The sequence below is a fragment of the Cyprinodon tularosa genome, unplaced genomic scaffold (genome assembly GCF_016077235.1).
Source record: "Cyprinodon tularosa strain WSP-4 unplaced genomic scaffold, ASM1607723v1 ctg809, whole genome shotgun sequence".
Lineage (NCBI taxonomy): Eukaryota > Metazoa > Chordata > Actinopteri > Cyprinodontiformes > Cyprinodontidae > Cyprinodon > Cyprinodon tularosa.
The window spans coordinates 85,562-373,919 of NW_024039573.1; the positions used below are offsets into that span (position 1 = coordinate 85,562).

Sequence of the window (288,358 nt, forward strand, 5' to 3'; positions counted from 1 at the left end):
AGTAGTTATAAATATGACTTACTCGTCTTGGAGAGTCTTTCAATGTATTAAACATAGTGTGTATTGGTGATTCCATGGATATGGTTTCCCCGGGATTCTTTAATTTCATGAGGCAGTCCCTTATTTGTAAAAACTGCCAGAAATCTGTGTGAGTTAGATTGTATAATTCTTGAAATTGTTGAAATGATAGTACGGTGCCATTTTGGAAGAAGCAGTTTATACTGTCAATCCCTTTTGTATACCAATTCCTCCAAAAGATCATTTTCCCCTCTATTTTTATTTTTGGGTTGTTCCACACTGAGGCTGTTCCTTGAGTGAAGGGACAGATATCTGCTTTTTTGTGTAAGTGCTGCCAAATGGTTTTAGTGTGACTCATAATTGGATTGGATTTAACTCCATCATTTTGATGTTGTGATAGATAATCAAAAGTTTTAAATGGAGCGTTTACTTCACCTTCTAAGTTCACTCAGATCGGGCTGTCGTGGTTGTTTAACATAAGTGATGTTATTTGTGCACTTGTAAAGGCTTCTTGGTAGAGTTGGGAATTGGGTAGTCGTAATCCTCCATGTTGTATTTTAGTTTGGACATTTTAGGTTTTTTCCCCTCCCAAATAAAATTGTTTATCATTTTGTCCAGGGTCTTAAATATAGGGTGGGGGATTTTGAGAGGTAAAAGGTTGAATAGGTAATTTAATGCAGTTGAACCAAAAAAAAAAAAAAAAAAAAAAAAAAGGTTTATTTTGGGAGGACAAAAAATTTTGTAATTCTGCAACAGTGGGTCTTACAGGGTTAGACTTCAGCTCAGCCGTGCTCGCAGTGAGCGCCGCATTCTCATCTTCGAGTTGCGATACTCTGTTTTCGGCTTCCCCAATCCTGCCACTGAGGCCGGCCATATCCGACTTCAGAGAGTCCAGGCAGTCTTTAATAGTAGTCACGTCTGCCCCGACCTGTTGTATTTTGTCTTGAAGATCTCAGTTCATAATGCGAAACTCAGTTTATGATCAGCGAGTTTGTCTCTACATCGGATAGCGTCTCCCTGTTAGCGTTAGCCTCGTTAGCTTGTGAGCTCGACAGCATTATTTGGTCAATTTTAGGGCCCGGTGTGCTCCCCCTAGCCTCAAATTTTTCCCTCTATTCATCTGTGCAGCCTAGTTTATACTGATCTCATACAGGTTAAGCTTTCTGATGGAAAGTAAAAACATGGGAAGGCCGAAGTCTCCTCGCCGCATCGTCACCAGACCCTTACTTTCCTTTTGAATTTAATAAAGCAATCTTTCACTGAATGACCAGATAACACATTTTTATCTATGGAAAAATAGTGCTAATATTTTTCTATATATTATTATTAATTAATATATTAATTAACATACCTTAACATACCCCCATGTCTGTCAATCTGGCCCTGGGCCACCACTGTCACACACACACACACACACACACACACACACACACACACACAAACATATATATATATATACATACATATATATATATATATATATAAACTGTTTTCTCACCCCTTGTGGGGTGGTATGTGTCATCCTCAAGCTCGGGTCCTCTACCAGAGGCCTGGGAGCTTGAGGGTTCTGCGCAGTATCTTAGCTGTTCCTAGGACTGCGCTCTTCTGGACAGAGACCTCTGATGTTTTACCTGGAATCTGCTGTAGCCACTCTCCCAGTTTGGGGGTCACAGCCCCCAGTGCTCCAATTACCACTGGCACCACTGCTGCTCTTACTTTCCACATCTTTTCTAGCTCCTCTTTCAGGCTTTAGTATTTCTCAAGCTTCTCGCGTTCTTTCTTCTTGATGTTGCTGTCGCTTGGGATTGCCACATCTATCACTACTGCCTTCTTCTGCTGTTTGTCGATCAACACGATGTCTGGTTGGTTAGCCATCACCTGTTTGTCAGTCTGGATCTTGAAGTCCCATAGGATCTTAGCTCGGTCATTCTCAACTACCTTAGGAGGTGTCTTCCATTTTGACCTTGGGACTTCCAGCCCATACTCATGGCAAATGTTCCTGTACACTATGACAGCTACCTGGTTGTGGCGTTCCATGTATGCACTTCCTGCCTGCATTTTACACCCTGCTGTTATGTGCTGTATTGTTTCAGAGGCATCTTGGCACAGTCTGCACCAGGCAGGACCCCTGGTGCAGACTGAGTGCCTGTTCTTGTGCTGCCATGATTAGTGCCTCTGTGCTGTCCTTCAGTCCAGCCTTTTCCAGCCACTGGTAGGATTTTTTTATATCAGCCACTTCTTCTATTTGTCTGTGGTAAACGCCGCACAGCGGCTTGTCCCTCCATGATGGTTCTCCTTCATCTCTCTTGTCCTCACTTTCAGTTTTCTTCTGCCTGAGGTATTCACCAAGCCATTTGTCTTTGGGGGCCATTTTTCTGATATACTCCTGGATCTTAGTTGTTTCATCCTGGACAGTGGTCTTAACACTCAGTAGCCCTCGGCCTCCCTTGCTATGCTTGGTACACATTCTCAGGGTGCTGGATTTTGGGTGAAATCCTCCATGCATTGTGAGGAGCTTTCTCATCTTGATGTCAGTAGCCTCCATCTCCTCTTTTGGCCAGTTTATTATACCAGCGGGGTATCTGATGACTGGCAGGGCATATGTGTTGATGGCTTGGATCTTGTTTTTCCCATTCAACTGGCTTTTCAAGACCTGCCTTACTCTTTGTAGGTATTTAGCTGTGGCAGTTTTTCTTGCCATCTTCTCGTCGTTTCCGTTAGCCTGTGGCACCCCAAGGTATTTGTAGCTGTCCTGAACATCTGTTATGTGGCCTTATGGTAGTTCAACCCCCTCGGTTTTGATCATCTTCCCTCTCTTTGAGACCATGCAACCGCACTTGTCCAGTCCGAATGACATTCCAATGTCGTTGCTATAGATCCTGGTAGTGTGGATCAGTGAGTCAATGTCTCGCTTACTCCTGGCATACAGCTTGATGTCATCCATGTAGAGGAGGTGACTCAACTCAACTCAACTCAAACTTTATTTATAAAGCACATTCAAAACAACCGGGGTTGACCAAAGTGCTGTACATGAATCACAGTTAAGGAACATAAGATAAAAGCTAAGGCTAAAATATATAAACACATAAAAATAGAATAAGACTCATGATTGTTCCGCTTCGGAATTGGTATCCCTAGCCAGTCTTTGTGATGATCTGGCTGAGGCGGTTCAGGCCTATGCAGAACAGCAGCGGAAATAGTGAATTGCCCTGGTATATGTCGCACGTGATGGTGACTTGTGCTATTGGCTTTGCATTGGCTTCCAGAGTTGTTTTCCACAGCTTCATTGAGTTCTTGATGAAGGCTATTAGAGTCCTGTTGATCTTGTACATTTCCAAGCATTCCAGTATCCATGTATGTGGCATTGAGTCATAGGCTTTCTTATAATCAATCCAGGCAGTGCACAGATTTGTCTGCCTGGTCTTACAGTCTCGAGTGACTGCTCTATCCACTAGTAGCTGGTGCTTGGCTCCTCTGGTGTTACTGCCTATTTCCTTCTGGGAAGGGTGCATGTATTGAGCCATGTGCCTACTCATCTTAGCTGCTATGATGCCTGACAGGAGCTTCCATGTTGTACATAGGCAAGTTATTGGCCAGTAGTTGGATGGGATTGTTCCCTTCTGGGGATTCTTCATGATCAGGATTGTCCGTCCTTGGGTTAACCATTCTGGGTGGGTCCCATCCATCAGTAGTTGGTTCATTTGTGCTGCAAGGTGTGCATGAAGTGCGGTTAGTTTTTTCAGCCAGTAGGTGTGCATCATATCAGGGCCTGGTGCTGTCCAGCTCTTCATACCTGCCGCTCTTTCTTGGACATCTGCCGTTGTAACGTTACTGGTTCTTGTTCTGGGAGATTGCTGTGATCTGTTCTTAGATCTTCTAGCCACTAAGCATTGGTGTTGTGGGATGCCTCCTTCTCCCATATGTTCCTCCAGTACTGTTCAGTCTCAGCCCTGGGTGGAGCTGATCTTGAATTACCCTGCCACTGTGAGTACACTTTGGATGGGTTGGTGGAGAACACCTGGTTTATTCTCCAGGCTTCTGCTTCTCCCTTGAAGCAACCAGGGCTGCTGGTGGATCATCTGTTTAAACGATGAAGGAGGGACAAAGACAGTTATTTAATGTAAATATCCTGCTAAACATCTGCTAGCTGATGTTAACCATCTGAGGACTATAGTGTTTTCCTGTTGCCTGGACTGGTTTGTAAAGGTAAAATCTCAGCTCTGTGAGATTTCTGGCTTAGTTACTTGGGCTCTGTGTTATTTACAGAGACACAATAGCCTAATTAAATGCTGAATTGATTCTGGTTTATTTTTTCTTATAAAAACTAAAAACAAAGCGCAACAAAATAATAAAAAAACTTTCAGTCATGCTCCGTTTTTCAGACAGTACCTGTTGGGATCTGGAGGCTTTGTCCACTTTCTCCACCAGAGGGCGCACAAGATCTCCTAGGGGCATGAGCTGACTGCAACACCTGTCTTCCATCTGCTCATCAGGAGGCCCTATTTAAGGAGGAGGAGGCTAACACTTCCCTGCCAGAGTGTTTGCCAGTAATGGTAGAGCTAGACCTGAGCCAAACAACCAGATCTGAATCTCTGACTTTTTGAACCTGCCTGACCCTGTTTCTCTCTGCCTCACAGATAGAGTCCTGTCTGAAGACCTGAAATCCTGGAGAGTGATCTCTGTCTGGAATCTGCCTGCCTGCACTCAGTGATATCTTGAAGAGTTTCTCTGTCTGGAATCTGCCTGCCTGCACTCAGTTAAGCCTCTGCCTCTGCCCTCAGCGCTCCGCCTGCCGACTAGTCTCTGGACCCTCAAGGTTCCCCCCCTCTGCAGCTCCGTTCCACCCTTGAGCAGGTATAAACTCCTACTTCAGAAAACCTGCAGTTAACCTGGATCAAACACTAACCTCTCTGTACTCCTCAGTGGTGATTCCCTCGTGACCAGTCTGCCAAACCAAGGACAAGTTTACATTTCGTTGTACATTTTGTAAATAAACCTTTGAACTCTTTTTCTCTGCCTCCTGAGTGTTTCCTGCATGTGGGTTAGACGACTAGAACCCAACATGACAGTACCCAGCTGGGCGGCATCATTAATGAGGTGATTCCTCTCTGACATTGAGGAAGAATAACTAAGTAGTTGTATCCAGCAGATAGCTATCTTATTTTACTCCACAGGTTAACAATCCAAAATGAATTGATGAACTATTCAGTTAGGAGGACAAACTGGATCACGTTATCAGATGCCTTCTCTCTCTTTCTCCTTCCTTTCCCTTCCCTTTTGAAGATATATATATATATATATATATATATATATATATATAAAATGTTTACATATTTGTTTTACAATTTTGGTATAATTGCTGCTCAAAATGGGTCACTGTCAGTTAAAGACATGTTTTAGAGTCTCTATATTCCAGTTAAGGATGAAATGATAACTCAATTAGTGGATTTTTTTAGCAGCATGATTTTTTCTTATGATAAATAAGTGGAATGGAGTTGAGTTTTAATGTCTGTCATTTTTTACAGTGAAACATTGCGGAATTAGTGTGAGTGTGTGAAGACACTGAGATGTGCGAGTCTCACACCCAGTGGGTGAGAGCTGACAGCCCTGTAAAGATAAACCAACTAAAATCTAGTTGTCGTAGCCCTCCTTGAAAGGATGATCAAGTTTCTCTCTGGCTCCGATATGCCAAAACCGTGACAATACATATTAAGTATATTTTCAGTCTGCCAATCAGAGCTAAAGCTGCAGCAACCAGAGAGCCAGGTGGCATTTAGCAGCCAGTAAAGCATGGATTCTGAGGAGGGTGTTTATTTAGACCCAGAAACCTCTGAAGATTTCAAAACATGCAGCTGAAGTCCAAACAAAACATAAATAATGTATATTTCAGTTTCTAAATTAGCAACCACCAGTTTAATTGCAAAATAACATTTAAATTCAGGTTTACTAGTTGGAAGCAAATGCAGGGAGATTTCTATGAGAGTACCAAACAATATACAAAACTTCACTCAAAGAAAAACCAAGAAAGGTGGGTGAAATTGGTAGAATCCAGGGAGGAAACCTAAACGCATAAATAATTGGAAGAGAATTACTGGAATTCAAGACTGGTGAGTTCTAACTCAATGCTTGTCAGCTTTTAGGGGATGAGGTGATGAGAGGCTGAACCTGAACCAAAAGCCAAAAGAAACATAACTCAACCAAACGTGGGAATTAATTCAAATACTGACAAAAAGGTGGAGATGGTGCTCAGAAACAGTAATAAAAAATAAAATCTCACAAAGGGGGAAGTGTTGGCCTTGTGGCTTACAGCAGTGCGCTCTAGGTTGACAGTACCTGGTTCAACCCCCACTGCCTTCACTTCGGGTTTCTGAGGAAGACCCTTAACCCCCGATTGCTCCCAAGGCGCTTCACAATGGCAGCCCACTGCTCCCCAAGGGGGTTAAATGCAGAGATAAATTCCACCAATGTGAATAAATACATCACAGAGAGACTTCAGCATAAAACATTAACTAAGAATCTCAAACATTCAAACCAGTCTTGATGAAAAACATGTAATATCCACATTTGTTTACAAAGAAAAACAATTTTGCTATGTACATCTAAGTCCTAAAACTTTTTTTTTTGTTAGCCTATTTATTTATGTTGGTTTGCAACATGGGCCCCGTTTCAGAAAGTGGGATAAGTCAGAACTGGAATAAGTTCTGGAGTAAATCCCTACATACCCTTGAGTTTTGGATTCAGAAAGCCGAATAGCTGTTATCCCGAGACAAATTAATGACCCAAGTTACTCCAACGTGTTATAGTTAGAGTGGCTCAGGTTATCCTCAGCAATCTCTTATAGTTATGCTGTTATAGGCTTAGGCTGCCGGAGGACATAGGGACCACTTTTCCCCTTTATGCTTCATTGTACTTCTAAAGCATTAAGTGAATGTAGACAATTTTTGGGGATGGCCTAAATGCAGAGCGAAATTTCTCCAATGTGAGATCAATAAAGTGCAAATATTAATATCAATTATTATTACAGATACTCAATCAAGGAGAGAAAAATGATGGTAAGGTTGTAAAGTAAGTCATTGTAAAGTAAACTGAAGGAAACTTGACCAAGCATGAATTGTCCACATACATCACAGTTAGTATTTTCTCTTTTTATTAAAACTTGACATTCAAAAGCGACAAATATAAAATTACAATAAGTTTTTTCTTTAAACAGTCGTCTTAATATTGTGCCATCAGACCAGGCTTGGAGTGGGGTGTGATGTTTTGTTCACTTCAGAGGTGTCAGCACTGGCTGTGGGAGCATGACAAGTAGAGGTACAGCAGGATGAAGCAGTCAATCAAGACGATGGTATAGAAGCACTTCTGCGTCTGCAGGCTCCGCCCCCTCTGAAAGCGAGTTAGCAGAACAGCCAGCAATAGGAAGAAGGTGGAGGTGTTAAGGAGCAGAAACAGTCTAATGTAGGAGGCGGCACCAGAGTCTCCCTCACTCCTTGCTGTGGCCACCATGTGAACCTGCTTGAATCGACGACCCTTAACAAACCCCCCCCTTCCTGTTTCTCTGGCCTTCTGGATAGTCCATGAAGGCCCTAGTATCTGCGTCCCCTTCCTCTGGGCTCTCCTCATACATACGCTTTGGTGTCCTCTGTCTCTCATTCTTCTCATTGACTTCAATCTGAGCAAAAATGTCAGGCAAATTCTCAGAGAGCTTCTCTCCAAGGTTTCTCTTACCCCCTTTGCCTTTGCGTTGTTTCTTGGACATGGCAAACATCTTTTTGATAACCTCCTCCGTCTTCTTCTTGTCGGAGAACTGGAGGAGGCGCTCAGCAGTCTTACGGAAGCTGGCAGTGTTGAGGACCCGCCCCAGGATGTGTCTCTCCATCTGCTGGAAGACAGGTTTGACGTGCTGGAGGTTGTCCTCCATCACATTGACATATTCTTCAACTTCTGGGGGAGACTTGTTCTCCATGGCTGCTGCTCTCTCAAACACAATCTTTTTGCGGTCCAGCAGCACCATGGCAAAAAGAGGCTTGCTGGGCACCTCCCCTGTCAGAAGGTAAATGGTGTATGTGTGGTCTTTGGTAGAGAGGTAAATATCCACACGCTGATCATCTCCACGTAGGCTGAAGCTCTGTACATCCAGGCCTGGTCCAAAGAAAATATAGGCCACCCTTGTGTATGGGTACCTCAGTGGCATTGTAACATTGACATAGTTGGAGCCATTGTAGGGGTACCCCCTAGGGTAACTCCAGTAACCCACCATCCCTTTGTTACTAGAGTTTGTGTCGTCCATCCAGAACATCTTATATTTATCCTTCCCATGTGTTACAAATGCTCCATGAACATCGTCAACTTTCAAACTCTGAAATGGTAGCTCTGTATTGTGAAAGAAGGCGCTCATGGCCCTGGCAGGGCTCTCTGAATCTAGGTGGATATGATCAACCATGAGCAGGAGCTGCGGGTGAAGAAGGAGCAGGTTCCTCTGGAAGTTCCTGATCTTTAGTTCTGGGTTATAAACAGAATGTCCCTCACCTCGGATAAAGACCATCCCCTCTTTCAGAATAGCAGCTTCTACTCTGCCCTGGGCATCAGCTGCGAGCCCCACCTTGAACTTCAGCCACTTAGAGTCACAGGCTTCGGTTACTTGTCCAGCCCACGGTTTAAAGCAGCTCCCTGAGAGGGTTGAGCCAAACAACAACACATTGTTCAACAAAGTGTACTTGGGTCCATACAGTGCCTCTGTGATAAATGGGACACCGTTGGGTGCGAAGGTGAAAGAGTTCTGATCAGGGTGCTCGTGACCGGCGTTAAAGTTCCTCCAGCCTTTGATCCACTCTTTGTACTTGTTGTTGTGAACAATGTCAAAGATGGCACGTCCCCCCAGTTTCCCGGACTTGAAGGAGAGAAAGGAGTTGTTGGTCCCAGAAGGCAAAGTGCTGCCGTACGTCACCACCCCCCAATCCTCGAAATAGTGGAGCTGAGACGTTCCGAAATCTGCTGGCGGTTTTGGAATCAGGCCAGGGTCATACCTGCATCACAAAGGAAAGTCAATAATTAGACGGAGAACAAAAATAAGAGCCAACCAAAGAAATACCTTGAAATGCTGTCAAACTCGACATATGGCTGGTCATTGATGGTGACCATGCATTAATCTATTGTCTAATCTAAGATCGTTTTGCTAAAATAAACCAAACCGTCATCCAACCACATTCTCCAGCTTAATCTTGGCTTTTCAAGGCCAGAAGGAATAATTAACGCTCCAAAAAGTTCTAGGTCTGTCTAGATGTATCCCTCTAGTGGGATAAATATATCAACAGTAAAAATACTTTAAAAAGCTGCTATAAATGTATTGTTAGTAGCTGACCTCATGCAGAATTACTTCATCCACTCAAGCATTTAAATAAACACCTATTGGATTGTCAGTCGGCATAAACTACCCCAACTTAACAAGTTTATTCCTCCAAGAGTGGTCTCTTCTTTATTGTACACGGAGCTGGCCACCCTAAATATAACCAGTGTTAATGGAAATATGACTTCCTATCCATATTAATAATGCTATTAATGCTGCAGTTTTAATCAGTCAGCGTTTTAATGAGTCTGGATTGCCCTCGTATGGCGGCCAAACTCTGACATTATGATAGTTTATAGAGGATATAGATACACAGATAAATAAAGGCTCAATAAATGAACAGCCAAACAATAAATGGCAAATGAAATACATAAATAAATAAGTTTAAGCATAATATAATTATACAACGAGCATTAATTGTATAAACATATTTTAATTAGCTTATTCATTAATTAACTTTTGTAATTTTTTTCCATCCATCCATCCATCTTCCTCCGCTTATCTGGGGTCGGGTCGCAGGGGCAGCAGCTTAAAGGAAAAGTACACCCAAAACATGATTAGCCTTCATTTTCTACTCACCCCCATGCTGAACAACACTCTGGAGTACTTTTTTGATATCTCAAATGCATCTGGAGATCTGGGAGGCTTCTTGCTGTCTGCTGACATTCAAATAATGGAGGTCTATGGTGTCCGAGACAGAAAGGTCCATAAAAGTCCACAAAAAACGTGTCAATATTCCTCCATACTGCTCGTCCAATGTATTCCAAGTGTCCTGAGTGGGTAGCATCCAGAATTTACTCGAAACGAAGTCATTTAGAATGTTTTTAGAGCATAAACAGTAGTGTATAGGATTTCCTGAAAGCGCGCACATGCGCTCTCACGACGCTACGGAAGCCGGCAGACCAAACCAGATGAAAGTGCGCATTCAGCGTCTGCTCTGCCGATAATGCAAGCGTAGAAGAAGAAATGTGCTGTTTACCTGTGAAAAGAAAGAAACAACGAAAGAAAAATGTCTGAGGACTTCAGTGTTGAGGAAGAGCATGAGTTCTTTGCCGAGCTGAATGCGCTGGTTTGGTGTGCCGGCTTCCGTAGCGTCGTGATTGTGCATGTGCGCGCTTTCAGGAAATCCTATACACTACTGTTTATGCTCTAAAAACATTCTAAATGACTTCGTTTCGAGTAAATTCTGGATGCTACCCACTCAGGACACTTGGAATACATTGGACGAGCAGTATGGAGGAATATTGACACGTTTTTTGTGGACTTTTATGGACCTTTCTGTCTCGGGCGCCATAGACCTCCATTATTTGAATGTCAGCAGACAGCAAGAAGCCTCCCAGATCTCCAGATGCATTTGAGATATCAAAAAAGTACTCCAGAGTGTTGTTCAGCATGGGGGTGAGTAGAAAATGAAGGCTAATCATGTTTTGGGTGTACTATTCCTTTAAGAAGGGAGGCCCAGACTTCCCTCTCCCCAGCCACTTCTTCTAGCCCCTCAGGAGGAACCCCAAGGCGTTCTCAGGCCAGCCGAGAAACATAGTCTCTCTGTTGCGATAGCACAACAAAGATGGTTGCCGACCATGGGTTTACCAAAATGCTGAGCTGGGGCACATAGCAGCGTTTTTCTCTTTAAACAATGCTGTAATTCACGATTTTATATGAGCTGCACACATGGATACAGCTGTCAGTCTGCTAAACTCCTTCCCATCTGTCACTTAAATTACATATAAGGCTTTAGCTTTTAAATTCATGTATTAAACAATTTACACAAAAAGCGTTGAATTATGGAGATATTATAGCTCTAGGCTAACTTTGATTTATTGGGAATAAGCCAAAGAATTGCTCTAAATTATAAAGTCTGTCAACTGCTGGATTAAATACCAGAGGCATACCCATTTTTTCTCACTCTGGAAATAAAGAGAAAAAACTTGGGTGCATTGCTGCTTTATATTAAGTTGGGAAAAATTATGATAAAACACTTGACAGCTGCCTATCTCCAGCTGTCAATGGGTGAGAGGCGGGGTCCACCCTGTAAAGGTCACCAGTCCATCACAGGACAAACAACCATTCATGCACACCTAAGGAGAATGTAGAGAAGCCAATTGACCTAACAGCAGGGGTGGCTGGTCAATAGAGGGCGATAGGGCACCTCTCCACCCAACCAATGACCCTGATGTAGACATAAAAAAAAAATAAAGATTTTTTTTTCATAATTTAAATGTATGTTATCTTAAATTTTAAAATGAAATAAAAAATATTTTTAAATGTATTCATATATATTTTTACATGGAAAGATAAATATTTAATATTTAATGACTATTCAGGACCTGACATTTAGAGCCCATATCAGAAAGGTAGAATTTCCTTCTTTCGTCTACAGAATATTGCAAAAATTAGAAATATCCTGTCCACGGGTGATGCTGAGAAACTAGTCCATGCATTTGTTACTTCAAGGCTGGACTATTTTGGACTTTCTTATTAGGAAGTCCACAAACCTTCAGCTGATCCAAAATGCTGCAGCCAGATTTCTGATGAAAATTAAAAAGAGAGATCATATCTCTCCTATCCTGGCTTCTCTTCATTGGCTTCCTGTTAAATCCAGAATAGAATTTAAAATCCTCCTTCTCACATATAAAGCCTTAAATGGCCAAGCTCCATCTTATATCAGAGATCTGATTGTTCCTTATGTTCCTAACAGAGCACTTCGCTCTCAATCTGCAGGTTTACTAGTGGTTCCTAGAATTTCTAAAAGTAGAATGGGAGCCAGATCTTTTAGTTATCAGGCTCCTCTCCTGTGGAACCAACTACCAGTTTTAGTCCGTGAGGCAGACACCCTGTCTACTTTTAAGGCTAGGCTTAAAACTTTCCTTTTTGATAAAGCTTATAGTTAGAGTGGCTCAGGTTATCCTGAGCTATCTCTATAGTTATGCTGCTATAGGCTTAGACTGCTGGAGGACATAGGGACCCCTATTTCATAATTCTGCTTCATTCTATCTCTAATCTCCTATTCTGCATAATCTATTAGTTCAATCTCTAACCTTCTGCTCTCTCTGCTTTTTCTCATAGTAGCTTCATCTGGTCTGTTCCTGTTTGGCTGTGACTCCATCCTGGAGAGAAATATCAGCTGTGCTGCTGCCATCAACACCTTTGTTTATAGATGCTGGAGATCTGCCTGTTTTCCAGTGTGGTCCTGTTTCTCTGAATGTGACTAACTGGATGTGCTCTCTTCATCCTCTGGCATGGGAGCTGGCTCGGAGCTCGTCTGCCTGGCTGTGTGTTTCCGGGACGGGGCCGCCTTTTACAGCTGCCTTTTGTATCTATGCTTCTTTTTCTATCTCTGCTTCTGTCTCCTTGAACCCCAGTCGGCCTCAGCAGATGGCCGCTCACACTGAGCCTAGTTCTGCTGGAGGTTTCTTCCTGTTCAAAGGGAGTTTTTCCTCTCCACTGTCACAACAAGCATGTTTGGTGTGAGGGATTCCCTTTGAGTCAATAGCTACGTTTACATGCGCAAAATTTCCCTGATCCGATCCAAACCTTGGTTGATCGGAAATTCAAAATCTCCGTTTACATGGACACTAAATGAAATGATCCGATCATGACGTGTGTATATATGTACCAAGCGTTGGATCAGATTAAATCTTTTAAGCATGCGCAGAACTTCCTGCCAAACTTGGCAGTTCTGTCTGCGTCTGGTTTTTGGGAGGCCTGACAAACGATGCGCTCGGAGCGAGCGGAAAGAAAAAAGGAGAGAGGAGGAAAAAAGCGCTTGGCAGTGAAATGTCCGAGAGAAAATGTAGAGGATGAGCGATTGAACCGGCGTGGGAGAGCGAGTGGGCTGTGGAGAGAGAAAAGAGGAAGAGGAGGAGGATAAATTCCTGCTTCCTGCAGCTTTAAATGAACTTGAGTGTATAAGTCGGCGTTCCTAGACTCCTCCCGCCATGTTGTTCACAACAAGAGCGAGAGCGACCGGTGGTTTCCTGTTGTTGACAAGGCGGAAAAACGTCACGCTGACGTCGCACACATGCGCAGTGAAGATTATTTTACTCTTAAGATCCGAATGGGTGTTTACATGGACGCCAATCGGAATGGCGATCGGCAAAAACCACCTCTCTCATTCGGAATTAAATTTAGATCCGATCGGACCGAATCGGATTAGAATCTTCAGTCTGACATGTTTACATGAAACATTTTTGATCTGATCAGGCCTTCAATCCGATTAGTTGTGTCCATGTAAACGTAGCTAATGAGTCGATGCAATCAACTGGTTTTCCTTAGATAGAAAACTTTGGATCAATTTGGATGATCTGGTGAACTGGAAAGTGCCTTTAAATGACATGTGTTGTGAATTGGCGCCATAGAAATGAACTGAATCGAAATTGAATTGAGTAGCCAAGCAACATTCCATTTTTCCTCAGATTGGTGACGTATTTCCATCCAAGGGCTCAGAAAACTTTGACCATTGAATCGTGTTAAAAGTTGTACATGCGCAGTAGCTCCTCTGCAATACAAAGCTATAGGAGAGCTCAGGGCGCAGCTAAGCTGCGACCTGAGGTGGCAGGAATTGTATTTGCTCACCACCTGCCTCCACAGCGCAGATGTTTTAAGGTTGAGTCGCGGGAGTTTGAGACACATTGAAAAGAGAGAGAGAGAGAGAGAGAGAGAGAGAGAGAAATGGATAGAGAGAAAGAGAGAGAGAGAGAGAGAGTGAAAAATGGAGAGAGAGAGAGAGAGAGAGAGAGAGAAATGGAGAGAGAGAGAGAGAGAGTGAGAAATGGACAGAGAGAGAGAGAGAGAAATGGAGAGAGAGAGAGAGAGAGAGAAATGGAGAGAGAGAGAGAGAGAAATGGAGAGAGAGAAATGGAGAGAGAGAGAGAGAGAGAAATGGAGAGAGAGAGAGAGAAATGGAGAGAGAGAGAGAGAGAAATGGAGAGAGAGAAATGGAGAGAGAGAGAGAGAGAGAAATGGAGAGAGAGAGAGAGAAATGGAGAGAGAGAGAGAGAGAGAGAAATGGAGAGAGAGAGAGAGAAATGGAGAGAGAGAGAGAAATGGAGAGAGAGAGAGAGAGAGACCTTTGACGTTGTTTATTTACTTTACATCAGGAAAACATAGTCTGTTTCCATCATCACAATAAAAAAACAACCATTATCACACAAAAAAACACACAAATGTTAAATATTAAGAACCAGGGAGCCATCTTCCTCTACTGAACATAAAACATGTCTAGTCCCCCACAGAGCGCTAAAAGCCTCCACATTATTAGTCAGTTTGTAGAAAGCATGCTCCACTCTCAGACGAGCTGCAACCAAACCTTTCAGGCTCTGCACCACATCTGTCCAACCCTCACCCAGCATCTGATTCTTCCTGGTTCTCCAAATGGCTAGTTTAGCCACCCCAAACAAAAAATTAATTAAAACTAATTTCAGTTTTCTCCTCACTGTGTATCTGGGTCCAAAAACAAACAGAGGAAGAGAGAAAACCTCCCCCAAAGCTTCCACCCATCCTTTCAAAACTTTAAAAAGATCAACTAGCCGAGGACAACCCACCACTAAGTGATCTAATGTTTCCCTGTGAGTGCAGAATGGACAGCCCTCCCCAGTGCCTGGATCCAGGTGAGCTCTGTGTCTGTTTGTGGCTATTGCTCCATGTATAATCCTCCACTGAAGGTCCGCCATCCTTTTCTCAACAGGGGGTTTATACAGGACCCTCCACCTGCCTTTAGGGGTAACGTCTGAGGCAAATATCTCACACCATTTTGACTCCTTCACTCCAACCAGAGAGTTAAAATTCAGCACTTTCACACAGTTGTAGTACAGCTGCTTCTTCCCACAGGAGCTGAAAATACCCAGCTCTGGTGTTTTCATGCTGAGAAGAAAACCACTCTTCTCCTGTTGCTCCTCAGTAGCTGGACAGACACTCAGAGAGGGAAAATTATACACACCATCATCCTTCCACTGGCCAGCGTGATTCTTAGCAAAGCTTCTCATTGGTTCAGACAGGGACTGCCAGACTTCCTCCATAATCCTATTCAGCACTCTGTAAGACTGGATGCTTGTAATGTCACTGAGCGTTTCCAGGGATGTTTTGGTGAGGTGGCCCAGTTTAGTAATGCCGGCCTCAACAAATTTTGTTCTTAATGTAGCAGAAGAAAAAGTAGCGTTTCTAAAGAAGTTGTTGTGAAACAGTGGTTCCTCATAGATCCACATCCCTGGCCCAGAGTCCTGATTCCTTGTGACCTTCAGTGTCTGCCAGGCATTAATCACCGACGTGTAGAAAGGTGTGAGTCCTGTCAGGTCAACTTCAGATGGTCTTAGCAGAAATAACTGCTTATCCAGTCCAAGCCGTCCAGCATACCTAAGTAGCAATCGAGCAGGGGATAACCAGCAGCGACTGCAACCATACAACAGCCTCTGTGCCGTTTGCAGTCTGAAAGCCGCGGTTCTGGACAGAATGTCTACAAGTCCTTGTCCTCCTTCTGCCACAGGGAGATACAAGACCGATGCCCTCAGCCAGTGTTGACCAGACCAGAAAAAGTCAACCAGGAGCCGCTGCACTTCTTTCAGTAGGCCTGATGGTGGCACCAACACGATGAGCTTGTGCCACAGAGATGATGCAACCAGGTTATTCACTATCAGAGCTCTTCCCCTATAGGACAGGTGAGGTAGCAACCATTTCCATTTAGACAACCTGGCTTCTACCTTTTCCAGCACTCCCTCCCAGTTCTGTCTCTGAAAATCCTTATTCCCAATAAAAACTCCAAGACTTTTTATACCCCTTTTTCCCCACTTAAGGTTACCAGGAAGACAAGGAATGCTCCCCACAGCCCACTCCCCCACTAAACAAGCCTCACTTTTTCCCCAGTTCACCTTAGCAGAGGAAGCTTTTCCATACAAGGACAAACTTTCTTGTAACTCTTGAACGTCTCCCTTATTGCAAATAAATATGTTTACATCATCAGCATATGCTGATACAATAACAGGGGGCATGTTAGCCAACTCTGGCAGGGAGAGACCTCGCAGTCTACTCCTCAACCGACAGAGGAGAGGCTCAATGGCAATACTGTAAAGCTGGCCTGAAATGGGGCAGCCTTGTCTGATCCCTCTCCTAACTGGCACTGGAACACTCAACCCACCTCCCACCTTCACCACACAACAGGCATCTCGATACAACAGCTTTACCCAAGACAGAAAACCCTCCCCAACACCAAAAGCCTGTAAGGTAGTAAAAAGAAAATCATGATCCACTCGGTCAAAGGCCTTCTCCTGGTCTATGGATATGATACCAACATTAATGTCATAAATTTTACAAATATCAAAAACATCTCTCATTAAAAACAAATTATCAAACATAGACCTATCAGGTACACAATATGATTGATCTGCACCAATTAGAAAATCAATAACAGTTTTCAGTCTGTTTGATAATACTTTTGAAAGAATCTTGTAGTCCGTACATAAAAGAGCTACTGGTCTCCAGTTCTTTAAAAGGGCTAAATCTCCCTTCTTAGGGAGCAAAGAAAGAACTGCACGCCTACAAGAACCTGGAAGTGTCTTTTTCATAAGACACTCATTAAAAACATCCAAAAGGTCCTGTCCCATGATGGTCCAGAAATGTTTAAAAAAGTCTGAAGGCAGACCATCTATTCCCGGAGCCTTTCCAGATGTCATCTGAGACACAGCAGCAGTCAGTTCATCCAGAGTTATTTCCAAACCCAGAGCCTCCCGATCTCCTGGATCCAACTGAGGAAGTCCTTGAAGAAGCTCCGCAGCAGCATCCACATCACAGCCATCCGCCCTGAACAAGTCAGTGTAAAAATCCACGGCATGCCTCCTCATCTCCGTTGGGTCTGTGGTCACCTTCCCATCCGGGAGACGGAGACACACCATCTGTTTTTTTGAAGTAGTTGACTTCTCCAGGTTAAAAAAGAAGGTGGTTGGTGCATCAATGTCCTGTAGTCTTGTGAAGTGTGCTCGGACTAAAGCTCCTTTTGCTCTCTCCTGCAGGAAAGAGTTGAGCTCCCCCTTTTTTGATCGTAAAAGATCATTTTGCTGATTCTCTTTAAGGGCATTTTCCAAGTTCCTTATCTGGTCCTCTAACTCCTGCACAACCCTCTTGGTTTTTGTAGTGACACCAACTGTATATTCCTGACAAAAAACTTTAACCTGAGCTTTTCCTACCTCCCACCACTGAGCCAGGGAAAGAAAATCAACTTTCTGGGATCTCCAGTAGGCCCAAAACAATTTAAAATTTTCACAAAAAGTAAGATCCTTTAATAATTTAATATTAAAACGCCAAAAAGATGTTTGTTTTCTAGTGGGAGAGAGAAACAGCTCCATTAAGACTAGATGGTGGTCAGTAAAAACTACTGGGAATATTCTACAGCTAAGAACTCTAGTAGTGAAAGAAGCAGGTAGATAAAACCTGTCCAGTCTAGCTGCACTTACTCTCCCATCAGATATTTTGACCCAAGTGTACTGCCTATCAGAAGGGTGTTTCATCCTCCACACATCAACCAAATCGGTTTTTGTTAATACTTGAGACAGAAACAAGGAGGACTGAACATGTGGCTCCTCTCCGGTCCTATCTAATGTAAAATCAGTGCAGCAGTTCCAGTCACCACCCAATACAATAAACTCTCCTGTACCAATATTATTTAGTTCTTCCTTCAGTATTTTAAAAGTTTTTTCCCGCTCAGAGCCTTGGTTTGGTGCATATAAATTAATGAAAATGAAGCTGAAACCCTCTACTTCAGCTCTCACCATAAGCATTCTGCCCTTCACCACCTCTGTGCTGGAAATAACAGTTACATTTAACCTCGAAGAAAACAGAATGGCAACTCCAGCACTTAGATTTGTCCCATGGCTAAGGACATGCTGCCCTCCCCACCATAAGCCCCAATCTATTTCATTCGTGCAATCAGTGTGTGTTTCTTGTAGGAAAATTACATCCAGTCTTTTCTGTGTGATAACATCTGTTAATATAGCCCTTTTTTTTCCATCTCTACCCCCATTTATGTTTAAAGAGGCCACTCTTAGACCCTGCATGTAAGGAGAATAGAGACAGACCAGTAGGGAAAACCAACAGAATTGAAACACCCAGTGTTGTACAATCATGTTACTGTTTGTTAAAGTTTCATTTTCTTTGACATTTTACCCTTTGTTGTTTTAAGAGTTTTCCTTAGACCTGTGACGTGCTTCTTAAGACGAAAACGTTTCTTGCTGTCCAGTAAATCATAACCAACAACTCTCTGCAAAGTAGTGACCGATTCAATAAATTTATCCACATCAGGAAAATAATCTTTTACATTAACTTTTTTTCCAAAGGTGTCATCTAGAAAACCATTGATTTCCTCCAGAGAATACAAATCAACACTCTGAAAGTAGCTGTCTGCGATAGAGAAACTATCAGAATCAGAATCATTATGGCCATGAGTGGATTCCATCTGATCATCTGCCTCACTATCAGGGTTCACCTGCAGAAGCTCTGCATCCTGCACAGGACTGCACTCTGCGTCCTTTTCTGACCTCCCCAGGTCATCCGCTCTCTGCCCTGTCCTGTCCACAGCCTCTTCCTCACCTACAGCACTGTCTGTCAACTGGAGGGAACCATCACCCTCAGTCCCAACCACTGAGCCACTGTCAGTTCCTACCACGGAGCCACTGTCAGCTCCTACCACGGAGCAGTCTCCCTCAGTATTATTACGAGGAGCAGCCTCGGGCAGCGCCCGCTTTCCACTGCTCCCCTCCCCGCTATCCTCTCCCGCAGCGCCCGCCGCGGGACCCGCCGCAGCCCCCGCCGCGGGACCCGCCGCAGCGCCCGCCGCGGGACCCGCCGCGGGACCCGCCGCAGCCCACGCCGCGGGACCCGCCGCAGCGCACGCCGCGGGCCCCACCACACTCTGTCTGTGGGGACATGCCACCCGCTTGTGGCCCACATCTCCACACTCAAAACACTTCATGTTTCCAGAACTGGCGTACACCATGTAGTGTCCCTGCTCATGTTTGACACGGAACGAAACGTCCAGCGTTTGGGTTGGAGAATCTAGGAACATAAACACTTGTCTCCGCAGAGATTGAACATGTTTCAGTTTGGCGTCCTTACAGCCCAGATTCACCACCCGGAAACCGCTCGCAAATCTTCCAAAACGCTTCAGCTCTGTCTCCAGAGCCTCATTGGAAATAAACGGGGGGACACCAGATACGGTGATCCGGACCGAAGGCACTGCCAACGGGGAAACCTGAAAAAACTCATCATCCAGGACCAGTCCGGTTTCTATGAGCTGACTTACATGTTCCAGATTTTTTAGAAACACAACCACTGCCTTATTCATGCGTGAGGCATATGAGATGTTTCCATGTCCCACCTGTTCTCCTACTGCCAGCAGCACCTGCTCCACCGTAGTGCTGGGCTGCGGCACAATCCTCACCCCATGCTTCAGAGACAGGGACGGCGCCACCGAGGACGCCATCCCTGTCAAGAAACACGGCCTACCGCCCCCCAAAGCACCCAAACACACAGTAACTTGGGGTGATACAAAAATAAACAATTAACAAACAATCACACAGTAAACAGTCAGAGAGAAAAAAAGAAAAGTTTGAGATTACTCACAAGCTCTCAGCCACACTCTCCACCACCAAACTCCCAGCATGCACTCAGAGAGAGAGAGAGAAAGAGAGAGAGAGAGAGAGAGAGAGAGAGAGAAATGACACTAGAAACGTGGGATTCACATGGAAAATAATATCTAGTGTACTTTTTCAAAATGTTTGTTAATTTGCATAGTTGCTCTCAAATAAACACCTTCTCAGAAAATAAACAGTTTTTGTATATTAGAAAATTATAAAGATGACAAATAGCTTCTCCATTATTAAACTAGTACATTATTCGTTTAGGTTTGTGACACAATATTGGACCATGAAACACAGATTACCTGGAGAGAACCCACGCATGCACAGTGAGAACATATAAACTCCATGCAGAAAGACCAACAATTCATTTAAAATCCCCACCCACCCCCGACCCTCTCAGAGAGATCAAGAAATTTGCAGTTTTTTAAACACGTTTGTCCTTATAAGTGGCACCAAAGACTTCACTTCTCTAAAGATTGCAAAATGCTACATTAGAGTCCCTAGGTTTGCCCATGACTGAAGTTCTGGAAATGATTCCAAGGAAATTCATCCTAAAACGTAATCATCAGTTTTTAGGGACGAAGATGGGAGTATGTCAATATTTCCAGCTGGAAGAGGTAAAAGTATAGATGCACTAAGAATAAAGAAGAGCTTTTATCCCAAAACCAAATTCAGCAGCTTACCAGATGAACTCTGTGTGCAGCGTGCACCATCGCTGGCCCTTTCCAGCCTGACCTGGTCCTTCTGTAATCCTGTTTTGATGAATCAGCTCTGCCAACCAGTTCCCACTGCCGTTACGCAACACATAGCGATCCAAGAACACCAGCTGGCTCTCTGGCCCATAGAACCAGTTGTAGTTGGAATCTGCAATGGCTACGGTTCGCTGAAACCCTGTTGAGACAATGAAAGCAGAGACGGGATGTTAGACGCTACTTTTTCATCTATCTGGAAAATAAAGGTAAAAAAAATAGAGGGGTTTGAAAATCTTTCAACAATATGTGGATGCTTTGTATGTCACAACTACACGCCCACACTGGGAAAATGTATGGCTTGTGGTCAGAGGAGTGATTTCGTTCACACTGTTCTCCTCTCTGTAATTATGTTGGAAAAAATCCTGGATTCTGGTGCTGACAGCGTTTCTGAAACCGGAGCATGTAATGAGAGACCGTTGCTTGTTATCTGGGAAACGAGCATGAACGTGACAAGCAACAGAAACACTGCAAGCAATAAAAAAATCCATCTTTTTCCCACTTCCAAAAGTGTCTCCAGACATAAAACTGTAGTTTAGGCATGCAGGTGGAACAGTGGTTAATGTGCACGACCCATGTGCGGAGGCTGATCCGGGTTTGAATCCGACCTGTGCTCATTTGCCGCATGCATCTCCCCCTCTCTTGTACCCCCTTTTCTGTCAGCCTACTGTCTGAAAAACAAGCCACTAGTGCCGTAAAAACTTAAAAAAAGGAAAATATATATATATAGTTTGATCAAATCCCCACAGCAGGTTCATTGGTAATTTGAGGCATCTGGCAGCTCTAACTAAAATAAAAATAAAATCTATAGAACCCTAGAAGGTAAACCACCTGGGGAGAAGGAGTTTCTAACTCCATCACCTCCTGCACTTTATCTTCTCTGATGCGTAGTGTGTTTTGCTCATTCCTTCTTTTCCTAAAATCTACTATCCTCTTATTTAAATGTTTTGCTCGAGTTTAAATAAGATGATTGCTTCCACACCATTCCACAAAGTGGACCACCAGCTGACAGCCGCCCACAACTATGGAGCGTTCAGGGTGTTTTTTTTTTCAGATCACAGGATGCTACAGGAATTGTGATAGGTACAGAAGGAACAGCGAGAGAAAAGTCCCCTGCTGCGCTGTGGTGCTGCTCACCACCTGGTTAGATCCTTAAAGGACAAGTTCGCTCATATTCAGAATTCAAACTTCTGAAATTACTTTAAATATGAAGTTATTCCATCCTGTTCAATAAATGATCAGTGTTTTTAATTCAGAGTAATTATCATGTGAATGTGCTTTACTGGAGGCATCCATGTTTGTCAAAGAACACTACTGCCACCTACTGGTTTGTGACGTCACGGCACGACGTATCGGCTGTTGATCAAGTCCCAGTGCTGTATCTGGTGTTTGTCACAACGCGCTATTATCCAAGTCATCTTGAAAACATTCTTCTTCCAAATGTTGGCTACATATTACGTGTTTTTTCTCTGGCCAGAAGTTCGATGGCAAATCCTCCCTCTTCAAGTTGGCGATCCAACGACCAACCCGTCCGTGGAGGATCAGGAATCAGAAAGGTGGAATAACTCTTTTTTTCCACTTTTACCCGATGTATTCCAGCATCCAGCTGCCATGCACGTGGGCATTGTCAGTTTCACTATAGCTCTGGTGAATTTCAATGGTGAAGTCCTCTGGAAATCTTCAATAATTGTTGTTGATTGCAGATGTGTCTAGTAGTTCCCATTGATTTAGCTTGTAAAGCGGGGAGAATGGCGCTAGGCTTACCGCACCGTGACGTCACTGCTGGAAGATGGCAGGAGGGAGGGGTTACTATATTTGGGCAAAAATGGCCGCTCCCAGACTCATTATTTTTTTACTGATTAATGCTAAAATCCTTAAATCAACACAAACGAATTAGTTTTAGGTATAAATAATGATCCATTGATTATTCCTTGCTGACTGGACTTCTTCTTTAAATCAACTTGGGAACTTTTGGCAATATTTTAAAACCGATGTCTGCAGAAATGCTCCATCCAACCAAATATTCTTCATCCTATCCTGATTTCATTTTGCAGAGAAGAATGAGCACAAATGTCAAAGTGTTGATGTGCTCAGCTGGTTAGAGACATAACACGCTAACATGCAGCTTGAGCTGCAGCAAAAAGTGTTCTAAAAGGTGTTGACCTAGTGGGCCTGGCAGACATATTTAAACATCTTTAAGGGCAAAAAAAACCCAATATACACTACAACTACACTTTTTGACATTTATTGTCAGTTTAACATATTAAATCCAGTTAACAAATACTGAAAATCAAGCGGCATGAAAAAAGGGCATTGTAGATATCATTTTAAACCTATCAGTGTTGTGGTGGTAGATGCAGTGCAGCTCAGGGCCCTATCCACCTTGCTGATTTATCCAGCGTATGCCTGACATCCCAGAAGCTCCTAAAACGCTGGCATAGGCTGAACTTTCTATGGATTTTTCAATTTTGTCCGTACACACTGAGTATTCATTAGGAGTGTAGAACTTATGTCTAACGACAGCCTAACTTATGCATAACACACAGCCGCGCTAGCATGGCATTACAGAGCATTGCTGCTCCTGAGGGGCTGAGATGCGGCCAGAGGCGCCCGGTCTGCATAAAAAGATATCTTTGATCGTGGTATTAACCTAGTTACTGTTTACTGCCTGCCCCCAAAAAAAGATAAAAAAAAGAAAAAGAAAGAAGGTTTTGGTGTCAGCAGATTCAGCGTCATGTCTGCTAGGAAGTGTGTTGGTGGTGGGCGTGAACGCAGGGAGGATCCATAACTCTCACCTTCTCCCTCAGCCTATGATGGGGATGAAGTCTGGAGGAGAACTGACGGTTTCCTCCTGTGAACCCCCTTTATACCAAAACGCTGCCAATACGCCATTATACAGTAGCTGGAAGTTAGAAACACGTTCAGCGCTCGTCTGGAACACGTCAGATACGCTGATATGCGTTGGAGAGAAGTTCTTGATAAGTTACTCATAGGTTTTGGATAAGCTAGACGCCACCACTTATGAGTAACTGACACTTAATGTATGTCAGCGATCAGATAACTTACCTGCAACTTATGGCCTATGTATGGCATACGTCTTGACGTACTCGCCGTATGTCGACGTGTTCCAGCGTGAAGTCCTGCAACGGGTCGGGTACCCGCGGGTCCCCGATGGGTCACCCGCTAAAATGCTCTTTTGCGGGTGAAAAATACAAATAAAAATAAACGGGTCGGGGGTCGGGTGGATATTTTTTTAGTGCGGGCGGGTAGTTGGTGATTTTTTTTTATGCGTGTGTGTTGTTATGGACATCAGAAATGTTATATTAATCAGGCACTGGGGTCACCCTTGTAGCTTAAAGGCCTGCCGGCAGTGTGGGCTTCCCTCCAAAAAGGCCACAGTCAGTGCATACATGTCTGCTGCAGTGTTAATGGCGCTGCTCTGCAGCGCAGCGTACTATAGCCTATTACTTGATGTGTTAACGGGTCGGGTTTCGGGTTAAAGGTACACTATGCAACCAGTGTTGATTTTCCAGCGAGGCTCCCCCCAGAGGGCGAAAGTAAAAGTGCACTGACGTAAATATGCCCAGCTCTTCTCCTGGTTTCTCCGTTAAGCCAGGCGCGGTTGTTTTGAGCTTAGCAGACAGGCGAACGCAACGAATGACTAAACATCTAACGCGCGTGACGCGTGGCAAACGCGCTGCTGCTCGAGATGGAAAAATTGAATTTTTGCTGCTCAACGCGCCGCGTCAACCAATCAGACTAGCTGATCTCGGAGCTGGCAGAGGGAGAGACACAGCGCTGATGATCAGAGCGCTATGATCACTTAAACAGTTTATTGACGCCTAAATTAACTTAAAATGCAGAAATCTGCCGGCAGAATATTTTGGCTTTTATTATCCTGCTGCCTGCAGTTTGGATTATTTAGATGAAAAACACCTACCAGCAGAAACCGCGAGGAGGCGACCCAGCCAGAGGCTGCTGATGAAGGGATTCCTACTGACAGAGCACAGCTGGTATGTGGGGGTCTGAGCGGCTCCGACAGAAAAAATATTGAAGGCAGGATGATAATCTGGATGAACTGAATGAACTGATTACATTTTCAGGTGTATTTTCTCACTTAAACACATATTAAAACTACTTTATTCCCACTGATCACAGCAAATATAGCTGCAAGGCAGAGAAAGGATAGTGAAGCTCCGCCCAACGCGCGTCAGCCAGAGCAGCAAAGCTGCTTCAGCCGCGCGTCAGAATTAACTGGTACAAGCAGTAAAAATGAAGCAGCAGACGCCATTTTGCTGCTTTTGCTGCGTCCGGTTTGAAAGCAGCACTGCACAAATATCGCCACTGTGCTAGCAACGAGCATGCTTTTAACTGGGGGCATGTAGCAGTTCTCGCCGTAAAGCAAGACCGACTCTCGCGAGACTTCTGAGCCTGTGGGTGCGGGTCGGTGCTCCTGCAATTGCAAGTGCGGTATTTCCCCCACAGACCACCAGGGCGGCCGAGAATACCTTTGTTCAACCTGAAATTACTCATTTAATCATCCAAAACATTATGGAACACATTAATTAACTGAAAAATGTTGCATAGTGTGCCTTTAAATATCAACGGGTCGGGTTCAGATTTGAATTGAAGATATCCGCGGGCGACGGGTCGGGTTCGAAAGTCATCGTAATGGGTTCAGGCGGGTGCAGGTTGGTAAAACCCGACCCGTGCAGGACTCTATTCCAGCGTACTTCAGCGTTCTCCTAACTTATACAAAATGTACCCATAACTTATCCAAAGTATGCCAGTGTTTTTTCCAGATTTTCCGTACATCAGGCATACGCTTGTCTAAATCCTCAAGGGACATAAAAGTACTATTGCCAAAACCTTTTCCTTTTCTGGACACTGTTATGATGCATAACCATAGTAACCATAGCAACTGTAGCAGTTGTTTATTTACACCTGCAAACAGTTCATTAATATCTCAAAAGCTGAAATAATACTTTGATTACTTCTGCAAGTTCCAGTTGAGTTGAAAGAAAGTTACTGAGGATGCAGAGCGTGGCAAAGGAGAATAGAGAAGAGGAAATTTAAACTATCTCTCCTATCAATCATTATGGCCGATGTGAGATCTTTAGGAAACAAGTTAAAGAACACCAAGTCGAGTTCAGCAGTGTCCTGCTGAATCCCGCCCCCCCGATACCTGGAAAAGCTGAAATAATACTTTGATTACTTCTGCAAGTTCCAGTTGAGTTGAAAGAAAGTTACTGAGGATGCAGAGCATGGCAAAGGAGAATAGAGAAGAGGAAATTTAAACTATCTCTCCTATCAATCATTATGGCCGATGTGAGATCTTTAGGAAACAAGTTAAAGAACACCAAGTCGAGTTCAGCAGTGAATCCCGCCCCCCGATACCTGGAAGGATGGTCCTATAGAGGAAGGCGAAGTGCTTCAGCAGCCAGGGGTGGCTGAAGTGTCCGATGGCAAAATGACGCTGCACCAAGAACATGTACTGGAACAGAGAACGGGTGGTGTAGGTCCCGTACGCCACCCCCTCATACAGCGAGCCGTCCGTCACATCCTGCAGGAGGATCATGGACTTTTCCATGATGGACAGAACCTGCTTGGTCCAAAGGTAGGCCTCCTGGAGGTAACCTGAAACACAGCAGGAAAGTTCTTTTATGTTTTCATGTAAGGATAAATATTATTAGATCAGATTTTCATTATACGCTAACTTACTTCAGCTGAGCAAACCAGTGTTCTGCTGATCAGAACCCCAGCATGCTGGAAACAGTTTTATGTCAGGTTTTTCAGAATGAGCAGTCTCTGCTGAGCCGCAGATTTGGACCAGGTAAGGTGTTCAAGAAATATGATTCTATCAGTTTACTACATTTTACAGATCTAACCAGATCTGATCTTACAGATCATTTTCAGCTACATTTGGAGCTTGTTTCATAAATCCCCAGATATTTTTTAGTTTTGCCTGGTTTAATATTCACAGTTGTCATCCTGTATCTTCTGGTGCAACCCTGAGATCAACTCCAAAAAAAAAGCTGCAACCCACAGTGAGACACCCTTTTCTTTTCCTGGAACACATCTGTGGAAAAGATTCCCCAAAGATCGGAGGGGGACAGAGAATATAGGTGGTTTTCAGTTTTTTATTTATTTAGCCTTTTATCAAACCAAAGTTATCGAAATGTATCTATGACTTTGAAGTGGTTCTGCTAGTAAGAGTGATTGAGTTTACAGGTATTTTGATTTACTTCCTTCCCTTTTCACTTTATCTGCTTAATCTCTGGAGCAAACAGTCCGTATTTTAAAAACTGCTTATTTAATTAAAGTCTTATGCATTCATTTTCTCTTAAACTTTGTAACCACTTAACGTTTGTGATTGATAAGGAACATTTGCCAATTGTCCTCTCCACTGTCCCTGCATGCATGCTCAGTGAGGGATCGCTAAAGAGTCAATGACAATGCAAGATGAAATTATTTCTGCAAGTTCATCCAGGAGAAGCCTGTCTTTTTACCTGACAAACTTTTAACCAATGTGACTGTATTGACTTTCTACACCTACCTTGAAATAAGTTGTGAATTGGTGCTATATAAATAAACTAAATTGAATTGAAACAATGCAAGTCCATATTATGAATTAATGGCTCTTTACCTAAATTCTGCCAAACTTGATGGCACCCTGAAGAGGTAATTCAGCTTCTTCTAGCTGTCTGGGCCATTTTTCCTCTATACTTGCTCACATTTCAGCATTTACAGCACTGCTCAAAATAACAGCATGGATTTTTGTACTTTATTGCTCCAAACCAACTCAATGCATTGTAGTTTTTAATCCTGTAAGCTGTGAAACCCCTTAAACTCACATTGGTGAGGTATATTCCTGGAAAAATACAACACAGAGAATTCTGATTCAGATAGATTCCACTTTAAAGCACCATAAAGTGTTATTGTTTCTGCTGGCTTGAGTAAAATACACAATTATTGAAAATAATTAGTCTCCCTCCACATAATTCCAACCTTTCAGCTAAGGCCATAGCAACCATCCCCCTCTGAGCAGCTCTGCAGGATGTACAGGTGCTGGTCATAAAATTAGAATATCATGAAAAAGTAGAGTGATTTCAGTAATTCCATTTAAAAAGTGAAACTTGTATATTATATTCATACATTACATACAAACTCATATATTTCAGATGTTTATTTTGTTTAATTTTGATGATTACAAATGACAACAAATGAAAATCTCAAATTCATCATATCAGAAAATTAGAATATTACTGAAGACCAATAAAAACAAAGGATTTATAGAAATGTTGGCCAACTGAAAAGTATGAACATGAAAAGTATGAGCATGTACAGCACTCAGTATTTAGTTGGGCCTCCTTTGGCCTGTATTACTGCAGCAATGCGGCGTGGCATGGAGTCGATCAGTCTGTGGCACTGCTCAGGTGTTATGATAGCCCAGGTTGCTCTAATAGTGGCTTTTAGCTCTTCTGAATTGTTGGGTCTGGTGTATTGCATCTTCTTCTTCACAATACCCCATAGATTTTCTATGGGGTTAAGGTCAGGAGAGTTTGCTGGCCAATTAAGAACAGGGATACCATGGTCCTTCAACCAGGTACTGGTAGCTTTGGCACTGTGTGCAGGTGCCAAGTCCTGTTGGAAAATGAAATCTGCATCTCCAAAAAGTTGGTCAGCTGCAGGAAGCATGAAGTGCTCTAAAACTTCCTGGTATGTGGCTGCGTTGACCCTGGACCTCAGAAAACACAATGGACCAACACCAGCAGATGACATGGCACCCCAAACCATCACTGACTGTGGAAACTTTACACTGGACTTCAAGCAACGTGGATGAAGTGCCTCTCTTCTTTTCCTCCAGACTCTGGGACCTTGATTTCCAAAGGAAATGCAAAATTTACTTTCATCAGAGAACATGACTTTGGACCACTCACCAGCAGTCCAGTCCTGTTTCTCTTTAGACGCTTCTGACGCTGTCTGTGGTTCAAGAGTGGCTTGACACAAGGAATGCGACAGCAGAAACCCATGTCTTTCATACGTCTGTGTGTGGTGGTTCTTGAAGCACTCACTCCAGCTGCAGTCCACTCTTTGTGAATCTCCCCCACATTTTTGAAGGGGTTTTGTTTCACAATCCTCTCCAGGGTGCGGTTATCTCTCTTGCTTGTACACTTTTTTCGACCACATCTTTTCCTTCCCTTCGCCTCTCTATTAATGTGCTTGGACACTGAGCTCTGTGAACAGCCAGCCTCTTTAGCGATGACCTTTTGTGTCTTGCCCTCCTTGTGCAAGGTGTCGATGGTCGTCTTTTGGACAACTGTCAAGTCAGCAGTCTTCCCCATGATTGTGTAGCCTATAGAACTAGACTGAAAGACCATTTAAAGGCTTTTGCAGGTGGTTTGAGTTAATTAGCTGATTAGAGTGTGGCACCAGGGGCCATCAATTTTGAACCTTTTCACAATATTCTAATTTTCTGATATGATGAATTTGAGATTTTCATTTGTTGTCATTTGTAATCATCAAAATTAAACAAAATAAACATCTGAAATATATGAGTTTGTATGTAATGTATGAATATAATATACAAGTTTCACTTTTTAAATGGAATTACTGAAATCAATCTACTTTTTCATGATATTCTAATTTTATGACCAGCACCTGTATGCCCTCTGTGTCAAACACTGTTGACTATATGAACCAGTTAGCCCATAAACGCTGTGACCACAGCTCATTGAGGATTCTGGGGGATTCAGCCACCAAAGCTTTAGTCCCCTTTCCCCTAAATTCGCCTTGAGCTGTGTTTAGTTTAGGTTTGCAGTCTGCTGGTGGGACAGAGCAGGTATTTAGCCCCAAACATCAACTAGTCTGCACTAACACAAAGAGCACATTTAAATCCATCCAGGGCCTCACTCACATCACAAAATGTAAAGTCCACTTCTTTCACATTAGTATAAATGAATACTATAAATAAATCACTATAAATAAATAAATGTATTTATGTTCTGCTGCATTCAGGAAATAATAGTTTTTGATATTGCTAGACAAAGCCGGGATAAATCGGGTTTTAGTATCAGTGGGAACAGCTCATTGACATGTGTCTCTTCAGGTCAAACGACTTGGTAAGCGACCGGTATTAAAATAGCCTCGGCTGTGATCGGCATGCTGTGGGAACACCAGAGACGGGTTGACCCACTAAATTACGTGATGCCATTGAACACACCTTGCCAGATGCTTCTGATCACACAAGCTGAAACAACTCTGTTTAAATTCAATAAACAAACAATATCTGATAAACTAACTAGTAAACCAAAATGCTGTCTACATTCACTCAATGCTTTAGAAGAACAATGAAGCATAATGAGGAAAAGTGGTCCCTATGTCCTCCGGCAGTCTAACCCCATAGCAGCAAAACTATAAGAGATTGCTGAGGATAACCTGAGCCACTGTAACTATAACAGGTTGGAGTAACTTGGGTCATTAATTTGTCTCAGGATAACAGCTATTCTGCTTTCTTAAACCAATATATATATATATATATATATATATATATATATATATATATATATATATATATATATACACATATATATTAGTGCTGTCAATCTATTAAATTTTTTTAATCGCGATTAATCGCATCAATGCCTGAGTTAACTCGCGATTAATCGCATTTTAATCGCACATTTTTTTCCTGATTGAAAATCATTTAAATACTCTCGATGACATACAAAAAAATACATACAGGCTAGGTTTGTGCCAATGTTCTTTTTTTAAAATGAAAACAGGTCACAGACACTGATTTATGCCAAAAATAACAAATATGTAGCCAAAAAAAAGGCCCTGAAAACAGGCTGATGTAAAAGACAGTCTTTACAGTTAATACAGTCTTTTGAACAAAGACAAGCATTTTACCCTACTGCTATAAAATTTAGTAGAGTTAACATTAGATGTTAATTAACCAAGATAATAATGAACAATTTTCAATCAATACATCAATATCAATAGACCGACATCACTAGATGAAGGTAGTCTATGCTCTAGAAAGTTACTTTTCAGCCTCTTAACAAAAATGAGAACACACACACACAAGCACCCACCCACCCACATACACACACACACACACACACACACACACATGATACCGACCTGTGGCGTACACAGACGGCAAGAGTGTCGTAGCAGATTCCATTTCACCTCAGTAATCTGTTTTCTCAGTGTATTTCAGGTTGCTACTAGTTACCAGACACTCAACTTGTTTGTTGGTGGTGGGGCTTAAAGAAAAGGCACTAGCGCCACCCAGTGTATCAGCGTCTTTTTTCCTTGAGGAGCTCCGCTCTGGAAGCCTATGGAAAATGCATAGACTGGGGGAAAATAGCCCTGCCTTCCTGCAGGCTGCAGCGGGATGTACTTGGAAAATTGTACCATAAAACCACATAGCGTTAATCTCACGTTAAAAAAATTATCGCCGTTAAAATGGCCTCACGTTAACGCGATAATAACGTGATAATTTTGACAGCACTAATATATATACATACATATATATACCGTATATATATTGTGTGACTTGTGAAATGTGGATATTACATGTTTTTCATCAAGACAGGTTTGAATGTTTGAGATTCTTAGTTTATGTTTTATGCTGAAGTCTCTCTGTGATGTATTTACTGCCCATTATTTAATGATAATAATAATTGAATTTTATTGATAACAGATTGGAGAAAGTTACCTCTGCATTTAACCCATCCTCTTGGGGAGCAGAGGGCTGTCATTGTACAGCGCCTAGGGGTTAGGGGTCTGGCTCAGGAACCCAGAGTGGAGGCAGTGGGGATAGAACTGTTTTGATTCTGTTTCTGAGCACCTTTCGGTCAATATTTGAATTAATTCCCACGTTGGGTTGAGTTATGTTCTTCACTCTTTTGGCTTTTGGTTCAGGTTCAGCCTCTCATCACCTCATCCCCTAAAAGCTGACAAGCATTGAGTTAGAACTCACCAGTCTTGAATTCCAGTAATTCTTCCAATTATTTATGCGTTTAGGTTTCCTCCCTGGATTCTACCGATTTCACCCACCTTTCTTAGTTTTTTTCAACCTTTGAGTGGAGTTTTGTATATTGTTTGGTACTCTCATAGAAATCTTCCTGCATTTGCTTCCAACTAGTAAACCTGAATTTAAATGTTATTTTGCAATTAAACTGGTGGTTGCTAATTTAGAAACTGAAATATGCATTATTTATGTTTTGTTTGGACTTCAGCTGCATGTTTTGAAATCTTCAGAGGTTTCTGGGTCTAAATAAACACCCTCCTCAGAATCCATGCTTTACTGGCTGCTAAATGCCACCTGCCTCTCTGGTTGCTGCAGCTTTAGCTCTGATTGGCAGACTGAAAATATACTTAATAATATACCCTATATCGTCACGGTTTCGGCATATCGGAGCCAGAGAGAAACTTGATCATCCTTTCAAGGAGGGCTATGACAACTAGATTTTAGTTGGTTTATCTTTAATTTACAGAGGAGTTTCCCCCTTCATACAAGTAATACAGTCTCAGTTTGATAGCTTATACTAGTGATGGGCTAATGAGGCATCTTGAAGCATTTGAACACATTGCCAAATTGTATTGATGCTGCCTTGATACTGTTATTTTAGGTTATATTAAATCATTTCATATCTATGTATACATTGAAAATATCTTTCATATTTTTAGATGCAGCCAATGATTTATTAAAACGTATAATGTGAAAATTTAGGAGAAAATGTGAATGAGGATGCTTGTGGCCTACAATTTTAAATCAAATTTTCAAAACAATAAGTACAGTAAAAACAGTAAATAAACTAAGAATTTCTCTTCTGGCCAGAGAAAAAACTTAATACGTAGCCAACATTTGGAAGAAGAATGTTTTCAAGATGACTTGGATAATAGTGCGTTGTGACAAACACCAGATACAGCACTGGGACTTGATCAACAGCTGATACCGCACCGTGACGTGACAAACCAGTAGGTGGCAGTAGTGTTCTTTGACAACCCAGGCTGAGGCCCAGCGTATGTTTAGTTTCTCTTGCACCAGTAAAGCACATTTAAACTAAAATTACTCTTAATTAAAAACACTCATCATTTATTGAACAGCATGGAATAAATTCATATCTAAAGTACTCTCAGAAGTTTGAATTCTGAAAATGACCGGACTTTTCCTTTAAAATCTAAGAAATCATCTGTTTTCTTGCAACAGTTGCACTAATAAATCTGCCGTATTAACAAGGGGATTATATCAAAGGTGTTCTTATCCCCTTCAAACCAAAAGCTAAAACAATTTCACTTCCAAACGCGTTGGGCAATCAGAGGGAAAACGTGTATGAAAGAAATGATTCATCTAAAAACTACCAGTGCTTGACGCTCAAAAGTAGAGCAGAAAACAGATTAGCTCCGCTTCACGCGTGAATCCATGTTACTCCTGCTGAGAGGCTCTGCTGTTAAAACTCCAGGTGCCTATTAGATTAAATCACTGACTTTCTTTAAAGGTGTTTTTTATACATCTATACAAACATTATGCGTGACGTGCAAAGGTAATTATTTCTGAGCATGGCTGATGTTACAGGCTGCATGTTGAATAGAGAGGCTGCATTGGAGCAGATAAACTGTGTATAAATAGGATAAGAAGGTCACTATGATAAACCGTAAACAGAACTGAGAGCGCCTTATAATTTACTGACATCTGCCACAAGCATACGGTCGTGACTCTGATTGCTATCAGCTAATGTCCATCTGAGAAAAGCAGAGAAGCTTCACAGGAACTGATGTGTGATAAATGAAGCCAGTGTCCGCTCATTAATACTGGCTGATAAGTGTTTCTAGAGAAGCTGAAATGAACAAATAAGATCATTTTTGCACTGCTTGCAGCTAAAATTAGAGCAGTCTTACTGAGAACCATTAAAGCTTGTTGAGCTAGGAAGAAATCTGCAGTTTAGTCTCCTATCTTTGACAAATTTCTAAACTTTACAGTCTGCAGCAGTGAGAATAATGGATGAGGCAATAAATGGCGGGATGGACCGGAGAGAAGGTGCAGAAACAGAACCTTCACACCCATGCTCTGGGGTACAGAAACAGGGTTAAAGGTATTCCTGAAGACCTGGACAGCTCCGCTCTGATGCTGTTCAACATGCCTCCAGCTGTGGCAGACGTTTCAAATAACACTAATACATGGTGTTCATATGTTTCAGTTTAAACCCCTGCTTCAAGCCAAAAGCTTTGGCCTCTAAACTTCTCAACATCTGATTTTTTTTTTTTTTTTTTCAAGGGGTGGGCTTCTGTGGGAACTGACTCACGCGTGGCACAACTGATGCAACACGCCGTCAGAACATTTCTGCTGAATTGTTTTTTTTTATTTGCACCAGTTCAAGAAAGGGAGAAGTTGGGCTTCTGCAAAGTCTGGATTTTTTCCTCTTTTAATCACAGCTGAATACAAAGTGTCAGTGACTTTTTGGAAACCAGCTAACATCCAGCTCAAAAGAGGAAACTGAATTTCCATAAACAGTTAGTTTCCATGAGCTTCCTGCTGCATGATGAAATCCTTCACTCACTTCACCTTGGGTTTACATCAGGATGGGATTTATTCTGAGTCCATTTGAAAAACTTTTTAACCCTTCAGCTGAGACAAGCTGTACTTCCACTGAAGGGGAAACATTATTTGTGTCTGGCAGACCTACATCCGCAACGTTTAGGGGTCAAAACGACTAAAATTTACATTGTGTATTCATGATGTGTATTCTGCAGTATTCTTAGTCCATGAGGCAGACACCCTGTCTACTTTTAAGGCTAGGCTTAAAACTTTCCTTTCTGATAAAGCTTATAGTTAGAGTGGCTCAGGTTATCATGATCTATCTCTATAGTCATGCTGCTATAGGCTTAGACTGCTGGAGGACATAGGGACCCCTATTTCATCATTCTGCTTCATTCTATCTCTATTCTCCCACTCTGCAGAATCTGTTAGTTCAATCTCTAACGTTCTGCTCTCTCTGCTTTTTCTCATAGTAGCTTCATCTGGTCTGTTCCTGTTTGGCTGTGACTCCATCCTGGAGAAAAATATCAGCTGTGCTGCTGCCATCAACACCTTTATTTATAGATGTTGGAGATCGGCCTGTTTTTCAGTGTAGTCCTGTGTCTCTGACTGTGACTGGGTGGATGTGCTCTCTTCGTCCTCTGACATGGGAGCTGGCTTGGAGCTCGTCTGCCTGGCTGTGTGTTTCCTGGACAGGGCCGCCTTTCACAGCTGCCTTTTGTATTTCTGCTTCTTTTTCTATGTCTGCTTCTGTCTCCTTGAACCCCAGTCAGCCTCAGCAGATGGTCGCTCACACTGAGCCTGGTTCTGCTGGAGGTTTCTTCCTGTTTAAAGGGAGTTTTTCCTCTCCACTGTCGCTACAAGCATGCTTAGTGCGAGGGATTGCTGAAGAGTCAATGAGTCGATGCAATCAACTGGTTTCCCTTAGATAGAAAACTTTGAATCAATCTGACTGGATGATCTGGTGAACTGGAAAGAGCCTTGAGATGACATTTATTGTGAATTGGAAATTATAGAAATAAACTAAATTGAATTGCAGTGTATTGTAGAAATACTTTGAATGGCAGATCTATGCACGACTAAATTTAAAAGATTGAGTGTGCATTGACTTTCAGTAATGCACCTTTTTGTATGATCATCAGGTGTGATGATGAGTATTTACTTTCCTAATATTAAGAGACATCTTTCCATAACTCAACTAAATTCTCCAAACCCAAGATTTCTAACATTGGGGTCGTGACCCCATTAGGGGTCGACGATCAACAAGTAAACTCTACAGAAATTAAACACTAAAAATCATACCGATGAACCATTTCTATGTGTTTAAAGACATAAAAACATCTCCTTGAAATGGACACACCCAAATACAATAGTTGTGGATGTTTTGATGATGTTTTTAATTACTGTTACATCAATGGTTAAAAGAGGTTTTGTATCAATTTATATCAACCAGATAGTTTGAGTCATGAATCTATTCTAGAATGTTTTGTGGCTCAGAAGCCTAAACATTTGGAAACCTAGACGGGTCAAACGTCAGTTCTTGAAATTGAAGACGATACTTTCAATTTTCGACGACTGTAACTAAATGATTTAATTTCCTTAAAGACCGGATGCACTGGTGTGTTTCCAAATTCACCTCATGTTTTTGTAGTGAAATAAGAGCACTTCCTGATTGTCTTTATCTATCTGAACCTAAAATGTTCAAATATTTCCTGGAGATGAATCAAGCACACAGTTCCACAGATTCTCTAAAGATTATAGAGATCGGGAGAACTCCAAATCTCAGTTTCCAACACGTCTGGAGGCTTCGATACCTGATATTGCCCCCAAACACCAGACGTAATTTAGATGTTGGTTTTTAGGGTCAATCTGGTCGATCAGTCATATTCTTAATTTAGTCCAAAAATCATGATTGAAAATTGGACTGTGTCTGATTTGATCCCACTTTAATCCAATGATAGACAAAGTTTGTAACGTCTTTTCAGCAAACTGAAAATCTCAGCTTTTCACTTTTCAACCAAATATAGACATAGTTTGGCCCTAAATCCTGTTGTCTTTACTATGTCTTTTTAACTAGTTTCTGCTCGTTGGTGGAATTCAGCAATACTGAGCAATTTAATTACCATCCATACAAAAAAAAACCCTGGAAGAACAACATTAAAATCTCCTGCGAAAACACTAGAATGTACACCGTCTGTCAGGGTCAAATCAAAACAGTTCTTTATTTATTTCCACAGCAAAATCACACACAGATGGACTGAATGAGCTTCATTTTTGCTCCTAACTGTTGAAGGAAAATCCAAAGACCTTGTCTTTAGACGTGGAATGTAGCAGTTTATTAGTCTGGTCTTGGATTTCAAGAGGTTTCAAAACCATTTAAAATCAGTCACTCTATTGTATCCAAAATAGTCTGGCTGTTAAATGAAGGCTCTTTAAACCCTAAAACGAACCACCAGACTTATGCTTCTCTTGATGAAAATCCATTTCTGGCCAGTATGAAGACGGGGCCGGTTTAAGGTGTGCCATGAGGAACCATTTGTTTTCCTAGAACTGGTGGCTGTTTCAGGACCACACTGATACTGGTAACATCTACCAAGGATTGCTTGGACAGCTTGAAGACTGTAAAGTCCTAACAGCAACCAAATGCTTTGTTTAATAATTTCAACAAGATTTTTTAGGATGGCATGAAACAGGCAGAAATTCCTGAAAGCGTGGAGTGGGACAAACCTTCCTCACACTGATAGACAGTTAGCTACAAGGAGTTTCTCTCATGCTATTTCAAGCAATGGGTTAAGATAAGCTATTACAAGGTAGGATGCACAAACCTTTCCACAGCTAGATAACACTTTTAATGTGAAAATTAAATATTTTTTCTACCTTTATTGGCTTACTGTCAAATCCAGAAAATAATTTAGAATTCTTCCTCATAATTATAAAGCCTTGAATAACAAAACTCCATCTTATATTACGATATCTGATTGTTCCTTATGTTCCTAACAGAGCACTTCGCTCTCAATCTGCAGGTTTACTAGTGGTTCCTAGAATTTCTAAAAGCAGAATGGGAGGCAGATCTTTTAGTTATCAGGCTCCTCTCCTGTGGAACCAACTACCAGTTTTAGTCCGTGAGGCAGACACCCTGTCTACTTTTAAGGCTAGGCTTAAAACTTTCCTTTTTGATAAAGCTTATAGTTAGAGTGGCTCAGGTTATCCTGAGCTATCTCTATAGTTATGCTGCTATAGGCTTAGACTGCTGGAGGACATAGGGACCACCTTTCCTCACTCTCCTTCATTCTAACTTTATTCTTCAAATCTGGTGTATTTATTTAAGCCATAAGTTTATGTTCTTTCTACTTCTTCATCCTGGAGAAAATACAGCAATTAAGTTCTACTATAGAAAATAGAGTTGGATCTTTTCTGTTTTTCTCCTAGATATAGCCATGGGTGTAGTTTTCCTGTGACTAACAGGATGTGCTTCCTTTCATCCCTTTGGACATGAAAACCGACTCATATCTTTTCTGCTTAACTGTATCTTTTCTTTCTCTTTAGCAACCTGTGAAGCTAATTTACCGTTATCTTTTGTAATTTATAAAGTATCTAAAGCTCAGAGCTGGTTCTGTCTCCCTGAACCCCAGTCAGCCATGGCAGACGGCCGCTCACACCGAGACTGGTTCTGCTTTCATCATGTGATGACACACGTTGCAAACTGGCACTATATAAATAAACTAACTAAATTGAGTTTAATTGTTCTGTTAACAAGTAATACAAGCTTCAGTTTTAAGATTGGGGGAAATTGAGGTAATTCCTTTTATAAAAGTAGAAAAAAATGTCTGAAATTTATATGTGAACATTTTCGTTCAAAGAACTTAGTGCTTAACAGGAGGTCCTAAAATTCTTGATACATAGATGTTTTTCTCAAAGCATTAATAAAAGCACCTTTTAGTTAATAAAGTAAAAGGTGTTACTGAAGATTATTGGACAATCAGGCACTGAGTCCTGCAGCAGGTAGGCAGCAGAGACTCAGCAAACGCCTACCTTGGGTCATGTAGACCAGACTTCCTGTAAGTAGAGCCACACAGTTGGTTGGCTGATGGTTGTGCAGGTACTGGAACCCCCAGCCTCGCACATACGACTTCTCATACATGAAGCGCGTTGCGTTGCCTATCACTTGCAGGAAACGCTCCTGCTGGCCTTTATTCAAGTACTCGTACAGGAAGTCGTAGGCGGTGGCAAATCCGACCAAAGAGTGTGCCAAAGGAACTTCATCCCAGGGGGCGTCTTTGACCAACCTGCAACATATGCACAGGAGAAAGTTGGAGGAACGCCATTGGACAGGCAGCTGCATAAGTAAATACAACAACAACACAGTAAAGTCAGCAGGCTTTCTCTTCTGCCAATTAAGTCAAACTATTTGACATAAACAGGAAAACTTAACAATCAAGTAGCACTTTGAAAGCAGAGAAAAACACATCAAGAAGCAATTTAACATGCAGCTGCACCTGAACAGAATCAAAATAAAAATGCAGCATGGGCAGAATTTCTGCTGCTTTATAACAGGCTGGATTCAAAGTGTGCTGATCTGAGGGGATTTTAAAAGAGTTACCTGCCTGGTGTGAAAAACTAAGAGTCCAATTAAAAAGAAATGAACATCAGGTGTGGTGATGAAAGCTGTGGCCCCATATAAACAAACATAATGAAATGTATTAACCAATGGAGGCCTGGATATGGAGTCACTCACACAATGAAAGTGGAAAAACACTACAGGCTGATCCAACTTTGATATATAGTAGCAGCCATTCAAATGCTCAGTTTAATTCTCAGTCAAAGGTCAGCCGAATGGCAGCCCACTTCCCTCCAACTTCCAGCCTCTGGAGTGACCCCCTCTTTCATATTTTTTCCTCTGACTCCACCCTTTCACTGAATTACAGGGTCTGACCATTAGATGATGCTTCTCTTTAGATCTTAATGTCCACAAATTATGACAGAAAGAATATTTTATGTTAATTGTTTATTGATGTTTAAAAAGGAATCCTAGGGGACCAACAAATGACCAGCCAATGACCAGCCAAGGACCAACAAATGACCAGCCAATGACCAGCCAATGACCAGCCAAGGACCAGCCAAGGACCAGCCAATGACCAGCCAAGGACCAGCAAATGACCAGCCAATGACCAGCCAATGAACAGCCAATGACCAGCCAAGGACCAGCCAAGGACCAGCCAAGGACCAGCCAATGACCAGCCAAGGACCAGCAAAGGACCAGCCAAGGACCAGCTAAGGACCAGCCAATGACCAGCAAAGGACCAGCCAAGGACCAGCCAATGACCAGCCAAGGGCCAGCAAAGGACCAGCAAATGACCAGCCAATGACCAGCCAAGGACCAGCAAAGGACCAGCTAAGGACCAGCCAAGGAGAAGCTAAGGACCAGTAAATGACCAGCCAATGACCAGCCAATGAACAGCCAATGACCAGCCAAGGACCAGCCAAGGACCAGCCAAGGACCAGCAAATGACCAGCAAAGGACCAGCTAAGGACCAGCCAAGGACCAGCAAAGGACCAGCTAAGGACCAGCCAAGGAGAAGCTAAGGACCAGTAAATGACCAGCCAATGACCAGCCAATGAACAGCCAATGACCAGCCAAGGACCAGCCAAAGACCAGCCAAGGACCAGCCAAGGACCAGCAAATGACCAGCCAATGACCAGCCAAGGACCAGCAAATGACCAGCCAATGACCAGCAAAGGACCAGCTAAGGACCAGCCAAGGAGAAGCTAAGGACCAGTAAATGACCAGCCAATGACCAGCCAATGAACAGCCAATGACCAGCCAAGGACCAGCCAAGGACCAGCCAAGGACCAGCCAAGGACCAGCAAATGACCAGCAAAGGACCAGCTAAGGACCAGCCAAGGACCAGCAAAGGACCAGCTAAGGACCAGCCAAGGAGAAGCTAAGGACCAGTAAATGACCAGCCAATGACCAGCCAATGAACAGCCAATGACCAGCCAAGGACCAGCCAAAGACCAGCCAAGGACCAGCCAAGGACCAGCCAAGGACCAGCAAATGACCAGCAAAGGACCAGCTAAGGACCAGCCAAGGACCAGCAAAGGACCAGCTAAGGACCAGCCAAGGAGAAGCTAAGGACCAGTAAATGACCAGCCAATGACCAGCCAATGAACAGCCAATGATCAGCCAATGAACAGCCAATGACCAGCCAAGGACAAGCCAAGGACCAGCAAATGACCAGCCAAGGACATGCCAAGGACCAGCCAATGAACAGCCAATGACCAGCCAAGGACCAGCAAAGGACCAGCAAATGACCAGCCAATGAACAGCCAAGGACCAGCCAAAGACCAGCCAAGGACCAGCCAAGGATTAGCCAAGGACCAGCAAATGACCAGCCAATGACCAGCCAAGGACCAGCAAAGGACCAGCAAATGACCAGCCAATGACCAGCCAAGGACCAGCAAAGGACCAGCAAATGACCAGCCAATGACCAGCCAAGGACCAGCAAAGGATCAGCAAAGGACCAGCCAATGACCAGCCAAGGACCAGCCAAGGACCAGCAAATGACCAGCCAATGACCAGCCAAGGACCAGCAAAGGACCAGCAAATGACCAGCCAATGACCAGCCAAGGACCAGCAAAGGACCAGCAAATGACCAGCCAATGACCAGCCAAGGACCAGCCAAGGACCAGCCAAGGACCAGCAAATGACCAGCCAATGACCAGCCAAGGACCAGCAAAGGACCAGCAAATGACAAGCCAATGACCAGCCAAGGACCAGCAAATGACCAGCCAATGACCAGCCAATGAACAGCCAATGACCAGCCAAGGACCAGCCAAGGACCAGCAAATGACCAGCCAATGACCAGCCAATGAACAGCCAATGACCAGCAAATGAACAGCCAATGACCAGCCAAGGACCAGCCAAGGACCAGCAAATGACCAGCCAAGGACCAGCAAATGACCAGCCAAGGACCAGCCAAGGACCAGCCAATGACCAGCCAATGACCAGCCAAGGACCAGCCAAGGACCAGCCAATGACCAGCCAAGGACCAGCCAAGGACCAGCCAAGGACCAGCTAAGGACCAGCCAATGACCAGCCAAGGACCAGCCAATGACCAGCCAAGGACCAGCCAATGACCAGCTAAGGACCAGCTAAGGACCAGCCAATGACCAGCCAATGACCAGCCAAGGACCAGCCAATGACCAGCCAATGACCAGCCAAGGACCAGCCAAGGACCAGCCAAGGACCAGCCAATGACCAGCCAAGGACCAGCCAAGGACCAGCCAAGGACCAGCCAAGGACCAGCCAAGGACCAGCCAATGACCAGCCAAGGACCAGCCAATGACCAGCTAAGGACCAGCCAAGGACCAGCCAAGGACCAGCCAAGGACCAGCCAAGGACCAGCCAAGGACCAGCTAAGGACCAGCCAATGACCAGCCAAGGACCAGCCAAGGACCAGCCAAGGACCAGCCAAGGACCAGCCAAGGACCAGCCAATGACCAGCCAAGGACCAGCCAATGACCAACCAAGGACCAGCCAAGGACCAGCCAATGACCAGCCAAGGACCAGCTAAGGACCAGCCAATGACCAGCCAAGGACCAGCCAAGGACCAGCCAAGGACCAGCCAAGGACCAGCCAAGGACCAGCCAAGGACCAGCCAAGGACCAGCCAAGGACCAGTTAAGGACCAGCCAATGACCAGCCAAGGACCAGCCAATGACCAGCCAAGGACCAGCCAAGGACCAGCCAAGGACCAGCCAAGGACCAGCCAATGACCAGCCAAGGACCAGCCAAGGACCAGCCAATGACCAGCCAAGGACCAGCCAAGGACCAGCCAATGACCAGCTAAGGACCAGCCAATGACCAGCCAAGGACCAGCCAATGACCAGCCAAGGACCAGCCAAGGACCAGCCAAGGACCAGCTAAGGACCAGCCAAGGACCAGCCAAGGACCAGCCAATGACCAGCCAAGGACCAGCCAATGACCAGCCAAGGACCAGCCAAGGACCAGCCAAGGACCAGCCAAGGACCAGCTAAGGACCAGCCAATGACCAGCCAAGGACCAGCCAATGACCGGCTAAGGACCAGCCAAGGACCAGCCAAGGACCAGCCAATGACCAGCCAAGGACCAGCCAAGGACCAGCCAAGGACCAGCTAAGGACCAGCCAAGGACCAGCCAAGGACCAGCCAAGGACCAGCCAAGGACCAGCCAAGGACCAGCCAAGGACCAGCCAAGGACCAGCCAATGACCAGCCAAGGACCAGCCAAGGACCATCCAAGGACCAGCCAAGGACCAGCCAAGGACCAGCCAAGGACCAGCCAAGGACCAGCCAAGGACCAGCCAAGGACCAGCCAAGGACCAGCCAATGACCAGCCAAGGACCAGCCAAGGACCAGCCAAGGACCAGCCAAGGACCAGCCAAGGACCAGCCAAGGACCAGCCAAGGACCAGCCAAGGACCAGCCAAGGACCAGCCAAGGACCAGCCAAGGACCAGCCAAGGACCAGCCAAGGACCAGCCAAGGACCAGCCAAGGACCAGCCAAGGACCAGCCAAGGACCAGCCAAGGACCAGCCAAGGACCAGCCAATGACCAGCCAAGGACCAGCCAAGGACCAGCCAAGGACCAGCCAATGACCAGCCAAGGACCAGCCAAGGACCAGCCAAGGACCAGCCAAGGACCAGCCAATGACCAGCTAAGGACCAGCCAAGGACCAGCCAATGACCAGCCAAGGACCAGCCAATGACCAGCCAAGGACCAGCCAAGGACCAGCCAAGGACCAGCCAAGGACCAGCCAATGACCAGCCAAGGACCAGCTAAGGACCAGCCAAGGACCAGCCAAGGACCAGCCAATGACCAGCCAAGGACCAGCCAATGACCAGCCAAGGACCAGCCAATGACCAGCCAAGGACCAGCCAATGACCAGCCAAGGACCAGCCAAGGACCAGCCAATGACCAGCCAAGGACCAGCCAAGGACCAGCCAATGACCAGCCAAGGACCAGCTAGGGACCAGCCAAGGACCAGCCAAGGACCAGCCAATGACCAGCCAAGGACCAGCCAATGACCAGCCAAGGACCAGCCAAGGACCAGCCAATGACCAGCCAAGGACCAGCTAAGGACCAGCCAATGACCAGCCAAGGACCAGCCAATGACCAGCCAAGGACCAGCCAAGGACCAGCTAAGGACCAGCCAATGACCAGCCAAGGACCAGCCAAGGACCAGCCAAGGACCAGCCAAGGACCAGCAAATGACCAGCCAATGACCAGCCAAGGACCAGCCAAGGACCAGCAAATGACCAGCCAATGACCAGCCAAGGACCAGCAAAGGACCAGCAAAGGACCAGCCAATGACCAGCCAAGGACCAGCCAAGGACCAGCAAATGACCAGCCAAGGACCAGCCAAGGACCAGCCAAGGACCAGCAAATGACCAGCCAATGACCAGCCAAGGACCAGCCAAGGACCAGCAAATGACCAGCCAATGACCAGCCAAGGACCAGCCAAGGACCAGCAAATGACCAGCCAATGACCAGCCAAGGACCAGCCAAGGACCAGCAAATGACAAGCCAATGACCAGCCAAGGACCAGCAAATGACCAGCCAAGGACCAGCCAAGGACCAGCCAATGACCAGCCAAGGACCAGCCAAGGACCAGCAAATGACCAGCCAATGACCAGCCAAGGACCAGCCAATGACCAGCAAAGGACCAGCCAATGACCAGCCAAGGACCAGCCAAGGACCAGCAAATGACCAGCCAAGGACCAGCCAATGACCAGCCAAGGACCAGCCAAGGACCAGCCAATGACCAGCCAATGACCAGCCAAGGACCAGCCAAGGACCAGCCAATGACCAGCCAAGGACCAGCCAAGGACCAGCCAAGGACCAGCTAAGGACCAGCCAAGGACCAGCCAATGACCAGCCAATGACCAGCCAAGGACCAGCCAATGACCAGCTAAGGACCAGCTAAGGACCAGCCAATGACCAGCCAATGACCAGCCAAGGACCAGCCAATGACCAGCCAAGGACCAGCCAAGGACCAGCCAAGGACCAGCCAAGGACCAGCCAATGACCAGCCAAGGACCAGCTAAGGACCAGCCAATGACCAGCCAAGGACCAGCCAAGGACCAGCCAAGGACCAGCCAATGACCAGCCAAGGACCAGCCAATGACCAGCTAAGGACCAGCCAAGGACCAGCCAATGACCAGCCAAGGACCAGCCAAGGACCAGCCAAGGACCAGCTAAAGACCAGCCAATGACCAGCCAAGGACCAGCCAAGGACCAGCAAAGGACCAGCCAAGGACCAGCTAAGGACCAGCCAATGACCAGCCAAGGACCAGCCAATGACCAACCAAGGACCAGCCAAGGACCAGCCAAGGACCAGCCAAGGACCAGCTAAGGACCAGCCAAGGACCAGCCAAGGACCAGCCAAGGACCAGCCAAGGACCAGCCAAGGACCAGCCAAGGACCAGCCAAGGACCAGCCAAGGACCAGCCAAGGACCAGTTAAGGACCAGCCAATGACCAGCCAAGGACCAGCCAATGACCAGCCAAGGACCAGCCAAGGACCAGCCAATGACCAGCCAAGGACGAGCCAATGACCAGCCAAGGACCAGCCAAGGACCAGCCAATGACCAGCCAAGGACCAGCCAAGGACCAGCCAAGGACCAGCTAAGGACCAGCCAATGACCAGCTAAGGACCAGCCAATGACCAGCCAAGGACCAGCCAAGGACCAGCCAAGGACCAGCTAAGGACCAGCTAAGGACCAGCCAAGGACCAGCCAATGACCAGCCAAGGACCAGCCAATGACCAGCCAAGGACCAGCCAAGGACCAGCCAAGGACCAGCCAAGGACCAGCTAAGGACCAGCCAATGACCAGCCAAGGACCAGCCAATGACCGGCTAAGGACCAGCCAAGGACCAGCCAAGGACCAGCCAATGACCAGCCAAGGACCAGCCAAGGACCAGCCAATGACCAGCCAAGGACCAGCCAAGGACCAGCCAAGGACCAGCCAAGGACCAGCCAATGACCAGCTAAGGACCAGCCAAGGACCAGCCAAGGACCAGCCAAGGACCAGCCAAGGACCAGCCAAGGACCATCCAAGGACCAGCCAATGACCAGCCAAGGACCAGCTAAGGACCAGCCAATGACCAGCCAAGGACCAGCCAAGGACCAGCCAAGGACCAGCCAAGGACCAGCCAATGACCAATGACCAGCCAAGGACCAGCCAAGGACCAGCCAATGACCAGCCAAGGACCAGCCAAGGACCAGCCAAGGACCAGCCAATGACCAGCTAAGGACCAGCCAATGACCAGCCAAGGACCAGCCAATGACCAGCCAAGGACCAGCCAAGGACCAGCTAAGGACCAGCCAAGGACCAGCCAATGACCAGCCAAGGACCAGCCAAGGACCAGCCAATGACCAGCCAAGGACCAGCCAAGGACCAGCCAATGACCAGCCAAGGACCAGCCAAGGACCAGCCAATGACCAGCCAAGGACTAGCCAATGACCGGCTAAGGACCAGCCAAGGACCAGCCAATGACCAGCCAAGGACCAGCCAATGACCAGCCAAGGACCAGCCAAGGACCAGCCAAGGACCAGCCAAGGACCAGCCAATGACCAGCCAAGGACCAGCTAAGGACCAGCCAATGACCAGCCAAGGACCAGCCAATGACCAGCCAAGGACCAGCCAATGACCAGCCAATCACCAGCCAATCACCAGCCAAGGACCAGCCAATGACCAGCTAAGGACCAGCCAAGGACCAGCCAATGACCAGCCAATGACCAGCCAAGGACCAGCCAATGACCAGCTAAGGACCAGCTAGGGACCAGCCAATGACCAGCCAAGGACCAGCCAATGACCAGCCAATGACCAGCCAATGACCAGCCAAGGACCAGCCAAGGACCAGCCAATGACCAGCCAAGGACCAGCTAAGGACCAGCCAATGACCAGCCAAGGACCAGCCAATGACCAGCCAAGGACCAGCCAAGGACCAGCTAAGGACCAGCCAATGACCAGCCAAGGACCAGCCAAGGACCAGCCAAGGACCAGCCAATGACCAGCCAAGGACCAGCCAAGGACCAGCCAATGACCAGCCAAGGACCAGCCAATGACCAGCCAAGGACCAGCCAAGGACCAGCCAATGACCAGCCAAGGACCAGCCAAGGACCAGCCAAGGACCAGCCAAGGACCAGCCAATGACCAGCCAAGGACCAGCCAATGACCAGCCAATGACCAGCCAATGACCAGCCAATGACCAGCCAAGGACCAGCCAAGGACCAGCCAATGACCAATCTAGGACCAGCCAATGACCAGCCAAGGACCAGCCAATGACCAGCCAATGACCAGCCAAGGACCAGCCAAGGACCAGCCAAGGACCAGCCAAGGACCAGCCAAGGACCAATCTAGGACCAGCCAAGGACCAGCCAAGGACCAGCCAATGACCAGCCAAGGACCAGCCAATGACCAGCCAAGGACCAGCCAAGGACCAGCCAAGGACCAGCCAATGACCAGCCAAGGACCAGCCAAGGACCAGCTAAGGACCAGCCAATGACCAGCCAAGGACCAGCCAATGACCAGCCAAGGACCAGCCAAGGACCAGCCAATGACCAGCTAAGGACCAGCCAAGGACCAGCCAAGGACCAGCCAAGGACCAGCCAAGGACCAGCCAAGGACCAGCCTAGGACCAGCCAAGGACCAATCTAGGACCAGCCAAGGACCAATCTAGGACCAGCCAATGACCAATCTAGGACCAGCCAAGGACCAATCTAGGACCAGCCAAGGACCAGCCAAGGACCAGCCAATGACCAGCCAATGACCAGCCAAGGACCAGCCAAGGACCAGCCAAGGACCAGCCAATGACCAGCCAAGGACCAGCCAATGACCAGCCAAGGACCAGCCAAGGACCAGCCAATGACCAGCCAAGGACCAGCCAAGGACCAGCCAATGACCAGCCAAGGACCAGCCAATGACCAGCCAAGGACCAGCCAAGGACCAGCCAATGACCAGCCAAGGACCAGCCAATGACCAGCCAAGGACCAGCCAAGGACCAGCCAAGGACCAGCCAATGACCAGCTAAGGACCAGCCAATGACCAGCCAAGGACCAGCCAAGGACCAGCCAATGACCAGCCAAGGACCAGCCAAGGACCAGCCAAGGACCAGCCAAGGACCAGCTAAGGACCAGCCAATGACCAGCCAAGGACCAGCCAAGGACCAGCCAAGGACCAGCCAATGACCAGCCAAGGACCAGCCAAGGACCAGCCAAGGACCAGCCAATGACCAATCAAGGACCAGCCAAGGACCAGCCAATGACCCATCAAAGAAAGTGGGGAAATTTTAAATGTCTACTACTGTAATGTCCTTAAAACAGGTCAAAATGAGGCTCACTATTGTGTGTGGCCTCCAGGTCCCTGTATGTTCTCCCTACGCCACCGGAGCATGCTCATGATAAGGTGGTGGATGGTCTCCTTAGGCATCTCTACCCAGACCGGCACTAAAGCATCTGCCAACTCCTGGACAGTGTGTGGTGCAACGTGATGTCTGTGGATGGATCAAGACATGACATCCTAGATGTGCCCAATCAGATTCAGGTTTGGGAGCAGACAGGCCAGTCTATAGCATCAATGCCCTTATCTTGCAGTTACTGCTGACACACTACAGCCACATGACGATAAGCACTGTTCTGCATTAGGAGCAACCGAAGACCAAACGCACCAGCACACAGTAGTGGCCATTTAACATTTCCCCACTTTCCTTGATGGGCCCTTGGCTGGTCCATGGGTGGGCCCCTACAATTCCTTTTTAAACATCAATATTTTTTTACAATATTCTTTCTGTCATGATTTGTGGACATGTTACTCCTGCAGAGAGGCTCTGCAGTTTAAACTCCAGGTGCCTATAACATCAAATCACTGACTTTCTTTAAAGTTGTTTTTTATATATCTATACACACATTTTGCGTGACGTGCAAAGGTCCTTATTTCTGAGCATGGCTGATGTTACAGGCTGCGTGTTGAATAGAGAGGCTGCATTGGAGCAGATAAAATGTGTATAAATAGGATAAGAAGGTCACTATGATAAACCGTAAACAGAACTGAGAGCGCCTTATAATTTACTGACATCTGCCACAAGCATACGGTCATGACTCTGATCGCTATCAGCTAATGTCCATCTGAGAAAAGCAGAGAAGCTTCACAGGAACTGATGTTTGATAAATGAAGCCAGTGTCATCTCATTAATACTGGCTGATAAGTGTTTCTAGAGAAGCTGAAATACTAAATAATGTCGATAAGATCATTGGACTTGTTCAAAGATCAGAGCATTAAACCCTAAAATCCATGGTGAAGAATCTCTTTAAATAAAGAGAAAGATAGAAAGGGAGAAATTGTTATTAAAGGAAAAGTCCAGTCAATACGTTCATAGTGAACGCATCAGTTTTACACTGAAAAAACGATCTAGAAATAAGTAAAGATTTATTTCATTTAGCATATTTATCCTTAATTTGAGCAGGTAAATGAGATAGTTTGGCAACGGAATGAGTATTTTTACTCTTAGAATAAGAAGAATAAGCACTTGAAACAAGACAGTGCAATTTTTTTTTCTCATTTTAAATGTCTTGGTCCATTGGCAAAATGTCTCTTTTATCTCCTCAATTCAAGAAGAAATGCACTTATTTTAAGAAAAAATTACTTATGTAGATTTATTTTTTTTGCAGTGCAGAAATACATTTTAGAAACACTGGAAAAACGATCTAGAAATAGGTCAAACTTTCTTGGATTAATTGTATTTACCCTTAACTTGAGCAGGTAAATGAAATAGTTTGCCAATGGAATGAGTATTTTCACTCACAATAAGATAATTAGATAATATGCACTTAAAATAAGTATTTTAAGTGTAAATTGTCTTGTTCCATTGGCGAAATGTCTCTTTTACCTCCTCAATCCAAGAACAAATGCACTTATTTTAAGAAAAAAATGATTTATCGAGATTTCCATTTTTTCCAGTGTAGGTATAAATAACGATCCATTGATTATTTCTTGCTGACTGGACGTTTCCTTTAAAACAGGACGAAGGGTCAGGATTTGGATCAGACGTTAATACCAGAAATGTGTCAGAGTCACAGGCAGCGTAATGGAAAAGCAGAACAATGTAGAAACGTACCTTTAACACAGTTGTCTGAGCAGCTTAGACTACCAAAATGTTCTTCATTTGCTAAAATGCTGCTAAGATCTGAGGTCATAGCTGTCGCCCACTTTGAAGTCATAATGAACTCGTTTTATGTTCCACTTTCTGTACATTCCAGAACTCTGACCCTTTTCCACAGGGATCAGTAATCTGGCAGAGGGCAAGACTTCTAACAAACCGTCTGGTTGCTGAGATTAATCGGAAATGTCCTGTTTGCCTCACTTTGTCCATATGGCAAAAACAAATAGAAAGGCCAGCTGAGTCAAACTATGTTAAAGCAAACAAAAAGAAATCAGTCCTGTGTTTCCTCAGGGTGTCTGAGCAAACTGCCCACCAATCTGTCCCAGGATGGAGGCTCTCCAATAAAACATGGTTCACAAAGTAGCTGCAGACATAATTGGAGGTCATGAACACCACAGCTGACGGCTCTTGGAGTCGCTCGGAGCGGTTTAGTGACCGTGATGAAGTGCGGCCAAGGGGAAACTGTGTGTGCTATTAAGATGTGAAAACATGCTCAGTGGCTTTTCTTCTCTGAACCGATTTTATGATGAAAAAAAGGATGAGAATTTCACTAAAGTGACTTGGTCTGAACCCCCTTTCCTCAAAACAACAAAGAAACAAAGGTTTAGTGGCTGGAAATCTCCTTGGTTCCTCCCTATGAGGGGAGCACAGCAGTTTATGTCTGGGGTAAATCTTAGCTTCCATCTGGAAAATGTGTGGAAGAGTTAAATTCCTTTTGGTCTGATTGTCTGCCTCTGTTAGAAACTCTGGAGCAGCAGGCATGTTTCACATCTTCTGCGCTGGCGAGTTCAAGCGAAGGGAAAAGTACTGTCGACAGCAAAACATTCAGACCAGGAACAGGACCTGGCCAGACACCAAACCAGTTACTCCCCCTTTTTTCCTCCAACAGCGTAAACATTTACAGCATCAACAAGTGGGAGGAGGAAAAATGGCGTCTCAAATTAGGACTGTTGTCCAATTTCCATAAACTACAGGCTGCACAGGGGGGAGCCGGGTCACTTATCGCACAGCTTCTATAGGAAGATGGAGAAAGTCCACATAAGTTCGCAGAAGAGAAGAGTTAGAAAACTATTGACTTTGCAGCTGAAGCAACATGAATGCTGCAGTTAAAGATTTCCAAAGAGGAAATCAGTTTAACATTTTTTTCCAATATCTGTTTATTGCTAAACATTAAAACACAAATATGATTTATTTTAAACCTATTCTAAACCAATGACAAGTCTCTGTCCCCATTGACACATTAGGCTGGGCATACACTGTACCATTTTTCAAAAATTGCACGAAGCTACAGCTCACATTCAGGGGCGGATTTAGGAAATTTGGGACCCGAGGTAAAGACAGGCAGGGGGCCCTCTGGATGGAGAAGACAAAACTTAAAACAGACCCATTCTACACATAGAGAAATGTTAATAGAATAGACATTATCTGTTCTAGGTTGTGTCCCTCTCTTCTTGTCCCTTTTCTTCTTGTTTTCCTCTCTATGTTTTGTACATAGCTGACTTTTCATGCTGTCTCTAAAGGAATGAAAGATTTTTTCCAAGCACTAAGCTCACTTAGCTGATTGCTCCTTCCTGTGTTTCCAAAAAGGCCAAAGTAAATAACCCAGTCCTTCTTTTCACTGTAGACAAGCCATGATCTGCTTCTCTGTTCTCCATTTTTCATTTGGATGAAATAATAGCTGCATGAATCATGACAGCAGACCAGATAGAGGAGAGCAGGAGGACTGTACGTCTAAAACCAGGTGGAACTCAGCTCCGCAGTGAGGTGGCGCTACTCTGACTCGTCTATCTGGACACCAAATCAGTAGAAGAGGAACATGAGGCTCACTAGAGTGAAACGCGCTGCCTTGGCAATTTGTGCAATTTAGTGCTGAAAGCCCTAAAAAGAAAAGGCAACAACATATTTGGACAAAGACATGGCTGAGCAAACATGGCTACTACGGTCTGTCAATTTTAGAAAGAACTCCATTTCACTCATTGCACCCCCGCCATGCTTCTGTGTTTTCCTCTGAGAGGAAGAAGAAGAATCCTTGTTTGCCCACTGAGCGATTTGTCCACGACCATCTTACGACGGCCGACTGAATTTCAAACACGTTTGATTTTCTCCCGATCTTACGATTCCTGATGGGGAGGTGGTCGCCCTTTGTTACCCCCTGTACACTACACCATGCACCATCAGGTTGAAAGATGGAAAAATTCTCGCACAACAGGAAAGTCTGCCCGAAAACGGCAAAAAATTGTACAGTGTATGCCCGCCATTAATGAAAAAACACAAGCAACTGTTTTTGAAGATGGAATAAAAAGATCAGCCACCACTGCACCTCACACCCCATCACAGACGGCACAAGAGTACGATATAAACAGTTGACCAGGGCGATGAAAAGGCTCAAACTGGAGACTGATTGGTGATCAAATATGATGAGAGTAAATGTTGGGCCAGTTCTCAACAAATAAATAAAGCTGTGATCTGCTCTGGGGATGAAATGTTGGTTTCCATTTTGCAAAAACTAACTTGCATATCTCTAACTTTCTTACTTTAGAGGACATTAAGAGGTTAACGGTTGCAGCTTCCGCCTGTAGTGCTTTTCCTCCTCTCCAAGGCTTCTGCAGAGGAGTTTCAGCCTGTCGCTAGAAGGAGAAAACGTCTGCAAGGTGCATGTTTGGGGTTTTCATCATTCTGAATGGAAGAACTTTGCTTTATTCAGCACTTACTTCATATTATTCCTACTGCAGATGCTTGACATGTGCTGATGAAGATTCACAGTCATCCAGGTCAGAGTCATTCCAAAAAAGTTAAAAAAAACAATCCAATGGATTTTATTTCCAAGTTTGATGACGTTTCTCTTTCATTCAGGAAGCTTTTCAATTAAAAATGTCAGAAATAGCGTTTAGTTCCAGGTTTTATACAGTAGCCCAACAAAGCCTTGTTTTTGTTTAGAAAACATGCAAACAGAAACGGATGAACGGGTCCCCCCCTTTGGAATGGGGGTCATTTGGCTTCTTTGTTAGCCTGCAATGCTCCATACCTGTCTATGTCTCTGAAAGGGGGGTCGTTAGAGGGAATTGTTGCCTGGCTGAACAGGTGAGGTCCTCCACTCTCCTGTACAGGGGTTGGGGTTGCGATGACAGGAGGAGGGGATCAACTCAACTGCTACAGGGGATGCCGGTGTTGACCCGATACGATATATATTTTATACTGTAGAATGCTAGAAAAGACTTGATCAAGTAATATTACCAAAACAGGGAACTAAAGCCTAAAACAAAATGTATGAAAACAACTGACCCATGTAAATTAAACCAATGAGCAGATTGTTTCTATTAGCATTAAAATATTGAGGATTTTAGATGCCGGCTGATAACATCCGATATTCTGATTTTTTTTTTTTTTGCTGATATCTGATATTAATATCAGATCGGGACATCCCTACTCCTGCCTGTATGTGTACATAAGGAGGTATATGTAATTAGAAGTGCTGTTTCCACTGACATTTGACTAAAAAATCTGCACTAAAGCCTAATTGAAGGCTTTCCAACTTTGGGTGTAACCGGCTGCTATGTTAACATGAGCTAGTGAGAACTCATGCTAGACTTTACTGACACTACGCAAGATTCACTCAGGTCAGCATGCTCAATGCTTGAAATAGCACCATATAATATTTCTGTTATTTTTAATATTAGCAAAAGCTGAATCACTTCTAAAGCTTAGAACGTCCTTTATCAGATAAAATGAAGGGCTTATATAAAATCTAAAATCTCTGATGCAACAATCGGAGCACGCCAACACACAGGGGGGGATTTACCATCAGGGAATACTAGGTAGTTCCATAGGGCCCCAAGTTCCTGGGGGCCTCATAAAACTCTGTTAACAATAGGGGTGGGTATTGCCAAAGAAGTCACGATTCGATTCGAATCACGATTCACAGGCCACGATGCGATTCTATCACGATGCATCGCGATACTTGAATTATTGCGATGCATTGTAATATTTTCTCCTCCATGTTTTGTTTTTGTAAGACACGGCGCAGTATCCCGAGGCCGGAAATGCTTGTGACACAAGGCAGCGTGCGTCAACACATTTGCAGCGACATCTACTGGACTGGAAGTTGTATTACACTTGTTTTTGGCTGATGTTCGCCAACCATTCATGCAATTTTATTTATTCATTTTTTAAATTAATAATCGATACTTGGTGTCAAGAATCGATGCAGTAGATCACGAAAATTAGAATCACGATGCATCATCATGGCGATTATTTTGCACACCCCTAGTTAACAAGTATGGTTAATACAACTATTCCTTATTTGTGCACATTAATTGCGTTTTTGATAAAAATCCTTTTACTAAAATGCCATCAGAACGCTGATAATATTAAGTGTGTCTCAGCCCCCCCCCTTCAGTGTCCACCATATTGGATCAGTCCATTTGCTGCACGTGTTCAGAAAGGTCCAAACAGACAGCAGCAAACCATTTGAAAACAAACCATGCAAAGAACAGTGATGCCAACTTAGTGCTTTAGTCGCTATATTTAGTGACTTTTCAGACCCTCTAGAACTTTGATTTCTAAAAAGCACCTAGCGCCAAATCTAGCGACTTTTTTCTGCTACTGGAGACTTTGAAGTACAAAACATAGAGAGGAAAACAAGAAAAGGGACAAGAAGAGAGGGACAAAACCTAGAAGAGATAATGGATGTTTATTCTATTAACATTTCTATATCTGTAGAATGGGTCTGTTTTATGTGTTGTCTTCTCCATTCGGAGGGCCCCCTGCCTGTCATTGCCTAGGGCCGCAAACTGCCTAAATCCACCCCTGCCCACACACACACACACTATAAAAAACACAGGGCTAAATTAGAAGCAGCACACTTATTGTAGAAATGTGACAGGACTTGGCGTCCCTCAAAAAGTGCTTATTTTCCACAAGCTTAGATTTGATCTAATTTAATGAGTTCTCAGCATACAAGGCGAGATCATAAAAACCCTGACGGTATATTTCATGTCAATGTCAGCCCTGGATCATCTTATAAAGCCAATCCTCAGAGCTGCTGTCTTTGAAGAAGGATTTCAGGAGGACATTGTGACACACTTAACCCAACCCATTCCACTTTGTCTGCAGTCGGTTTTCTAGATGTGGTTCAACATCCATCCAACACCTTGTTTTCTAACCAACAGTATAAACAGTAAACCATGCTTAGACATGTCTGCCAGCCAGTCGTTCAGGTAATACAGCAGTTAGTGTTACATCACAACCTTCTGATTACACACTCTGTCTGTAAACTGAGGGCGTAAAGAAAAACGTTAGGAATGGGGCGTCCACTTTGCTTCTGGGACACTTTCCTTCACTCCAGCTACAGTAGTAGCCATTCAAAATGTCCCCACTTTCCATGGCTGGTCCCCTAAAAATCCTTTTTAAACATTAATGTTTGTACTAAAATATTCTTTCTGTCATGATTTGTGGACATTAAGATCTAAAGAGAAGCATCATCTCCTGGTCAGACCCTGTAATTCAGAGAAAGGGTGGAGTCAGGGTAATAAAATATGTTGGGTTCATGGAGGGGATTTTGCTGGGAGTTGCAGGAAAGTGATCTTCCATTCGGCTGGCATTTGACTGGGAAGGACCATTTTTAATGGACACTACTGTAGCAAAGCAAACCTTTATCCTTTCCCAACTAAATTTGCATTTGCTGGTGCAATTTTTTTTTCAAGCAATGATTTTGTAAAAAATCTGAGGCCAATTTGAAATACCAGCTCCTTTTAATATTCTCTAAATATTCTGAAATTAAAAGTTGGTGTTTCATACAAATTCAAAAACGTTGGATCAAATATATTTGATCCAAAGATTCAAAGAGTTGTCTTTTAGCACCAAGCATAAAAATGTAGGAGTCTCTCACATACACCAATTGCTTTTCACAGCTTCAGTTTGAATGATATACCTTTTTTTCAGCAAGGTGTCGAATGATGTCGAATTTGCTGTTTTTCTTTTGTCTTTATTTCTTTATTAAAAGATAAAAATGTTGAGTAATATCACTAAATCCATAGCTTATTCTATTCCAGTGACACGTTCAGCCCAGTTTATTCAATCACTCTGACTGTAAAATTTCTGACTCCACCCCCAATGTTTATCCCTACCAACACATTCATCACAATGCAATCAGCCTCGCTAAAAGTAAACCAAACCATCACTAAAAGCCGTTAAAAGACCAAGCTTTGATGGCTTCCATAAACGTGTTAATCAAGCTGGCATGTGCCTGTGTTTTGGCCACGTAAGAACTGATCTGTGAAATGACTGCTTAGGCTATAAAAATGAACCAGAGCGTCTGGAGTCAGTCCCCCAAAGGTCACCTGGACCCCGAGACTCAGTCCTAACTATTCAGTTCACATCTGAAAATGTCGTTTCCTCTCCCTTTGGGGGTTGGGGGAGGGGATGTTCAGAAAACAGCTGCTCAACATATTTCCTGAACCACAGCTTTATCTGTCTAAAAAGTCTAGTTTTACTAGAGCTCTGCCCACAATCACAGATGAGAACCCTCTGGAGGTGGGCCTGATGGGGGCGTCTCTAGAGAAGTTATTTTTTTAAATTGTGGAGAAGTTTCTGGTTGCAGACGTTTCTCTCAGATCTCAACACTCAGTACTTTTCCAAACCTAAAATGCTTTAATGCTAAATTTCATTCAATTCAGTTTATTTCTATAGCTCCAATTCACAATACCTGTCATCTCAAGGCACTTTACAGTTCACCAGATCTTCCAGTCAGATTAAAGTTTTCTATCTAAGGAAAACCAGCTGATTGCATTGACTCATTGACTCTTCAGCAATCCCTCACACTAAGCATGCTTGTAGCGACAGTGGAGAGGAAAAACTCCCTTTTAACAGGAAGAAACCTCCAGCAGAACCAGGCTCAGTGTGAGCGGCCATCTGCTGAGGCCGACTGGGGTTCAAGGAGACAGAAGCAGAGATACAAAAAGCAGCTGTAAAAGGCGGCCCCGTCCAGGAAACACACAGCCAGGCAGACGAGCTCCGAGTCAACTCCCATATCAGAGGATGAAGAGAGCACATCCAGCCAGTCACAGTCAGAGAAACAGGACTACACTGAAAAACAGGCCGATCTCTAAAACACCTAAACCTAAACATTGTACCGAACACTAACCGGTTCCCAATAACCAGCACCCTATCCCTAGACTCCTGCTGCAGAGACACATAGGGAGCCGTATTTCATGTGATAGCAGATCGACAGTCATGAACCGAAAGACAGTTTGGACAAGTTTGCCTTTCCACATGTTCCAACTAGAGAAAAACATTCTAAATGAGGCAGAAAGGGCTTAAAACTGTCGTGCTGAGAGGCTCCAACACCGTCGGGGGGACAGTGATTCGCCTACATGTTATGAATGCTGGCGTACCATAAAGAATAAATTATGAACAGTTCAGTTTTAGCCTTCAACTCGATTGCTCATAGGAAGACGTTACCTGGATATAACCTAACGGAATATCTTCAGAACGGCTCCAAATGACACAAACTCATATGGGTGGGTAGAACATGATGTAATAACGCAAAATCCTTATGTCCCTCTTGCGTTGTGGAATAACATAGCACAGACCACGCCTCAAAATGGGCAAAATATCTGCATCATACCTGTGAGAAGCTCACTGCGGCACACTGCTGCCGGAGTAGAACTAGCCCTTAAGTCTGGTCGCTCCCTTTTAGACTTGATTTAGTCCAGAAATAGTTGTTGAAAATTGGGCTGTTTGGTCGGTTTGATTTTGTCCCACTTTAGTCCAATAATAGATGTTGAAAAGACGTTGCAAACCCAACGTCTTTTCAACGGCCTTTCACCTTTAACTTTTTAACCAAACTTAAAAGTCGTTTGGATATAAATCATGTTATCTTTACAGTGTTTTTTCAACCTATTTTCGCTCTGAGGGCTATTGGTGGTTATGGAACCAATGGGCAAAGAGGCACAGAGGTGGCCGAGACAAGATAGACGCTGTTCGACACTGATGGCAACAACAATCAGGATATTTTCACAGTGACCAGACCTTCACACATTTTGGCAAGTGAATTAAAACAGAAAATCTACCAACTAGGCTGAGCTGCCATCCTCTCCATGTAGTCCTTGGCCAGGTCCAGGGCACCGGCCCTGTGCGGATACAGCAGGCAGAACATGGACAGCACCCCCAGATTGTTTCCGTAGATCTCGTTCCAGCGGGCGCTGAACTCAGCGGGGCTCCAGGGGGGCAGGTACTCCTCAGGGTGCTCCAACATCGTCTCCCCGGCCTCCCGGATCCTCCTGGCCATCTCTCGATGAGTCCCGGCCGCCGCGTACTGTAGCTCCTCCACGTCCCCGCGGCCAAAGTACAGCATGGGATGACCGTCATAGTTGCCTCCCATGAAGGGGATTCCCCCGGTGGGGTCCACTTCGGCAGCCGGCACCGGGGCAAGTAGGGGCCACAGCAGACTTATGAAGAAGACTGTGGGGGCCCCACGGGTGTGCATTCTCATCGTCTCATCAGAAAAGGGACTGTTGCATTGCCGAAGGAGCTCAGCTGAGAGGGAGAAAAGAGGATTAGGGAAAGCCAGCCAGAGTTTTCATACAAAAGCCCCACATTCCTTGAATAATGAGATCCAGCTGTAGGCCTGATACAGGCTTTCCATACTCATATCTGCCATGACTGAGCGCCATCATAACAGCTGCATTAATGGCCCAAAAGCTGTTGTCTGAACTGGGCAGCAATTTGTATGACTTTCTTAATGTCCTGGTGTAAAGTCCTTATAAAAATATTTAGAGACCCAAAAGATTTTAATGAAGGAATGAGAGGTAAACAGCAGCACACATTGAGTTTTAACGCAGGATGACATGGAACACTGGTATTCCTCCACACGCTAATTTGATCTTTGACCCCTGAAGGGATTACATTCCTGTGTGGTGAACATGCGGCTGGGACACTCTGGATTAATTTATCACACTAAAGCCTGAGTGGGAGGCTTATTTCTTTCTAAACATTGTAAACTAGACCCCTTCGTAAAGATTTTAAACAATAAAGTTTATCTTTCTAAACAGTTAGAACCTGAGTCAAAGGTTTGATTTACTAATACAATCCTGTTTTAAAACCAAAGGGAACTATACTAACAAAGAGTTTTCTGTCTATGTTTAAATGGTTTTGACTTGGTATTTGTGAACCAGCATATCTGAATGTTAGACATTAAACAGGAAATATATCTGATAAGTGAACTTCTGAGGTATGACCTGAGATTGGAGTTAAAAAGAAGCTTGAACTCCACGATTTGAAGGTTTAACCTCAGCTTTGTTACTCTGTTAAAATTAAATGTATAAAACTGGTGTTTAAAGAAATGATAGGCGGGAAATAAAAAGGGAATTTTGAAAATATGATCAATTCCAGAGGGCAATGAAGGAATCCAATATTTCTTATATTTCCTATGTACACACACTCCTTTTGCCCATCATTGTTTGGTAACAGCTAGAGCTCACTTGTTGTGTCGTTACGCTACGGCGTAACGACACAACAATAAGCCCGTAAGCAACATTATCTAGATAGGCCCAAAAGTGAAAAAGTATGTGCTCCAAAAACTACTTAAACTATAAAGAAAACAGCCAGATGCCACTATATGAATTAAAAGCTCGATTTTCAAAACTCGGGGAATTGTTGAGAATTTGCTATTTTTCTTTTGTCTTTATTTCTTCATTAAAAGAGTAATATCACTAAATCCATAGCTTACGCTATACCCAGTGGTGTCAAAAGTTCACACATTTGTTACTTCAGTAGAAGTATAGATACTGCAGTTTAAAAACACTCTGGTAAAAGTTGAAGTATCAAGTTGACCTCTTTACTCAAGTAAAAGTGAAAAAGTATGTGCTCCAAAAACTACTTAAAGTATAAAAGTATAAAGTAACCTTTAAAAAAAACAGCCAGATGCCACTATATGAACTGAAAGCTCAATTTTTCGACTATTTCTAAAAATTCTTTGAGATAGGGCCAAGGATGAGGCCCGATACGCTCTAGCCTGTGTCTGACCTTTCAGACATTTCAACATATTTTTCTGAATCCTACATTGTAGCATGATATAGACAATTCACGTTAGCAGTTTGAAGAACACCTGCTTGCTTTGGAGGATTTCCTTTAGTTAACCAATGAGTGTTTGCGTTCTATGACTCATCCAATCACACTAGTTTTCACTAGATGTGGGTGGAGCCAATGATCTGCATTGGATGGAGCACATGACGGGAAATAAATATTTATAAACATTTTAAAACCAAAGTCAAGAGTAACGAGTAACGTTTGTTTTGAAAATGTAAGGAATAGAAAGCACAGATAGTTGTGTGAAAATGTAATGAGTAGAAGTCAGAATAGAAGGAAAGATAAGTAATGGAGTCAAGTATAGATACCTTAAAAGTTTACTTAAGTACAGTAACAAAGTATTTGTACTACATTACTTGACACCTATGTCAATTTTACAGAAAGAACTCCATTTCACTCGCCAGGCTTCTGTGTTTTCATCCGAGAGGAAGAAGAAGAAGAATCCTTGTTAGCGCACTGAGCAATTTCTTCAAGAATACCTAACGACAGCCAACTGAATTTCAAACATGTTTGACTTTCTCCCGACCTCAGGATTCCTGGTCGGGAGGTGGTCGTGTGAGGCTGATTGCACCTCATCACCTCATTCAGTCAAATTCAGGTGCTGAACTACAGGTGCTGGTCATAAAATTAGAATATCATGAAAAAGTAGATTGATTTCAGTAATTCCATTTAAAAAGTGAAACTTGTATATTATATTCATACATTACATACAAACTCATATATTTCAGATGTTTATTTTGTTTAATTTTGATGATTACAAATGACAACAAATGAAAATCTCAAATTCATCATATCAGAAAATTAGAATATTACTGAAGACCAATAAAAACAAAGGATTTTTAGAAATGTTGGCCAACTGAAAAGTATGAACATGAAAAGTATGAGCATGTACAGCACTCAGTATTTAGTTGGGCCTCCTTTGGCCTGTATTACTGCAGCAATGCGGCGTGGCATGGAGTCGATCAGTCTGTGGCACTGCTCAGGTGTTATGATAGCCCAGGTTGCTCTAATAGTGGCTTTTAGCTCTGCTGAATTGTTGGGTCTGGTGTATTGCATCTTCTTCTTCACAATACCCCATAGATTTTCTATGGGGTTAAGGTCAGGAGAGTTCTCTGGCCAATTAAGAACAGGGATACCATGGTCCTTCAACCAGGTACTGGTAGCTTTGGCACTGTGTGCAGGTGCCAAGTCCTGTTGGAAAATGAAATCTGCATCTCCAAAAAGTTGGTCAGCTGCAGGAAGCATGAAGTGCTCTAAAACTTCCTGGTATGTGGCTGCGTTGACCCTGGACCTCAGAAAACACAATGGACCAACACCAGCAGATGACATGGCACCCCCAAACCATCACTGACTGTGGAAACTTTACACTGGACTTCAAGCAACGTGGATGAAGTGCCTCTCTTCTTTTCCTCCAGACTCTGGGACCTTGATTTCCAAAGGAAATGCAAAATTTACTTTCATCAGAGAACATGACTTTGGACCACTCACCAGCAGTCCAGTCCTGTTTCTCTTTAGCCCAGGCAAGACGCTTCTGACGCTGTCTGTGGTTCAAGAGTGGCTTGACACAAGGAATGCGACAGCAGAAACCCATGTCTTTCATACGTCTGTGTGTGGTGGTTCTTGAAGCACTCACTCCAGCTGCAGTCCACTCTTTGTGAATCTCCCCCACATTTTTGAATGGGTTTTGTTTCACAATCCTCTCCAGGGTGCGGTTATCTCTCTTGCTTGTACACTTTTTTCGACCACATCTTTTCCTTCCCTTCGCCTCTCTATTAATGTGCTTGGACACTGAGCTCTGTGAACAGCCAGCCTCTTTAGCGATGACCTTTTGTGTCTTGCCCTCCTTGTGCAAGGTGTCGATGGTCGTCTTTTGGACAACTGTCAAGTCAGCAGTCTTCCCCATGATTGTGTAGCCTATAGAACTAGACTGAAAGACCATTTAAAGGCTTTTGCAGGTGGTTTGAGTTAATTAGCTGATTAGAGTGTGGCACCAGGGGCCATCAATTTTGAACCTTTTCACAATATTCTAATTTTCTGATATGATGAATTTGAGATTTTCATTTGTTGTCATTTGTAATCATCAAAATTAAACAAAATAAACATCTGAAATATATGAGTTTGTATGTAATGTATGAATATAATATACAAGTTTCACTTTTTAAATGGAATTACTGAAATCAATCTACTTTTTCATGATATTCTAATTTTATGACCAGCACCTGTATGTCGTCGATATTGCCCGTTCTTCCTGGAGATATTCCAGAAGAAGAAGATTCTGTTGTAAGCCCGACAGCAGGGTGAGTAGCATTAGCAGCAACCATTCAACACAGTACGGCGCCATTGTTGTTGTGATACTGTGTCGCACATGCGTGTTTAGAGGCGACGCTATGACGCATGCGTGTAAAAAAAAAATGTGGTTAGAGCTTAAAGATGGAAACGCGAAAACGGCTTTTCAAAATCTTCCCACTCTGAAGGCTGAATAAAAAAAAGATCGTTTACAGACCCCCGAAACGCCGGCTTCGTATGGATGAGAGGCTGGTTTGGTGAAAAATTTGTGCGTTTAGGCCAGGGTGCGGTTTCGTGTGGACGGGGCCTAAGTGTGTTTCCGTCCAAATGTTATGCAAATTTTAAGCGACCTTTGAAAAGGTTGAAAAAAAGAAAAGGTTTGTCTTTTTATCTAGTTGATAATGAATTGACTGTAGTGACATTATAACGCTGCAGTAATAAACAGGAAGCCAGAGATCAGTGATGGAGTGAGGATTAATGAACATGTCGGCTAGTGTTAGCAATGGAACAGCCACATGGAAGAGAAGTGCATTCAGGACGCTGAGACATCTGATCAGTCCAAACCTCAAATCTTTGTTTCCATTTTCATTTTAAGCAAAGCTGATTGTAATTCCACTGATTCCATCAAGCTTGTCTAATGCAGCAGTTCAAATGCACATTCAAAAAAATAGAGAAACATCTATTGAAAGACTTTTCATTTTGGTTCCAATTAGGGCTGAAACAATTAATCGGATTAATTGTGATTTAGTGATTATTGAAATAATCATTAACTAATTTAGTAATCAATTCATCGTTAACTGGACTATAGAGACTCTGAAACGTGTCTTTAGCTGACAGAGCGACCAACTTTGAGCACCAATTATACCAAAATTGTAAAAATAAGGAAGGCATTTGGCATTTAACATAAAAAAAAATTTTTGTCTGCCAATATTCTGTATCCAGAACTCAAGTGGAAAGGTTTTAGTTTCGCCTGGTTTGATTTTGAAAAAGGACCAACTTCTATTGAACCCAGTGGGCCTCAGCAGATGGCCGCTCACACTGAGCCTGGTTCTGCTGGAGGTTTCCTCCTGTTAAAAGGGAGTTTTTCCTCTCCACTGTCGCTACAAGCATGCTTATTGTGATCAACGGGTTTTCCTTATATAGAAAACTTTGAATCAATTTTACTGGATGATTTGACTGTATAAATAGGCTGTATATGGATATTTGCTTCTAGCTTTTTCCCATCTAGAAGCTTCCCTAATTCTGAAAAAGAAAAAAATTCTAGTTACTTTTTTACAGACCGATCAGCTTGGGTTGATCCCTGTTGTGTTTGTTCATTATTTTGTGCTTTGGTGGTCAAACATTTTCTAAAAGACTCCTTTCTAGTTTAGGGATCAGAATAAACCATGTTTTAAACTCTGAACCCTTGAGTTGTGTCCGCTATGCTGCCGTAATGCTAAAGGAAATGTTGTTAGAGGTAAAGGGGCGTATCCCCCTCCCCAGATAAAATCCCTGTTGCTGATTGGTCCATCACATGGGCACCTGGATTGATTGACAGGTGGGGACATGTTAGTTGGCTCAGAGGACTCTTATAAAAATTTAAACAGTTTTTCTCAACTTTACCTACTATTGCTTCTTTTTTTTTGCTGTTTCTTTTTTCGGAGAGGTAGAAAATTAGTAGAAACAAAGCAATATCTTCACATTTCTAAACAGCAACCATACAGGTCCCTGATGACTCTACCCCGAATCCCACATCTTCCGTCTCCGCCCCGCAGCGGCTGCACAAAACAAAGCCTACAGCCTGCGCTGTTCCTCCCGACCTGCTCTGCTCCGACTTCTTCGGAGCTCAAGGAGAGCAGGCGCTATATTATTATTAAATTCATAGGAGCAAAACATGGAGATTAACACTTAATTTAATATTACATATTAAAAAATTCTCCATCAGCGTCCAGCATATGTGTGGTTTCAGCTAAAATATTTTCTTTTTGTTGTTATTTTTTGTAAAAGGGATAACTAGCATCATATCAAATCGGTTTGTATGAAATATGTTTGCTCTCTACTCCCAATCTCAGCATCTCTTCATCCATGCCCGCCATAAGAAGTTTGTTTTGAAGTTGTGAGAGGCGCTCTTAGAAGTTTTGACTGGATTAGATTAAACTTTTAAGCCTCTCAGTATAAAACAAATATTTTGATGGAGATGAGAAATCTGCTTCCCAGTATGTTGCAGTACCGATAGCTTTTATCCAATCATTTAATTAAACGGTCTCTAATTTGTAGTTACCGATCTGTCCTAACTATATTTTAATCTACGTTAAAGCAGATCTTGACCTGGCCGGAGCGGGGGGGGTGCAGCGGTGGATGTGGAACAGTCCTCATTGATTAACATGGCAGACAAATACTGACGTACGTCAGCAGGGCGGAGCGACAACGGATTATGTGGAATCTTGGAGTTTATGAAAATGCTCCTTTTGCTTCCTGGTTGTCTTTTTTGTGACAGAATCATTTCCAGAAAGTAAATTTTCCAGCTTTAAAGTTTGAAAGTGACCTTCTTTATTTGTCTAACTGGTACTGTGAAGCAACACTGCATCACAGTACGCTCCATGCAGCTGGAGACAATGCAGATGCATCATTTCTGTTTATAATCTGACATCTTTAGACGGTGACACCAGCGACTCACCCATGCCTACGAAGGCTACAGTCCTCAGGTTTTCACTCTGAACTGGTAGTGTGGAAGTAAACATGCAAATCCATGCAATGAAATTCCAGTTACACCTCCACCATCACTGAATCCCATTTCCATCGGTGTTAAATGTTCACCTACTCATTCTGGGACACTGATTAGCTGTTAATGATGCTGTTAAACCTCCGTTTCAATAAGCGGATTTACCCTTATTTATTTTCTCTTTTTTTTCCAGGTAAACATCTGCACTAGTGTTTCTTTTTAAAAACCTTTAGCTTTTGAATGTTAGCTGCGGCTGACTGGCAACAGCATTTACTTTACAGAAGTTTAAGAATGGTCTTCATTGTTTTAGCTGACAGCTCCGCCGATTGATGTTCCCTCTCAACAAGCTAAATGCTTCCGCTTGTTAAGATCTTCTCCATTGAGATTTATTTGCAGAATTAGACTTACGCTGGCTTTTATTTACACAGTTTAGAAGCTGAATGTCATCACTTCTCTGGAATAGAAAGCTAGAGTGCACATCAGCTGTGGTTTGATGAGTGATACAGAGAAACCAGGCTGTTTATTTCTTACTGTAAGGCTGAACTATTGTAATTAGTTACCATCAGGAAGTCACTAGAATAGAGATCATAGTTCTCGTATCTTAGCTTCCGTTCTCAGGCTTCCTGTTAGATTCAGAATAGAATCTAAAATCCTCCTTCTCACATATAAAGCCCTAAATAACCAAGCTCTGTCTTATATCAGAGATCTGATTGTTCCTTATGTTCCTAACAGAGCACTTCGCTCTCAATCTGCAGGTTTACTATTGGTTCCTAGAATTTCTAAAAGTATTTAGTATTCCAGTTTTAGTCCGGGAGGGAGACACCCTCTCTAGTTTTGAGGCTAGACTTAAAACTTGGATTATAAGATTATAAGAGTGGCTCAGGTTATCCTTAGCTGATGCTGCTATAGGCTTGGACTGCTGGAGGACACAGGGACCTTCTTTCTGCTTCATTCTATCTCTATTAGAGTGGCTCCCACAGTCCAAAAACATGACTGTTAGGTTAACTGGCTTCTCTAAAGTGTGTGTGGATGTTTGTTTGTCCTGTTTGTCTCTGTGTTGCCCTGCGATGGACTGGAAACCTGTCCAGGGTGGACCCCGCCTCTCACCCGTAGACAGCTGGAGATAGACACCAGCACCCCTCAGCCACCCCAGCTGGGATTAATCATGTCAGAAAATGGATGGATGGACTGTTGTTCTTTTTAGCACTGAATGGTGAACACATCCTCACACCCATCACCAGAAAGCAATGCATTACTGCACCGGATATTATCTAGTAGATTGTGTTATTATAAAGTGTTGCTGTGGCTTCTATATTATGTTCTATCAAAGCCAGTCCCTGCTTAGAGTAGCTGTCATATTTCTATAGCCTGCTCATTATCGTTCCTCCCTTCTTTTGCTAATCTGAGTTTGCAAAGATGCTGAAGATGATTTATTTCTATCTCATCAAAAGTATTCTCACCTTACAAAAAAAAAAAATAGAACTTATATTTATAACATGATAATATTAGGTTATACCTTTAGTATTTTAATGCGTTTTTCTCTCTAATGAAAGATGTTAATCATCCCTGACAAAATGATTTTTTTCTCTAAAGGTGACTGGAAAGCAAAACAAACTTCCTATAATCTGCTCTGCAGGGTTAAATATAGGGAAATAAACTAAATCCTGTCATTAGCATCGTTATTATTTATCACTTTCTATTTGCAGTAAAACTCCTGAGCTTCTGGGACTAATGAAATCAGTAAAGTGGAATAAAGCCCTAAAGTTTAGGGCCCATGGAGGAAGCGGGGGCCCCCAGGATCTGCTGTCTGACCCAGTCTGGGATTCTGGGACATTTAAAGCTGCTTAGAAATAATAAAATAATTAAAAACCAACCCAGTGGATGGTTCCTCTCACCGACCGGCTCCAGCAGAACTGCCTGTTCCAGAGAAGCTGTCCCTCCCTACTTTCTCCAACTTTCACCTCCTTCTCCCTGATCTGGGGCCCCTCGCGCTCTCATCCCTCCACCGCTCTTCCCTTCAGGTATAAACCCAAACATTAAAGCCTAAAGCAGAGAATAGGAGCATAGAGCTGCTGGGACGGACTGGCTGCCGTCGGTCCTAGGGACCAAAGGGACCACAGGTCCGCCAGCAGCAGAGGAGGAAGAAGCGGTTAGTTTACCTGCAGGAAGGAGCCGCGCGCCTCCAGCGGGTCCGCAGCGGGATCATCGATCGCTGTGATCGGCTCAGAGTCTGATGATCGGGAGGAGATCAGCGTTAGAGAGCGGAGAGAGGGAGGAAGAGGAGGAGGAGGGGACTGGGGGCCCTGCTCCTCCCACGGCCCACTCCTCAAGCTGGGACTCTCCGTGGGTCATTCCACGGAAACATTTAACTGGCTTTAAGAAGCTTCTCCAGTGACAGAAACTCATCAACGTTTCGCCATAAAAAGATGATTTTAATCATGAGGTCTAAGCCAGATGTTCCCAAAGTGGGGGTCGGGAGCCCCTGGGGGCCCGCAGGGGCGGAGCTAGATGGGGCCATCCCTACATGTTTCCCCCTCTAACAGATGGTGGCAGCAATAATACTCTCAAGAGGAATATTCATTTGAATTTTTCATATATATATATATATATATATATATATATATATATATATATATATATATATATATATATATATATATATATATATATAAGGGTAATTCCATGGAAAGTGTAAAGATTGGACCTCTGAATTTAGAGGTTTTTGATCATAACCTTGATCATAGAACTTGTAACACCTGCAATAAAACATATTTTTCAAGCTCAGACACAATTTTCTGTGAATATTTTAGCACATTATATCCAGGGAACAGAGTTTCCTTTCCCACCCCTTCACAGGACAAAGGTTAACAAATTAAAGGGTAATTTTGGATAAAAGTAAGACAAACAAAATGTTATTCACTTCAGAAAGTGTCTTTAAAAAAAAAAAAAAAATAGTGTGTTCAAAGTGTTTTTTTTTTATGTTTTTATGTGATTTACAGCATTAATTCAATATGAAGAACGTTGCTACCTATCACACTGATTCCAACCCGTCACAAGCTTTAGTGTGACGGGGTGGAAAATCTAAAGCATTACGGCTCAGTTTCTGGATATGTTAAAACCTGATGGTGCCATTAGCGTTGAAGTACAATCAAAAATGAATGATTAATACAAATATAATTTCAAAATTTTATTAACAAATTGTTTTCCCCACTTTTTGTATGTGACGGGGTGGATATGCTATGGTTAACAGAAAGGATTTTGAAGGAACAATGTACCAAAAATGTTCTTAAAGAAAAAAACAGAACTCACTATTGTTTGGACTCCTCTTCTTCAAACACTTGAATGATGTCACTTCATTTTAGTGATGTCACTTCATTTTAGTGATGTCACTTCATGTTAGTGATGTCACTTCTAGGAAGTATATTGCATTTTGGTGCAAAATAACCTTGGTGTGACGGGGTGGAATATGAAATTGATGGACATAGAAAAATCATGCTATTTCAATAAAAAAAATATGACATTTTAATATAATTAACACATTTCCTACTAAGAGGAAATTATTTCTAATCATAACAACAAAACATTTTTTAGATTTATTTCATATTTCTTAAGTTTTACATTACACGAATGAGAAAAATGGTCAGAGCGGACATTAGAAAAAGATTGCAGTTTAACATAAAAAGTTATAAATGTGCAAAATATATATTCATTATTAAATTTTATTTGACCTCATGCTACCAACTAAACTTGAATCAAGGGCTTTAGAAAGTATTGCTGACAGTTTTATTATGCTTCCTATTCCTCTTTGAATGTTATGGACCCAAACTTAACAGTTTTCATGGAATGACCCATATATATTTATATATATATATACCGGTATATATATATTTTTTTGAGTTTCTACAGCACTAGTGGCTCGTTTTCTCATGCACAGACAGGAAACGGGCTATGAGTGCGGGAGACATGCGGAAAGAACCACAGGTCCAATCTAACCTGGGTCTGCCGCATCCAGGACAAAATATGGATCTAACCGCCACCAGAACACTCCCCATCATTACTTACTATTTTTTTCATACATTCATAATTACTTGACAATAAAAGCACTGTGGTTATTTACACACATCAATACACTAACATTAAAGATAAGTGCAGAATTCTTGCTCTTTTCAGAACTAGATTTTATGTTTTGGGGTAAAGATTATGATGTGTCTCTGCAAGTTATCTAGGAGTCTTCAGTTAAATCAGAGATAAATAACTACTTTAATAAAAATGGATTAAATAGTCAATTTATGTAGATATCTGTACATGTAAATGTAAATTTTATGCAAAATGATTTTTGATACAGGTATGTAACTAATGACAAAGGAAGAGATGTTCGCCCCAGAACTCAAACCTGAAATAATTTTATCCACTATACCTTTCATCTAGAAATCACGGATGTTTAAATATATGCATCTATTTGTTAGCAAAGGCTGTAGTAAAGGATAGTTTGTCTTATTTTTGGATTGACCCTGAGGTTCTAGCACCTATCAGCTTTCAGCCACCCCTCAGTGTACATTTGTTATTACCTGGGCACCATTATAAAAGTTTTCTGGCTACGCCTCTGCTGGGTGGTCGCAAGTTTTCATGGTGGCACAGAAAAGCATGAAAAGAAAAAACAGCGAGGGATTCAAATATATTAAGATAGCTGCATGAAGTGACACTTGTACTCAATTTGATTTACTTAAAATTCTATGTCTTATTAGGTCAATATACATTCATAATTTAGGAGATTTCTATAGGATTTTTCCATATTTGAAACTTTGCTTGAAGTGGCATTTTTATTCCCAGTCTTTAAAGTAGCAGCAGATCCATCCTCCCTAACAAAATGAAAACAGCAACAAGAAGACGTCTGTCTGAGGAAAAACTCTTTAAACTTTGTGACAATAGCCTCACTATTAATCAATCTCGAGACATTTAACTACACAGAAGCAGGTTCGCCATTGAGGTCCATGCAGAGCAGGAAGAAACTGTGAAGCTATGCCTTTAATAATAATAACTGAACTTTGTTCAATTAACATTGGAGAATTTGGGGGTTAAGGGTCTTGCTAAGAGACCCAGAGTGGCTTTTTCAGACTGGATATTTATTACAACAATTAATAATAAATGCTTTAGAGTATTTTATAATTATCAATAAAATGCCTTCCAAGCAAAAATTGGTTGAAAAAACACTGACAAGTCAGGATTTACATCCAAACTACATCTACATTTGGTTAAAAAGATAAAAAGCCATATTTTTTTTGTTGTTGTTTTTTTTTAACATGTTATATTGGACTAAAGTGGGACTAAATCAGACCGACCAAAAACAGCAGAATTTTCAACAACTATTTCTGGACTAAATCAAGACCAGACGACCAGATTTAGCCTAAAAAACAATGTCTGGTGTTTGGGGGGTGAGGTGATTGATAAAAATAGATTCTGACTTTTATTTTTTTTATCCTAACCCCTAAAACACTGAGTGTCTGAGGAGCAAATTCCGTTTGAAATTAAATATGTGAATTAAAGCAATTTCAGCTCCCTATCTAATAATTGGAAATGTAATTGTTTGTCTTTGTGTGACAGAAAGGCCTTGAGCAATGTTTTTCAGGTGGAACCAGTATTTCAAATGTTACCACATCTGATTTATAGGTAATTAAACAAAGAAAAAAATGAACAATATTTAGCCTTGCCTAATGTTTTTTCCAAAATAAACACTGCAAACATCATGAAAGCTCATTTGAAACCCTGGATGAACCCTCAGACTTTATAGATCCACATCTTGAGTATAACTGAAGCTAATTTGGACTGAATAAGTTGAAGCATGTTTGTTCCACAAAGGTTTTAGTGGGCAGTGGGCAAGGAGGAAATGGGATTTTGGCACAAAGCCAAAAGTGCAAAAAAGCTTTTTTTTTTTTTTTACTCATAAAAGGAAATCTAGTCAGAAAAATATGCTGATTTACATTATTGGAGACCTTCTGCATAAGACTAAGCCTTTGCTCCTGAGATTTAGCCGCTTTTTCATTCAAATGTACTAATAATAATATCACAAAATGTGGATAGAAAATAAGAACAACACAGCAAGCTTATGTAACGCATGCCGGTTACATCACCTGAAATGGTCGCACAGTGACCTCCAACCCCTCCTTGGAAAGGTCTGAGCCTCTAATTTCCAATGATGGTGGCCATTAGGGGGCGGGGCTAAAAATTTATACCAGCTGTTGCATTACTCCCGCAGACTCACACATGTCAGGTGGAATTTTAAATCTCATTTTATTTGTTTACACAGCTATAAAACAAAAAGTATTTGGAAAAAAATAATTTTGAAACATGTTTTAGAAATTTTAATGCCCCATTTAAAAGGCGTGTGGATGAAACACCATGTGACTTTGTTTTGGCCGTTTCTATTATTAGATGAACATCCGCCTGGGTCAGTTGGGCCCTGAACTGGGCCCACTGGGCATAATGAAAAAACCTCTAGTAGAGCTGCTTTTATAGCCCACATCAGCAGAGTTACTATTGTCAGCCAATTATTGTTTAAAAATCAACTGCAGTACACTTGTTAAACCCAAGGAGGGCGCTAAACAGATGTTTTTAGTCATTAAAATAGGGTTGCAACAAATCTCTAATAAATATAATACCTGGGAAATGTAGACTTCCATGTTTTAAGCATATTAGCATTAGCGATTTTGGGGTGAGCTGTCCTTTAAGGTCCGCTCTGAACCTGATCTGAAAGCTAAACAAGGTCTGCTTTGTGGTTTATGTAGCTGAGTACTTGATCTCTGAGCTGCAGTGATTCCCATTTGCTTTAGCAGCGAGGATATTTTAACAACCAGACAATGCGAAGGTGGTTCCTTTCACGGAGCTCTTTAAAGTGAACCACTGCTTCATAAATGTATCCATTGAATTGATCGAAACACCTCAGTTAACCGTCACAGAAGAAAAACAAACGAGATCATAAACTTCTGTAGAAATCATAGAATGTTTTTATTTCATAGACAGTACCTGAACACCTAAACACAGAAAGAAACTTTCCTCTTTCTTTTTAAACAACCAAAGACCACAAATGAGTTCAACATAAGGCAAGTCATTTCCATGCCTGCCAGATGAAAGATGTACAGGTACAATCACAACAGCCGTATGCATAAACACTTACACACACAGCACCACTAACGATTCACACTGGAAGACCAGTTTCACATCGTTGATGCGAACTGTCTGCTTTCTAAGGACAGTATCCTGCCTCCTAATGCTACGTTCAGGCCGCACGCATCAGAAGCAGCAAAAACGTGCGTGCTGCTTCATTTTTGATGCTTGTATGAGTTTATTGCTGACCCCGCAGCTGAAGCATCTTTGCTGCTCTGGCTGCACGGTCGAACAGTGGGTCTGATGCTCATCGGGCGGAGCTACCCCATCATTTCTTTGCCTGTTTCGACATTTTTAGGTAAGTTAGGCGTTAATAAACAGTTTCAGAGGAGTGATCATAGGGCTCTGCATCAGCAGTGCTGTGTCTATCTCGCAGATCAGCTTCTCTGATTGGTTGATGTTTTCGAATCCAGCAGCAAAGGTTAAATTTTTCCAACTCCATCAGCTGCTGCTTCTGTAGCGCGTTGCACGTGTCAGATGCTTACAAGCTCACTAGGTGTTGCTTCAGTTGCTGCGCGTCAACCGTTGACTTTGCATGTTAACCAGCTGCTTCTGCTGCCCTTCAGCCTGCGGTCTGAACGTAGCATTAAATCATGAGATGGCGGCCATCTTGAAAGGATACTTCCAACATTCGTCTGTTAGCGTATAGCCCATCAGAGTGGGATATACCCAGCTGAACCTTATTCTGGATCACAACAATAGTGCAAATAAAGAAAACAACAAGGCCATAGTGAACCAATGATACCAAATCATCTTAGAGGTGGTAAATCAATTTGGCACGATAGGCGTGAGTGACGACCAGCAGTATATTAGTGTATTGGCTTATTGTTATGGCTATGTATTCTTTTTAGTCGCTGTCCTGTCTTTGCCAACTGTTCCCCTGAAGATTTGGAATAAACCGATCCCCACCTATGGAGTGACTTTAGCTCCAATATTTAAAGAACATCTTTAGAAAATGGAAATAAAAAAAGAGTGATCTGAGAAGTGCAGCTTGAAAAAAATACAATCTGTAAAATTCAATATGAAAAACAAAGTTTGAAAATATAAAGTCAGTGTTTTTTTGGAACAAATTTTAATTTCTATGTTTTTTTTACAATAATTTTGCTTTTTTAAATGTACAATATGATTTCCTTTTATTTCCATGTACATAATGTGTTCTTTACTTGCATTGTTACATCCCCAAGATGGATGGAATTATGTAATTTTGTTTTTTGCACCCAAGCAACACCTTGCTCTGTTTTAGGCTCCGCCTCTAAGACTGAACGCTGCTTCCTTACTCTCAGCCCAATCAGCAATCACCTGCACGGTATTTAAGGCCTGTGAAGCTGTACTTTAGGGCTTCTGGGCTGTCTGTCTGCCAAACACCTCTGTGGTTGTCTTAGCATCTAATGGGCTGCTAATTTTCTGCCATGTAAACCTACTCAGATATTTTTTGTAGGGGAGAGCTAACCTGACTCCGCCAGATGGATTTGCTCCGCATATCCATCTGGAAACCTTCCGTTGAAGTCATTTTGGGAAGGGGCGAAAATACTGGTTAGCTGATTGGCCTATGTTGGTGATAGACGGGCCAAATAAAACAATCAGATCAAATACTCTGTAATTCCGATAAAACTTGCTCGATAGCCACGCTAACCCTAGTTTCATCGGCTGAAGCCGCCATGTTCTTTAGACTGAACTGTCGCGCTTCTCGTTCAACACACCTCAACCCGCCTCAAAGTCAACGTTGATTGGACGTTGGTTTGGTGAACGGCTCCAAATTTTCTTCAACGGAGAGTAGCCAGACTGATCTGCGAGTGAAACCTTGAAAGCTTGCGAGATCAGGATGGTCTCACGAGGTTAGGGGAGAGCTGCCTTCTGTTTAACCCCAATTCTCTCCTGTTTATGTGCTTGTTAGGTAGGTTATTTTGTAGGCTTTTCATTTCCTTTTAGGGTTGTTTTGTTTGTTATTTTTTCCTGAGCTCTCACTGAAGCCTTTGCTATTATATACAATAATTTATTTAAAGAAATGGCAGAATAAACTTATTTAAATGCCTTTTAGACTCCTTGATTCACTGTCTTGGTGCCTTATACCTCCTAGGTACAGCCGGGGGACGTAACAGCATTGATAATGGAACAAAATTCACTCTATACCACACTAGCTCCTGATAGTTCTCATCGAACAGCTTATATACAAGACAATCCATCGACAAACGTTTTGATTGGACCCATTTAAGGTCAGAGAATTAATGACTGGTGCTGAATCGTCTAAAATAGGCAGCAGTGGAGAACTGTTGGGATCCAGAGTTTGTTGGTGTTTTTTTTCTATGATTGGCACATTGACAATCAACCTCATGGTGGACCACTGGGTGGTTCGATGGTGTCGTAGACTTTATCCCACATTTTGGGCAGTTTATTGACATTCCTACCTGGCCACATTCAATCGCCAACCGACAATCCCACTAAACTCCATCACATGCTGGTAATAATCTTATAAGCCCCATTTCCACTACCCTTTTGAAACCGTGCTGCGATCAGTCCGAGCACGGTAACAGAGATAACTGTTGAGTGTAAATAGCACGCACAACTGAACTGGACCGTGCCAGACACAGCTGAACCGCACTACAATGGTACTAGTTCATCAGTAGGGCTCGGTGCAGTTCAGTTCTGGCTCAGTTCTCAGATAACAAAGAGTGCATGAGGAGACCGCGTCATCTCGTTACAGCCTCCATAATCAGGAAATTTGAGACATTCATAAAAATACTAGCTTCCCTACAGCGCCACACGATTTCCAGTGATGATTCTGCTTCTCTTTTTCCACAACATGTCCTACTTTTCATACCTAAAAAAATGTCTGGGGGGATTTTGGTCGACTACAGTGCAGCAGAATCAAGCCGTCAGATCCGGGGACGGTCCGGGAACTCTGGCGGATTTGGGGAGGGAGCCAGTGAGGGATGGGGCTGCAGCTACTGACCTGCCCGGTAAGACAGGCGGGGAGAAGCATACCGTCACCGGGTCGGGTTGGGTCGCACCGTACCCGGAGCATCCCTGGATCTCATGGCTCGGTTCAAATGCCCGGTCCGGTTCAGTCAGCAGCCCAGCAACCCCCCCAACAAAAAAATTTGCCTCTTTTTCCGAAGCCCAAATCTGGTCACCCAAGCTTAGCAGTGTAATGAACCTTAACGTCTGTCATTGTTTCCTGTATTTGTAATCCCTGATTAGACTATCGTTTGTTGCATTCACTTCCCAAAAGCCGACTCCGTCAAGTTCATTCACAAAAGGCTGCCTTCTTAGCCTGACTCTCTATAAGCTTCCTGATTGTTATGGGCGCCGCCATGTTGGTTTACTTGTTTCCCTCTAGAGAGCAGTAGTACCATAGATCGTCACTAGGAGGCGAGGAACCATGCTAGCGTGCTGTGTAAACGGTCGTAAGGAAACAAGCTTGGCACTGTTAACTGATCCAAGCTGGACACAGATGGGTTTTCAGAGGGTAGTGGAAATGGGTCTATAGTCACGGCTTTAACTGCCTGTCCAATACTCTAGAAAGTGCATTTAAATCATCGCTGTAGAATGTGAAGATTCAGGTGCAATTAGAGCAGCGATGCTTTAGGATACGCTAATGTTTGCTTCGTCCGAGAAATGTGCTCACCAGTTTCTAAAGTCATGTTTAGAATTACATACGACTGATTGAATGTGGACAGCAGGTATTACTCACAACGCGCCCTTTTTATGCATGTCAGTGCTGGCGACCTTTTTAAGCACATTTATCCTTGAGATCTTCCCTGATTTATTTTATTGCGAGAAAGACAGATCGTCAGGAGAGGTGGTTCATGGAGCTGAAATGATTAAATATCTATTAACAGAAAAGGTGCTCCTTACTGCTCTAAAGCCGGGCATACACTGTATGATTTTTTGGCCTTTTCGGGCAGATTCTCCTAACCTGACTCCGCCAGATGGATTTGGTCCGCATATCCATCTGGAAACCTTCCATTGAAGTAATTTTGGGAAGGGCCGAAAATACTGGTTAGCTGATTGGCCTATGTTGGTGATAGACGGGCCAAATAAAACAATCAGATCAACGAAGCGTATGACGTACTAACAGAGCGACGACGAAAACACAACCACAAGCCAGGCACAAGCCAACTGATAGATCAAACTCTTGCCGAAACCAGTCGGGAGAAGAGCAAAAACATCTTTTCCTCTGAGAAAAGCCTCCAGAGCAGTGTTTTGCTCTTCTTTCCGTGAAGAAATACTCTGTAATTCCGATAAAACTTGCTCGATAGCCACGCTAACCCTAGTTTCATCGGCTGAAGCCACCATGTTCTTTAGAGTGAACTGTCGTGCTTCTCGTTCAACACACCTCAACCCGCCTCAAAGCCAACGCTGATTGGACGTTCGTTTGGTGAACGGCTCCAAATTTTCTTCAACGGAGAGTCTTCAGACTGATCTGCGGGTGAAACCTTGAAAGCTCGCGAGATCAGGATGGTCTCACGAGGCTAAGATTCTCCAGTTGTTCGAGAATCTTTCGATCGGGCCGACTTTCAGCCAGATGTTGTGTCGTGTAGTGTACTGTACAGTGAGTAACGAGGGGCAATCAACCTCTCACGGAATCGTGGGGTTGGGAGAAAATCAAGCATGTTTGAAATTCAGTTGGCCGTTGTAAGATGATAGAGGGTAAATCGCTCAGTGCGCAAACAAGGATTCTTCTTCTTCTTCCTCTCAGATAAAAACTCAGAATCACGGACTGGGGGCAGTGAGTAAAATGGAGTTGTTTCTGTAAAACTGACAGCCGCAAAAATTCAGCCACAAAAGTGTTGACGTTTTGGTGAACTCAAGCCAAAGCAATCTAAACTCGATAGAGTCGAGCAGCTTCTAGCCAATGAAATGAGCTTATTTGGTCACATGACACAACGGCTGTGCTCAGCGCTTTTCCCAGCTGAATGAGGAATTTTTTTTTTGTTAACCAGAATTACAAAACGTCAGTTAGCTAAGAACAGACAGCTATTGGTTTGATCCGGAAGAAGCGGAAAAAAAGTTTGCCGCCGGCTGCTTCTTCCGGATCAAACCAATAGCCTTGGCAGACAGGGGTGCCGTACTAGCTGTGATCGGCTCAGTTGTTTCACCCAGTCTGATAAGAGGAAAAACTCTAATAGCAATCTGTTAGTAGCTAACTGACGTTTTGTAATTCTATCTGTTTAACAAAAAAAATTCCTCATTCAGCCGGGAACAGCGCTGAACGCAGCCGTTTTGTCACGTGACCAAATGAGCTAATTTCATTGGCTAGAAGCTGCTCGACTCTATCGAGTGTATATTGCTTTGGCTTGAGTTCACCAAAAGGTCAACACTTTTGCAGCTGAATTGTTTTGCAGCTGAATTTTTTTCTGGTGAATTTTTACAAGATAAAAATTGAGTGTAAGTAATTCAGTGTTTAAAATTCGGTGAATCTGCCTTCTGTTCCAAAGGCAGATTCCAATGAGACTGTTTTTCTTCCATACAGGATAGACGAGCCCGAGTAGCGCCATCTCAATGCGGAGCTCAGGCCCATGTGGTTTTTAGACGTTCAGTGTGAGCAGGTAGATCGCATCAGAGCGTTGGGTCGCACAGTGTGAGAACAAACATGGTGAACTGCAAACTTTTAAACCCCGGAGTGTCGTTGTACAGTGTGAGAACAAACATGGTGAGCTGCGAACTTTTAAACCCTGTGTACAGTGTGAGCTGTAGCTACATGCAACGATTGAAACTATCGCACAGTGTACACCCGGCTTTACCTACCAGAAAATGAAGGATATTTAGGATGGATTCAAAGAATTAAACTAAAAAAACATCATGAGTCCAGGATCAGCTGATCAGGATTTTCATGGTTTTCGTTCCTCTGGATTTCCAAAGGATGCTCTATCCCGTAAAAAAAACCCAACAGATACCAATAAGCATTAAGAGCAACCAACATACTCGCAGAGTACAACTGCACAACAATGAATACCCATTCAGAGGTCGGTATACACCAATGAAGTAACACATGGTCCACATCTAGAAACAAGCAAAAACATGTAGCACTAAAGCCGGGCGTACACTGTACAAGTTTTTTTGCCCTTTTCGAGCCGATTTTCCTGCTGTGCCAAAATGTTTACAATCGGGCCGAGTTTGAGCCTCATTGTGCGTCCTGTGTCGTGTAGCGTACAGGGGGTAACGAGGGGCGACCACCTCCCCATCAGGAATCTTAAGATAGGGAGAAAATCAAACATGTTTGAAATTCAGTCCGCCATTGTAAGGCGGTCGTGGGCAAATCCTGCTGATGAAACAGAGCTACGTGCTGATTTACCTTACTGCGCATGTGCAAACAAGGAAGTTCTACTTCTTCTTCCAGATTGTCTGACCAGCACCATCTCTCGGCCCTGAGTCCGACGTGTGGTTTTTAGACGTACAGTGTGAGCAGGTAGATCGCATCAGAGCGTCGGGCCGCACAGTGTGAGAACAAACATTGTGAGCTGTGAAACCCGGTTTCTTTGTACAGTTTGAGCTGTAGCTGCGTGCAACGATTGACAAAAATCTCACAGTGTATGCCTGGCTTTAATAAACACACAGGATATTTAGCTCATCTTTCACTGTTATCATGAAGCAGCTACCATATAAACCCAACCATAAAACAGTATTGTGCTAGTCTGAGAGCGACAGTGACTTCCACAGGGAGAGCTTTTACCTCACGTTCAGGTTATTAAGATACATACATAGAAACCATCGTTACAGAGACGCAACTCCACCGTTACAGAATTACTGACACGATGAACCAGGAGGTGAGGGGATGAGTTCACCTGTTTATATTACAGCAGATTGAGGTAATCAGTTCACGTTAAGAGACACAAACAGAGGTTCTTTTAGAGCAGTTGAACTGATTCAACTGCTTAAAACAAGAGAGGAGGACACACACACACTGTTATTTTTCTTGTATTTCCACAGGTTTGGGACACTAAACCACAAAACAACTTCAAATGTAGGCGTTGTTACAGTTACTGTGGCTTACATTCACATGGTTTCTCTGGATGGGTGATGAGTGTATGCGCTCTGCGATGTTAGGGAGACTACAGGCAAAAAAAAAAAAAAACAGAGGCACATTCCTCTCCTGAGGCAGAGGGGTTAGAGGGGACCATTTTTTTTAATTTATCCTGTGTTTTCTTTTTTCTTTTTCACGAAAGATCCTCACAACTCTTCAGCACGGAATCTGGAGGCCTGGGGTAGTAGCCGATTGTGCAGGGCTTCTCTGGGGAAAACCTGGGGAACTTGTAATCCAGAGGAAGACCTAGACAGAGAAAAAGGACATTACAGGGGATTTAATAGACTGACGTGATATTTAATGCCTGTTTTTCCAAAAAAGTAAAAAAAGAAACCATCCACTGGATTATGTTTCCGAGTTTGAAGATGTTTCGCTTCCCATCCAGGAAGCTTTTTCAGTTCAAAATGTCAGAAATAGCATTGAGTTTGAGGTTTAATACAGAAACCCAACAAAGCCTTGATTTTGGTTAGAAAACATGCAAATTGAAACAGACGAACAGGTCCATCCCCTTGGAATGGGGGCCGTTTGGATTCTTTGTTAGCCTGCAATGCTCCATACCTGTCTATGTCTCTGAAAGGGGGGTCGTTAAAGGGAATTGTTGGCCTGGCTGAATAGGCGAGTGTAACCCAGTGTTAATCAACTATCGCTGCATCGTAGGTTTTTAAAGCACCCCCTCTGTTTAAGGTTGGTTTTTCTTTCTTAATATTACTTATCTAAGCCAATTGCTATAAATAAGTTAAAAGCTAATTTGATCACATCCCAAATTCACATCAACTTTGGTTCTCAAACATAAAATCCAGCTAAACTATGATATCATTGCAACTTCCCATCGATTATGGTTTTCAGTAGTTTAGTTTAGTTGAGTTTTGCTAGTATGATCAAGAGTCTTTTACTGAAATATGTTCAACTTGGACTGGAATGTTTTTGTTAACAGACTTTTGTTTTTCGAATGTAAGTTATTCTGAATTTATTCCATAAATGTGGAGAATAATGTTTTGCCATAATTTGAGCTAAATTCACACCTTCATTGTTGTTCTAACACACAGCCAGTAGGGTGTGTGTCCATAAACATATTTACCACCCTTAGAATAGAAGAGAATTCAACTTTATTGTCATTACACTGTCACAAGTATAAAGCAACAAAATTCACACTCTGTGCTACGCCCAATGAGCAGTGTGGGGTTAAGGGTCTTGCTCAGAGACCCAGAGTAGCAGTCTGTTGGAGTGGGGCTCAAACTTAGAACCTCAGGATTCCAAGCGCAATGCCCCAACCAATAGGCCGGTGTTCTGTCAGACCAGCATACATATAGTCAATACGCATGCGCAAGACGTCAGATTTGTGTTTATTCCTTTGGTTTTGTACGAAAAATATACTTTAAACTACCTCGACGGGCGTGTATCCCTTTAGTTATGTACAAAAAACGATTTAAGGTCAGGTCGCCATACGCTTCAAAAAACACCAAACAGTAACCTATTTTTTATATATAACTACTAGGGATGGAACAGTTTATGAAAACCGTCCGAACAGTTCGGTTTGACTGTCTCGGTTTGATTGCGTTCGGTTCATGCGCTGCTCCTTTTTCTCATAGGCGAAGCGTTTACACTCCAGAGCAGAAGGTGGCGGTACTGCGACCAAAGCCAACCACCAGTAGTAAACAAGAAGAAGAAGCGAAGCAGCGTAGCCGGGTGTAGCAGGAAAAAATCAGTTGTTGTCAGTGTTGGGCACGTTACTTTGAAAAAGTAATTAGTTATAGTTACTTCTCCCAAAAAGTAACTGAGTTACTGAGTTACTCCACAATAAAAGTAACTAGTTACTAGTAAAAGTAACTATTGCGTTACTTTTGCGTTTTTCGCCCCCCTAACCATCACCACCCAGCCCCCACCTTCTCGCCGTGTGTTTCAAAGCCAGCTGAATAGAGCGGACGACAAAGACAAGAACCTGCAGAGAGTTTTGCATTTATTGCAACTCAACGTAAATGACATCAGGGGGGAACGCCATGTGAAGTTTTTTAACAGGGCATTCAGATCTGGTGAAATTAATAACTGGGGATGTCTAATTCTGAAATCCTGTGTGTTTGGGTTGTTATAGATACTGCAACATCTATCTATCCATCTATCTATCTAGATCTATACTCTGTGTGTGACATAAAATATGGATCTCCATCCCTGCCACAAAGGCCATCAAATAATGTTTAAAATAAAAAATACAGTAGGTTCGAAAGGCAGAGTATCCATCCATCCATCCATCCATCCATCCATCCATCCATCCATCCATCCATCCATCCATCCATCCATCCATCCATCTCCCTTTCTCCATATAGGCTATCATTTGATCTTTCACGCTCTCCATAGTTCTCCTGTGGCGCGAGCACAGGGCGACTGTTGCACGCGTTTAGCGAGCATGCACGTTTCCTTTTGCTTGCGCGGTGAATCGTGCCGCCTGCGCTGTGCGGAGATGCAGGGGAAACCGTATCTGATGGGGAAACGCAGCTCGACGTAACACCCGTATTTCCATCAGGAAAAAGCTGTTTTGCTGCTGGAGTCCTCCTCACTCTCCATCTCTCTGTGTGTGCTGTGCGTTAGTAACGCCATTACTCTTAACGCCATTGTCCCATCAGTGGTTGTTGTGGAGAATTGTGTGGGTATGGCGAGTGGGAAAGAACAGGAGTTGGAAGACGCACCAGCAGCACTTTATAGGTCTGCTAGGGACCACTTTGCATTTAGAGTGACCTACGATGACGGCGGAAAGAAAGTTGTGGATAAAAGTGCAACAGTGTGCAAGCATTGTGCAACACGTGTTGTACTATACAAGACATAATAGATTTTCCTAACAATCAACATATACCAAACCGAACCAAAAACCGTAAACCAAACCGAACCGTGGATTTTGTGAACCTCTCCGGCCCTAATGACTAGGCTGTCTGATTTTTTTCTATCATTCAACGCAGCTACACCTCACACTGACAACCGCAGGAAACCTCTGGGTTTCACAGTTCACCATGTATGTTCTCACACTGTGCGGCCCGACGCTCTGATGCGATCTACCTGCTCACACTGTACGTCTAAAATCCATGTGGGACTCAGCTCCGCAGTTAGATGGAGCTACTCGGACTCGTCTATCCAGAAGCCAAACCAGTAGAAGAGGAATATAAAGCTCACTAGAGTGAAACGTGCTGCCTTGGCAGTTTGTGCAATTTTGTGCTGAAAGCCCTAAAAAGAAAAGGCGACGACGCATTTGGACAAAGACATGGCTGAGCAAACGTGGCTACTACAGTCTGTCAATTTTACAGAAATAACTCCATTTCACTCATCGCACCCCTGCCATGCTTCTGTGTTTTCATCTAAGAAGAAGAAGAATCCTTGTTTGCGCACTAAGAGATTTGCCCACGACCATCTTATGACCGCTGACTGAAATTCAAACATGTTTGATTTTCTCCGGACCTCATGATTCCTGATCGGGAGGCGTTTGTGGTACACTGATCCCCCTCGTTATCCCCTATACACGACACAACACACGATCAGGCTAAAAGTCGGCCCAATGGAAAAATTGTCACACGACTGAAAAGTCAGCCTGAAAAGGGCAGAAAATCTGACTGAGTATGCCCGGCTTAAAGGGATGTAGGCCCGTTGAGGTAGTTTATAGTCTATTTTTCATACAAAACTAAAGAGATAAACTAAAGGGATAAACAGGTATTGACTATGGGTATGCTCATCTGACAGAACACCGCCATACCCCCATTCCCTCCTATATTCTAACAACCTTTCTGTGTTCCCTAGTCTCCCTAACATTCATGGGCATTATTGGGTGTTCATTCCTACTAACCCAGTGATGGGTCACAGTGTAGATGGGTGGATTGTTAGTCTCACAGCTTCATCCCTAATAGGACCACAGCATCTCATGTTGAGAGGAAGTGAAACACTTTAAATATTTATATTTCCTTCACTAATAAGTTAAAGCTAAAAGCAGTAATGAACTCTAATGAACCCTTCTGATTAGTTATTTAAAGAGATAGAGACTCCAGCTGACTAATTGTTGCTCCGTTTTAGCCTATTTTGAGGGAAATGGAAGTAAAGGCATTTCTATTGAGTTTTAGATTTATCATTTAAGATGTTGTGTGTTTCAGAATGTTTTAAGGTCATAAAATTTGATGTCTTCAGCTTTACCACTAAAAAAAGATAGAAAATCTTGATCTGTTTGCACACAAACCAAATCAATTAGTCAACTAAATGACCGCCTTCCTTTACCCAAGAACCCGTCTCTTATTTTCTCTGCGGCTCCACATCTGCGTTTGGTTCAGCTACTGCTTTGAGTCGTGTGAACGTTTCCGCGTTGAAACAGATTGATGGGAATGTTTAATGTGGCGGTTTAGGAGGCCACTGCATCTGTAATATCACGTAACACTTGACCTTCTCACGCACTTCAGACTCCATGTGACTCCATTTCCAAAAAATAACAGATTCTACTGTTGGAAGAAAAATCAAGGTGATCACACTTTTTTTTTTTTTTTAGAGTCACATTTATATCACATAGGTTTCTATAATGGTCGTGTTGAAGCTGGTCTTTATTCACCTGTAAAAAAAAAAAGCAAGGACTGGTTTTTAGACTTTTGTTTTATTCCTTCCTTTTTCTACATGAGGCCCCTGAATTCCATGATAGATAACACCCAGTTGGAACATTATGTGTTAGTTTTACAAGTGTGGACTGGATAGCGTCTCCCACTGTTAGGTGAGGAAAGAACTGTTGAGTTCTACATAAGCACGTCTGGAATCCTTTATTAACACTCTTGTAGAGGTTCAGCTTTTCCCTGCTGGTAAATCATTGCTAAAAACAGAAGAATGCTATAAAGCCAACCTGACTATTGTTGAAGAGTTGCTTCATATTACAAACGTTTATTGTTAAAGGAAAAGTCTGGGTATATTCAGAAATTAAATTATTCCATACTGTTCAATAAATGATCAGTGTTTTTAATTCAGAGTAATTTTCATGTGAATGTGCTTTACTGGAGGCATCCATGTTTGTCAAAGAACACTACTGCCACCTACTGGTTTGTGACGTCACGGTGCGGTATCGGCTGTTGATCAAGTCCCAGTGCTGTATCTGGTGATTGTCACAACGCGCTATTATCCAAGTCATCTTGAAAACATTCTTCTTCCAAATGTTGGCTACATATTACGGGTTTTTTCTCTGGCCAGAAGTTCGATGGCAAATCCTCCCTCTTCAAGTTGGCAATCCAACGACCAACCCGTCCGTGGAGGATCAGTTTTCACTTTTACCCGATGTATTCCAACATCCAGCTGCCATGCACGTGGGCGTTGTCAGTTTCACTATAGCTCTGGTGAATTTCAATGGTGAAGTCCTCTGGAAATCTTCAATGATTGTTGTTGATTGCAGATGTGTCTAGTAGTTCCCATTGATTTTGCTTGTAAAGCGGGGAGAATGGCGCTAGGCTTACCGCACCGTGACGTCACTGCTGGAAGATGGCAGGAGGGAGGGGCTACTATATTTGGGCAAAAATGGCCGCTCCCAGACTCAATGATCAAGTCAAAAATTATTGTTTTTATTATTTTACTGATTAACGCTAAATTCATTAAATCAACACAAACGTATTAGTTTTAGGCATGGGCGTAGGTTTGCATAGGGACCATAGGGACATGTCCCTACCAAAATTTTGGACGGACCCATTTGTCCCTACCAATAATTGGATGTGAACAACTTGTTTATAATTTACTATACAGCAGCCGCTTCTTTTCCTCTCGCAGCTTCTCTGCCTGGTAGCTGCAGCTGCCTGCTCTTTCCTGTCCCTTTCACATAGCAGCGCATCAACTGTGCTGCGCGGTTTAACTCTCTGATTATTCTGCCTTAAGTTCCGCCTTCTCTCTTTCTGATTGCGTTATTTCTAGTCTGTATGTGTGCGCGCGCGGGTGCTTGGAGCGCGAAAAAAAAAGACACTAAAATAAATTAATATTGGGCTACGAAACTAGTCCAAATAAAAAAAATATATTCTACGCTAAAACAGGCGAAAGCTTCTGACTGGAGTTCTGTAAAGAAGCAGGAGAGAGTTTTTTGATTTGTTGAACTTGAGAAATGTAAGTTAACAACGTTATGATTTCTTTTATTTTATCTTTTAATCAGATAGCCAAAGGCTCCTTAAAGAAGATCTTTTATGAAATGAAACCAGGTGAAACAGAAACGTTTAAACGTTTCCTTTGGATGAGTTCTGGATGGAGAATATTGACAGAGAAAAACTTTTTTTTTATTTTTACTTCTTAAACGCTAAATGTTTACATATTTTTTTACAATCTTGGTATAATTCCTGCTCTAAGTGAGTCGCTCTGCCGGCTAAAGGCACATTTTAGTGGCCCTATACTCCAGTTTACGATTAATCAATTACTAAATTAGTTCACGATTATTTAAATAATTTGTTAATATGATTAATTGTTTCAGCCATAGATAAAATACATGAAATTAGCTACACAGAGTAACTACAGCCCAGATGTACAACTTCTAATATTAATATTTTAAATGCTCAGTGTCAGTTCCTCTTCTAGTTCCAGTGCAAATGTAAATACAATACATTTATTTGCTGTCCCTTGAATGTATTATTTTGCATGATCCAGAGAGAGCATATTAGATAAAAAAAAATAAGAGTGGGGTTTACCTCTGCACAATTCTCTATCTTCAGAAGAAAACACAGGATAAATCCACATATTATAGACTATATTTGGTTAAACAGACACTGTCTTAGTCGCAGGTAAATTTAAATGCAATCCTTTTCAAAGTGGAAAAAGTCCTAATTCCACATTCATCAGTGCCAGTTATGCTTTAAATATTGATAAACAGCATATAGTGCATGTAGTGCTTATAAGATTTGTATTAATGTAGCAAGAAATGCTGCTGTTCTCTTTCAACAAAATGAGCCCTGAAGCTCACATTAAGCATAAAAAAGAGCATGCATATTTTTGCAAAGGACCAATGAAACTGAAGAATAGTGTCCCTACCAAAGTTGAAATCAAACCTACGCCCTTGGTTTTAGGTATAAATAATGTTCCATTGGTTAATCCTTGCTGAGTAGACTTTTGCTTTAAGCACAGCTCTCTTAAATGTAAAAGTAACTTTGACTAGACCTTTTCAACACATAGATTTGTTGTTGTGTTTTTTTGCATCTTTGTCCTGTCAGTGACTCGTTCAGAGCCAAGCCTCAACTGTAGAGCAAAAGGTCTCAGTTTGGACTCCAGTATCATTTCATAAACATGTTCATAATCTATATAATGACTGCAAATGGTCTTATCTTCAGTCCTCCACCATCTGGCATGAAGGCTGGGCTTGTGTTCCTCTAAATATAATATTTTTTGTGGTCCCTTCTCTCTAAATCTTTGTCTAATCAAACTTTAACATCTGACATGATAACTGGATCCTTGAATGTCTCCATTCATTCTCTACACTAGGATGTACATGCAGGACCTGCATGTACATCCTATACATGTGTTTGTCCGTCCGTGCCAATGAGGACAAACCCTTTCTGTTTTTTTTTTTTGCGAAAATGAATTTCTTTACATGAAAAATTGAGAAATTCATTCAGGGTCCTAAAAGCCGTCCCTGGTTTATGGAAATTGCTTCTCGAAGTTCACGGCTGATTTCTTACCTTTTTGGCATTATATTAACACGTCCCTGTATGTTTTAGTCTAGGCGTACCTCCTCATTATTTTCAGTAAGGACCAGTAACCATCCTTGGAACAGCAGGGTGGATAAAAATGGTGTCTGGCTTTGATTTGAAGATAATAGAGCAAAACAAATGTATCCTAGAAACTGGGGGGATTTACCATTAGGCAATACTAGGCAGTTGCCTAGGGCTCCAAGTTCCTGCGGGCCTCATAAAACTCTGTTTACATGTATGGTCAATAAAACTACTCCTTATTTGTGCACATTATGTTTTTGATAAAAATCCTTTTGCTAAAATGTCATCAGAACGCTTATAATATTAAGTGTGTCTCAGCCCCCCCCCCCCCCCCCCCCCCCCTTCAGTGTCCACCATATTGGATCAGTCCATTTGCTGCACATGTTCAGAAAGGTCCAACCAGACAGCAGCAAACCATTTGAAAACAAACCATGCAAAGAGCAGTGCTGCCAGCTTAGCACTTTAGTCGCTATATTTAGCCACTTTTCAGACCCCTCTAGAACTTTGATTTCTAAAAAGCGCCTAGAGACTTTTTTCTGCTACTGGGGGCTTTGGCGCCAACATCTAAAAGCAGAGAACTCTGCTCTCCAGAGCAAGTAGATTGGTAACCCCGCCTCCTGCTCTCCTCTATCTTGTCTGCTGTCATGATTCATGCAGCTATTATTTCATCCAAATGAAAAATGGAGAACAGAGAAGCAGATCATGGCTTGTCTACAGTGAAAAGAAGGACTGGGTTATTTACTTTGGCCATTTTGGAAACACAGGAAGGAGCAATCAGCTAAGTGAGCTTAGTGCTTGGAAAAAATCTTTCATTCCTTTAGAGACAGCATGAAAAGTCAGCTGAGTACAAAACATAGAGAGGAAAACAAGAAGAAAAGGGACAAGAAGAGAGGGACACAACCTAGAACAGATAATGGATGTCTATTCTATTAACATTTCTCTATCTGTAGAATGGGGCTGTTTTATGTGTTGTCTTCTCAATTCAGAGGGCCTCCTGCATGTCTTTGCCTCCCCTGCCTAGAAAGCAGCGGTCAGCGTCTTTCAATGATCTTTAATTTTTTTAACAAACCTAAATCTACACACTTGTTTTCATGTTTTGACCAACTTACCAGCTATGTGCTCCACACTGGGGATGGCCATCGTGCTGTATGTGTGGATGCAGTGACAGCACCAGGTCAGTTTCTGGTGCTCCTCGTCTCCCCCTCCACTTCTGTGCACGTCAACAAAGTAGGAGCCCCACTGGTCGGACACGGCAGAGGGGGACTTCATGCCCTGCTCCTGCACACATAGTTCACACACAAACCAGACTGAGCTACTTTGTTTGAAGACTCATTTTCCAGACATGTTTAGGCCTGTTTAAGGGAGGTGGGAAGCCCAAGAAGCACAGACTTCAAGCTGGTTTCTGATCTTCAATGCTCCAAGGACTGCAACAAATCGTTATTTCTGAGAAATCCCCTAGTTTTACTACATCACACCCCCTGCAAGATCAATATCCTTTACTGGCAAACACTGAAGTGATAATAAGCGATCTAAGAGAAAGCAGGATGTGGTGCTTTTGAAAAAGGATGTAAAAACACATAAAAGTTATCATCATAAAAAAAAAATTTTTTTGGCATAGAGCAAGCAATCTTATCTGAAAGCGTTGCATAACACTGACTCAGTGGAGAACAGGATCAAAAAGGTCACTTATCATGTTGCCAAAGAAACCAATTACTAAAAAGAACGGGAAGTTTAAAGGTGCCTGTCACTACCCCGATCCGTACAGGAAGCACGATCCGTCCTGCGCATCCAGATGTACACTATATTGCCAAAAGTATTTGCTCACCTGCCTTGACTCACATATGAGCTTAAGTGACATCCCGTTCCTAATCCATAGGGTTCAATATGACGTCGGTCCACCCTTTGCAGCTAGAACAGCTTCAACTCTTCTGGGAAGGCTGTCCACAAGGTTTAGGAGTGTGTTTATGGGAATTTTTGACCATTCTTCCAGAAGCGCATTTGTGAGGTCGCACACTGATGTTGGACGAGAAGGCCTGGCTCTCAGTCTCCGCTCTAATTCATCCCAAAGGTGTTCTATCGGGTTGAGGTCAGGACTCTGTGCAGGCCAGTCAAGTTCATCCACACCAGACTCTGTCATCCATGTCTTTATGGACCTTGCTTTGTGCACTGGTGCACAGTCATGTTGGAAGAGGAAGGGGCCAGCTCCAAACTGTTCCCACAAAGTTGGGAGCATGGAATTGTCCAAAATGTCTTGGTATGCTGAAGCATTCAGAGTTCCTTTCACTGGAACTAAGGGGCCAAGCCCAGCTCCTGAAAAACAACCTCACACCATAATCCCCCCTCCACCAAACTTTACACTTGGCACAATGCAGTCAGACAAGTACCGTTCTCCTGGCAACCGCCAAACCCAGACCCGTCCATCAGATTGCCAGATGGAGAAGCGCGATTCGTCACTCCAGAGAACGCGTCTCCACTGCTCTAGAGTCCAGTGGCGGCGTGCTTTACACCACCGCATCCGACGCTTTGCATTGCACTTGGTGATGTATGGCTTGGATGCAGCTGCTCGACCATGGAAACCCATTCCATGAAGCTCTCTGCGCACTGTTCTTGAGCTAATCTGAAGGCCACATGAAGTTTGGAGGTCTGTAGTGATTGACTCTGCAGAAAGTTGGCGACCTCTTCGCACTATGCGCGTCAGCATCCGCTGACCCCGCTCCGTCAGTTTACGTGGCCTACCTCTTCGTGGCTGAGTTGCTGTCGTTCCCAAACACTTCCATTTTCTTATAATACAGCTGACAGTTGACTGTGGAATATTTAGGAGCGAGGAAATTTCACGACTGGATTTGTTGCACAGGTGGCATCCTATCACAGTTCCACGCTGGAATTCACTGAGCTCCTGAGAGCGACCCATTCTTTCACAAATGTTTGTAAAAACAGTCTGCATGCCTAGGTGCTTGAATTTATACACCTGTGGCCATGGAAGTGATTGGAACACCTGATTCCAATAATTTGGATGGGTGAGCAAATACTTTTGGCAATATAGTGTATATCTGGGTTGCCCTCCATTTTATTTTGTTAAAGTAGTAGGGAAATCATATTTAAATGTCAAATCATTTTTGCTTAAACATTTATATAAATCTACTCTTTGTCAGACGATATTGTCTCAAAATTTAGAAAATTTCTATAAAAAAAAAAAAAAATCCTGTCTTGAAATCTGTGTTTTGTTTTTTTTCCATTATCTTCTTCAGGCCAGTTAGTTCTATGTCAGCCTGAACACCTAAATTCTACCAATCGTATAACAACAGTCATCTGTCAATCAAATGTTTTCACTCATAGCATCTTGATTCATATGTCGCAGCTAATATCCGTAAAGTTTGAAATCAGAATCCTTTCCTTTCCCATTGAGTTGCGTCCCAGTGTTCACGGGGATGGACGTCTGTGTCTTCAGCAGGCGTAGAGCTAACAGAACTGGCAGCGTTGCGAGGCAAGGGCTCAAACATGTACGGCTGTAAGCCTTCTACACCAAACCAAGCTTCTGCCGCCCTGGCGTCCTCTTCCACAACATCTTCCTCCCCGCTTTCCTCCTATAAATAAAAAATGGACGATGGAGGAGACTCATCCACGACCTTCGACACTAAACTCTCCTCCTCTTGCATGTTTCCGCTGTCCATAGCGTTCCTTGACAGCGTCATTTCTAAGTCACCAATTTAGTGCTACTTGGTCCCAATGGAATTTCCCATTGGAAACCTGCTAGCACTAAGTTGCTAACTGGTTAGCAAGATGCTCCAGAGAAACTGGCCACAATCAAACTTGCTTGTGAACCTTCCGACACAACAATCTCACCCCCTTGATAATCGACCAATCACATTCACTTTATTCACTCGTGTAAAGTTGTGCGCCACTCGGGAGAATTCTGAAACGCAACGGTTGAACAGCTGTTTCCCTACGACTTCCCCAAAATACAAAATATACTAAATTATAATGTGATAAAGGTTAATAATGTATTTCCTCAGAAAATAAGTGCCTTAAAATCCTTTCTGTTTTATCACTCTGTGCCCGATCTGCCCCGGAAGTGGGATCCTAGGAGCTACGAGCTAACTTTTCAGCTTTGGAGTTAAATATAAATCTAGTCTTTTTGAGTTTTATGTTTTCCTTTCGTGTTATTATGCAATGCTGTCCATAATCTAAAGAAAGAAACAACTAAAATGCAGATAAACTTGGTTTAATTTTATTTTGCCGGACTGCTCTGAGCATGTCCCATGATGACGTCACAGAAGCATTTTAATGGAGAAAATATAAAAAGCATCAAAATTGTCTCACAAAACCTTTTTTAAAGATATGTATTAGTATTCTTTTTTCTTTATTTTTTTTTCTTTATTCTTATTTCGTTAAGGATAGAAATAAGTAATTTTATGACCATAATTATTTTTGGACACCGGGATGTTTATCAGGACGAATCGGGTAGTGACAGGACCTAGGCGTTTACTAGGCCAGTAGATCAAGTGTGGAAAAGGTTTAAAAATATTTAGATGCTAGGATGGATCCTATGCGAGTCGCTCTCTGAATGCAACATGCAGATGGATGTTCACTGAAGCAGCAGCTAAAGCTGCTGAAGGTACAGCAGGTGCAGGTTGGTGGAGCTCCTGGTCTTACCAGTGCTATCAGGAGCCTCTTAGTCATGGGATGGAAAAGTTCAGAAGATGACCAATTGGTGTTCACGATCAAAAATTGTATACTATATGCTGCGGAAAATATTGATAATTTCATGGTGATTCAGCAATGTTCATGTCTGCTGATTGCTCCTGGTGGAAAATTATTTTTATGATAAAAAAAAATAAAAATTATCAGGATGAATTTTTGGCATATATTAATATTTTTCATAGTCATAGTACGTGACTGTGGCTCTCTCACAAGTTGCAGAGTGTATTGAGTGTTCTAACTACCGTGTTCTAGTTAGATGGGCTTGTCCAAAAACCCACGCTACACCCTAGGCTCCTCTGGGAGGAGTACACTTATTAACAAGCAGATTTCCAAAAAATTAGCTGATGAGTTATTGACATCAGTCGTTTTTACTGTCAATTCTCTGGCAAATTTGGATAAAAATTTAAAGATGTAAAAAAAACAAACAAAGAAAATCACAGATGTTTCCATACAATAGATCAAATAATCAGCGTAATGTCATTATATGTTGAGCGTGGCTCTACAGTAGCAGCCATTCAAAATGGCCGTTCCCTGTCAAACGCCAGCCGAATGGCAGCAAAACCCCCTCCAACTCCCAGCCACTGCAGTGACCCCCTCTTACATATCTTTTAAACACTGACTCCACCTCTCTGAATTACAGGGTCTGTAATACCTCTTCTCTTTAGATTTTAATGTCCACAAATCATGACAGAAATAATATTTTTGTACAAATGAAAAGGAATTGTAGGGGACCAAGGAAAGTGGGGTAATTTTGAATGACTATTACTGTAATAAACAGGAAGTAGAGTTAGCGAGCTAAAGCGGAACACGGATCAGTAAAGGAGCAACGAGTTGCAATCATGTATCATATCAGCTGGTATTGGTGATGGTTCATGCCCTCTAGTAGTTGTGGAAAAAAGAAAAAAAGGAGGATAGGGGAATTTTTTTGGGAAGCATTCATAGCACATGTTAGGTGCGCCGGTCATTGAGCTTGACCAAGGCACCTTCCAGTAGAACTCCTGTCAGTCCCTGGACTGGCATGACTATGACTGCCCCTAAATAGTTAGCATGGCTATCTACAGAGTTAGCATGGCTATCACTGCCCCAACATAGTTAGCATGGCTATCTACAGAGTTAGCATGGCTATCACTGCCCCTACATAGTTAGCATGGCTATCACAGCCCCTAGAGAGTTAGCATGGCTATCTATAGAGTTAGCATGGCTATCACTGCCCCTACAGAGTTAGCATGGCAATTACTGCCTGTACAAGGTTAGCCTGGCTATCACTGCCCCTACATAGTTAGCATGACTATCACTGCTCCTACATAGTTAGCCTGGCTATCACTGCCCCTACATAGTTAGCATGACTATCACTGCTCCTACATAGTTAGCATGGCTATCACTGCCCCTATATAGTTAGCATGACTATCACTGCTCCTACATAGTTAGCATGGCTATCACTGTCCCTACATAGTTAGCATGGCTATCACTGCCCCTACATAGTTAGCATGACTATCACTGCTCCTACATAGTTAGCATGACTATCACTGCTCCTACATAGTTAGCATGACTATCACTGCTCCTACATAGTTAGCATGGCTATCACTGCCCCTACATAGTTAGCATGGCTATCACTGCTCCTACATAGTTAGCATGACTATCACTGCTCCTACATAGTTAGCATGGCTATCACTGCCCCTATATAGTTAGCATGACTATCACTGCTCCTACATAGTTAGCATGGCTATCACTGTCCCTACATAGTTAGCATGGCTATCACTGCCCCTACATAGTTAGCATGACTATCACTGCTCCTACATAGTTAGCATGACTATCACTGCTCCTACATAGTTAGCATGACTATCACTGCTCCTACATAGTTAGCATGGCTATCACTGCTCCTACATAGTTAGCATGGCTATCACTGCTCCTACATAGTTAGCATGACTATCACTGCTCCTACATAGTTAGCATGGCTATCACTGACCCTATGTAGTTAGCATGGCTATCACTGCCCCTATGTAGTTAGCATGGCTATCACTGACCCTACGTAGTTAGCATGGCTATCACTGCCACTATGTAGTTAGCATGGCTATCACTGACCCTAGAGAATTAGCATGGCTATCACTGACCCTACAGAGTTAGCATGGCTATCACTGTCCCTACATAGTTAGCATGGCTATCACTGACCCTATGTAGTTAGCATGGCTATCACTGCCCCTATGTAGTTAGCATGGCTATATCTGACCCTACGTAGTTAGCATGGCTATCACTGCCCCTATGTAGTTAGCATGGCTATCACTGACCCTAGAGAATTAGCATGGCTATCACTGCCCATACAGAGTTAGCATGGCTATCACTGCCCCTACATAGTTAGCATGGCTATCACTGCCCCCTACATAGTTAGCATGGCTATCACTGCCCCTACAGAATTAGCATGGCTATCACTGCTCCCACATAGTTAGGGACTAATCTCCCACTGGGATCAGCTTCATAGTCATGGTTATTTTATCTGTTTGCTCAGGCTACTCGTCAGCTCACAGCCCGCTAAATGTTGAAAGGCCAATATTAATGCCATTACGGTTAATATATAGTATACATTTTACTAATTCAGTGATAAAATGTCACAGGGGATAGTAAAAGGGGGATGGTCATATAAGAAGGGGGAGGATTTTTCAGATTGTTTTAAGAAACCCCTCCACCACCCCCCTCAACTCGAATACAAATGCCAACCAGAGACGTAGAGAGAGAGCAGTTGGCATTTGGGATTTCTGCTAAATTTAGTGCATTGATTCTCATTCTACTGTTTGCATCAAGCTCTTCTAATGCATTGCTTCAAAATGGGAATAAGAATGTATTTTAATTTAATGTATTACTATTGCTTTCTTTGAGCCATCCCATCTTTGGACATTTGTATTGATTTTATGCTCAAGACAAAATGATAAGGCTTCCATTAATTACAGATAGTTTAGTCAAGGTAGTGGTAGTTAAGTTCCTAAAGCAGCAAAATATTCCAAGAGTACTATGGCGTTTTGCATGATGTTCTCTTTATGAACGGCTGTGCTACATTTAGAGAGGAAACAGGACAAACACCTGAAAAAGCTCTACTTGGTCTCAACAGTCCAAAGAGTCTCATATCAGCCCAAGAGAAACATCCTGTGATCCAGCAAAATAGGAAGTTCCTTCCACTGTCGCACTAATGCTGACTTTTCATTCTCCCTGATTATGAATATCCTCTCATGCTTTGTTAGATAGAAGGCAGCGATCCATCACGTGTTTGGCTTCCCTTATATTTCATATCACCATGTCAGTGGAAGTCTGTCCGCTCAGGCTGTAGGCGCCTGTCTCTCTGACAGATATGGGGCTTTTGTTTTTAGCACTGCTGTTGCCTCTTTGCTCATCTGAGCTTTTCCACTGATACCTTAGGCTGCAAAGAAGGTAGACAAAGTTAGCAGGACATTCTGTCAGAAAGAAGCAGAGCTTCCTTCTCTCAGACTAATAAAGACTAATAATTAAAGGGCCAGTAAGATTATTTTTATTTTCACTGACCTCCTTTGTTAACTAAATAAATGAAACTATATTTCATGTTTCTTTTCCAGCAGGTAATCGGCTGTTTTACACATTTTCATCATGTTAATGTGAGCATGCTGTGTGTGTGGGGGGGTGAGGGATGTTTGCTAAATGGAAACATTCTCCTCAGTGAGCTTACCTCAAACTTTCCCCTTTTCTCCTGCGGCTCCACTTGGGCCTCGTTGGACTTTGCTGCGTCGCTCTTCGGAACGCCCTCCCCCTCCATTTCCTCCACTATCATCACAGTCTCCCACTTCCCAAAGGTGTTGCCGGGGAATACGTCCGACCTCATGCTGTCTCCAAAATACGCTACCTGCAGATTTACAAGGACAAAGCAAGCTTCAGCTTCCTACGTCTTGCAGACTCTGCTGAACTCTGCAGCTGGTAAAGAGAACGAGGATGATGGAAAGCAGACGGCGAGAGACGCCGTTTCACTTTTCTGGGAAATTATAGATTTAGAGAGCATTGCAAAATAATTTTAAATGAGAATTATATAGATAACAGCTTTAGGTTGCACGTCTCTAGCAGGTCAACACAGCTGGAGAATGAAGTTTTGGGTCAATCTGTTTGGAAGAATAACTCAGCTCAGACAGGATAGACTGTTTCTGTAAGCATCACTTTTCAAGTCTTGTCACTGAGTCTTAAAGGAGAAGTCCGGTCAGCAAGAAATAATCAATAGATCATTATTTATACCTTAAACTAATACGTTCACTGTGATTTAATGATTTTAGCGTTCAGTAAAAAAAAAACAGTAAAAAAAAAAAATCAGTAAAAAAAAAAAAAAACAATAATCTTTGTAGCGACCACTGAGTCTGGGAGCGGCCATTTTTGCCCAAATATAGTAACCCCTCCCTCCTGCCATCTTCCAGCAGTGACGTCACGGTGCGGTAAGCCTAGCGCCATTCTCCCCGCTTTACAAGCTAAATCAATGGGAACTACTAGACACATCTGCAATCAACAACAATGATTGAAGATTTCCAGAGGACTTCACCATTGAAATTCACCAGAGCTATAGTGAAACTGACAATGCCCACGTGCATGGCAGCTGGATGCTGGAATACATCAGGTAAAAGTGGAAAAAAAGAGTCATTTCACATTTCTGATTCCTGATCCTCCACGGACGGGTTTGTTTTTGGCAGATGGCCGCTCACACTGAGCCTGGTTCTGCTGGAGGTTTCTTCCTGTTAAAAGAAAGTTTTTCCTCTCCACTGTCGCTACAAGCATGCTTAGTGTGAGGGATTGCTTTCGAGTCAATGAGTCGATGCAGTCAACTGGTTTTCCTTAGATAGAAAACTTTGAATCAATCTGACTGGATGATCTGGTGAACTGGAAAGTACCCTGAGATGATATGTTGTGAATTGGAGCTATAGAAATAAACTGAACTGAATTGAATAGGCTATGTGCACAATATGGCGCTCGCTAACTTCCGGGTTAGCGTGGTGATGGCATTCACTTCCGGTGGAAATAGCATTGTTGTGGTCAGGAGAGAAGAGAAATGAGTTTGTCTGGAGTCCAGAGGAAGAAACCCTGTTACCAGTTGGTTAGTGGATCGTCACTGCACTGCTGTGTGCCTAGATGTACATGTTCATCACGGTACAACAGTAAAGTAAGTTTTCATCGCTTCCCTGTGGATATTGTAGTGCGCCAGCAGTGGCTAACCAAAATTCGGAGGCAAGATTTCAGTCCCCGTAGAGAGACACGGGTATGCAGTCGACATTTCCTGCCTGATGATCTGTTAGAGACACCAAGGGGAAAGAGGTGCTTAAAAAAGGGTGCTATTCCCGTTTTATTTGAATGGAATAACTACTCTTTGCCCGTGCCAAGACCCAGTGTGTGGGAACGTAGACCCAGGGAGGAAGAGGCGACAAGCCCCGCTGCTGCAGCGCCGACTGTGGACTGTTCGGAGATGGTGTTTGTGGCTCCTGAACACGATTACTGTGTTTCACCTGCAAGTGGAGTTAGGATCAACGAGCTAGTGATGCAAAACGAGGCCCTGCAAAAACAAGTTCAGATGTTGCAGCATGAAGTTCAGCGGCTGCAACTGCGGACTCGTTTCTGTCTGGAACGTTTTAAATGCTCAGACGACGACATTCGGCATTATACCAGGTTAGTATGTGTTATCATTGTTGTTCCTCTTTATGCTACATGCACTGTATAAACTATAATTTCTTTATTGCTTTACCAGTGCAGTAAATACAGAAATATTATAAAACGGACGCGCATCACTGAGTTTTCTTCTCGTTAACACTCCATTGTTTACATGACAACTTGTTAAAAATTAAATGGGGCAGTGATATTAAATTGGGATTAAAATGATACACATTGCTTTAGAACAGATCTCTGCGTTATTCAGTTTAACATTTGGTTTACAGTTGGAGATAATGACAACAATTATGCAGTATTTGTCAAATATATTTTTTTCTAAAACCATATCAACAGGTTTGCCTCATACCGACATTTCCAGTATTTTTGGAAGCTGGTGGAGCCTGCTGTGATGACAAAGATGATCCGTGTCACCAACACCAAGTCCTCAACAGCTAGCTCAGAAAGATTTCCCACATCCACGGTATGAATCTACGACAGTCATAAATATATATCTATCTATATATATCATATAGATATCTATATCATATAGATATATCTATCTATGGATAAAGATATATCTATATGATATAGATATCTATATCTATAGATATAGCTATATCTATCTATAGATATCTCTATATCTTTATATAGATATAGCTATATCTATAGATATCTGTATCTTTATATAGATACAGATATGTCTATATGATATAGATATATCTATATCTATATCATATAGATATCTCTATATCTATAGATAGATATATCTATATGATATAGATATCTATATCATATAGATATATCTATATCTATCTATATCATATAGAGATATCTATCTATATCATATAGAGATATCTATATGATATAGAAATCTCTATATCTATAGAGATCTCTATATCATATAGAGATATCTATATCTATCTCTATATGATATAGAGATATCTGTAGATATATATATATATATTATATATATATATATATATATGGTACATATATGTATATATGATATATATAATACACACACACAGAATTAATAGTATTTAATTGTCTATTCTTCTTTCAAAGAAACTTCCTCCTATAGATGAGCTGTTTCTTTTCCTGATGTACCTGGCCGTTGGCTCTACACACAGAGATCTCGGTGAAAGGTTTGGCATTCACCGAACGACAGTGAGCAGGATCATTACCACATGGGCCAACTTCTTGTACGATCTGCTTGGACGCCAACGCCTCTGGTTGCCTCGTGAAGTGGTGCGTACTAGACTTCCTTTGGAGTTTGCATTGTTTCCAGACACCCAAGTAGTGCTTGATTGCACTGAAATTTACTGCCAGACACCATCAGACCTCATGTTGCAGAGTGAGGTGTTTTCAACATACAAATCCCACTCCACACTGAAGGCCATGATTGGCATAGCACCTCATGGTGCCATCACATTTGTCTCTGCCCTTTACGCTGGATCAATGAATGATCGCGAGATCTTCAAACAATCTGGCATCATCAGTGTACTAGAGCCTGACATGGCGATAATGGTTGACAGGGGATTTCTAGTTGACAATTTGGCCCCCTGCAAGGTCTACAGACCACCTTTCCACTCCGGGAAAAGGCAGATGAACCCACATGATGTCCTTCAGACCCAAAACATTGCTCGCTTGAGGATCCATGTAGAGCGCTGCATCCGGAGAGTGAAGGAGAACAAATTTTTTGATGGCGTTATCCCACTGGCTGCATGTGGGATCATTGATGAACTGTTCAATGTGGCTTGTTACCTGGTAAATTACCAAAATGGGCCGCTTGTGAAGGCTTGGGCAACTTGCTAAAATATCTATAGTTTCAAAGTTGTTTGATCTGGTTTAGTAATCTTTTAGACTATTTTAATCAATTTTTAGTTAGCTTAGTCGATTTTCCACAAACTAATGTAGTTGTTATTAAATTATTAAAATGTGAACATAATGAACGTTCCCCTGTCTCATGTTCACTGCCCCCTAGTGACTGAATTGAGAATTGTGGTTATTTCTGAAACACTCAACTTCTCACAGGAATGAGCTAGTCACCTCAATAATTTATGAGATGTTTTTTCCCCCCTCACAGGATACCGTTTTGAAGTACTTGTTTTTGCCTTGTAAAGTGTGCTACTTGTTTGTGAAGGCCACAAATAAAATATTTTATAAAACAAATATTTCTTAATCACTGTTTCCATTAAAAAACTTTTGGGGGAAATTTATATCAATAAACAAACTGTAATACTCAAACAACAAACTTTTATTGTGCTATTAAAGCTACTTAATCCACAACATGGCATAAGGTGGAAAGCATTCAGAACAGAAGTAAATTGGTTAACTAAATCATTACTAATCTATACACAATAAACATGGTCAAACAAACCAAAATTTGTTTGACCTGCAACCATGACATTTTATAAACTACAAATTGGAAAAGTAGACATAAAAGAAAAAATGGTCAACCTTTGCCCTAATTGTTTCACATACACTTGGATCTCTATAAATGCGTTGGACAAGAATGTCATCCTCTGCATATATGACAAAATCACACCACTCCATGCCTGTGATTAGAAGCTGCCCTTGCACCTGCCAGTAGTAGCTGTGACTTGACGCAAGCTTCATTGTGTCATTGCACTTTTTTAAATAGCGACAATCCACATAACTTTTTGTATTGGGACATTTTATCTCCAACAAACCAATGTTGGCCTCTCTGTCGGGTCAAAAACCACACCATCAGGAGAAGAGCCCAACCATGGGGCATCAGGGTGAATGACGAACCCACAGGGCCAAAAGTTGGTGTTTTTGATCCTACAGTATTCTTGGATAGCCGAAGGTTCAAGTGCTAAGCCCCTTTTCATGGCGGCTGTGGCTGCTGTACCCTTCTTGATCCGCTAGGCTAAGCTCAAAGCAGACGTAGCTCCTCTCACATGGCAGACTTCCCGGAACCGAGAAGAAGTAATGCGGGGCCTCCGGATATTATGCCATTGGACTGTTGCGCTCTGCTCCCTGGTGGCAATTTCAATTTCACGGGACTGTTCCAGCGTTGTGGCAAGACACTCCAGTTGAAGCTGTTGCTGCTGGCTGCAGACAAACTGGACACAGGTGGGCTCAAGATTATAGTGGTCAAGAGGCAGTGACAGCGGTGTAGGGGAATCCACATGACGAATTATTATCCGGCTGACCGGTAGTGGATGCTGGAAAGCTAAAGGACTGCCTTCCTGTACCTTACCAAAAGGCTGAATCCACTAAAGGCACATCAGCACTAATTGCCATCGTAGTAATGAGAGGTGCAAGGTCAGCTGGAAAGTCCTGGTACACCTCTGCTACCCTGAGAACATCAGGGTCTGGTGTGTCACCTCGCACTGCCCTGTAACGTTTGCTCCTTCAAAAGAAAAAAAAAAAATCATATTAAATCCTGTCACTCAAAATAGGTATTCAAAAAACATTCAGTTATTTCAACCTTCAATATAAGTAATTACATTAAAAATAATTACCTTACACCATTTCCGACCGTGCGCTGCTGTTTTGGTCTTGCAGACTTAAAAACCATGTCACGCACACGGCCTGGTTTCACACCCTGTAAAATAATTAAATTAAATGCTTAAAAATAATAACAGTGATAACACACACAGAAAGGTACACAATGTAAATGTAGAATATCAAATGTATATATTAATTATCCATGTACTTAGGCAAGAATAAAAAAAACATTACTGACTTATTTGTTTAACTGTTCATGTATTCATGGTGGTGATGTAATATCAACGTTTTATAGATCAGCAAGAATCTGTTGTCCAGATAACATGTCTATATGGATTTACGGGTCACTATGTTGTTTTAAATAGAACTTTAGGGTGTGTTACACAAAGCATTTTATTGTGATTCACTTACCATGGTCCTTGGTTTGTGCCAGCTCTGTTCAGTTTCCGTACAGCTTAGTACTGGTGGCACTGAAGTCAAATTCAGAGCACAGTAGTGTGCAGTTTGGTAAAGCAATGCAACACTGTGATTGCACAGCACTGTACCAGCCACACAGGAACACCCAACGTCTGCGATCTCCACCGGGGAACAGTCCTCAAATGTAATCTAAATAAAAAAATAAGCTGTCAAACTATGCAACGGTTATATCATAATTGTTTAGCAAGCAGAAAGTCCTGACAAGTGGAAAAAAAGACTGGAAGAAAGTGCAGGACTTCTTTTTTTTTTAACTATGGCTTATTTATGCTCAGGTGTGTTGTTAAAGATGAATTGAATGGGATGACATTCCAATTTGTTTTTCATAACTATTTGCAAAGATGCAAATAAAAGCTTGCAGTTGACTACAGAGTTAGAACTATATTTGCAGCACAATGCGCTTTTGCTGATCAATGTTTTTAATCAATTTCAAGCTTTTTTTATGCATCACAAAGTGTCTAAAACCACAACTTTGAGCAGGCTTATTCGAGTGACTTTGGTAGGCAGAATGCAAATTTTTAATAAGTAATAGTACAATGAAGAAACTTTGTTTACAAAAAGTAATCCTTACCTGACGTTATCCCTTAAATAAGATGCACATTTCTGAACATATTATTGCCAACCAAACACACGCAACGTAAACAACAGACGTCACTCACATAGGAAACTACACTCCAATCTTTAAATGAAGTAAAAAGAAGGAAAAGAGCAGAATGAACAGGCCTAGGAACTGGCCTTAGCATTAACAAAGTCATATATATTTGAACTTACAATATAACGAAAATCTGTAGTCATAACAAACTAGCTTCTGGGGCTCTCGTGTAGCTAAACTAATGCTAAAGTTAGCTAATTTGTATGTGTGCTGTCAGACATACTTTATTAATCCCAGAGGGAAAAACCACTGTTACTACCACTTCAACACACAACAGCTGGAAATACTTACAACTTCTGCTGCACACGAGCTACATAAGACCCCCAAAATATAGTCCTTTTTGTATATAACAAGCATTTTTTGTGATTTCACCCTACTCTGAGTTCATGAGGCTTATCATTTTTGCGCATCGATCTGTAACAGACCGCCCTGACGCTCACGCTCCCTGACGAGTCTTTGTTGGAAACTGTGGTTAAAACATTGAAACAGGATCTGAAAAAATGGCTTTGAAGTTGTGTTAAAACATATATATTATAAGTGAAAACGAGACAGTATATGTATGTACAGTATAAAAAATGATCTCGGTAGTTAGCAGTTAGCATTGGCTTAGCAGTGACCAACTGCTGCATTACTTACCTTCAAAGTTGTCAATGTAGTTTGAAACGTAAAACTTAAAGCCTTTTTCTTTTTTACTCCGTGGAGCAGAAGATAAAGTCCGTATAAACCGGAGGACGTCGCTGATTGTTAATCTTGGGAGGTCCTGCAGGCAGCGAGTGTAGAATGCCATTGCTTGCCGTGGGTGAACAGCCGAACCGGAAGTATTCGCCCTTACCACTTTCACTTAGCGGAAGTTGCGTAGCAACATCGTGCACATAGCCTATTGGATCGCCAACTTGAAGAGGGATGATTTGCCATCGAACTTCTGGCCAGAGAAAAACACGTAATATGTTGCCTACATTTGGAAGAAGAATGTTTTCAAGATGACTTGGATAATAGCGCGTTGTGACAAACACCAGATACAGCACTGGGACTTGATCAACAGCCGATACCGCACCGTGACGTCACTAACCAGTAGGTGGCAGTAGAGTTCTTTGACAAACATGGATGCCTCCAGTAAAGAACATTCACATGAAAATTACTTTTAATTAAAAACACTGATAATTTATTGAACAGGATGGAATAATTTCATATTTAAAGTACTTTCAGAAGTTTGAATTCTGAATATGACCAGACTTCTCCTTTAATTCAGTCCCAAATCTAAACCTTGACTAGGTTCTGTCCTCAGTATATGATCTGCATATTCTGGAAGTCTGCCCTGTTGGAAGCTGAACTCATTCTATTCATCATCACTGACACACAATTCTGTTTTAAGAAGGTGTGTGAAAGATGGAGGTAAAGTCAACGACCCTACAGGAGTCAGAGGGCCAGAAAGAGGATGTAACACATTCCAGTGGCTGGGTGGGACCCCCTCCCCCACAGAGCCGAGCCGGACCCCAGGCTGCTCCTTCCATATGAACAAACTGACAGACGAGCCAGAGAAATGTGGAGCAATGGCAGGAATCACATTTCCAGCAGCTGGTCCTCATAGTGCTGGGAAACCCAGCACCTTTCATTGCTCAGCAGAGCTGCGTCCCCAGCCGTGGGATCAGTCTGATAAATATTTACAGAGGCCAAGGATTCCAGCGAAGAGGCAACCTGTCATAGAAAAGAGTCATTGTTGAGTAATACACCTAAAGCTTTCATGAAGGAGGCAACCACAAAGGCTACGCAGTTATCATATGAGCCCTTTCTAGAAATCATTTCCCAACTGTTAAAAAGTCTGACCACACATCACAATAAGACAAAATATTTCCATTAAAAAGTTACATTTACCACATAAAGCTAAATCAGTTCTCAGTTAGTCACGGCTGGTTGCCATTGTCCATCAAGTAAACCCACTGATCTCTATTTGTTCACTGCATTACTGATTGCCCAAAAAAAGTATAGCCATCGGTCGCCATATTGGTACTCCCAACTCCCACGGAGTAAAAACGCCTATCTGTGTAGCATTGGGCTGCAAAAACAAGCAGTATGCCGGCTGTGGGAAGATGTTCCACAGGTAGTTTCAATGTCAGTGGATGAACTAACCAAGAAAATCCATATATAAGCCGATGTTTCCTATATAGTATGTAGCGTAACATTAGTCTGGCTATCTCAGACTGACTTGAAGACATTGACAGAGTTAGCCAATGACATTTACCCCATCTACACTACCCTTGAAAAACAGATCCATGCCGAGACCGGTCCGAGCTCGGATCAAGTTAATCAGGCCGAGCTCGGTTGTGATGACCGTTTACACATCACACTATCTCGGTTCCTCGACTCCTCGCCTCCTAGTGACGATCTGTGGTATTACTGCCAGTATTGAATGAGGAAATCAAGCAGTTGGTGGCGGTAATGCACCAAAAGTAGTTTGCCAACCGCCATTAAACACAAGAAGAAGAAGAAGAAGAAGGAGGGAATCAAGCCAATCAAAATGGCGGCGCCCGTTACATTCAGAAAGTTATGCTTGATTATTATTGCTGTACTTCGGTGTTTGAGGAGGGTCAGGCGAAGACGGCAACCTTTCGTGGATGTTTATAGTTGTTGTTGTTCTTTTGTTTTATGTTGGTTGGCAAGCAACTTCCGGAGGGGCATTACCGCCAACTACTGGAATGGAGTGTGAATCGGGATGTGCAGCCAGACGGAGATGACGCGTTCTGCTCATGAGCTCTTGTTATCAGAGAACCGAGGCAGGGAAAAACTGAGCCGAGCCCACCTCTGGAACTAGTCTGCAGTTAGCTCGGTTCGGTTCAGTTTGCTTTCTGTTTACACACGACAAGTTATCTCAGTTACTGAGCTTGGACCGGTCTCGGCACGGTTTTTCAAGGGTAGTGTAAATGGGGTAATAGTGTGTAATGTTAAATAATAGACAGTAGAGTAAATAGAAAGAAATTTACTATGAAATGTCAATGTAGTAATTGCAAACCTTTTATGCAGATGTTTGGATACACCTGAGACTTAGAGAGGAAAAGGTGTGGTCGGTTTTATCAAGCTGAATGTTTGGGGGTATATATATATATATACGCCGTTTTCATCTCTCTGGGCACATATACTTTTAGTATGGATTCCATGCAGTGTTTTCTTAATTAGTAACAATATATTACGATATATTGTCTCAAAACACAGAAAAGTTACTTCATAAATGAAATATGTAATCATGTAATTTACTATTAACTTTATTAGAAGTGGCTTTGGGAAAACTAAAACATATTTAATGGACACAGATGGAAAGATAAAAGAGAAAGGGAGAGGGGATAAGAAATAAGGAGAGAGAAAACAAAGGAGAAACAAATACAGAATAACTTCTACAAATATGTTTCCAAAACCTCAAGAAACTAGCAGAAAATCACAACACTCCAACCATGACATAAGAGGGAGTATCCCATAGAGAGGCAGGAAAAACACGCAAACATTGATGGCAAAACCTAGACAGATTAAACCTAATTCAGCGATAGATGAAGCTGCAGCTTAGTGTGAAGCATAACTGTATCTGTGAACACCTGGATCTGTTCGCCTGTGGTGTACACACGGGTGTACTTGTGCATATAAGTGTAAAAAGGCTTCTTCAGCAGGAAGATATACTCAACAGCAGGTGTGACCCTGACCTGCTCCAAGGAGACCAGATATCCAAAGGCTTTAGTGCTGGAGCACCAAGCAGCTTCAGCAACAACCCCACAGAGAGAAAGGCAGACCTAGAAGTGGGCTCAGAAACCCGAAGCACAGGCTGAACTAGGGGTGTAAATCACAACCATCCTGGCGATTCGATTCAGTATCGATTTCCTGACCCAACCATTCGATTATTTTGGATACTCAAACCTCTACCACGTCTGTCTTGCCTACCTCTTTTTTCACCTCCGCTATCTCCGCCCTGTCTGTCTTGCCTACTGTTTACGCGACGTGTGTGTGCATGCAGAAAGAGGGTAGTGGCTAAAGGAAGCGAGGTAGGAGGGCAAAATAGGTTTAGCGCCACCGCAGCACGGGAGTCAGAATTACATCCAGGAGCAAATGGATAAAAATAGAGCGGAGGAAAAAAAAACACGAAACGATACTCTTGCAGACGTGTCGATGCATCGGATCGTCAGCTGTTGGATTGATGCATCGATACAAAGCGATTATTATTTACACCCCTAGGCTGAACTAGCAGCTGCTCTGAATGAGACGGCAGCCAATGGAGCATAAAGATGGCCGCCGCTGCACCAGTGGAGAAAGGTACTGGTCAGGGCTGCTTTTATTGGCCCCTGATTGAATGTCGGACGCTAATTAACAATCTGCAGGGAAGCAGAGAGTCTTATTGGAGCTGACTGGGTAGGACCAAACAAGAAAAAACGATGAAATGAAGATGTCAGAAATAGCATTGAGTTGGAGGTTTTATACAGCACCCCAACAAAACCTTATTTTTCTTACTAAAGATACAAATTAAACGGACAAATGGGACCACCCCTTTGGAATGGGGGTTGTCTGGGTTCTTCGTTAGCCTGCAATGCCCCTTTCAGAGACATAGACAAGTATGGGGCATTGCAAGCTAGTAAAAAAAGCCAAACGACCTCCAAATCAAAGGGGTGGAACTGTTTGTCCGTTTCAGTTTGCATGTTTTCTAAACAAAAAAAAAGTTTGTTGGGCTACCGTGTTTGTGAATTTTGAATTAAAAAAGCTTTCATGGGAAGAGAAACTTGCAATCAAAGTCCAGTGCATTTTATTTAATTTTTTTGCTTTTTTGGAATGACTGTGACCTGGATGACTGAGAATCTACACCAGCAGTACCTCTGCGATTTGAAAATGGCCTTTTTATAAATTGTGATTATATTGCAAATGCAATAATTGTCCATGCTAGTGAGGAATACAGTTTGGTTAATATGATTAAAACAAGTGACTTTCCATATATTTTAAAATGTACATATGCAAATCCATTCCTTTTTCAAATGCATCAAAGACCTGATCCACTAAGAGTCTGCATTTAAAAACAACATGTATCAACCTGAGAGGTTTGCACAATGTTTTTTTGGACCTTTTCTCATTTGCTTCACATGAAAAAATGAAGACCCTTCAAAGTTGTTACATGAAACGCTGCAAACTCAAAGAAAATCTATTTTTATTCAGGGTAGTGAGGTAACAGGACAAGGAAAAATGCCAAGTGGGTGAATACCTCTGTAGTTAAACCCTCTGAAAGAAGAGGGCCAGACTTGAAATCTGTAGGATCATGTCCTGTCATCCCCGCCGTGACCCCGTCGTTCTCAGCACGGTGCTTAGAGTGAACCGTAATCTTCCCTGAATGCCTCTATTCAGCCCACCTACTTTACGCTTTGTCAGGTGAAAGTGGAGAGAAGTAAAAGCACAGAGTGCCTGGGGGTCACCTCAGAGGACTGTTTAAAGAAGCTCTAAGTGCAGGTTGACACCAGATTCCAGGAGAGTTTTCTCCACGTGGCTAGAGAACAGAGGGGGCCATTGAGCGGAGGGTGGGGTAGAGGGAGAGGAGGGAGGGATGTATATGATGAAGCTCTGCCAGCGCAGCCTGTTCAGGTCTGCTTAGGGTGGAATGACATTTCTGATTTCTCTATTCGGACTTCTAAAGAAGCACAAGATTAAGCTAAAGTTCAAAGCTAAACTATTGCATTGCTCTACTCCGCAGAAAGAGTAACCCTAATATTGATCCCACCCCCCTGATTTAGGAAATTTGGGGCCCTAGGCAAAGACAGGCAGGGGGCCCTCTGAATTGAGAAGACAACACATAAAACAGGTCCATTCTACAGATAGAGAAATGTTAATAGAATAGACATCCATTATCTGTTCTAGGTTTTGTCCCTTTCCTTGTTGTTTTCCTCTCTACAGGGTTCCTACAGCATAGGGCAAGTTAAATTCAAGACTTTTTAATGCCACTTGAAATAAAAATTTAAGACCAAATTCACAAGAAACACAAGAACAACCTGCTTGCAACAACTTAACCCAAAGGTTTATTTTAACATAAACCACTGCACTAATGTTTCAAATTTTGAAAAGCTTCCCATACAGGAAGAAAGCTAAAAACACACAAATGACAGATATATTTGAACAATTATTTAACTGAATTCACAAACTTTGTTTTAGCAGGGAACAAAACAAATCAGTTTTAAAGCCACAACATAACCAGTGCTAAGTCTTTTTGCAGCTATTTTTCTTTGTTTCGTTTTCTTAGTATGTTTGATTTGGTGATAAGTTGCAGAGACAAGGGTGGAACTAAACTGAGAAATACCAGATGTTTCTCTGTAACTTCATTTTGACGCTTTGTGTTTCATGCTTCGCATGTGCGACTCCACTGCCTTAATTCCCATCGTTCCGAGCTTGAATCGCTTCTTGCACTAAATCCACTGAGCCTCATGTATGTTCCCTGGTTTTAGCCATGGAGGAAACTCTTGGCTGGAGCCAATTTTCGCTACATTTAAGCCGTTTCTCAATATGCGTTCTTGAGCGTTCTCGTGTACTCGTGACACGTCATCAGCCTCAGCCCGAGTACCGTTCCAATTCTCAAGAACGGCAGATCGAGAACGCATCAAATCCCCGGATGTTGTTCTCACCCCGCCCTCTTTATCGAGCATGCATCAGAGCAGGCTTGTGCGTTCTTCAGACTGACCGCTTCCCCAGAATGCCCCGCGGCCGCAGCTTGTTTCCAGACAGCGCTCACAGTGTTAAGTTAAACATTCCCTTTTCTGCTGCTGTTGTTCTTCAAAAGTACGTTTTGAAATCGTTTGAGGCGATAACATTATACATTTAAGCCTCCCTGTGTGGTCTGTTTACAGAGTTAGTGCAAAATTTAAAAAAAAAGTCCGACGTTGAGCGGACCAGAGTGACCAGCAGACCTCCGAGGGTAACCGCAGCCAGGGCTAAATTTACCCCGTCTGTAGTGCACTTCTCTCGGTCTAGTTATGTGTGAACTACCGCTCGTTCTGATGGCGTTTTTTTGCGGTTCGGTAATTTTTTTTAATGTTTTTTAAGCTTTAGAAATTAAAAATATTGTTTTCAACATGTTTTGTGTAGGGAATAAATAGTTTTGACTGTTAAAGAAATGCTAAACAACGTTGCATGTGATGACATCACGAGTACACTTCTGCTCCAATACACATACATGCTTGCGTGCTCGCGTTCTCGTCAAGTCCGCTCTTCCTGCGTTCTCGCCAAGAACGGACTTGACGAGAACGCGAGTACGTACTCGCGTTCTCGTGAATTGAGAAACGCCCTTACACTTGCTCATATTTTCCAGACAAAAAGTTAATGGTGTATCTCCCAAATGTCCCGGCCGCAACAACGATTTTATTGGTTCCGCTATCGGGACGGAACCAATAATGGCGAGCCGTTATTTTTTTTTTATAAAAAAAAAAAATGTTTTCAATTTTAATGTTTTATTTAGATTACAAAAATAATTCATAATAAAAATAATCCTATTTATGATGTTTTAAAAAATAAGACCTACGAAAGACTGATTTAAGACATTTTAATACCAATTAAGGTCTTAGTTTTATTTTGAAGAATTCAATGCCTTTTAAGACTTTTTAAGGACCCGCGGGAACCCTGTGTCTATGTTATGTTCTCAGCTGACTTTTCATGCTGTCTCTAAAGGAATTAAATATTTTTTCCAAGCACTAAGCTCAGTTAGCTGATTGCTCCTTCTTGTGTTTCCAAAAAGGCAAAAGTAAATAACCCGATTTGGAGCTAGGCGCTTTTTTGAAGTGCTAGAGGGGTCTGAAAAGTGGCTAAATATAGCGACTAAAGCGCTAAGTTGGCAACAATGCTCTTTGCATCATTTGTTTTCAAATGGTTTGCTGCTGTCTGTTCCGACCTTTCTGAACATGTGCAGCAAATGGACTGATCCAATATGGTGGACACTGAGGGGGGGGGGCTGAGACACACTTAATATTATAAGCGTTCTGATGGCATTTTAGCAGCGAGAACCAACAAATAGGGCACCAATACCAGTTTGATACCATTACGGGATAATATCTCATAATTATGACATACTGATTTCATAATTATGAGATAAGCCGTCTGATTATTTTTCTTTGGTGAATGCGACACGCTTTTGAAAAACTTAAGGAAATTAACGCTTAATTTAATGTCATATTAAAAAAATTCCCCATCAGCGTCCACCATATGTGCCGTTTCTGCCCACATATTTTATTTTTTTTGTGGATTTTTGTAACAGGGATAACTAGGATCATATCAAATAGATTTTTATGAACTATGTTTGTTCTCTACTTCCACACTCAGCATCTCTTCATCCACGCCTGCGTTAAGAAGTTTCTTTGAGGTTGTGAGAGGCGCTCTTGGAAGTTTTGATTGGATTTGATGAAACTTTTAAGCCTCTCGTTATAAAATCTATATTTTGATGGAGATGAGAATTCTGCTTCCTGGTATGTTGCAGTACCGCATCAAATAACTTCATTAAACGGTGTTAGTGTTTGGGAATATAGAATTATGCTCTAATTTGTCGTGACCGATCGATCCATCATTACTATATTTTGGTTTGACCAACCAGATCTTCTCGACGTTCTTTTTCCTGTTTGGTGCGATTGCAGTTGCGGATCTTGACCTGGCCGGACCGGAGCAAAGCAAAAAATAGCTCAGCTCCGTATTGTGACGATGACGGACAGAGAAGACGTATGTGGACAGTGATGTGCGGAAGAGTATCGGTGGATGTGGAACAGTTTTCATTGATTAACATGAAAAACACTCCGCATGACATGCGTGAGCGGGGCGGAGCGCTGAGCTGCCTAAGGACTTGGAATCTGAGGGTCAGGCCTCCATTTACCCTCAACATCCAGAACGAGAGGTTTAGATTTGGGGGCGCTGTTCATTATACTTCCTGCTTCAGCTAAAAAGTGTTTACTCTAATTAAAAAAGGTTGTTAACATCTTCAAAAGGTTGACATGTTCCCTACTTATAGGCCAATAAACAGGAACAATAATTCCTCTGAATACGTCAGCTATAAGTTGTTGTAGAGGCAAAACAGAATAATTTTACTGGAGAAACTCTCATCTCTATTCAGATACACTTTTCAGACTGTTGACATGCCAAAACAAACATGAAACACATGTGAGCTGTAGCTGTCCTGTGTTTGGTATTGAAAATTATGTTCCAATGTTCAGCTTCTTCAGGGAATAAACTCCCAGGATGCAGACGGAGATCCACGCCAAGAGCCACGCTCCTCCACCTCATCATCCCCATGTGAATCTCTCTGAGCTCATTTATCACCCAGGCTTCATCCCTCTCATTCTCTGCCAAGGACTGCGGTTGGGAGTCAATCTCAAAGCGAGCCACGGATACCCTTCAACCAGATGTCTGGCAGACCTACCTTTGGCTCTGATTTTCCTGTCATGGTCTTGAGCAGCTCACGGAGGTGTGGCCAGTTGCCCTGGGAGTACCAGCCCGGCTTGTCCAGCGATGGAAGGCCCTCTGCTTCTTCCACATCATTCACTGTAGGAGAAAAAACAATAGGAAATGGAGCTTTGGATTGTTATTCGTTACTGCGATAAAATTCAATTCAGTTTAGATTCGGTTTATTTCTATAGCTCCAATACACAATACATGTCATCTCACTCTACAGTTCACCAGATCATACAGTCAGATTGATTCAAAGTTTTTTCTTTTCTTTTTTTCTTGAACAGCGTCCTGTCTGGCCATGTGGCAATAACAATAATTGTCTTAATAATTGTCCATAGTGTTCCGCTTGATTTATGCATATAAATAACTTTATTATAATTATGCAGGGAGTTTTACAGATTATTTGGACACTGCAATGTAAGTAGAACAGGAAAGGAAAAACATAAAAACTGAGAAAAGATGAAAGAAAGAGGAGATAGAAGGGAGATAGTGATAAAACATCTTCAGTCTGCTTCATCACCTGCAAAGAGATGTAAAAAGAACAGAACAACCAACAGATATAGTATAAGAGACACAATAAAGTAACACCTTTAAGTTTTCTATCTAAGGAGAACCAGCTGATTGCATCGACTCATTGACTCTTCAGCAATCCCTCACACTAAGCATGCTTGTAGCGACAGTGGAGAGGAAAAACTCCCTTTTAACAGGAAGAAACCTCCAGCAGAACCAGGCTCAGTGTGAGCGGCCATCTGCTGAGGCCGACTGGGGTTCAAGGAGACAGAAGCAGAGACACAAAAAGCAGCTGTAAAAGGCGGCCCCGTCCAGGAAACACACAGCCAGGCAGACGAGCTCTGAGCTAGCTCCCATGCCAGAGGACGAAGAGAGCACATCCAGTTAGTCACAGTCAGAGAAACAGGACTACACTGGAAAACAGGCCAATCTCCAACATCTAGAAACAAAGGTGTTGATGGCAGCAGCACAGCTGATGTTTCTCTCCAGGATGGAGTCACAACCAAACAGGAACAGACCAGATGAAGCTACTATGATGAGAAAAAGCCGACAGTTAGGGCAGCATCTTTGTTAATCTTTGCTGTGATGAAATATGAGGCAAGTCTTGGGCAACATTTAAGAAGAATAAACATTTAAATCAATCACTGAAGTGAAATGAAATGTACTTCTTTTAACTTTGTAAAAACTAATTGGCACAAATTGGCAGCTTAATTACGTGTTTTTATACAATGATTTAGCAGAAGTAACAGGACATCATTACATTTAAACATCAGTGTCAGAATAGGTAAGGGAGGACATTTAGTGACATTTAGGGGAGGTATTTTGTTCCAACAACCTCCTCTGTGCTTTACAGAGAATAGCCTCCATACAGGACTGAAGGAGGAAACCATTTCTACTAATAATGAGGCCAATTAGTGTATAGTTATACTGTAAACCTTCATGTTTTAAATGACAGATAAAATATATAGCTTTACTGTTTGGGATTCTTTGAATCGGTTTTTTTGTACCAACAATGAATAGAAAGCTTCTGCTAGTGTGAGCGAGGAGAAAAGCTGAGGGTGAGACGGAGCCGCGCTGACAGGCATGTTGAGACTGAGCCCCACCATTCCTGTCTCAGACCAACCCAAACTTACAACACACTTTCTGCCAGGGCTGCTTCCAACACCTGACATTCCCATCTGAGCCATCCAAGGCTTGAAAACAGCCCGACCAGTAAAGCTGGGAGGCCGACGGTTTAATGTTGCACCAGAGGATAAAAGAAAGTATTCTGCAAACCCACCTGAGGGCGTACAGAGAGAGGAGCTGCATTTTTTCTTTGTAGTGTTTTAGAAACTTAACAAAACAATTCTGTGCCAAGAAAGCTGTTGAAACAAGAGTTTGATCATATTAGCTTTCAAAGTGAAGGCTGTTTTTGCTATTTACAGGCTGTTCTTGCTATTTACAGGCTGTTTTTGTTATTTACAGGCTGTTCTTGCTATTTACAGGCTGTTTTTGTCATTTACAGGCTGTTTTTGTTATTTACAGGCTGTTCTTGCTATTTACAGGCTGTTTTTTTGCTATTTACAGGCAGTTTTTTGCTATTTACAGGCAGTTTTTTTGCTAATTACAGGCAGTTTTTTGCTATTTACAGGCTGTTTTTTTGCTAATTACAGGCAGTTTTTTGCTATTTACAGGCAGTTTTTTTGCTAATTACAGGCGGTTTTTTGCTATTTACAGGCTGTTTTTTTGCTAATTACAGGCAGTTTTTTGCTATTTACAGGCAGTTTTTTTGCTAATTACAGGCAGTTTTTTGCTATTTACAGGCTGTTTTTTTGCTAATTACAGGCAGTTTTTTGCTATTTACAGGCAGTTTTTTTGCTAATTACAGGCAGTTTTTTGCTATTTACAGGCTGTTTTTTTGCTAATTACAGGCAGTTTTTTGCTATTTACAGGCAGTTTTTTTGCTAATTACAGGCAGTTTTTTGCTATTTACAGGCAGTTTTTTTGCTAATTACAGGCAGTTTTTTGCTAATTACAGGCAGTTTTTTGCTATTTACAGGCAGTTTTTTGCTATTTACAGCCAGTTTTTTGCTATTTACAGGCAGTTTTTTGCTAATTACAGGCAGTTTTTTGCTATTTACAGGCAGTTTTTTTGCTAATTACAGGCAGTTTTTTTGCTAATTACAGGCAGTTTTTTGCTAATTACAGGCAGTTTTTTGCTATTTACAGGCAGTTTTTTTGCTAATTACAGGCAGTTTTTTGCTATTTACAGGCTGTTTTGTCCAAACATTCTTTAAAGGTACAGGCAAATGAGGATCAGGACAAACAGACTCAAGAACAGTTTCTTCCCCCAAGCCATTGCCGCCCTCAACTCCGACCTGCACTGACGGACACTTTTCACCTGGTTTGCACTACCCCCCCCCCCCCCCCCCCCCACAATCTGTGCCAGTACTGTTTACATTTCCTTTTAATATATTTATATATTTTTTTTAACTGTTTACATTTCCTTTTCCTTTTAATATATTTATATATTTTTAATTTTATTTTTTTTATTTCACGGTAGCTGATATGGAAGTCCCAAATCTCATTGTAACCGTTGCAGAATATAATGACAATAAAAGACTTTTTGATAATAAAAGTAAAAAACTTTAAAGGAAAAGTCTGGTCCTCAAGGAATAATCAATGAATCATTATTTACACCTAAAACTAATATGTTTGTGGTGATTTAATTAATTTAGCTTTATCGGTAAAAGAATAAAAATAATAATTTTTGTTGCGATCACTGAGTCTGGGAGCGGCCATTTTTGCCCAAATATAGTAACCCCTCCCTCCTGCCATCTTCCAGCAGTGACGTCACGGTGCGGTAAGCCTAGCGCCATTCTCCCCGCTTTACAAGCTAAATCAATGGGAACTACTAGACACATCTGCAATCAACAACAATTATTGAAGATTTCCAGAGGACTTCACCATTGAAATTCACCAGAGCTATAGTGAAACTGACAATGCCCACGTGCATGGCAGCTGGATGTTGGAATACATCGGGTAAAAGTAAAAAAAAACATTAGTTACAGTATTTCACCTTTCTGATTCCTGATCCTCCACGGACGGGTTCATCGTTGGATTGAATTTTAAATTGGATTGTATTTTAAGTCCCTTGTTTCTTATCAGCATGTAACCTTCTCTCATTTTAAAGAAGGAAAAACAGCAAACATAACGACAGAGACCTTCAACCTTCTTCAGAGATCATTACTGATCCAGATTCCTGAGTCCTTTGGTACAGGTCTTGGGAATCCAGGAGCTACGGCTGGATCACTTCCAGCAGTAATTCCAGAATTTTAACTAGTTATCAAGTTCCGACGGATCACCCAGACAACACTGGAGGCGCTCTTGGAGCCTGATGAGGACAGCGTGAGAACAAGGCAAGGCTGAGAAATTCAGCTGGCTGGGACCATCTTTGGAGCTACAGGAGGGACGATTGATTTAACAGCCCTACAAAGGGCTATATTATATAAAAAATGTTTTACAGCATTTTATTGTAATTACACGCAACGCAACAAAATTCCGTCTCTGCATTTAACCCATCCCCTTGTGGTGCCCGGGGATCATTGTTAATGGTCTTCAAGGGTCTTTGCTCAGACACCCAGAGTGGCAGTCTGTGAGAGTGGGGCTTGAGAACCTCATGATTCCAAGCTTTATGCCCTGAACGCTAAGCCGCCACTACTAGCCGAAGGGTCTTGCCGCCAGCTTGTTTAACCGGTTTCTATTAACTACTCGTCCACTTGGAGCTTCCAAGTTTGCAGCCTCATTCTGCCACAAAAAGGCTACTATCCACCGTTACAAGGTTTAATTTGGCAGACTGAATCCTCCCAATGGTTAAAGAACAGTAGCTAAACTTAATTTATGCTTTTTGAACAGGATAAAATCCATCAAGGAATCTCTTAAGAACGTAATTCATAATTATTTCAAGGGTTATATTTCTATCTTCCATTTGAAATAGAACAAATTTTGTCTCCACTGCCCTCCTTCACCCTACGCCACATCATCCAGACCCTGATCGGTTGGCACAATGTGACATGAGAAAACTTTTTGAACTCCAGTGAACTTTGCTTTTCTCCATCTCTGGTTTCCCTTCATTCTATTTACCCTAATCCTGTTGTTTGCATCATTAATAGCCCCAGTGGGCCTCAGCAGATGGCCGCTCACACTGAGCCTGGTTCTGCTGGAGGTTTCTTCCTGTTAAAAGGGAGTTTTTCCTCTCCACTGTCGCTACAAGCATGCTTAGTGTGAGGGATTGTATTTGAGTCAATGAGTCGATGCAATCAGCTGGTTTTCCTTAGATAGAAAACTTTGAATCAATCTGACTGGATGATCTGGTGGACTGGAAAGTGCCTTGAGATGACGTGTTGTGAATTGGTGCTATAGAAATAAACTGAATAGAATTGAATTAAAAGCAAGTCCTTTGCATGGATTCCCTCCTGAATGAGCCTCTCCATAAGCATAACTTGTAAATTATTTGCGTTTGGTGTGCATGCACCATAACGCTGCATAAACTGCACCCAGAGAGTTTGGTTTAAGTTTACTTCTTCTGACTGAAAAGGTCTGATGTATGTTTTAAACATGTTGACCGTATGCTCCTGTTAGCTCCTCAAGGTGCCTGCTCCTGTCTCTGCTACCTGGGCCTCTGGTCTGAAAAGCTGCTTGGAAAGGTGTACCCTGGCACATGGGGAGCTTTAAGGAAGGCCCACCTCCTCTGTTTCATCTTTCTGCTAACATTAGGGATGCATTATGTGTGAAGACAAGAAGATTTACACACTCAGACATTCTTCTCTCCTCCTCACGATTAACTTTGCCATGACAACAAAAATAAGCATTCCTTTCGCCCTTTCTATGTCCTGCCTTCAGTCTGAGGCTAAAAATGGTTTTAATTTTTACCTTTTGTTAGAGATCTAACAAAGTTTGGAAGAATATTCTCTAAAAGTTTATTATACAACCCTGTGGATTAAAACATCATGTTCATCAGAGTGAAATAATTTTCTTATTGCTGACTTCTTTGAAATAATTTTGTTTTTTTACTACTCTGGTATATTTAACCTCTATAACAGCCATGTGCTGAAAATCTGCTAGGCTGATTAGAATTAAATTGGAAAATTCACACATAAACTTCTTACTCGATAATAAAAATGAATTTAAATTGATTAATTTAAAATTCAGCGTTATTTGAAATAATACAATTACTTAAGATTGAAAATAATTACTTTATATTCATAAATAAATATGGTATTAGAGTGAAGTAATGGTACTGTTTGTAGGAGTTCCCTAGTTTGTTGCATACTCACTGGAAAAAAATCGAAATATCAAAGTCATTTTTTTCTTAAAATAAGTGCTTATTCTTGGATTGAGGAGGTAAAGGTGACATTTTTCCAATGGGACAAGACAATTTACATTTAAAATAAAAAAACACAATTGCATTGTCTTATTTAAGGTGCATTTTATCTAATTATCTTATTAAAAAAATACTCATTCCATTGCCAAACTATCGCGTTTACCTACTCAAATTAAGAGTAAATACATTTAATTTAAGACACTTTACTTTTTTAGATATTTTTCCAGTGCTGGTGTTCAGGGAAGTGATGGCCTAGTAGGTTAGAGCAGTCTGCTTGTGCTCTGAGAGGGTTGCAAGTACCTGGTTTGATCCCCACAGCCTGCACTCTGGGTCCCTGAGCAAGACCCTTAACCTCAGATTGCTCTCCGGCTGCCACACAATGGCAGCCTGCTTCTCCCCAAGGGGATGGGTTAAATGCAGAGGTAAATTTCTCCAATGTGAGGTTAATAAAGTTCAATTATTCAATTCAATTTTATTATTTTGATTTAAGGGGTCAGAGGGTTAAATCTTTGGGGGGAAAAAATATAAATAAAAATGATCAGGGCTGGGTATTTTGGCCAAAGACCTGAATCGATTCGATTTTGATTCATACAGTTCTAAATCGGTTCATTTAGATTCAATCTGTTTATACAATAATGAAAGTGGTTCAACTGTGTTTCAAAACACTCATGTATTTTATTTCCTGGCATATCAAACACAAAGTGCAAACTTGTAAATCGGACAGTTTAAACTAGAGATGTGAACAAAACTGTCTCAAAAGTGCAAACTTGTTTGTGAAAAGTGAAAAAGTGAAGCCTCACACGAGCAAACAGACATGACACAGCAGCAGACATGAATGAGCTGCATTATCTCCATTGTACAAACCATATTAGCAGTGTTGTCTGTAACAACTACAGGGTGTTGGCTGGTCAGCCCCCATTTGTTAAAGTCTTCAATCAACCTATTGGCTATATTTGCAGCTGTCTGGCTTGAAGTCAACTTAAGTGCATCTTTCCTGCTCATTTGAATGTGAACGTCACGCGCGTCACTATAAAACTAATAGATCTCATTCCCTAAATGTAAAAGAATCTATTCAAAATCAATTAAATCGATTTTTTTACCCAGCCCTAAAAATGATCAATAACCATAAAAAGTGTAATCATGGTTTGATATAACTCACTAAGGTATTGAGTGTTTGGTTCACAATTATGGAACCAATGCCAAGCACAATGGAGGAATCCTAGAGACAAAGCTACGGCAGTAAGATGCACATTCTTTTCCCAAGAAAAATGAAGCAACTGTAGTTCAGCTACTGGCCTGCAGGTGCATAGATGAATGCACTGCTACTCACCGAGGGTCCTAAAGGGCCTCTGCTGGGGGACCAAGGAGAAAAACCCAGGCTTCAAGGCGTTGGTAATGATGACGTCAAACAGCTCCTCAAAATCCTTCCTGTAACACCAGACAGGAATAAACAGGGAAAAGTTATGGAGCAGAGCAGGTTTCTAGCTGTGAATCAGGAATTTAGATTTATTTCTGCATGGGAATTTTGCTTCAATAAAGAGCTATTTGGGATGACCAGTAAAACGGGAGATGTTACTTTTACTTGACATTTATTAGACATAAACCTTCATATGAAGGGTTATAAGATGCCACCCTATCAAATGTCTGACATCTGAGACAAGTAGTTAGGCATGTAGAAAAAATTTGTTTTGGCAATATGTCAGGATTTTTGGCTGCCTGATATAATATCAATCTTTTAGTTACTAGTATCGATTTTTAAAAGCAAAAGATTTTTGCCTAAAACAGGGCTACCTTTGTACGGCCAGGCTGGCAGATGGCGCTGTGGAGCCCTTTTGCTGCGCGGCGCTATAACTATAGCTGAGGCAGTCATAGTGGAAGACGTGGACTGACTCAAACCCCAAGCAACATGGATACCAAAATATAAAACGACCAATATAATGCGATGAACATATATTGTGGAATCTTCAAATGGTAGAATCTCAAAAGTCAAGACACCTTCAGTCGATTATCTGATTGCTCACTGGACAGGGGAAGAGCTTTTATTGCAGAATCAAATTCACATGCTGTCCTCAGTACAATGTTTCACCGAGCTTTACATCATCAGTCATCTCAGCTTTTCCCAACCCTCATTCCGTTTTAGGCTGCTTTTATAGTTTCAATATTGCACTGTGTGGATGCATGTGCACGACTGGACGCTCTGGAGAACTTCCTGGAAGTATCTTGGCCTGTGATGCAATTGCGTGCGAGTCAGCCATTAAGAACCCTGTTTTTTGCCAAGATTTGTTCGTGACTTCCAGCCTGTAGACACCCTGTCTACAGGCTGGAAGAGATGTTACATGGTGATGTCAATACTACACAACTAAGTTCACTTACTTGTATGTGAAGTTTAAATGAAAACGAAAGTGTTACCGACGCAGCCCAGCATGGATGCAAGTTGGTAAAAAAAAAAAACTTAAATTGAAACCGTTAATAAACCATTACTGAGACGTTGCTTTTTTATCTAAACATTACATTTTAATAGCAGGGAAAATATCACAAAATATATGTTGATATCGCAATATAGTGATAATATCGCATCGCGACCCAAGTATCGTATCGCAACACTCACGCGTACAAGCAGTGCAGTAGATGTAAAGATGACCATATCACAGCAAAATATCTCGGTCCGAAAGCAGTGAGAAAGCCGCAGGTGAGGCAATATCCGCCGCTTTCTGTGCACACTTACGTTGCACCACCAGAGAGAATGGGTAGAATAGAACAAATAGAAAAAAAATCCCTTTATTGTCAAGATTAAAAGAAGTAGAAAGAAAAAAAAAAAGATGTAAAGATGACCTCATCCACAGCTTTGTACACGTCACACATGGCATCATCTAGCATCTTTTAAATGGGCTCATTCATTAACACATCTGATTAAATAATACCTAAACCTTGGAGTCAACTGGCCTACATCATATCAGGTTTTCCCAGCGTTGAAACAGTTAACTGTAACCAAAACACCTTGTTCTAGAAAAAATAAAAGTCTATACTCAGACATCTAGAGAGCTCATTAAAGGTCTTGAATCAAATTGTTTAAAATGTTCCAAAGTCAAGTATAAGAAGGTAGACAATGAGGTATTTCCATTTGCACTACAAAACAGTCATGTATTATGAAATGTTTCTAACCTGGAAGAAAGATGCTCGCCTTTACTGAAACGCAGCATTTCACTGTTTGAGTGCTGCCCATTTAACTAAATCTTCCTAGAGATGCTGCAGCATAAAATCATGCAGTGATAAGACTCCTTTTCAGGAAAGCTTAACAAAGTCAAAGATCTCTGCCAGCTAAAGAAATATTTTTGTGTGTTTGACATAAGCTTAAAGAGCGACAGTCGCTGTCACTGTACAGATTAGCTGCTGAAAGAGCCACTTTAACTCAACTTTAAGCAGAAATGATCGCACTCACAAAACGCACAAAACCAGCCATTGGAGAAAGTGGGCGTGTGTTTAATGGGCAGGCATGGCGTGGTCTAAGTAGCTAGCATGGCAACCTGTTTTTCCTCGATACCCAGAGAGAAGAACTCATCAGAATCAGACAGACATGTAAGGATGATTGATGATGATTTATGACTTATTAATTTTTTTTAGGTTTTTTACAGGACTAGTGGCTCATTTTTTAAATTTTTTTAGAAAGTGGGATGAAATGAGAGTGAGTATGAGAGAGAAATGCAGCAAAGGACCACAGGTCGGACCACTTCGCCACTGAAACACGCCCGTGATTCATGATCTTAATGGAGAAATAGCTTTTTAACAGGTAAAAGCTCAAAAAAGTCAATTTTAAACGATAGAGGTCCCTTAAGGCTTGAACTTATACTGTAAGACTGAATGATGACTGGAAACTACAGCTGATTCAGTTTATGCTGAGTTTTTTTTAACGACGCTGACGGACGTCTCAGATGTGTTTCTGTGGCAAACCAATCTGCAATTCCTGTGAAAAAGGCTTTTCACATTTTTATAAAGTTGTATTGTCTGTATAATTTTGAGAAAAGAGCTTAATCTGACCAAAAGGCTGAAACAATTCACAAGATTAATTTAGGAATCGATTAATAGTTAACTAGAGTATAGAGACTCACGCCTTAAACTGACCCATTTAGAGCAGGAATTATACCAAGATTGTAGAAAAATATGTTAACATTTTGCATTTAAGATAAAAAAAAAAACTTTTTCATCTGTCGATATGCTCTATCCAGAACTCCTCAAGTGGAAAGGTTTTAGTTTCACCTGATTTAAGTTTGTAAAAAGTCTTTAAGGAATCTTTGGCTATCCAATTATTAATTGAAAAAATAATCAACAGATTAATCGACGATCAAAATAATCTTTAGTTGCAGCCTTAATCTGATACTGTTTGGATTAAGGTTGTAACATAACTACATTTTTGCAGATCTGGGAATACCTTACATATGCTTAGTTATATAAACTCAGTTTATAACCCACTGGGTTTAATGGTGTGTCCAACCTTTGCGGCTGTAACAGCCTCCACTCTTCCAGGAAAGGTTTCTAGAAAGATCAGCAGAGTTTTTAATGAGACCATTCTACCTGAGGTCACACACTCATGTTGGTCTGCCTCCACTTTTTTAAAGAACTTAGACAATAATTTAGGCACTATCGGTTATGCAAACCCTTAAGTTTAAATATTCAATTTAATCTTTAGGGGCATAAGGTAACTCATTCGACCATTTGTTAACGAGTGAATGCTCCTCTACAGTGGAACCAACTACATTCAATAGTTCCCCATTTTTCATTAATAGTCCCTATAATTCCTTTTTTAACATCAATATTTCTACTAAAATATTCTGTCATGATTTGTGGAAATTTAAATCTTAATAGAAGCACATTCTCCTGGTCAAACCCTGTAATTCAGTCAAAGGGTGGAGTCAGAGAAGGAGGGGTCACTGCAGTGGCTATAAGTTGGCTTCCATTCGGCATTCGTTTGACTGGGGAGGGCCATTTTGAATGGCTGCTACTGTATCAGTTTTAGTCCGTGAGGCAGACACCCTGTCTACTTTTAAGCCTATAGACATAAAACGTTCCTTTTTGATAAAGCTTATAGTTCGAGTGGCTCAGGTTATCCTGAGCTATCTCTATAGTTATGCTGCTATAGGCTTAGACTGCTGGAGGACATAGGGACAACATATCTTAAATCTGGTTCAGTCTTCTTGTTTTTCCCAATTGTGCAATATTTGTTTGATCAACTTTTAACTTTATGGTTTTTCTCGCTTTTCATTTGGTCTGGTTTTATTTAGCTGTGACACCATCCTGGAAGGGGCTGTTTTTCACTGTTTAGTCCTGTTTCTCTTGTAGACAAAGCTACTGGCTCAGTGTGTACTGTGATTCATCCTTTTTTGAGTTGAAAACTAGGTCAGAGGTCATCTGTTAAACTTTTTCTTTCCTAGACAGAGCCACCTGTGGAGCTAGTTTAATTTAACTATTTTTAACAAAGTGTTTATAGATCATTGCTTCTAGAGTAGTTTTGCATGTCTGCTACTGTATTATAGAATAAACTAAATTGAATTAAACCAGTGCTCAGGCTGGGCTGTTAAGGTTTGAGTGAAGGGTTAACATTATATATCGGATTTAAGGTAAATAAACTTTCAGCTCCACTTCTTAGTAACTTTTTACTTTAATCTTTAACGTTTTTTGCAAATTCCGAACTTCGATCCCTCAGATAGACACTTGGATCATTTCATTGTACCATAAAGTATTATTCCTACAATTACCCTTGTATGAAAGGTATTATGATGCGTTGAATATTTCAAAGGTATTTCAAAATACCAGAAAGCTGGAATTCTGTAACTTCACAGAAGTCTAGTGGGGATTTAAGTCAAAACACACTGAGCCCAATTTGATACAGCTGAGCAAAAGAACCCCTTGGCTCTGGAATAAAGACTTCAATCATCCCTTCAGAGAGAAAAGAAGCATGTGCTCCAAAATAAACCAGCCGAGTACAAAGAGCAGCTTCTTTAGGCACGCTGTCCTGTTGCAGAGTTGCTCTGGCCTGTGTGTGTTATTTCTAAAGCAGCTCTGAGCAGAGGATAGGACCTTCTTGGACACTCAAAAAGTTTCTTGACAGCAACTAGAAGAACACTTGACTTAGAAATAAGAGTATATTGCTTTATCAAAGCTAATGTGGTATTAAGATTAACCCTGAGAAAAACAGGAAGTGTCTTTCAGCAAAGGAAACCAATCTAAACGTCACAAACCTCTTCATTAACCAAACCTAGGAAGATAAAGCTGGTATAGTTTCCTGTAGAGCCTTCACTATAGATATATATCTATATAGAGCATGAAAGCACACACATTCAAGTTTAGATGAGGATCTTATATTGATTGCCATTCATTTTCAGATTTCTCTAAACCTAACCCTACTCCTAATTCCTACCTTAGTCCTTAATTAGCAATGAAATGTTGCACTGCTGCCCTGCAGAAAAAGGTTCCTGGGTTCAAATCTCAGCTGAATGTTTCTTGTTGTCTGTTCTTTTCATGCATGCATAGGTTTCTCTCTAGGTACTCCAGTTCTCTCCCACAGTTCAAAAACATGTGTTTTTTGTGTTTACGCAGGGGGGTGGAGGAAGTATCCACAGTTTAGACAGCTTTACCTTTTTTTCTGATCACTTCAGATCGATTTCTAGGAGGACATTAAAAACCGACGCATAAAACTCTGGATTAAAGCTAAAGAGCCCTATCCACAGCAATATAGCTGTTTGTTTATACTGGCTGTGGACATCAGACGGAGGTTTATATCATTATGTTTCTGAGGCAGTTTGATTGAGTGTAAAACAATGTTTTTCTTTACCAAAATAAAACGCATGTAGAGCAGACTAACAGCCGCTCATCCTGAGCCCAACAAAGGCTTTGGCAACAAACGTTCATCTAATACGTTTGGTTCTGTTTCAGTAACTAATTTCACTCAGCATGTATCTACTTTTGAAGTTATACACCTAGAAGTTTTATTTGTAAAACAGAATAATAAAATACTATTTAGTAAAATAAATAAACACAGCTTATCACTGTGTTTATCTCTACTTCCTATGGCAGCTGTGTTAGATCTGGAGGATAAAGTTGTTGAGAAACCTCCAACTTTACAGGGTTTAATTCTAACCTCTGGAGGAGCTCCACGATATTTACATCTTTAACAATTAAAATAAAAAATTTCCTGTCAGATTGAAGCCAATATTGTGTATTTCAACTACATTTATCCAGTATGTGCCTTCCATCCTCAAAGGAGTATTTTGCCACCATCTAGTGGACACAATATGCATTACACATGTTTCATGATTTAAAAGCTCACACATGAAATGAAAAGATTTCAGCATAGGAAATGTTCAGTATATGAAGATAGTGCCAAGGGAAAACAAACAAACAAAAAAACACCTAAATATACCAACCCATACATAAAGAACCAGCTATGGCAAGGATAAATGGGAAAGAAACATAACAACGATGCTTAGTGGCTAAAGGACCTAAAATCTGACCATGCTAATCTCCCTGAGCAAAGTCCAGCAAACATCACAATGGCAGACCTCCAACAAAGACTCTAAGGTATGAGGAAGTGGACAGCTCCAGGCTCAGACATGATTCATACCTACTGGATGAAGAAGCTGACTTCTCTCCATGAACGCCTAGCGGCACAAGCAAACCAGGCTTGCACTAGGGCTCATAGAACAGCAAATATGCCATTTCCAGCCCAATGTTACACACCCTATTCACTTTAAGGGAAAATGAGGCTTGGTAAAGTGTTGTTCTACAGATAGAGAAATGTTAATAGAATAGACATCCATTATCTGTTCTAGGTTGTGTCCCTCTCTTCTCGTCCCTTTCCTTCTTGTTTTCCTCTCTATGTTTTGTACTCAGCTGACTTTTCATGCTGTCTCTAAAGGAATGAAAGATTTTTTCCAAGCACTAAGCTCACTTAGCTGATTGCTCCTTCCTGTGTTTCCAAAAAGGCCAAAGTAAATAACCCAGTCCTTCTTTTCACTGTAGACAAGCCATGATCTGCTTCTCTGTTCTCCATTTTTCATTTGGATGAAATAATAGCTGCATGAATCATGACAGCAGACAAGATAGAGGAGAGCAGGAGGCGGGGTTACCAATCTACTTGCTCTGGAGAGCAGAGTTCGCTGCTTTTAGATGTTGTCTCCAAAGTCTCCAGTAGCAGAAAAAAGTCTCTAGATTTGGCGCTAGGAGCTTTTTAGAAATCAAAGTGCTAGAGGGGTCTGAAAAGTGGCTAAATATAGCGACTAAAGCGCTAAGTTAGCAACACTGCTCTTTGCATGGTTTGTTTTCAAATGGTTTGCTGCTGTCTGTTTGGACCTTTCTGAACATGTGCAGCAAATGGACTGATCCAATATGGTGGACACTGAGGGGGGGGCTGAGACACACTTATTATTATCAGTGTTCTGATGGAATTTAGTGAAAGGATTTTTATCAAAAACATAATTAATGTGCATAAATAAGGAACAGTTGTATTAACCATACATGTAAACAGAGTTTTATGGGGCCCCCAGGAACTTGGGGCCCTAGTATTGCCTATTGGTAAATCCCCCCCTGGCTAAATGTGAAAGTCAGCTCCATTCCAGTCACTTACCCCAGGATGTATTCGCAGACCAGCCTGCAGTAGTCACTGTGGGAGCTGGTGATAAGGAGGAGGACCTTCCCGGCGGTTTTCATGGTGCGCAGCCAGGTCTTCACAGAGTCTGAGCAGGGCTGCAGGTAACGGCCAGGATCCTTCTTAATGCTGGGGAAATAAGTCCCTGCATCCTCTGTAAAGAGATGAAGAAAAACAACTGAGTGGGATGTAAGCAGAGTATATCTATGGCTTAGAAGCGTCATTTTCCCCACTGACCAATTGAACTCAAAACTGAAAGGATTTTATCCGCTATACCTTTTATCAAGAAATCACGGATGTTTAAATATATGCATCTATTTGTTAAGCTGTGCACACGCTGTGCGATTCTTTTCAATCATTGAACTCAGCTACAGCTCACACTGTACAATGAAACTGCAGGGTTTCACAGCTCTAGATGTATGTTCTCACAATGTGACCTGACACTCTGATGCGATCTACCTGCTCACACTGTACGTCTAAAACCAGGTGGGACTCAGCTCCGCAGTGAGATGGCGCTACTCTGACTCGTCTATCCAGAAGCCAAACCAGTAGAAGAGGAACATGAAGCTCACTAGAGTGAAACGCGCTGCCTTGGCAATTTGTGTAATTTTGTGCTGAAAGCCCTAAAAAGAAAAGGAGACGACGTCTTTGGACAAAGACATGGCTGAGCAAACGTGGCTACTACGGTCTGTCAATTTTACAGAAATAACTCCATTTCACTCATCGCACCCCTGCCATGCTTCTGTGTTTGCATCTAAGAGGAGGAAGAAGAAGAAGAATCCTTGTTTGTCCACTGAGTGATTTGCCCATGACTACCTCACAACCGCCGACTGAATTTCAAACATGTTTGAGTTTCTCCCAACCTCACGATTCCTGATCGGGAGGTGGCTGATTGCTCCTTGTTACCCGCTGTACACTACAGGATGCACCATCAGGCTGAAAGTCGGCCCGATCGAAAGATTCACACATGACTGGAAAAGGAAAAGGGCAATAAATCGTACAGTGTGTGCCCGGCTTTAGCAATGGCTGTAGGAAAGTATAGTTTGTCTTATCTTTGGCTTGACCCTGAGGTTCTGGCTGTTGCAGCCAAGGCTAACGTTAGCCCATCTGCGTTAGAAAGGGCTAATGTTAGCCCGTCTGAATTAGCAAGGGCTAATGTTAGCCCATCTGCATTAGCCAATGCTAACGTTAGCAATGGCTGCTGCAGCCAAGGCTAATGTTAGCCCGTCTGCAACAGCCAACGCTAATGTTAGCCCGTCTGCAGTAGCCAACACTAATGTAAGCCCGTCTGCAGTAGCCAACACTAATGTAAGCCCGTCTGCAGTAGCCAGGGGTCACGTTTGCCCGTGTTCATTTGAAAGGGCTAATGTTAGCCCGTCTGAATTAGCAAGGAAGGGCTAATATTAGCCCGTCTGAATTAGCAAGGGCTAATGTTAGCCCATCTGCAGCAGCCAATGCTAATGTTAGCCTGTCTGCAGCAGCCAGGGCTAATGTTAGCCCGTCTGCATTAGCAAGGGCTAATGTTAGCCCATCTGAATTAGCAAGGGCTAATGTTAGCCCATCTGCATTAGCAAATGCTAACATTAGCCCGTTTGTGTTAGCCAACGCTAATGTTAGCCCATTTGCATTAGCCAACGCTAACGTTAGCCCTTGCTGCCGCAGCCAAGGCTAGCGTTAGCCCATCTGCAGCAGCTAGGGCTAACGTTACCCCGACTGCTGCAGTGAAGGCAAATGTTAGCCCGTCTGCATTAGCCAAGCTAATGTTAGCCCGTCTGCAGCAGCCAAGGCTAACGTTAGCCCGTCTGCAGCAGCCCTCTCTCTGCATAGCCGTGTGTGAAGGATCGCTGGCTCTGATGGAGATTTTTCTGTTTGATTTGGCAAAATATTCATCTGATTTGTGTTTATTTGACTCTTTTAATTATTCCCCCACTGAATGAAAAAGTCAGAATTTATTATCTAGAGACTACTAATAAGAAGAGGTGAAATGCAGCTCCAGACTAGCTGAGCGTGTGGTAATGTCATCAGTACGATTCTGTTCCAATTGACCCATATTAATACTGCGTGCTCTCGTTCTCCCAGAGTCAACACTATCTTGTGTCCTTCTCTAGAACATAGTTGGTGAGAACACGAGTCCGTACTCGCGTTCTAGTGAATTGAGAAACAGCCAAGGTCTTCAGAATGGTTTGCTCTGATTTGCCTTTCTTCCAGCTTTTCATCATTCGATCGTTGCAGTACAGTAGGTCCATTGTTTTATTGTGTCCATAGCAGAGCAGTTTACCCAGGAAGAGGACTGCGGCTTCTCTGGAGCATCGCTGGTTGCTCAGAGTGAGACACACAGCATTTACCTTGTGGTTCAGAATCTGCTAAACATGGTTTTTCTGACCTGAATCAACAGGAAGCTGTTATGATGCATTCCTGTCAATGTGGATGGTAGAAAGCTCCAAAAACCATTAAATATTTTCCACTGACTTCAACAGGAGTTAGAGATCCCCAACGCTCTTTTTTAAGGACTTCAGCACATGTCAGGTTTTCAACCTGTAGAGGAAACAAACTAATCCACCTGCCTGACAGTAATGGTTGAGATGAAATGCGCCAAACAGCAAAAGACAGAAAAAAACAACAACCTGTAATAGTCACTATAAAATATTTAACCCTTTATAGGGCAGGTTACTGTTTTCAATGACTTGCTCACCCCTTACAAATTTCACTGAGTGCTCTCAGGAGTTTTTCCATTCTTAGACTGGCTTTGACCTTGACCCATTCCTACAGGACACTTAAGACAAACATAATTCAAAGTCCATCAAACTCATTGAAAGATGTTTGCAGTGTTGACATTCCTTTAAGAAATCCTGTTTCTCCCTGACATGCTGGGAAGAAACTCCAGATCCTGCCTGACTGTGACCCACTCTAGTCTTATTTCTGTCGTTATTCGGGCTGCAGGTGTGGAGACAGCAAAGCTGCCCCTTGCCTAGCCGAACACAAAGAACATTAACAGCTTTGTGATCAGTCTAAATACGCACGACTATGGGGTGACGTTTGTTAAGTAAAGAAGTCAAAAATTGGAAATAAATCAAATAAATCAATAATTGTACAGATAAAATATTAATTTTGTCAAATATATATTTAGCTCCCAATAAAATATTTAGTTTTAAAAAAGTATTTAGCTTCAAATAAATATTTAGTTTGCAAAATCAAATGTTTAGGAAGCAAAATATTAAATAAAAAAATTTAATATTTCATTTTGAGCTAAATATTTATTAAAGAAATTAAATATTTAGTTTTAAAATTAAATATTTGGTTGGCAACTTAAATATTTAGTTTTTTAAATAAAGACTTGCTCCAAACTAAATATTTAGTTTGCAAATTAAATATTTATTTAACAAAATAACTATTTAGCTAGCTTGGTGCCAGTGCGAGTGAGCCCTAGCACCAAGCTAGTGCTAGCTGTGGAAGGTGCCTAAACATTTGCCCCTTTGTTAAAACAAATGCCTATGACAAAATAAAACTATTTTTTTTTTATATACTAAATGTATAGAAATTCCCAGGATTTTACTTTGGTAGTTCACTTCCGCTTTTCAGCAGGTTAATTTGCAAATAAGCTAAATATTTAGCTAGCACCAAGGTAGCTAAATATTTAGTTTGTTACATATGTGCATCAGACTTACTTTTTCCACCGCGAAACCAGAGCAGCAAAGATGCATTAGCCGCACGTCAGAACTAAACTGGTACAGGCATAAAAGTGAAGCAGCACGCTCGTTTTTGCTGCATTTGCTGCGTGCGGTCTGAATGTAGCATAACTCCTCTGCATGTAGACCAGGGCTCTGTTTGAATTAATGGGCTGCATCCTCCAAGGACGCGCTCTACCTAGACTGGATCCTTTCAAGTCCTTGAAAATAAGGAGACCGGAAGAGTTTTGGCTGTGAATCCAAACAGGTCCACCCTTCAGCAGGTTTCACCGCTGTAGACCATGTTGCTTAGCAACCTTGACAGTTGACACACAAAGCAGGGAAAGAATGAATACAGAAGTTTTCAAAACTGTTTGTTTATTTCTTTCTCTTTTATTGTAAAGTGAACAAAGACTAAATTAACAAGAATCCAGAGGTGAATAAATGTTCCAACCAGCAGGAGCAGGAACAAATAAAATCAAATGTAATGATAGAAACCTTAGTCAGTTAAATAACCTGCTGCTGTCATTCTGCACATCTCTGATGTTGCTGCTATTTTCAAATATCCATTAATGTAAAAATGTCCATAGCTGCATATTGGTTATTTATTCTCCAGGTGCAGTTTTATATTGTTAAAACACTTTACAGAATTTTATTGTTCATATTTTAACTCTTTACTCTTATACATTTTTCTAAGGTCCACATTTGTGTGACCATTTTCAATAATCTTTCTGCTGCTGTAAATTTGCCCATTGTGGGACAATAAAGGGATTTTCTATTCTATTCTAAAAAAGGAGTAGAAAGATAGAACTAAATCTAAACAATGTATTTATAAAAATATATCTGCAAAATCTCTAATATTCAACATAAACATATCAACTATAAAAAAATTAAACTATCAGATTTATAGTCCCCACCCTGCAGATCTATTAGAAGCTTTCCTTAAATTACAACCAAACCCATTTACACAGTAACAGATAAAAACCTGACTAAATAACCTTTAAAACAACTATTTTCATTCATTTCAGACGGAACTATTCACATTCTTGTATTATATTAAACTGAACTTCTAATATTCACCACTGTTCGGCGCCAAGTAACCTTTCCTCTGATCATGGAGCAGCCGGCTTGCTTGGTCTCGCAATGAATCCTGGAATATCCAAGGATAGAGAGGATACATCGGACCCGTCCTTCAAATCGGGCTAGGATGCATTTTAAGGTCGCATAACGAGGAGTCTTGGAATCCGACCAGGCCACGGCGCCACGCTATGATGTAATCGTCCTTCGGATCTGGCCTTCTGAGGAAGCATCCCATAAATTGGAACAGAGCCAATTTCTCCTAAAGGAATCATTGCCTGGAAACTGAACTGTCTTGGGTTAAAACATGCATGTTGGTGTTGGCGTTCGGTTAAAACCGGTTGATACTGGTTTTTATTTTTTGGTTGGCTGGGTGTTCAAACGAGAAAAGTCCAAAGAGTGCGAATTAGCTCCTCCTCCGGATTTAACTAATTTGTGAAAGGGTGCTAACATTAGCCTGCTTTGCTAGCACCAGCATCGTCTAAAGAAGAAGAAAAGATTTTCCCCCGCTATGTATTTCAAATGTTAAAAAACAAATTCAGCAGTGAAATAAATTATCTCTGTGCTTTCCCATCGTTTTTCAGGAGTAAACAGTGAAACAAAACATGAATATATTGAATATATAAAAAGATTTTTACACCATTAAAATATCATATTATTTTTTGTTTTAAATAAGCTTTTATTATTTTTTATAAGAAAAATTAAAAGTTAATGTATATTTAACTTTTTCACATTATGATAATTTTCCTTTGTAGAAATTTTAAAATAAAAATTACATAAAGTATGTAAATGATAGTCTTTATTGCATCTTTATAGCAGTATTAAAGCTTGCATTCATTTTTTTTTCATGGTGGAGGGGGCCCTATATTAATGTCTTTCATGGGGCCCCAGATTCCTGGTGGTGCCCCTGCCTCTACCACTGAAAATGTGGGGTTAACGTGTATTTTTCAAACGAGGCCAGGTAGTCAGGCGTCAGTGAGCTGTTCCCAATGCAAATCCCGGCTTTAAAACGGTTTTTCAGCCGGTGGTATAGAGGTATAAGTGTTGCTGCTTTTGTAACTTAATACCTATAGCAGGGGTAACCCAGTCAAAACCAGCGGGGTCCGAATAAAGAAAATCATCAACCAGTAAAGGTTTAATTTTAATTATAATCTGTTACTTAAAACATAATTTTACACTGAAATAACATGAGGTGTTTATGCATCCATGTTATACATTGAATTTTTAAATAAAAAAAAGTCTAACAAAAATGTTTTTTGAAGCAGAGAACAACAATCGTTCAAGTTTGGTATATAGACAATTTCCTGATTCACATATTTCATAAAACACCTGAACTGACAGTTTGTTATTTTTCTTTCTTTTTTCTGTCTTAATGTTCACAGTGGGCTTTATGCTGCCCTGCAAGGCTTTAAACCTGGGTTTGAATGGAGACTAAGCCATTCTAAAGCACATTAGAATTAGAATTAGATTAGATTAGATGAGCTTTATTGATCTCATAGCAGAGAAATTCACTGGTCACATATTGGCATAGTAATTAAAGAAGGTGCAAACAAGGAGGAAAAAGGTGCATTAAGAATAAACAATATATATACAGTATATCAAGATAAATAAGGATTAAGATGCAAGTGTACATGTATCGCACACAATGAAAAACAAAATAAAAATAAGAAATAAAAATAAAAATACAAGGGAGTAGCACAGAGATTTGAGGTGTCATATGTACAATCAGGATGGCTTATATACAGGTGGACATATCAAGGAGCTCATTTTGAGCCTGGATCCAGATTTATTGTTGATTCTGTTCATGGTGGAGAATCCTGCTTCACAGCAGCAGGTTGAGCCAAACATCCTCTAAATGTGCACGGTCATCTTTGAGCACCATTTCACTTTTCTTTCACCAGTTCACCGCAGTTCTTCCAGCAGTCCACACTTTCTCTGCTCTCTTTTTCTCATCATCTTCTCCTTCTTTCCCATCGCCCGGCTTGCCACAGGTTTGCCTGCAGTGTCTAAAAGTAGCAGCAGCAGCAACCCAGACTGACAGCAGCTCATTGGATCATTTGGAACACATGCAGCCTGGAGCCGGACGCTCCAGCGGCGCAAGTGAAATAAGACACTGTCGTTGAGCAACATCCTGTAATTTATAAATATTTTAAATCACATTGGGTCCGGATCCGGACCACGGTCCGCTAATCCGTGACCTCTGACCTATTGTGTAAAATAGTGGGAAGTGATGGTAACGAAACCGTGGCTAACTGCTACAGTTGCTACATGACATCCCATGCGAACAATCATTCACACAAATCAGATTCTCAACCGTACGCTTGGAAGAAAAAGTAGTGGTCTGAATGCAAACTATTTAAAACTTTTAACCTTAAAATGATGAAACATTCAGCTGAACACGCCGTTTAGAGCGAATATCTTCCTGAAACACGAGGTTATGACTCCGTTAACACCAACATTTGTAGACAAAAATAAAAACACATTTTTTAAAGGAAAATCTACATTATTCTCCTTAAAAAAGACCTAAAGGATTATATTATTGTCCCATTAGTGTCTGAAACGGAAACAATAATAATAATTTAACACCAAACTCAGTTGTTTCAAAATAATCAGACGTCAGTTTCTAGGGCTAAGAAAGCCTTTAGCAGGACAAAATGTTTCTATTTATTATTCCTCTATTTTCTGTAAATTCCATTTGTTCAAATTTAGGCAAAATATTGAGTAACCTTCTGCAGAGTATAAGATTATCTTCTATTATCTCTATTATCTTCATTTAAACAGTAGAGGTGAAACATAGAATATGGAGGATCAGTTCTACCATATTTAAAAATAAATATATACATAGATAAATGCTCAATAAATAAGCATACAATTAATTGCCCGCCCCCCCCCCCAAAAAAATACAATAAACAAATAAATGTAGGTATAAATTAAATTATACAGTGAGACATTAAAGTATATATCTCTTTTAAATAGCTTATTTATTTTCTTTGCCTTTGTAATAATTTCCTTATTTATTTATTGTCCGTTATAATCTTCAACTTTTTTTTTTTAAGTATTTATTTATGTGCATGTTATAATATTTTGTCCGTTTTATTCTTCCTTTTTATTTTTTTTACCCTGTTTATTCCTTCAGAGCTATTTATTCCTGCCCGTTGTTTTTACATTTCTGTCTGCATTTCTGCCTTTTTATGCAAATTAGGAAGGATGTGTATTTATTTTAAAATAAATAGAGCTTGTAGAGCTGGTCCTCCATAATAGAAGAGCTTTAATAAATAAAAACAGCTCCAGAGACCTCTGAGAGCAGCAGTACTGCATTCTGACCAGAAGATGGCGACAAACACAAACAAGCAAACTTTACTGTTCACACCAGGAGCCTTTTCCTCCAAAAAAGGAAAAGAAAAGAAGATGTAAATAAACATCTCACATGTAAATATAATTTCTCGTAAGTCCTAACTCTCCTTACAGGTCATTAGACCCTTGAGCTAAACAAAAAGAAAAGGGTCAGGTCAAAGAATTGTGGGTTTAAGTGCAGCTCCTCGTCTGAGAACCTGTCCTGCCTCATTACTCACAGCCAGGGAGGTCAGCTGAAAGAGGAGTCCTTCAGCACCAAATCCCATATCGCAGACTGTATGGGAGAATAAACAAAAACTGAGCTCACAAGGTCCATTGTGTTATGTTTGACCAATGCTAGAGTTGCATCAGCACTTTCATTCTGCTGTTATGGTTTACCACCCAATAAGATGGCTACTTAGAAGAAGCAGGATCCACTCAAGTGATTACAATTCAAGTCAACTTTTTAACAATAGCTTCCTACTTTTACAATTCACTGAAAATCAGATGTGCAAAAAGGCAACAAAAAAACAAAGTTTTTTTCTCTCACTACGTTTAAAGTCGTAGGGAAAAGGCCGTTCCAACCGCTGCATTTCCGAATTCTCCCGAGTGGTGGACGACTTTACACGATTGAATAAAGAGAACGTGATTGGTCAGTTATAAAGGGGGCATGATGTGTGGTGGAAGGTTCGCAAGCAAGTTTGGTTGTAGCCGGTGTCTTGGAAGCATCTTGCTAACCAGTTAGCAACTTAGTGCTAGTAGGTTCCCAATGGGAAACATGCAAGAGGAGGAGAGTTTAGTGTCAGAGGTCGTGGATGAGTCTCCTCCGTCATCCATTTTTTATTTAGAGGAGGAAAGCGGGGACGAAGATGTTGTGGAAGAGGACGCCAGGGCGGCAGAAGCTTGGTTTGGTGTAGAAGGCTTCCAGCCGTACATGTTTGAGCCCTTGCCTCGCAACGCTGCCAGTTCTGTTAGCTCTACGCCTGCTGAAGACACAGACGTCCATCCCCGTGAACACTGGGACGGAACTCAATGGGAAAGGAAATGATCCTTATTTCTTATTTCAACCGTTGCGTACATTAGCTGCGACATATGAATCAAGATGCTATGACCGTTGATATATGATTGGCCGAATTTAGGTGTTCAGGCTGATGTATAACTAACTGGCCTGCATGAGATAACGAACAAAAAGAGATTATAAGACAGGATTTTTCTAAAATAGAAAAATAGGCTGGAAGTGCAGCAGGCACGAGCGAGTGTGCCCCCTCCTGGCCGGGAGGAGTCAAATTTGTAGCCTTTAAAGAATAACTAAACTTGGGATGTCGTCATTCATTTCTTAATGTGCCAAGAGTGCCGGCCCCTTGAAAACTGAGTTTCTAACATACCCATTGACAGTTTTTTTTCACAGAGTGTTTTTTCTCTGAATATCTATCGGTTGATCTGGGTAATTTAACCCAACACAGAAACACACAGTCCCGACCAAACCCTTTATTAATTTTTTATTTTTTTCAAAAGCAGGCTGTCTTGTCAACGATTATTCTAAACTTCAACAAGTCCTGCATCTTTCACCAACCATCTGTGTAAACCGCTGGTCTGTGGGTGTGTGTATGTGGGGGGTGGGGGCTGGCTGTGAATGTAGGGCTGAAGTGCCCTGAGGAGCCATAGACCTGTGGTTGGGCCCAACGCCGTTCAGGCCAGGCGCCAGGCTCTGGACAGCTGGAGAGCTGCCTAGATTTAGTGAGAGAACCACAACTGGCAGCGTCTCCATCTTTCACACACAGACAAACGCACACATCACAAGAGGCCCGACAGGATACACAAATCAACAGAGTGAAGCACAAATCAGGGTGAGACACGAGAACATTTCACAAACAGCCACACCAAAAGTGACGGAGGGGCAGAACGAGAGAGCAGTCATTTTCTTCAGCCAAGGACATAAAGCCAGAAAAGCCAAATACCAAGAAGAGATGTACTTCATTATTTTCACATTTTACATAATAAGCACCAATCGTGTATAAAGCTCCATCTGAATCTCCAATAGAAAACTATAATCTGAGTGTTTGGTGCTGCATGGCGTTCAGACAATTGAGCGTTTTCCAGCACCTGTCTGAAACACGTGGAACACACTGGCTGGGCCATTCCGTCTGTGGACTTTCCATTTTTAGAAGATTCACCGCAAATTGCTGCATCATGTCCCTCACGGTGCACTTTGGAAAGTGACAGAAAAGAAGAGTTTCAGGTCACAGTCGTGATTAGAGAAATGTAGTGGAGCTCATTGTTAGACAAAAGTGCATTCCCTTTCTATGATTCCATGTTTTTGGGTTTCACCGGGTTTCAGACCATCTATCATCAGACTTCATGGAAAAAACATTATAAAGCTTTACAAGTGAGAGTTAAGCCATTATCTATGGGGCGCTGTTTGTAAAGCATTCAAAAATTGGGAGCAATATTTATGCTTATTTAGCGGGTTTTAACAGAAAAATAAGGGGTTTATTTTTTCCTCCCAAGTCACTTTTCACTAGGTCATTCATTCATTATAAAAATATTACTTTGTTAAAGAAATATTTAGTTTGGGGCTAAGTGTTTGGTTTGCAAATTAAACATTTAGTTTGTTAAAGAAATATGTAGCTTCAAACTAAGCACCATAGAGAGCGTTCTGAGCAGCTGTCTCACTGTGTGGTGTGGAGGCTGCAGCGCCTCAGACTGGAAGAAAGTGAGAACAGCAGAGAGGATCATGGGGGGTCCTCTTCCCTCCATTAAAGACATTTCATCCCAGCGCTGCGGGTCCCGAGCCCGTGACATCATCAATGACCCTTCACCCCCCCACCATGGACTGTTCTCCCTGCTGCTCTCTGGGAAGAGGCTTCACAGCATTCAATGCAGGACCAGGAGGTTGTGAAACAGCTTCTTCCCCACTGCCATCACACTGATGAACTGTTAAGAAAACTCTGAATCATGTCACAGACTCTGCCTCACACTGATAACACCAAACCAAAAACACTGCATATTTGCAACATATGTAATAATGCCCTGAATTTCCTTATCAATGCATTTTTTTGCATTTAAACTCTGCGTTTACAAAATGACAATAAAAGTTGTCTAAGTCTAAGGACCATAAACTGGACGACCTAAAAACTAAAATGCCCTCTACAGGAAGGACCAGAGCCGTCTCTATTTCTTAAGGCGGTTCAGGTCCTTCACCATCTGCCGGACAATGCTGTGGATGTTTTATGAGCCCGTGGCGGCCAGTGCCGTCCTTAATGCTGCTGCATGCCGGGGCAGCAGACGGAAGGTGAAGGACGCCAACAGACTTAATAAACTCATCTGTAAAGCCAGTCACGTTGTTGGAGAGGAGCTGGACTCTGACAGCAGAATGTTGGCCAGGATAAAATCCATGCTGGATAATTCTGCACATCCTCTTCATGATGTTATGCTATGTTATAGCCATTTAGCGGCTGGCTAGCTCAAGTGGTAAGTCACCCGTCCTGCAGACAGGAGGTTCGTATCCCAGCTGGGGGGAATCAGCTGCCAGCGTACCCTTTACGTAAAATGCCTGCTTTGGGGAGTGGCGGTCTAGTGGTTAGGTTGCACTTGGAATCCTGAGGTTCTGAGATCGAGCCCTACTCCCACAAACTGCCACTCTGCGTCCCTGAGCAAGACCCTTAACCATCATTATGGCTCCTCTTCCCTCCATAAAACACATTTCATCCCAGCGCTGCATGTCCTGAGCCCCTAACATCATCAATGACCCCTCACCCCCCCACCATGGACTGTTCTCCCTGCTGTCCTCTGGGGAGAGGCTTCACAGTTGGGATGCACGATATTTGGCCGATATCTGATATGCCGATATTTTAAAACTCATGTAGCCGATAACCGATATCGATGTTAAAGCTGAACAAAAATAAGTAGTCATTGAAAATAGCAGTTTTGTTATCCATTTCTGACACTTTGAAAAATAATATACTCAAATATATTTTCATATGCTGATATCAAATAGATTTTTAAAAACGCGGTATCGATCTATTTTACTTTCAAAATCTCGTGAAATTTCATCGTTCTGTTACAAACTCTCGTGATATTTTGCAAATTCTTGTGAGATTTTGTTAGTAAAATAGATCGATACCGCATCAATATATCAACATATATAAATATGGCAAAATTTCGTGAATTTTCGGGGGATGTCGTAGCATAACGATGACATATAGCAATATTTCATTAGTAAAAGAGATTGATATGGTGTTTTTAAATGGCAATATATCAGCGTATGAAGATATTGGGATATTTTAATGTATCAATATTTTTTCCCTCGTCTTTAGAAGTTTTTAAGTCTGTAAAAAAGAAGTTTTTGAGGAAGAAGAAGTAGTAGTATTTATTAATTTTTTTTTTTAGACTTTAGAAACTCAGAAGCTGATCAAATATCGGCTTAAATATCGGTGGGGTGGCCGATGTCCGATATTCACTTTTAGGGCCGATACAGGCCGATACCGATAGGGGGCCGATTATATCGTGCATCCCTACTTCCCAGCATTCAATGCAGGTCCAGCAGATTCTGCAACAGCTTCTTCCCCACCGCCATCAGACTGCTAAATTTTAAGAAAACTAAATCATGTAACAGACTCTGCATCACATTGATAAGACCAAACCCAATGGTGGGTTAAATGCAGTGAGTTAACTTCGTTGTTCTTTAGTTCTGATAGTTTAATGACATTAAAATTCTGGGGAAAAATGTGCTGGTCACCCAGAGAAGCATCTTCAGTCAGAGGCTCATTTCATCACGCTGCACCACAGGAAGTCATTCAGCCTATGGCCATCTAACTCTATAATTCATCTCTCTGACAGTCATTTCATTATCCATTATTTATTTATTTCATTACTTCCCTATGTCCAAAAATTGTAATTTGGTACTGAGCAGCATTGTGAAGTGTAAATAATGTTGACTGTATATACTGTAAAACTTAATCTTACTCTTGTCTTTATCTTATTTATTCTTATATCTTATTTGTACTCACAATCTTATTTCTCTCTCCTCTATAAACGGTTGCACTGCAAGATCAGCAGTTCCTGCAAAAGATTAATAAAGTATTTCTAAATCTGATAAGTAAGTAGACAGTAAGTAAACAGGCCACAAACAGCTAATAAAGATGCAACAGGCATTACTTTTAAAAGGTGTAGAATGAATCTACATGCAGGCGAGATGTGGGGATTATATTTCAACTTCATCAAAGCTTCAAACCCCTGCTGCTGTCCCAGAAATTATTATGATAAGCGATAATATTGTAAATATTAAAATCTGTTGCTGCTACATATTTTTATTTGCAAATAGATGCAACCATAGACATAACCTATATATCTCCTGACAGTATTTCCATTACAGCTAACTATTAGCTAACTTACATTTAAGATCCAGGGTTTGTTTCAGGGCTATACATCCTCTATCTTTGATGCAGCATCAGGCTAAAATCAACTTCTGTATTAAAGCTCGTTTTCCATTTTATAGAGGCAAGGGATCTTACTCATAAAACGTTGCATAGTATTAACACTTTAAGTATACATATACCTAACATCGGAAAATAACATTCACTGAAAAAAATTCACATTTATGAAACCGAGCACATGGGGAAAAAAAAGTTATATCTTAAATTCAGCCATTATCACTTCTACATTCAACCTAAAAGGCTCCAGGTAAAGCAATGCTTCAATGTCATTGCATATTTAAATGAGCCAGCATATCATTGCATGGTTACCTATGGCAACCGCACAAAGAGACCCAAAAAAACTCTTTATCCAACGTAGAATGTTTCATATGGAGGACCAACTCTGCCATATTTAAAAATAAATACAGAAATAAATAAATGCTCAATAAATAAATAAGCATACCTTATTTATTTATTGAGCATTTATTTATTTATTTATGTATCTGTTTTTAAATATGGCAGAGTTGGTCCTCCATATATTGAGGGAGGTGAAGTCAGATAATAACCATACAGTGTTAATAGAAGGTAGGCAGGACGGTGCCCTGTGCTGGCTGTAAAATCTCAGCTTTATGGATACATTTATAGAAATATTTTAATCCTAATAGCAGCTTCAGGCAAATAATTAACAAATAGTTTTTTATGTTTAACAACTGTAGGGATATTCCTCCTGGTAAGAGCCAACAGCAAACAGAGTGGTTAACAGCTTTGATTAATTAAAAAATGGGAGTCATAAACCTAGATAAGTTGCTCACCAAGTTATTTATAATATTCATTTGGTAAAATATGGTTAACTACATCAGCTTATCATATTCAGTGGTTACCTAATCTCTGTTTAGAAGTCTGGATTATCTTGGATCTTCAATAAACTGAAAACAACATGAAGCCAAGTCGATTTATTGCCCCTATTAAATATAAAATGCTTTCATTGCTTTCAAATACAAAAAAAAAATAATCATATGGTCAGTTGGATAAAGAGACTGACATGATTTCATTTTTTTCCCAACATTCAGCAGTCTGATGGTGCTGGGGAAGAAGCTGGTTTGGAATCTGCTGGATGTGCATTTTATGCTGCGAAGCCTCTTCAAAGTTTAGTCAAAGTTATTTCAAAGTTATTTCAATAACCGATTAACCCCTTTGACTTAAAAAGGCACAACACAATCTACAATTGAAGTCTAATGCTACGTTCAGAGCAGGAGCAGCAAAAACGTGCGTGCTGCTTCATTTTTTATGCTTATACAAGTTTAGTTCTGACGCACGGCTGAAGCATCTTTGCTGCTCTGGCTGCGCGGTGGTAAAGTGGGTCTGATGTGCGATGGGCGGGGCTACTCTATCCTTCCTTTGCCTGGAACAATGGCAGATATATTTGCTGTGATCAGAGGATAAAAAGTAGTTTTAATATATTTTTAAGAAAGAAAGTCCACCTGAAGACTTCATCAGTGCAGTCAGTTCATCCAGATTATCATCCTGCCTTCAGATATTATTTTGCTGCCGGAGCCGCTCAGACCCCCGTACACCCCCACCTTCTTCAAATCAGAAAAAATTAGTGTCAAACCTTTGTGCTACGTTTGTGCTGGTTTGTGCAGCAAAAAATTTCGTTTGTGCCGCTACCATTTTAAAGATATAAAGAAATATTTCTAGACGTCATCAAAGGTCAACCAGCCCCCCCCCACCTTCTTCAAATAAGACGAAATGGGCGTCAACTAACTCAGCTCTGTTTGTGCAGCAAAAATTGTTGTTTGTGCTGCTTTGGCTTTGAAAATATGAATGAAAATCTAAAGGTCAAAAGGTCAACCTTCTTCAAATTAGACAAAATTGGTGTCAAACGTTTGTGCTGTTTTGTGCAGCAAAATTTTTTGTTTGTGCCTCTACCATTTTACCATTTTTGTTTCTAGAGGTCATCAAAGGTCAACCAGCCCCCCCACCCTCTTGAAATTAGACAAAATTGGTGTCATTGTTGTGCTAGGTTTGTGCAGCAAAAATTTTCGTTTGAAGAAGGTGGGGGTGCCAACTTCTCTCAGGTCCGTACACCGGCGTTGCACTGTCACTGGGAATCCCCTTCAAAGGCAGCCTCTGGCCCGGTCGCCTCTTCGCGGTTTGCGGCGGCTGGAAGTAGATAGCTAGCTAGTAGTTAGCGTTTTTCACGTACGTAATCCAAACTGCAGGCACCAGAATTATAAAATCTAACATATTTTGCTGGCAGATTTCGGCATTTTTAGTAATTTTAGGCATGATAAGAGGAGTGATCATCGCGCTCTGCATCAGCAGTGCTGTGTCTGTCTCCCTGCCAGCTCTTAGATCAGCTTCTCTGATTGGCTGATGTGGCACGTCGAGCAGCAAAAGTTTAATTTTTCCAACTCCAGCAGCTGCTGCCTCTGAAGCTCGTGATGCGCTGCTCAAAACGCACTGCGGGACCTTTTGCTTGTAAACCTGCTGCTTCTGCTGCTTTAGGTGTAAACGTAGCATTACATAAACCAAAACGGACTAATGCAATCTGGTTTGACCTTCCCGCCTCTCTATCAGTGTGGCCATTTCTCCTCTGCATGCTCCATTCAACGGGTTACAGAGGGAACACACATTTTCACATAATTCTAGTTTCTTATAGATCACTTGCATGGAAAGTACAATATATCCACACCCAAGCTTTATAAATGAGACATTTCCATCATTGGACCAATAGGGTATATATCTCCCAAAGGTTCCTAATTGTAACCCAAACTCCAAACCCTCAGGCTCCAACATCATGAACAGCGCCACGGCGGTGGGGATTAAAAGGAAACACACAGAACAATGGTAGCAGAGGAAAAAAAGGAGATGGTGGTTTCAGGACGACCATGCTCAGATCACTGTGGGGGACAGTGACGCCAGTTGCACAGTCACTCTTCCCTCAAGGCAAACGTGAGGGACAGTGCAATCTGTCATTATACTAACCAGAGTTATATTTAGTCAGAGCTATCTTAAGAAAGCTGTGTGGATTTATACTTCAAGGTCTGGACTGATTATCTTAAAATACCTTAATAGATCTAAATCCGCTGAAAAAGTGCTGATTCCTAAACATGCCTTTGTGCTTCAGACTACAACACGCAGCTTAAATTGCCCTTTTACCTTAATATACTGAACATAATCCCATTCGCTGCTTTCTGCTGACTAAGTGAGCAACGTCCAAACGGCACGGAGAGCAAATGTGAGAAACGCAGAGCAGGTCCAGTCAAGCTGGTTTTAATTACAGGGGCTTGAAACCCCTGCAGCAAAGTGAAGGTGAACGCTCCACCACCGCCTGACTGTTTAAAGCGCATGGTGGGACACACCTTGGGATGGAATCAGAGAAAGTGTTAAATATAACCAACACATTCAGAAAAACACAAGAAAATAGTATTTTGATGAAAAGATGTACCGTATTTTCACGACTATAAGGCGCACTTAAACGTCTTTTTTTTCCCTCAAAATGTGCGGTGTGCCCTATGTGTGTTGTAACTGCGACTTTTGAGACCACCTCATTGAGGAGATGATGAAAGAGTGGCTGAATGTAAGGAGACCAGGTGTTTTTTTCCACTCATCACCATCGCTGTTAATATGTAACTCCATGCGTGCCCATCTCACAGCTGATGTGAAAAACATGGGGAAACAAATTAACGCTGTGCTCGCTGTTCAACCGCTCGACATCTGTGTGAACCGGACCCAGCAGGTGCAGCAGAAGCAGCGAGTTTACATGCAAAGTCAACGGTTGACGCGCGTATAGGTGCAGCAAAAGGTCCCGCAGCGCGTTTTGACCAGCAGGCGCAGCACGTCGGGAGCGTTTAAGCATCTGACGCACCGCCAACGCGCTGCTGCTGCTGCTCGAGATGGAAAAATTGAAGTTTTGCTGCTGGACGCGCCGCATCAACCAATCAGAGAAGCTGATCTGGGAGCTGACAGCGAGACAGACAGCGCTCTGATGACATATGATATTAAATGAAAAAGGCTGGATAGATGAGGAGATGATGAATGGCAGGTGTATGTGAGGAGACCAGGTGGTTTTTTCCAAGCATCACCATCGCTGCGTGCCCATCTCACAGCCGATGTGGGAAAAAAGGTGAATCAAATGGACGCTGTGCTCGCCGTTATCCCGGGAGGTCTGACAAAGGAACTTCCACCGCTCGACATCGGTGTGAAGCGGCCGTTCAAAGTAAGGCTGCGAGCGGCGTGGGAGCGATGGATGACAGACGGAGACCACAGTTTCAGGATAAGTGGAAGGCAGCGCCGGGCAAGTTACGCCACCTTTCGGATGGATTGTAGATGCTTGGACTAAAGTGTCTGCTGGCTCTGTTGTTCAAGCTTTCGCAAAAGCTGGCATTATTTCTGAGGAGCCGCGCTGCACGGAAAGTGACTCTGACAGCGAAGAATGGGAAACTGTCATGTCTGATTTAGCGCAGCTGTTTAATTCAGAAACAGAGGATGATGACTTTGATGGGTTTGATTAATACTTTGTAATAAATACTTGAATAAAGCACAAACATACTCAGTTTTGCTCCCGCTCTATTTTTCTACCTGAAAACTTAATTCGACAGCAGCCTCTGGGCGGGTCTCCTCCTCTTCAGCGCGGTGGCTGGCAGGTGTTTTTTCATCTAAATAATCTAAATCTTGCAGCTATATTTGCTGTGATCAGTGGGAATAAAGTAGTTTTAATATGTTTTTAAGTGAGAAAGGCCACCTGAAAACTTAATAATTGCAGTCAGTTCATCCAGATTATCTATTTCTGTCGGAGGCGCTCAGACCCCGACATACCAGCGGTGCACCGACAGTAGAAATCTCTTCATCAGCAGCCTGTAGGCCGGGCAGCCTCCAGGTTCACCGCGGCTGCTGGCAGGTGTTTTTCATCTAAATAATTTTAGCTGCAGGCACCAGGATACCGGTAATAAAAGCGAACATATTCCGTCGGCAGGTTTCAGGATTTTAAGTTAATTTAGGAGTGATCACAGCACTCTGTCATCTGCGATTGTGTCTGACTCACGGCCAGCTCCCAGGTTTGATTAATACTTTGTAATAAATACATGAATGAAGCACAGTCATACTCAGTTTTGGGCCCGCTGTATTTTTAAATACGCACTAGAGGTATTTAAAGGTAGTAGAGGACATGTACCTGCATATAAAAAACGTGCCCTATAGTCCGGTGCGCCTTATGTGTGTGTTAAATACAGAAATGGGACACATAACTGAGACTGCGCCTTTTAGTACGGTGCGCCTTATGGTCGTGAAAATACGGTAGTTTACTAAAAGGGACGCTTCATCACATTTTAGGGCAGGGGTGTCAAACTGGTTCCAGAAAGGTTAGTGTGGGAAATAGCCCACCAGACTTAAAGATATCTTAAACTGTAATTTTTCCCATAATATAAAAATATAAAACATCATTAAGGGCAGTCAAAATTTAGTGAATAATGTTTGTCTATTCTATTAACATTTCTCTATCTTTATAATGGGTCTGTATTATGAGTTTTCTTCCCAATTCAGAGGGCTCCAAGCCTGTCTTTGCCTAGGGCCCCAAATTTCCTAAATCCGCCCCTGGTGCCATTCTCTCCTCCGGGTTTCCTCTGTTGTGCCGAGAATTACCTCGACACAACAGGCAGCGTGCATCGCCCTAAACTCACGCTCATTGATGAGAAAACAGATTGAAATATGAACGAAACAGGAAATTTAAACATATTCTTTTTTATTTCTCATATTTCTTATAAATGGATGCCTTAAAATAAAAAGTTTTGGTGTACAGATAAATGCGAATTAATAGGATTTTACGTGTATGGAAACACATTTCAGTGGATGTGCTACAGTCAGTGTACGATGAATAAATAATCTGCTCAGTGGATACCGATTCCAGATTATCCTCCTTATTTTCACATTCCCTCAAATCGCGCATGTCTGTGATGCAGAACAGCGCAGGCTGTGCGCTACTCGACTGTGCAAACCGCTAAATGTTAAAAGGGAAAAATTATTGCCATTGCTGTTAATATGTAATATTAACAGTAATGGCAATAATGGCTTATTTAAGAAGGGGGTTGATTTTTAAGTTTTTCTTTAAGAACTAGAGTGCCGGTTTCCTGCAGCGGGAGTGAGCTTGTCACAGATATTTTTGATTTATGCCCAACATGGAAGCACGGTCTGCGCTATGTGATTCCATGCCACAATGGTAGAGGGACGATCAGGAACTAGCTGTGGGTCTAGATACGGCCGAGGCGATGAGGAAGTGTGACAACGGAGGGACATTAAGGGAAAAAGAGCAGAGATCCAGGTGGAAAAAGGGTCCCAGCGTTCTCGCGCACCTCGCTCTTCTAGCTGGTCCATATTCACGAGTCGTTTTCCACAATGGCGGTCAGACAAACAAAACAAGCCGCTAAGGTACCAAACAGGAAATAAACATAAATTAGAGTGGATGTAGATTTGACCAATCAGAGGCCTCCATATCTGCGTTAACCGCGACACAAATGACCTGCTTTCTGAATATATAAATCAGCCTTTAGTGTGAGTGATTGCCTTTGAGTCGATGCTATCAACTGTTTTTTGGATAGAAAACTTTGCATCAATCTGACTGTATGATCTGGTGAACTGGAAAGTACCTATAGATGACATGGATGAACTGGCGCTATAGAAATAAACTGAATTGAATTGAATCGACTGTCGAGAATACATCTACGCAGGCATATTAGGTTTTTATGCCAAGGTTCCTAAATGAATGACAGTAAAGCTTTGGAACATGATGCAGCAATATGCATTCATGGTGAATTTCACCTAGATAACCAGATATTGGACTATCTCCTTGGATTGTTTGAACAGAGCTAGAGATGCTTCCGAATGCTTTTGGAAACACATACTGCTTTCATAACGAGTGCTTTCTGAGCGTCAAAGCATCTGGTTTGCATGCACAGTCTATAGGGGATGGCGTTGAGATGTCCAGCAGCGCATCTGAGTGTTTGACACTGGAGTTCAGCAAACTGAACTTTTGCCGCTGGACGCCGGAGCATTAACCAATCAGAAAATCTGATCCAGGAGTCTTTTGAAGGAGATGGACACTACCTGCAAGCGGTCATGAACTATAGCAAAACAGTTTATAAATACCTAAATTAACTAGAAATGTTAAAACCTGCTGAGGAAAAATAATTCTTTGCACATTCTAGTACTTGCTGTTTTTATCACAAACCTTAAAAACTCTTTCTATTCACTTCCAGCCGAACGGCAGCAGGAAATCCCCCACAGGCTGGCAGCAGCAGAGAGCTTTCAGCGGGGATTGACAGCGCTTCCTCCCAGCGATATGCTGGAGGACTGGAGCTCTGTTCAAGAACTGCAGATTTTAGTAGGATCATAATCCTGATGAACTGACTGCACAGAGGATGTTTGGAGGTGGACTTTCTCGCTTGAAAACATGTTATAACTATTTTTTTCAACCCATAAAGTAAATAAAGCCAAGATGCTCTCTAATTTAAAGCAACAGACCAGAGCAGAAGCAACCAGAGCGTTGCATCGTCAAAGCAACTTGACCACAGTTTGATCCAGCGCCAGACCCAGAGTGCAGATTTCTGCGTTTACGTGTTTTTATGCGAAACGAACTCAGCATCACAGCTTCTGCCTCTGCCGTTGCTCAGGGTTGTTGTTGTATAAGATAGACAGTCTTAACAAGCTGATGTGCATTGGCCTTAAAACAGCCTTATTTCCTCTATAGTTATGAATACTGAGTAAAGGAGGAGTCCAGTCATATTCAGAATTAAAACTAATCCCGCTGTTGTGGTATTGAAGGTTGTAATCAGTTAAAACACACCAATCATCTCATTATCATGAAATAATGGCTTTCATTATCTTTAGATAATGAAAAAATTTACTTGTTTTCTCAAGAAAACCACTGTGAAAAAGTATCAGAGGGACACGACCGCTCTGGGCTTCCGTACATTTCAGATGCATTTCTACAAATGTGTGTTTATGTGCTGAAAAGGACACAAAGTATAGTCTCATTACGTAAAAATATAGCTGTATTATAGGTGTATTACTAGCAGTTTGAGAGCTGTTGATAGTGTTTTCTACTAGTGTGGTTGTCCAAAATGGTTTTGGACTCACAGTTATCAGAAAGGTACATTTTGTACAACAGATGCAAAATAAATAATTAAATTCAGTTCATTTCCAATTCAATAACATGTCATCTCAAGGCACTTTCCAGTTCACCAGATCATCCAGTCAGATTGATTCAAAGTTTTCTATCTAAGGAAAACAGTTGATTGCATCGACCAGACATGTTCACAAGTCATTTTTTGCAAGTCCAAGTCAAGTCTCAAGTCTTGAGAAGGCCTTTCGCAATTATCAATTAATCGCACAATAAATTCTAATCACTTGATTAATTAAAATAAGTGCAATAATTTTCGTGCTTGCTTGTTTCTCCTTGTGTTTTCATCTCCGTCACTGAGACGGTATAGCTTAAGGGTTACTATTATATCTATGGAATTATCATTATCTTGAACTGCTAAATGAAAATACAATTTAAAAAAAGCACACACGCAAATTTTTTTCCAGTTAAATTTTGCATCTTTATTTTTGTCTTTCAAAAACAACAATTTTCTTACAGTATATACCTGACATTTGTGGTTACAACTTTTTCTAGTTTTAGGAGTAAATGTCTGCTCTTTTATTTTTAAGTAAAAACGAGAGCTGTGAAAAAAAAACAAAAAACAATCACAATCCTGCTTTTTATTATTACATATGAAGTTAGCAACTACAACAGATAAATAAAAACCCTAAATAAATAGCAGGACTATAACAATTCTTTCATAAAAGAAACATTGTGGCAATAACTTTTTGTAACTTAATGCCCTGGAACAGACAGAACCGACTTGGCGGGCAGTATTTTAAATTCAATTCAATTTATTTATTTAATGCCAATTCACAACATTATTCACAACATATTTCTCCTCTACGACTGCCATGAAGTTTTTAAAGCTTGGCTTGTCGATCATGCATGCGTGCGCACGGGCGCGCGGGCATATATGTCACTTAGCGTTGCGTCAGTGACGTCAGTGCTACGTGACAGTTTGACAGCCCCTCTGCCGTTTTTTTACCTCTGCTATGTGCGGGTAAGGCAAGCGGCGATCAGTCAAGTTAGTAAAACAAAAAACACTTAAAAATAAAATATTGTTCACAAGTCAGAAATCACAAGTCTAAGTCGAGTCTGAAGTCATTAAATATGCGACATAAGTGCGACTCGAGTATGAGTCACAAACTCGAGTCCCCATCTCTGGCATCGACTCATTGACTCTTCAGCAATCCCTCACACTAAGCATGCTTGTAGTGACAGTGGAGAGGAAAAACTCCCTTTTAACAGGAAGAAACTGATGATAAATTATAAATAACACTCTAAGGTTATTATAAAATAGTAACAAATGAATAATAGAATAGTTTTACTATTTGCAATTTTAAAATCATCAACAGTAAAATATATTTGGGGTAACTGCAATATCTGTCCTTTAAGCTCCAAATAAAAAAAAAGTTTTTTCTTTAATCAGCGTTAACTGGTAAGGTTTTTGTATAAAATAAAATGCAAAAAAATGTTGCAACTATCCCTGCTCCCCTTGCTTGTGTTTTCTGCTCATCTATAATCATTATTACTACATTTCAGTTCTCAGGACTGAGATTGGCTCCAAAATGTCCCGATCAGTTTTTCTTACCCAGCAACAGGCTGCACACAAGTTTATCCCGTGTGAGACAGTACTGTATCGTTTGACGAAAACCTGATCAAAATCAAAAGAACAGTTAATTAGGCTGCATTGTTTGTTTGTGACTGTACAGAATGGGCTTTAGCTGTTATTGTTGCGGCCAAAACACATGTTTAACTTATCTAAAGAGAAATCACAGGCCAGATCAAAGCAAAGACAGCCTCGCAACATCATTTAGAAAGCCAGTCATAACTGTGTACATCTCCACCCTGGTCACTGACGTCTTCCTGCACAACAAATGTATACATCAGCAGAGCTGTGCCGGAGAGACAAAGGGACACAAATAGGAAACAGATCATTTTATAGACGCAAACAGGGCGGCATTGACCCCAGCAGAGATAGCCTGGCTTGTATACGTTGCATGCGGATTCACAAATAGCAGTGTTTACATCAGGCTCTGTCCTTAGAGAAAGAGACACGGCGAGGGCAAGCCTTTCCTGAACACAACTATGCAAACAGAGATACATTTAACTGCATCATGTCTCCCATTTTAATTAACTAAGCCTCGCAATATGCGCCGGTTTGCCAAAGTACTGCATCTACTCTAAAGGTCTACGTTTAAGGTTATTTCTCTGTTCTGTTCAGACCAATGCTTGCCTTAAAACTTTCCTTTTCGATAAAGCTTATAGTTAGAGTGACTCAGGTTATCCTGAGCTATCTCTATAGTTATGCTGCTATAGGCTTAGACTGCTGGAGGACATAGGGACCCCTTTTTCATCATTCTGCTTCATTTTATCTCTATTCTCCCACTCTGCAGAATCTATTAGTTCAATCTCTAACGTTCTGCTCTCTCTGCTTTTTCTCACAGCAGCTTCATTTGGTCTGTTCCTGTTTGGCTGTGACTCCATCCTGGAGAGAAATATCAGCTGTTTTTCAGTGTAGTCCTGTTTCTCTGACTGTGATTAACTGGATGTGCTCTCTTCATCCTCTGACATGGGAGCTGGCTCGGAGCACGTCTGCCTGGCTGTTTGTTTCCTGGACGGCGCTTCCTTTTACAGTTGCCTTTTGTATCCAAGCTTCTTTTTCTATATCTGCTTCTGTCTCCTTGAACCCCAGTCGGCCTCAGCAGATGGCCGCTCACACTGATCCTGGTTCCACTGGAGGTTTCTTCCTGTTTAAAGGGAGTTTTTCCTCTCCACTGTCGCTACAAGCATGCTTAGTGTGGAGGACTGTATTTGAGTCAATGAGTCGATGCAATCAACTGGTTTTCCTTAAATAGAAAACTTTGAATTGTGAATTGGCGCTATATTAATAAAATGGATTGAATTGAACTAATCATTCCCTTGTTACTTTTTCACATTATGCCAAAACATAACTAAACATTAATGGAAAAGTCCGGTCATATTCAGAATTCAAACTTCTGAAAGTACTTGAAATGAGATTATTACATACAAGCTTCCATAAAACCTATATAAACAGATGAAATACTGCACTTTTGACATGAGAAGTAAATCTGTGATGAATGAAAGCTCAACCTCTATGAAGGTTAAAATAATCTGATATTCACCAGGTTCTAAGATTCTTTGAAATCTAGCCTTAGCTGCACAAATTATTCGTTTTTAAAAGGAAAAGTCCGGTCACATTCAGAATTCAAACTTCTGAAAGTTCTTTAAATATTAAAATATTCCATACTGTTCAATAAATGATCAGTGTTTTAATTCAGAGTAATTTTCATGTGAATGTGCTTTACTGGAGGCATCCATGTTTGTCAAAGAACACTACTGCCACCTACTGGTTTGTGACGTCACGGTGCGGTATCGGCTGTTGATCAAGTCCCAGTGCTGTATCTGGTGTTTGTCACAACGCGCTATTATCCAAGTCATCTTGAAAACATTCTTCTTCCAAATGTTGGCTACATATTACGGGTTTTTTCTCTGGCCAGAAGTTCGATGGCAAATCCTCCCTCTTTAGGTTGGTGATCCAACGACCAACCCGTCCGTGGAGGATCAGGAATCAGAAAGGTGAAATAACTCTTTTATTTTCACCTTTACTCGATGTATTCCAGCATCCAGCTGCCATGCATGTGGGCATTGTCAGTTTCACTATAGCTCTGGTGAATTTCAATGGTGAAGTCCTCTGGAAATCTTCAATAATTGTTGTTGATTGCAGATGTGTCTAGTAGTTCCCATTGATTTTGCTTGTAAAGCGGGGAGAATGGCGCTAGGCTTACCGCACCGTGAAGTCACTGCTGGAAGATGGCAGGAGGGAGGGGTTACTTTATTTGGGCAAAAATGGCCGCTCCCAGACTCAGTGATCACAACGAAAAATATTGTTAGTTTTTTACTGCTTAACGCTAAATTCATTAAACCACCGCAAACATATTCGTTTTAGGTATAAATTATGATCCATTGATTATTCCTTGCTGACTGGACTTCTCCTTTAATTAACTAAGCCTCCCAGTATGAGTTGGCTTGCCAAAGTACTGCATCTACTCTAAAGGTCTATGTTTATGGTTATGTTGTTTGCTGTTGTTTGTTGTTCCGTCGTCTCTGGCTCCCCATGTAAGTTTTCCCTGATGCTTTCTGTTTTTTGATTCTTAGTATTTTGGATTTTTAGTTTTCTTCCTCTGTCTTTCATTAAATCTTCAAGATTGACCTCTGCCTCCATTTTGGTTCTCAAAAACCTCCACACCATTTTGACAGACCTGGGCAAGTCACCAAATTTTAAATCAGATTCTGACTGCGTAATTTAATCTCAGTGTAAATAAAGCTATTTGGTGAGCAGAACAATTTCCTGAATTTGAACCACTCTTTGTTCAAACTGTAAGGAGCAAATTCATTTGCACATGTAGTTCAGCTGACGCTTTTGTAGTTGTGCTTTCATGAATATGAAGATCATACCCTTAGGACCAAAGTTGGAGGATATGCAAATAAAATACTTAGAACCCATAAAATGTGGAACCTGAAAGTGATTCTTTTTGTAAAAACCCCGCAACAACTTCTGCCATAAGAGAAGGCATTGATACAATCACAGACGATGATGAAGAGAGAGAGTTTTTTGGACTGTAGAAATAGAATTATTAGAATAACATCAGTGGGAGAAAAAATGGTCTGTGTGCAACGAGAAGATATTCTATATGCAATAATGCGACACCAATCAGCATCTCTAACCGGTGGAAAGAAGGACTTGTTTCTCTCTAAATGTTCTTTAATGGGATTCTCATAAAGAACGGTGGTCTTTTATTAAATTCTCATGTGTCTCCTTAGTTTGTGGAATATTGGGCGAGTGGCTGTTAAGAAGTTGGTGATGGTAAATCCAGCTGTTTAAAGCTGAACTGTTAGAAATCTGACCGTGGCTCCTCCTCTGTCAGCGGATGGTCGGAGCAGTTTTTCCAGGTTTCATGATATTTAAAGGTATTTTGCAGGATTTTTTTTTAAAATACCCGCCCTCTCCACTTAAAAAAAAAAAAAAAAAGTGCATGGGCGAGCAGGTCGCGCAGTGGTTAGCGCCCACGAACAAAGTACGGAAAACTTAGTCCTCGACGTGGCCGACTCGGGTACGAATCTGACCTATGGTCCTTTGCCGCATGTCTCTCCCCTTCTCTCATTCCCCTTTCCTCTCAGCCGACTGTCGAAAAATAATGAGCCACTAGTGCTGTAACAACTAAAAAAATAAATAAAAAAGGCGTGTGCAAGAGCGTGCATGAGCCCATTTCTCCTCGTGCACACCCTGTGCTATTCTTATAGCTCATACAAGCTAACTGTGTCCACATGAAGACTTTATTGGGAACTTTGAGAGGACAGCTCTCCGTGCAAAGCATTCTGGGATATTTCTGTCTCTTCTGAGGCCTTTCTTTTCTTCTCATACACTTCATAGACACTTTTTCTCTTACGACCCTCAGCCATTTTTAAAGAACCGCTGTGAGAAAGGTGAGCTTCAATGACTGAAAGCGTAGCTCACCACAGATATACGCCTGGAGGTGCTCATGCGCAGAAAGAGATAGCAAATTGGACGAGCACATAGGGTGACCTTACGTAAACATATCACCAGAATGACTGACAATTAGGAGGAGCACTTATTTAGATGATCCACCAGTAAATAAAAGATCATCCTCTATAGTTTTATTTATTTATGTTATTTTTATCTCTTTTGTTGTATTCTATTTTACTTTTTTTTAAAAATTTTTATAAAGTTTGACACATATAAAAATTTTTAATAACATCATTATTAACTCCATCCTCATGGCTTATAACTACCAGATGAAAGTGCGCATTCAGCGTCTGCTCTGCCGATAATGCAAGCGTAGAAGAAGAAATGTGCCGTTTACCTGTGCAAAGAAAGAAACAATGAAAGAAAAATGTCTGAGGACTTCAGTGTTGAGGAAGAGCATGAGTTCTTTGCCGAGCTGAATGCGCACTTTCATCTGGTTTGGTCTGCCGCGGTTTCCGTAGACTTGTGAACGCGCTTTTAGGAAATCCTATACACTACTGTTTATGCTCTAAAAACATTCTAAATGACTTCGTTTCGAGTAAATTCTGGATGCTACCCACTCAGGACACTTGGAATACATTGGACGAGCAGTATGGAGGAATATTGACACGTTTTTTGTGGACTTTTATGGACCTTTCTGCCTCGGGCACCATAGACCTCCATTATTTGAATGTCAGCAGACAGCAAGAAGCCTCCCAGATCTCCAGATGCATTTGAGATATCAAAAAAGTACTCCAGGGTGTTGTTCAGCATGGGGGTGAGTAGAAAATGAAGGCTAACCATGTTTTGGGTGTACTATTCCTTTAATGTGTGCACCGCTAATCTAACTCCGATCATGGCAGGTGATCCCTTCAAGATCTTGTTGTTTTTGTAGTTTGACATAAAAGTAGAGGATTAAAGGGAGGATTTTAAGCATAAAAAGGCAACGTCAGCATAGCGATGAGCAAAGAAGGGGCTCAGATGGAGGTTTTTTTCACAACACCAGTTCCCTTCAGAGCCAAGTGTCTTGGATTTCAAAGGCCATGCTGTGGCTGCATTTAAACAGCAAACAAAGGCATCAAATTAACTCCACTCGCTACTTAGTGGACCAATTGCTGGTGGCACAGATGACTTCAGTGTCTATTTTGAACATTTATGGACCCATAAAAACATGGATACTGTTGCTATGTCAACATGCCAAATGCAAGCTGCTTGGGCTCGACTTGGGCTTAAGCAGTCAGTGGGTGACGATGTATAGGAAAGAGCACAACCAACTCCTCCTCCAGTCCAGATCACTAAACCAAACAATGTAGTTGCTGATTAAACTGCTGTAGAGCGACGATTGGCGATCCGGTACGAGATAAGCTAGAACATTTTAATTCAAGGTCTTAAAAAAAAAAAAAAGTGAGTTTAAGACAACATCTAAGCACTGAGGCTCAGATATAACGGTCTGCAGAGCCAGCAGGCAGCGCGGCCGTCCCCTCCAGGGAGCTCTGAGCTACAGAGTCAGGGGTTCATTTAGCAGAGGATGCTGAGGTGAAGTGGTCAGACACACGCTGGATTTGATGAAAGCATTTTGGTATTTTCGCAGCCTAATGGCATGTTTGCAGTGGCAGCGCAGTCTAATTCTGGATTTGGTGGAGCACCATGAAAACCAATGCACATGTCTCTTCACCAAAGCAATCACCTTTTTTTAGTAAAAACACTCAAACAAAAAGATAAAAATAAACTGTTTTTCAATTGTAGACTGTAAACAGAATTCTAATTTGACTATCCAACTATCTTAAACTGACAGCGATGAGAAATCCATTACCTCCACTTTAAAGGGACGTTTTTTTTTATATATCTGAGGTTTTTAGCTATAAAATGGTGGTTTCAGATAAAGGTCACAGGCTACATTCTCCTGACTGAAATAGAAATGCCGTCAAAGCAGCAAAATCATGGACACATTTCAAGACCTTTAGCCTTAAGGACAGAGGGGTTTTATTTTTCTGCATCTCAGTTAACCTAACCTGCATCAAAACAAAGAAATCACATCGTCTGAGGCGAGAGATAAAAATCTGTAGGGTTAAATGAAAAGTCTGGTCAGCAAAGAATAATCAATGAATCATGATCTATACCTACACTGGAAAAAATCTAAATCTAGATCATGAGATCTAGCCATTTTTTTCTTAAATAAGTGCATTTGATCTTGGATTGAGGAGGTAAAAGAGACATTTTGTCAACGGAACAAGAAAATTTAAACTTAAAATAAGAAAACACAAATGCATTGTCTTATTTCAAGTGCATATTATCTAATTATTTAATTTTAAAAGTAAAAACACTCATTCCATTAGCAAACTATCTCAATTACCTACTCAAGTTAAGGGTAAATACACTTAATTTAAGATATTTTTATTTCTAGGTTGCTTCTCCAGTGTAAAAGTAATACATTCGCAATGATTTGATGAATTTAGAGTTGAAAATAAAAATAATAATTTACGTTGCAATCACCAAGTCTGGGAGCGGCCATTTTTGCCCAAATATAGTAGCCCCTCCCTCCTGCCATCTTCCAGCAGTGACGTCAAGGTGCGGTAAGCCTAGCGCCATTCTCCCCGCTTTACAAGCAGAATCAATGGGAACTACTAGACACATCTGCAATCAACAACAATTATTGAAGATTTCCAGAGGACTTCACCATTGAAATTCACCAGAGCTATAGTGAAACTGACAATGCCCACGTGCATGGCAGCTGGATGCTGGAATACATTAGGTGAAAGTGGGAAAAAAAAAGAGTTATTCCACCTTTCTGATTCCTGATCCTCCACGGACGGGTTGGTCGTTGGATCGCCAACTTGAAGAGGGAGGATTTGCCATCGAACTTCTGGCCAGAGAAAAAACCCGTAATATGTAGCCAACATTTGGAAGAAGAATGTTTTCAAGATGACTTGGATAATAGCGCGTTGTGACAAACACCAGATACAGCACTGGGACTTGATCAACAGCCGATACCGCACCGTGACGTCACTAACCAGTAGGTGGCAGTAGTGTTCTTTGACAAACATGGATGCCTCCAGTAAAGCACATTCACATGAAAATTACTCTGAATTAAAAACACTGATCATTTATTGAACAGGATGGAATAATTTAATATTTAAAGAACTTTCAGAAGTTTGAATTCTGCATATGAGCGGACTTTCAAAAGCAAGAATATGCAAAAAGGGTTCCTAAAGCATAAGGAAAGTTTAATTCTTTTTGACTCACACTGACCAGGCTCCGATAGAGGTCTCTTTCTATTAAAAGGGATTTTTTCCTCTCTACTGTCTAATCCAATCCATACTTTATTTATAAAGCACTTTAAAATTTCTCAAAGGTCCAAAGTGCTGTAAAGTGAAACAACAGAACACCATGACACAGACTCACAAACCCATACAAGCATAAAAGACTAAATTAAAATCAGCTATAAAACTATAACTATAAACTATAAAACCTGTAATAAAAAAAAGTAATCAAAAATACTGTATTCGGACTAAAATCTACATCTCACACAGTTTAGAAAGCCGAGGGAAAGAGATTAGTTATTTAAGAGCGATTAAAATTGGACAAAGAAGAGGACAATTTAATTTGCAATGGAAGGTGGAAGCCACAGAGAAAGCACGACCGCTCCTAAGCTTCCGATTTGTTTTTGGCACCTCCAGAATCAGCTGACCTGAGTGAATGGGAGGGTGCATGAAGGTGCAGCAACTCAGAAAGATGGTACTGATGCTGTCGCTACGTTCCTCCTCAGTGTCAGGGGAAAATTCAAACAAATGTCTACTGCTGACTTCTTGTTTGGAAGCTTGCAATATAATGTGGGGAAAAAAATTGTGTAAAGCTGTGAAGCTTTTCAGATGCGTTGTAAAAAATTAAAGAACATGACCAAAAAAAGTAAAGAAACGTTTGAAAAATAATAAGAAAGCTCATGCAATGATAACCATCTGGATCTGAAAGTTTAAATCCAGGTGTTTGCTATCCTGGGAAGCAGCAGCCCGACCTTACCCTGCGTTTCTCCAAAGGTAGGTCAGATTTATGCCTCTCTCACGGCTATAATAGCTTCCACCCAATGCAAATCTACTTACACTATCTATTCATCAGCCGCGCGCCAAATCTGACTGGATATTTACACAAAAATTAAGATTAAAATCTATTCATGACTCATTTGTTCTCAGGGAATCTGAGCTTAAACTGGTTTTGAAGAGAGAGAAAAAAAATCCACTGAACTTTTTAAACACATTCTTCCCACTGCGCTAAGAATGGTTCAAGGAGACTCTTCCCAGCCCAGAACCGAAAATAAAGCCTCAACCGACACAAACAACAAATGTGAAGAAGTGGGTGTAGGAAATCCGCCCAGATTGGAGTATATTTAGGACAGAAACCACCGGGACTGTTACAGGTTTGATAGTCGGTGCAATAAGAAGCAGACAGGAGTGGTTTTCCATCATCTGGGCTTTATTGCCTTTCCTCTCTCTACCTGGTCAGCTGTCCCCACAAAACGGACAAATAGAATTAATAACAAAGAGCGGAGTTATGCGTTACCAGAAGTAAACAAATGTTTCATTTATGTCTAAGATTTTCCTCTGAGCACAATCTGAAAGAATGGGAAAGGCAAAGCAACATGAAAAGCAGCAGCACCCCTATAGTTATTGCAAATATAAAAATATTTTAGTATATTTTAATAAAACTATTAAATAAAAGCTCAACTAAAAAGATCAGAGTTAGAAACCTAAACTTAAAAGCGAACTAAATATAAAAAGGTCAGGAGACCCCCCCCCCCCAATCTCACAAAGTAGTTTGGTCCACATCAGACATAGCCTGATAAACCAGACTAAATGTGAGATTAATTGTTAAATTAAGTGTTCACAGGGATGGACGTCTGTGTCTTCAGCAGGCGTAGAGCTAACAGAACTGGCAGCGTTGCGAAGCAAGGGCTCAAACATGTACGGCTGGAAGCCTTCTACACCAAACCAAGCTTCTGCCGCCCTGGCGTCCTCTTCCACAACATCTTCGTCCCCGCTTTCCTCCTCTAAATAAAAAATGGATGACGGAGGAGACTCATCCACGACCTCCGACACTAAACTCTCCTCCTCTTGCATGTTTCCTCTGTCCATAGCGTTCCTTGACAGTGTCGTTTCTAAGTCACCAATTTAGTGCTACTTGGTCCCAATGGAATTTCCCATTGGGAACCTGCTAGCACTAAGTTGCTGTTGTGATTTTTTGTTCAATACTTTAAGATGTTTATTGCCCTTCCTGGTAGGGGGGGTCAAATATCTTATTTAATCAGATATTATACGGCTGTTAGATAGTGTTTATGACACACAGCCCTAAGAACTGTGTGTTAGAACACTAGATGAAAGAGTGATTCCAGCTCTAATCATGGTCAAACAGTTATTTCTGCACATACATGGAATAAATTCACCACAACTTCTGTTCAAAATATAAGAGTTTATTAACAAAAATCATTCAGCTCCAAGTCAAACCTATTCCAGTTTAACACTCTCAACTAAGACTAGTGAAACTCAACTAAACTAAACTACTATGTACAAAGAGGAAGGGAAGCATGGTTGAAAACCATAAAACAGTTTAAGATGGATTTTGTGTTTGAAAAGAAAGTTTATCTGGAAGAATTTGGGATATGATCAAATTAGCTTTTCACTAATTTTAAAGAAATTGGAATGTTTTCAGACCAATTGATAATGCAAATCCATGAGGTGAATAAAACATTATAACCTGTAGCTAAATGATTCTTTACCCTCTTTGAAATAGCTAGCAGCGAATAGACATCAGGATTCCACTAAATGACTCTTGGTCATACTTGCTAATTGAAATGTAATGAGCATCTGAGGAACGTATGAACACTAATGTTAAATCAGTGTTTAACCATTAGTGAATAAAGCTTGTCTAAGCTTTAGCAACAGCTCAGCTTGCGGTGATCGGTATCAACCAATACTGCTTTCAGCAATCGGTGATCGGCCCCCAAAAATCCTGATCGGAGCACCCTTAAATAACATTCTATTTATTGTAGATATTAGTACATGTAAATAATAATTTTATGCAGAATGATTATTGATAAAAGTAGGGAAGTAATGACAATGAATGACATGTTCGCCCCAGAACTCAAACCTGAAAGAATTTTCTCCTCTACACCTTTAATTTAGGCAGCATGGATGTTTAAATATGAGCATCCATTTGTTAGCAAAGGCTGTAGCAAAGTAAAATTAGCCTTTATTTAGAAAATATGGATGTTGTGGTCGTTTTTTCCTTTTGACAAAAGTGTAGATTGACCCTGAGCTTTTGGCGCCTTTCGGCCACCCCTCAGTCTACATAAGTTATTGTCTGGTCACCCTTACAAACATGTTCTGCTCTTGCTAATCTTCTAATTGATGCTCTATGCGGCAGGTGAAGAACTATGTCTCCTTATGTTTTCAGTCTTGATTTGTTTATAATGTATGGAAGAAAAACAGTCTCATTGGAATCTGCCTTTTTTTGTACACCGTATTTTAAAAACTGAAATTTTTTTACACATTGAATTCCCTACACTGAATTTTTATCTGGTAAAAATTTGCCTGCAAAAAATTTGACTGCAAATGTGTTGACCTTTCGGGGAACTCAAGCCAACGCAATTCACACTGGATGCAGTCGAGCAGCTTCTAGCCAATGAAATGAGCTAATTTGGTCACGTGACACAACAGTTGGGCATAGATTTGTTCCCGGCTAAATGAAGCTGAAGGAGGAGTTTTTCCTGTTAAATAGATATGATTACAAAATGTCAGGTAGCTACTAATAGACAGCAATTGGAGTTTTTCATCTAAGCGGACTGAGTGCATTTATGGAAGTAAATATGTGCCATCAGAATTTGACTAAAAAATACCTCTGAAATTTGAATGTTGTATATTAGTGCTTACTTTTTCAGTATTAAAATAAATTCAGAATATATTTTTAACCTAAAAAAAATTAATTGTCATTATTTGTACATAAAAAAAAAAATTCAGTGTAGTTTTTTTTACATGGTTGCAATTTTCAGTTATTAAAAAAATTCACATTCTTATTTCAAAGTGATCAAATTTTCAATATACATATTTTTCACAGTTTAAATTTTCAGTGTTAAAAAATTCAGCATATAAAAATTCAACTTTTCAAAATTCAAATGCAATATTTTCGTTGTCCTCCAATTCAACTTGCTCAAATTCACTGTCTCAAATTCAGCGTCTAAAAATTCGCTGTAAAAATGGCCAAGGTTACTTCAGGTCACAGACATTAGCAATGGATGTCAGATTCCAACATCCACCTAATCACGTGACACAACCGTCATATTGAAGAAGTACCAGTATCACCCAGGCTGGCGACCATGGAGGCGAACTGAAACCCAACGGTGCGTTTAATGCTTTCATATTTCTGTAGTATATTTCATTTTGCGCAGGAAGTTTGATACATTATCTTAAAGCCTGATTTAAAACACTGGTTTGGGCCGTTGTTAATCTTACACCGTGTAGTACCGGCATATTACTTCTCGCTACCTCCAGAAATATGAAAGCATTTAACGCACCGTTGGGTTTCAGTTCGCCTCCATGGTCGCCAGCCTGGGTGATACTGGTACTTCTTCAATATGACGGTTGTGTCACGTGATTAGGTGGATGTTGGAATCGGACATCCATTGCTAATGTCTGTGACCTGAAGTAACCTTGGCCATTTTTACAGCGAATTTTTAGACGCTGAATTTGAGACAGTGAATTTGAGCAAGTTGAATTGGAGGACAACGAAAATATTGCATTTGAATTTTGAAAAGTTGAATTTTTATATGCTGAATTTTTTAACACTGAAAATTTAAACTGTGAAAAATATGTATATTGAAAATTTGATCACTTTGAAATAGGAATGTGAATTTTTTTAATAACTGAAATTTGCAACCATGTAAAAAAAAACTACACTGAATTTTTTTTTTTATGTACAAATAATGACATTGAATTTTTTTTAGGTTAAAAATATATTCTGAATTTATTTTAATACTGAAAAGTAAGCACTAATATACAACATTCAAATTTCAGAGGTATTTTTTATTCAAATTCTGATGGCACATATTTACTTCCATATGCATTTTGCATTTTTGCAGGCAATTTTTTTTGCATCTGAATTTTTTTGCATCTGAATTTTTTTGCATCTGAATTTTTTTGCAACTGAATTTTTTTGCAGGGAAATTTTTCGCAGCTGAATTTTCACCAGATAAACATACACATGTAAGAAATTCGATGTGGAAAAATAATATATTTGGTGTACAAAAAAAGGCAGACTCTAATGAGACTGTTTTTCTTCCATAAATATGTGCTTACAGGTAAACATATATCTCATTAAATGGCTTTAAAAACATGATACAAAGTTTATGAACGCCATGTAACAAAATGCAACAGTTCAAAAAACCATAGCTGCTTCTGAAACTTGAAAAAGCAGAACAGATATATTTGAGTGACCTGGGTTGACTAAACTTGTTTTCTAGGTTTAGAGGAATAGGATGTAAACAGGTTTGCAGGTAGTCATTTTTCTTTGGTTTGCATAAAGCGAAAAGAATGAGGAATGTCTGGAGAATCTGCCCCAGCGTCTACATAAGAAGGCCCTAAACCACACAAACTGAAAACGCTGCCTGTTCATTGATGGCCCGTTTGAACTCCACCCTCAAACCAGAAGTTTTATTCCATCCCTTTGCAGCGTCTCTGAATTAATAAAGAAAAAAAAAATAGAAAAATAGAACTGAAGCTTAAATATCTCTGCCAGCTGCTTTCCATTTTTGTCTGCGCGCTCCGTAATTATTCCGAGCCCTGCGTAATTTGGTAAACACTTGGCGCTCTCTCCACAAAAACACACACATAATAGCGCTGGAGCTGTTTAAGACTTTGGGTTTGGCCTTCTAACACCTTTTCTCACCACTAACGCCGCCTCCATAGGGAGTTAGCAACTGGTTCTATCTCTGCTGCACATCCCAGAGACACTGTGGATCAAGGGAATGCATGCGATGGTGGGGGGGCTGTGGAAGGTGATGATAACTGAACCTTTGGTGCAGCAGACCCTACAGGAGTTTCACAGAGCTCTGCTGCACAGCACCTGCTTTTCTCTATGACCTTAAAGTGACCATGCTCTCTTTCTTTCCTTTAAACTGGAGCTTCTGGCTTGGAGAAAATATGTGGATTTCCGCCTACTGGTATTCTTGGCATTGTAAAATTGCGTTTTATTTGCTCCCATGGGGACTCCTGCCCAGGTAGTCTGCCAGACCTGTACACTCTATTTATGCTTCCCAGTTTAGACCTGTGGAAATATAAATCTTCGTACCGTATAAGTTGTACCACAAACTAGTTTCCCATCTTGGCTCAGACCAGCAGGATCCAGTTGTTACCAGATGCTGGACAGGCCTCTCATTGTAAAGCTGCACAAATAAAACAAGTGCTGTGCAATCTGGGAGCTGAGTGTTGTTGAACACGGTCAGAAGAGGCCAGGAAGGTTTATCCAAGCAAAATCAGTTAACCCTGGAACTTTAGGCTTCCTATTTTGGAAGCTAACATTTTGTTCTTTATGCTGCTATTTTGTTCACATATGTTTTCATTTTGAATAGGATTACAGATTCTATCTTTATTTCTTAGAAAAGTGGCAATAACAGGGCAGCCAGGCACTATTATAGGCCTCAATTCATTATTTATTTTTACATAAACTTAAACATTTCTTTATTTCTGTAACCAAATTATAGATTGAAGAGATTAAAATTGTCAGCTGATATAGAGCGGTAAAACGCTCACAGTTTACAGCCAAAACAAAAAGGAACAAAGCACTTTGCCTGTAACTATGTATTAGCATTATACAGTATTCAAACGTTTTAGAAATGTCACGAATAAAACTACAAACTCTGTAAACTGTAGATCCACTTTAGGACGTCGCTCTAAACCAAGCATCCCCATAGTCAGTCCTGGAGGGCCGCTGTCCTGCAGGTTTTACAGTTTTCTCTGCTTTAGTACGGCTGATTCTGATGATTGCAGTTCAGCAAAAGCCTGTTAATCAACTATCTATGTAGATCAGCTGTGCTAAAGCAGGGAAACCTCTAAAACCTGCAGGACAGCGGCCCTCCAGGACCCACTTTAGGGATGCCTGCTATAAACTAAAGCAAACTTACACAACTTTTTACCTAAATAATGAATATTTCTGGTGTTTTTAAACACAAAATGTACTAATATTCTAATTTACATATCTGATATATCTGAGAATTTTGCAATTTTTGTAAATGTCCACATTTAATGTAAAACATTTTTTTTTTTGGAAAACAATAATAAACTGATATGTTTGACCCCAACTGGAGCAAATTTACTAACTAATTTACTCATCTTGGTTGAGCTCAAAACAAATTCTATTTTAGTTGGGTTTTTTTTTTTACATTTTTTTATGTTGAACAATAAACAGATGTTTTACCCTTTGGAAAGCAAGCTAAACCTCCTCGACTACCTTAGGGCCCTATCAGACCTTGCTGATTTATCCAGCGTATGCCTGAGGTCCCAGAATCAACAAGTCTGACGTAGTCCGACTCAATTCTAGTCAGAATAGGAGTCTGATACTGCTCCATAGAGCTGTGATTATGGGGCGTGTTTCGAAAGAACCAGGAAAAAAAATGCCTCTGCACTCAATTGGATAGACCTACAACCAATAAGAGCAACGGAGTGAGTGACGTATGTTAAGCGACCAAGGGAGACAGCTGATAAATTAAACTTTTGCCGAATCCCGTAGGAAGGACGCCAAAAACATCTTTCTTTTCAACAAATGCCTTGATCGCGTTTCTCTGTTCCTCTTTTAAAATTAATTTGCTGTCGATATCTTCTAGAACAGACCTAAAAGCAGAATCTACTCACCTCAACTCTCCAGCGGCAGCCATTGTTGTTGTCACCCAAGCGCGCTTTGGTCACGTGGTTTATTACGTTACTGTTGATCATCTGTCCATCATCGTATAAAGCCCGCCCTGACAATTTGATTGGCCCGCCAGATATTGTGCTAGCATACTCGCGCTACTGTTGAGCAATGCCAGACCGAACTTCTCGACCTCAAACATTGTGGGCGGGACTAAGTTCGGAATGGCACCCAGGCTAAGAATCTCCTAAAACGTGGACAAATGCTGAACTTTTTATGTATTTCTTAAATTTTGGGTGTATACATAGAATATTCATAGCGAATCCAGAACTTATGTCCAATGACAGCCTAACTTATGCATAACACACAGCAGGGTAATGCCCAGGAAATGATGCACAAGCATCAACTGGAGGAGAACTGATGGTTTCCTCCTGTTAACCCCCTTTATACCAAAACGCTGCCATTACGCCATTATACAGTAGCTGGAAGTTAGAAACACGTTCAGCGCTCGTCTGGAACACGTCAGATATGTTTATATGAGTTGGAGAGACGTTCTTGAAAAGTTATGCAAAAGTTATGTAAAATTTCATATTTAAAGTACTTTCTGAAGTTTGAATTATGAATATGACCAAACTTTTCTTGTAAAAAATTTCTCTCCTTTCTACTTTCTCTAAAGCCTTTAACTGAACTTTACTGATCTCACATTGGAGAAATTCACCTCTGCATTTAACCCATCCCCTTGGGGAGCAGTGGGCTGCCATCATGGAGCACCAAGGGAGCAGTGTGGGGTTAAGAGTCTTGCTCAGAGTCCCAGAGTGGCAGTCTGTGGGAGTGGGGTTGTAACTCAGAACCTCAGGATTCCAAGCTCTATGCCCTAACCACAAGGTCACTCCCCCCTTTACCGGTTTATGCCAATCTGTTTATGAATGTTCGCTCTTCAGTGATCTCCTGCCTTGTGCTGGTTTTTCTTCACACCGTGGGGTAATGTGTGTAATGATATAAGCACTTCAAAACATTTCATGAATTGCTGAGAGAGGCAGATTGTATCATGGTCTGTTAGCTGGAGGAATTTAAACCGGAGAGGGAGGAACTGTATAAATGAAAAGCTCTTTATGCCACTCCTTATTTGATTAAGATAATTGGCTTTAAAGTCACTCATTACCTGCTCCCAGAATAAATCCTAAAATTACAGCTAAATCTGATTTGGTAAATCGAGAGTACAGAGTCCTGAGCTTTTATTCTACTACCACATGGATCATGACTTTACATGGAAAAGGCTAAAGAAAAGCATTTTGGTTCCTATGTTGAATTACACTTACCCTCAGGTTGGTCAAACTTGCAACCATGATTTTTGTCTCCAGTCCCCATAATTGTAGCCAACGCAGCCAGGAGGTCCAGCTTTAGTCCTTCCATTCATAAAGCTGCACATTGGCTTTATTAAAACGTTGAATCTGAGCCTCTGTCACTTCCCAACTCAAACACTATCTTTAGCTCTCCCAAACAGGCTACAGCTCATCAACCTGCAATTATTTCCTCTTTCACTGCAGCCCTGAGGCGTCCTTAAACCTCTGGGACCAAATAAAGTCAAAACGAGCCGGAAAACAAAAAAAAAACACTGATAGAGAAATGTAATCAAAAATGTGACCCTACAAAACCCAAGCAGCAGGACGCACGATCATTTGTTATGATCTATTCTGGTCTTAGCGAAACTAACGGATGTATTATAAAGGTCCCTGGAAAAAATCTGAATCTAGACAAGTCATTTTTTTCTTATAATAAGTGCATTGGTTCTTGGACTGAGGAGGTAAAAAGGACATTTTCCCAATGGAACAAGATAATTTAGATTTAAAAAAAGAAGACACAATTGAATTGTCTTATTTCAAGTGCATATTATCTAATTATCTTATTTTAAGAGCAGAAATACTAATTATATTGGCAAACTATCTCACTTACCTACTCAAATTAAGGGTAAATACACTTAATTTAAGAGATTTTTACTTATTTCAAGATCGTTTTTCCAGTGTACCTTTGAGTCAAACAATAGAAATAGGATCTAGAAACTCATTCCATTCTAGAAAAAATCTAGAAATTAAGTGTATTTACTAAGGCTGGGCGATAATTCAATAACGATATATATCAGTCGATAGACGTGTGGCGCAATAGAAAAAAAGAGAGTCGATAAAAGTTCGATAAAAAAGAAACGCAGTTTTCCTTCCTTCTCATTGTAGCCTAGCATGTAGGTTTATGCTAGTCACTGCTTCCTCCCAACCAATCGCAATCGCGGACCCAGACATGCCGTCACAAAGCGCCGCCCTCTCAAACCACAACACAGAGCACATGAAGATGTCGCAGCAAGAGGTGGAGGAAATTGTTTCAAAGAAAGGTTTTTGTAGTTCGCCAGTGTGGCAGTATTTCGGTCATGGCAAGTCGGACAAAAAACAAACCACAGTCATCTGGAAAATGTGTAGGGAACCAGTGAAAACGAAGTCTGATAACACAACCAATTTATTTAATTTTTTTTATCATCTCAGCCGCTCACACCCGTAGGAGTACGAGCTGTGTCGGCCCCGACGCGGCTCTGCATCGCCTCCGAGGAATCTTCGGGAATTTTGGGAAAATATTTATATATATATATATATATATATATATATATATATATATATATATATATATATATATATATATATATATATATATATATATATTCAGTTCTGGGCAGTTTCCCACGTAGTTCTAACAATTGAAAGAAAAATGCTGAGGGGCCAGAAACTCCAAAGTAATAACTCAGGTTAAAGCAGGAAACTAAGCTGAACCATAACGAGGTGCCAGCAGCACCTCTAGAAGAATAGGGGTGAGAAAAAATACCCCATAGAAAAGCTAGGCTAAAGGGTGAGTTGATTTGGGTTTTTGTTCTTGTTGAGTGGAGTTTACATGGTAGCCTAGTCCTACAATCTTTTAATTACCACAAGCTGGTGGTGTACTATTCCCACCCAAATAGGGTATTCTATTTATTTATTTGTTATATTTATTTTGGTCACTTTTCTAGTCACTTTAGTTTATTCTTTGTCAGTATTTAATAACATAAACATTTTTCTTTAAAACAATTGTTATGGTTAAAAAAGTTGGTTAAATAAAGATTTAATTGGAAGTCTGTGTTTGTGTTTTTTATTAAAATTAAATCATTTAGCAATATTATAAAAAGTCCAGGCAGAGCTGCACATAAAATATGGTTTCAAATCTTTTCATAAATTATCAATATCGATCAATATGCATTTTTTTAATTGATAAGCTTTTTTTTTATATTGTCCAGCCCTAGTATTTACCCTCAATTTGAGTAGGAGTCAGTTTCCAGTTATCCAGTATTATAACTACAGCAGAGCATTTAAAGGCAACAATTCAATGACAATTCATGGTTTCAAAGGTAATCTGAGAATCACACCAGCTAGAGAAGAAAATCCTTATCCAGGAGACATGAATTGTTCTTTCCTGGTAGTGAGTAGGGTACTGGCCGCATGTTTAACACAAAGACACGATACTATGGCCGTAAAAAGTCGATACATGTCCACTACCATGTTGAGTGGTTTTATAGGTAACACATGCAAAAGAGATTAGAAGGATATGCAGAAAACAAGGGCTAGGCATCCTGCAACAAGTTCTATCATCATTAGAGCGTCTGAAAGAGCATTATGTAACGTCTAGAGTGAAGCTGCAGCACATTCAGTTGCCAGGACGAGCAAAACAATGGTTAGAGCGGACCCTTCCCAGCAATACCACCCAGGCCCAAACCAGGAGGTGCCAGAAGGCTCCGCATGGCTCCGTGTTAGAAAAGCATTCTGCACAGTTCATCTCCAGGCCTAATTACATGTTTATGTGTTTTGACTGCCTTTTGCCATGCAAAGCGGGATCTAACCCAAAAACGGTATGTGGATCTAAGTAGCCGTTTACATTAAACCTCACGCTAGTCAGATTTAGATACAGAGGTAATAACTCTGACACACCAAGGAGGGATGAAAAATAAAAGTCCGAGAAATAAAGCGCGGCAACGCCACACTGTGGTCGCAGAGACTTTCATGGTGAGATGCCGTGGCGAATCTGCAGCTGAGAAACTTGTTAAAGGTCGACTCCACCCCCAGACTACTCTGTCATTTCATTCAGAGAGTTTACAGAGGATGCCTACGGCTCAGCGAGGGCTCTTCTGCAGCTGCTGAGTTGGTAGCAGATTAAATGATACGGTCAGAGGAGGAAAAGGCTTTTCCAGGAGTAGGTAGAGCAAATATTACACAGTAGCTGGGCCACTGCAGCTTTTATATGCTTCAGATGGAGGACTTATGCATTTCCCACAAATCACTCAACGCTGTCTCACTTCTATACACCATTAGGCTTTTATGACCGTATAATGCTGGGCACAAGAGGAAAAAAACATTGGAGAAATGGGAAAATTAAGAGAGAAAAAAGTGCCTTTTGTGGTTTATCTTTTCAGGATGGGAAATATTTGGGAAAGATATTAACCTTTTGTAATTTTAACTAAATGAACATCTCTGTTGGATTATGTCTCCCACCTCAAGCATGAAGCTGTTGCTAAACAGGGGAGCTCCTTATTGACTGACTGCTGCCCCCTAAATGCACCAGGGAGCGTTATCACAGATCCTTCCTCCCAGCAGCTGGAAGACTCTAGAACCACCACTGTTTCCAGCAACCTCAATCAGTTGTTACATTCATGCTGATTTTGCACAGTTTCTACCTTAGTCAGTTAAATAACACGCTGCTGTCATTTTGCACTTCTCTGATGTTGCTGCTATTTTCAACTATCCATTACTGTAAAAATGTCCATAGCTGCGTATTGCTTATTTACTCTACAGATGAACAGTTTTATATTGTTAAAAGACTTTACAGTACAGGATTTTATTGTTAATCTTTTAACTCTTCGTTATTCTTATACATTTTTCTAGGGTCCACATTTGTGTGACCATTTTTTCTATAATCTTTTTGCTGCTGTAAACACCAGAATGTCTCTGTTGTGGGACAATAAAGAAAGGGTTTTCTATTCTTTTCTTTTCTATTCTATTTTATTATAATATATTCAAAGCATCACAAGAGTTCACTTGATTCTGGTCTGGTTCTGACACTTTAGGGCCAGGCAAGAGATTAGTTTTTCTTCTATTTTGAGAATAAAGTCATAAAATTCCGAAAATAAAGTCACAACGAGAATAGTTGTAAAATTATGAGAATAAAGTCGCAACAAGAATACTCATAAAATTACGAGAATAAAGTCGGAAGATTACTAGAATAAAGTTGCAACCAGAATAGTCATAAAATTACGAGAATAAAGTCGGAAGATTACGAGAATAAAGTCGCAACGAGAATAGTCATAAAATTATGAGAATAAAGTCGGAAGATTACGAGAATAAAGTCGCAATGAGAATAGTCATAAAATTACGAGAATAAAGTCGGAAGATTATAAGAATAAAGTCGCAATGAGAATAGTCATAAAATTACGAGAATAAAGTCGCAACAAGAATAGTCATAAAATTACGAGAATAAAGTCGGAAGATTACTAGAATAAAGTCGCAACGAGAATAGTCATAAAATTACAAGAATAAAGTCGCAACAAGAATAGTCATAAAATTACGAGAATAAAGTCGGAAGATTACGAGAATAAAGTCGCAACGAGAATAGTCATAAAATTACGAGAATAAAGTCGGAAGATTACGAGAATAAAGTCGCAATGAGAATAGTCATAAAATTACGAGAATAAAGTCGGAAGATTATAAGAATAAAGTCGCAATGAGAATAGTCATAAAATTACGAGAATAAAGTCGGAAGATTATAAGAATAAAGTCGCAACGAGAATAGTCATAAAATTACGAGAATAAAGTCGGAAGATCACGAGAATAAAGTCGCAACATTATGAGAATAAAGTCACAACATTACGAGAATAAAGTCGCAACATTATGAGAATAAAGTCATAAAGTTATGAGAATAAAGTCATAAAGTTATGAGAATAAAGTCCTAAAATTAGAAGAAAGAAGTTGTATTTTAAGACAACTCTTACAGGAAGCACTGTCTTCACTTAAGCGAGGAATTCGCGAGCATCATCATGTCAAAGAGGACTCAGGTTTCTGTTTGGTGGAGCTGGTCGGCCATTATATGCTGGTCGGAGCTCAAAGCTTTGTTTCTGAAATGGGTTGTTGTTTGATGACTTCATTCTCGGAATGTTAGGACTTTATTCTCCAAACAGAAGAAAAACAAAAATCTCAAAAAGACTATATAGATTTATGTTTAAATCAAAAACCCGAAAAAGTTAGCCACCAGAAGTAGCGTAGAATCCCATTTCCGGTGCAGATCAGGCACAGAGTGATAAAAAAGAAAGGATTTTAATGCATTTATTTTCTCAAGAAATACATCATAAACCTTTAACATATAATATTTTAATACGTTTACAATTTTTGGGGAGGGAAAACATAATTTAGGGCTTTTTAACAAAATAAAATTGAGGAAAACCCAGATGTATATCTGGATGAGCATGCGCAAATGAGCTGATAGCGCATCCATTCTTTGCCTGCTTTGTGTGTGAGCTGTCACAGTTGCTAGGCGACAGAGCGTACGAGCGATGAAAGCTGGAGAAGGCTGGAACTGCTTGAATCCAGAGGCAAAACTTCCGACTTTCTTATTTTTACGGACCTCGAAAGACCCAGTCCAAATAGACCAAGTCTTTGGAGGATGCAGCCTCTGAAATCAAACAGCCATGGAAATACAGGCTCACTGCAACTCTACTTTCCCTTTTGTATTACTGCCACCTAAAGGCCCGGAGTGGAACAGTTGGTGCCTTGATAATGCTATATAATAGCAATAACAAATCTGCATCAAAAATGCATTGTCTGGGCTTTCTAAAAATTTAAAGTGAAGTTTTTTCAGTTTCATACCTTCTCAAAAAAAGAGCATTTTATTTAATGAAAAAGAAGTTGTGATGTGTACCAATATAGAGTATTTTTTGGTTCTCTACGCTCCAGTTTATGATTGATTGAGCTGATCATGGAGTAAATTTTGTTTCATTATTGTAGCACACAAAGACCATCTTTTGTAAATGGCAAAAAAAAAAGAAAATTCTATTAAGAAATGAAACCTTGAGAATCTTCTTCAACAAAAATAGGATTCAAGAGTAACAAAACCATATTCCAACTTGCAGCAGTGGCAGCAAGTTGGAATATGGTATGGTATATATATATATATATATATATATATACATATATATATATATATATATATATATATATATATATATATATATATATATATATATATATATAAATCCAATACCAAAAACGTCCAGAAGATGCATGTACTACATTTATGATATCCAGTTTTGCTGCTAAGTGTTCCTGGAGCACAGCGTGCAGAAGCGGCTGGTACACCTAACCTTCTGCACCAGCTGCTAAAGGGGTAAGCCATCTCACCCTGTCTCCTCCAGCCATGCCCAGCTATGGTCGTGACATCTTCTCCAGAGTTCATGAACTGTGCCACTCCATGCCATTCCGTTCTCTCCATTATCCTTCTCTACAAACACAGTTTCATTTGTTCATTTTTTGATTTTTTTACACGTTTCTCTGTTGAACATGTAGAACTTCAGCACTGAATCAAAATCTATCTGGCGGCTTGACCAAGAAACGAGAGGAGGAGGTACACGATTTCCTAAGACCCCCCCCCCCTTCTTCTGATTGGCTAATACTGTTAGTTTCAGAGCGCTCCTTTTCTACCACTGGCTGAAACACGCAAGAGGGATTTCAATTATTTTTTTTTATTTTATTTATATTTTATATTCAAGAGTTTTTTGGGTTTTTTTCCCTACGGGCAATCGCTATGAGCCGGAAATCTGGAATACTTAAATCCCTGCTGGAGTGACCCCCTTTTGCATATTCTTTTACTCTGACTCCACCCTTTCACTGAATTACAGCGTCTGACCAGGAGAGGATGCTTCTCTTTAGATCTTAATGTCCACAAATCATGACTTAAAGAATATTTTAGTACAATATTGATGTTTAAAAAGGAATTGTAAGGGACCATCCAAGGACCCATCAAGTATAGTGTGGAAATGTTGAATGGCTACTATGGTACAGATCACATCCCCTTCACTTCAAGCCCAATACAAAAGCTCACTCTTGACCAATAAAAATATTGTTGCTGCCGTCCAGTAGCAACAACCCAGATGTGCAGAGAACATTATTTGGAAAACACAATTCGGAATTTAATTCTCAAAACTCAATCTAAAAAAAAAGAAAAAAGATCGAAAATGAAAAAAATACCAATAATTTCATGAAATACAATATTTTTTTTTGATGAAAAAGTTTTTTCTTCTAAGTTCTGTTAGTAAAACTTGTTCTTTGTTGCAACAACAATGAAAGAAAATTCAGTCCATAGATGACAGAAGATGTTATAAACATAATGCAGCCTGAATCAGTGCACAAAGATGACATTTTTCTCAAATTTCTTCTTTTTTTAATCTTTTTTTATATGCTAGCAATCTACTTTAATACAAAGAGACAAAGTTTTCAGTGAACCACACACTTTCACTCAGTCTGACCATGCCTCACTTCTGACCCCTAGTGGCTAAATGCTGCATTCTCTGCATCCATTCTCACTCGCTCACCAACAGAGACCAGTGCAGTGCAGCGCAGCAGGCTTTTTGATGTGTTTGTAGAGATGATTAGATTGTTCCTGCAGCAAGTTTAAAAGGGAGATTTAAACACAGCTGGAAAAAATATACACATTATCTAGAGAAAAAGATGATTAGTGTGGGTTTCACTCAGACAAGAGGTCAAATAAGTCTTTAATTTTCAAGAAATAAAACTGACTGTGACAGACTATTTGGTCAATAAGGGTCTGCTTTTAGTCTTTAAAAATAAACCATATCACAAACAGTAACTGGACAGAAGGACCAATGAGCATCTGCTGTGGACGACGGGACAGATGAACATTAGCAGAGAACATGTGATTCAGAGGGAGCACAGGGAGAACCAGGCAGGAGGAGGGAGGACCGTCACTGATGTGACAGGCCTCCTTGGGATATAGCACCCATCATTAAAGATGACATCAGAGCAGGGAGGGTCTTCCACAGGAGGTAGATGACTCCATGATGCTGGAGAGCAGCTTGGTATAAAAACCTTGAGCCCAGCGTGTTGGGAAGCAGCAGCTGCCACTCACACTGGCAGACCGACTCTACATCTAAGGATATACGAGGACCGCGCCGGGTCAGCAGCCTCCTGACCCGCAGCCCCCGCCCCACGCATTGTTTCTTTGGAGCGCACACCTTCACGGTAAGTTTGGCTTTAAGTTTGGGGGTCATTGCATGATGGAGAGGAGACTGTGAGCTGCAGGCAGGCTGTGGATCAGATAATGGTAAAGAGCTGATGGTTGCAGGTAGACTTAGATTTGATGAACTTTTTGTTTAACAGATGGACAAGCATCACTTTTGCATCATGTGGGCTCAGTATCCTCTTTCTGTTGGTTTCCAGTGGCAAAATGAGACGTTCATGTTTATACAGTCCATTTAGACATTTTTTCGTTTTTTGCAAAAGCTTCTTACTTTTAAATTCACTTTCTTTGCTCTACAGAAAGTGATTCAATGACTTTTTCCATGTTGATGTAGCAGAGACAAGCACGCCTCTTTTTCTAACTCAGATGTTCTTATGTGCAGGTTTCGCTTCACATGATGGACCTGCGAGTAACATCCGTCCTTTTCGTCCTCCTGGCCTTGGCCGAGGGAACCCCTGAGAGGTACTATGCATCAAAAGTGTCCAAGGTCCCCTATCCCGTCAAGAGTCACAGTAAGTTACCTTTTTTTTATTCTCCCCGTCACACTTTAATGATTTTATCACACTGTGGTGCTGGGAGCATTTTTCTGGAGGTGGATTTATTGCTACAATCAGCAGCTGGAATTAAAAGGAAACTTTGCGGGTGAATCCATGATGGATCCCGTCTTTGTTCCGTCATAAAAATATGAACCATTTAAAATACAAAGTTAGAGCTAGGTAGAGTTTCTGTGGTAAAATGTCTCTACCAAACATAGAGATTATATAAATTGTCCTAAATATGTCTTTACAAATGTCCTTAAGTTCACTGTTCACCCTCCCTAAAGGCATCAATAGTCCATGAGGTCTTAACCATCAGCCCAGGAAAGAAGAACCCACCAATCAGTTCTGCCACATTAATGACATTTCAACCTTTAAGTCTAATTTATCCTCCAACTTCTCCTAATTTTCTAAATGACATGAAAATACATAGAAGTTCTCAGTTAGCTGTTAAATCAAATCATTATCCTTATTAATGCCATCACCCTTAGCACTATTAGCTCCAGAAATACACCTTTTATTCACACCCAGGCAGACTGTTTTCTCTTATGCGTCAGTGCCGCCCTACTTCATTAAGGCCCATCTAGTGGATCAACTGTTTCCTTTTACACCTGTTAGTTGATGTAATAAAAAAGAGCCTGTGTGCTCTAAATCACAAGGGGTGGAAGGGAGCTGTCATATTTGTGCAAAGTAATGACATAAAGAAGCAGAGGTTGCCATGATGCCACTTCTTCTTGGATGCCCGATAGATTTAATGACCCAAGTTAACGATATAAACGTCGCTGTCAGCGTTTACAGAGCTGTTGATGTGGTTTGCCTTCAGGCCTCCTTAAAAATACATAAAACTTGAAATAAAAAGTGAGGGCTGGGATTCAACAAGTCTACAAAACAGATGCAGGCCTGCCCCACCCAAAATCCTCAGGGTGTCCCACAACACCCCAAAGGGAGATAGAGGTAGGAAAGAAATGCTTCTGAGGAGCTTTACCCCACAGAGAGTATTTATCCAACCTGCAGAAAAAATACTAAACAGGATTCACAGTAACTTTTTTAAATCAGCTGAGCTTCAAGAAAGGGGCTGGAGAGTGAAAGGGACAGTGAAGGTCTGAGTCCATCACCTTCACTTTGTGGTATCACTGACTGCCAAGAGGTCCGTTCCTGGCATAAACATCTCCTGTCAGGCAGCAGCCGCCATGTGGCTAGAAAATGACATGTTTTCCTCCCTAAACACCATTTCAGAAGACAAACCTGAGACGTTTACCAGAACTTCAAACCATTTCCTTCTGCCAATCACCACTTATTGATAAACACGACATCTTCTAAGATCTCATGGAGGCAGACGCTAACCTATCCAGAATAACAAACTTCACAAAGCTCATTACTTTGGCGGATTTAAAGCCAAGGCCAGACATCTTTTTTTTTTTTTTTCTGTCAAAAAAACAGCCAACAGCTACACCAGACTTCCTGAACTCCGGCCCTTGAGGTCAGACGTCCACATTTTAGATGACTCTCTGTTTCCACACTCAAACCAAATGACTGAATGACCTCCTCATTATGCACTCAGAGTCCTGCTAATGACCCAATTAATTGGTACAGCTGTGTTGAACTAGAGACTCATTTAAAAGGTGCAGGACTTTAGACCAATTGAGAAAATGCCTGATCTAAACCCTTTCCACAGCAACCATTTATATTTGATATGCCTTGAATTTAAAGCAATAGGTTAATAAAGACTTGGGCTACCTAATTAGGAACTGAGCTCCTATGATAAAACATTTAATTGAATAATAACAATACCTGCTATTTTATGGTTACCAGTTTTAGAATAAACAGATTAGAGAAAGATATTAGTTGTATTAATTCAACATAGAGCACAGCTGACACTGACTGGAAGGAATATTTACAACATTTTGAGTGCAGAGTCAAGATATTGAAGGGTTTGGAGGTGCAACGGACAGGAACTGGTGAGCTGGATGCTGTCTCCAGAGCAACGTTCCTCTAAAGGTTATGGTACGAGGAAGAAAAACCCTGCTGTCCCCACAACCCTATCCACCATCATATGGAGCAATATTTAACTCCCGCTCCACCGGGTTATGGTGGGGAACAATGCCATAGATGCAGTTATAGACAGAGAAGGAGAGATTTACATCTTTCTCTGAAAAGGCAAAGGCTGCTTTAGAGCCAGACACCAAAATAACTAAGTTGGTGGCTCCTCACAGAGTGGTTGATGCTGCTTTCAATCTTGTTTGCTTGTTTTGATTTTATTTGGTAGAAAAATCCCAACATGTATTTTTCAAAGGATGAAAATAAAACAGCAAGGATTGGTGAAATCACCCCATCTGCACTGCAACACCAGACTAACATGTTGTCTGCTTTTTTTAAGGTGTTGCAGGACCTCAAGGTCCTCCAGGACCCCCAGGTGAACCAGGACCAATGGGACCACCTGGACCTCCCGGAGAAATGGGTATGGGACATACAGGACCAAGAGGCCCACCGGGAACACCTGGAGCCCCTGGCCACTCTCAGGCAGGCAAACCTGGTATCCCAGGTGCTCCAGGAAAACCAGGAAGCCCTGGTAAACCTGGTGATAGAGGTGCAAATGGTGCAACTGGACCAATGGGACCAAGAGGTGCACCCGGTACACCTGGAACCCCTGGACCTGCTGGGCTGTCAGCTACGGGAAAACCTGGACCAGCAGGGCTTCCAGGTCCAATGGGTCATAGAGGAGAGCCCGGTTTGAAGGGTCATCCTGGTATTCCTGGTCTTCCAGGCCCAAAAGGAGAGAGAGGTATTGGTGTTCCTGGGGTGCAGGGTCCGTCGGGTCCAACTGGGCCAATGGGCCCATCTGGTATGCCTGGCAAGCCTGGAATTGGCAAGCCCGGTGCCACTGGCTATCCCGGAGAACCTGGTAAGAGTGGAAATCCAGGAAGAGATGGGGCTCCTGGGCCAATGGGTATGCCAGGTCCTAAGGGTCACACTGGCCCACCAGGTGTAGGAGCACCAGGGAAACCAGGCCAGAATGGTACCCCAGGTACACCAGGGCCAATGGGGGCTAAGGGTCCACAGGGACCCGCTGGTCAGCCAGGCTCTCCTGGAATGCCAGGTGTTGGAAAAACAGGTGAGCCTGGAATACCAGGATCCAGAGGATCTCCAGGAACCCCAGGAACCACTGGTCAGAAAGGAGAGCCAGGCCCAACTGGATTTACCGGTCAACCTGGTGCTCCTGGTCCAATAGGTCCAGCTGGTCCTCAGGGTTCAAGAGGATTTATGGGTGAGACAGGCCCAGTAGGACCCAAAGGTGATATTGGTATGGTAGGCGCACCAGGCCCAAGAGGATCCAAGGGTGAGCAGGGAGCACAAGGCTTCACTGGGAAACCAGGTGTTCCAGGTGCAGTAGGTCCCCCAGGCATTCCAGGTCACAATGGAGCTCAGGGTCCTAAGGGTTCACAAGGCCATGCTGGCTCTCCAGGAAGTCCAGGTGCAAATGGTCTCCCTGGACATAAGGGTCACACAGGTCCCCCAGGAGCACCAGGTAAAAGCGGTGAACCTGGAATGCCAGGAGCTCCAGGGCAAGTTGGCCCTCCTGGTCCATCAGGTCCCCCTGGACTTAAGGGCCACCAAGGTCCCCCAGGTCCACCTGGTCCAGCAGGCCTCACATCTAAGGGAGTTTCTGGTCCCATGGGTCCCCCAGGACCCCCAGGACAGAAAGGTCATGATGGTCGCCCCGGCCCTGCTGGCCCTCCTGGTCCACCTGGTCCCCCAGGAGAGGTAGTCTACCACCATGAAAAGAGTATGCCAATCAAATCCCATGAGGTTGTGATGCCTCATGAAGTGATGAAGGCTCCCATGTCTGCCTTCAGTGCTGTGCTGACCATGGCCTACCCCCCTGCTGGAACCCCTATTCAGTTCAACCAGATTCTTTACAATGGAGAGAACCACTATGACCCCCACAGTGGTGTGTTCACCTGTCAGGTTCCAGGCCTTTACTACTTTAGCTTCCACATGCACGTCAATGGTGCCAATGCTTTGGTGGCCCTCTACAGGAACGAAGAGCCTATGGTTTTCATCTATGATGAATACAACAAGGGCTTCCTGGATCAGATGGCAGGCAGCGCCGTTCTTATGCTGCACCCAGGCGACAGAGTCTTCATCCAAGTCCCAGACGAGGAGAGCAATGGTATCTTTGCTGCAGACAATGTTCATTGTGGGTTCTCTGGGTTCTTAATTGCCTCAACGTGATTTAATTAATCTCTATAAACCTCAAAACCTTATAAAAAAAAAAAAGACCCAACATTGACCTGTTCATAGGAACAGATCAGTTTACACAATAAAAAAAAAAAGATTGTGAATCTGTATGACAATTTAACAACCTCAAGTTTCAAGGGTGTAAAAATACTCAAACTGAGATACAACCCCCCACCCCACCCCCCCTCATTCGCTTTGTGTTTTAGCTGTAAAACGAAAAACAAAGAAATGATTTTGGAAGATTTCAAAGTGGTGCTCTACAATCTCCTGGAATGGCGACACCATATATGGTGCCCGCTTTGTTTGTGTTTGTTTGCTTGTTGTTTTTTTTGTTGTTGTTTTTTTTTTTTTAAATCCATGTCTGTTTGAGGGTTTCCTTTAAATTTTCAAAGACAAAAATATGCAAAACCGATGTTTCACACGTTACAAGAGATCAGCACACTTACACCAGCACTGTGACTACGAGCAGAACATCGGAGGAGAATTTCAAACGGCTTTTTTTGTAACTATGTCCCATTGGATGTGTTAAGTTATGTACCACTCACTGAAAAAAAAAACATGGAATAAAAGTTCGACTTTGAAAAATATCTTTCAGTTTGTCTGATCTTTCAAAGTAATGAATCGGTGCGGTCAGTGTGACATACCTTTAAATGCTGAAGTATTGTAGTTATGGTCGATGGCAGCCACCATGTCTTTCCAAAAGTCAGAGTTCACCTCGTTTCCACGCTGTTAAACCAGGAAAAACATGCTTTAATGTTAAAAAAATGTACCTTTAAATTTAAACCCCTACAATATTACAAAGATATTACCTTGTGCAACATGTCCACAACTTTTCCACAGAGCAGAGCCCCCGGCAGATCAAAGTAATTGTCATAGAAGTAGTATTTAGCTGCAGATATACACAAATTACAGTGAATGGAGGAATAATTAAAAACAGAGAATGAAAAGCAAACACTGATTTTTAAATCATTCCCACCTGATCTTGTGAAGGAGGTATTTAAGCTGTCGAAGTGCTTCCACTCCCGTTGTGGCCCGTAATGTTTGATGATTTCCTCTGTGCTGAGGTTGTTGGTTCCATGTGTTGCTCTGTTCAAGCACAAAACAAAATTAAAAACAAAATCCACAACTGCTTAAAAAAAAATAAACTAAAAGCTTCCAACTCAGTGTAGATTTTATGACGAATGGGCATACCGTAGTACAGTTCCATCTTCAGCCAATTTCACAATGTTTCCGTCCTCGAGATCCACCACTAATCCTTTAAAACTGGGGAAAAATGGACATTTAAAAACATGATGGGGCTCAGATTGAAGGCTTCAGCACAAGGTATATGTGAGCAAACACTGTTCTTCACAGTTCTTTTGACATTCACAGTTCTTTTGAGGACCAGAATGTTCACATTTTGGACAAAGAGGACAGTTGGTTTAAGAGTGGAGTGAACGAAGCCATGTATGTTAAGAAAGAAAAAAAACAACCTTAAACAGAGAGGGGGTGAACTCAGATTTCAGCTTTCAAAAACCTACAATGAAGCTATTGAGTTGATTCCTTCCTGCCATCATCGGAACCCCCACCCCTTTACAGGGGAACCTTTAACGACCCCATTTCAGAGACATAGACAGGTATGGAGCATTGCAGGCTAACAAACAAGCCAAACAACCCCCATTCATCTGTTTCAATTTACATGTTTTTAAAGCAAAAACAAGGCTTTGTTGGGCTACTGGATAAAAACTGGAACTCAACGCTATTTCTGACATTTTTAATTGAAAAAGCTTCATGGATGGGAAGAGAAACGTCTTCAAACTTGGTAACAAAGTCCAGTGGATTGTTTTTTTTACCTTTTGGTAATGACTATAGGCTGATTTATACGTCTGGGTGTGTGTCGCAGTTAACGCTTTTTCTTTGTTCAACAGTGGTTTTAATGCAGTAAACAGTTTTCTGTTCAACCGATCAGGCAACCACTAGAGAGTTTGTCATTTTAATTCCTAACATTCCAGCATTGTGTTCCAGTCTTTGAAATCCTTCAAAATAAGAGCATACTAAATTACCTGCCCTCTGTTCTTGGAATAAAACAAAACAAAGGTTGAAAACATAAATGGTACTGGCAGAATATTTCTTTTTCCTGTATAACCAGGAGTCTGGATGCTGGAACTGCTGGGGCTTCAGTCTGCAGAGGCCCAGTTTTCCGTGAGCTGGTTTTGTAAATCCCGCAGCGTTTCAGTGAGACGTTTGGGCTGAACTCTCATTCAGGCTCTGCCTCAGTAAGAGTTTTTAACCCAGATGCCTTTAATGATGAAACTGAGATTTGAATGTGTGCTAATTGTGCAGACCGACCCCAACACAACGCGGGGTATATCGCTAACCTACCTAGCTGTACAGCATCTGAAGGGATGCATTGGTTATAGATTAGATTATAGATTTCTACATTTAATTAGGAAGCGTTTGCATATTGTTGCTGCAACATAAAGAAACTGAATTACAATTAATATAATATTCACATTTACCAAGAAACTTTTTTTTTTTTGCTTTAATTATTTTAATTGAAAGAAATACTTTAAATATATCAATAGATGTGATGAATCTGTTTATAATCAGAGTTTTTGTTTTGCAATGTAATGCAAATTTAAATAAATTCCCTTTTGAAGGATATTCTTCCAACTGGAATGCTCCTGTAGTCTTGGAATCTCGAAGGCCGGTCTTCCATCTTTCTGTGGCGCGTCCCCCCTGCTAGCTAAAAACCTCCTGCAGCTGCAGACCTACCAGAAGTCCCAGGTAGCAGGAGTCAGGTTCAGGAGGTCTCGGTCGTATCCCTTATGCTCCACCAGATAGCGGGCGAAGCTCTCATAGATAAGCTGTAAAACACAGTGAGCATGAAGTCAGACACCAGATTGCCCAACACAGCATGGAATCTACCATTAGGCAATACTAGGTAGTTCCCTAGGGCCCCAAGTCCCCGGGGGCCCCATAACACTCTGTTTAAAAGCATGGTTATTACAGCTGTTCCTTATTTGTGCACATTAAGTAAGTTTTTGATTAAAATATTTTCACTAAAATGCATCAGAACGCTGATAATATTAAATGTATCTCAGCCCCCCCCTCAGTGTCCGCCATATTGGATCAGTCCATTTGCTGCACATGTTCAGAAAGGTCCAAACAGACAGCAGCAAACCATTTGAAAACAAATGATGCAAAGAGCAGTGTTGCCAACTTAGCGCTTTAGTCGCTATATTTAGCCACTTTTCAGACCCCTCTAGCACTTTGATTTCTAAAAAGCTTCTAGCCCAAAATATAGTGACTTTTTTCTGCTACTGGAGACTTTGGCGCCAACATCTAAAAGCAGCGAACTCTGCTCTCCAGAGCAAGTAGATTGGTAACCCCGCCTCCTGCTCTCCTCTATCTTGTCTGCTGTCATGATTCATGCAGCTATTATTTCATCCAAATGAAAAATGGAGAACAGATAAGCAGATCATGGCTTGTCTACAGTGAAAAGAAGGACTGGGTTATTTACTTTGGCCTTTTTGGAAACACAGGAAGGAGCAATCAGCTAAGTGAGCTTAGTGCTTGGAAAAAATCTTTCATTCCTTTAGAGACAGCATGAAAAGTCAGCTGAGTACAAAACATAGAGAGGAAAACAAGAAGAAAAGGGACAAGAAGAGAGGGACACAACCTAGAACAGATAATGGATGTCTATTCTATTAACATTTCTCTATCTGTAGAATGGGTCTGTTTTATGTCTTCTCCATTCAGAGGGCCCCCTACCTGTCTTTGCCTAGGGCCCCACATTTCCTAAATCCGCCCCTGTTGATCTGTCATCATATCAGAGGGAAATCTTTATTTGTTGTCATTACTGGCTTCCTACAGCCTGACCAACAGGACTTGTGTCTGTATTGGAGCGTCGGCCTGGTTCAGATGCAGGCCAGAAACAGGAGCCGCGCTCCGCCAGCTGTTCTCTCTGGGAGCAGGAAGATGTCAGCAGGAGCATCGGGCTCCAGCTCGGCCTCAGGGGGATCCAGCCGCGCGCTACAGCAGCGCATCCACCGACGCCCCAACCTGTGAGTCACGCGGAGTGACTGCAGGGCAGCCGCACACATCAAAGGGCATAGCGCTCTCAGCAGCGTGCCCTCTCCTGGCACGCGCCAGAGCAGGCTGAAGCTGTCTGTGGCTCCACGCGCAGGGACAGCTCGAACCTTCACGGCCACCGTCCGGTTATGTACCTGAGGAGCGACACTCACCCTGGACGTCTCCTTCAGACGGTAGCGGCACAGCGTGTGGTCCAGATCAAAGCCGATGACGTCGCAGTCGGACAGGCTGAAGAACTCGGACATCTTCGCGGTGCTGAGGCTGGCTTTAAGTTGCGCGCGTGGGAGAAAGACGGGGAGACGCGCTCGAGGGCTGAAAGTCGCGCGCGGATTGTGCAGCTCCCCGGTCTGTGACGGTGACTGACAGGTAGGGGGGCGGTTCCGGCTCCGCTCGGCCTCTGTTCGGGGAGACCCGCTGAAACAAACGCTGCTCCGGATCCCTGCTAAGCTCCGCTGTCTGATGGCTGGAAGCTTCACGGCAAAGTTCTGCAAATGGAAGCAAAAAGTTGGACTCCTTGTCCGCCAGGAGATGGCAGCAGAGAGCAGACAGCCTGCAACACTTCCGGATGTAGCCGTAACATCTGGAGTAGGAGCTCCACAGAAAAAAACATTTAGAGTGCGCTTAGTGACGAAAGCTGGACTGACTTATTGGCAGGGATAACAAGATTAATAGTAACACTTTTTAGGAGAAACAAAACACCGCAAACAAAATATCCCATGTTTTTAAAACTTTTATTTAAATTCATATAGCATAACTCACTATATTATTTGGAAAATACTTTTAAGTGTTTTTTTTTTTTTTAGCTTTTTCAAGTTTTGTGTAATCACCATATACAGTAATTAAATTCTGATTTAGTTGAAGTGTGTTTATGTTCATGTTAATTTGATGATTATAGCTTAAAGACAATAAAAATACCTAAATTGAGTTTCTAATAGAAATGAAAGATCCAGACCCAAACTGATCATCCTGTGGTTCTGATGATCTGTTAGTTAATTCCTAGTTAACCACATGCATTCTGATGGTGTTAAACTAAATAAAGTACAGCGACTGCTTTGGGCCGCTGTTTGTAAAGTTAAGCAATCAAAAATTAGCAGCAATATTTATGGTTATTTAGTGCGTTTTAAGAGAAAAATAAGGAGTTTTTTTTCCCAATTCATTTTTTTCACTATGTAATTCATTCATTTATAAAAACCTTAATTTGTTAAATAAATATTTAGGTTCAAACTAAATATTTAGATTTTAAAATAAATATTTAGCTCCAAACTAGAAATTTAGTTTGCAAATTAAATATGAAGGTTGTTAAATAAATATTTAGGTTGCAAACTAAATGTTTAGTTTGTTAAATAAATATTTAGGTCAAACAAAATATTAAGTTAAATAAATATTTAGTTTGCAAACTAAACATTTAGCTCCAAACAAAATATTTAGTTTATTAAATAAATATTTAGATTTTTTTGAATAAATATTTTGCTCCAAACTAAATATTTAGTTTGTTAAATAAATATTTAGGTCAAACAAAATATTAAGTTTGCAAACTAAATATTTAGCTCTGAACTAAATATTTACTTTGCAAATTAAATGTTTAGTTTGTTAAATAAATATTTAGGTCCCAATAAAATATTTAGTTTGCAAATTAAATATTTAGCTTTGTTTTTGTTTTTTTTAAATACATATTTAGCTCCAAACTAAATATGTAATTTGCAAACTAAATATTTAGCTCCGAACTAAAGATTTATTTAACAAAGTAAGGTTTTTATAAATGAATGAATGACATAGTTAAAAAATTACTTGGGAAAAAAAACAATCTCCTTATTTTTCTCTTAAAACACGCTAAATAACCATTAATATTGCTGCTAATTTTTGAGTGCTTAACTTTACAAACGGCGGCCCATAGACAGCATGTTGGTTAAAACAGATTTTAGTTCCTCTGATGGCTGAAAATGAAATGAGCATCTCCTGTCAGCAGTTGGACAGCGCTGCATACAGCTCTGCCAACTTCATATAACGCAGTGAAGCCACAGCAGCACATGATTGAACCCTGGATCTTAACTGATGTGGAACCTAGTTTACAAACCTGGTTCATCTGTTCTTTTATTCCTTTTTAATCTTCCTTTTATAAAATGAAATTTAACATTTTCAGCCAGAGGGTGATCAATCAGTTACATTAACTCATTCACCTTTATGAAAAAGGGGGAAAAAAACACCTTCAACAGTAGTTTTACTGCAATACAATTCTTATTCTTACTCAAATAAAGCTTCTGGTTCCTCTTCCCAACATGAGTGATGTCACCCAATGAAAATTTAAGGTGTGTTTCAACTATTTGGTTCTAAATATCATTCAAAGTTGTAATAAGTGCTGTAGATGAGACTCAGTTATAGGTTTGTTTGCTTTAGATGACAGTGAAGGTGTGTGTCTCTCACATGCATTATTGTTGAAAATTATTTTTTGTGCTCAATGATCTATCTGCTGATCCTGCTGTTTCATCTGAAATCAGTGAACTTACAGTAAATAAAGGGCGTACTGTATCTAGATAATGGAAGTAACTGCTATCATTTTTTGTATTTATTTTTTTATTTTTTTATTATTTTATTTTAGTAATAATTACTATTTATTTTATTTCAGTGCTTTAGTTAAGTATCTGCTATCCTAAGTATTTATATATATATATATATATATATATAATCTATATATATATACACACACATATATATATCTATATATATATATATATAGATATATATATATATATAATCTATATATATATATACACACACATACATAGATCTATCTATCTATCTATATATATATATATATATATATATATATATATATAGATAGATATATATATGTGTGTGTATATATATATATAGATTATATATATATATATATATATATATATATATATATATATATATATATATATATATATATATATATATATATATATATATATATATATATATATATATATATATATATATATATATATATATATATATATATATATATATATATATATATATATATATAGATCTATATATATAGATAGATCTATATATATAGATAGATAGATATATATATAGATCTATATATATAGATAGATAGATAGATATATTTATGAATTGATTAATTAATTAATGAATATGAATTTATTTCAGACTTTTTTTGAAAAATAAAAAATATTGAATCAACCAAATACAACCAAAAGAGCCTAGTTAACATCAACCAAACCAAACATCAATTTCCAAACAAACTAAATCACCTGAACATGAATAGAAACAAAACCCTCCACCCAATAAACCTGTCGGTATATACAACAGGTATATATATATGTCTTAAAGGGGGTACGAAGAACTTAACTCTAATTGCACTTAAATGAACTTAAAGTTAAGTAACATTCCTGTTAAACTTCTTTTTGTCCAATATTCACACATATTTTCCATATATATATATAAATATCTACTGAAATTGTTATGGATAACTGTTGTACATTTTATATTTGTTTTCTTTATATTTTTAACACTAGAGTTTGCATAACTTTATGTTCTGTGTGGCTGTACATCATTTTAAATAGTATGATCATTAGTACTTCATGTGTAAAAGAAATAAAATAAAGTACTTCAGTAAAAATATGATGAAGTACTTTTACTTCTTTATATTTTATTGTGCTACTCCACCCACCTCATCTGAAAACAGGACTCTAGATCAGTGAAAACAGGGTGCGATTCTTATACCCCTCAAATAATAAATGATATGATTTGATAAATTACATATAAAACAGCTTTAAATCCTCCCAATGTTGGTGCCTATAAATTGGAGAATTTCCAGTAGAAGTTCCAAATGCTGTTAAAAATGAACAATGATCAACTTATTTTTATAAATTTGTTTCATCTATTGTCTTCTATATTTTTACTTTTATTTTGGTAAAATCTAAAGTTCATTTTTTTTCCAAAGACATCCCTGTTATGAAACATCTATGGTGTAATGTCGACCTTTGTCCACGCGGTGGCGCTCGCGCTCCTTATGAAACCTCTGCTGTGATTTCCTGAAATCATTTTCTTTAGTGTTTTAAGTTATAAGACATGTAGGCCTATATTTAATATTTATATAATATATATCTATATGCATCTTAGTGGTGAATAGTGATAGAAAGAGAGCAGACTTCTGCCATAGCTGTGCTGTAAACAGATCACTCTGAACGTCTCACTTTATGTCCCATATCAGGAAACGAACAAAGTCCAGTTAATGTTTATTGCTCTTTCCAATTAATTGATGGGTTTATGGTTGGGATATAGATCTACGGTAAATAGAGTGTTTCCTTTTGGCTTATGTCCACAAGCATGCGGTTCAGAGAACTCATTAAAAGTTGGTTTCCTGCAAATAATTTCCTAAAAGAGCTTCAGCTGTGAGGGCCTTTCTATTGATCACTAATTTCATTTATGAGTCAAACAATGCAGCCACATTCTTAAAATGAAAAAGCTTTTCTGGAAATGCTTTTTCATTTGAAATATGGTAACGATTTGATTCCATAAAATATCAGCTGTGCTGCTGCCATCAACACCTTTGTTTATAGATGTTGGAGATCGGCCTGTTTTTCAGTGTATTCTTGCTTCTTTTATTGCAACAAGCATAATTGGTTTGGAGCTCGTCTGCCTGGCTGGGTGTTTCCTGGACGGGGCCGCTTGTGGAGCTGGTTCACAGTTGCCTTTTGTATCTATGCTTCGATTTCTATGTCTGCTTCTGTCTCCTTGAACCCCAGTCGGCCTCAGCAGATGGCCGCTCACACTGAGCCTGGTTCTGCTGGAGGTTTCTTTCTGTTAAAAGGGTGTTTTTTCTCTCCACTGTCGCTACAAGCATGCTTAAGCCGGGCATACACCGTATGTTCTTTGTCCCTTTTCAGGCCGATTCTCCAGTCGTTTGAGAACTTTTTTGACTGGGTCAGTTTCCGCCTCATTGTGCGTCCTGTAGTATACAGGGGGTAACGAGGGGCGACCACCTCCCGATCAGGAATCGTAAAGTCGGGAGAAAATCAAACATGTCTGAAATTCAGTCGGCCGACGTGAGGTTTTTCGGGACAAACCCTGCTGTTGAAGCAGAGCTACGAGCCGATTAATTAGAACCTCGAGCATCGGGCCGCACAGTGTGAGAGCATACATCGTGAGCTGTGAACCCTGCGTTTTTTTCGTACATGTTGAACTGAAGCTTTGTGCAACAATTGAAAATATCACACAGTGTCTGCCCGGCTTAGTGTGAGGGATTGCTGAAGAGTCAATGAGTCGATGCAATCAGCTGGTTTTCCTTAGATAGAAAACTTTGAATCAATCTGACTGGATGATCTGGTGAACTGGAAAGTGCCTTGAGATGACATATGTTGTGAATTGGTGCTATATAGACTGAATTGCTTCAAAACAATAAAGCCGTGGAAATGATTACTAACAAATCGTGTCACTGACAAAACCTTGAAGAAAGAATAGAGAAGACAGCAGCTTAAAAAGAGGCCGGACTGCATTCCATAGATTGTAACCATACATTATCTCCTGCATTCCTCAGGAGACGCCATGACATCATGTTAACGTGACATTGTTCATGATAAAGAGCCGCAATCGCTCCAGTTTCACAACAGGATCCGCAGTCCTCGTTTTTCTAGTTTGAGTATCAGGTGTTGTGGGAGGGTCATGCTAATCCTAGCTATTAGCATGCTAAGATTAGAGTCACTTTGATCAAGATATAAGTTCTATAAAGGAGAAAGGACGGCTGGCCCAGGAGGAGGGAGACCATATAAACCAGTTTATGGTTCTGTGTTTCTGGTATTAAGCTTTACTTCCTGCCTGGAGGAACATTTTTACAACATTAAAAGAAATAAAAGATATATCTAAGATTAAAATGAGCTTTATTGAACATATCAGATTCAACCATGTTTGAAGTCAGACTTTGGAGTTTTAGGATGTTGAGAATTATCTACTTTATAGCCTTTCATATAAAAAAGAATAAGTCAAAATGTAATAAAAGTAAAAAAAAAAATACTTTAACACACAGATATCAGGAGGTTTAGTGTTGGGAGATTTGTTTGTTAATATTATATTATGAAAGGATTTATAAAAATAATGTACATCGAGTTAGCCGGGTGAAGATGAAAGTAAAGCTTTAAGAAGTGAAGAGCAGAAAATAAAACGGAAACAAGAGGATATAAAGTTTGTCAGATTAAATAATAAATTCAGAGAAAATCAATAATGTCAAAGAGTTTATACAGTAAAAATGTATTTATTTATTTTAGCCCTACTTCTCTTTTCCTAAGTGGTTACTCCACTCATCAGGCCGCCATTGGAAATAAGAACTTGTTTTTAATGACTTGTCTGTAAAAATAAAGGAAAAAAAAGTTTTTGTGTGGATTATGACTATTAAGACAAGAGTGGAGATTTTTTTTTCTTTTGAGAATAAATTCATGAAATTATTAGAATAAAATATTACGATTACAAGATAAAGTGGCAACATTATGAGAATTAGGAGAAACAAGTTGTATTTTATGAAAACTCTTACAAAGAGAAGTTTCCTCCCTAAAATGAGGAATAATCAGCATCACGTCAAGTTAGACTTTGGCATTTTTAACAAATAAGGAAATAAATAAATAAATTAATTAATTAATTAAATTAATTAAATAATTAAATAAATAAAAACAAAAAATAAAAATGATCTAGCCTGGCCCTAATACTCTGTCCTAGTTTATAAAAGAAAAAAATGCAAAGAAAAGGTTAAATGTGGACTTTAGCTCCTTATCTTCTCTACAGGAGGCTCTGACGTCAGGCCCCGCCCCATTCCTCAGCAGGTGATTTCTTCCACCTGTGTGAACCAGGAAGCCTCCCAGGTTAATCTGTCCTGCTTCCCATCAGAGCAGTTGGTCAAAGGTCACTGCTGTCCCTCATTGATTCTCTCTTTATGGCAGCAGGAGGAGGACAGTTTCCCTGTGACTGAGGAGCAGAGGAGCAGCAGGAGGAGGACAGTTTCCCTGTGACTGAGGAGCAGAGGAGCAGCAGGAGGAGGACAGTTTCCCTGTGACTGAGGAGCAGCAGGAGGACAGCTTCCCTGTGACTGAGGAGCAGAGGAGCAGCATGGGGAGCAAGGGGAAGTTCTCCTGCTGGGACAGAGTGGCTGCCTGCTGCTGCTGCTGCTGTAAAGCCTCCCAGCAGGCCGAGCAGGAGCGTCAGAGGAGTAAAGACATCACCATCATCCAGAACCAGGCGGTGGCCCCTAAGCTGGACTCGCAGGTGACCCAGCCCTCAGCCAGGCCCCTGCCCTCACCCCCGGGGTTCGTGGAGGGCACGCGCTACGTCGCGCTCTTTGATTACACGGCTCGCACCGCGGATGATCTGACCTTTAACACCGGGGATGTCCTGGAGGTCCTGGACTCCAGCACCGGGGAGTGGTGGATCGCCAGGGCCGTCACCGGGATCTCTGCCAACACAAAGGGATACATTCCTGCCAACTATGTGGCCCCTGTGGAGAGCATCGATGCTGAACCGTGAGTGTTTCCCTCAATAATCACTTCTGATGCTCTCAACTGTGATGAGGATGAAGGTTCCTGCGACAGTAACCCATGGTAACGCTAGAGGGCGCTGTTTGTGAGCTCTGTCTGAGCTGGGAATCAGGGGCCCCTGGAAAAGACAGGCAGGGGCCCCTCTGATAGGAGAAGACAACACTTAAAACAGACCAATTATAGAGAAATGTTAACCCTTTATAGGGGAAGTTGCTGTTTCTAATCACCTTACAGATGCAGATTTTTTCCAAGCATTAAGCTCACTTAGCTGATTGCTCCTTCCTGTGTTTCCAAAAAGGCCAAAGTAAATAACCCAGTCCTTCTTTTCACTGTAGACAAGCCATGATCTGCTTCTCTGTTCTCCATTTTTCATTTGGATGAAATAATAGCTGCATGAATCATGACAGCAGACAAGATAGAGGAGAGCAGGAGGCGGGGTTACCAATCTACTTGCTCTGGAGAGCAGAGTTCGCTGCTTTGAGATGTTGGCGCCAAAGTCTCCACTAGCAGAAAAAAGTAGCTAGATTTGGCGCTAGGAGCTTTTTTATAATCAAAGTGCTAGAGGGGTCTGAAAAGTGGCTAAATATAGTTTGCTGCTGTCAGTTTGGACCTTTCTGAACATGAGCAGCAAATGGACTGATCCAATATGGTGGACACTGAAGGGGGGGGCTGAGACACACTTAATATTATAAGAGTTCTGATGCATTTTAGAAAAAGATTTCTATCAAAATTATAAATGTGCACAAATAGGGAATAGTTGTATTAACTACAAATGTAAACAGAGCTTTATGGGGGCCCCCAGGAACTTGGGGCCCAAGGCAACTGCCTAGTATTGCCTAATGGTAAACCCCCCCCTCACCCCGCTGGTGTTCAACAAAGAATGTCAGATAGTGGAGTAAACTTGCGTTAGGTATCTGGAATGCCGGAACTGAAGCTTGAATTACTTCCTCTAAAGTCCAGTAATATTATGGCTGGTGGTCGTACCTCTGAATTAATAGATGCACCATTTTCCTGGAGGATAAAAAGCTCATAGTTTATTCCAGGGCTGACCAAAAGTTCAAATTAATCAATCAAAATCCCAATGAACAAAGGATAACAATAGATTTCAACGTTTATAAAAACATCAATAGGTGAATTTTTCAAAGATTAATATTTATGCCCAGAAACTGAGGAGAGATCAGTGTTTTTTATTACACAGGATAGGTATGTGTCCTTAAATAAGAACCTGATAAATCGCTTGAAAAAGGTTGACTTTGTTACAGTAAAATTAACAGTTATTCACAATCGATACTTTTGTGCCATATATATTTCAATATTTCCAAAGAAATCATGAAGCATCTATTGATATTAAAGCTTAATACCCTTATCTGGGGAACGATGCATGCACTTGATTAGATGGTTTTGGAGCGTGGCGCCAGTGCCACAGTAGTCCTGCATCCTGTTATGGGCCCTCATGATGGATTTTACACATTTATTTCTGATGATGATAAACTGGCACAGAAACTGTAACTATTCGGTTTCTTGGAAAAATGTGAGAATTTACCTTTAGACTTTACTTAAATAATAATTTTAAAATTAAGATGTTAAACTTTTAGCTTTAGCAGGATTGAGATTACGGTTCTCATCTGCTAGATCAGGGGTCTCTACCCTGCACCTTATGCAGCAATTATGTCACATGTTCTATTTTAAAATTCGCTGCTGATGGAGGGGAAAAAAAACCCACGCTTTTCCCACCCTGGCCATGATCTAAAACCACCACCATTCTGCTGTCATTTTACTGAAACCAAAAACTATTTCCATTCAGTAACAATTGATGATGTCATTTAGATCAGATCTGGTTCCAGCAGCTGATGTGTGGACGGCAGGTCAGGTTGGTTTAGTAGTGACGACACATCACCTCTCTTACTGGAAGGCCATTCTCACTGTGAAGCTGAGGAAATAAACAGAAAATAGGTCAAAGGTTAGAGCGAGGGGGGCCCAAAATTGACATTTTGACCATTAAAAATACAGGCAGAAGTAATTTTTCAGAAAATATGTGATACAATTATTTAATATTAAAGTAACTATATATATATATATATATATATAATCTCCCCGGCGCGTAGAACAGAAAAAGGGAAGATGACACCAAAGGCTTGAGAGATTTTATGGGTAAATATTAAAGATAAACTGAGGATGAGTCAGGAACAGATCCAGGAACAGAATTGCAGAAGAATGATGCCCATTCAGAGCCAGGTAAGAAGCAAGGCGTTTATCAATGGGATTTAATGTATTGCATCCGCTAGCTAGTGTAAGGGGGGAGCCAGCTGAGGCTGAGGGGGAGACGGGAGGACAGCACTGCAGGTCTCCCGTTGCACCTTCAGGGTCCGGGGGAGAGACGGCGTGTGTTTGAGGAGGAGACAGAGAGCCGACCGTACTGATAACGCTGTGCAGGTGGAGGGACTTTTCTGCCTGATGGGAGAGTCTGAGCACAGCAGCTCAGAGACAGATCACGCCACTGATTTCAATGATCCTGCATTATGGCCAACAAAAGTGACTGATTCTGATAGAGTGAATGTTTGTAATGGCAAAAAGGAAGCCTTTCTTAGAGATGGCAAATGAACTGCCAGTAGATTCAGAGGGCCCCAAAAAGACTGTCCCGGGCCCTAGAAAAGCTGTCAGCTGGTTAGAGGGAAGACCATTTTATTGGTACCGCATAATTCAGTAGGTGGACTATTCTAAGTGCTTTACATCCATTAGATAATAAAATAGAAGAAAAATAAAAGCCAAAACATTTGTAAAACAACTGGACTAGAAAAGAGAATTTAAAAAAGAATAAAAGCCAGTAGAAGGGAAAAAGAGAGTTGAAGCTAACAGGAAGGCTTTTTAATTAGCCTGATTAAAATGCTAATATGTAAGGCTTTTTGTTAGTATACAGGTGCTGGTCATAAAATTAGAATATCATGAAAAAGTAGATTGATTTCAGTAATTCCATTTAAAAAGTGAAACTTGTATATTATATTCATACATTACATACAAACTCATATATTTCAGATGTTTATTTTGTTTAATTTTGATGATTACAAATGACAACAGATAAAAATCTCAAATTCATCATATCAGAAAATTAGAATATTGTGAAAAGGTTCAAAATTGATGGCCCCTGGTGCCACACTCTAATCAGCTAATTAACTCAAACCACCTGCAAAAGCCTTTAAATGGTCTTTCAGTCTAGTTCTATAGGCTACACAATCATGGGGAAGACTGCTGACTTGACAGTTGTCCAAAAGACGACCATCGACACCTTGCACAAGGAGGGCAAGACACAAAAGGTCATCGCTAAAGAGGCTGGCTGTTCACAGAGCTCAGTGTCCAAGCACATTAATAGAGAGGCGAAGGGAAGGAAAAGATGTGGTCGAAAAAAGTGTACAAGCAAGAGAGATAACCGCACCCTGGAGAGGATTGTGAAACAAAACCCCTTCAAAAATGTGGGGGAGATTCACAAAGAGTGGACTGCAGCTGGAGTGAGTGCTTCAAGAACCACCACACACAGACGTATGAAAGACATGGGTTTCTGCTGTCGCATTCCTTGTGTCAAGCCACTCTTGAACCACAGACAGCGTCAGAAGCGTCTTGCCTGGGCTAAAGAGAAACAGGACTGGACTGCTGGTGAGTGGTCCAAAGTCATGTTCTCTGATGAAAGTAAATTTTGCATTTCCTTTGGAAATCAAGGTCCCAGAGTCTGGAGGAAAAGAAGAGAGGCACTTCATCCACGTTGCTTGAAGTCCAGTGTAAAGTTTCCACAGTCAGTGATGGTTTGGGGTGCCATGTCATCTGCTGGTGTTGGTCCATTGTGTTTTCTGAGGTCCAGGGTCAACGCAGCCACATACCAGGAAGTTTTAGAGCACTTCATGCTTCCTGCAGCTGACCAACTTTTTGGAGATGCAGATTTCATTTTCCAACAGGACTTGGCACCTGCACACAGTGCCAAAGCTACCAGTACCTGGTTGAAGGACCATGGTATCCCTGTTCTTAATTGGCCAGCAAACTCTCCTGACCTTAACCCCATAGAAAATCTATGGGGTATTGTGAAGAAGAAGATGCAATACACCAGACCCAACAATTCAGAAGAGCTAAAAGCCACTATTAGAGCAACCTGGGCTATCATAACATCTGAGCGGTGCCACAGACTGATCGACTCCATGCCACGCCGCATTGCTGCAGTAATACAGGCCAAAGGAGGCCCAACTAAATACTGAGTGCTGTACATGCTCATACTTTTCATGTTCATACTTTCAGTTGGCCAACATTTCTATAAATCCTTTGTTTTTATTGGTCTTCAGTAATATTCTAATTTTCTGATATGATGAATTTGAGATTTTCATTTGTTGTCATTTGTAATCATCAAAATTAAACAAAATAAACATCTGAAATATATGAGTTTGTATGTAATGTATGAATATAATATACAAGTTTCACTTTTTAAATGGAATTACTGAAATCAATCTACTTTTTCATGATATTCTAATTTTATGACCAGCACCTGTATATATCATAGAAATGATTAGTTTCCACTTTTGTCGTTTTAAAGACTTTATATTATTGATGATCGAAAAACAAAAAGTTTTAACTGAGTTATTTTGATAAATATTAGCTTTAGATTCGCAAACCCTTGGAGTCCAGGACAAACTAAATCACTGCCACAGTGTGTGTGAATCAGGGTTTTATATTTATCTAAAAAATTGGATCATGTTTGTCAATTTTATATCTGTTGTGATGCCAGTAAAAGGCTATAAAATGTATTATCAGACCAGGAAGGTTTTTCTCACAGCCCAATCACTCCTCAGTAGAGTCAAACACACAGGATCGGATTAAAATCCTCTTCCTGGTGGATGCTGGACATTGAACTCCTCAGTAAAAAAGCTCCAGTCTTTTCTAGGGAACAGCTGGAATCAGGGTCAACTCCTGTTTGGTAGGGATCTAATGTAGCGACTGCAGCTTTACAGATGGAAATAAAAGCTCATAGGGAAGTCAAACAAAGAGAAGGGTTGCACCCTAAGCTACAGGTTGAACCACTTGTTTGCACCAAGCTATTATCTAGTTTATGCTGACTTCTTCACAAGAATAAAAGAGTTTTCTTGTTTGGTCCTGGCATGCAATAGATTAAACCTTTCCTCAGTAGCAAACCTGATTTACAGGCTGAACAAAAAGTTCCATGACTAAGACGCTGAGGTATGCCGCCATCGCACAGGCATCTCTGCTCACTGACTCAAGCAACCATTTCAGCTTTTCAGTCAGGCAGGAAATTAGACCTTCCCTCTGGTGACGACTTGACCTGCTTCTAGTCGGCTGTTGTTTTATCCGGTTCAAGGTGCTGGTGAAGATTCTCAGTCATCAAGGTCATAGTCATTCCAAAAAGAGTTAAAAAAAACACAATCTGCTGGACTTTGTTTCCAAGTTTGAAGACGTTTCACTTCCCATCCAGGAAGCTTTTTCAATTCAAAATGTCAGGAATAGTGTTGAGTCCGGTGGATTGTTTTAAACATTTTTTGGAATATCCGGATCAAGGTTTTGGAGACACATGTGGATGTTCATTGGGATCCAATGATTAGATTCTAATACCATGAGCTGCATTAGAAAACAACTGAAATATGAAGTATGAAACTGTGAGTTTTTTCTCTGGAGTTTAACCTAATGAACATGGTTAAAATGATCCCATTTTTACAAGGAAGGAAAGCCCCTGAGAAACAAACGTGTACTTATATGCTCCCAGTTAATAATTTATCAAATTCTTTTCCATCCATCATATTTTGTCCTGTAAACACATGGCCATAGTCTGGATTGTTAGAATGACAGATAAGTTATTTAAATTGGCAGCGAAAACCTCCTCTATTCAAAATCTAATAATTTATTAACAAAATAATTGAACTCTTATTCTAACCAATTTAAAAACTTGTAACAATACAGTTCAAACTCTTTAAGAAACTCTAATTAGCCATGTCCATGAAGAGGAAAAGGGGCTGATGTAATTAATTAAAAACTATTACCAATAATTAATTACATGACAGTTCAGTTCAGAGAGCCAAAGTTCTATTCAGTTTATTTCTATAGCACCAATTCACAACACATGTCATCTCAAGGCACTTTCCAGTTCACCAGATCATCCAGTCAGATTGATTCAAAGTTTTCTATCTAAGCAAAACCAGCTGATTGCATCGACTCATTGACTCTTCAGCAATCCCTCACACTAAGCATGCTTGTAGTGACAGTGGAGAGGAAAAACTCCCTTTTCACTGGAAGAAACATCCAGCTCAGTTCATCATTAAAAGCTTGGATGAGGTTGAATAAGCTCTGAAACTTATTGGAATGTGGTTTGAAACCAAATCATAATAAAAATCAAACAGATAAATATTAGGGATGGGACGATTTATGAAAACCGTCAGAATCGTTCGGTTCGACTGTCTCGGTTCGGTTCGCGTGTGTTTCGTTCGGTTCATGCGCTGCTCCTTTTTCTCATAGAGGAAGTGATTACACTCCAGAGCAGAAGGTGGCGGTACTGCGACCAAAGCCAACCGCCAGTAGTAAACAAGAAGAAAAAGAAGCGAAGCAGCGTAGCCGGGTGTAGCAGGGGAAAAAAATCTGTTGTTGTGGAGAATTGTGTCGGACTGGGGAGTGGGAAAGAACCATAGTTGGAAGACGCGCCAGCAGCACTTTATAGGTCTGCTGTATGGGACCACTTTGCATTTAGAGTGACCTACGATGACAGCGGAAAGAAAGTTGTGGAACAGTGTGCAAGCATTGTGCAACACGTTTTGTTTATGCTAACAGCAACATGTCATGCTAACCCCGAAATCCCACATACTCCGTCAGTAACCCCCGCTCCGCCCCGCTGCGCTCCAGACCGGCTGCTCAAAGCAAAGCCTACAGCCCCCGCTGTGGCTCCCGTCCGCTCCCCTCTGAGTTCCTTGGAGATGGTAGAGGGCATGCGCCAGATGATTAAATTCAAAGCAGCAAAAGATACGGAAATGATCCAGGGTTTCTGCGGATCATTTAAAATAATTACAATCCATTATTTTTGGGGGGATTTTTTCATTAATTTCATAAATATTTATGGGATTTCGGTGTAACAATCAACATGTATCGAATCGAACCGAAAACCGTGACCAGAAACCGTGAATCGAACCGAACCGTGGATTTTGTGAATCATTCCACCCCTAATAGATATTGGATAAAACATTATTTTAATTAAACCAAAATCTCAAAGTGTTGATGTCCAATCATTCTTAATAGGTTTAGATTCTTAATACCATGTGATATTATTCTTGAGAGGTAGGAACTGTTAAAATGGCAGCAGGAAGCTAATAATGGATGCACACAATAAATGGATGGAAGTGTTTGAGAGAATTTCTAGGCTAACAAGCTGCTTATTTTACCTTAAAGTTTCACAAAGTACCATTATTCACCATAAATAATACATCAGATCCATATCTGAAGGATGTGCATATGAAAGCTGGCGATCAGTAAAATCTTTTTAAAGAGAACAAATAAATAAACTATGTTGTAAACCTAAATACTTATGGCTAACAGACATGAAGAAACTTGCTTTAGAGCATCACAAAAAGAAACACCTGCATAGGTGGTTTATACAGTAGCAGCCATTCAAAATGTCCCCACTTTCCTTGGCTGGTTCCCTACAATTCCTTTTAAACATCAATATTTGTACTAAAATATTATTTCTGTCATGATTTGTGGACATTAAGATCTAAAGAGAAGCATCATCTAATGGTCAGACCCTGTAATTCAGTGAAAGGAATATGCAAGAGGGGGTCACTGCAGAAGCTGGAAGATGGAGGGGATTTTGCTGCCATTCTGCATTTTGAATGGCTGCTACTGTATGTCAGCCCCGGGCTCTGTGACTGGAAGGAAAATGCAGATTTTTCTCATTCTCAGCTAGGTCTCTTGTCATTTACAAAGCTTTAAATAATAACGAGACCTGTCATCATTCAAGCCTTGCAGCAGGATGTAAAAACACACACATTCCAAGTTCCACACAAGCATCATTTCATTAACTGTGTCAAATACCACCAGCAACATTTTAAAACTCAGTGGAAGAGTTCTAGTTTCTCCTGTTGAAGAAGGAAATATGCAGACATTCTGTTTCTTTCCCGGCTGAGGGGGCGCAGTTGGTCTGTGCTCCTCCATTGGGGATGATTATTTCACAAAATGTCTGAAAACACAGCGTTTTACCCCATATGACTTTGTTTCATAGTTCATATTCTTTCCCATATCCTGTTGTTGTAAGGTCAAACCTATTTGACCTTACAACAATGGATGGGAGCAATGAAATCGGTACCTCCAGTTAGATCCCTGTTGAAGCCATGATTTTAGTTTCAGACACCTCCCTCCTTAGACTAATTTTCTCACAGCAGTGAAATTAACATTTCCATTTTTAAAGTGCAGCAGTGATCAGAATGTTAACAATGTAGGAGAAAAGGAAAACCTGTTTAACGTCATGGTGCAAAAGGCATTGATATGGAAGGTTCAAAGAACTGCAATGAAATGAATAAATGTGGTGAAAAATGCAGTAGAAAACACTGAGATGAACTTTATTTAAAGGGATTTAAATATTCACCATGTAGTGCAAATATGTTTACAAGTGTGATGCAGATCATCATCCCAAACCCTTCCCCACCAAACACAAGGCAAAAAAACTCCTGGATGCTTGTTCTTTCATATTCCTTCTAGAGCAGCAGTTATTCCTTTTGCTTCCAATAGTTGTTGTTTTTTTCACTAGAGGGTGCAGCAGTTCATTCATAAGCAGAGATTCACTGTTTCAAAAATGTAAAAAACAAAAAGCAATCCCTTTGTTTCAAAGTTTGAAGACATTTTGCTTCTCATCCAAGAAGCTTTTTCAATTCAAAATGTCAGAATTGGTGTTTAGTTTCAGGTTTTATACAGTAGCCCAACAAAGCATTGTTTTGGCTTGGAAGGCATGCAAATTGAAACAGACGAAGGGGTCCACCCCTTTGGAAGTTTTAAGGGAAACCCCTTCCCTTCAGATAGGACAGATCCTCTGGACACAAGACAAAAACTCTCTTTTTTTTGTAGAAAATAGCTGCTTATCAATTATAAGTTGGTCAAATATGATTAATCAGCTGCAGATAAATTCATTAATCAATAAATTGCTCCCCTAGTTTATTTATATAAACCAGTTCGCTGCACATAATTTCAAAACACTTAAGTCGGTTAAAGCAAATGATAGAGATTGGGTTAAAAATGTTCTATTTAAGGAAATGCAGCTGATTCTACCCAGTCACTAACTTGCATAGTGAAATATGTAGCAGCAGCTTGCATAGTGTGGTTGGCTTTGAAGCAATCCGTCACACCAGCAATAGCATCCATGTAGCAATGGAGACTATTCTATTCAGTTTATTTCTATAGGGCCAATTCACAACACATGTCATCTCAAGGCACTTTACAGTTCACCAGTTCAACGGGTCAGATTGATTCAAAGTTTTCTATTTAAAGAAAACCAGTTGATTGCATCGATTCATTGATTTGAAGGCAATCCCTCACACTAAGCATGCTTGTAGTGACAGTGGAGAGGAAAAACTCCGTTTTAACAGGAAGAAACCTCCAGCAGAACCAGGCTCAGTGTGAGCAGCCATCTGCTGAGGCCGACTGGGGTTCAAGGAGACAGAAGCAGACAAACATCATTTGCTGTATGCCATAATTACAAGCTCATAATTTAAGATCAGACATTAGTTGATACAAGTCTTAACAGTTTAGCCACGGTCCTGATGTTTCCAGATGCTTGACAGCCTTTTGTTAAAAGATTTTTGTTTTCACTGGGATGTTACTCAAAGAGTCAACAGTTAAATTTTAATCCAGTAGTGTAAAAACCTAAACAAAAAATGTGTTTGTTGCACTATTGAGAGTCACCATTACCTGTCCCAACCCATAGCTGTTTTATAGGTTTCTATTGGAAATGTTTGCTGCTGACTCACCTGTAAAGTAGTAATTCATTCCAGGAAATAGAGGAGTCTTAAACTGGAAACTATTAGCAGTATGCTCCACGTGTGTTATCGCAGATCTTTCTCTCTTAGTGGTTGTTGGACTTCATAAACTTCATTGCTTTGAACAAACTAAAAGTTCATCCCTGCTGATAAATAGTTTTCTTTGCAATATGTTGCTATTTTTAATGCATAAATGTTATATACTCCAGATGCACAGTTTTTATATTGTTAAAACACTTTAGAGTACAGTATTTCATTGTTTATCTTTTAACTCTTCACTATTTTATTCTAAAAAAAATTTCTAAGGTCCATATTTGTGACCGTTTTTCTATAATCTTTTTGCTGCTGTTAACACCAAAACTTGAATATTCCTTTGTGCGATTCATTCCCAATAAACAATCAGTCCTAACCACGAGGAACATATTAGTGAAGTTATTTTTTTTAGAACCTAGAAACACGGCGCAGAACTGCTTCTGTTCAGTGTGTGGCTCGTGTTTACTTCCTGGTTTCTGAGCCAATCAGATGAGAGTTGCCAGGATTGTGCAGCATTTGGTGTTTTATGTTGACAAAAGAGCAGTAGGCTGCAAAAAGGAAGCCAAGAAGAGAGGCCGACCAGGAATAGTCTCAGTAATACCCCAAGAAGTTCAAATTCAATTCAATTCCACAACTGTGTCTGAATTGTGCTTTTAAAGGAAAAGTCTGTTCACCAAGGAATGATCAATGGATCATTTTTTATAACTAAAACTAATATGTTGGCTAATCAGTAAAAAAATTATAATTATAATTTTCATCATGATCACTGAGTCTGGGAGCGGCCATTTTTGCCCAAATATAGTAACCCCTCCCTCCTGCCATCTTCCAGCAGTGACGTCACGGTGCGGTAAGCCTAGCGCCATTCTCCCCGCTTTACAAGCTAAATCAATGGGAACTACTAGACACATCTGCAATCAACAACAATGATTGAAGATTTCCAGAGGACTTCACCATTGAAATTCACCAGAGCTATAGTGAAACTGACAATGCCCACGTGCATGGCAGCTGGATGCTGGAATACATCGGGTAAAAGTGGAAAAAAAAGAGTTATTTCACCTTTCTGAAGTTTCAGAATTCTGAATATGACCGGACTTCTCCTTTAAAAAGATGTTACAGCATACTGATAATAAAATAATTACCAAATGTTCAAATATCAGACCTAATCTTGATCTGAATGGATTTAAACGAAAGTGGCCTGAGAATGCAGCCTTGAGGAACTCCAGATTAATAAACCACCAAACTATCTGCCAAAAATCCAAACCAGGATAAATTGATAGGCTAAAAATCAATTAATTAGTTTTTTTTTTTTTTTGTCTTTTAGAAAAAAGTCAAATTTTAATTGACTCTCACAGTTTTTTCTTTTTTCTTTTCCCTAACCCTCTTCTAGATGGTATTTCCCAGACACCAAGCGGCAGGATGCAGAGAAGTTGCTGCTAGCAGAAGGGAATGCGGAAGGTGCATTCCTTGTCAGAAACTCTGAAAGTCTGAAAGGGGAGCTCTCTCTCTCAGGTAAACAATCACAAAAAAAAGCATAAAGGAAATATTTCTATGTGATTCAACCAGAAGACCCTGGTCCTCAGTAAGCCACACACTACTTTCTTTGTCCTAAAACACACATCCCCCAACAATCCCAGCTATGTTCAGCCAGTTAAACTGCTGCCAGTGACTGATGGTGGGAATTTTATCAAGGTGAATAAATAGAAGTTCCTGTAAAAGCTGATTGAAAGCTTTATCTTGGTGTGTCTAATCTTTCATTGCGGTTTGACCTTGTTCATTTCTAGCACTCGGTTTGTTTCATGGTCCCTTATCAAAAGTAGGCAAAGACAGTAATTCTTTTACGGTACTTTCATTATTTGATTATTGATGTCATTTAAACATTTTTAAATAAAAAAAAAAAAACAGATTAAAACCTGCTGATTTTTTTTTTCTTTTTTGCCCATTTAGGCTTTTAGTCTTTTTAAGTATGAATATAGGAGTATTATTTTAAAACACTTATGGTAACTGCTGTTGGAACCCTGTCCCTGGGGGAATATCTCCAAAACACCTCCCCTCTCGGCCTCTTCAGACCTCGCGGTAACATCCTTCCTCATTTATCCTGATAAAGTGGGCAGTGTTGGCCATTATCTTTCACACAGAGCATTTTAAGTCCTGAATGGATGGATCAGAGCTACCTGTAATAAACATCACCACCTCATTTTGAGCTTACAGGCAAATGAGCAACAGAAAACTCTCTGGCATTTCACTGAAATAACTTCCAAACGTAGTCTTCTCTTCAAAGAGCTTAGTGTCATCAAAGACACCCATGACTGCTGCTAGCTGTTAGCCTGTCATCTATTAAATGCAGAACTTTACTGAGAACATACCAATGCATTCATGCTGCAGTGCATGCAAGCTGCTCCTGACATGAAAAGAAAAGCCTTAAAGAGGTTCCAGGAAGAATAAACAATATAGGACAACCACACCAGAAATGTAGCTAATTGAACTGTTTTTAGAATAAGCCACCATCACTGGGCCTTCTTGCCATTTCCATACGTTTCGTTAAAGAACCAACCTGGTGATGGTTGTAGAAATCATAATTCTGACTCTCTATTCGAGATGGTCACATCCCGTTATCAGCTGACTTTAAGACCAGGATTTACCCCAAACTTAAGTTAAGGGATTAAACTTTTAAGCATTTTTTTCTGGCAAAACAATATTGCTCCAATGAGCTTGTACCAATCACAGGTTTAAAGAGAAATATTTATCGATACTTGGATTAATAGGCATCATTTAATCTGGATGTACAGTACTAGCCATTCAAAATTTCCCCACTTTCCTTGATGGGCCCTTCGCTGGTCCCCTACAAATCCTTTTTAAACATCAATCTTTGTACAAATATATTCTTTCATGATTTGTGGACATTAAGATCTAAAGAGTAGCATCATCTCCTGGTCAGACCCTGTAATTCAGTGAAAGGGTGGAGTCGGTAAAAAAAATATGCACGCCCAGGAGAAGGCCAGTGACTGGAAGTTAGAGGGGATTTAGCTGGGAGTCGCAGGGGAGTAGGCCACCATTTGACTGGGATTTTGAATGGCTGCTACTGTAGATTATATTCAATTCAGTTTTATTTAAATAGCACCAATTCACAACTCATTTTACAGAAACAATCCAACCCCATCATCCAGCCAGATGGGGTCAAAGTTTTCCATCTACAATCCCTGTCACACCTTAACGATTTAGCCAGTCTTGCTATGTTTTTTTTTTTGTTTTTTTTTTTTTGTTCCCCAATTTTGGGTATATAAATAAGAGTATTCATAACGAGTCCAGCACTTGTGTCCAATGACAGCCTAACTTTTGCATAACACACGACAGCGTGATGCCCATGAAATGATGCACAAGCCAGTGTTTTGAGGGGTGCAACGATGCGCCCAGAGGCGCCAAGCCTGCATAAAAAGATGGTATAAGAAGCATCAAGTCTGCTAGGAAGTTTGTCAGGAGCTCCTCCTTTGAACCCCCTTTATACCAAAACGCTGCCAATACGCCATGATACAGTAGCTGGTAGGGTTGTCAAAAGTATCGATACTCAAAAAAGTATCGATACTGAAACGTTGTATCTGGATACAATACTCGTTTTTAAAAGTATTGATACAGTGCCACCACCAGTGGCACCTAAGCAGTCATTCATCTAAAGTGCAGAAGAGGAAAATGCACTTCCAGAACACTGTGTGATTGAATAATTCTGTGCTCTTTTCAGTTTCAGACTTTTTTTTTTTTGTAACAGGTGCAGCTGCTGAGAATTATTTTAGTTTCTTAACCAGTTTGGCTAGTGTCATTGCTATGTGTGCAAAGCATAGCCAAGGAAGGAACACTTAATTTTAAGGGTCAGAGTTAAAGTTTTTTATCAAGCTTGCTTAATATTGTGCACAGCATACAACCTTTATTGTGTTTATTTATTGTATTTTATTTATTAATGTAAATATTTCTGTAGAATTTTGGAGTCTTTGTTTTTATCCTTGTGGTATCGAAATTGGTATCGAGTATCGAATATTTTCCCCGGTATCTGTATCGAGTTGAAGTTTAGTATCGTGACAACCCTAGTAGCTGGAAGTTAGAAATGCGTTCAGTGCTCGTCTGGAACACGTCAGATGCGTTGATATGCATTGAAGTTCTGGATAAGATGCGCAGAAGTTATGCATAAGTTATTCAGAGGTTTTGGATAAGCTAGACGCCACGACTGATGAGTAACTGACACTGAACGTAGGTCCACCATCAGATAACTGACCTGGAACTTATGCCCCACGTATTAGCATATGCTGGCATACTTCTCAACGTACTTGCCATATGTTGAAGTGTGGCAGTGTCCTTCAGCGTGCTCCTAAGTTATACGAAACGTACCCATAACATATCAAACGTATGCCAGCGTTTTTGCCAGCTTTTTATTCGTCAAGGTGTGACGGGCTTATGGAAAACCAGCTGATTGCATCGACTCATTGACTTGACCGGAACACAGGTCATTTAATGCATCGCTGATGTTAGTGGTGCACCATGCGGCTGGCTGCATTTCTGGAAACTTGATAGATGTCTCTGTTTGTCCTTTTTTGTTTAATAGCCAGAGATAGGTTGTATTTCTGCATTTATGATCAAATTTCCTTTAATTATAAAAAGATTAGCAAGATAAGATGCCCCAGGATTGATTCAGTATCGGGTCTGAGAGGAGCCACAAAAAGGCCCCCTGATCTAATGCCCATCTTCATCAGTAGTCTAAACACTGCCTTCAATGGTGGGCCTGGACGGCATCGCACATCCCCCCCAAATAACGGCAAATTTTTCATTTTGTAGTAATGACCTTTTTGTTTTGTGTTGTAAGGTTTCCTAACCAGTATTTGAATGTTCTAAGTGGTAAAAACAGCAGATCCGAGAGATCCTGGACCACAGTCCCAGGCGTAAAGAGCTAATGCCAGTCTAGTTTATTAGTTTGGTGTTAAACTGCTCCGGTCTGAGCTGGAGGAACCACATAATCAGCGTTGCTCATAAAGGGCAGATAAAGCATGAGCTACAGTCAGCAAAGTGAGTGAGTGGGTCATTCTGCCTGGAAGAGGGATGGGCCAAACCTACAGTAATGAGTGCTTGGAATTGGTCTTAATTACAGATAGAAGTTCAATGTGTACAGATGTTGTTTTTATGTTTCCCATATGAGGAAGTACATCATTTCCTGACACCTCGAACATAAAAATCTGATTATAAAATGTCATCAACCTGAAACCAGGATTTATGCTGAGCAATAAGGAAATGTAGAGAAGTACCACACTGATGTTGCTGTTTCTTTTTTTATTTATTCTTTTACTTCTCAGATGTGAAAGACTGTGTTGTTTCGGTTTAGCAAATAAATGTCCAGCAATTACTTTAGCAAGCAGCTTTTGGAGTTAGGCTCTTTTATTTATTTGTCCTTGGTGGTTCAGTGACAGTCCCTTACAGAGAGACTCTCTTTACAGAGGATTTCACTTCAGTTTATTCATATATTGCCAATTCACAACAAGTCATCTCAAGGCCCTTTACAGAGACAATTCAGATTCAGTCAGATTATACAGTCTGATTGGTTTAAAATTTTCTATCTAAGGAAGCCAGCTGATTCCAATCGACTCATTGATTCTTCAGCAATCCCTCACACCAAGCATGCTTATAGCGACAGTGTAGAGGAAAAACTCCCTTTTAACTGGAAGAAACCTCTAGCAGCCATCTGCTGAGGCCGACTGGGGTTGAAAACAAAAACCAAGATTTTTTACTTTATTTTCTGAGATCAATTTAATCTCATCCAAATGAAGTGATTTACTAATCAGCTTATTTTTCAAAGACTCTGGTCCAAAGACTATAACTTCTGTTTTGTCTGCATTCAAAAGGAGAAAGTAAAGAGTCATCCAGGTTTTTATGTCTTCAGACATGCCTGTAATCTATGTAATGGGTTAGCTTCATCTGGATTTATAGACAGATATAGCTGGGTATCATCAGCATAACAGTGGAAATTAATCCCATGCTGTCTAATAATTCTACCAATTGGGAGCATGTATAAAGTAAAGAGAATTGGTCCTAGCACTGATCCCTGTGGTACTCCACAGGTAACCTTTGAGCGTGTTGAAGATCTATCATTAACATGAACAAACTGAATTCGATCAGATAGATAAGATTTAAACCAGTCTAGTGCTGTTCCTTTAATTCCAACAAAATATTCAAGTCTTTCTAAAAGAATATTAGGATCAACTTTATCAAATGCAGCACTAAGATCCAACAGGACGAGCACAGATACAAGTCCATTATCTGAGGCCATGAGAATATCATTAGTGACTTTCACCAGAGCTGTTTCAGTGCTATGATGAGCTCTAAAGCCAGACTGAAACTCTTCAAAAAGTTCATTATGGTGCAAGTGATCGCACACTTGTTTGGCAACTACTTTCTCAAGAATTTTGGATAAGAAAGGAAGATTGGATACAGGTCTATAATTTACCAAGTCATCTGGGTCAAGAGACGGTTTCTTAAAAGGAAAAATAAATCTCTCCGTTTATTTATTTGCATATTAATGTGGATTCTAAATTACAACATTTAAATAAAGGTGTTGTTACAGCTACCTTATAAGCCTGGGGTACATATCCCTGTAACAGAGATGGGTTAATCAAATCTAAAATGGAGGATGAGATCACAGAGAATACCTCCTTAAATAACTACAGTTCCTGGTTGGAACTGGATCTAACATACAAGTTGAAGGCTTGGATGCTTAGATGCTAACTCTGAAAGTTCAACTGGATGAAAGCAGTCCAAACCCATTTCAGTTTCTATAGTTACCTCAGATGCTGAGGCCTTCAGGAGATAAAGCAATCTTAGATTAAATTAGATTAGATTAGATGAGCTTTATTGATCTCACAGCGGAGAAATTCACTGGTCACATATTGGCATAGTAATTAAAGAAGGTGCAAACAAGGAGCAAAAAGGTGCATTAAGAATAAACAATATATATATATAGGATATAATAGGATTAAGGTGCAAGTGTACATGCATCACACACAATGAAAACCAAAATAAAAAATAAGAAATAAAATAAATAAATACAAATACAAATAAAAATAAAATAAATAAAAAATAAAATAAAAAAATATATAAAATACAAGGGAGTAGCACAGAGATGTGAGGTGACATATGTACAATCTTATATACATGTGGATTTACTTTTACAATAAAGTGTAGTAGGTGAGGAGCAACGGTGAGGTAGTGGTATGACTATTATATTCACATATATTGCACAGTCGGCATATTGCACAGGATAGAGGAGTGCTAATTAACTTATTTTTAATAGAATCAATCTTATTTATAAAGAATCCCATAAAATCATTGCTGCTAAAAGCAGGTGGAATGGCCGGTTGCCATTCCGGCCGGTTGCCAAACTCACCCAGAGCCATAGCTCTGGGTGAGTTTGGCAACTGTATTAAAAAGAAATCCAGGATTATTCTCATTCTCCTCTACTAATGAGGAGAAATATGATGCTCTTGCTTCACAAAGGGTCCTCTTATACAGCGGTAAACAATTTTTCCGGACTAGGTATTTCAGGGATGACCATGAAATAACTGAACTGTCAGTCAGACTTGCAGTACCATTCAGCCTCTTGCTAGAAACCTGCGTACAGCCATAACTCTATTACATGAACTACAAAGATCACACTGTAAGCTCATAGCTGCAATAACTAAAGAACCAGTAATAAGTCCATGACTTAAATTATCAGTAAAAAGACATATTTTGTGATATATTTTCCTAATTTTGAGGAAAAAGCTTTTTCGAAAGATCTGAAGTTTGTATTAGAAAATAATTAAAATGTTCTTGTTTTCTCTTTCCAGTTTTGCACCAAGGGAGGGTAAAACATTACAAGCTCCAGAAACAGGATGGTAACTACTTTGTTTCTAAGAACAAGTCCTTCCCAACACTGAAGGAGTTGGTGGAATATTACTCTAGACAGCCTGATGGGCTGTGTGTCTGTCTGGGGGAGCCATGCAGAAAGGTAAACTGTAGCATGCAGGAACATGTACCCTGATCACTTTTTCTTTTTATTTCATTGTTAATTTTTATGTTGTGCAGATGGAGGCTCCACAGACCTATGGTCTGTCCTACAACACAGTAGATCAGTGGGAGATTGATCGCAAATCTCTTAAACTCCAGAAGAGGCTTGGAGCCGGACAGTTTGGAGAAGTCTTTGAGGGGGTGTGGAACGACACTACGCCAGTCGCAGTGAAGACACTCAAAGCTGGTATGGGCAAATAATCATTCATGTGATTTTTGGATCATTTTCTAGCTTAATGATTTTCAATTTCATCAATAATATTGGATAATATTTTTTTTTTTTTTCTGGGCTTATGACAGTTTAAACTGAGGGGTGGAGGGTTCGATACAAACTTGGCCAATGATCCAACTGCAGGTCTTAATGCTCAATTCCAATTTTTATGTGGAATATGATTTTTTCCCCCCGAATATACGCAACTTGTATGTGAGCTGAAGTGTCCTGCATGCGCACTAGAGGACACGATGACGCTCTGTGTTTAAGGAAGTAAACATGGAGGGTTTTGCTGGAACACATCTAGCGATCTTACCCAACTTTAGAAACTCAATCTTTTCAAGATGGTTAAAATAAAAAAAATAAAAAAAGAACACTCTCCGCATCATCATGGTTGTTTTTCTTGCCGCTCCTGAGTAGCAAAACCCTGAATAGTGACCTTTGTTGAGTATTAATGTCGTTCAGGTCCGATGTGGGGGACCTGGCCGTTCAGACACGGCCGGATTTAGGACCACAAAGCCAAGTGGCCTGGATCGTATTTGAAAAAAATCAGATCTGTGTTGCTAAGACTGCCATGAAAATATCAGATACAGGTCGCATATGGGCAAAAAAAACGGATTTGGGTCACTTAAAGCTGCTGTGTGAACTTTGCATAAGTAAAAAGTGAAAACATTTAGCAAGACTGACAGCAACTACAACATAGGCTGAGTTGTGCCAGATGCCGATATCCAAGTCTCATTAATCCTGCCCAGTTGTTTCTACCAAAATCTAAAGGGTCAGATTCAGGCCCACATGTAGAAGAGGATCAAATAGAACTTGAATAGATTAATTTAAGGCCTGATCTGTATGTTCCTAATTGTGTTCTAAAGGGTCTGGTCTGGTCATTTAATCCCTCCATTTTAGGGACCAAGCAGAAAGTCAATAAGAGACACAGGAGTTGATTTAAAACATCTGAGCTTTATTGACTCAAAAACGAACAATATCCACTCGTACTCGTAGTCTCCCGCTTTATCCGGAACCGGGTTGCGGGGGCAGCAGACTAAGCAGAGACTCCCAGATTCCCTCTCCGCAGACACCTCCTCCAGGTCCGTTGGGGGAAGCCCTAGGCGCTCCCAGGCCAGCCGAGAGACATAGTCTCTCCCGCGTGTCCTGGGTCGTCCCCTGGGCCTCCTCCTGGTGGGACGTGCCTGGAATACCTCCCGAGAGAGGCGTCCAGGGGGCATCCAAAGAAGATGTCCGAGCCACCTCAACTGACTCCTCTCGATGTGGAGGAGAACCGGCTCTACACTGACCCTCTCCCGAATGACAGAGCTCCTCGCCCTATCTCTAAGGGAGAGCCCAGCCACCCTGCGGAGGAAGCTCATTTCAGCCGCTTGTATCCGGGATCTCGTTCTTTCGGTCATGATCCAGATTTCATGACCATAGGTGAGGGTAGGAACGTAGACCGACCGGTAAATTGAGAGCTTTGCCTTTTCGCTCAGCTCTCTCTTCACCACGACAGACCGGTGCAGCGTCCGCATTATTGCAGCAGCCGCACCGATCCGTCTATCAATCTCCCGCTCCATTCTTCCCTCACTCGTGAACAGGACCCCAAGATACTTGAACTCCTCCACTTGAGGCAAGGACTCTCCTCCAACCTGAAGGGGACAAGCCACCTGTTTCCGGTCGAGAACCATGACCTCGGACTTGGAGGAGCTGATTCTAATCCCGGCCGCTTCACACTCTGCTGCGAACCGCCCCAGCGCACGCTGTAGGTCTTGGCAGGAGGGAGCCAGCAGAACTACGTCATCCGCAAAGAGCGGGGACGAGATCCGCTGTTCCCCAAACCAGACCCCCTCCGGTCCTTGGCTGCGCCTAGAAATCCTGTCCATAAAAGTTATGAACAGGACCGGTGACAGAGGGCAGCCCTGTCGGAGTCCAACATGCACCGGGAACAGGTCCGACTTAATGCCGGCAATGCGAACCAGACTCCTGCTCCGCTTGTACAGAGAACGGATGGCCCCTAATAAAGGGCCCCCGACTCCATACTCCTGGAGCACCCCACCCAGGGCAGTACGAGGGACACGGTCGAATGCCTTCTCCAAGTCCACAAAACACATGTGGACTGGTTGGGCAAACTCCCATGAACCCTCAAGCACCCTTCAGAGGGTGTAGAGCTGATCCACTGTTCCACGGCCAGGACGAAAACCACACTGCTCCTCCTGCAGCCGAGGTTCGACAATCAGCCGGACTCTCCTCTCCAGCACCCTGGCATAGGCCTTTCCGGGGAGGCTGAGAAGTGTGATTCCCCGATAGTTTGGACACACCCTCCGGTCCCCCTTCTTGTGGAGGGGAACCACCACCCCAGTCTGCCAATCCAGGGGAACTGTCCCCGACCTCCACGCGTTGTTGAAGAGACGTGTCAACCATGACAGCCCGACAACATCCAAAGCTCTAAGATACTCAGGACGGATCTCGTCCACCCCCAAAGCCTTGCCACAAGAATGCTTAAATCAGTTGGCATAAAAAAGAGGTGAAATGAATAACGATATTCAAAATTTCACTTGAGAAACAAAGCAACCTTAACTGAGGAAAACTGACCTACGACAACACAATGACACATGAGGGAAACGTATATAGTGATTTGGCCAAGCAAAAAACAAGATGGCTGGCAATAACTGAACTTAACAATAATTGAATACCTAAACAATTAAAGGGGAACACCGTTTTTTTTTTTGTACATTGGCCCCTTGATTTTACGTTATTACATCATGATCTACTCACCCATATTAGTTTTGTGTCATTTGGAGCTGTTCTGAAGATATTCGGTACATGTAGGCATGTAGGCGAATCACTGCCCCCCAGACATCCCCCAGACATCCGCGGTTATATTGTTTATATTATTTTAAAATAAAGCAGAGTGTGTATGACGTCATCTGTGATTAGTTTTATGGCTTACTGTGTCAAAGTACAATAGAATAGAACAATTTGGAATAAAACCAGAACTCTCTTTCAGGTACAATGGACGCTGCAGAATTCCTGGGAGAGGCTCAGCTAATGAAGAAGCTGCGGCACCCTAAGCTGATCCAGCTGTACGCTGTGTGCACCTTGGAGGAACCCATCTACATCATCACGGAGCTGATGAAGAATGGAAGCCTGCTGGAGTACCTTAAAAGTAAGTTCTTTACCTTTCAAACCTAATTAAGAGTCTTCATCTGCTGAGCTTCTGATTGTTGTTCAAATGGAAGAGATTCTCCCCTGAGCTGCATCGCATAACTGGAAGAGTTCTCATTTGATATCTTTCATTCTTTGTGTTTTACTTAATTTCATCCATTCATCTGTCCATCCATGCATCCATCCATCCCTTCAGGAGGGAGGCCCAGATGTTCCTTTCCCCAGCCACTTGGATAAGGCTCCTCTGGGGGAATCCCAAGGTTCTCCCAGGCCAGCTGAGAAGCTTAGTCCCTCCAGCCTGTCCTGGGTCTCCACCTGGGTCTCTTCCCGGTGGGCTGGCCGGGAACGCCTCACCAGGGAGACATCCAGGAGGCATCCTAACAAGATGCTAGAGCCACCTCAACTGGTTCCTCTCGATGTGGAGGAGCAGTGGCTCTACTCTGAGTCCTCCCAGGATGACTGAGCTCCTCACCCTATCTCTAAGGGAGAGCCCAGACACATTACAGAGAAAACTCATTTCAGCCGCTTGTATCCGGGATCTCATTCTTTCAGTCATGACCCAAAGCTCATGACCATAACTGAGAGTAGAAACGTAGATCGACCGGTAAATCCAGAGCTTTGCCTTTTGGCTCAGCTCTCTCTTTTCCACAACTGACTGGAACATTGCCATTAGGGGTAGTACATCCTCCACCACCCCAGAGAAGGCACTCTACCCTTTTCCGGCTCAAGACCTTGGTCTCTGATTTGGAGGCACTGATCCTCATCCCCGCTGCTTCACACTTTGCTGTGAACTGTTCGAGTGAGAGCCGTAGATCACTCCCTGATGAAGCCAACAGAACTACGTCATCCGCAAATAGCAGATGTGATCCTAAGGCCACCAAAAAAGACCCCATTAATACCTTGGCTGCGCCTAGAAATTCTGTCCATAAAAGTTATTAACAAAATCAGTGACAAAAGGCCATTATTCGTTCTAATAAGATCTTAAAAAAAATATTCATTGGACCGGTTGTGATTCCGAATCAGTGAATTGGAATTTGTGTTGTGATTATTGTTTTCATGCAATAATTTTACATTCAATGCCCATATTTGGCATATTTGAATGTTTTGCAATTAAATCCTGATGTAACTTAGTTGTTTAAACAAATAAGTTTCGTAATTTCTTGTGGTGTTCTGTGCACACAAGGCCAACTGGCTGTCGGGACAACAAATAAGTGTCAATGGAGCACAAATTATTATCAGTGAATTCTGCACCCATGAAATGATTATTTATTAATAAAATTTATAAAAATGATTTAACTTAAAGTCAAACATATTTCAGAATAAAACTATTGACTATACTAGAAAACTCGGTTAAACCAAGTAGCTACTATATACACAGAAAAATAGCAGATGGAAATGATTGAAAACTATTATTAATACAAAAATGCAAATCATATCATAGTTAAGTTAAGATTTTCTATTTGAGAACCAAAGTGTATCTGAAAGAGTTTGGAATGAAGATAAGTCACAATTGGCTGTCCTAAATGTCACTAGAAGACATCTCCTAATTTTCATATTTCATGTAATTCAACTGCAGGGGTTTATGAATCCCTGCGATTTCTTTTTATTTTTCTATCTTGGTTTCAGAGCAGTGCAGATAGATCTTAGGATAACTGCCAAGTTACATACAAGATTCTGTGCTTAAACGTGTTATTGGCAAAGTGTCCATTAAAAGTTACTAGATGTGGCCCTAGCCAAATTTTTTTATTTCATTTTTTTTTTTATAAAGGTGCTAGAGGGGCCTGAAAAGTTGCTTAGTTTAGCAACAAAAATGCTAAATTGTAAACACTGGTTCAAACCAGTTTACAAGGGGAATCTAAGAGGTAAACCAATTTTTTTGCTAAAATAATTTACTTGAATAAGAAGCTGGAAACCTTTCAGATAACCGATTTAGCCTTCCATGGTTGCCTTCTGTTACCTTCCAAATGAAAGGGAAACGTATGTTCCTTAGCTACACTACCGTCACACAAACAATTTTGTGTTTTCCTGAAAAGTCACACTTATTCACCACCATACGTTGTGAAATGAATAGAAAATAGAGTCAAGACATTGACAAGGGTAGAAATAATAATTTGTATTTGAAATAAGATTTTGTTTTACATCAAACTTTGCTTTTGTCAAAGAATCCTCCATTTGCAGCAATTACAGCATTGCAGACCTTTGGCATTCTAGCTGTTCATTTGTTGAGGTAATCTGGAGAAATTGCCCCCCACGCTTCCAGAAGCAGCTCCCACAAGTTGGATTGGTTGGATGGGCACTTCTTGCGTACCATACAGTCAAGCTGGAGGTGTGTTTAGGGTCATTGTCCTGTTGTAGGATGAAATTGGCTCCAATCAAGCGCTATCCACTGGGTATGGCATGGCGTTTCAAAATGGAGTGATAGCCTTCCTTATTCAGAATCCCTTTAACCCTGTACAAATCTCCCACCTTACCAGCACCAAAGCAACCCCAGACCATCACATTACCTCCACCATGCTTAACAGATGGTGTCAGGTATTCTTCCAGCATCTTTTCATTTGTTCTGCGTCTCATAAATGTTCTTCTTTGTGATCCAAACACCTCAAACTTGGATTAATTCATCCACAACACTTTTTTTCCAGTCTTCCTCTGTTCACTGTCTGTGTTCTTTTGCCCATCTTAATCTTTTTCTTTTATTGGCCAGTCTCAGATATGGCTTTTTCTTTGCCACTCTGCCCTGAAGCCCAGAATCCCGCAGCCGCCTCTTCACTGTAGATGTTGACACTGGTGTTTTGCGGGTACTATTTAATGAAGATGCCAGTTGGGGACCTGTGAGGTGTCTGTTTCTCAAACTAGGGACTGTAATCTACTTTCTTCTTGTTCAGTTGTGCAACGCAGCCTCCCACTTCTTTTTCTACTCTGGTTAGAGACTGTTTGTGCTGTCTTCTGAAGAGAGTAGTGCACACCGTTGTAGGAAATCTTCAATTTCTTAGCAATTTCTCTCATGGAATAGCCTTCATTTCTAAGAACAAGAATAGACTGTGGAGTTTCAGATGAAAGTTCTCTTTTTCTGGCCATTTTGAGCGTTTAATTGACCCCACAAATGTGATGCTCCAGAAACTCAATCTGCTCCAAGGAAGGTCAGTTTTGTAGCTTCTGTAACGAGCTTAACTGTTTTCAGATGTGTGAACATGATTGCACAAGGGTTTTCTAATCATCAATTAGCCTTCTGAGCCAATGAGCAAACACATTGTCCCATTAGAACACTGGAGTGATAGTTGCTGGAAATGGGCCTCTATACACTTATGTAGATATTGCACCAAAAACCAGACATTTGCTCCTAGAATAGTCATTTACCACATTAGCAATGTATAGAGTGTATTTCTTTAAATGTAAGACTAGTTTAAAGTTATCTTCATTAAAAAGTACAGGGCTTTTTCCTTCAAAAATAAGGACATTTCCATGTGACCCCAAACTTTTGAACTGTAGTGTAGGTCTGTTGAAACAGTGGAAGTAGTAGGTAGAAAACAAGAGGGAACTCAAATGAAATGACTAAGTGTTTATTTTTTGGTAATCAAATGTAGTTAGCATAACAGGAAATGCATAAACTTTAGTTTGTTTTTGCTTTATAAGCAACAGCACATGTCAGCACTGGGTAACATGTGGACATCATTCTTGTTAGCTTGCTTCATACAAAAGTAAATACTTTAAATAAAATGTCTTCAAAATCCCAAATTGTTCAGCTGGATACTCTTTTCGCAGCTTTTGGAAAACCTGCAAACTCTTTTGATGTCTGTTTTTGAAAGCTGAGGTGTCTCCAAAGCTGAGAAAAGCTGAGCCCAGAGTGTGTTGGATGAGTCTGTGTTCAAATGGCCTAGCCAGTAGGCTTTTGTCTGTGGATGATCCCCGTGTCCAGTCTGCCATCTCCAAAATCATTAATTAAAACCCAAAGAGAAATGTTGAAGGAAGTCTGTTTGTGAGATTGGGAAAAGGTCCACTTAACTGAGCAGGAGTTAAAGAATGAAAATTCTTGGCATTCTGTTCAGGTGATCTCCTCAATGTTGTGTGAGCAGATGCCCTTTGTTGCCAAGCATAGTTAGGGGCAGGATTGAATGGCCCTGTAGTGTGTTCAAGCCTCCAATTTGATATGTGTGCTGGAGGTTTCTGCCTGTTAAAATAAAGTGTTCCTGCCAACTGTCGTTGCATGCATGTTTGGTGTGAGGGATTGCTGAAGTATCAATTAGGCAATGCAATCAGCTGGTTTTACTTATATAGAAAGGTTTAAACCAATCTGACTGTATATTCTGGTTGAATTGTCTCTTTTAAGTTGCCTTGAGATGACGTGTGCTGTGAATTTGCGCCATATAAATAAACTGAATTGAATTCCATTGAATTTGCTCCAGCAGTGTTCAAAAAAGTCATACTATTGCTCAACATTGTTAAAGTCAGAAAAACAATGATGCCACAGAAATTTTTTTAAACCCTGTTGCCAGCACCACCAGCTGCATTTTTATCAGATTAAGAGACATGGTTGTAAAACAATGGCTGATCTTTAAACATAAAACTTAAACTGTTACTGATTCTGTTCATGTTTTTCTATCTTGATAACAGAGGACAAAGGTGCCACTCTCCGTATCACACACCAGATTGAAATGGCCGCCCAGGTGGCATCAGGCATGGCTTACTTGGAGCAACAGAACTACATCCACAGAGACCTGGCTGCCAGGAACGTACTGGTGGGAGAAAACAACGTCTGCAAAGTGGCAGATTTTGGCCTGGCAAGAGTTTTTATGGTAGGTTTGGGATTTTATGTTGGATTTACTTGAAAATAAAGTAAGTTTTTGCTTAATTATTTTCACCTGTTAGAATAAACTGCTTGGGAAAAATTTGCCTTAACACGTAACAGGCGGGTATTATTAGGTTTTAAAAAGCACATACATGAATAGGAATTTATTTCAGACAGACAATTTGGCAAACAACAATAAATGAATCGACCAAATACACACAAAAAGCCAAGGACCCATCCACATTTACACCTCCTGCCTTATGAACAATTCTGGCTCTTTTTTTGTTGTTTGCATAACGGTCACAGAGATGTTTTACAGTTGTTACCCCATATTTCTACACAGTAAGTAAAGTAAGGTAATATAAGTGTGCAATACAGAATATGAAGTGCAGCATGATTTAGGAAATGTTTAGCTTTGCTGTTAATGGGCAATACTTCTGCATATTTTAGTTTGAATGTATTTTATGAGGTCTCCAGCATATCCTACTGTCATTACTTCCAAGAACTTAATTTCCCTGACTATCTCTACAGTTACATTATCAGTCTGGTTAAATTAATTTTACTTTTGCAGTTTCCAAACAACATAAACTTGGTTTTATCCAAATTTAATGATAGTTTAATATCAAACCGGATCTAAAGTTGACATAACTTGAAGTTAAAATCAGCCATAAGCTGAAACTAATGATCAACTGTACAAAAGATGATAGGATCGTCTGCAAACAAAACCTATTTAAGTATTCTAGTTACTTTGCAGATGTCATTAATATAAAGGATAAATAATTGTGGCCCCGATACTGACCCCTGGGGGACACCACAAACAATGTCCAAACACCATGACTGGCAGTCAACCATTTGCACAAATTGTTGCCTGTTGCTTAGATGACTTTTCATCCAGAGTAGTTCTGATCCCTGGATGTGATATTCATGCATGAATAATAGAAAATAATCCAGCCTGTTCTGTTCTCTATGCGTGACGTTTGTTTAGTTGTTTAAATGAAAGTGAAATAATTTTTTTTTTGTTTTTTGTCCTTGATTGTAGAAAGAAAATGAGAATGTATACGAGGCCAAGGAGGGGAGTAAATTTCCTGTGAAGTGGACCGCTCCAGAAGCTATCCACGATAACAAGTTCAGCATCAAATCAGATGTTTGGTCCTTTGGAATCTTGCTGTATGAGATCATGACTTTTGGTCAGATGCCTTATCCAAGTAAGAATTCTGCTGTAAAATCATTTAACTATGGATAATGTTCTGTTGGACCATCACTGAAGTTCCAGCATTTTTTTATTTTTATTTTTCCAGACATGTCAAACATGCAGGCGGTGACTTGGATCAGTAAGGGTAACAGGATGTCCTGCCCAGCGAACTGCCCGAAACCACTGCACAACATCATGTTGGACTGTTGGAAGGAAAAAGAAAAGGAGCGCCCAACATTTGAGACGCTGCAGTGGCAACTGGAGGAATACTTTGAGATGGATTCGTCCTCTTATGCTGACAGTGCTCGCTATTAGAGCCAAACCACACTTTGACTGTTAATGAAGGATTTAGAAAAAAAGAACGTTTCAAAATCAAAAATCACTAAATTCACCAACAATTGTAACATAACTGATAATCCCACCTAATATGTTGAGATGAAGGATTTAAAACTGTTTGAATTACAGACACACTACTCTTTATTTTCCTGGATGCACTTTAAGGTAAAGGTTTTCTGTTGAGTCTGAGTCCTAGCTGATGGGGAGAGGCCCCATTCAGAATGACTGTCACTCTGGACCATCTGGTTCTGCTGGTTTCATCAATATCACACATTCTTTCCAACTACTGAACCATCGCCGGAGGTCACCTGGGAGGATATGAAAGCTCCGTCTAAGTCTCTGTCTCAAGGGGTTTTAACATTGTTTGCCAGAAATTATATTTTAAAGCAAAGCAAATTCTGGTCCTCCAGCTTTACAAACAATGTTTGACATCACAGCAAAGCCCCAGTTATGTGGTTTTACAGCATATCACTGAAGTATTCTGACACAGCCATGACTGAGCAGTTCCAAACTCAACTTCTTTCCTGACCTGTTGACGGGCTCAGATTACTGGCATGTTTTCTGAACGAGTACACCCTGTTTATTGAGCTCATGGCCTGATTTTTTTTAAATATTATGAACAAATTCCTGTTAAATGTGTATTATAATCACTGAAAGCATTTATTGAACAATAACTGTATTTTAACTTAATTATACCTATGCCTTACATAAATAAACAAATTATATTTATGATAAATGGTTGGGTTGCTGTTGGGTCTGCAGGGTGCAGTTTATTTCAGGAACCTCATATACAGTGTGTAAACACAAATTCCTTATAGCACAATGTCTAACCCCTTGAACCCTACGGACCCACCGGCGGGTCCAGCTGCTACGTGACCTCGTAATTTTACCAAACCCCCAGTATTGATGTAAAAAACATATTTGGCACAGTTTGGTGTCATTTATGGATAAATGTGCCAAAATGGCCTCTCCGCCTAAGAAATTTCTCACTAATACCATTCTAAAATAAATATGATTCATCTGATTGAGTCCAAATTTGGTATATTTTTACACAACATTTAGATTTAAAAGTCTGTACTACTTTTTTGTGCTATAAATAATATTTTGGTAGTGTTTTGCAATGTTTATTTCAAAGAAAATTTTGGCGAGGTTCAAAAAATGCAAAATATTTTGTATTTTGTCCCTAATATTTCAGGCAGGGTCAAAGCTACAATGGTGCTGACACCAGAAAACCATTCTATGACATCTTACCTTTACAGAGGTACCAAAAGTTTCTTCTTAAATCTAATAGCTTTGAGGCTATAAGTTATTTACTTTTGTGTGTTTTTGTCAGGCAGAAATTTATTTATACCCCCTTAGGGTGTAAGAGGCTAACATTCAAGCCAGTGAAATAAATGTTGTTAGAAAGTGTGCAGTAATCCACAAAAACATTGGACCTGATGTGAAAATGTGTAGCATTCATTCAAACTACTGAATCTCCTCTAAACTTTCTGAAATATCAGTGTGAAGTTGAGGAGGAAGCTGAGAGTCTTCCAAGAGTGTTCAAATTTAGTGTCCTCAGACAGAGAGATGGAGCTCTGACTGGGCAAAGCTCAGTACATACATTTATGCAGCAACTCCAAATACTCTCCCTTGTAGCTATCCCAACCCCTACATAAAGAACTTTCTCACACGAATATTTGGAGGAAAAACAACTTGAGTTCATCAAGACCATTTCCTGTTAGGTTATATCTTTCAATGGCCAGATGGATCTTCTCTAAACAACAGTCCCTTCCTTTATGCCATGAAGGAAGCGGTGTAATTCATTATCTCTCATGACCTTCATTTGCAGCCTGTGACGCTAAGAACAGACATATTAAAATTTTTTAGTCAACTTTTGCTTTATTTTCCATGAGAAAAAGCAATTTGATCTATTAAAACTCAAAATGCAATCCCATTTAGCCTCATACAATAATGGTACATACCTCTAAAGTTGATGGAAGCCAACTCAGTCAGGCATGGATATTAAAAATCAACTAAAGGTGTTCAGAGTCTTGTTTAAATGTCTGTCATTTAGTACCACAAGAATGCAGAAATGGAACAGCAGTGTTGTCTTCTCTTCCGTTTGCCCTTCAATAACTAAAATTCTTCAGTAAAATGAGCAACAGTAGTGTGTAATAGATTACAATTCTGATATTAGACAACTTTTATTGTCGTTTGTATGAATTTCATTTTGTACAGCTTTGAGAACATTTCCATTTCATAAATTGCAGCAGTGATCAAATGTAAACGGTGTGGGAGAAAAACACATGGTACAAAAAGCTGGTGAAGATTCTCAGTCATCCAGGTCATAGTCATTCCAAGAATGTAAAAAAACAAACTACCGGACTTTGTTTCCAAGTTTGAAGACGTGTGTCTTTCCATCCAGGAAGCTTTTTCAATTCAAAATGTCAGAAATGGCGTTGAGATCCAGGCTTTATATAGCGCACCAAAAACCAAGTCTTGTTTTTGCTTAGAAAACATGCAAATTGTACCAGACAAATGGGTCCGCCCCTTAGGAATGGAAAGTCATTTGGGTTCTTTGTTAGCCTGCAATACCGAATATTGGTCTATACCTCTGAAAAGGTGGTCATCAGGGGGTATTGTTGGCCTGGCTGACCAAGCAAGACGGCGTTCCCTTGCATGGGGGTGAGAGCTAAAGCCTTTTTTTTGTGGCAATAAGAATAATTGTCTTGATGCCAAAAAGAGCCCAACAGATCTTTCTTTCACAAGTGGAGCAGTACGGCTATCGCCATAGTGTTCCGCTTGATTTATGCATATAAATAGCTTTATTATAGTTATGCAGGGAGTATTACAGATTATACGGACAGTGCAATGTAAGTAGAACAGGAAAGGAAAAACTGAAAAAAAGTAGAAAAGATGAAATAAAGAAGAGATAAAAGGGAGAAAAAGATAGATCTTCAGTCTGCTTCATCACCTGCAAAGAGATATAAAAAGAACAACACAACCAACGCACAACGTACAAGACATACAATAAAGTAACACCTGAATACTATCGCTGAAGTATAAGTAGTAGTATTTAATCTGACATGTATACTATGGTAGCTGAAGATAAGAATATTGGCTTTCTGTATGGAAGTGAATCTCTGAGTACCTGGAACCAAGCACCTGTAGTTGTTTGTGAGAGTGCACTTGTGCATGTAAAGTTTATCCAAAGGAAGAATGCTCAATAGTGGTTGTGAAGAGGCGTCCCCCCCAGAGCACAGAGGCAAGTGCCGGGCCAACCCAGGAAATCTGACCCCCCACCAAGGGAGGGGGAGAGACTGCCCCGAGGAAACCCCCCAGCCACCACAACGCCGGTGCTCACGAGAGCCGCCAGTAGCCACCCACCCCGGAGTGGATCCGGCCATGGGCCCCAGGGATCCGAGGCCCTAGGGGTGCCCAACCCCCTGACGGGAGTCCCGGTGGGCCATGCAAACTGGAACGGGTGGAATGTTGGCGGCAGACTGGAGACAATGTGTTTTTTAACCAGCCTTTCGAAGCACTTCATCATGATTGTAGTAAGTGCGACAGGCCTGTAGTCATTGAATGAGGGGACCTGAGGCTTCTTTAGGACTGGAATGATAATGGCAGACTTGAAGTATGCTGGCACTATGGCTTGCACTAGCAAGGTGTTAAAAATGTCTTTGAGGCCATCAGCCAACTGACCTGCAGACTTCTTGAACACCCGCACAGGTATGTTATCAGGGCCCGGGGCCTTACTTGGGTTGACTGTCCTTACAGTCTTCCACATGTCAGCTCTGTCAAGGTTGAGTGCCTCCTCTACCTGATGTGGGATGGCTTTCACTGCTTGACTGTTGTTTAGTGCCTCAAACCTTGTACTGAACATCAACCAAAGTAGAGGATAACTACCTATAGACAAATGTCTTCCATTGTTTAAAGATCAGTTACATTTCTGGATTGGGGAAACAGTCACAGCAAGTCCACATGAACGTGTTTCAGCTTACAGCGGAGAAATTAACCCTAACCCGTCCAGCTCTGAACTTAACAAAATAGGCCCTGCCACATAAATGTTGCCTCAGCTAGTTTAACCCAAGGTTTCACACTCAGGATGAAAGGCAATGGACTCTATTTAACACCCTACAATGCCAGAAAGTGTGAAGCTAAGGTTGAGTCTTGCTGGTGGAGAGAACAAAAGGAAGGGTTGCACCGCTCTAATGAACGGCAACCTCCTCCAAGCAAACTGGGCTCAGCAATTTCAAAAGCCTGGAACCCCAGGCCTGTCAGCTGGTGGGCAGCTATTGCAAGGTAATCAAACCATAAATGAATGGAAACCACACTCTGGACAGTCAGCCAGCTGCCAGATTCTTCTTGTCCACCATATGGTGAATGTCCACGTTTCCACCAATGGTTTTTGTGCATTTCAATATATCAGAAGAGAATGCAGGAAACTTTGAAATTCAAATCACTTTACTTAGTTTTTTTGTTGCTCATTTGAGGTAGGGTTTAACTTTTTGAAAAGGCATAAATGCTCTAAAGAGGCGATGAAAACACATTTTTGAAAAGGTTTAAAATAATAAGCTCGCAGAACAGATTCAGTTTCAATTTGTTTTGTGTATATATATATATATATATATATATATATATATATATATATATAGCACCAATTCCCAACATGTCATCTCAAGACACTCAACAGAAAACATTCAATCAGATCATACTGTCAGATTGGTTAAAAGTTTTCTAAGGAAACTTGGCTGATTGGATCCAATCATTAGTTTGCATGATTTGCTTCCCATGGATAATGAGCTTGCAGACACTGGAAAGCAGCTTGCTTTGTGTTGCAAATTTAACACAACAATCTCTCACACAAAGCATGCGTGCGGTGAAGGTGGAGAGGAAAAAGTCCCTTTTAGTAGGAATAAACCTCCAGCAGAACCAGGCTTGTTGTGACGGGCCATCTGCCGAGGCTAACTGTAGGTCAAGGAGACAGAAGCACTGATCCATGAATGTTTTCTATGACTGAAAAAGTAACAGTATTTTAGCTGCACATGTGGCTCTCTGGGAAAGAAAGCAGATGAGCTTTGAGCCAGTTTTCATGCCAAAAGGGATCAAAGAGAGCGAATTCAGCTAGTCACAGTAAAGGTTGAGACTATATTTATGTCTAGGAAGATATTGATTGCAGTACCCTGGCTGATATTTCTCTACAGCATGGATCACAGCCTACCAGAATCACGAAAAATTACAAAAACTGACAACTTAAGAATGGCTGTTGAACTAACAAATACTACATAATTGAAGAACAGAGATGTAATGAAGCAGAATGGTGTAAGGTGTTCCCTCTGTCCTCCAGTAGCCATAGCCTATAGCAGCATAGCTATAGAGATAGCTCAGGATAACCTGAGCCTTTAAGCTTTACTAAAGGAGAAAGTTTTAAGCCTACTCTTGAAAGTAGTTAAGGTTTCAGAGACAGATACCAAAGTTATCGCTCTGGCCACAATACACTGGCCCATGACTGACACCAGCATAATGTTCCACTGACCAACCAAGTCCACCAAAAGCACTTTTGAGAAACCTAGCTCATGTTTAAAAGTAGTTCATCCAAACTGCTTGCAAGTGGCCTTTCCCAATTAGTTAATAACTCATGATTGGCCTAATTCAAGTATTTTTCTATTGTGTATTTCCCACTTGATGTTGTTCATTCTTCTGTTACCAGGGAGGGGTATGAAGATGTGTGCTTATCCTTTAATGCCAAATACACACAGTGGTGCTAGAGGCGTGGGTTTGCCTTGCAAATAGTGGTGTTGGGTTCAAGCCCCATATCAGGCTTTCAATGTGTCATGCTCCTTGGGCAAGATGCATCATCCGCATTGCCTACTGATGGTGGTCAGAGTACCTAATGGCGTCTGTGTACGGCAGCACACTGCTGTCAGTGACCCCCAGGGCAGCTGTGGTTACATTGCAAAGCTCTATACAAGTAAAGGCTTTGTCAAGATTTTCATCTACTCCAAACAGAAACATACCACAAGTGAAAAACCTGAGCCCAACAAGAATAATTTCTGAATTAGTGCCAAAACTCATTGGTTTCTGATCGGTTCCACCGCTCCACCATGATTCATTATAGCTGGCAGCTGGCCTGTTCTTAAGCAGGCAAGCTGCACAAAATAAATCACCATGGTAACATGTGTTACTGCTTCCGTGAAGCCAAACTGGGAAATAATCACTTCACCATACCCGGAAAATTCTGACTTAATCTCTTATCTTAGTTTTATGAAATAGGCCCTTTGATTTGATGGTAGTTGTGGTTAATTTGTTACACAGGAAAACCACCCGTGGCAGGCTTGGCAGGTGAACTGACTCATTTCTCAACCTTTGAGCTGATATTCATTGATAAATCTTCAGAAAATCAAGTTTGTCAGTGTCTCTCTTCAATGTATTCTGTGAAAATATGTGTTGTAAATATCGGGTTTTGAATATATAGTTTGTTTGACGAATGAATATAGAAAAGATAATCAAAAGGAAGCCTTTTCAAGATGTTAACATTTCCAACTTTAGGAGAGGCTCGCGTCAAACCAGGAAGTGCAGTTTAGCAAACTGTATTCTATTCTAGTCCCCCTAAGTGGCCACACTGTGGTGCTAGTACTCTGCCACGCACTCTCAGTGATCAAAGGCATTACCACTGTACTGTAGCAAACCAGCCTTCTTTAGAATAAGTTTATTTCAAAGCCATCTATTACACAGAGGTGATAGCAGCATTTAACATTCAGTCTGCTCATCTGTAACTAGGGTGGCCAGATGTCCGGCTTTAGGGCGGACAGTCCGGATTTTCATTGCACTGTCCGGCGTCCGGCGCTGCACCCAGCCGGACGTGTATTTGCCCTCCTTTACCCCCAGATTCCACATACTCCGTCAGTGCTCCGCTCCGCTCAAGTACGTCGTGCGGAGTACTTGTCTGTCATGTAAATCAATTAGAGCTGTTTCCACATCCTCCACTACTCCTCCGCACGTCTCTGTCCACGTACGTCTTCTCCGTCCTTCACCGTCAAAATACGGAACTGAGCTCTTTTTGGCTCCGCTCCCGTCAGTCCAGATCAAGACCCGCAATTGCAATCGCACCAAACAGGATAAAGAATGTAGAGAAGATCCGGTTTGTCAAATTAAATTATAGTAAAAACAGGTCTGTTACTAGAAATTAGAGCATAGTTTGTATATATTCCCAAAATTAAGAGCAATTAATTAAATAACTGGACCAAAAAATTCTTATTGCAGGAATGGATGAAGAGATGATGAGTTTGGAAGCGGAGAACAAACATAGTTCATACAAACTATGGATGATCCTGTTTATTCCTGTTACAAAAATCCACAACAGAAAGAAAATATTTGGGCAGAAACTGAACCTCTGCTGGATGATGATGGGGATTTTTTTAATATGTCAGATTAAATTAAACGTTCACAGGGTTTATACCGGAATGAGGAGCTCTAATTTAATGCTCTTTTAATGCTATTAGAAATCATTTTAATTTCATCAACAAGTATCATGTACACAAGTTATTAGTATACATGAAATAAGGAGCTGTAAGCACAGTTCCATGACTCAAGTTTGTGTATATATATCTATATATATAGATATATATATATCTATATATATATATCTATATATATAGATAGATAGATAACATGGTGAAATCATCTTTACTCTCGACAGGCTGCAGCCATGTCACGAATTCCTCTTTTCCAGCCACTTTTTGACATTTGTATTGTCCTATTCTCTAGCTCTCTCTCCGCCTCAAGCTTATTTTCCAAACAACTGCTTTATGATCAATTGCAGCAGTTCTGCTCAAATTAATCGTGTCAAAAAATAGTCACTTTTTAAACACCACAATGTATTAAATAAATACAAATGCTGGGAACCAATTCTTTTTTTTTACATCTCTTTAATATTTTGTTCTATTCAACTACACCAGCATCATCTTTAAACTACTAAGAATTGTGCTATAAATGTGACTTTACCCGATTCTTATGTACACCGTAGTAATTTATTGATATGCCGCACAATGTCCTCCTTTTTGGTGCTATAGAAATGGCCACCCTATCTGTAACTAAACCTGAAGGAACAGAAAGGACCAGGATGTTTGTTTAGAACTTAACATTCACATTCAATGTGACAATTGGACTCTGGTTGGATTAAAGTATGTCTAAAGTTATGGAAATTCATAGGAATTATCTGTTTGCTAAAATATCAACTTGCCTTACTAACTAATTAATTTAATCTTATTTACTTTTCAACATTTACCTTCTTAAACATGCAAGGTAATCGCTGTACTATCTAGTTTCTCTTTTATTGAGTAGCACAGTAAGACACACTGAGGAGAGTTGAGGACTATCACAGGCCAGCTAACAGCCTTGGGTGAGCCCGGCACAACATTTTTAGTTGTGTGATTTCTACTTGTGTGACATGTTTAAATTGGACCACAAAAAGTTCTGGTCAGAATCTTTCTTTAGAAGTTAAGGCTGGATGGTAGGATTGTCTATTTATTCACTTCCACCACAGTATTGTTTTAGCCGTGGATGTGCCACGTAGTCATGTCAGTCAAATTCAAAATTTCCCAACCTCTTAACAATACCCACTGGTCTGGTATTCATTATCACTTCATCTAGCAAAGATTGGGAACAAACCCTTGATAGAAACTGCTGAGTTTTTTGCTCCATCAGAGCGTTTACAAGCTATGGCTGCCTTTTCAGGCTTTCGCAGGTGAGGGGGGTCTGAAGAAAAGCTGTTCCTGCAGCTTCTTCAGGTTAGACCCGCTGTACCCTTCATGTAAAAGTGACAAAGCTGCTGCCTGACCGTGTACGGAGGGGAAGATTAAGGCTCTGTATTCTCCTGTCTCCAACTGCAGCATAGCCAGCCTCATGTAAAGCAGCTTGACAAACTTCAGAGAAACTGCGTCAGTGGCAAAACCAGTTAGAAGGAATTGTTGGTGGGAGGACTTCCCCATACTGCAGGGGATAAGCTAAAGAAAGTAATAATAGGAAAAGATTTCATAAAACTTAAGAATAAAGTTCCGATTTCCTTGCAAATTTTTGTATAAAAAATATTTTTGTGGCAAAAGATGTAGGGGGCTGATTCAGGCTCACTCCATGTCGGCAAGTGCAAAGAACAAAGATCTCCTTTTTCTTTTTGTGCAAAAAGATACAAAATTAATTTAAAAGGCACCCAACATCGCAATATTCTTATGCGTAAAAAACTTTTGTCTTTAAAGAGCTATCATAGATGCTAATGGCTGGGGGCCAAACATATCTCCCCTTTATAAATTTGTCGTTAACAGCCTGATGAAGAGGATGCTCACAGTTGTCCATCATATTTTTCATTGTCTGCAATCATCTCCTGATTTATTTTCTCACATTCAAGATAACATGATTGTTTTTGCTCTATGCCTTAAAGCTGTCCACCTGTACTTAGCATCTTTTCCATCGCTGATATAACCAGTGACTCCAAAGTCATGTGAGTTTGTCTTCAGATGACAGGAGTCAGTTTTTAACTGTAAAACTTAGGTGTATATATTGAAAAGTGATAGTGAGAGCACTGTCCCCTGTAGGGCTCCTGTGCTGACGTGGTTATTGATTGAGATTGCATCAAAATGCTGGTATATATATATTTTTTTCAACCTGAAAAAGATTTGTTGGATAAACTTGCTTAGATCTTTGTTTACCAACAATAGACAGAAAAATGAGAAACTGCCAAGAACATGGCACACAATTGGTTTGGAGAAATGCTATGCATTCAAGCACTCAGAGGGATTCCAGAGGGAAAAGAGTAAGCAATGAACAGAGGAAGAGGAGGGAGGAATTATGCCATAATGTGACAAACATATAGTTTACAGACGCATATTTATAAGACTACTGCTTCCTTATTGCTGGTGGCAAAGTAATTTACTATCTACTACTATTTACTAATAATTTACTACTAGGGTTATTAAACAGTTTAAGATCATTTGATAAGAAGCAGGTGAAAACAAAATGATTTCTTAATTACAGAAATGAAAACATTAAAACAAATTGCTTCATACCAATCATTTATTATTGTCCAACTACCTAAAAAATCCATTGTGATGCTTATTTTCAAGCATTGGAAGGAGGAACATTTTATCCTGCTCTCTCCCTTCCTAATTCCATAGTTAAGGTTTTGCTTCCACTTTACCTTCCCACACTGCTGAATTACTTTAGACCTAAGGAATGTGGATTTTTGATTATATTTCACTCATTTTTATGCAAGATAAGAGTTAGATGTCTATGGTTGAAGCAGGGGGCATCAGAACGCTTTAACAGACTTCATCTGATAGAACAGAGTCTTCCTCGACTGGAGATGAATGAAGAGATTAAACAAAGTTATTGGACTGTACTGATGCCTTAAGACAGCAATAGCCTCAGAGCACCTCAGGCGGTGCAAACACTTGGAGCTGTCTTAGTTATTATTTGGATCGGACTAGACCGCTAAAAGGTCATGATATTTTTTTCTGTAGAGAAATATCAGCTCTGCTGCTTCAATCAATACCTTTGTTTCTAGATGTTGGAGATCGGCTTGTTTTTCAGTGTAGTCCTGTTTCTCTGACTGTGACTGGCTGGATGTGAAGTGAAAGTGAAAGCCCTTTGGGAAACTCCTCCAACTCCCATTGTCATTGTGACACAGCACACCCAAGTGAACACTGCACACTGTGAAATTGCATTTATGCCTCACCCGTGCAAGGGGGCAGCCCTCAATGGCGCCCCAAGGGAGCAGTGTGGCGGGACGGTACCATGCTCAGGGTACCTCAGTCATGGAGGAGGATGGGGGAGAGCGCTGGTTAATTACTCCCCCCACCAACCTGGCGGGTCGGGAGTCGAACCGGTAACCTTTGGGATCCAAGTCTGACACCCTAACCGCTCACCCACGACTGCCCATGTGCTCTCTTCATCCTCTGACATTGGAGTTGACTCGGAGCTCGTCTGCCTGGCTGTGTGTTTCTTGGACGGGGCCGCCTTTACAGCTGCTTTTTGAATCTCTGCTTCAGTCTCCTTGAACCCAGTCGGCCTCAGCAGATGGCCGCTCACACTGAGCCTGGTTCTGCTGGAGGTTTCTTCCTGTTCAAAGGGAGTTTTTCCTTTCCACTGAAATCAACTGCTTGATTTCCTCATTCAATACTGGCAGTAATACCGCAGATCGTCACTAGGAGGCGAGGAGTCGAGGAACCGAGATAGCGTGATGTGTAAACGGTCGTCAGAACCGAGCTCGGCCTGGTTAACTGATCCGAGCTCAGACCGGTCTCGGCATGGATCGGTTTTTCAAGGGTAGTGTAAATGGGGTAAAAGAGTCAATGCAATCAACTGGTTTTTAGATAGAAAACTTTGAATCAATCTGATTGGATGATCTGGTGAACTGGAAAGTGCTATTAGATGACATGTGTTGTGAGTTGGTGCAGTATAAATAAACTCAATTGAATTGAACAAGGAAAACATGCAGCTGACATGATTCCACCTTTCCTGACTCTGGTTGGAAGTGCAAATCAGTTAGCTCAAGCCATGATGACACCTCCCATTATCTCTTCAACTGCAAAACGACTACACTCCACTATGCTTCTTGTATAATTGATATATGATGTAAAAAGAAATAAAATGAAAACCAGACCGCAAATTGTAAGCAGATCCTTTGGATCACTATGACAACACGAGGGAGACAGGTTTTCACGGCCAAACTGGCATAAATACCAGATCCTGGAACCGTGTGTTGGCTGTGTAACCTGCAGGAGTGCTGGCCTCACTGTATCACAGACTCTATGTATGGACATGAGATACTACTGAACCAGCAGCTTCATGGACACAGTCAGAGCTTGGGAAAAAAAGTCTGTGGAGCTCTGAGACTTAGACCACTTTATTAATCCCAGCAGGGGCCATTCGTTTCAGCAGTACCGGATACAAAATAAATAAATAAACATGTAATGACATAAAAAATAAGATGATTATAAAGAAAAATCTGACAGGGAGCTTGAGGACCAAAATTAATAACGATAAATACACAGAAAGATACTAACATATATAACACAGTTATCTTAATATCTTGTTTAATCAGATATTATTCGGACCATCATAAATTGTTTATGAACCCATCTCCTACTAGCTGTGTGTGAAAACAACAAATGAAAGTCTGATTCGAGCTCAAATCACTCAACTCATGGTTAAACAGATCATTCTGCACATATATGGAATAAATTCAGCACAACTTCCACAAAATATGAATTTATTAACAAAAATTATTCAGTTCCAAGTCAAACATTTAAAAATTCTTTACTAAAAACTAGCAAAACTAAACTAAACTAATATGTACCAAGAGGAAGGGAAAACATGGTTGAAAATCATGTTTTCACTTTAATATAGATTTTGTGTTTGGGAACCAGATTTTATCTTGCAGAATTTGGGATATGATCAAATTAGCTTTTCACTCATTTGGAGTGATTGGAATGTTTTCAAACCAGTTTACAATGGAAATCCATGAGGCCAAATAAAACCTTATTTGGCCAAATAATTACTTAATCTTTTGCTGAATCAAGAACCAATAACCTTTAGTTAAATTATTCTTTACCTTTTTTGAATGAGCTAGCAGCGAATAGACATGAGGATTCCAATAAAGGACACTTAAAGGAAATGTAATGAGCATATGAGAAAACACACGAACTCTAATGCTATATGAGTGTTTAAACCCTATAGTGAAATAAAGCTTGCTTTAGCTTATAAAAAAAAAAAAAAAAAAACTCAAAATCAGTGAAGACATGAAATAATCAAAATCATCAGATTGTTTATTTAGAATCTGTCCCTAACTGGGACTTTTTGGAAAGTTTGAGTTTCCTCCAGCAGTAGCAGCTTAGCATGGCAGGCTCACAGCAAGCGGGGTTTCCTTTGTCCCACGTGGCTCACACCAAGGTTAAGGCTTCCTTAGGGGCTTTCGCCTCCAGTCCAGCTCTGTGTGTTCTGAAACTCAGAGAAAAATGTGGCAAACAGTCCGTTTTGCAGCAAGTTGGTTCTGAAATGTCAGCCATCATGATTTTGCCTTGGTCATTCTGGGGATCTGGGCCTTGGGCCATGATGTCGTGTCTTCCAATGGGAACCCCTGGGAAGAAAAGAAAGAGGAAGAGAAATCCAGTGTACTGACATGTTTTACTGTTGTCAAATGCCAATAAATCATGTGTCAAATTGATTAGATTGGGCTGACTTCAGGGTTCAGCTTTAGGTCTCAAAGATGAACAAACAGCAATTCAGCCGAGGCTGTATTTAAAATCAAACCTTTAAGTTAGAGTTAGATTCATTGATTAATTAATCAAATCAATGAGTTGTAAATGTTTCAAAGTTTAAGTTTTAAGAATATTAGAGTAACACTCAAGGTTGGAACAGGGCTGCCACTGAATGGTTAAAGTACTGTAAGTACCTGTTGCTGCAAGCTGTGGTATATTTGTTGTTCACAAGGTTGCCAGTAAAAAAAGAGAGAATTGAACATTATTTTCGATTAGTATTTATTCAGAATTTTTAACTATAGAAGCTTTTCAGCTTCACTGACTCCGAATCGGCATAATTTGGATAATAAACAAGTAGCAGTGCAAAATAACAAATTTTCTAGGTAATTCAGACCCTTTCTCTTCCATTAGAGCCTCCTTTTTTCCCAGTTTAATCATGCATTGTTATAAAAAAGAGCAATTACTGTACCTGCAGGCTATGGCTGATTGACCTAAAAGGAAAGCAACAGAGTCCTGAGCACACTGTGTTCTGGCTAATTTTCTTTGTATCATTACGATTGATACAGACTAAAAAAAAGAAATGGTCTGATTTATGGTCTGAACATCTCCAACTCGGATCTTTTTATTAATCATAAAAACATTTTTAATTACACTTAATAAAACCAAATATCAACCTTGTTTTACTTTTTAAATAAAACATATAAAACATGCATTTTCTATCCCTGGAAAAAGTCAACACAAACAAATGTCAAACAGCTAGTCTTACCCTTTTAAAAATGATTTGAATAAGACAATTCATGTCAGCATTTACCATATTAGGCTTAAAAATGTTTTATTTTATCCCATCTTTTTGAGATGTTTGAGAGTTTCTTGAGTGTGCATCCTATTTCAATTTACCTCAACGTATTGGTACTCTCAAAGTATCCTTGGTATAACAGTACCTGCTAGTACAGTATGTCCTTTTTCAGCTTTGCTTCACTGGCTTCCTGTTAAATCAAGAATATAATTTAAAATCCTGCTTCTCACATACAAAGAATGACGAAGCTCCATGTTATATCAGAGATCTGATTGTTCCTTATGTTCCTAACAGAGCACTTCGCTCTCAATCTGCAGGTTTACTAGTGGTTCCTAGAGTTTCTAAAAGTAGAATGGGAGGCAGATCTTTTAGTTATCAGGCTCCTCTCCTGTGGAACCAACTATCAGTTTTAGTCCGTGAGGAAGACACCCTGTCTACTTTTAAGTCTAGGCTTAAAGCTTTCTGTTTCGATTAAGCTTATGGGTATATTAGCTCAGGTTGTTCTTAGCTATCTCTATACAGTAGTTATGATGCTAGAGGCCTAAGCTGCTGGAGGACATTTGGACCACTTTGTCAGGACTCCTGTTTTTTGTGTTTGTGTTTCTGTGTTTGTCTCCCTTCATCCACCAGGAGGCACGTGGTTCTGGTCCGCCTCCTCACACACCTGCTGATGGTTTCCTTGTTAATCAGAGCTGCGGACTGACACTACTTTGACACCAGAGTGTTTGCCAGTTTAGGGTACTCTAGCCAAGCAGAGCTTTTGCTGAGTGAAACTGAGCTTTTTGTCAACCTGAGTTTAACTTTGTTTTTGTCTTTGCCTCTTGGCAGGACGTCATCCTGCAAACTGGATCTCTTGGACCTTCACTCCCTGGAAGGATCAACTGAGCTTCAAACTGTGCTGGGGTTCAAACAGGAGGTTTGGATCCACTTTCTCCAAGAGATCGTTTCAGCTTTTCACTGAGAAAGGGATTATTCTCCACTACGACCCGTTCAAGTACCGCAGTCAGCTTCTCCGTTCACCAACTATCTACCGCATTCTGGGTAAACCCTGTTCCGCCCTCCACCAAATCAGACAAACACTGGAACCACGGCACACAGACAGGAGTCAAGGATTCAACAACTTCTCTGGAAACGTGAGTCGGCAACCAAATCCTCTTCTGAACTTTGTAACACCATGACACACTTTTACTAATTCTGCATCATTCTGTTTGACTGTGAGACCATCCTGGAGGGAGACATTAGTTGGACTGCTACCATCAACACCTCCAACCATAGATGTTGCTGCATACATTCTTGGTGTGAGAGAGTCATCAAACCCACAAAGTCAATGATTAGATGCAATCAGCTGTTTTTCTTAGATAAACTTTTAACCCTTTGAATAAAGGTTAATTAAAAACATGTGGCCATAATATCAGTAGAATATGGAGGTCATTTCCTCATCCTGATCTGCAGCTGCTTGTCAACCAGGAAGCTTAAAAGCCAATTGCAGTAATTCCTGTCAAGCCGTTAAGCTGCGGTCAAAGATCACTGCTGTATCTCTGACTGTGTTTTATAACATAATGATGGCAGTAGCTTCAGACAAAGTAACTGAGTGGCTGTGATTGAAGAGCAGAAAACACCATGTTGTCTTCGTGCTGGGACAGAGTTATTTCATGCTGCTGTTGTAAAGGCTTCAAGCAGGCTAAGCAGGACCACCACCAGGACATCAAAGAGATCACCATTATTGAGAACCCAGGGGTTAAGAAAGTAGAATCAGAAGTGGACTTTTCTGTAAACAGTAATCTAACATCAGCCAAAGCGGTTGTACGGCCAGAAGGGGAGCGCTTTATCGCCTTGTTCGACTACACGGCCCGTACAAAGGACGATCTGACCTTTAACACCAGGGATATTCTGGAGATTCTGGACTCCAGCACGGGGGAGTGGTGGATGGCCAGAGCCATCACTGGGATCTCTGCCGGTGAAAGTGGGTACATTCCAGCTAACTATGTGGCCCTTAAGGAGAGCATTGATGCTGAACCGTGAGTATAATCTCTTTAAAGTCGGATGGTCTTCAATTCTATAAGGTTTTGTTTTTCAAAGATGTATACCACTGATTTTCTCAACATGTGAGAGGAATTAAGCCCCCTTTCTGAGATGAAGATGCGTTTTACCAGATTATATGACAATTAACAATTGCAGAGCCAGGGGATGCTATAAGGATGTTGCTCCGAAATAAGGGACAGGCTGTGGCAAAACGTTGGGGCGATTTTGAGTTTTACAGCTCATGAAAGAGCTAAGTCTAAGCTTTCCAATGATATTAAATATATGAAAATAAAAAAAGTAATTGAAATGATGACCATTTAAATTTTTTCACCTTCCATCCTATTTTCAGGAGGAAACTTTCCTCAATTGTCTTATTACAATTAACCTGGAGCCTGCTGTGATTTAGACTCCAGAGTTGTTAAATTTAATGCCTTTGCATAACATTAATTCAATTTAGTTTATTTCCATAGCATCAATTCACAACACGCATCTCAAGGCACTTAACAGTTCACCAGATCATCCAGCTTTCTATCTAAGGAAAACCAGTTAATTGCGTAAATTGCATCGACTCATTGACTCAAATGCAATCCCTCACACTAATCATGCTTGTAGCGACAGTGGAGAGGAAAAACCAGGCTCAGTGTGAAGGTCTGTAACACAGAGATATAATCAGTTCTCAGGTGAATAAATGTGCTATTACGGTATTAAACTTCATATTAACATTATAACAACGTAGATTTGGTCAGCTGGCATGAACCTGAGTCACTGTGTTTATGTCACTATCAAAGCATGTGAACGGAGCGGAGTGCCACGCAGTGCGCGCTCCCCACTCAGGAGGATATTTGCTCATTCGCTCCGCCGCTCAAAGTTGCGCCAGGACACTCCGCTCAAAATCCCCTCAAAATCTCGCCACTCCGGCGAAATCGCTCCACACTCACTCAAATTTTCAGGAGAAGGCATTCTCTAACGTTATTCCGTCCTGTAATGTGTGAATGTGAGTGGTTGATTGTCCTGTTTGTCTCTGTGTTGCCCTGCAATGGACTGGCGACCTGTCCAGGGTGAACCCTGCCTCTCACTTGTAGAGAGCTGGAGATAGACACCAGCACCCATTGTGACCCCACTTGGAATTAAGCGTATAAGAAAATGGATGGATGGATGGATGGATGGATGGTAGCTCATTGTGACACACTGCTGCAGGAGTATAACCAGGCCTTAAATTATTATTTTTTATTATTATTTTTTTATATTTTTTTTTTTAACTTTTAAATGTACTGATATCCACTTTGTTCATTTGGAACAAGCACACATTTAAAGGAAAAGTCTGGTGAACAAAGAATAATCAATGGATCATTATTTATAACTAAAGCTAATATCTTTGGGGTGATTTAATGAATTTTGTGGTAATCAGTAAAAAAAATAAAAACAATAATTTTCGTTGGAATTACTGAGTTTGAGAGCGGCCATATTGCCCAAATATAGTAACCCCTCCCTCCTGCCATCTTCCAGCAGTGACGTCAAGGTGCGGTAAGCCTAGCGCCATTCTCCCCGCTTTACAAGCTAAATCAATGGGAACTACTAGACACATCTGCAATCAACAACAATTATTGAAGATTTCCAGAGGACTTCACCATTGAAATTCACCAGAGCTATAGTGAAACTGACAATGCCCACGTGCATGGCAGCTGGATGTTGGAATACATCGGGTGAAAGTGGAAAAAAGAGTTATTTCACCTTTCTGATTCCCGATCCTCCACGGACGGGTTGGTCGTTGGATCGCCAACTTGAAGAAGATTTGCCATCGAACTTCTGGCCAGAGAAAAAACCCGTAATATGTAGCCAACATTTGGAAGAAGAATGTTTTCAAGATGACTTGGATAATAGCGCGTTGTGACAAACACCAGATACAGCACTGGGACTTGATCAACAGCCGATACCGCACCGTGACGTCACAAACCAGTAGGTGGCAGTAGTGTTCTTTGACAAACATGGATGCCTCCAGTAAAGCACATTCACATGAAAATTACTCTGAATTAAAAACACTGATCATTTATTGAACAGGATGGAATAATTTCATATTTAAAGTACTTTCAAAAGTTTGAATTCTGAATATGACCAGACTTCTCCTTTAAAGTGATGCTTTACCTCGGCCTCTGACCTCCCTTCACCAGACACTTCCTACTTATAATTGTCAAAGATAATCCCTCTGACAATGATTTTGTTGCAATGTTCAGTTTTTATATAATTCATTTAACTTAGACTTCCTGTGGACATTGTCTCTGATATGGGCCTTCAGTTAATCTCAAAGTTCTGTAAAGTGTTCTTTGATCAACTGAGCCTATGCTGTTCGCCTCACCCATGACAGATCTTTGCTGCAGACTGTTTCTCACAGTCTCTCAGTCTACTATAAATTTGGACATAATCACAGTTGCTTCTTTCAGGAGCTACTGGAGCTGCTATGTCTTTTTTGAAATGTTAAAGAATTCAGGTCACCAACCTGTGTTTAGCTTTTGCTGAACTGCAAAAGGACATCTGTGACCTTAATCTTAATCCTGCATTCAATACAAAAGACTGAAAGGACTTGAAAGGATAAAATAAAGAAATTAGAGGAATATATGAAAGAAAATGTAATGTCAAATATATTTTAAAAATATATGTTTTAGTTTTGTTGAAATTTTCAAAACATGCTGCTTAGTTGGCATTGTGGAAGAGCTTTGACATACACTCGCAGAACTCCCTAACACCTTTACAAAATGTTATACGGATGGTTTTATAAGAAAATTGAAAAGAAAAATGTACCTTAACTGAATTTTTTCTTACTGAATTTTAGATGGTATTACAAAGACACCAAACGGCTGGATGCAGAGAGGTTGCTGCTGGCAGAGGAAAATAGGCAAGGTGCATTTCTCCTTAGAACTTCAAAATCTCTGAGAGGAGCACTTTCTCTATCAGGTAAGGAAACTTCAGAGTATGCTCTTTCTGTGGTCTGCAAGCGCATCAGTTAAACTTGGTTCTGTTCCTCTGGTTTTGTCTTCCTCTGCTATGTCCTTCTTTAGCCTAAAACTATTGTAGCCCAACTAGAGATAGCTCAGGGTAAAATAGCCACAATATCTATAACCTTTATCAAAAGGAAAAGTTTTGTGTCGAGTCTTAAATAAGGTAATGAGTCTGACTAAAACTGGCAGTCTGTTGCACAAGCGAGAATAATAACCAAAAGATCTGCCTCTCATTCTGCTTTCAGAATCTGTTAGGAACATGGAGATGTTCCTGGATGGGGCCGCCTTTTACAGCTGCCTTTTGTATCTCTGATTCTTACTGTAACCAGTTGGATAGAGTTTGGATAGATTCTAAGAACAGATTGGTTGTTTTTCCAACCATTCTAGTTGGTTAAAAATATTGTGATTAGATTAAACAATGTAATGATCAATATCTAAGCAAGTCAGTGGACACAATTTTAATATTAGTTTTAAGTAGTATTGGTGTCTGATGAGCAGTTATCTGTGTTAGAGGTGTCAGCTGAGAGACATGGACTTTCACTCCTTAAGTTGTCTATTTGAGACCCACTTTAGACTTTTAAAAGTTTTGGCTAATGTGACTAATAGTATTGGTTTGCCCTAGTACAAATATAGATTGGGTGAAAACACTGTCAAATTAGATTGGTTGGCTTAACCAAAAGACTGGTTGAACACATAACTTCCAACCTGATTAAAACCAAAAACTGAACCTTAAATGATTCTTCTCTTCTAAGACATTTTGCACTAAAGAAAGCCCAAAAGATTTTATTATACATGCCAATCATCAACATTTTCAAAGGAACTTGAATTGGAAAAAACAAGAAAAACAATTACTAACTGTAGTTCTGCATTCCACCAGTAGGTGGTGACATGTTCACATGAAGGTTCATGAACTGTGGGGATCGTTGAAGCAATTTAGCCAATTGGTTCAACGAGGCTTCATCTTACCATCACTACAAAAATCCAAAACACATTTAAAATAAGATTACACCAGGGAAAACTCACATGGGAAGCCAGAGACGAGGGAACAAAAAAAAAAAACAACAAACCAGCACTGAGTGACTGTAGATGTGTTGTATATATGGGGAGACTGAACCAAGACAGGCTAATCAGCAGATTGGGAGCGGGTGTGAGTGGAACCAACCAGAAGGAAACCAAGAGGAAAGGAAAAAAGCACAACAGGGCAACAAAGGGGAACTAAAGAGATTGCCACTGATAGAAATTGACTACTAAGACACAGAACACAAAAAAACTAAAAATAAACCCAAGCAGAGGGCACAACCCTGACATTGTGTACATCAGACTGGCATGCTCTAACATGCTTTAGATTTATGCATTCATTGTAGCTGGGGGAGAAGATAAATATGTACAGTAAATGCTTAGATTCAAACAGACCATTTTAAACATCAAATCATTCTTAAACTGGAAATTTGAACTTGATAAAAGGTTTTTCCTTACCTAACTTTAATACAACTTAATGTAAGTAAAATCATTATGTATTGTTTTTCAGTTTTGCACCAAGGAAAGGTGAAACATTACCAGCTGGAGAAACTGGATAATGGTTACTACTGCGTGTCTAAGAACAAGTCCTTCCCAACACTGAAGGAGTTTGTGGAATATTACTCCAGACAGTCTGATGGGCTGTGCGGGTGCCTGGGCGACCCATGCAGAAAGGTAGCCTGTAGCATTAAGGAACACAGATCTATTCTCTTTTACTCTGTTTTTCTTTATTACTACCTTCCCTGTTTTGCAGACAGAGGCTCCGCAGACCTACAGTCTGTCCTACAACACAGTGGATCAGTGGGAGATTGATCGCAGTTCTATCAAACTCCTGAACAAGCTCGGAAGCGGACAGTTTGGAGAAGTCTTTGAGGGGGTGTGGAACGACACCACGTCAGTTGCTGTGAAGATCCTCGAAACTGGTAGAGGAAAATAATCATTTATGTGATTTTGGAATATTCTCTAGTTATGTTTTAAGTAAACAGACGGATTTCATTCAGAGCTCATGACAAATATTGAATAAGAAACATCAAACTAATGGGATCTCAGATTAAAAGGTTAGTCTATCTAGAGATTTCAGGCAAGTGGGATAACAAAGAAAAAGTAAATGGCAAAACAACAAGTTGCTTCATCCAAGAACTAATGGCACTGTCAAACATACCTCTTACTAGGCAAAGTAACTACATAGCTGCTTTTATCATCTAAAATGTCTAGTTAATATATCTTTAAATCAAAATCTGAACTGTCTTATCAAATGCAACATATTAAAATCTGGACAAGATATCCAAAAGTATTGTACACTAATCTACACCATTTTAGTATGTGTCATGGGATAAATGAGTCAACACAGCTATGCCATATATTCACCTGGATTTTGTTCACTCTTTATAAATACAATAAAACCTAATAAATATATTAGAATTTGATATAAAAACCAACTGAAAGGGTAGAAAAGCACATTGAGAGAGTAGACATCTGCCAAGCAGCAAAAATTGCCCCATGTTGTGATTTAAAACTGTAGCTACAACTTACAAATGATCTGGATCATTTAAAAGTTTTAATGGATTGTCCCCTGGCATGATGCACACATGTGATAAAAATTTCATTACAATCGAATTATATATTTTCAGTAATCTGGCTAACCAACTGGAAAACCAACCAACAAAGCTGATACAAAACACTTTAACTGTATTATTCCACACCCAAAGGACTCTGCTGTCCATGTATACCTTAAGGACAAAGGACATTCGTTTGGGGAGCAGAATGTTCACAAAGAAGGTTTGAAGAAGGTTTGGAAGGGGTTTGAAGGAAGCCATTTATGCTAAGAGAGAAAAAACAACCTTAAACAGAGGGGGTGGCCTCAGGTTGCAGCTCTCAAAAACCTACAACGCAGTGAAAGAGTTGATTCCTTTCCACTATCAACTCAACCCCCATCGCTATGCAGGGGACCAAAACATCTCGCCTTGTCAGCCAGGCAAACAACGACCTCCATGGCTCCCCATCACTAAGGGGTGGACCTGTTTTTTCGGTCAAATTTGCAAGTTTTCTAAGCCATAACAAGGCTTTTGTTTGTGCCACTCTATAAGCCTGGAACTTAAAGCCTATTTCAGATATTTTGACTTGAGAAAGTGTCCTGGATGGGAAGCAAAAAGTCCTCAAACTTGGAAAACAAAGTCCAGTGTTTTTTTTTTTTTTTTTTTACTTTTTTTTACCTTGTTGGAAAGACACTTCCTTGCAATGAAAGAAAATAAAAATCTGTTTCTAAAGAAAACTATTAATCTTCAAGATCATTACAATTTGTCAAACCTGAGAACAGAAGTATCCAGTAATTTGAGGCGGACAAAAGAGTTAGATTTCAGGTGGATGACATCAGCGTCTAAGGCAGGTACCTATGCGGGTGTAGATGGCAGGTTAATGACCACGTCTTTCTGGTAGTGGCTGATGACAAACAAGTGTGTCACTAACCTGGTCTTATAGTACACTGCAAAAAATATAAATCTCAATAAGTTATTTTTTCTTAAAATAAGTGTGTTTTTCCTTGATTTGAGGAGGTAAGTAAGACACTTTGCCAATGGAACAAGACAATTTCCTTTTAAAATAAGAAAAAACTATTTTATCGTCTTATTTCAAGTAAATATTATCTAACTATCTTATTTTAAGAGTGAAAATACTCATTCCATTGGCAAATCATCTTATTTACCTGCTCAAATTAAGGCTAAATATACTTAATTTAAGCCATTTTTTACTTATTTCTGGATTGTTTTTGCAGTGTACAGTCTCAGCAAGTGAGAATGGTTCCGGCCGGCTGGCTGATAATGCAGCGCCGCGCTCATTGCACAGTGAGTCCCAGACACAGGTGTATCAGAGGTCAGAGGACAGGCAGGAGATCAGAACCAAGCAGATATATGTAAGCAGGATAATCCAGAGGGCAAAGCCAAAGCCAATGTAAGTCGAGTGTCAGAGCCAGGAGGTCAGAGATCCGGTGAGGTGCCGAATCCAAGAATCCAAGAGGAGGTCAGGTAACAGTTCCAGGTTCTGGACGCAGTGGGGCTGATAGCATGAATGACGGCGGGCAAACTCAGTGGTCGGGAAAACGGTTCCGGTTGGTACACAAGTAGGCAGAGATCAGGCAGGAGTCAGAAGACAGATCAGGTAAAAAGATCAGATGGGAACAGGCAGGCTCAGAGGTCGAGATGCAGAATGGGTCAGGATCAAAAAGTCAGAACACAAGTACGCTAGAGTAATCTGGCACTGATGACAGGTCTGAAGGCTGGTTAAATAGTGACCAATGCAGGTGGATCAGATAAGTAGGTAATGAGAACTAGGTGGAGCCAAGCAGGTGTGTGAAATGAGTAATCAGACCAGGCATCATTGTGAGATCATGACACAGTGTTATCAATACATGATTTAATGGACAGCTTACCTTAATTTCTATGTCAAAGTATTAATATGGTTCAGCATGCACTATTAATGTGTCTTTCATTGTTTCTGTGGAATGAAAACTTGTGGAATTAGCAAACAGCAGGACCTACATCTTAACAGCATTTAGGAATAGGCTCAGATGAAGTCATCAGTCACAAACCTGCAATATTCATTAACAACATTCATCTAATTTCAAAACAGAGTTGGACCTAAAATGGAAACTTTTGTACGTTTATGTAAACTTATTACAATCTGTGTTAAACACACTGGCTCTGATTTGACAGATAATTAGAAGACCAGGTCACAGCGTTATCTGATAAAAATCTGTCTGCAAACCTTTTTTAATATGGCGGGGAGAAAAGCAGCCATATCTGTGATATAAATAAGACTGTTTTAGCTATGATATCGGCTGCTGCACATTAAAATGAGAAGAAACCAGGTTATAAGGTCCTGCCAGTTTATGAGGGTTTAAATCATTCAGTGCTTTTGAAACTGAACTGACAGATATAAAAATATGGTGTTAATAAAAACATGTAGTAGTTACGGTATAAAGGTAAAAGAAAAATATTTAGAGTTTTATAAAAAAAAAATAAAAAATAAAAAGAAATATGGGAATGCAAAAATGTAGAGCTCCCCTCTTCCAGGTGTTTTGGACCGTGCAGAAATCCTGGCAGAGGCTCAGCTGATGAAGAAGCTACGGCACCCTAAGCTGATCCAGCTGTACGCTGTGTGCACCATAGAGGAACCAATCTACATCATCACGGAGCTAATGACGAATGGTAACCTGCTTGAGAACCTTAGAAGTAAGTTGTTCACAATTTCCACTTGAATCTGCATCTACAGAGTTCTGACACAAGGAGACCTGAGTTGATAAGTTTAATTTCAGTTTGCGCTAATTGTTTTCCATTTATCTTAGGGTGGTCACCTCCCCCAGCAGCTCCTCTAGGGTTAGGGTGTTCCAGGGCCAACTGAAACACATATTCCCTCTAGATGAGGCATGCCCAAAGCCTGTCCTCAAGGGCTGCTGTCCTGCAGGTTTTAGAGGTTTATCTGCTTTAGCACAGCTAATTCTGATCATTGTCGTTCAGCTAAAGCCTGTTGATCAGTTATTAATGAAAATCAGCTGTGCTTAATATTGTCTCTGATTCTGTTGATGTAAATCTATCTGGATAACAGAGGACAAAGGTGCCACTCTTCATATCTGGGACCGCATTGAAATGGCAGCCCAGGTGGCAGCAGGCATGGCTTACTTGGAGCAACACAACTATATCCACAGAGACCTGGCTGCCAGGAATGTACTGGTGGGAGAAAACAACGACTGCAAAGTGGCTAATTTTGGCCTGGCAAGAGTTTTAATGGTAGGTTTCCTACTGATGTTAGACTTTGGTGTAGACAGGGTATAACGTTGTAGGGAAATCATATTTAAATGTCAAATCATTTTGGCTTAAACATGTATAAAAATTTTCTTTTTATCAGTCGATATTGTCCTAAAATTTAGAAAATTTCTATAAAAAAAAAATTCCTGTCTTAAAATCTGTGGTTTCTTTTTGGTTATCTTATGCAGGCCAGTTAGTTATACGTCAGCCTGAACACCTAAGTTTGGCCAATCACATATCAACGGTCATCTGTCAATCAAATTTTTTAGGTCATAGCATCTTGATTCATATGTTGCAGCTAATATAGGCAACGGTTGAAATAAGAATCTTTGCAGAGTAATGGTGACCGTTACAGGTGTATAGTTGGAAAGCGAATTGTCGTTTTTTTTCTCAGTTCACAAGAACCCGAGTACGGACTCGTGTCCTCGCCAAGTACGTACTTGAGAAGAACACAGAAAAGTGTGGACTTGGGGAGAACGGGAGCACACAGCATAAATATGGGTCAATTGGAACAGAAGCGTACTGATTACATCACCACACGCTCTGCTCGTCTGAAGCTGCTTTTCACCTCCTGTTATTAATAGTCCCTAGATAATAATAAATTCTGACTTTTTTCTTTTAGTGGGGGGATAATAATGAACACAGTCAGATAAACTCAAATCAAATGAATATTTTGCCAAATAAAACAAAAATATCGCTGCCGTTAGCCTCCAAGCTCTGTCGGTTGCCGCGGTCCTCTCAACTTCAGAAAATCTTTTTTAAATTACACATTAAATCAGTAAATGGGCCATATAGTGACGCTTAAAATATAATGTTCTTCCCTCAAATGATCTTGAAACGTAATTTTATTGAACAACAGCAATAGAAAAGAGAACTTTTAACTTACCGTATTTTCACGACCATAAGGCGCACCGTACTAAAAGGCGCAGTCTCAGTTATGTGTGCCATTTCTGTATTTAACACACACATAAGGCGCACCGGACTATAGGGCGCGTTTTTTATATACCAGTACATGTCCTCTACTACGTTTAAATACCTCTACTGCGTATTTAAAAATACAGCGGGAGCAAAACTGAGTATGATTGTGCTTTATTCATGTATTTATTACAAAGTATTAATCAAACCTGGGAGCTGGCCGTGAGACAGACACATCGCAGATGACACATAGCGCTGTGATCACTCCTCTGAAACAGTTTATTGACGCATAAATTAACTTAAAATGCAGAAATCTGCCGGCAGAATATGTTCGCTTTTATTATCCTGGTGCCTGCAGTTTAGATTATTTAGATGAATGGGAGGATGATAATCTGGATGAACTGACTGCTATGATTAAGTTTTCAGGTGGACTTTCTCACTTAAAAACATAACAAAACTACTTTATTCCCACTGATCACAGCAAATATAGCTGCAAGGCAAAGAAAGGATAGAGTAGCTCCGCCCAACGCACGTCAGACAATTTTGTACCGTGCAGCCAGAGCAGCAAAGCTGCTTCAGCCGCGCGTCAGAACTAACTGGTACAAGCAGCAAAAATGAAGCAGCAGACGCGTGAAAGCAGCCTTACTTTGAACGTGTCATGATTTAGCAGGTTACTAGCCCAAGATGCAGAACTCAACAGACACTGAGGCAGGATTAAAGTCCAATATTTATTTGGATCCACACAGGGTTCTGCCCTGGAAGGCAGAGAAGACAGAGCACAGGTTAAACTCAGGGACAGATTAACAAGCTCAAACTCACAGGTTCGCTGGTTAGACAGGCTGGGTTTAACAGGCACAGATAAGCAGATTCAGGCAGGCATGGCAATGGCAGAGCATGGCAAGGCAGCACATGGCAACAAAGACTATGACCACGATCCGGCTCAGAGTGAAGCTATCAAACAGTTTATATAGGGAGAGGTTAATCAGCAGAGCTGATAGGAATCAGCTGAGCGCAGAGAACCAGCTCCCAGGAGAGGATCCATGGCGCCCTCTGGTGGGCAAACCTCTGGATCCCAACAGAAATAGAAGCCCACAGGAAGGGATCCACACAGCCCTCTGGAGGGCAAACCCTTGGATCCCAACAGAACGGCAGGTTCACACCGATGTCGAGCGGCTGAAGTTGCTTTGTCAGACCTCCCGGAATAACAGCAAGCACAGTGTTCATTTGTTTCACCATGTTTTTCACATCAGCTGTGAGATGGGCACGCATGGAGTCACAGATTAACAGCAATGGTGATGCGTGGAAAAAACCACCTGGTCTCCTTACATTCACCTCCCTCAGCCACGCTTTTATCATCTCCTCAATGAGGAGATGAGGAGTTCTGCATAAAGCACATACCCAGGGCCGTCACTAGGTTTGAGAGACATGGGTGGCTTAGCCCCTAGGTAAGATATTGCGCGCGCATAGCGCGCGCCGAAATTTTTTCAGTGCACTTTCTAAGGCGCTGTCTATAAATTCATTATTTTAAGAGCAACATACCTGGGAAACACTTCCCTCACTAATGCTACTTCACCAACTAAACTACACCAGTTAAAATGTGCTAAATTACAAAGAGTAAATGGTAGGTGCCATGCATTACTGCATAAATGGAAGAAGGCAAGTGGTTCGCCACTCATCATAATGGAAACCTTCTACAGAAGACAGTTGTCTAACCAACAGACTCCCAACATCTTCATAAACCCTTAACCTGGCCATTCATCTTTCCCCATCTCCCCTGCACCCACAACCTGTCAGGAACCCCTGTCTGCTTTGCAATAACCCTGTTTCTGTGTGTGTGCTTGGTGTGTGTGTGTGACCTGGACTTTGGCATGTCTTTCTCTACACCTGGCACAGAGAGAAACACATATATGTGAGGAACTTAACAATAAATGCAGCATTATCTTTGATAGATTTCTGCTTAATCTAAAGTTTAACCACAAAATACAAGTTGCATAAATGGACAGTAGGCAATAGGCAATAGCATCATTGCAAAGAAGGATATCCTTGAGACTTTTTCACATCAGTCTGACAAAGTTTTAATGCAAATAAAGGAAGTATTTTTAAGTACAATGTATTAATGAAAACACAAAATCAACAGTATATGAAACGTACAACTTAGAACTATAGTCAACCCAAGGAAGCACTACCATATCACACAGTGTCGCCCTATCAGACTGGTGGCACATAGATATGGGAGAATTATCCTGCCATAATGCAAGAGCACATAACTTCAATTAGAGAAAAGAATTTCATCTTCTTGCACTCAAAACGTATAATGCTCACACTCAAAACATGCGCTCTCTCTCAAATATTTTCTCTTCTCTCAAAAATCTTTGTTTCTTCTCTCAGATTTAAACAGATATTTTCTATATTATCACAGATATTTTTTCCTCTCGCTTGCCTCCATCTCCGCTCTGCACGGGTCTCAGTTACGCTCTGCTTGCGGATTTGTTTTGCTCTCTCAGACTGCAGTTGGATCGTTGCCTAGCAACCTTTCCAGCCAATAGAACGACAGCCTCGGAAAAGGTGCGCTTGTTTAACCCTACGGAGTGTGCCTGTGCTACTACGCCACTTATAAAGCGTCAGCTGAAACTGCTATTTACAGTAGTTTTGTGGCTGATTGTTGTTTAGAAATAGAAAACCTGGTTTCATTTCTTAGTTTTGCCCTGGATTTTGTAGCGTTTGTGGACGCTACGTCGCTACTTGATCAAAACAATAACGTCGCTACAGGAAAGTTACTTGATAAATAAAGCAGCGACGCTACGGTCAAGCTACTTGAAAATGTAGTTAAACTAATAGCTTCGCTACATGTAGCGGCGCTACTGCCCATCACTGCTCCTGTGACAAAACTATTATAATGATGCTAGTAGGCTACAACAACATCGTGTTTTCCCACACCACTGACTTTGTTCACCATGGTAACGTAATTCCTACTGAATCAGACAAGCTATTAGGCCTATATTGTCTCTTTCCTCACTCCAGGTAAAGTGAAGAAAATGTAAACCGCTGACATCAAATGGCAAACTCACCGTATGTATCTGCACGCAACCATAACTTTCCTAATCAAGCTCGATGACTGTGTGGAGATTCAAAGGGCGCGCTGTTGCTGCACTGCACAGCTGCTATGGTCCAGTTGATGGCCGTGTACCACGTGACGTGACGCTGGACGCGGAGCCAATGAAGGAAATGAATATCCTAACGATATTAATAATTGTATAAATAATTGTGTTTGTAAATAAACTAACAGGAACTTATCTTCAGATTAACTTGCCTTCTTGGTGGCTCGTTTTCAGTGCTTTACTGCAATTGTTTGGGGTTATATGGAAAAAAAATCAATAAATAAAAAAATAACAATAAAAATCGCAAAATAATTATGGGGTGGCTAATACCAACGAAGGGATGACTTCAGCCACCCTAAAATAGGTCTAGCCACGTCCCTGCACATACCTGTTCTTTTATACACAATCCACGCCCACACTTCCCCCTTTAACATTCTCATGGCGGTCTCAACAATGTCCGCAGTAACAACACACATAGGGCGCACCGCACTATAGGGCGCGCCGCACATTTTGAGGGAAAAAAAAAAGACGTTTATATGCGCCTTATAGTCATGAAAATACGGTAATACTCTGAGCTCTGTGAACGCTACGTTGAAAGGAGATAGAGAAGACTCATCCACGACCTCCGACACTAAACTCCCCTCCTCTTGCATGTTTCCGCTGTCCATAGTGTTCCTTGACAGTGTCGTTTCTAAGTCACTAATATAGTGCTACTTGATCCCAATGGAATTTCCCATTGGGAACCTACTAGCACTATGTTGCTAACTGGTTAGCAAGATACTTCCGATAAACCGGCCACAACCAAACATGCATGTGAACCTTCAACCATAACAATCCCGACCTCTTGATAAATGACATTCACTTTATTAATTCGTGTAAAGTCGTGCACCACTCGGGAGAATTCAAAAATGCTACGTTTGTAACAGCTCTTTCCCTACGACTTTAAGTTTATTTCTCACAAATGTTTTGCTCAACTTTGCTATATTTTTGTTTAAAAAGGTATATTTTTTTTTTCTTTGCTGCCGAAGTGAAATTAAAGATCCATAAGGTTTGTATATTGTGTTTGATTGTAGAGAGAAAATGAAAACATATACAACGCAAGGGAAGGAAGTAAATATCCTATAAAGTGGACCGCTCCAGAAGCTATAAATTACAACAAGTTCACCATCAAATCGGATGTTTGGTCCTTTGGAATCTTGCTGTATGAGATCATGACATTTGGCGAGTTGCCTTACCCAGGTAATATTCAGATGTCCTTTATCAAAGCTTAAAATCATCCCTACAAAGAGAGTTTGAGTTTGCACCGGCACTTATGTTTCTTACTGTTTTTTGTCAGGTTTGACGAACACAGAAACAGTGGAGTCGCTTGCCAAAGGTAACCGGATGTCCTGTCCCCCCAAATGCCCGAAACCACTGCACAACATTATGATGGACTGTTGGAAGGAAAAGGAACAGGAACGTCCCACATTTCAGACTCTGCAGTGGCAATTGGAGGATATGTTTGAAATGGATATGAACTCCTACGATGACTATTAGAGTAAATAACTTTATGACTCTGGAACCTGATGTGGTCAGGTGAAGGTGTTGAGAATATCATGCACCATCCTATTCAATTATAATAATGGACCTCTAGGGACTAGACTTAGTTCTGGAGCCTTGAACCTTTTTTCTGTTCCTCCTCTCTGATGAACTCCAGCCAAAGAAGCAATATTTAAAACCCTTTCATGCATAGTGGTCACTACAGTGGACAGTTATTAAATGGTTGTTTTCTCTTAAATGAACATGTTTTAATGTCACATTTGCACATATGTTATTACAGTGGACGCTAATGTATCATCCTGCCACTTGTCACACTGCCACCTACTCGTCAGCCTTTGCAAGTGACTTTTTTTTCCTCAAAAAAACAAAATGGCCGACAGAGGAGCACATGGGTTGTGCAAGAGAGGAATATTTGCTCATTCCTTCTATTCTAGGCAATCCTTGCAGGTAAAAAAAATATGGGGACATCAAGTAACAATTAAGGAGTTATATATTTTTTATAAATTCCAAGAATTGATTCTGTGTTATTAAAAATTTGTAAGTAATTAGCCTATGTGTCCACTAAGTTGGACATCATGCATTGCTAGCTATATTTTGACGACAATATGTAGTATTGCTGAAACTTTGTTATTTTGAAAATACTTAATTTGTAGTGTTATTTTGACAGCATATCAGTTTATTTTTGTATTATAGCAATATTTGTCATCGTATGATGAAAGTAATGGTAATGTTTAAATTGATTTGTTTTACAGTTTTGTGATACATTTCACAATTTTGAAATATACATTAAAAAGTATGTTGATCAGACAATGTTTTTAGATGTTTCTTGTGAACAATAGTTTTCTTTAAAACAAAACAAAACAAGGTTATATCAGTTGCACAAATGCGCATTGTCCACCCGAGTGGACATGTTACCAACTCCCTAAAGAAAAAATATATATTTTTTTAAATTGATGAAAATGTTTTTTTCATTCATAAAGAGTAATAAAAACACTTGGTAAAAAAATCATATCATATGCTATCATAATTCATACATGAAAGGGTTAAAGCTCTGCACTTGGGTCCGCAACATGTTTCCACTAATCCTGATGGCTACAAACTCAAACTAAAATGTTTAAATAGCACAGTCATTGCTGACCCAATCATCTCTTTTTAATCAGCTTGTTTCAGATTAGTGGAGCATAAGAACTAAATTTTTCTTTTCCATATTGGGTTCGGGTCTGAGCGGTTGACACACTGACAACCACTCTGTGATGTGTTTTGGTGATAAGCCATTCTGGGAATTATAGACTAAGAAAAGTATTTAAGGGTCTATTCTTTCAGATACAGGGAGCCAGTGGAAGGACTTGAGAAATGGGGTGATGTGCTTCACTTTCTAAGCTTTGGTGAGGATGTGGACAACAGTATTCTGGATTAACTGCTGCTGTCTGATCCACTTTTTAGTCTAACTTGTGGAAACTGTGTAACTATTCAATGCTAGTAAAGATAAATTAGTTTTTCAAGATCTTTTGTGATGTCTTTTCATTCTGTAGATGCTCCTTAGTTGATGGAGGACTAACTTTGCTACTTTCTACAATACGGTAGTGGTGGCTCAGTGTTTAGGGCATTGCACTTGGGTCCCAGAGGTTCTGAGTTCAAGCCCCACTCCCATGGACTCTGGGTCTGTGAGCAAGATTTTTAACCCCACACTGCTCCACCAGGCGCTGCACAATGGCAGCCCACTGCTCCCCAAGTGGATGGGTAAAATGCAGGAAGTGGTTTCTGTTCCTTGGTACTAGTGTTGCCTCGATACCAGTATTGGGCAGGGCCCTGATCCAGCACTAAAATGGTGGTATCGGTATCGGTGAGTACCAACAAATAGGGCACCGATACCATTTTAGAGCCAAAAGTATATTCAAATATTGTCACACATTCCAGATCGGCAATAAAAAGTTCTACTGGATTCACTTTGTATTAGTCTTTTTCCTGCTTCACAAAGGTGGTTAGCAGCTTGACAAAGCCATGATGACAATTATTTTACATCTCAGTAGTATGAAGTTCTGCTGCTCAGTGGAACAGTGGTCAGCACTACTGCCTTGCAGCAAGAATGTTGCGGGTTCAATTTGCGGCCCGGGATCTTTCTGCATGGAGTTTGCATGTTCTCCCTGAGCTTGTTTGGGTTTTCTCCGGGTACTCCGGCTTCTCGAAATTCTCCTTAGGTGTGTGTGTGTGTGAATGGTTGTTTGTCGTGTGTCTCTGTGTTGCCCCAGTGATGGACTGGTAAACTCTCCAGGGTGGACCCTGCCTCTCGCCCGTAGACAGCTGAAGATAGGCACCAGCACCCCTCGCGACCCCACTTGGGATTAAAGATGTCAGAAAATGCATGAATGGATGGATAATATGCACTTATTCATATACAAACACACAGACACATCAATTTCAAACAGATAGTATCGGTATGGTATCGGCCAATACTGCACAGCCAGGTATCGGCCGAAAAAATGGTATTGGCACAACACAGTTTGTTCAGTTTGTTCTTATGACAGTGTAATGACAAAAAAGTTTTATTCTATTCAAGTTGACTTGTACCCACAATTCAGTGGTGGCCGCTGTTATTTAAAACCACTGCCTCAATCACTTGTTACCTTTATTATGATATGTATTTCCTAAAGTTGGCTGATCCACCTAGCTTTGCCTGCTTCATCCACAAAGGTGGCGATGTGGCTGGTGCCTATTTCCAGCAGTCTATGGGCGAAAGGCCTGGTTTCCCCCTGGACAGGTCGCCAGTCATTCACAGGGCAACGCAGAGACACAAAAACATCAACCAAGCACACACACACACACACACACACACACACACACCTAAACACACTTAAGAGCAGCCAATTAACAAAACAGTCATGTTTGTGGCCTGTGGGAGCTAGCACAAATGCTACAAAATGTGCCACCATTTACCTCATGGTGGTTGATATGAAATAATTTCGATATTGATATGTTATCCAGCAGTTCAATAAAGATCTCCTCACTCAGTCAGCTCAATATAAATAATTTATTAGTGGAGAAATATTGCACTGAAAGCCCTACAATTAGCACTATTTATCTACTCAAACAGCCTGAAACTTAAAAGATAAAAGAGAGACTGAAAAATAAATGAGAACAAAACAAAAGCAAATCAAATACCTCATTAAATATGCAGCCAATTTCAGTTAAGACTCAAAGAGTTTAGGTTAGTTAGTCCACCCTCACAGACAAGCTCCCAGATATTCTGCTCTATAGGGCATGCAAGACTGACCAGACTAAGAAAAAACAGCTTGAACTGCACAGGAAAATGGGACAGCAGGAAACAGCACATCTGAAAATGCAAAACATAGAAATCTAACTAATAACTAGACAGTCCCATTACACTGTTTATTTGAATAATTATTTAACCACAATATATATCAACCCATAAACTGTACCTGACACCTATGTCCAACTGATCAATGTAGAATTGCCTTAAAATCCTGTGTGGCCACACTGAAACATCTATAAATACAACATGTTTAAAAGGAGGTACCTGCATCAAGATTTAGAGACCAAACTGGAAGGCAGGTGATAGGGTTGTGTTTTTTTTCTGTTGCACTATGTTTGTTCAGTTTTGTAGACCTGCCACCAGAGGGCCTCCTAGAGGCAGGTTGCTGGGTTGTATGAGCATTCTTCTGCTGCACTATGTGTGCCTTCGATTTCAGAGGCTGCATCCCCCAAGTATCAGGTCTACCTGGACTGGATCCTTCGAGGTCCTTGAAATAAATAGGCCAGGGTCTCATGCAGATTTCCTCATTTAGTACTCATTTTATATGGCTTGCCATAGTAGGAGTGACTCTGGTTGACAGACTGAGATAACCAATCCCATATTAATCCATCAGTCCTTTGTGCCTTAATCTAATTAACCCCAGAAGTCACAGAACAATATAAATCAAGCAGAATCAAAGTAAGGCAGGTCTTACCATCTGCAAAGGTCTCCCTCAGGCAACATCACCAAGATTTAAAATCCACTAGACCTCCTCCTGCTTGCTGGAAAGTAACTTTCCCAATTTATTTCACTGTTGATTTGTTGTTAATTCTTAAGTCTTTTAGGTAGTATGTGCTACATTTAGGCTTCTATAAGTAGATTATTTCCTGTATTTATTACAAGGTTTTGGATATTTTATTTACCTCTAATCTTGCCCAGTTCACGCATGAAAGCGTGACTCTAACGTTAGTCTCATTGTGTGTTAGTGTGCCAGTTACACACTTGTTAATATCAACGTATACCCCCCAAAGCAGTGGTTTAAAAATTTCTAAATTGGTTTGAATAATCACGCTAAAAAAAAAAACTTATTTATTTTGCGCACTGGCAAAAACTTAAGAGAGTCAATTAGAAATGAAAAGTGGGAAATCACATCTTATTAATACATGAGATGTCCAGGAGAGTCAGGATGGTAATGAGGGAAGATTGGATGGAGAGTCCAGTATCGAGAAGGAAACTGTCACTGTAAGCTGCACATCTGTCAGCTGCATGTTTTAATACCACGTAGCTGTTGGCACTTCCTGAGTTACTGGTTGTACCACATTTGTGAACAGCACTTAATAAGTGCAAGAGGTTTAACCTGCAGTAGCGCATTCCGCTTAGAAGAAAAAACACTTTAAACTAGTGCTGTCAAAATTATCGCGTTATTAACGCGTTAACGCGAGGCCATTTTAACGGCGATAATTTTTTTAACGTGAGATTAACGCTATGTGGTTTTATGGTACAATTTTTCCAAGTACATCCCGCTGCAGCCTGCGGGAAGGCGGGGCTATTTTCCCCCAGTCTACGCATTTCTCATAGGCTTCTAGAGCGGAGCTCCTCAAGGGAAAAAGACGCTCATACACTGGGTGACGCTAGTGCCTTTTCTTTAAGCCCCACCACCAACAAACAAGTTGAGTGTCTGGTAACTAGTAGCAACCTGAAATACGCTGAGAAAACTGATTACTGAGGTGAAATGGAATCTCGTAGCAGCACTCTTGCCGTCTGTGTACGCAACAGGTCGGTATCGCGTGTGTGTGTGTGTGGGTGGGTGTGTCTGTGTGTGGGTGAGTGGGTGTGTGTGTGTTCTCATTTTTGTTAAGAGGCTGAAAAGTAACTTTCTAGAGCATAGACTACCTTCATCTAGTAATGTCGGTCTATTGATTTTGATGTATTGATTGAAAATTGTTCATTATTACCTTGGTTAATTAACATCTAATGTTAACTCTACTGCATTTTATAGCGGTAGGGTAAAATGCTTGTCTTTGTTCAAAAGACTGTATTAACTGTAAAGACTGTCTTTTACATCAGCCTGTTTTCAGGGCCTTTTTTTTTGCCTACATATTTGTTATTTTTTGCTACATGCCTCCCCATCTTCTTGCCATATGTTTCTATGGCATAAATCAGTGTCTGTGACCTGTTTTTATTTTAAAAAAAGAACATTGGCACAAACCTAGCCTGTATGTATTTTTTGTATGTCATCGAGAGTATTTAAATGATTTTCAATCAGAAAAAAAATGTGTGATTAAAATGCGATTAATCGCGAGTTAACTCAGGCATTGATGCGATTAATCGCGATTAAAAAATTTAATCGATTGACAGCACTACTTTAAACACATAACAAAAACAAAAGGGTCTCTTGCTGGAGGAGGCGAACAGCCTAAATGGTGCCGGGTACCGGCCCAGTCCTGGCGACTGCTTCTCCGGGCGTGGCCCCCCTGGGCTCGGTCGGGGCCCCCATTGTGGGGCGGGCAGCTACCCTAAGGCCATGGTCTAATTGCGGTTCCACCTCAGCGTAGCTGGCTGCCGGCGGTTTTTGGCTCTTCACGACCACTATCGAGCCCTTTCCTCACTCAAGCGCACTCTCACAAACACCGACAGGTGCTTAGATCCGGTTACTTAGTTACTCATCAATTTTAATTTTCAGCTACCACTTTACGTATTTCATATTGATTAATACTGCATACTTCAGTGATGGTATCCAGGTGTTGCAGTATTCTATTTTTACTTCTATACCAGTTGGTTGTGCTGTTCGTTTTACATCTGTCTCTGCAGGTGATGAAGCAAACTAATGAAGTTTTGTCCATCTCTATCTTTTGTCCCCTCTTTCTTTCATCTGTTCTCTGTTTTTCCTCTGCTTTTTCAATTTAGTCTCCTTATAACATGAATAATTCCCTACATGAATCATAATAAAATTATTTTATAGTTTTATAAATCAAGCAGCGCACTATAGCGAAAGCGATAATGCTCTACTTGTGAGAGTAAATTCTGTTGGGCTCTTTCTGGCATTAATAAGACAACAATTCTTATTGCCACATTGCTAGACAGGACAAATAAAATAAAGAGCTCTTGAAACTATTGCACACATTTTGAGTCTGACAAGTTTTAATACATATATAGTTTGTGTGAACCATAAAATTAGGGCTGTATTAATGTTTAGGGAGCATGAATAAATAGGATGTTTCCAATGCATTCTTTCTATTGAGTTAAATTTATTTTATAAAAGATACTTTAAACAACACATCCAATTGATCCTCTCTCTAGGTCAAACTGTGGATTCTAATGTTCTTAAACACGATCTAGTTTATAACTGTATGTTTATAAAAAATTATTAATTTAAACGTTCAAAATGAAAGCAAACACAACTTGAAAGTGATATCAGTAACTTTGGTGGTATGTTTTTATAATTAATGTTATATGTTCATATATGTTGTCGTTAGGGTGACAAACATAGACCATGGTGTTAGCTTAGGGGTGCTGGTAGTTTCCTCTACCTGACCTTGCAAAGTGTGTCAGACAGGAAACTTCAAATCTTAAGTTGCATACCTTCAACTCAGACTTGTTTGTTCCAGTCTGGTCAAAGATCATTGCTGTCTCTCAGTTGGACTATTGTTATGTGTTCTATGACATAATGAGGTTAGCAGAACAGCTTGCTGCAAAGTGAATAATCTTTTATGATTGAGGAGTGGAAAGCAACATGGCGAACAAGCTGGATTTTTCTAAATCCAGGCATAAAGATATTTCTAGCTGTGTTTCCTGCCATGCCTCTAAGCAGGCCAAGCCAGACATTTGCCAGAACCTGTAAGATGTCAGAATGGTTAGAAACCCTTCAGCAGCTCGTAGGTTGGAATCAAAAGTAGGCTATGATGTAAACAAACCTCTGCCCTCACCGTCGGGGTTTATGGGAGGGAAACGCTACACCGCCCTGTTTGATTGCACGGCTCGCACTGCAGATGATCTGACCTTTAGCACCCGGGATATTCTGGAGGTCATCGACTACACCACCGAGGAATGGTGGATCGAAAGAACCATGTCTACCAGTGCAAAGGGATGCATTCCTTCTAACTATTTGGCGCCTGTAGAGAGGGTTGATCCTGAACCGTGAGTATTGTCACTTTATAGAAAGCTGCTTTCTAAAGGTGTATTGACACCAGGAATTATTTTATTTGGAGTGGATTAAATTACCAGACAGCCGCACATCTGATAATGGCTATCCCTCATGGATATAAATGACTGTTTAGACCAGAGCACAGATCTAGAAAGAAAGAGAAACTGCAGTGGGAGACATGCATGTTGCACTTCTACATATTTGTGCTATTATCTGCAAAATATTTCAGATTTTTGAATAGCATTGAGAAAACGTGTGCATACTGCAAAATCCTAGGTAGAACCACAGTAAACTAGCAACAGGGTTGCTAATCAACAGACAGTGGATTAGGTTAGTGTCGCTAATGAGTGTTACGCCATAAGCTACAGAGCTGCCAAGTTTCAGAAATCAAGAACAATGAGACTTTAGTTTCATGATGCATTCAGCCCAAAACACTTCAGTTTTTCTACCACCAATTCTCTCACCTCCGTGCCAACTGCTCTAACTGCACTGTCCCCTCCTGACGCTAGTCTTGATTAACCAGAAATTAGAAATAAAACAAGAAGGAAAAAAAAAAGGGGAAACCCATCAGTGCTGGTTTTATATCAGTTCAGTGCATAGGCTGTTCAGGACAGGGGCCAACAGGGGCCAATGCCACTGTAGAACTGGTCCAGACCACTGTCATTTCCCCTGTACTGAAAACACAAAAAGCAAAAATGTAAATATAAGTACGCACATTTTTCTTAAATAAGTGTACTTTTCCTTGATTTAATGAGTTAGACATTTGCAGATGGATTATGGTGGTTTATTTTAAAAAAAGAAAAGAAAAATCTGTTTTATTTCAAATGCATATCATATAATAATCTAATTTTAAGAGCAGAAGTACTCATTTCTCTGGCATCTCAGTCAATTTAGTGGCTCAAATAAAAAGCATTATTTTAAGAAAATTTGTACTTTTTTAAACCAGTTTTCAAAACGTAATTCAAAAAATTATCTAACAGTAAATCAATTTCTTATTATAGCATGTGTTACACGATTCAAAACGGGTGGAAAAAATGTAAACAAATGATTGGTCTTGATGCCTTCTGCTTCCTCTGGGTGGAGGTCCTGTCATGATATGTATGGAGGTTGTTTGAAGACCCAAATGCAGAGTCCGGAAGGCAGAGGTTAATCTTGCAAATTTAATGAAGTAACTGAGGAAAAGTACAAAAATACATAGAACCCAAAAAAACCAAAACATCAGGAAAAACTCACATGGGAAGCCAGAGACGAGGAAACAACAAAACAGCAACAAGGAACAAACGCTGAGTGACTGCAGAGGTGGTGTATATAAGGGGAACAGTACAAAGGATGAGCTAATGAACGTGGAGCAGGTGTGAGTGGAACTAACTAGGAGGAAGCCAAGGGGGCAGCAGATAGTAACTAAAGACTGCTTAGATATAATGGAGAATAAACCAAAGATTAACAAAACTGAATAACTAATAACTGAAAACAAAAAACACAGTCCTAAAAGGGGAGAACCATTACAGGTCCTGAAAACACAAATTAAAACCCCCAGTGAATGAATGACATGGAGCCATCTTCTTCCCCAAATTCTCTTTATCAAAAATTCTGAGAATCATGAATTTTTACCATGAAAATTCCCCAGCTTAATCAATCATCATGTTTTTTTTTTTTTTTGCTTTTTCTAAATGATCCATAAAGCATTGAAAGGGCAGCGGCAATTCCCATTGGACATGCCAGCATCCAAGGGTGGAAGGCTTCAACAATTCTGTTGAAAAGTAACACTACTAAAAATAAAACCTAATCATATTAGCACATTAAATATAGACATAAAATTGCCATGTACATTTTAAGTACTCTTAAGTTGTGGAAAACTGTAAGACTAACTGCAAAACTAAGTTGAACACTGAGGAGCAATTTAAAACCTATAACAAATCTTTAAACTGTGGTTTAAAATATAACTGATTATGTAAAGCTGACAGTAACTTTAAAACTTCCATAAAGTTAAGCATTTTTTTTTTCTCACTCTGATAACATCAAACCATGTGTCAGGATAACACCGTAACCTTAATAAAATTGGATATGGGAGTGTTACCCAACTTGTAGATGCGTGCAACAATTTGTATACATCTTAAATTTGTGCAAGCGCCAGAAATGTTCAAGCTGTATGAAAGAAACCACTCTGTCTCATGCCTATACATATGACCTGAAAATCAGTACTGGCATAACTTATCCCTTTACATTTTGGGAGGAACAGTCTTCATCAGCTTCACACATTGATAAACTGAAAACAGAAATTAAAACCCACAGTGAATGAATGAGGAGCCCCCTTTTAAACCAAACTCTTGCTGAAGTCTAATTTAGTGGCTGCGGGTGAAGATTGTCAGTCCTCCAGGTGCTAGTCATTTCCAAAAAAGTAAAAAGACGACAAAAATCCACTGGACTTCGTTAACATTTCCAGGAAGCTTTTTCAATTAAAATTGAAATAGCAGAATAGCTTAAATAACATAAAGTTAGAGACGTTATCCAGCAGCCAAACAAAGCCTTGTTTTTGTTTAGAAAACATGCAAATAGAAACAGTCAACGTTTCTATTTGCTCCACCCCTTTGGAATGGGGGTCGTTTGGCTTCTTTGTTAGCCTGCAACGCCCCATACCTGTCTATCTGTCTGAAAAGGGCGGTTGTTAAAGGGAATTGTTGGCCTGGCTGAATAGGCGAAGGGCTTGTGTACCGACTGGAACTGTTACCCGACTACTGAACTACTGAGTCTGGCTCCAATTGTCCAGCCTGTCAGCCACACTGTGTATGGTACCTGCAACTATGACTCTGTCCTGGATTCTCCCTTGGCGCCTCACCGGATCTCTGAACTCCTGGCTCTGACAACCAACCACGTCACTGACATCGGCTTTGGCTTTGTCCTCTGGATTATCCCGCCTAAATTCATCTGCTCACTTCTGAAATCCTGTCTGTCCTCCGACCACCGATACATCTGTGTATGGGCCTCTAGACGTGTTTTCTAACCTATTGTCTCGACCCATAGAAGTTCCTGCCTTAGATGCTGCTTACTCTGATTCTGTTGTCCATAAACTTTCTAAGGTATCTGTTTGTCGGCCTTGAATACTGGAGCCTTCAGTTCTGAGCCTGACAAATGGTCTAATTTTTGAGTTTGCAGGATCATTTGAATTTACTGTGAAATCCTATATTTACATGTGGTTTGTATTCGTCAGCCAATAAAATGAATGGCTTAAATAAATAAATTAGATTATAATGAAATATTTTACTATTTTAGTATACTTTGTCCTGTTACTTTAATGTACAAGTATAAAGCATTTACACAGGTTGAATTTTCTAACAATTTAACAAAATACTTAGGATTATTTTTTAAATACCGTAACAGATTTTAAATAATCAGATGTATATATACTTTTTTTTGGCTTGCAGATGGTATTTACCAGAGATTAAGCGGCGGGATGCAGAGAGGTTGCTGTTGTCTGAGGGCAATAAGCAAGGTGCATTCCTCATTAGAAACTCTGAATCTTTCAAAGGAGAGCTCTCTCTCTCAGGTAAGCAAATCTAAGTGCAGTTTATATTAGCTTGATCTTCAACCCTATTGTTAGTTGGCTCTGGTTTGTAAACACATCATTAACTTGGCTTTTTAGCTTTATTGGAAAATATTGAATTATTTTATATTTATTTTATAGTTCATTGCCAAGTTGTGTCTTACAGATATGAAGAATATGCTTAAAGGTTATACCCATGGACAAAACACAGTTCACATTAATAGATTCAAAAAGGTATGATTTGGAGTAATAAATGCAAGTTGTATGGGAATAAAAAGAAAATAGTGAAAAAGTGCACCTTTCTGCAGAGAAAGAGCACAATGACAGATTTAAAATATGCAGTAGCATTAACATGAGAGGAGATTAAACTTTGAAAAGGAAAAAAAGGTTAGCTTGGGGCCAATACTTTGTTAATTAAGGCTGGCGGCAGAGGGGAAGAAGGTATTTTTGTGGAGGGAGGTTTTGGGCTCGATGGACTGCAGTGTCCTGCCAGTATTAAAACCATAAAGTAGTTTGTGTCCAGAATGAGAGTGGTAAACTGTAGTCTGTCCTGATTGCCTCCGAGTCCTGAGGCAAGCAATTCCTAGAGAGGAAGGAGATTGCAGCTAAAGCTATCCCAGAAATGTCCCTCATTAATGCGTCAAAAGATGAAGACGAAAGAGATCATTGTGAACTTCAGAAAAAACGGCCTAGCCACGCTCCACTAGTCATCAACATTTTTGTGTTTTCAAACTTGTTTTTATTATTATTATTTAAAAAAAAATCATACATTCTTGTATTGTTTTTCAGTTTTGCACCGAGGGAGGGTAAAACATTACAAGCTCCAGAAACAGGATGATAACTACTTCCTTTCTAGGAACAAGTCCTTCCCAACATTGAAGGCGTTTGTGGAATATTACTCCAGACAGTCTGATGTGCTGTGTGTCTGTCTGGGGGAGCCGTGCAGAAAGGTAAACTGTAGCATGCCGGAACATGGACCCTTTTTCCTTTTTATTTAATTGTTAACTTTTATGTTGTGCAGATGGAGGATCCACAGACCTATGGTCTGGCCTACAACACAGCGGATCCGTGGGAGATTGATCGCAGTTCTATCAAACTACTAAGGAAAATTATAGACGGACTGTTCGATGAGGTCTTTGAGGGGGTGCTGAATGGTACTACACCAGTCGCAGTGAAGACACGAAAACCTGGTATGGGATAATAATCACACATTTATATAATTATGGACCATTGTTAAGCTAAATACTTGAAGTATACTGACAAGGTTATTTTAGATTTTATGATAAAAAAAAAGAAACCTTTTTATCATAAAAAAAAAAGATTAAATGGCAGAGGGGCGACAGTGGCGTTGAATGCAGGAGTTTGGCCTGCCCTGGGTTTGGCTTTCGTTGTCGTTGTCTGTAGGACAGACACTTCATCCGCATGGGTGTCAAAGGGCCCGGTGGCGTTTGTTTATTGCAGCCAAGGTTCCGCCAGTGAGCTGTGGCTACAGCTTAGAACAAACAAGGAATCAGGGAAACAACAGAAGAATAGAAGAGCATTCAACCCAAAGCAGATAGACTTGGAAACAGCATCTTTCCCAAAGCCATGAAGCCAGTCTTCCCCCTGCCTCTGACACTCAAATTGCATCTCACATTTACATAGATACACACACTACTACCGTACTTATACAAATACAAGATCACATAAACAACAATTCAGCAAATTAAATAGACCACAAGTTTAATTCAAAGATGTTGCATTTCATTTAAATAACATTTGCTACATTTCTATTTGGAATACCCTTTCCAAATAGCTAAATAACTAACTGGAGGGTTATACAGGTTTAAATTACAATGGACCGTGCCCACATAACTTTTCATCTACACACCAACATGAAGTAGAGTAGGGTTTCTGCATCGATAAAGTTTAAGTGATCGGTTAGTGTTCCAAACTTTTCAAACAAGGTACATTTTAATATTTTAGCTGGTATAGCACAGCTCAGACTGGTACACATTGTATATTGGATTCCAAGGATGTTTATATCTTTTACATGTGTTTCTAATTTTCTTATTAATGTTATTTAATATTTATTACTTTTTGTTTTAATTTTTTTTTTTTTTTTTTTTTTTTTGAGAGTCTCATCTAAGTATGCTGGTATTTCTTTTGTTTGTAGCTGTCTTCTTTTTTTCTTCTTTTTCCAAGCTTACTATTTATCTAAAAGACATAAGATATGTTAACTGTTAAATGGAAAATTCCATGTTTGTCAAAGGTTTCATCAGCTGTTGTTCATGAATTGTTGGCTAAATTTTAAACAGGTGTTTCTGATAACAGAATGAGCAAAAAGAGGCTATATCTAGGGTGACCAGATTTGGTTTCCTGAAAAGGAGGACGGGGGAAGCTGGTGTCCAGACTAACGTCACTGCAAGGGAGTTACTTTGTGATGAAAGTCGGTCGGGACACCCTGGGTGGTGACCTATAGACCTACAGTTACACTTTCATCCATCCATCCATCCATCCATTTTCTGACACGCTTAATCCCAAGCGCGGTCACGAGGGGTGCTGGTGCCTATCTCCAGCTGTCTAAGGCGAGAGGCGGGGTACACCCTGGACAGGTCGCCAGTCTATCACAGAGTTACATGAGCTCAAATATCTATTTATTGAATGTTTTCCTATTTTTGAGAACACAAGACCAAAACACACAGCTATATGTATTTATATATGTAAAGATGCTAGAGAGATGCCTTTTAGTGCATTACAAATATAGGGCCCAAAAACATCAATGCATGAAACAAATAATTATTAGGAGCCAAATCCAATGCCATAATTGATATATCATGCATCCCAAAAGCACAATTTCAATTCCACCCAGAAAACAAAAATGGATATGCTGCATTTTAAATATTGCAAATATTTTTTTTTTCTTCATATAAACTCTCTGGTAAACTTGGAGATATATTTTATTGCATGTTGCATATCCCAGTAAATCTGTTTTGCCTTTAAATCTGCAGCTCTCCCTACTTCTCTCTGTGCTCTTTTTAAATGACTTATGAACCTCTTTAATAATATAATGATGCCAGAAACAAAATTTCAAGATATGTAGAAGCTCTGCGGTCCGATTCTGTCTGTTCACTAAGAAAACATGTTAATTTTAACCTGTGACTGGAAGTTATGTTCCTCTGTGAAGCTAAGATTTTTTTAACTGGTAAAGAAGAAAAAACTATGTTTTCTCAAGCTTCTTGCGTTATAATACTAAATTGATTAAACTTACAATCTGTTGCCATTTTCAGCTGAAAAAGCTCTGTATGTCTAACTAACTGATTTTTTTGGTGGCATCTCTAATTTTTTTAACCAACCCATCTCCTAAGTGTTACCTAAGTGTCTATTGAAGTAGCTGCTGGTTAATATTCACTGAGTGCTATCACACCGAGAAGCAGGGCATGGGAGCAGTGTGAGAGAAAAAAAAAAACAGACTCAAAATGCTCGGAACACAGATAGTGGTTGCTGCCCCTGGATTGCTGGGGTTCCAGCCCCGGTGCTGACGGCTCGGTCCCGGTGTGTTTCCACTACGTGCTGCACTGTATTCAACCAAAATCCTGGACGATTTTGAAATTCCCCCTGGACATTTTTTTAGGTATGAAAAGCAGGACATGTCTGGGTAAAAGAGGACGTTTGGTCTCCCTACTTTATCTAAAGAACACTACTATGGACCTTGTCTTTAACTTCTGTTTGCCTATAACAGGTGTAATCCGAGCTGGAGTTCTCCCAAAGTTTTATTATTGCTGTTGTGCCAAAAACCATAATAATAATAATAATAATTGTGGACATTGAGAACCAATGTCCATCTTTCATCTTCACATGATAACTGGGGAGGAGAATGCATTTGCTCATAAAACAGCTGTGAGATCTCTCTTCTGTGCTCTGCAACCCCCTCTCAGCCAACTTGCTCCTGATGTCTATTCGCTGCTAGCTATTTCGAGGAGGGTAAAGAATCATTTAAGTAAAGGTTTTTGGTTCTTGATTGAGTAAATCCTTCAATAAAACATTATTTGGCCAAATAATGTTTTATTGACCTCATGGATTTGCATTCTGAATTGGTCTAAAAAAAATTCCAATTTCTTTAAATTAGTGAAAAGCTAATTAGATCATATCCCAAATTCTTCCAGATAAACTTTGGTTTCAAACACAAGATCCATCTTAAACTGTAATGGCGTCCAAGCTGGCTGGGGATTGAATATAAACAGTTATTCACAACATTGCTAAAACACAATGAAAAGTCTTTTCTGGATTTGAGAATCAATTGCTGGTGGTCTAAAATGTTTAAATTTGTTTATCTGGAGAGGAATGTTACTGCAGTGTTGTGTGGTGGAGGACTTGTTAAAGACTTAAGTAAAATTTCTGGAAATAATGTATGTTATCAATATTAGAATAATAGAATCCAGTATTTGAGGCGGACAAACAGTAAGCTTTCGCCAAAACACTTATTGGAAAAATAAGTAAAGTGAGCAGCGTTGGCTTCTTAGTTAGGGACTTCTGCGGGTGGAGACAGCAGGTTAGTGACCACATCTATCTGGAAGTGGATGATAAAAAACATGTGAGTCACTAACCTGGTCTTATAGTTCAATCTGAGCCCAGAGGGTTAAGTCGGTTCCAGCTGGTCGGCTGCCAATGTGGCGCAATGGTTGCTGCACATAGAATTCCAGACACTGATGTATTGTGGTAAGAGGACAGGCAGGAAATCAGAACCGAGCAGACAAATGTAGGCAGGATAATCCCGAGAGCAAAGCTGATATTGGTAACATGCTCAGTTGTCAGAGCCAGGATATCCAGTGAGGTGCCGAGGGAGAATCCAGAAAGGATTCGGGGTAACCGGTCCAGGTACAGTACACAGACAGGTAGGTATCCGGCAGGAGTCAGAAGACAGGTCAGTCCAACAGATCAGACGGAAACAGGCAGGGTAAGAGGTTGAGACACAGAGAAAATCAGGATCAGGTAACCAGAATACAGGTAAGCTAGAGAACTTAGAAAATAATGTGGCACTGATGACTGGTCTGAAGGCTGGTTAAATAGAGTCTAGTACAGGTGGATCAGATAGGCAGTAATGAGAACTGGGTGGAGCTAAGAAGGTGTGTGAAATGAGCAATCAGACCAGGCATCGATGCTGAGATCATGACAATTATACTGATATAGAACAGTTAGTATTGATTACTTTCCTGTCTTGCCGTGAGAATGAAAAAGTAAAAATATTTCAAATCATTTGAACATTTAGGACTTTATTCTAAATAGGAAATATAGGAAAGTAAATCAACAACAACAATAAAGTGGCTTTTTCAGGTACAATGGATGCTGCAGAATTCCTGGCAGAGGCTCAGCTAATGAAGAAGCTGCGGCACCCTAAGCTGATTCAGCTGTATGCTGTGTGCACCTTAGAGGAACCAGTGTACATAATCACAGAGTTGATGACGAATGGATGCCTGTTGGAATACCTCAGAAGTAAGTTGTACACATTCTAATTCAAACCTCATGCTCAACTTGCACCTAAAGAGCTTCTGATCATTCTTAAAAAGAGATTGTAGAATTTAGGTCATAATTTGATTGATATTTACCACGTAATGCTACAGGTAACTTAAGAAAAGGAATTTGGTTTGTAAAGTATATACATAGGTGGATTCAAAAGTATTCTCTGTTAAAAAGTTTTGAATGCCATGCATGACCTTAATGGCTTATAGGTGTTATAAAGTGTGGTACTAGTATTACCAAATGGAAATAGCACGAGCCTCTTGACAGTGCCATGTTGATACTTCAAATAAAAAAATAAAAATATATAGAAAGACCGGTGGACAGTTAATGGTCTTTATGATTAATGACATCCACCCTCATAATGGCTCATTAATTACTAAAATGGTTTAATACTCATAGAACCTGTTGCAATGCCTAAACACCATATTAAAATTGGTTTAAATCATTGCTATTAAAATAAATGTTTGAATAATGGACACTATTACAGTTCAAACCCTGTGGCCAGCACCACCAGCTGCATTTTTCTTATCAGATATTTGGACATTGTTGTAAAACAATGGCTGATCTTTAAACAGAAAACTTAAACTGTTACTGATTCTGTTCATGTTTTTCTATCTTGATAACAGAGGACAAAGGGGCCTCTCTCTGTATCACACACCAGATTGAAATGGCCGCCCAGGTGGCATCAGGCATGGCTTACTTGGAGCAACAGAACTACATCCACAGAGACCTGGCTGCCAGGAACGTACTGGTGGGAGAAAATAACGTCTGCAAAGTGGCTAATTTTGGATTGGCAGAATTTTTAAGGGTAGGTTTTAGATTTGAAATTTGACTGTAACTAATTTGGCTGAAACTAACGGTTTGGTTTGCAAAGACTTCACAATGGCTTTTCTCCATTACACCATATTTGTGCTGAAAGTGGCTTTCTTTGGGTTTGTTTTACATTTAAAATCTCTCTCTTTTTTTGTGTGTGTTTGGTTGTAACAGAAAAATGAGAATGTTTACGAGGCCGAGGAGGGGACTAAATTTCCTGTGAAGTGGACCGCTCCAGAAGCTATCCACGATAACAAGTTCAGCATCAAATCAGATGTTTGGTCCTTTGGAATCTTACTCTATGAGATCATGACATTTGGTCAGATGCCTTATCCAAGTAAGACTTCTGCTGTAAAATCATTTCATTTCAAAATCATACATCATTCATTCGTGCTCTCTTCGTCCTCTGACATGGGAGCTGGCTCGGAGCTCGTCTGCCTGGCTGGGTGTTTCCTGGACGGGGCCGCCTTTTACAGCTGCTTTCTGTGTCTCTGCTTCTGTCTCCTTGAACCCCAGTCGGCCTCAGCAGATGGCCGCTCACACTGAGCCTGGTTCTGCTGGACGTTTCTTCCTGTTAAAAAGGAGTTTTTCCTCTCCACTGTCGCTACAAGCATGCTTAGTGTGAGGGATTGCTTAAGAGTCAATGAGTCGATGCAATCAACTGGCTTTCCTTAGAAAGAAAACTTTGGATCAATCTGACTGGATGATCTGGTGAACTGGAAAGTGTCTTGAGATGACATGTGTTGTGAATTGGTGCTATAGAAATAAACTGAATTGAAATTGAATTGAATTTGGACCAGCACATCAGTTCCAGCTTTTTGTTGTTGTTTTCCAGACATGAAAAACATGCAGGCGGTGACTTGGATCAGTAAAGGTAACAGGATGTCCTGTCCAGCGAACTGCCCGAAACCACTGCACAACATCATGTTGGACTGTTGGAAGGAAAAAGAACAGGAGCGCCCAACATTTGAGACGCTGCAGTGGCAACTGGAGGAATACTTTGACATGGAGGATGAGAACCCTTATTCTACTTCTCTCTACTAAAGCAAATACTCGCTTCTTTGCTCTAATAGCAATGGATGACGGATATGAAAGTGAAACTTTGTGAATAATACTCACTTGATTTAGCAATAATAGCCACATTACTGAAAGCCCCACCTGGTGGGGATGTTAGGATATTAAAATTGAAAGCTCTGTTCAAGGATAAATACCCAACACTTTCAATACCATGGTAATTATTTTCTCTTTATGGAAAATTTGTTTATTTGTCTGGTTGAGAACGACGAAATATGATTTCCAATATGAAAAACATAATTTCAATCTTAATAATTAAAGTAATAGATAATCAATTTAAAAAAATAAGTAGATCTAGATCTTTGGCTGATCAAAACTGTCAGTAAAAAGTCAAAGGTGAATAACTCTAGAGGGTTTATTGTAGGTAAAAAACTATGAAGGTGTTACAGAAAAAAAGCATTAATTTATTTAATCCAGTTAAAGAAATGAGATCTATGGTAATCATTCGGTTAGCACTTCATTTGTCTTTGCAAAGAAGAGAACAAGAGAATCATACCAGCTTTCCCAGTTCAATGTTCTCACCTTTTCTGGTCTTACAATGTTTTTCTAAGTGAATTCAAAAGCCTCGGTTACGCTTTGGCCTGCTTTGCTTCATCCGGCCCAGGGTATCTGCATCTCTACAGGGTTCAATTATATATCAAGACTATGACATTGGGATTCTATAGACTTACAAAGGTTCTTGTCCCAAAACACCCTGCACTAAAATCCCCTAGAAACAGCTAAGAGGAAAACACTGGACTATTCTGAAGTGGTGGGCCCTTACCTAAATCCCACTGATAAACTTTGAAAGGAGTTAAATCGTGCCATCTGGAAAAGTCAGCCTTCAAACATGGGACAACTGTTCATGAGGAATGGACCAAAATACCTGCAGAGAGCAGCAGAAGTCTCATTGACAGTTACAGGAAACGATTGATTGCCGCAAAGTTAGAGCATTAAAGTATTCGGTTAAGGGTGCCATCATTTTGGTCCAGGCCTGTATCACAAGTGTGTTTTTTCAAATCATTCTTTTGATGTATGGTTGAAGAACAACTTCTTAGTCTAATTTCTTCCTTTTTATAGATTTTTTAAAAACATTTTTTTTTATCTATTAACACTTTTTTTAGATTCAAGTTATTTCTGTGCCCATTGTGGTTTCATGAAAGGTGGGGTACCAAAAGTTTTGTCCACATGTGTATATACTTTTGAAAATGTTTGTAAATGGGAAAATTAAAAGAAATGTGTTTCCAAATGTCACCAAGGTTACCTGGTTATGTATAACCAGTGAATTCCACTCCCCTGATCACTGGTCTTGGATGTGCTGAAATATGTTCAGTATTGAAGAGACGATCTGCCTTGACCACCTCCATCCATGTTCATCTCATGTGTGAAAAAAAATGGAGTTCAGTATGCAAAACCCCAATGTAAAAAAAAAAGGAGGGAAATCTGGGTGCACTGTAAGTAGTTGCCATTCAAAATTATGAATACTTCCACCATAATGAACTTTTTGAAGAGTTTCAGTCTGGCTTTAGAGCTCATCATAGCACTGAAACAGCTCTGGTGAAAGTCACTAATGATATTCTCATGGCCTCAGATAATGGACTTGGATCTTTGCTCGACCTGTTGGATCTCAGTGCTGCATTTGATACAGTTAATCATAATATTCTTATAAAAACATTTTGTGGGAATTAAAGTTAGCAGCATTAGACTGGTTTAAATTTGATCTTTTTGACAGATTTCAGTTTGTTCATGTTAATGAATACTCTTCGTCGTGCTCCAGGGTTACCTGTGGAGTACCACAGGGATCAGTGCTAGGACCAATTCTCTTTACTATATGTAGAGTAGTAGCCATTCAAAATTTCCCAATTTTCCTTGATTGCTCCTTGGCTGGTACTTGACTGTTCCTCTACAATTCCTCAAACTCAACGCTATTTCTGACATTTTTAATTGAAAAAAGCTTTCTAGATGGGAAGGGAAACGTCTTCAAACTTGGAAACAAAGTCCAGTGGATTGTTTTTAACTTTCTTTTTTTGGAATGACTATGAGCTGGATGACTGAGAATCTTCACCAACATATTCCTTTTTAAACAAGGACCATTTTGAATGGCTGCTACTGTATTGGTTGAATTATTAAACAGCATAGGATTCATTTCACTGTGATGCTGATGATACCCAGCTATATCTGTCTATAAATCCAGATGAAGCTAACCCATTACATAGATGACAGGCATGTCTTGAAGACATAAAAACCTGGATGACTCTTAACTTTCTTACCCTGAATGCAGACAAAACAGAGAAATAAGCTGATTAGCCAGTCACTTCATTTGGATGGGATTTGTCATGGGAAAAAGGTATTGGACTGTTCACTACAGTTAATTGAATGGAGATAGATGGATTTTCACTCAATCAGCATTTTATTTAATCTTTGCAAAGAGAGAACAAGACATCATACAACCCTTATTGCACAGCGTTGTTCTGACTAGCCTAAGTTTGTCTCTCCTTAATTAACCCCTTCAGGTCCCTACGCTTCTCTACCCAAAGCAAAAAACAGACAGTGTAAATATAAAAGTACCATTTTTAAAACTACTTAAAGTATAAAAGTAGAAGTAATGCAGAAAAAAATGTTAAGGACAGTAGCTTTACTGCACTATTCTATTAAAGGAACATTTTTCTACTGTTCTGGATGATAACTACCTTAGACTTCCTTTTCTTAGTTTTATAACTAATGGTAACAGTGTCAAATTTGACTTTGCATCATCTGGAAAAACTATTTATTTTGGTATGTGGTGAACAACAAGTTGGGGCAGCACCAAGTCCAAACACAAAGTTATTAAAATTTATATTAATTCTCTCTAACTAAACCATTATGTTGATTTTTTTAACACCAACAGGCCATAACAAAAATCATCTTAAATGAAACAAAACTAACGTGTCTATTTTTAAAATGTAAGGAGTATAAAGTTAAAAGCTGAATAAAAAAATAATTTCTCCAGTAAAGTATAAATACATTTCTACTTAAGGTAATGAAGTATTTGTACTTTATTACGTGACACCTCTGTATGATTCATTTACAAGTAATCCTCTGGACTGATTAACATTCTATGCAGTTTAATGAAAAAAATCTGAATTCTTTTCCAGGTTTATGACTTGAAGCCTTTTCAACATTTTATTTCCAAATTTAAGGACTAATGTTAAATCATCAACTCGAGGTGATTAAACTACATTAATGTAGTTTCTCCAAATGGCCACATGGAGGTGCTGGTACTCTGCCCTGGACTCAACAAGGGACTCAATAAAGGCATTTCTTTCTGGAGAAAACTTATAAACCTATTTATATCAAAGCCATCATTGACAGTGTGGAGTGAGCGGGATCCAGTCTTTAATTTGCACATCAGTAACGTATTGAAGAAACAATGATTAAATATTTGTTCAGAAGTTAACATCCAGATTTCTAGACTGTGCCATGAAAGCCAGCATATTAACACATCCCTGCAGTAGGAGTCCAATACCAGAAATAATATTATAAACACAAATTACTGGTAAATTTACTGGTTATTATATATAATTTCATAGATGATTTGTAGCTGTTGCCTTTGTTTTTAGAAGAATGCTCCAAAATAAGAACTTCTGCACCTTGGTGTCAGATCAACCAAGCTACTTTCACATCCTTAAGTCCTAAAGCATGCAGGGACTCCTCTGCACTGTCTAGTTTCTAACTTCTGTATCTTAGCAGAACGGTAAGTACATGTCTACATTAATAATCAGCCTGCTTTGATAATGAGTATTTGTATCAAATTAATTAACAACAGTTAATTAGGACACATTTCATAGATCTATTTTGTTGATGTATATTTAAAAATTATATAACATTGTTTTGACTAAGAAACAAACTTTCTCTCAAATATACTAGTGTTTTATATGTTGATGAAGGGTCATTACATTGCTTTGTGTGCTGAATAAATAAATAAATAAGCTCCAACATTCTTATATATTTTAAGAACTTTAGCTTTGCTGCAGATTTTAATTGCATTTTTTAAAAGTGGTTTTCTAGAAGCAGTAGCACCAATTTGACCTGTACCATCCATCTGTGTTTCTGTCACATAATGATGTCTGGAAGGCTGAAGTCTTTCCAGATTCAGCAGTCTGAGGTCCCTCTCCCACCCATGATAGTGTCCTTAAGTGTTCACCCTATGAAACCTGAGGAAGAGGATCAAGGAATAGAAGATAGGAGTTATGATTTACACTATTGAGTTCAATAGATGTTTATTCTGCTTCTGTGTTATAATTACTAACAAACCATTTTTAGTGCATTCACACCACCAGCTGAAATATCTCTCTAGATCTGCCAAGGCAGAAATATAGAGATATCACATTCCAAGTGGTTACAAAAATGAAGAACAAACAGCAATCATTTTTAACATTTTAGAGCTAACTTGACATAAGGACCTTGAACAGTCTGAGACCAGGATGTGTGGGGTCAGCAGAGATGTAGACAAGTTAAAGATGGAGGAAAGGACAGTCCCAATTATCGTCTCTGTAGACCTAGCTGTTCATTACAGTTTGGACCAATTGCAATGGGTTTAACCTTACAGATGTCTATCTGCATAAAACAGAATGAATGATGATGATGATGATGATGATGAAGAGGTGGAAATGAACTCCTGTTGATGGTTTTACTTCTTAAAAGTAAACCATCTATTAACAACAAGAAATACAGTTTCCTGGGGACCTTCTTCAGAGAACACTCAAAACCTTAACTTATGTTGCCAGTGATGATAGTGTGGAGGTGTTAAGTGTGAAAAGGATTAGTGAGAGCACAGTCCCCTGTGGTGCTCCTGTAGTACCGACCACATGGTCGTTCTGGAAAACTGTGATCGGTTATTGGTGATTATAATCCGTTAAAGCTTTGCTATCCTTTGTCCAGGTTACAGGGGATTTAATTGATTGATTTCTAAGCACCAACAATATACAGAAGAAGAGAAAATGTAAAGAGCCTGTGGAATATTACTCAAAAACAAAAAACACCACTGTCATTGCTACATCCAAGCATTCAGAAGAAGGATTTGTGCATTAATCAGCAGTAAGCAATGAAGAGAGGAAAAGGAGGAAGGAATTCAGACAGTAACTTTCCTTTAAGTTAATTCAATTCAGTTTATTTCTATGGCACCAATTCACATCACGTCATCTCAAGGCACTTTACAGTTCACCAGATCATCCAGTCAGATTGCTTCAAAGTTTTCTAAGGAAAACCAGTTGATTGCATCGACTCATTGACTGAAAGGCAATCCCTCACACTAAGCATGCTTGTAGCGACAGTGGAGAGGAAAAACTCCCTTTTAACAGGAAGAAACCTCCAGTAGAACCAGGCTCAGTGTGAGCGGCCATCTGCTGAGGCCCACTGGGGTTCAAGGAGCAGAGATACAAAAGGGGACTAGTACAGTAGTAGCCATTCAAACTTTCCCCACTTTCCTCGATGGGTCCTTAGCTGGTCCCCTACAGTTCCTTTTTAAACATCAATCTCTGGCTAAAGTATTCTTTCTGTCATGATTTGCTGGCAAGATTAAGATCTAAAGCAAAGCGCCATCTTCTGGTCAGACCCTATAATTCATTGAAAGAGTGACTGAGTATGCATGCCCAGGAGAAGGCCAGTGGCTGGAAGTTGGAGGGGATTTGTCTGGGAGTTGCAGGGCAGTGGGCTGCTATTCAGCTGGCTTTTGACTGGGAATAGCCATTTTGAATGAGACAGACAATGGGAATGTTAACTGTCATGTGCGGATAGCTCCCAAAAGACACAAAGAATAATACAGTCCAGGACTATGGAGACTAAAATCAGAGATATCTGAAAGTAGTTTTTTTGCTCGGCACATGTCGTCCAAGACCAATGTTTGTTCACCTTATTCTATGCATTTGTTTTGTAGCCATGACACTCCAGTCCATGTCTGTGGTGAATTTAATAGATAATGTAGCTAATTTGTTGCGCCTTTGACTGTGTCAAAACACCAGAAGTTATTTAAAAGTCACATCATATATTATATATACTGTAAATATATGTAATATTTCTCCAGCCCTAATTGAAATTAATCACCAGTAAGGTTCTAGGTTTCAGATTTATGCTGTAGTCTGTAGAGAGAGAGAGTTACAGTCGATGTTACAACATCACTGCCTCTGTATAGTTAAAGTAGCTCTTGCTGCAAGCTGTATTCATTGCCTTCATAAACAGGCTGTTAAGAAAGCAGCAGAAAAAGCCAACATGATTCTGGATTAGAATTTATTCAGAACCCTGAAACCTTCACAAGCCTTTTCCATTTCACAGAGTCAAAGTATCTGCATAATGTGGATAATAAACAAGCAGCAGCAGCGCGTAATAACCCATCTTATTCTTAGCGTTTCAGCCCGATCCTCTTCCATTAGAAGCTCAATTTTTTCCTCGTTTACTGTAATGCCTTGTCATAAAAAGAGTTATTACATTCAGACTATGGCTGAAAAGCCATAGCCTGCCTCTACGAAACAAAACAAGTGGATTGGAGAGAATAATTCAAACAATTTCCTCATGTCTGCAGAAAAGCAACTGCGGTTTGCTAAATCCTTTGGCAGCCAACAAATTAACAGAGTTAATTCCCTCATTCAGGGAGACATGTCCACATTCTGAATACGCTCTGACTCATCTGCACTATCCAACATGATTGACTTGGTTTAAAATGGGTCATATTTAAAAAGCCTGTTTGGAATTTTCTTTTGATTCAAACCATCTGATTTGCAGTGATGTGAAAATATCACATGACTGTGTGTGCATGTGGAATATTGTAGGACTCACTAAGGATCTGCAATTAGACCAGAATTCATGATCTAGGAATAACTTATAGTGGAAGCTGAAATAATTTACCAGTAATTTGTGAATTTACTGTTATACTTAAAGTTTAGAGCTAGCATAACAATCTACAGTGCTCATAAATAGAAATATAAACACACCAGGACTAAAATGTCTTAAAATGCCTTTAAGCCTGTTTAAGCCTGTTTTGTCCTTAAACACTTGTTGTTCATGTTTTTTTTTTAAACAGAAAAAAGGACTAAAGGCATCACAAAATGACATATTTCCACTTCCTCTCTGCTTGGGTTTTCTCTGGAAACTATGAGCATGAGATAAGATGCACTAAAAATTATATTTGGATATTTAAATATCCAAATATTATTTGCATGATTTTTGGATTCAGTGGAAAAATTGTTTCATTTAAAATAAATTTTAGCTGATGATTGAAAATAAGATATGAATAGAAGCATTTAAATCAGTTAGACATAAAGTTGCATGTCATGGTATTTAAACCTGACATCTGGGTTTGTATTCATACGGATCCTAAGAGTCTGTCAGAGAGCTCCTTCCTTTCTAAGCCTAAAAAATATTCCCAAGGAGTTTTAAGCCTTAGAGAGATTCAGCTAGTTGTTTTTCTGCGACTGTGACTGGCTGGATGTGCTCTCTTCATCCTCTGGCATGGGAGCTGGCCCGGAGCTCGTCTGCCTGGCTGTGTGTTTCCTGGATGGAGCCGCCTTTTACAGCTGCTTTTCTATGTCTCTGCTTCTGTCTCCTTGAAACCCAGTCGGACTCAGCAGATGGCCGCTCACACTGAGCCTGGTTCTGCTGGAGGTTTTTTCCTGTTAAAAGGGAGTTTTTCCTCTCCACTGTCGCTACAAGCATGCTTAGTGTGAGGGATTGCTGAAGAGTCAATGAGTCGATGCAATCAACTGGTTTTCCTTAGATAGAAAACTTTGAATCAATCTGACTGGATGATCTGGTGAACCGTGCCTTAAGATGACATGTGATGTGAATTGGCGCTATAGAAATAAACTGAATTGAATTGAACTGAACAAGAAGGGGAGATAAATAATTTTCTTAAGGCGGGAATGTGGTTCAACAGTCGCTGGATGCGTCGCTATCTAAGATCTATTGACACACACAACAAAAACAAAAGCAGAAAAATTTAATTAAAAGTGAAAACAATGAAAGCTTAGAATAAATATAAATAAAAAAATAACTGAATACAGAATATAGAAATGTGTGCCCTGATAAACTGATAAAACTGATAAAATCATGAGACCTGTTATTTCTATTTGAGTTATTGCTATATTTAGAAAATTTTCTGCTTTAGTTAAAATTAGGACAACATTTAAATGCTGTCAAATAGTTTAAAAGTGGCTAAAGGGTTAAAGATAATAAATAATCAGCTGTGGTTAAAATGAAAGCACATTAAAGTATTTGAACAATGCTGGGGTATCAGGTGAGGGCTACATGAGGGAAACTAACTCTTAATGATTGTCACATAAAGAAAGCATTGCTACTTATAGTAGCTGTTTTAGTTAACCTGAGATAAATAAAACCCTAAGCTGTCAGTGTCCTGCAGGACATAACCTGTGAGTTAACTGAAAACTCCACTGATGAGGCCGTCCTCAGGGTTAATACCCAGAAAGAAGGTTGAATCGGAGAGTAATTACATTGTGGTGTAAGACTGTTTGAAGTTCAGAAAGTCAGCTCCTTTGGGGTTAGAGCGAGCTGCTGTTTGGGTGACATGATGGATGAACCCACTATTCTGCTGGTCACACTGATCCCAGGACTCTAATGACCCAGGGAACAGGGCAGGATAGGTACATCCACTCAGAGATGAATGACCTGTACCTTTGGTTCAGAGCCTTTACCATCACATCCTCATCATGGAGCCATGCTCCACTGTGGTTACTGTTAGAGGCTGTGCAAAGGGGCCCAAACGATGAAACCTAGAAGTCATTAGCGAAGCTGCAGTGTTCTTGACCTCACATCAGCTCTTCTTTATCTAATAATACTCTCCGCTTAGCTATAGGATGTGTTACAGTTAAACCACAACTACAGCACAGGGTGTGGTGGCAAAACTATGCATGGATGTAAAAATATCAAGGAACCTTATGAAACTGACATCTAGACATTCATTTCATCCATTTTGCGTAATGCTTATCCCAGTCGGGGTTTAGAGGGGTGCTGGTGCCTATCTCCAGCTGTCTACGGGTGAGAGGCGGGGTCCACCCTGGACAGGTCACTACTCCATCGCAGGGCAACACAGAGACAAACAGGACAAACAACTATTCACACACACACCTAAGGAGAATTTAGAGAAGCCAATTAACCTAACAGTCATGTTTTTGGACTGTGGGAGGAAGCCGGAGTACCCGGAGAGAACCCATCATGCTCAGGGAGAACATGCGCCAATTCACATCACACGTCATCTCAAGGCACTTTACAGTTCACCATCATCCAGTCAGATTGATTCAAAGTTTTCTAAGGAAAACCAGTTAATTGCATCGTCTCATTGACTCTTCAGCAATCCCTCACACTAAGCATGCTTGTAGCGACAGTGGAGAGGAAAAACTCCCTTTTTAACAGGAAGAAACATTCAGCAGAACCAGGCTCAGTGTGAGCGGCCATCTGCTGAGGCCATCTGGGGTTCAAGGAGACAGAAGCAGGCATAGAAAAAGCAGCTGTAAAAGTCGACCCACTCCAGGAAACACACAGCCAGGCAGACGAGCTCATAGCCAGCTCCCATGTCAGAGGATGAAGAGAGCACATCCAGTTAGTCACAGTCAGAGAAACAGGACTGCTCTGAAAAACAGGCTGATCTCCAACATCTATAAACAAAGGTGTTGATGGCAGCAGCACAGCTGATATTTCTCTCCAGGATGGAGTCACAGCCAAACAGGAACAGACCAGATGAAGCTACTATGAGAAAAAGCAGAGAGAGCAGAACGTTAGAGATTGAACTAATAGATTCTGCAGAGTGGGAGAACAGAGATAGAATGATTCACTTATCTTCAGGTAACATGAACATAAACAGAATACATGTTAGATTAAATAATACTACTTCAGCGATAGTAACTAGGTTTTACTTTATTGTATGTCTCGTAACCATGGCTGTTGGTTGTGCTGTTCTTTTTACATCTCTTTGCAGGTGATGAAGCAGACTGAAGATGTTTTATCATTATCTCCCTTCTATCTCCTCTTTCTTTCATCTTTTCTCCGTTTTTTCTGTTTTTCTCTTCTATTCTATTTACATTGCAGTGTCCATATAAACTGTAAAACTACCTGCATAATTATAATACAGCAATTTATATTCATAAAACAAGCGGAACACTATGGTCGTACTGCTCCACTTGTGAAAGTAAAATCTGTTGGGCTCTTTTTGGCATTGAGAAAATTATTTTTATTGCCACATTGCCAGACAGGACACTGTTAATAAAAAATAAATAAATAAAAAAAGAATGATTCACTAAGTTGCTATTTGTTCCATGTGTCCTTTGGACGACTTTACAATGTCTTACGTCTGAAAATGATGTCATTCAACAGTGTAAGCTCAAGTCTTGTTCCAGATGATGTGACTATTTTTTAAGGTCTTTTTCCCTTTTGCTAATCAAGGAGTGTAGCTGTCAGGGGCTTTTAGTTTGAAAAATTTTGTTAGTCATGTCTTGTTTATCCATGGTTCAGGGTGGTATGTGTTACCTTATTAAGGCAGCAGTTTTTTTGGGATTAAACAGTCAGGTATGTGATTTTCTGCATGTCAAGGTTGTCACTTTGATCTGTGTTTTCCCCTTTAGTTTTGCTTATTTTTAACACAGAAAAACTGGATTTAAACAGTCAAGTTGATGTTAAGGGATTTAAGGCCTACCTGTAGTGACTCTTATCCTCCTGTTAAGCTCTGCCGCCATTAGGGGAGGTTAGCCTAAAGCCCTGACATACAGGAATCTTACTTTATATTTAACCAACACTTTTTAATCCAGTAACTGATGGCTTCTAAATGAAGAATCGTTCAAAACTGAATTGTATCAGTCTAAATGAGGTTGTGATCTGATTGCTTTACAGACTGAGAAAGGACTTACATGTTATATGGTTATGCTTGATCAAAAAGATCAATATATATCACATATATCAATATATGAGCAATGAAACTCATTGGGATCCTAAAATAGGAAAAACTGCTTCCATCTCAGTCAAGACGTAGTATAAGTGCAGCTGCTGCTGTGTTGGTGTCTCAGCAGGCTTTGTCACAGGCCGCGGTGTTAATCAGTAACAGCAGTGTTGGAATAACACAAGTCTGAGTTCAGACCATAGGTCTCACCCCTTCTACTGATGCCTCACTCTCATGCAGAGTACTGGTTGTGAATCAGGCTAAATTACCCAGAATCCCACAGTGTGACCATATGCCTCACCGGTTCTGTCAGAGGATCACGTTGAGGAGCAGTCTGCTGCAAACTGTCGGGGATCAAAGGCAAAAGTCCTGCAGATGAAAGTCGATTAGTTCAGCGATAGACGGAGGCAGGACGAGCAGGCTTTTACCAGAAGCCCAAATTCTTTCAAATACTCTATTTTAAGCATCTTAGTAGATATTAATGATAGTAGTAAAGAGTCTTTGGAGGAGCTTCATGCCCTTGCTTTGTTTTTCAGCTTCTTTATTTTGAAAAAAGAAGTGGAAAACAGATCTTGTGTTTCTGTTTTAAACTGAATGGCTGGACAGCAGCCAAAAATGTTCCTTATCACCTCTGGACAAAAAGCTGTCTTACTTTGCCAAGGACTGTTTGACAGAACACCAGATGTCCGAGTCTATCGTAGGGTTTTTAAGAGGTAGCGTTTGCGCTGCTGAAGCCGGCCAAGAAAGCACTCAAACACAGCACTTGTTTAAAATGCAGCCAGGGCTACACTTATTTTTCATGGAAGCTTCACATCTTTGTTTTATTAACACGATACCGACTTCAGATTAAGTTTTCATCATCAAGATACCTAAGTGTCTACACTGAGTTTATAGGGAGATTTGTCCCATTCTGAAAAAAAACTGCAAGTTTTCTTTCTATAGAAAGCATGAGAGTCAATCGGCCATCACCCCAGAATAAATAAGCATCCTAAATAGGCCGGAATAATTGATTTCATTGCTTTCATTCAACCGATCCAATTCAGCACAGTGGACTAAACGGGGCTCTGAGAGAAAAAAGGCTGCAACCTTAAAATTTCTCCCAAGCTGTCCCATATCGTCCAAATGCTATCAATCGTGTTTCCCCTCATTCCACTTTATTGTCTCTTTATTTCACCACTTAAATGCATGAGAAAGTTTGATTGATTTGGCTTTCAAGGATGGGAGACAGGAAAGTTAGGAGGAGTAGGCGAAGTATTTGGGAGCATCTCATAAACTCTGACACAGACAGATGGATCGGACTGAGTCAGGTGATTCATTCCACTGTCAGAATATTGCAGCGGCTTCCTTCATTCTTTCACACCATGCATCGCCTGCTTACTTTGGCTTGGTAATGCAGCAACAATCACATCTTCTCACCCTAGAGTGAATATTATCTATTTTCTTATTTTCCTCACTAATTCATTACTAATACTGTAAAATAAAATACAATAACAATGCATTTTCAAAGAGTAAGTTTGACAAAAAACTTGGATTTTTTTAATCAGCTTTCAAGACTTAGTGAAATTTAAAATGTATTTCTGTGTTTGTTTGTTAGTTCTGGTGGTAATTAGACCAATACTGCTGCAAAGCCCTGAAGACACCCTTTAGATTGGAGGTCTACAACAGGGGGTCAGACTGTATGCAAATCCAACACAAGAAACTCTTAACATAAACATAGGAATGGGAAAAAGTCCAAACAAAAAAGTTAACCGTAAAAATTTTTTATGAATAATTAAGGACAGAAAAAGGATAGAAAACTCCAAAGACTTTGCCAACAAAGCCAAACATTTAAGGATGGCCCCAGGAGAAACCCTGGTATCGTTTGGTGTTACTTCACTTTTCACATGCATACCGATAACAGAGGCAGTGGAAACAGTCAGGACACGTCTTGAACAAGATAGTGATTTAAACAACAGGACTAATTTCACTCCGGACCAGATCTGCACACTACTGGGCCTTTGTCTTTCCACAACCTATTTCAAATTCAGAGGTAATTTTTACAGACAGAAGCATGGCTGCGCAATGGGATCTCCAGTATCACCAATTGTAGCAAATCTTTACATGGAAGAAATGGAAAAGAGAGCTTTAGACACTTTCAATGGAATACCACCAAGCCACTGGTTTAGATACGTGGATGACACTTTCGTCAAAATCCAGCTAGAGGAAGTGGAAGCTTTCACCAAACACGTCAACTCTGTTGACCGCAACATCAAATTCACCAGAGAGGATGCCAAGGACAACAAACTACCCTTTCTGGACTGCCTGGTGAGCATGGAAGGAGATGGAAGCCTAAACATTGAAGTGTATAGGAAACCTACTCACACAGACCAGTATCTTCTTTTTGACTCACACCACCCACTGGAACACAAACTCTCAGTCATCAGAACCTTACAACACCGGGCAGAACATGTCCCCACTAAAACAGATGGGAAGCAAAAAGAACAGAAACACATCAAAGATGCTCTCCGAAACTGTGGATATCCAAACTGGGCTTTTATCAAATCAGCAAGGAAATCCAAAAGACACGCAACAGAAGACAGCGATGGGAAAATTAAACGCAAAAACATCACAATCCCTTATGTTGCTGGAGTGTCTGAAAAGCTCAAGATGATTTTCTCCAAACACAAGATCCCAGTACATTTCAAGCCAAACCAAACCCTTAAACAGAGGCTAGTGCATCCGAAAGATAAAACCCCCAGACCGAATATGAGCGGAGTAGTATATGCTGTTCAGTGCAGCGAGGAATGCTCTGATCTTTACATTGGCGAAACAAAACAACCTCTCCACAGACGCATGGCCCAACACAGAAGAGCGGCCACCTCTGGACAAGACTCCGCAGTACACCTACACCTTGTGGACAAAGGACATCTTTTGAGGACCAGAATGTCCATATTCTGGATAAAGAAAATAGGTGGTTTGAGAGGGGTGTGAAGGAAGCCATCTATGTTAAGAAAGAAAAACCAACTTTAAACAGAGGTGGTGGACTCAGATTCCAGCTTCCAAAAACATACAATTCAATCATAGACATGATCCCTTCCAGATATCACCAAACCCCCCACCCCATCACAGAGGAACGAGGGACCTACCCGCTACAGCCGGTGAACAATACCTCCTTAACGACCAACCCTTAACAATCATAGACAGGTTTCAGGTATACAGGAGACAATCCCCCCCTTAATGGCAATCCCCCCTCTAACGACCGACCCCTAGAATCATAGACAGGTTCAGATATTACAGGCTAACGATGGAACTAACGACCCATTCATCGGTTTCTATTGCATGTTTCCAAGCGATACAAGGCCTTGTCCATATAAGACTCAAACTCACTGCGGATCCAGACATTTGAATTGAGAAAGCTTCCTGGAGAGGTGGCGAAACGTCTTCAAATCTTGAAAACCAAGTCCAGTAGATATTTTTTTTGAATTTTTATGGAATAATTAAGGACAACATAAAAAGAAGTAAACTTTAATAAAAAAATAAAAATCAAAGAACCCAAAGTCATGAGAGATATCTAATTTAAGTGTGTCGAGCAGTAAACACGGATGATTCTCAATCTTTCAAAAGATGTCATCACTCAGTAAACTCAGTTTTAATGATAACCTAATTAGGAGGAAAACAAAAGAACAAGACTTTACAGCGCGGACATAAAAGCACATAAACTTAACAAATAGTTAGAGGTACATATGTCCAATTCTTCCTAAACCTAATCTTCTACAGTTTTACTTCAGCACTATCAGCTGGTGGACAGCTCCTGTGGTAAAAAAAAAAAGTAGCAAAAGTAGCAGAACCCTGGATGTTGACTCACTTTAGTGGGTTAAAAATTAATGCTTCTTCTTTAATTTGACACCATTTTGTGTGGAATTTACTGCATTTTTGTAAGTGTTTCCAAAACTGTTACATTTCCAACTGACAAGATACTGTAGGTTATTTGTGGAAAATGAGGAGACTTGCTGCTCCTCATTTATTCTGTTCTGTTCTTGGGTCAGGCCATAGAAATCCATGGGAAATAGCTTAAAGTCAAAGCAAAGTCCTCCTAAACATAGAATAACATGCATGTGTGTGTTGGTGTATTTTTGTCATGTCAAATGGTTTATAGATCCCAATTAAAAAACAGAGGGAAATTAAAATCCTCTTTGTTAATGTTGCCAGAGTTGGTTGTCCTATTGTGTGAACCTCAGTGGCAGTGATGACGGGGACATGTTGATTTGTCAGACAGTGCTGAGAGCTGCTCGGTGGGAGATGGACTTGGGGGCAATTAACAGCATTGAGACTACTGTGTGGCGATTGAGAGCAGCAGGGCTACTAAAGATGGCTGACCAGTAATGAGCAGCTCCCTCTCTAATCCCCTCCAAGATTTACAGCTTAAATTCATTTATTTTTGTCCCAGCAGCCTGAGGCAACTCAACAGGGACTTTTTGTTGCTTCTTGTAGGAAGCATAACCTCATGTATTTCAAGTAATTGATGGGGAAAAAAAGACTTTCAGAACAATCTTAAAATTGTTTCCTGCAGGAAACAATTCTGAACCAGGAAACGCTGTGAAATAGTTTCCCCTCTGCTTTTTGATAACTAAACTGTTTGCCAAAACTGAACAGCTCTGTCAGTTTAAATTTCATGTAATCTACACCTCACCACCTCATCAAAGACCCAATGTTAAAATTTTACCATCAGTCTTGTAAAGAGCTGTCAGGAGTATTAATGTTTATTTCTCAACTATAAATCCTGCTGTTTAAGACCCTTTTGCAGAAGTAAGAGGATCCACTTAAGCTTTTTACTCAAGTAAAAGTGTAAAAATACAATTTGTAAAACTAGTTAACGTATAAAAATAAAAGTAATGCAGGAAAAGCTGTTACACTGAAAAAAAAAATAGAGGTTGACAGAACTTAAATTTTCTAGGCAACGTGATGCATTTGGTTTTTTGAGTTTTCTTTACTTAAATTCACTGTGGTTGAGTTTACAAAGATTTTTGAGTTCTGCCAACTTAGGTTTTTGAGTTTCACCTTTAAGTTCTGAGTTCTATCAACTTTGTTTTATGAGTTTGACATATAGATTTTGAGTTCTACAAACTCAGATTTTGTAGTGTTATCTGCAAGTTGAGTTCTATCAACTCAGTTTTTTTAGTCCAACCAATCGTCTTCACTACCAATCATTCAACACACAAAAAATTATGTTAATACAACATTTTTATTGCTTCAAGTCAAACATTGTATCAATAGATACAGTATAAAACCATGTTCAACAACATAATCTTAACTGCACAGAGCAAAGTAACCTGACACTGGACCAGAATGTTCTAGATTCGTAAGAGGGAGCGATGATGATGGAAAAAACAGTAAGACACCGATTTAGTAAGAGGAAAACACACAGGTAATTTTTTGTGAAGTAAGTGTATTAACGTATAATGAAAAAATAACAGTTTTACATATTTGGACGGCCTTCAGTTTGTTTTTTTCAATTGTAGTCTCTTTAAATTGGGTGCACCCTTTAAAAAAAATAAAATGAAATAAAATGTCTTGTTTCCCAACGGAAAAAGAAAAAGGTTTTCCCTTTTTATCTCTGAGTTTTTCTTTTTAGTCCTACCACTCCGACAGGACGATGAATGCAAGAAAAGAAAGTCTCTTCAGTCCAAATCCTCTTCTTCAGTCCAAATCCAGATGTTCGCACGGTTGGCTCGCCATCTCCATTTAAGGAGAGAATCCAGAATCCAGGGTATCCAAAAAACCCAGCCTGCATAGCACAACAGGGCTTAGTTAAATCCATTCACTTCTTGTTCTTATCTGTACAGTTTATATCTCTCCAAGTATGATAAATTTCAGTGTGTAATGTAACTTTTCTAACTCATTACGAATTAACTGCTGCATTACAGGGTTAACATAAAATATTAATGTCACTGTTTTTCTTGTAAAGCAAATAAAATCATGAAAGCAAAAAATCCACATGTAAATAATTATAAAACCACTTACAGTTAAACAGTAAATACCCACATAGGATTAAGAAAGTAAAATAATGTAATCTTGTAATATTCTGTGCCTGAGTGCAACAACACTGCACTACATAAAACAGTTTAGAAATTTCATAAGTTATTACACTAAACTTAATGTCTCTTTTCATTTGTACAATGAAAATAACAGGCACTCTTTTCTCTACGCATAAACACTCACCCGCACATGCGCGGCCTAAACACGCACGCGCGCATTATAAACACGCACGCGCATGTGCGCAGCTTTTCCTTTCATCAGAACGTGAAAAACATGTGAACTCATGCTTCAACTCGGTGGCAATACACCACAAGGGAATGCTAACTCACAGAGCTAACCGCTAACTGTCTGTACTTTGCAGCACTCACCGGGAAAAGAAAAGATTCAGAAAACTGGTAAGGTCCCAGGGTCGTTCCTCCGTGGTTCTCCAGATGCATAAAAGCACAATGTCCGCCAATCTTCTCAAACACGAGGGAAAAAGGCTGTGCCCTTGAAGAAAGGGATAGGAAACCCCGTACCGTAGTGGGCGTGTCCATGAACATAAGCAGTGCGCATGCCCATGAGTTTACAGTTGAGGGAACTCAAAAAATCTTGTATAGGCGATTTAAAACTCCTTGTTAAACCAACTTCTGAGAATTTGAGTTGGGCAAACGTGTATTTATTTGTTAGATGTCAAATTTATATTTCTGAGTCGGATTACAATACAATTGTGTGTTAGAACAACAATTGCCATTTACTTTTTTAACAGTGTATGGACAGAAATTTGAGTGCGTACCCTATTAAAGGAACATTTTTCTACAAATCTGGAAGATAACTTCCTTTTAATCATTATTTTTTGTTTTATAACTAATGGCAACGGTGTCAATTTTAACTTTTCATCATCTTGAAACCTGAGAAGTCTTTAATGGTCTTTTAAAAAGGGGGACGATTTTTAAGATTTCTTTAAGAAGGGGGATGCTATCTCCCCTCATCCCCTCTCAACTGGAGTAGTGCTTTTATCATCATCATCACTTTAGGTGATTCCTTCTAACTGATCTTAAATCCCCCCCTGCTGTCCTGATAATACATACATATATGTTATTAAACTCTCCACATTTACTTGCAATGTCACTAAATCCTACCATTCATTACCATTCATTTAACGGCCTGGTGGTGTTTATTTAGCCTCTATAGGAGCTTAGTGAATGTCTGAAGTTATGTTTGATTGGGTTTTTTAGACATCACCAAAATGTCGCGAAGTATTTTTGTCACATTTGTTTCTTTGTTTCTCCAATCAATGCTGATTTAGATAATCTGGACCTTAGACGTTTTTTTACTCTGTCTTTTTTAAATAAAGTTATAAACCAAGGAGGAGTTAAACTCACTTTGGCTCACTGTGGAATAAGTTGAACAGAGAAACTTGAACTCTGCCCAACAAACTTCAATCCTGCCCAGATGTAACCATTGGCAGGGTAAACCAAGCAGATATGACCTGCCTCCACAGGTGCACAGCTGACTTAGAGGATAACCTCTAGGAAACCATGATTGGGTTTACATTTTGGGTGTTGAATGATCGATGTTTGGAAACAGTTTAACCAAACTAAGTCTTACTGGTTCTGGCAGTTTTGCATTCAGATTTTCACCCTGCACCCAGAAGTGCTTAAAAATTACTGCTTTCAGGTGCTGCTGCTTACCTGACATGGAGACCTCAGTAGTTTACATTATGGGTCCCTTCACTGTATCACCCAATAGAAGGAGCTTCCACTGCAGTTTGTTGATTTTAACTTAGCATAGTAGAGGCAGCTGCTCAGTTTATGCTGGAAATAAAGGAGGACAGTGGGGGAGTTGTGTAACGGAGGATGCTGGGCAGACAATGCATGAGAGCGGGATGAGAGGCAGAGCGTGGCCAGGGTCTGCACTGGAACTAGGACGGCGAATGATGAATGATTTAGCAACCCTTCTGAGGGCTAAATTAAAACAGCTTTTTTAACTTCAAACCTCTTGAGGGCATTGCTTACTCTGCTTGCTCATTTGTCAACATCTATTTTCCATTTTGGTTTGTAAAAGCTTGCCTCTGCTGTGCGCCTTCATCCGACATCACAACCAGATTTACTCCGTTTGGTTGTCGCAACGTGAAAAAACACAAAATTTCTAAATTGTTTGCAGGTGTGGTTTCACTATTTTTATTTGCTATAACAGCAAACAATGAGCCCTTTGCCTCGCTAGAATTAGCCCTTCATCTTGTTTAGCCTTTCAGTGCGTTCAATGTGGACGAACTTTACAGACTGTTTTAGCAGACATTTGATTTGCTAAAAGAGCTACAGTAAGTGCTGACTATACATTTTTAATGTGGCTAATTGCTCTGCTGGTAAAAATTGCTAAAGCCTGAGTCTCAAAGTGGTGGTGACTAGTGATGCTTCAAGATTATAGAGCAAAACCCCGTTTGTGCTTCATCATCAAATTCATCAAAAATATATGGAGCAGGTTAAAGGAAAAAGAGATTTAAGCCATGTGTAAACATATTGATCTCATTTCTCTCTTAATTTTCTTGGGTCATCCTCTTGTGTCAGTTATCACCTGATATATCTGAAGTTAAACAGATTTCAAATTGACTATTAAGGACCTGTCACACATTGTCAATTTATCCAGCGTATGCCTGACGTCCCAGAATCTCCTAAAACTCTGCCATACGCTGAACTTTCTATGTAATTTAGTTATTTTGGGGGTTTACATAGAGTATTCATAACGATTACAGAACTTATGTCCAACGAAAGCCTAACGTATGCATAACACACGGTAGCATAATGCCCATGAAATGATGCTTGTACCTCATTTCATGGGCATTAATTAAAAAGACGTCTGCATAAAAGATTTCTTTGATCGCGATATTAACCTAGCTGCCATTTACTGCCCGCCCCCCCAAAAAAAAAAGTATAAATAAAAAGAAAAATTAAAAAGAAAGAAAGAAGAATTTTGGTGTCAGCAGATTCAGCGTCATGTCTGCTAGTATGTTGGTGGTGGGCGTGAACGCAGGGAGGATCCATCACACTCACCTTCTGGCTCACCCTATGATGGGGATGAAGTCTGGAGGAGAACTGATGGTTTCCTCCTGTGAACCCCCTTTATACCCAAACGCTGCCAATACGCCATTATACAGTAGCTGGAAGTTAGAAACACTTTCAGCGCTCGTCTGGAACACGTCAGATACGTTGATTTGCTTTGGAAAGAAGTTCTTGATAAGTTATACAGAAGTTACTCTGAGGGTTAGTAAGCTAGACGCCACCACTGATGAGTAACTGACACTGAACGTATGTCAACCATCAGATAACTAACCTGGCAATTATGGCCCATGTATGGCATACACTGGAATGTGTCGGCGTGTGGCAGTGTATTTCAGCGTGGTCAAAAATTCTAGTCCACAAACATCCTAATTAACATGTACCCATTTTCTATTTAAACAAAAAAAGGAAAAGCTACAATATTACATACAAAGACTTAAATCATGCTGTAGGTCATCAAATCACTGTCACTTGTCATTCTGATAAACTGACTTAGAGATGGTAAATGTCCAGCCGGGGGCAGTATTCAGTGACACAGTATTGGCGCAACATGATTGCAGTTTGGCAATGTGTTGAAATGTTTCATGATGCCTCATTAACCAATCAATAGTAACTACTTGTGACATTCCTTTTGGCCTACCTCCTTGTTGACAAACAGTTTTAATACCTAACACAATGTATAAACTACCTGTCTTACCAACAAAAATAGCCCAAATCTCATTGTTTCCTTATGCCTTTTCTATTGCATAAACAATTTGGGGAAATTGAAGGTGTTTGGAGCAAACGCTACTTTAACTCCACCCATAGTTCTACCGTGAGAACCACATGCAGGTCTTGTTAATGATTTTGTAAATGTTTTCATCTAAAACACCATCTGGCACTAAACATATTGTTGGGATCTGGAGCGGTACCATCCGTCTCCAGCAGAGTGCGCCGTGGATCCTCCTGAAGCTGAGCCTGCAACACACCTGAGGCGCATCTCGTCATCAGGAGGACCTGCAGTATATAACCGGCCTTCAGACCTTGCCTCAACGCCGCAGTGTCGATCCAGTTTGGTTAGCACCTAAGCCTAGAACCTCCTGAGAATCTCTAGTGATCTCCCTAGTGATCAGTCTCTCTTCTAACCTTCGTTGTCTATGCTTCACAGGAAACCTGTTCCCTTGGAAGCTCTGGATGAGCTTAACCTGCCGAGCCTGCCCTCAGACCCAAACCTGAAGACTCTCCTCTGGATTCCTCTGCAGCTCTTGGCTAAGAGCTGGAAATCAAAACCCAAGGTCTGCATTCAAGTCAGAAGTAAGACGCTGAAGCGGTTATTGAACTCTGCTGAGCAAATCAGTCTCAAAGAGAAACCCGGACTCCTCAAGGTAATCTTCTGAAACTTCCCAACGCTAACTCCTCAGTGCCAACGCTAACTGAACTGTCATCCTCACAGACTCCAGTGAACCAGTCCCCGGCCAGAACCAGTTCCAGTTCACATAATTCATGTGCTTGTGTTTAATAAACATTGTAAAACTTTCCATCTGTTTCCGTGGTGTTCTGCATATTGGGCTTCTCTGAGAACCAATCATGACACATATAATGATATCCATTTTGCAGGTCCTCCTAAGTTATCATCTCTAAGTATCATGTGCTTTAAGCTGATGCACCGCCTGCAATGTAATCCTTACACCGAGTCTGCAGCGGTTTTTGAGTATTACTACACAATCGTAAAATAAACTCAGTGAATATAGATATAGATATAAATATCTATCAGACCTCACAGGAACAGCTGAATTTTATTTTAGGTTAATCAGATTTATTATATTTGATAGGAGCTATTTAAACAGATCAGGTGCTGAAATTGAATCAAAATGGATTAAACAGAAGATTATGATTATTACTATTATTAAAGAATATTAATCTTTTACCACTTTTACTTCTTAAAACTAAATGTATATGCTTAAAAACCATAACTCTGTGTGCTTGCATGTAAATCATCTATCCATCCATTTCCATTACGTTTGTCCCAGCTGGGGTTGTGAGGGGTGCTGGTGTCTATCTCCAGCTGTCTATGGGTGAGAGGCGGGGTCCACCCTGGACAGGTCTCCAGTCCATCACAAGACAACACAGAGACAAACAGGACAAACAACTCACACCTAAGGAGAATTTAGGGAAGCCAATTAACTTTACAGTCATGTTTTTGGACGGTGGGAGGAAACTGGAGTACCCAGAGAGAACCAATGCATGCTCAGGGAGAACATGCAAACTCCATGCAGAAAGACCCCAGACTGGGAATTGAACCTGGAACCTTCTACCCACATGTAAATCTTAAATTAATTTATCAGTGAAAAGAAGAATAGTCACCTAATCTGAACACAGTAACAGCGCTAATTTTATGATCTATCAGCATCAGTTGGCAACCATTGGGACTTGATGCTAAGTACCTTTCAGTTTCAAGGTACACCTGCAGCAAAATGCAATATTTATGCAGCCTTACGCTCTCCAATGTTTTTATTAGTTGGGCTCATTTGGACGTGTTTTGATCTGTTGGAGGAGATAGTGGGAGCTTTAAATATTTACAGATCAGAACAAAAGAAGGATTCACAATAAATTCCAAGACAGACTGAGATAACACAGCCAATCACAACCAACTCAGGAATGAGTAATTATATTTTGGCTTCATGAAACCATAATCAGATTTAGCAGAGAACGAGCACATAACATGCAGGCACAAATTAAAAATGCACTTATAGGGAAAAGTGGGCATTCTTATGAGGCATCATCGAAAAAAAAGATATAAAATATACAACATCCTTAGAAGAAAACTGTGAGAGAAACTCTTGGTAAAAAAAATATTGAATTGTGGACATTT

The 288,358-nt window shown here is 40.7% G+C and overlaps 6 protein-coding genes and 1 long non-coding RNA gene across 7 annotated transcripts; 4 read left to right on the forward strand and 3 right to left on the reverse strand.

Annotated features, from left to right (window-relative positions):
- Positions 1 to 7,127: 7,127 nt before the first annotated feature.
- On the reverse strand, positions 7,128 to 66,443 carry dse (dermatan sulfate epimerase). Its single transcript, XM_038271755.1, is given in 7 exon segments — positions 7,128 to 7,564; positions 7,566 to 9,041; positions 20,667 to 20,874; positions 26,130 to 26,369; positions 38,314 to 38,567; positions 57,548 to 58,013; positions 66,426 to 66,443. Coding segments are annotated over 6 exon segments (2,868 nt in total). The 5' UTR covers positions 57,970 to 58,013; positions 66,426 to 66,443; the 3' UTR covers positions 7,128 to 7,296.
- Positions 66,444 to 78,841: 12,398 nt separating this feature from the next.
- On the reverse strand, positions 78,842 to 182,041 carry nt5dc1 (5'-nucleotidase domain containing 1). Its single transcript, XM_038271757.1, has 12 exons — positions 181,664 to 182,041; positions 180,192 to 180,283; positions 178,629 to 178,700; positions 178,414 to 178,523; positions 178,247 to 178,326; positions 178,082 to 178,163; positions 125,269 to 125,443; positions 117,982 to 118,079; positions 110,751 to 110,872; positions 94,802 to 94,975; positions 87,522 to 87,690; positions 78,842 to 78,982 (listed from the first exon to the last, which is right to left on the reverse strand). Exons 1-12 carry the CDS (start codon positions 181,754 to 181,756, stop codon positions 78,870 to 78,872), a joined length of 1,380 nt encoding a protein of 459 aa, XP_038127685.1. The 5' UTR covers positions 181,757 to 182,041; the 3' UTR covers positions 78,842 to 78,869.
- Positions 99,984 to 102,190, reverse strand: LOC119774312. Its single transcript, XR_005279521.1, has 4 exons — positions 101,987 to 102,190; positions 100,636 to 100,830; positions 100,239 to 100,321; positions 99,984 to 100,126 (listed from the first exon to the last, which is right to left on the reverse strand). It is a non-coding gene; the product is annotated as an uncharacterized LOC119774312 (long non-coding RNA).
- Positions 172,503 to 178,024, forward strand: col10a1b (collagen, type X, alpha 1b). The gene is made up of 3 exons (XM_038271756.1): positions 172,503 to 172,664; positions 173,045 to 173,174; positions 175,576 to 178,024. The coding sequence occupies exons 2-3, from the start codon at positions 173,057 to 173,059 to the stop codon at positions 177,429 to 177,431; spliced, it is 1,974 nt and encodes a 657-aa protein (XP_038127684.1). The 5' UTR covers positions 172,503 to 172,664; positions 173,045 to 173,056; the 3' UTR covers positions 177,432 to 178,024.
- Positions 182,042 to 188,361: 6,320 nt separating the features above from the next.
- Positions 188,362 to 217,551, forward strand: frk (fyn-related Src family tyrosine kinase). The gene is made up of 9 exons (XM_038271759.1): positions 188,362 to 188,526; positions 188,604 to 189,028; positions 200,459 to 200,580; positions 206,928 to 207,088; positions 207,166 to 207,334; positions 210,354 to 210,512; positions 215,120 to 215,301; positions 216,334 to 216,499; positions 216,593 to 217,551. Exons 2-9 carry the CDS (start codon positions 188,619 to 188,621, stop codon positions 216,799 to 216,801), a joined length of 1,578 nt encoding a protein of 525 aa, XP_038127687.1. The 5' UTR covers positions 188,362 to 188,526; positions 188,604 to 188,618; the 3' UTR covers positions 216,802 to 217,551.
- A 14,883-nt stretch (positions 217,552 to 232,434) lies between these two features.
- On the forward strand, positions 232,435 to 247,410 carry LOC119774316 (tyrosine-protein kinase SRK2-like). The gene is made up of 8 exons (XM_038271760.1): positions 232,435 to 232,874; positions 235,706 to 235,827; positions 237,400 to 237,563; positions 237,643 to 237,811; positions 240,956 to 241,114; positions 241,488 to 241,669; positions 246,774 to 246,939; positions 247,037 to 247,410. Exons 1-8 carry the CDS (start codon positions 232,477 to 232,479, stop codon positions 247,234 to 247,236), a joined length of 1,560 nt encoding a protein of 519 aa, XP_038127688.1. The 5' UTR covers positions 232,435 to 232,476; the 3' UTR covers positions 247,237 to 247,410.
- A 6,814-nt stretch (positions 247,411 to 254,224) lies between these two features.
- On the forward strand, positions 254,225 to 267,241 carry LOC119774317 (tyrosine-protein kinase SRK2-like). Its single transcript, XM_038271761.1, has 8 exons — positions 254,225 to 254,626; positions 258,056 to 258,177; positions 258,964 to 259,124; positions 259,196 to 259,364; positions 263,488 to 263,646; positions 264,300 to 264,481; positions 264,661 to 264,823; positions 265,322 to 267,241. The coding sequence occupies exons 1-8, from the start codon at positions 254,340 to 254,342 to the stop codon at positions 265,528 to 265,530; spliced, it is 1,452 nt and encodes a 483-aa protein (XP_038127689.1). The 5' UTR covers positions 254,225 to 254,339; the 3' UTR covers positions 265,531 to 267,241.
- Positions 267,242 to 288,358: the final 21,117 nt, after the last annotated feature.

Excerpts from the sequence above, each read along its gene's own strand:
- LOC119774316 (XM_038271760.1), top strand. The coding sequence starts at position 232,477 with ATGTTGTCTTCGTGCTGGGACAGAGTTATTTCATGCTGCTGTTGTAAA. Across the intron at positions 237,564-237,642 it reads TGGGCGACCCATGCAGAAAG|ACAGAGGCTCCGCAGACCTA; the intron begins GTAGCCTGTAGC and ends CCTGTTTTGCAG. Across the intron at positions 237,812-240,955 it reads TGTGAAGATCCTCGAAACTG|GTGTTTTGGACCGTGCAGAA; the intron begins GTAGAGGAAAAT and ends CCCCTCTTCCAG.
- col10a1b (XM_038271756.1), top strand. The coding sequence starts at position 173,057 with ATGATGGACCTGCGAGTAACATCCGTCCTTTTCGTCCTCCTGGCCTTG. Across the intron at positions 173,175-175,575 it reads CTATCCCGTCAAGAGTCACA|GTGTTGCAGGACCTCAAGGT; the intron begins GTAAGTTACCTT and ends GCTTTTTTTAAG.
- frk (XM_038271759.1), top strand. The coding sequence starts at position 188,619 with ATGGGGAGCAAGGGGAAGTTCTCCTGCTGGGACAGAGTGGCTGCCTGC. Across the intron at positions 189,029-200,458 it reads GAGAGCATCGATGCTGAACC|ATGGTATTTCCCAGACACCA; the intron begins GTGAGTGTTTCC and ends ACCCTCTTCTAG. Across the intron at positions 216,500-216,592 it reads TGGTCAGATGCCTTATCCAA|ACATGTCAAACATGCAGGCG; the intron begins GTAAGAATTCTG and ends TTATTTTTCCAG.
- nt5dc1 (XM_038271757.1), bottom strand. The coding sequence starts at position 181,756 with ATGTCCGAGTTCTTCAGCCTGTCCGACTGCGACGTCATCGGCTTTGAT. Across the intron at positions 180,284-181,663 it reads GTCTGAAGGAGACGTCCAGG|CTTATCTATGAGAGCTTCGC; the intron begins GTGAGTGTCGCT and ends TGTGTTTTACAG. Across the intron at positions 178,701-180,191 it reads CCTGCTACCTGGGACTTCTG|TTTTAAAGGATTAGTGGTGG; the intron begins GTAGGTCTGCAG and ends ATTTTTCCCCAG.
- LOC119774317 (XM_038271761.1), top strand. The coding sequence starts at position 254,340 with ATGGTTAGAAACCCTTCAGCAGCTCGTAGGTTGGAATCAAAAGTAGGC. Across the intron at positions 259,125-259,195 it reads TGGGGGAGCCGTGCAGAAAG|ATGGAGGATCCACAGACCTA; the intron begins GTAAACTGTAGC and ends TATGTTGTGCAG. Across the intron at positions 264,824-265,321 it reads TGGTCAGATGCCTTATCCAA|ACATGAAAAACATGCAGGCG; the intron begins GTAAGACTTCTG and ends GTTGTTTTCCAG.